At 24.4% G+C, this 249,541-nt stretch overlaps 4 protein-coding genes across 4 annotated transcripts; 3 read left to right on the forward strand and 1 right to left on the reverse strand.

Moving 5' to 3' along the window:
• Positions 1–2,206: 2,206 nt before the first annotated feature.
• Positions 2,207–4,779, reverse strand: LOC129609156 (transmembrane protein 11 homolog, mitochondrial). Its single transcript, XM_055521054.1, has 4 exons — positions 4,729–4,779; positions 4,048–4,247; positions 3,837–3,970; positions 2,207–3,317 (listed from the first exon to the last, which is right to left on the reverse strand). The coding sequence occupies exons 1-4, from the start codon at positions 4,743–4,745 to the stop codon at positions 3,150–3,152; spliced, it is 519 nt and encodes a 172-aa protein (XP_055377029.1). The 5' UTR covers positions 4,746–4,779; the 3' UTR covers positions 2,207–3,149.
• Positions 4,780–5,789: 1,010 nt separating this feature from the next.
• LOC129609139 (uncharacterized) lies at positions 5,790–6,913 on the forward strand. Its single transcript, XM_055521032.1, has 3 exons — positions 5,790–6,009; positions 6,073–6,238; positions 6,293–6,913. The coding sequence occupies exons 1-3, from the start codon at positions 5,880–5,882 to the stop codon at positions 6,699–6,701; spliced, it is 705 nt and encodes a 234-aa protein (XP_055377007.1). The 5' UTR covers positions 5,790–5,879; the 3' UTR covers positions 6,702–6,913.
• Positions 6,914–7,026: 113 nt separating this feature from the next.
• Positions 7,027–8,549, forward strand: LOC129609140 (uncharacterized). Its single transcript, XM_055521033.1, has 3 exons — positions 7,027–7,736; positions 7,814–7,961; positions 8,049–8,549. The coding sequence occupies exons 1-3, from the start codon at positions 7,607–7,609 to the stop codon at positions 8,440–8,442; spliced, it is 672 nt and encodes a 223-aa protein (XP_055377008.1). The 5' UTR covers positions 7,027–7,606; the 3' UTR covers positions 8,443–8,549.
• A 13,381-nt stretch (positions 8,550–21,930) lies between these two features.
• LOC129608924 (uncharacterized) lies at positions 21,931–137,642 on the forward strand. Its single transcript, XM_055520727.1, has 5 exons — positions 21,931–22,063; positions 54,364–54,735; positions 110,592–110,692; positions 128,868–128,976; positions 136,988–137,642. The coding sequence occupies exons 1-5, from the start codon at positions 21,967–21,969 to the stop codon at positions 137,236–137,238; spliced, it is 930 nt and encodes a 309-aa protein (XP_055376702.1). The 5' UTR covers positions 21,931–21,966; the 3' UTR covers positions 137,239–137,642.
• Positions 137,643–249,541: the final 111,899 nt, after the last annotated feature.

The following is a 249,541-nucleotide window of genomic DNA, read 5'->3' on the forward strand; positions in this document are numbered from 1 at the left end:
TTATTTTCACAACTTAGGTTATAAGTTTTAAATGAAAATGTTGAATTATGTGGAACCAAGGTAAGTACTGCATTATTGATATCATAATTTGTCGGCTTATTTGGCTATAATGAAATTACTTTTATTAAAACAAATATGTATGTACCTACTTAGGATCACCTCGTTGCTTTTAGAAAATACTATTGGTTTATACCTACATTAATACTTATTTCACAGACGTTTCACTTAAAATTATTTGGGATAATTATTCAAAGACTGTGCAGTTTTCCTAATAAAATCAATTTGACATTTTAACAGATGCTTCTAATAGAATATTGATGATAATTTTAAATTTTTATCCGATATTATTCAATATTTGTTATTTATAATTATTTTACGCATTTTATAAATAAATATAATATAATATTCCCCTCTATTATGTATATCGGTATCGGCCGATAAACGATAATTTATCGGCAAAATTTTGTGTTTGTATTACCAACATTGTTTATCGGTAAATTTTATCGGAGTCGGGAAAGCTTTTTTTCACTGTATAGAAAACGTATTAGCTGGTATTATGAAAACGATAAATTGTCGGGTTTTCCCCGATTTAAAAGCGGGTACAAATTTTTAAACGACAGATTTTTTTTTTTTTGTAAAATCTTCATTTTATCAAGGAAACTGGTGTAATTGATTGCTTTTTTTAAAATGTAAGCATTTTTTCTAAATTATTTTCTTTCAAAATGTTATTCATATATTTTATTTAGGAGTAAAATCGTAAGCAACAAAAAACAAATTGCGCGGTTAGTAGAAAAAATGGAAGAGGACTTAAACCTGGCAAGGAATGATAATCTGAAATTCTGGATAAACCTAAAAAATGTGTACATATTATATATGTAAATAATAAAATAAAATAGGTACATAAACATACATTTTGTTGTCTAAATCCAATGGATTAGTTGAATCTCTTATATGTCGTCTTTGAATAGCTTGCGTTTCTTCACTTACTACCGTTTCTTCACTTTCAAAATATAATGCACGCGACATTTTCCCGATATATGTATATTTTTATTTTACAAATTTAACAGAAAATAATTTGCTTACAACAACTTTTTAGCACATCAAAACCAAATTCAAAATAGTTTTAAAAATTTTTTGAAAATAACTTTTGAAAGAAAACAAATGTCATTAGAAAAAAAAAAAACTTTTTCTCCAATTTACAAAAACAAAAATTTGTATGAAAAAGCTTCTTTTAATCGGTTGAAATATTTTTATCGGTATCGGTTCATAATACAGAAGAAACTTAAAACCGATTAGAACTGCCGATAATATATCGGCCGATACCGATGTTCATAATAGAGGGGATTATATATATTTTGATAGACCTTCTATTAAATTCATGTTACGCTATAGGTTCGACCATATTTTTTGAAATTGTTTTAATAATTGTTTACCTAAAATTTGGTTAAAGCAGTAGTCATTTCATTTTAATATTATTAAAAATATCAACTTCTAATTCATTCAAATGCTTGTATTGTAATTTTTTATAGCAATTAGGCCATGCACTAAAAATTGTTTTGGAAACGGTTAATTAAATTAATAATTTTAGAATTAGAATTGAAATTCAATATTTTAGGAATGAACTAATTAGTTTATTTAAAATTCTAATTATTAAAATTTTTTATTTTAAGAATTTTTTTTTAATTATCAAATTTATGTTCTATCTAAAAATTAATCTGTAATTTTTGAAATATTTTAATACTTGATTCACTTTTGCAGTTATTAATTACTTGATTCATTCAATGCAAAAGTTATTTTAAAAATTATAAAAATTAATGTTAGAAATTGTAAAATATGGTGAGAAATAGAAATGTGAAATATATTTAGTAAAAAAAGTTAGAAGTTAATTTTGTATTAACTTTCTAAACTTACAAAACATTCTTCTAGTAATGTAGTTTTCATTATTTGTTAAAATTTAAAAATTACAGTAAATTGTTTAGATTTTTATTAATAATTTATTTTTTGAAGAATATAAGTGAATAAAGGAATATTATTCTTAATTCTTTTTAAGTACAATACTTTTTTATTATTATGATTTATATTCATCTATTTTTTTTTTTTTTGTAACTGATAGTGTAGCATAATTTCATTATTTATAAATGATAAATTTTTAAATTAAACTATATTTTTGCCCAAAATAACTTTATTTATTTTATCTACATTTTATTGATTCAACAATTATAATTAACTGTATCTTAAATTTTTTCATTATTAAAAAAAATTTTTATAATTTTCCTTTTTTAAAGTGAGTCAGTACAATTTTCTTTTTTTTTTTATCTTACATATTATCAAAATATATTACAGATTTATTTTTCTCTTTTTGCTGGATTTGTGCTTTAAGAAAATGAAAAAAAAAAAAGAAAAAGAAATGCTAAATCTAATATTTTTAAAATATTTTTTTAAATAACATTTGTTTTCATATAATGTCATCAAAACAAAAAAGCCCAAAAATGGTAATATAGGATAGTTAGTAAAATCTTATAAAATACATTGAAGTGTAAGTAGAAAAATCACACTCACATTTTTATAGAAAAATCAAAGACAATTAAATAGACTATAAAATAAAATGCAGTCTATTAAAATATTGTCTTCAATTTTTCTGAAATGATTAAAAAAAAAAAAATAAATAAATGAATTAATTGGAAAAAATAAGAAATGGATAAAATTAAATATTTTTAAAAATTATTTTGGGAACTGATAAATTTATTTTTACAAAAAAAAAAAGCACTAAAATTATATTAAACTGCAGAATTTACAGCTTAATAATCTAATATCCACTACTAAAAAAAACTCAGTCCTTTCTTTACTGGAATTGTTCTCTTTTAGACATAATCGTCAAGGATAATGCAAAAAAAAAAAAAAAAAAAAAAAATTGAAAAAATTTTTTTTTCTTTTTTTTAATTTAATTCCCCTACTAAAATATTTTTTCTATATTGTTTCTGTTTTTTTTACTTTTAATATTTATAAATTTTTTTCTTTTCCATATTTAAAACTTAATTCTTTTTACACAATTTAATTTCTGAAAAGTAACGAATTTGTTTTAAATTATTTTTTTAAATTTCATTTTTCTTTTTCTTGTTAAATTATTAATTAAATAAAAACAAAAACTACTACTTGTAGGCCTTATAAATTTGCCATGCACAAAATGCTGATGCTATTAACGTTACACCACGATGAAAATATTTTGCCTTTTTATTCTCTTTTAATGCTAGAACTACTGGTGATGAAAATTCACTTAATTTTGGTACATTCGCTAGTTTTTTTGGATCTTTTTCCACCTAAAAATATCAAAAAAAAAAAAAAGTTAACCAGTTCAGTTAAAAAATGGTATTCTTCATTATAATAATAATCTACACGTAAATACAATATCTGTACTTAAAAATACATATCTATTATCAAAAAAGTATGAAAAAGTTTTAATAGTGACTAACGAAATCAAAATTTAACAACGCAAAAAATATAAAAATTATTAAATTATTTATTTTTCTAACATTTGGATAAATTTCAAAACAAGATTATTGCGATCATTTTAACTTATTTGAACAAGGTCCAATTCTTTTATCACTTTTTAAATAGGAAAAATGCAAATTAAGATATACATTTAATGACTAAAAAAAAAGGTTAAAAAACAAAACAAAATGCATCATACATTTATCTAACATCAAAGGTGTTACATAAAAATCAATTTTCTATTATCTATTATCTTAAAAGCTTTCTTTTGCATATGTAATGAACATCTTTACAATATTATATTACGTATTTAAAAAGCATGATTTAACATATTTTACTTAACTTACTTGATATTGGCAGCATGGATCTGATATCCAAGAAACTGCATATAAACCAGTACAAAATATTGAAACAGCGCACAATGGCGCAGAAAAAACTGGCCTATCTTGCCATATTAATCCTGATACAACAGAGGACAGGCCTAAAATAAATTATACATATTTGTAAATAACTTAAATAACTGTAATTATTTAAAGGTATCAAATAATTATTTTTTACCAGATAACACAGCCGTTTTATATAAACAATTTCCAACAGTTATCCATCGTCCAGTTTCATCTCCTAAACGTGTTGGTTCAATTATTATATAATCTACTTTAGCTTCCAAAGCTTTATCTAATTCTGCTTCAAAACTCTCGTGTGCATTTCCACTATCGTATACTTCACGGATGACATGTATTGTTGGAGACTTTACCTCACTGAAATAACAAATTTAATTACATATATTTTTTTTTTATTTTGAATAAGAAATAATTTTAATTTCTTATTGTCATTTCTTTTATTAATATTAACAATACATACATTTAACATTTTTTTTTATTTTTTTATTAATATTTGGTATATACGTAATGTGACAAAAATAAATTCTTTTATTAAGTTGCATTTATACACGCATAAATGTTTGTATGTACATACATAAGCTATCTATATTATGTATACAATTTTTTTTTTTAATTTTAATAACTTATAAAAAATATATAGTATGAGACAATAATTTTTCTGAACTAAGTTCAAGGTTAAAAAACTATGTTACATATGTTTAAAAATAATTTTTGAGTGATATTATAAAATTCTTTGAATTGTTAAAGTTTAATGCAAATAATTTTTGATTTGAAGAATTTGAATTTTATAAATTTTATTTAAAAAAAGTTTTTTTTTAATTCATAAATATAAACGTACCTGTCATCCGGATTCATTTTTGTAGCTGAATGACAGTTACTTTTGGTTTCAAGGCGCCAATGCCAATCAGCTGTTAACAGTAAATTACATTGTTATGCGGTTAATTGGGAATCTTTTAACATGAAATGTCTCCTACGTTTACATCTTAAATAAAACAGATTATATCACAATCGTTCTAATGGTTTTTGAAGATTTTGACAAGCAAACTAATTTTTGATTCTTTAATAAACGCATGTGACTCTTAACCGCAACTGTGTTTTGAATGTTTCGTTGGAAGAATGCATTTTACCCAATTTATTTACCTAAGATGATTACAAATTAAACATGAAGATGTTGACAATGTTATAAAGCAATCCTTATTTAAAAAACAAAACTATCACCCAACTATTTTAAGTTTATCAACTTTAACAATATTTTAAGTTTTTCAACTTTAAAAATAAAAGAAAATACATTAAATAAATACGAAACTAACACAAAAAAAGTAAAAAGAAGAGAATATTAGAGTCGACTTATATGCAATTTAGGTTTTTCAAAAAAATTTATGAAATTTACACTCAATAATTTCATCAAATTGCTGTCATATAAAAGAATTTCAGAACATTTAATACATACCCTTTCATGAGATTGAATTAAATATTAACTAATTCAACTTAGAAAATAGGTTTTGTGGAGTTGGTGGTTTTTTTTTTTTTTTTACTTAAACTGTTATTTAATTTTTTGACATACCGTATTAATTTAAAAATAAATTTTGACGTTGTCAAAAAATAACTTGATTATTAAGTTGTTCTAAAGTTTATTATAATATATTAAAATTATTGATATTATAATATATTAAATTATAGAGTTATTTTTTAATTTTTGTCCTGTGAATCGAATTTGTGCAAAAAGTGTTTAACAATCCAAAAAATTCTACAGATTAAATGATATCGAAAAAAAATCGTATTTTTTAAAATTTATATCGAAACTATATTCAATATGTCATGTTTGATTTGGGATATCCTCAAAAAGTGACATCTACAGCTCCGTAAATATAATAGTCTCTTTTTTAAAAATGTCAGATCTTTAGTAAAAGAAGAAGTTAACTTGATGTTTGATCACAAAAATTAAACAAAGCAATTTTATATTAAGTTTTAAATGCATTAATATTTAAAATGGAAATTCCTTTAATAGAATTTGTACAAAATAACAGTTTTTTATATGATGCAAGGCACGAACATTACCGAAACACAATGATAAAAGATGAAAAATGGTTAGAGATATCAAAAGAATTTGATATGCCTGGTAGATTATTTCCGCAATAGAAAATTTTGTACTTACATATTTAAAAAACGTTTGTTATTTTAGTCGAAAAAGTAAAACAACGATGGAAAAGTCTACGAGATTCTTATAATAGATACAAAAAAAAAATAACAAATTCTAGTGGGAGTGTTGAAAGTGGGAAACTGCAAGTAGATTGGAAATACTTTAATAAGTTACGCTTTCTAGATGATATCCCAGAAAGAAGGATCAGGTAATTATAAATGTCATCTTACATGAGATTTCTAACTATTTTTTAATATTGTAGCTCTCAATATATCAAACCAAATTCTTCAAGTGTAACCAAAACTGAAGAGCAGGAAACTTCTCTTGGTTGGGAGGAAGAAGACTCCGATAGTAGTATTAGCTTTTCAGAATCAAAAATGCCATTGATAGAAGAATTTGTACAAAGATTTGAAGCTGGAACTATTCCTGATGAATATCCTGAAGAAAAAACAATGGAAGATACAAGTGATACCTCAGAATTCGAAGTAGAAAAAAATCGGGAAGAAAATGTTGATGTTTTATTTGGCAAAATGTTACTATCTTATATAAAAGATTTATCTCGGGTAAATAATATAAAAGTTAAAAGAGAAATATTTGAGGTATTAACAAAGTATGTTGAAAAAGAAGAACTGAAAAATAATAATTCATATTCTTTGAACGCTACTTGTTAAATAATATTGCAAGTACCCAAGAAAACCTACATTATGTATAGTACTGCTCAGCTACTAATAGAAGAGACATGATAAGCAGAAATATTGTAATAAATCGAAAAATATGTGGGGGTTAACGTTTTTTAATTGATTATTTTTTGATTTATTACCTTAGAAATTGAAGTTAACGTAAAATAAATAAATTATTGGCAATGTTTTAAAAATTAATTAAACATTTTTTCTATTCCAAATTAATTTAAGTCATATTTTGCTCATTAAAAAAGCTACATTGGCATGAGTCAAACCCTGTGAAGAAAATTTTGATTTTGTCTACATGCAGTCTTTAAATTATGAAGTATTATTAAAAAATAAACAAAATATGTTATAAAAATGCAGAGGATCTAAAATAAGGTGCTGTGCTATTTTTATTATCGCTAAGATTATCCAAAAATTCCTTAATTGTTTGTTTACTTTCGTTTTACAATACTTTTACTGCTGCAGTGAAACGTCAAATTGACGTTTTGATAACTAGCGTTCATTTTGCTTTCCAAATAACTGAGGTTTTAAGTCGTGTCGCAATGTCAAGAAGTTTATAAAATAATATTAAATTGAATGAAAGCGTTTAAAGTTGATTACTTACTTTTGTTTGTATTTAATTTTACTTTTTAAGAAATTTAAACAATATTCATATATAGGTATTCGAAATAAATTATTTGCTTTAAAGAAAAATGATTCCTTTTGAAAGAAAATAAAAAACACAAAGTTATCAGCTAAACAGATTTTTGCTGTCACAAGATATTGCAAGAAACAAACAGGAAATTTTTCTACGTCAAGGCTGCTGACTGTACGGAAACTGTACTGTTTTACTAAATGCTAACGGCTCAATTTAATCAGAAAAAGAAGTTCAATTTTAAAATTTTTTCGTAATGGAAAAGAAATTCATAGAATTAGTGAAACAAAATAGATTTTTATACGATAGGCAGGAAAAAAATTATGGGAATGTAACATTGAAACAACAGAAATGGAAAGAAATAGCTGATGAATTAGAGTATCCAGGTTTGTATATAGTTCATATATTAATTCTATTTCAATAAATTTATATCTTAGAAATTTATATGTATATTTACCAATAGTTGAAAGAATAAAACAAAGATGGTTCAGTTTGCGCGATTGTTATCGAAAAGAAAGAAGAAAAATGAGCAGAGATGATGGATACAAAAGTTCTTGGAAACATTTTCATTATATGAATTTTTTAGATGATATTCCTAAAAGGAATATAAAGTTCGTATACCCAAACAAACGTTAATATAATAAAATTTTTTTGTAAATATTGCCAAAAAAGAAATTCAAATTTCTCTAAAATTTTAGTGATTGGTCTTTTAAGTCAAAGGATGAAGAAAGAATATCTGATTTTGAAACATTTTGTATAAATGAAGATGATACAACTTGTTTAGATAATAAAGAAAAGGATTATTGTTCAGAAACAAAACCGCAGTATCACAAAAATGAATCTTGTGATGGTGAAAATGATTTTTACGAAGTATATCTTGAAGAAGTTCCCAAAAGAACAAAAAATATTACTGAAGTTAAACCGGTAAAGTCTATCAAATCAAACTCTGATAAACGAGATTGCAATAGCGAAGATGGTGATAAATTATTTAGTCAGATGGTAGCTTCATCTTTAAGTTCATTATCTCGCCTGAATAGTATAAAGGCAAAAACCGAAATATTTTGTATCTTAGAGAAATATGTTGAAAATTAGGCGAATGGTAATTAATAAATAGATAGAATGTAAATATGTATGCATGAAAATTTTTGTATGTTGAAAAATTATAAGAAATCACTATTTTATTCAAAATAAATGCAATTCTAAAACATAAATATTATTCTTCGATATGAAAGCAATTTAAATTAAGAACATTTTTAAGGATATTTTTTCACTGCAATAATTATTGATACACTTCAAATTACAGTTCCAGTTTTATCTTTTTATTATTTGTAAAAAATTTTAATATATAATGGTAAGTTAATGAAGTCGATGATTTTAAGATTTACATTTTTGATTGCTGTTGGCTTGATTATCATAATTTTGTAATTCAAAATTTTCGCACCAATGAAATGTAGTAGAAATGACGGAATAGTAAACCACAATTGCGATATGCATACATAATGCCGCATGTAGCAAAATTGAAAATGAGAATAACGGTTTGAAGAATGAAGTAAGGGAGCGTCAATTTTTAAAAAATTTTCCATAAAAATTTATTTCTGCATTAAAAATGGTCGCGATTGAGTGCTTTTATTAATTTAGTTTTTTGAAATATTCAAAATTGTTGCAATTGTTTTTTAAAAAAGATTCTATAATATATTGTTATCTCCATGCTTATTTAAAAATTTAATTTATTACAATATTTTAAATCTAAAAATATTTGAAATTTGCAAAAAAGTCAAAGCACGTCCATTTTGAAATTATTAAGTGGTTTTTAATTTTTAAAATCAAATAAGAAAATTTTTAAAATCAAAAAGCGGAAAATAATTAATGGAGGATAGTTAGTGCAAGAGTAACTTAATAGAATAATAATAAAGCGTTTTTAATTTTCAAATTTGCTGTAAAAAACAGCTGAAAATATTTTGGAACATCGTTTTTTTTGGAAAATTGCTAGAACTAAATTTAATCCTTACATGTAACTGAGGTATGTAAGTACACAAGAAATATATTGTAATAGTACATTTTTTTGCTTAATATTTAAACTTTGTCATTGTACATACATATGTAGTATAGATATGTTAATACGTTATTTCTTTTATCCAAAATTATTATCTTGTGTCCTATGAGTAAAAAAGATAATGGTCAGGCATAAGCGACATTTTTTAGAAGAATAGATTTAATGGTAGATAAACTTTGCGTTACTTACATGTATGACTTAATTTAACCTTACATTTCTTTGCAGTATTATTTTTAAGTTCCATGATGCTGTACTGTCCTAGTGTATTTCAATTTAATTCAAAAATTTATGATTAAGTTGATTAAGTATTTCTAATAAAATATGAATCAAATTTCAGAATTGTATTATTGCAATATATCTTGTTTTCGGAAGCAAATTTATATTTGCCATATTATGTAACTATATAGATACATACCGTATCTTCAGAATTCCAGTATCTAACACAGTACTAAGTACATAATTCATAATTGTGTTTCAATACCATACTATTCTAATTTTAGATACCATTACCAGTTTTTAGACACCATTTGTGTTATACTATAATTATTTGAATGCTTATTAAGTTATTGTTCGCATTATGTATTCGCTTAAATAAACAAATACATACATATGTTACAATTCATTTGCATAATTTCCAAAATTATAAAAAATTTCTTGTCAATAAAATTTAAAAATTCAAATGCTTTTTTAACTCCTACATTTTTATAAGAAACAAATATACAGCTAGCTTATTATACATTATTTGTAAGCCATTAAATTTTAATATTTTGTAAAATTGTATCTTTTTTTTTTTGCAAATATAATGTTATGCATAAAAGACATGAACTTTATTGAATAAGATTCCGCATTTGTACTGTAAAAGTATAAGCGCATCAATGGCCTTTAATATGTTTTACTTTAGTTGATTTCTTTTTATAGTAATTACACACACACATATTTTTTTTTATTATTCATTTTAAATTTTAATATTTTAAAAATCGCTTTTTTTTTTTTTCTGTTTTATTATCGGATATGAATATAAATTTAAAGATTAATCTTTTACATTTTTATTAATTTTTTTTTTACAATATAAGAGGTCATTAATTTTTTTTGATTGATTGTCTAGATAATGTTATCAAAAAATTTATTAAATATTTTTTTTTTCATATATGAATGTTAAATATTTTTGGAAATCGTTGAATTCTTATAGATAAAAATTATATAATATTTTTACAAATTTGTATATTTAAGACTTTATTTTAATTATGTATGACCATGTAAAAAAATGTTTGGGAATTCTTAAATTATGAAAAACTATAATTACTTATAGTAATTATGATTTTTAAATTGAAATCTAAAATAAATTGGATTTACTATATGATTAATAAATCAATCAAATTACATTAAATGGGTACAGAACTTTTGTTCCCGTTGTACATATAAATATAATATGTGCATAATGTGTGTGAAATAGTTGAATGGGTCAAATTATTCGTTTAAAAGTCTTCTATTAAATATTAACTTTTGCATTTTTGCAAAAATAAATTTCATTCAAAAAGATGCAAAAGGTAAATGGATCCGTTGTTGTGTCTTGGTGAACATGCTTACACAATTACATGTTGCTTACACAGCTATACATTTACAATCTTCGTAGTGAAAATGTTTGCTAAATTACATCAATCAGCGGTTAATTACACTTGATACTGCATGCCGCTTAACTAAGCAAAAAAGTTGTAAAATTTTTGCGTTCTTATTTAAATACACACGTACGTTTTCTTGGTACTGATTTGAACTTGCTTCTTTTGGACCTAGAATTAAAATTTTAATTTAGATAAGACTGATTTGAAAATAATTGTATTTAATTTAAGAAATTATAGTGGCATTTCATTTTGCAAATCAAATTTTATTTATAATTTGCAATTTTAAAGCTAAATTCTTATATTCAACATAGAATTCTGTACAATCCTCATATTATAGAGATTTTTTTGTTTTCTTTGAAAAAATTCATGTCATTTGTAAAATAAATATTCATTTGTATATAAAAAAACTTATAGCTCAGATTATTTCTAATGAAGTATACATTTTAAAAAAAAATTAAAATGTAATATAATATGTAAACTCTGTACGAGTTAGTAAATACCGCAGTTTATTTTGAGTATTTTTTCGCAATGAATAAGAATCCAGTTAAATTATAGCTTTGAAAGTTGTAAATTTACTGCTTTACAGTTTGTATAATAATATTTTGGTTAATTTCCTTGAAAAGGGAATCAAACTAGTAATAATGAATAAAAACATGTGTTAATAAATTTAATAGCTAGTTGTAAAATTTAATTACATTTTAAAATTTAATTAATCGAAAACAAATATTTTTACTAGAAATCGTTTAAATGTTTAATTTTAATACAATTTAATTTAAATCAATTAATTTATCTTTTCGATTCATCACAATAAAATCTATTTGTTCGTGATCAATTTTAATCATTACTTTTGTTGACCGTAATTAAAGGACAACAATTCTTGAATTGAAAGAACATGTGAACCTAGCCTTGAAATATATAGTATACCTATATAGAGTTTTTGGTATATTTAATTAGGGGTTGATTAAATTGGTAAAAATTTTTTTTTTTAAAACTTTAATAAAATTTTATTATAGATAATTCCGAAATCGATTACCCATAATATAAACATACTGGAATTGGAATGTTGTGTTACACCTTGAAACATTTTTTTTTAATGTAATCCGGTTAAATTAATTAAATACCTTGATTAATTACTAAAACAAAAACTCATTATTTCCTTATTCTTGTTTCTTTATAAAGAAGACACTATATAATAATATTATTTTTTTTGTTTATTTTGAAATTACTTTTACGTTTAATTTTATAAAATTATAGAGCAAGGAAATAAAAAACATGATGTTAAGGAATTTTTACTTAAAAATAAAATAACATAAGTTTATGGCATCTATATAAATACGCAGCATAATATATAAAATACAAAATGGTATATAGGTGGTACTTAAATTATTTTTAAAACATACTTATTTGGTGTTGGTAATAATCACTTTATTTAAAAATGTGATACATTTTAATTGAACGCCTAAAGTCGTGATTTATTTCTTTTTTTATTTTTTGTATTTAATTTGTTTTTATTGAAGAAATCATAATTAAAATGAAACTTGGAGAATTTAAAAGAATATAAGTTGTGTGGTTGTATTAACATAAAATTAAATAGTAAAAATTTTGGTTTCTATTAAAATTAAATTTAATTAGAATAAATTAAATTAACAAATATTGTAATTATTTTGCTAAAATTTTATTATTCTGAATAAATTTTATGAATGTGTAAGCCACCGGTATTTAATAACTTATACTTAAAAATTAAGTTTCTTGTTTGTAAAAAAAATTGAGGTTCTAATTCCTGTAATTTAATAACAATTTCAATATTTTAATAAAATTATGTTAAAGTACTATATTTAAAACAAATTAAATTATAATCTCTCGTGTATTCAAACTTCCTACTCGATCATATTTTAATTATTTAAAATACCTTTTATCAACATAATATATTATTGCACTTTAAATATTAATTTAGAATATTGCGTTTTAAGAAATTATTGTATAAAGTGATAAAATAGTAAGTGCGTACTATGGCTTTAATATTACATATAACACATGTCGAAAAATACGAGAAAGTAGCTCAAAAAGATTATAAAATAATGGCGAATTTGTGCATGTTCCAGCAGAAGTTACAGATAATTTTTTTTAATATACTTAATTACTAAATACATAATTTTTGCGAATTTTATAAATATCAGTATATTTATCATGTTAATACTAATGTATTTATAAAATTGAAAAATTGTAAATTTGACAAAATTGTTCCAAATTATGGTGATAATTAATGGTGATTATTAGGTTTGTGTCTTCACTAAAACTTCAGTATGAAATCAACGGTGACGGAAAATAAATAATATTTTATGCTCGCAAATCGTAATGTTCATCAAGTTTGTATTTAATTTTTAGTATTTTCGAAGAGTGTTTGTACGAAGTTCGAGAATCAAGTATGATAAAGGTTGGAGTATGATCTTTATGTAAAATAAATGTTCATCAATATTCACAAAAATTCAATCAAAGTACAAAAATATTCAGGATCTAAAGTAATGTGTAAATATACTTGCTGAACTAAGTATATTATCCGTTAATCTATAATTCGATTAGTATACCATGAATACTTAAAAGGGATGAATACTTAAAAGGCACCATGAATACTTAAATGAACATTTCTTGTAACAATTTTCTTTGTTCTAAATGCTTTAAATAATTATTCCACTTTATTAAAGAAAATTATTTGTTTAATCACGTTTTATTCTATGTTAAAGTAACGAGCGCCATTTCATTAAAATTTTAAGAATGTATAAAGTACCTCTTAAAGTAATTAATTTCGCCTACATAGAATTTTCGATTCCGATCAAAATTAATGATTATTTATTTAAATCAAAATTCAATTTTCCTATAAACCACCAAAATTATTTCATAATTATTTCGATTTTTCAAAAGATTCCAATTTGAACTATAAGAATATAAAGTCTAGTTATACTTATCTAAATACAGAAAACATTAATGACCCTAAATATACATATTTAGTACGTAATAACCAAAATGTTAATTAAATAGTATTATTTATAACTTGTTTGATAAATTAAGTTATAATAGAATGATTTTAAAACATGTTAGTTAAAAATATTTTTAATAAAAGTTCATTAGCCCGGAAATGATAGTAAAAATTTAATAATTATTATTATTATTATGGAACTATTAATATATATAGTAAGGGAAACTCAAATTTCCGTATTTAAATATGTGTACAAATATTTATATTGATAACTGCGTATATTAAATTTTTTTTTTACTATTTTCTAAAATAAATACATAAAAAATATGAATAAATTATGTGAATGAAATATTGTAAAAATTAAGTAGGTGTTTATTAACATAAAATGTATAATTTAAATGATAATTAGTGTATGTTTGTTAAAAATTTGCCATTTAATTGATAATAAAACGCAAGTTATTTGTTAAATTGTTAGTAAATGTATGATTTAATTTGACTATTTGCTAAGAACGAATTTAAGTGATATAAGTAACTTAATTTTGTTAGTATGAACTTTTGATTGAACAAATTTTGAATAAAAGATTATTAAAATATTTTCACAAATAATGGCATTTTCGAAATACAATAAAACCCGCTTGAGTGTATCTCAAAAAAATCCAATTTTTGTGAGCACTTATCCGAATCAAGCTCTTAACCGAACCTATTAAACTGCGCAAATAAAAGCAACTAAGCGGGTTTTCAATAATGTTTAACACAATATTCAAAATATTAATTATAGGTTGGTAACGACCCGCAAAAACAAATTGAGATGACTTATTAAATATTTTTTTTTTGGTTTGTGTCTGAGGCAGCAAAGCCATTAATTTAAAAACAAACTGAGCGAAAAATGTACTAAAAAATTAATACAATTAAACGATTCGCTCAGTTATAAGAAATGCAACTAACCGATTTTTTTGTCGTTGAATGTAATGGAGAAAGTACAGGTTCTAAAAAAATTGATGCACTTAAACGGAAAACGCAATTAAGCGTGAAGCTACTAAATTGACATTACTGTATTTCGAGAATTCAGACAGTTTCCATGATAAATATGAGTATTCTTCAATATTTTTTTTTCAACGAATCTCTATGCAAACTTTTTAAAATATAAAAATGAATTGATAATATAAAACATATTTAATTTATATAGGTTGATCAACAAATAAACTATAATTGTCGTTTTGCGAAATAAGAATCGAAAATTAGAAAATTTTCATGCTATTCCCAAAGTATACGACACAAAAAATTAGACAATACCTTAACTAACCATTTTAAAGCTGTTATTTTACATAAACCCAAATTATGAACTGGAATATGGTGATGAAATGGCAACCATTGAAGACATTTAATTATAAATTTGAATTTCTTTGATCTTGAAATTCTACATCTGAATATTTTCTGCATCTGAACTAATTATCATAATATTTTAATAACAATATGAAGTATACGTAAAATTCTACAGTTTCTAAAATATATTTCAAAACTTATGTTATATTAAATTAATAATAAATAAAAGCCTGATCTCTCAGTTGGAGATCTTATTTTTATACTTTCATTTTTCAAAATTATTAACATTAAAAAACAATAAATACTTTCCATTTACCTGCATATGTAAAAATTTATACTAATCTGATTATATAACGGTAGTCAAATCAAAACTTTAAATTTTAAAAATTTCCCTTTTCACTAAAAATAACAAATACCTTTGATTAAAAATCTATTTAAAGACTTTGTTATTTTGACTAGCCTAATCAATAGTAATATTGGAACTTTTGATTAAAAAAAATTTTTTTTTTTTTTTAAATTGTTAATTTGTATTAAATTTTGATTGAATTTTCATATCTAGTGAAAATTAATGTGAAGGGAAAGTAAAAAAATTTATGCAAATGCTGAAATGTTTTTTCCACTTAATTTTTATTCAAACTAAATATTTGTCTTTTTTTGTTTTTAATTATTTAAATATTTATAAAGAAAAAAACTATTTCGGACAACATATGTAAATAATTTGTTTTTTAATTGGACATCTTTAATTTTTATACATTAATAGTTTTATTGAACGCAATTTGAAAATTTCACTGGTAAAGCATTTTGACGAACCAATAAATTTTCGTTTACAATATTAATTTAAATTTTATTAAACAAAATTTATTAAACAAAATCTCGTCCTTTTTAAACTCACAGTCATTGAGTTCTGTGAGATGACACAGTTGTTGAGTCACAACATTATTTGGTCAATTAAATTATTTGTTATTAATTTTAATGCTTACTATATCGAATACCCAAATACTCTATATAAATACGAACTTTTAAGGAGAAAATGCTTGAAAATGAGCTGTAACATTTAAAAATCAAATTTAAAATACACTCATTGCAATTTGTGTATATATTTTGATTTTTACTCTCTAGGGGACAAAAAATATTGAGTAAAAGTACCGCCAACAATGCAAAATCATTGAATTACAAAAAAAATGAATTTTCTTTTATCTTTATATCGTACAAAGATTGCAATTCAAAAATCGACGTCTGAAGTGTCTATGAAATAGGTCAAAATCCGAATAGCTTTTCATTTTTGCTTTTCTTGCGTTTTTGCATTCTTGTCTTTTTAAAAGAGATTTCGAATCATCTAATGAGAGATAAGAGAAATAAATTATCACCAGTTAAATTGTTTTAGTTTTCTTTATCATAAAATTAACAGAATATTTTTTGTGAAATCATGGAATAGATTTGTTATTTTCAAAAAAATATTCTTTATGCTAAACAATTAAATAATTCAAAAATAATCTATATGCTAATCTCATTTTTTCTCGGTCGATGAGTAGAATGTCGAAACAGACATTGAATCCCATGAAAGTAATGAATAACGATATTTTAAAACAATTTTTCTATTAATTTCTATTTCATTTTCTTTTCTTTAAAACTTTTAATCTTATTAAAAATTATTTAAAAATGTACCAAATACAAAATAATACTTAAGAAATATATAAAATTAAAATATAAAACAAAACAATTAAAAATAAATTTCTTTGATAATATACGGAACTATAATGAAATTGAACATTATAATTTTTGTTGTTAAAATCCAATCTCATTCTAAATTAAATCTTTTATTATGACCAAACCCCATAATATAGAAAATTTATAGCCATATACACGCGTATATATATATAATATCTATAGAGAAAAGGTTATCGAACGCAGCATTGAAATTGTTGTCTTTATGTGACAGTTATAACATTATTTTTTACAACAATATACATATTATACGTATATGTAAATTTTAATCTTTTGAATGTTCGATCTTTTGATTACAATAATAAAATAAAATAATTCATTTGTATTTTTTCTTATCCTCAAACAATAAATCACATTAAAATATTTATAAACGGTTTTAAAATTAAAATGAAAATTAATAAAAAATTTAAATATTTTTTTAACAATATCATTATGTATATAAGTACGTTATGTGTTAACATTTCACCGGATGTCTGGAAATTTAAAATTTTTATAAAAGATTCTCGCTTAAGTCTTTTGTTTTAAAAAGAAGAATTGTAAATATTGTAATATACCATATATATCTAAGTATATATCACACAAAACGTATTGTAAATTGTGATTTTTACGTCCCTACAGATATATATGGACATTTATTGACGAACATCTACAATTTTTGCATAATACTTCCTCATATCAACTTTGTTTCACTGCTGTAAATCAGAACAGATTTAACATTGATATTGACATAACATTGAATATTGTTATTTTTGTTTTATGGATATTGACTCCATGCTGGTAACTTACCCAACTCACTATAGCCTTTCGCTATTCTTCGTCATTTATTTTTGCTCCTACCAAATTATTCTCTCTGTTTATTCTCTTATATTTTGTTTTTGCTAAGTTTATGCGGAGGACAATGACTTCTGCTTTTACTTTCAAATCATTGACAGCTGCTTTCATATCTTCCGTTGAGTGGCTTACAGTGAATGTGTCAGCTGCATATACCAAACTGCGTAGTAAGTTTCTCGGAGATTTTTCAAGTTATTGTTTTTCTGCTGCTTCTTTCATGCATTTGTTCAACAGTAGTGGAGACAGAAGTACAGTCCTTGTCTAATTTTTGCCTTAATTTCGAATAGACTGGAGGCTTTATAATGTTGATGATTACCGGGTGATTAGGTTGACGAAACTGAAATTCTATTACCCGTTACATTAAATAGTTTCGAAAACCTTTTCAAAGTCTACGGATGTTATAGTAAGCTTTTATATTCGACCGACTGCTGTATTATAAGTATCAATGAGTTAGGTTGTTCGGGACACTTCCGTACATTATGTATGTTGTTAATATTTAAAATTATTTTCAATAATTTTTATTAAAATTAAAAAATTTTGATTTTTTGAATTCCAAAATTTTATAACATTTTAAAGACAATAATATCATGGTATCAAAATGGTTTTAAAATTTAAATCGAAATCTCTTTTATGAATTTATTCAAAAATCAAAAAAATGTGTTTAAAATGAAAAAAATCACTCATTTGTAAAAATAATCAAGTAAAATAACGTTTACATTTGAATTAATAATGGCTTAAACAACGTTTGACAGGCGCAAAATGATAATAAAATAACAAAAACAAAGAAAATTTCAAAAATTTTTGATAGCTCAGGTGAAACTACTGACTTAATAAATTTGTTAAATTTTTTTTTTGCTTCCTTTTGCATATTATCAAAACATTTCTCTTTAATTTGTTTATTAATAATCGAATTAATTTTCATATGTTTTACATAACACCAAAGATGATGGGGTATAAAAAAAAATGTTTTGATTTTTTCAAACTTATTCAAATTTTTTTTGTGTTAATTCATTAAATGGTCCTCTTTAAATTATTAAAAAAAAAGTGAAGTATTTTAATATGTTTAAGTATTTCTACCTCCACAATTATGATTATTTGATGTGTATAGGAAAAATATTTTCGCCGTAAATAGAATTACCCAAAAAATAATAAATATATAGAGGAAAGAAATCAGAAATGTGATAAAATCTTTAGTTGAATGTTATCCGATCAATTTTGAACTCGTAGATAAACTAGAGACCTACCTTTAGGGAACGATAAAGGAAGCAATTATTTCGCTTTACTCATGTGAGAGGGTTATCGGCAACAGGTACAACCACCAGATATGCTTGATTCATTGGCTTTATATCGCGGTGATGAGATTCTGATATGTTGGCCATTAGTCTGAAACAGGCAAGCAAAATTCAAAGGAATGGTATTGATGCTAATATTGATCATAAGTGTATCCTACAAAGGAACCATCAATCTAACCTATCCTAACCCATCCAGTTTATGATACATAACGGGTTTTCGGAAATATTTTTATTTTTTAATTTATTTAAGACTTCTCCTTTTATTTGCCGTTATTATAATTATATTAGAACACGAATTTATTATATACATAAAGATATAGTTATGTATATCGATATTAGAATCCTTTTATAATAACCCTTTTAATTTTTAACTTATGAATTCAATACAAAAACACAAAAATTCTATGAAATAAATTTTCTTTTTGAAAAATCCGTAATTTGTTTTAGAAACCATATCGTAAGATAGTAAGATAGGCAAACGCATCTCTATTAAATTTAAATATATTTCGGAAATATCATAACACTTTTCCTATATCATTATTAAAAACCAATAAAAAGAAAAACAAAATATAAAAATTTACTGGTCCATAATTTCTATCTAAAGTAAAAAATTTATAAAAATATTTAAAAAAAAAATAAAAATCTTCAAAACTCTAAATTTTAATCAAAAGAGGGAAAAAAATACTTTATTAGAAAAAAAAAAACACATTAAATGCGCTTTATGTAAATTAAATTTAAACCTCAGTTCAGTCTAAACTAACAAAAAAAAAAATCATAAACCAAAAATTAAAATATTAATAAATTTGTTAGCAGAGAGTTAAAATTGATAGAAAAAAAAAACAGCAAAAAAAAAAAAAAACACCGTCAAAATATAAAAAAGAAAACAAAAAATGTTATTAATCACGGTATACTCCTATATGAAACCTACTGAATTTAATGTACTCTATGCGGCATTTTTATATTTTTTTCCATATTATAACCAAAACAAAACAAAAACAGAATAACGTAAAGTAAAGCCTGGCTCAACAAACAACTTAAAAATTCAGATGATTTTTTAAAACTTAGTGATACGACGGCCTTCTACCATACAACATCTCTCTCTACAACAAATAATTATCAACGATAACTGAAAAATAATTTAATCAAATATAATCATATATACGCATACACTGAGGAAAAGTAAATTTTTATTTCTCATATAAAAATATTCTTAGCTTCAAAACAGCAAAAAAAAAAAAAAAGAAAAAAATTAATAAAATTAATAAAATGCTGGTTCGTCATCCGTTTTAAAACATCAACGTTTTAAGATAAAATTAAGAGTACTGAATTGTGGTTGTCTTTTCTCAAATTTTTAATTGCAAAAAAAAATCAAACCAAAATTATAATATATACAAAACAACGCAACAATGACTACAATTTAAAAATTTAAAGCTTGGCTTAAACTACAATTCTGTTATTGATATAAAAAATTTCATAGGTTATACTACATGTAGCAACTATACTCTCCCATAAACAACAAATATTATTACTAAAGAATTAAAATTAAAAATTTCTGTTTTGTAGTTTTAAATTTTAAAAAAAGAGAATTTTTCAAAATCGCTCTACATAGTAATAAAAGAGTAGTTGAGAGCTTTTTTAATATTGCGATTTGCGGCTTGTGAGTACTATAGTGAGAGAGTTTCAATATAATTTTAATGTTAAAAAAAATTTCAGAAAATTTTGTGATTTCGCTACAATAAAAATGAAAATATAAACAAAAAATAAACAAGAAATTTTGAAAAAAATTATTTTTTTTTTTTCGTTTTATGTGAATTGTGACACAATCGAGCTGAATTACTACCTTTTTACCAATTTTTGTTTTTGCTTTATTAAAAAAAAAGAAAAACTGCTTCTATGTTTTCACGTCATTTTAAAATAATTTTATGCTCAATTTATCGGGCAAAATAAAAATATTTCAACAAGAAATTAAAAAATTATATGGTGGAAATAATAACAAAAAAAAAAAATAAAAATTATAATAATTTCAATAAATTCAATAACATTAAAGTAAAAATTATAACTAAAACTTTTTTTGATATGGTGCGAAATATTAATTTTTTATACTAATTTGTTTATATGAAGTTGGTGGTAATGTTATGAGTAACATTTTTACTGCATAGTTTTATAGTTTATATAAAATCGCATTCGCAAATTATTGTATTTAGTGTACGTTATACAAAACGTTTATAAAAAATAAAAACTTAATTTAATTAATTTGTGTATATATGCATTTGTATTTAATATTTACTTTTTTGCAATGTGAAAAATAAATAAAAGTAATTATGTAATTACATAATATTATACTTTGTATTAAATTTATTATTTTGTGACAATATCCAGTTAATTATATTTTAAATTTTCTTGTTTTAATATAAAAATGAACATTAAACAATTTTGTAATTATATGTGACTTTTTAAGATAAATTTTAATTAATGAATAATTTTAAACATTTAATTATGAATAAATTTTAAAAAACAAAATATTTTGCTATGTTAAAAATAAGTTAAAAAATTTAAAATTACTCCAAAGTGAGTTGAAATAAAATTAATTAAAAAAAAAAAAATTAAAAAAATCATTGAACTCATTTATCATTTTTTTTTTATGCATATATACATTTTTACATTTACATAGTTAATTTATAAAAATTTTCATTAAAATTTTGTTATTTATTTTAATAAGTTTTCATATAATATATGCGTTAAATAAAGTAAATTTTCATCTATATTACAAAATAAGCAAAAAAAAAATATATAGAAAAAATGGCTCGTGTATTCATTATCATTTTATTTTTTTCGGTTGTTATTGCACAAAAAAATAGTTTAAATAGTTCAACTGCTACAAAATTATTAACAGAAGGTAAGTTTATTATAATTAATCAAATATGTTATTTCATTTAATTTTTGTAATTATTTCAAAACTTAAGAATAGGAGTCAAAAATTAAAACTATATACATAGTTTTTACTAATAAAAATTCAAGGAGTTCTGTAAAATCACATTTGATACTATGTAAAGCCCAATAATTTTGTACGGGAATTGAAATATATATTTGTTTATATTGTATTTGATTAAAATATATAGGTTATTTTTACAGTAAAAATTGATCTTTTACAAAATAAATTATATTTTAGACTTATAATGAAAAGAAGTTTTCTATATTACAATAAATCGAAAAGATTTTATAATAAACATAAAGAGTTTTGAACCCGAAATTCTAGAAATTTAAATTGTTTAGAATAAAAATTGAATTTGATAATGATTTTCTATTATAATAATCTACAAGTTTTTCAATATAGTAAGATTTAGTATATGTATTTACAAAATGGCCATTAAACATGTTTTCTATATATATTAAAAAATTATTTTTACATATTCATATACAGTACATGGCTGTTATTAGAATATTTTTAAATCAGTTTTTTGTTATAAATTCTCTTATTCAATTTTCAATTGTAATACATTGTTCCAAATTTCATAAATAAGAATGTTTAATATTGGATTAAATTCTAAATTGATTAATGTGTAATTATTTTTTTCAAACAATTTTTTTAAAAAACTATAGCTTTGAATAATGTTCACAGAAACTGGAATATTGCATTGAATGAGAGTCTTTAATATTTTTTAACAACTTTTATGAAGATTTTCCAAACGAGCTCATTTTAAATGACCGGAGCTCATTAGTATGTGAACTAGTTAAATATGGCTAAATAATAAAAAAAAAATAAATTTTTTTTTATCTTTTAAAATTTATTAAAAATTTTCTTTTAAAGTAAAATGAAATTAATAAAATAAAATTTTTCCTTTGTCAGATTTCCTGTCAAAAAGGTTTTCTTTCGAATATTCTAAATTTAAAACAAATCCATAAGTCTATTTCCAATTCAAAAGAAAAATATTTGAATTATTTCATTTGAAAATTGGAACTCTTTTGAATTGAAAGGAGACTTTTAGTCTCTTCTCTTATTTCAAAAAGAACGTATGTAAATGTATTTCATATTAAAAATTATTAAAAAAAAACATTTAATAACATTTGAGCTATCTTAAACACGTGAATATTTTTAATAAATAAATTTTAATTTAATAAATTTTTGTTTGTTTAAATATTAACCCGTGGGTTATAAATATTTATGTTCGAACAATTTATATGCATATAATATTAGAATTACATACATATATTATAATTTTAATAGAAACGGTTCAATCAAAAATCTATTGAAAATCTTCTGCTCTATTTAATTTATTTTGCGTGTTAAAATTATTTTAATATTTATAAAGAAACAAAAATGTTAATTTTATTGAAGGTTAAAGAACTGCTTTAACTTTTTTTTTTTGTTTTAATCTCCATATATTTTTAGTTTTATACGATTGGGTTTTTGGTTTTTTTTCCATTATCATTCATAAACTCTGAACTCTTTAAAGATTTGGTTTTTTTAGAAGTTTTATGAAATTATATTTTGATTTTAAGATTTTACTTTTAACTTGGAAATAAGAACTTTATTATAAATGCAGTATGAGTCAAGGTTTGTACCCATACATGACAAATGTTGCTTAGATCAAGCATAATAACCATGTGACCAAGTGACATTAAAATAATGACAACCTGATGGAGCATTAAAGAAATATTTGATTAGGCCCAATATGAGTAAATAAAAGAACAAGGCGAACGTAAACCAATTTTTTATAAGTTCAAATGTTTTAAATACTTGTATATGGATTTAAGAGTACTCCCGTATGTGGTAGCAATAGATTGTAGGATCAAATAGCAAAGTGTTAAAATTAACACATTTGAACTGAATTGTCTACACTATTAAATTAATATCAAACAACTAAATAGACCTAAAATTCCTTATGTGTTGTAATGTTATAAATTTCGGGTGACAGCGCATCACGACTTAAGAGAATTTGCAATCGCTCCCAACTATATAAGTATTAAGCATTTTGAATATTATAAATATAAATCTGAAATTGAGGATGAAATGTTTCGGAGTGTAGCACCAAATAAAAGCTCTTCTCTGGCGGAAAAAATTTGGCGTTCGAAAAACAATTCGACGTTAAAATTGTATATTGTTCGTTATTATTATTGTATTTGCATTGAGATATAGTTTGATTACATTTAAATAAATAATAATTAAATTTCTACGTTTGTTAATGCTACATTTAGTTTTATGTATATAGTAAAAGAAGCATAGAAAAACTGTAAACATGATATTATGATAAAAATATTATCATAATATTATTTTAGTTTTTATTTTGTTTTAATGTTCAGTTAAGTAACAGTATTAAGGCCGTCATATACTTATACTAAGTCATAAATCTATATTTTACTTATAATAAAATGTCAATTTCAATGACAAAAGCGTAAAAGCGTATAAAAGTATAGAAAAGTTTTTAATATATATAAAAATTTTCGCAAAAATTAAAATTATGAAAACTTTAAAAGAAAAAAAATTAATTTACTGCTAATTACGTCTGTTCGTTTATTTCGGTTTCAATGTATGTGTATTTACACATACTTAAACTTTTTGATATAATGTAGATTTACATTTCACACTTTAAGTATATGCTTTATTTTTCTAAAATTATAGTGTTTGTAAGAAATAATATAATTTGACTGTCTTAACAAATTTTAATAATAATTTTTTAGTCCAAATTATTTTTATATTTTGTTCGAATGATGAAATTTATTAATATGAAAATTTAAATAAGACGAAAATTCGTAATGTAGCAAATTAACTATATGTTGCGAAAATAAGGTCAACAATGAAAATAATTTGCATTGTTAAAATACAAACAACTCAGAGACAGGAAAAATAATAATGTGACAAAATTAATAAAACAATGTATGAAATTATTTAATTATATTTTTTTTGCAAATCATATTTTTACTTTTATATTTAATAATACTCAAAAATTAAAGTGTTAAAAGTTGCAGTCTTATAAAATTTAATTATGGGAAGTGAAAATAGCATATTTTTAGGCTTTTTGAAACAAACTGCTCTAAAAATTAAATAATTAGATAATTTCTGTTGTTTAATAATTGTGAATCTACTGTTAATTATTTACTTAAAGAGTCGTAAAGTAAAGTTGGTATTGTCGAAGTTTTGCATAACTTTATTTGGAATAATTTTGTAATATTAAAAATTTCATTAAGTGTTATTTATTTAAATTGTCTGACCTCAGTATTTCTCCGTAGATTTACCAATTTTCATATTAAAACACAAAATCTGTAAGTAGTACATAATTCGTATTATATAACATTGAATAGTTTTCTTAGCGTTTCTTGTAGCTTTATAAATTAAATTTCTATTTCCATTTGAAAAGCAAATTAAATATAAATTGAAACATTAACCTAATATTTGTTTTTCAAATTTAATTTGAAAATTTAAAATTATCACCTTAAAAAATTTTCTTATGAATTTTTATTAAATTTGTTTATAAAAATAATAAAATTAACACCTGCAATTTTCAATACGATATTATAATTATATTGATTATTATATTCAGAAAAATATGCTTAAATCACTTGCCATAACAAACGAGACGCTTTTAAATTAAAAAAATTTTTTTTGTATTAAATCAACTAACTGTCATATTTAAGTAATAACAGACGAATATTTTAGGAATGTTAAATAGAATCGCGTATAAAGATGAATCAAATTTAATTTAAATATTTTTTGGAATTTAAAAAATAAAATCTTTTATGTTTAAAAAATTATATTGTAATTTAACGATATGGTGTTGATTAAAAATAAAAATTTTAATATTTTGACCTTTAAAAATGAATTTTTAAATAATTTTTTTTTTATTTAATTTAAAGAAAATTAAAATAAGAAAAACAAAATCTGATATGGTCAGTCCGTGTCTTGTATGCTTATATTCTGACAGAAATTAAAAAAAAATTTAATATATTATTAATTTAGAAAAAGGACTGCTGATAATTATGAGTTTTTTGTTCTTGTAAAGTAATTCTTAATTTATAGAAAATCATTAAGCGTTTTGTTAATATTTTTTCAATTTTTGAAATTTGGTTCTTAGTAACATACTTAAGAATCCTTATTAGAATTCATATAAATTTTGTTGTTATTTGGGGGATCTAAAATTTTTAGAATACATATGTAAAGCTATTGTTGATATTAAAGTCGAATAGGGTAAGGGTTATAGGGTTTATAATAGGGAAATAATTTTTATTATACCTTTCTTTATGATTGAAAAGCATATTTCCATTGAAAAATCGTATAAAGAAAATTTAGTATGATCACAATACCTCTCTTATTGTATGAAATCATGACCATTATAAATTTGGATAATATTAAAGTTCATTTGTCTTTTATATTTATGTTGTATTGCATAGTTAAGTTAAAAGTTTTATATGAATTTTATTGCACTCATGGTTCATTGTTTATTTGTAAGATACTAAAAGCATAATTTCAATTTTACTAAATGAGTATATAATTTTTTGGTGTTGAAATTCTTTACAATATTCACTTTAAATATTAATTTATTGCAATTATTATTGTGTATTATATTTTTTGAATGAATGTTGCAATGATTATATTTTTATTTTGGAACGCGTTGTAAAGTCAAATCTATATCTAAACGTTGTTAGCGAAAGCGCTTCTGCTGATTATACAAACCGTTGCAAATAGGTTACACATCAAGCCTAATAGGGGTTCTCATGTCTTTAGAAAATCAAGAAATTTAAACTTTCTTATAAGTATTTTCTAAATAAATCATCTTATACTAATATTCTATATAAGCTCTACGAATTTTTAACTATTCTTTGCACTTTTCTTATTTCTAAAGGTAGACAAACTTGCTTCTGACCGCCTGATATTTCCATTTATACTCAATAGTCTTATATGTATCTAATTTTCATTATGCTAGATTCTTGATCTAAGATATTCTCAGATAATAATTTTTCAATTGTGAGGTATTTGTGAAGAATTAAATTTTTTAAACAAAAAATTTGAACATAAAGGTCTTACATATTATAAGACCATCATTTTCGGAAGAAATAAAATATTTGTTTAATTATAAACGTTTTATATATAAATTATATTTAACTTCCGAATTAAATTGATAAGTAATAAATAATGAATGCCTATAATCAAGAATTATTAACAAATTAAAATACAAATGTAATTAAAATATCAAGAAATACTTGAAAGATTTTTATAAAAATATTAAATAAATTTTTAATTAATTTTTTTTTGTTATTTCAGAATTTTTACTTTTAATAAAATTTAACAAAAACTTAAAATTAATTATCAATTTTGTTTTTTTCTGTGTATATACAGATTTATTTTGTTTATGTGTGTATATGATTATGTAGGTATATTTAGCAACTTGTGCGACGTTTTCCTAACAATTTACATGAGTTTCCGTATTAATATTGTAGTTTTTGTTTTTATTTTTTTTTTGCATTATAATTTTTTTGTTTTTGTAGAGTAAAGGAATATTAAAACCTTTCAAAAGAGGTTTTTAAAAGGTTATTTAATACTGGATTTTCTAATTTCGAAAAAATTTGTCAAACATGTGTGAAAAATTATAAAAACAAGAAAAAAATTTATGAGTAATTAGTAAAGTTTTAATAAAAATATAGGAAAAGAATATGATTTTTGTTCCGATAATTTAATTTATTAATTTAATTTTATATATTCAATTTTTCATATATTTCATTAAATTGTTGTTGTTTGCTTCATAAATTTTATTATTTTATCGTTATTTCAAGGATTTAAAATTATAAATTTTTGTAAATTAGCTTGGAATTGCTAAGAAACTCCTTTCCTTTTTGATTAGTGCATTTTTGATTAATTGCTTTTAACTGTGCAACTAATATAAAATTGTGCAATTACTACTGGCCAATTTTTTCTCATGGGTTTTTGTTATTTTACATAATATACGCGAATTAATACAATTGTAAAAGAAAAATCGAATTATATTTTTTTGTCATTTCATAATGAAGAGTTTCATACTGAATCAACAACTCCGAGATTGCGTTCGTTTAGCAACTATTTGAACATTTTTAATTTATCTAATCATATCTGGCAGTTGGTGAAATATTGCTAGAGTTTTAGAGTCGATATTTTGGAAGGTAAGATGGGTGGAAAAAAATTTTGTTATAAAAAAGCAAATACAACTTCTAAAAAACCTATTATCGAAGAAAAAGGAACTGGTTTAAAGTGTTAGACAATTCCGACGGACATTTTGTCATTGTAGTGTTAACATATATTTTATTCTGCAGTTTTTTCAATTCGAAAAAATATTGCAGCATAGTTTGTAAAATATTTCCATCAATAATTACCAATCAAGGTCAAACTTGACTGTGTTAAATTAAGCACAGTGGGTCAGAATGATATGATAATAAATATAAAATAGGTATGTACTTGTAATGTGTTTAGTATTTACTTGTAACATATTTACATTACAAGTAAATACATATTAATATTTTGTATAATTTAGGTATGTAAGAACTCAGTTTTTAGTAAATATCCTGATATACTTTTCACAAATGCTTGCAATTAAATTTTATAGTTTTATATAAAAAATCAAATTTCCTTTCAAAAATCTTTTTAGAATGTTGTGAAATGTAGGATTTATTTGATATATGTACATATATAAGTTTTTCTTGTATTTAAAGAATGAGTAGAGGAAAGCTAAGTATAATTTTACCGAAAATTATTACATTTTTTATTAAAATACTTCCACAAATTCCACAGTAATTGCTGAGTTCGAATTTTTTTTTTAATAATGAAAAGTAAAGACCAGCTCTTTTAAAAATAGAATTGTTTTCCCGGTGAAAGGCTATATGTAAAAAAAATTAAGTTTCTCTTGTCCACCACTGTGGGTCATCTGCGAGCTGAATCATATTTCTTTAATCATATTAATAATTTAAAAATTGTAATATGATACATAAGTTTTTAATATGAGGTCATTATTGACAAGTATAATAAATAATAATGTCACTTGCTATTGACTGTTTGCGCTATATGAAATATAAGTACTAGTATTCAAAAATGTGTTATATGAGGTTTTTTATCAGTTCTTGTTAGGCTGCGTTTAAATATAATATTCATGTATGTAGTATACAATAAATTATGAATATTCTTAGTGTAAAAGTAAATTATGAACCTGCCATAAAATAATTATCATTAATAAACAAACTCATTCAAATAATTAATTATCTTACATTTAAAGGTGTTTTAATGTTTCGTTAGATTTTTTCGTCTTTGAATTTTGATTAATCCCAAATCAGATGCTTATAACAAAAACAACCAACCTTAAAATTTTTCAATTTTAAAATTTACATATTAGAAACAAAAATAAAATTAATAAAGATAAGAAAAAAACTGCGTAATGAATTTTAGTAAATTTTTTTTTTATCATTTTTGTTTTTTTTTAATTTTAATGCGATCAAAAAATTTTGATATGCAAAATAAGTAAGTAAAGTTTTTTGATCCAAATCTGTCATAATTTTAATCCGTTATTTATCATTGAAGTTAAGCATTTATTTATTTGGCTGCTACTGTTTTTTATAAGAAAATTTAATAAAAAAAAAAATTCTACCTTAAAAGTGTAAAATATGCAAATTTTTCAAAAAATTCATTGAACACAGTTAAAAATTTTTTTAAATATTGTATTTATAATTTCTGTTGTAATTCCAAAATTTTTTGTAATTCAGAATAACTTAAAAATTAAGTAATATTTGAGTTTTTTTTTCTTATTTAATATTAGATATTTAGGTTAAAGCTTTACGCTGTACAGAGAATATTACGAAATATTTGATTTGAATTGAAAATTGAAGATAAAATTTGTATTTAAATAAAAAAACAATTTGTAATTTGGGACGTTAATGTTTTAGTAAGTGATCTAGTTTTTTTTTATTTACTTTTTTATTGCAAAATCAAAAAAATAGAAAATCGCCCACATAGTCACTCATGCCTTTTAGGGAACATATATAGAAGATACATTTACAATGTGTATAAATCAATGTAGCTGTGGTATTATTCACTGCTACGCTTTTGAACGACTAGCACGCAGACAAGTTCATTTAATAAAATAACATTCTTAAAATTCAAATATAGAATAAAGATTTTATGAAATACGAGTATGAGAAATTGTCAGTGATTGTTTTATAAAATTATTGCGAAAATTACGATAATAATTTTGATTTCATTTTTTTAATTTTAAGTCAATTTATAATAAGCTGAAATTTGATTATTCGATTCTCCTTGACTATACGTTCTGTAAGGTTCTGAAATCTGCAAACAAGAGTTAAAAATTACGATCACATATTGTTGCAGGATGAATGCACTTTGAATTTCTATATTTATATTCCGTAATTTGAACTTTTGAATAACGACTCAAATGTCCTGTAGAATTTTTAAAGAAAATAAATTTCTACGTACTGAAGAAGATAATCAATCTTATTATACGGGCTTGTAACAAGTGCAGAAATAGGTAAAGCCATTTATGTATAAAAAATTTTGTGTCATATCTGCCATTTTGTGACATGGTACGACAAATTGAGATATTTGTTAGTGGATTGAGGTGTGTATTGTCGAATTTAGGCATCTACTAGTGAATTGAACTATTCATAAAGCATTTTAGTGAATTGAACCATTCATAGTATCTATATTAGTGAATTTATAATATTAAATTTCCGAAAATTTCATTTTATAAAACTGTATACGTATAATTCTGAAATTAATTCTTATTTTTTTAAAAAGAAAGGGGTGCTCCGCCTAACTATTCACACAACAATTATGCACCAGGCTAATAAAAAGAGCAATTGTCATGCTAACCAACTCTTCCGTTAGAAATAAGAACTCCCAAACCAATTACAGAAATCCATCAACTTACTTAACAAATCTCAAGAGCTGTACCTTCTGAAATAGTGGTTGTGTGTTTATAATTCTGCTTTTCTATATAAATTTACTATTTTTTTATATAATATGAGATAATATGAGCTAGGCAAAAGAGTAGAATATATGATTCTACTAAACAGCTAAGATTCTATTAAACATTTAGTAAATATTATTAACCCTTTTAGTTGTTCCATAACCATTTAGCACATATGTTTATTTGATCGTAGATTTAATATCAGATTATACGATGCTTAATATTTATAATTCTGAATAGCTTAATTACATTCCAATTATAAAATTGTTTCAATTCATTAATTAAAGAAATCATTTAATATCTTCAATAAATATAATTTTTTAGTCCAAGAACACCATGTAAATTTAATAAAATCTTATCTAAACTAGAACAAAATCTTTACAAATAGCATATTTGTTCTAAATTCCTTTCACAATTTTTTTTTGCTTAACAAAATTTCTTAATTACGAAATCATAATTTTTTTAATAAAAAAATAAAATAAAAAACAAATATATTTAATTAGTTTAAGTAATAAAGACTAGCTTTTTGTTAACTGGTTTATCATTTTAAATTGAAATGAAAATGACTTTTTTTTTTTTTGGAAATAAAAATGTCATATCCGATGAATAAACTACATTTTTGTTTAATATACTCGTACCTTCATATATAATTTAATTCTATATATACATTTAAATATTTAAAATTCAAGATAACATCAGTATCATGTGTTACATAACAGCTACCAGATTCCAAATACGATCAAAATATTAAAAACCTGATTGTAAAGGATTTACGAAGCAAAAAAAAAAAATTATATAATTCAAATCAAAAATATTAAATTTATTTAATTAAGACTTAAAAATTAAAAAAAAAAAAAAATTTAATTAATCTGTTAGATTTACAGATGATTGAATTGAGTGTGCATACAGTCTAAAATGTATAACAACATTTTTGAAGATTTCGTAATTGCCATTCCAAAATATTTTTATATTTAAAATGCACTACACCATTATATTTCCAATGTAAAATATAGAAGATTTCCTTAACCTGATGAAGAAAAACAAAAAAAAAAAAATTTAATTTTTTTCTTACCATGAGTTCAATAACTGGATTAAAAAAATTTTTTTTTTTTGCAATATTTTAGTGTTGAGATTTCTGGCCGCCTCTATATATTTATTACTCAATAATTAATTACTTAAAAAAATATTTTCTTATTTATTTCTTATTTATTTAAATTTTATGATGCTGACTCTGTTTTGTTATTGCATACATGCATATACTCGTATATATAGGTACATGAAAAAAAATTCAATTGATTGCAAAAATATTCTCATTAGCATACCAAGCAGAGCAGAGAGTGTAAATTAAACAAAAATTGATTGATTCAGATGGGTTTTTTTATTAAAAATAAATTTTTTATAATAATTGCTGATTGCGCTGCACTATAAGTATATAAATCCAGTTAAATTACTGCATCAAAAATATTTTTGATCTAATTTTAATTTTATTTTGGTTTTATTTGATTAATTTTTTTTTTGTGTATTTAATGAATAGTTTTAAAAAGTCTTCTCAAATTCCAACTAAAAAAAAAATTTAAGAAGAAAAAAAAAATTAAAATATTCAGAAAACATTGCTTTATTTTTGGCTGTTTTTTTTTTTGTGATTTTTCTTCACGAATTAATTTTTTGGACCATTTTAAAAAAGTTTTATATCCATCATTATTTTTAATTCATGTATTTCAACCCACAGTCAATAAAAATATACACAGAGTGCAATTACAATTTAAATTTATGAAAACTTGCGGTTGTTAAATTGGGGAATTTAGGTTAACAAATATTTTGCAAAAAAAATAAAAGTGAAATTTTATTTTAATTTTTTTTCGAATTAAATTTCATTTTATTTGCGATATTACAAAATTTTTTATATATGAAACTAGAAATATAATAATTTTTTTTTTTAAAAATTCGAAAGTAAGAGTAAAAGTAAAATTTTATTAGCAGGATCCTTGAATTTAATTTATTACCAGAGCAGGATAGAAAAAGTAAATAAAAGAAATTTAAAGAAAATATTGAAATATAAAAAATTTTAGATTGCTAAAGTTGTGGCTATAAGTGATTTATAAAATAGAATTTGTTTATTTATTTAACCCTATGATTCCTATATTGTTACTTGCACGAAATTTCTATTTTGTTTTTATACCCGTAAGAACGTATGTTCGAATGGTATTATAATTTGCCTTACGCTAAAAAATAATGGTCTGAGATACTGACATAAATGTATGTTTCTTATTAGTGTCGAATTTTGAGTCAATTTAACCATGTCTGTTCATCTGTCCATCCGTCCCAAAGATAACTCAATTACACTATTTGAAATAAGCTCACCAAATTTTCAAACACAATTTATGATAGTAAATACCGGAACCCTATTTAAATTGGATGTAATTGAGTCAATGGTTCGAGTAACTGCCTTGCAACTTCAAAAGTTATTTGGCTATATCACCGAATGTGATATTTGGTAAAAGTGACCGAATTTTTTTTATTTGTTGCGTGGTAGTTGTCATACAACTTCAATAGTTGTTTGGTCATTTTTTAGAAACATTGAAATAACAGTACTAAAATTTTGCATAAATTAATATGGTAAAATAGTAATACTCGAAAATTACTATTTCCACGGGAAAGTATGTTTAAATGGTATTATAAATTCGATATTTAGTGCTTTTTTTCTTCTCTATTTTCTGAGTAAATGGTCTAGTACAGCCGAATATAACAGGTTCAACACCACGTAGATAATTTATTTTATTTCTTCTAAAATACAACCGTAAACATATTATATAATACAACATATTGGCTCGCCCATAAGATAACTAGTTTGAAGGGGTATTACAAAGATTTTTAAAAGAATTTAATGATTTGATATTTTTTTGATTTTGTTACTTGAATTATTTGATTTCTCATTTTACTTGATAAGTTTGAGACCATATTTGGTACAAATACAAATATATTTCGATTTACAAACCTGTAAGGGATTCTATCATACCCAATTATTTTATCTATAAATAATAATTTGCTCTTTAATAAGACACCAATTCAATATGATGCTTTGTACCTGCTCAACATATTTGGAAAAAAATTTTTACTTTATTTTTAGTTTTCAATTCAAAAAATTTTTTTATTAATCGATAATAGTACTTGATCTCTCTTATTCTTTAGCTAAAATTCAAAATATATATATAGATTAAAATCTATAATTGAAATGAAATTGGGTGGTGTAGTATAACGTTAAAATAGAAAATACTTTTTGAATGTTTTTATGATTTTTTTTTTTAAGCTCATTTCATCCTACCTGGTTTGGTTTCTTCCGGCAATAAATATGAATTTAAAAACTTCTGATTGTTGCATTTAAAAGTTAAAAAATATACTTTCACTTTCACAATTATTTTGTGAAAATAATTTTAAAAAATATTTTAAGATGCAATGAATATAATAATAAATTTGATTATAATTTTTAATGTATATAGAGAAATTTTTGGATTTTAGTTGAAAAAAAGGGTGTGTTTTACTTTAAGGTATAATGTTACGGAAGTGTGAATAACATAATGCTAACGTTATGATGGGAAATTATGAAACTATTCAAGGATGGCCGAAAAATTTATACAACTCCTCAGGAAATAAAATATTATTGAACGGTATTTAAATAATACTTACTATTTGTAATGACTGTTGGTTACAACAACACTTATTTTCTGTCATAAAGCTGCTGTTGTTTCCATGATAATCTAAGCACAATATCCGAATTAGAAAATTTTACAATGCACAATTAATTTATTATTAGTTGGTTCTCACGAATTCTGTTGCATCGCACGATTGTCTTAAAACATGATTTATTAAAACTCGATTCTAACTTAAATGAGTTCAGTTTTTTTGCTCTCATTCTGCTGAAATAGTTTTACAGAAATAACAATATAAATAATATAATGACAATAATTTTTTTTTATTTTAAAAATTATCCAAGACAAATAATATAATTATTGTCGATGGGAAAGGTCATCTTAATGTCAAAAATTTGTAATAAGAATTTAATATAAGGGTATTTAAAAGCTTTATTATTGTTTTTTCTTTAATACGATTAAAAATATCTCAATGGCTTTGCTATATCTTTTACGATTTAATAAAAGTTAAAAACATCTTAATAGAATATTAAAAATATTTTTTAAAATTTTTCTGCGTAGCTATAATATATACGAGTATAATAAAGTTAAATGTACTTGCTTCAGGCTTAACAATAATAATAAAAAATTTAAGTTTCATTTTGATTGTCTTAAATATTGAATTTCAAAGAGAATAGAATTATTGTGTATTGCATTTTATTATTGTTATTTTATTCTTTTTACTGCAATATGATACATGGAATTAGTAAAAAAAATATGTTAGTTTCTTATTTGAAATATGAGATGACCATATAATGACCAATTATTGGAGGTTAAATATTATTCTCATTATATTATAGTATAATAAAAATCAATTCTGGAATAATATTGTGTGTGTACGTAGGGTATTATTTTGTATTCAATATAAATTTCATGATTTCACTTTATCAATATGTTGTCAATGAAAATAATAAAAATTTTGTATGTGAATCGAAAATACTGAGTTATTATAGTTTTCTTATGGCAAAAAATGTTCTTAGAAGTTCCTTTTATGAGGGTCTGTTCACCTGTCCCATATACTTGACTCCTTAAGATTTTTTTCTTCTTCTTTTTCACTCCTAGAAGGAGCATAGGGCTTGTGCATGAGATCGTAGATAGTCATGCTGCAGTTATGACATAAAATTTTTCATAATTAATTGTATCGAAACTAGAAATATTTTTATAATGTCACAAAGCGTATTACAATGGCGACATGTTTCTTCTACTGTAAAAAACGATAGACAAACTTCGAAATGATAAAATACCCGTTATCTTAAGTCAGTTTTTTTCTTTTTAAATTTTTGACGTTGAAACGGTAAGGCAGTTTTAGATTTAATTTATTTTGTTGGAACGACGGATTTAACCTTCCTTTCAAAACTATCGCTTCATATTTTTCCGAAATCGTAAGTTTGCCCAAATTTCTATAAAAAACTGTCGAATTCAATCATAAAATAAAATTTTTTTTGTCATTCTTATAGTATATGATAATTATGAGATATTTTATTAATGAGAATAATTAAAATAGGAAATGAGAAAATGATGAGTGTAAGAAGCGGGATTTTCATTATGCCAGTTGAAATGTGCTACTTTGTAAACCATCGGTTTGATCCGAATTCAGTTTTATTTCATTACGAAAAAAATAAAGTAATTGCGTGCGTATATTGATTTCATAAAATATATAAACAATAAGAAATAAAAAATCATTATTATTTTTATTTTTCAATTTCAATTGTAGTTTAAGATGGCTTCTATATTTGTAATTTTTAATTCTATTAAAAGGTAAAAGGTAATTGTCTTTTTAATAACAAATAATCCTGGTCCCTGCGGGGTATTTTGCGCAGCTGGTAAAAACAATAGTAAATAATTTTTTTTATAGTTTTCATTATTTTTTGATTTATTGTCGTCATAAATATATTGTTATATTAATAGAAGAGGAAAAAACTGGACAGGTGTCAATTATATTTGAAGGAAATTCTTTTTAAAGACTATAAGATAAAAATTTATTACACTTTATAAAATTGGATAAAAAGAAAATATCACAGTTTAAATTAAAAAAAATAAATCAAACCATTATTTTTTATGCTCTCTATTTTATGGTCAAAAGGATTTTTTCTATATTATTTCATATTTATAGTATATAAGCAACAAGTTAAGTGAGGTAATTGTTTAATAACAATTAAACACGATTTTAATTTATTGAAGTCTCATAAAAAAGTTTAACTGAATTCAAGCCGAGAATAAATGTTAGAGTATAACTTTTGCTTTCAAAATTGTAATTGCATGAAGTGGAAATGTTCTTGGAAATGTAGTTATGAGACTTTAAGCATGCACATTTAATTTCGTGATTTCTTTGCTCTGCACTCAAGATTAATTATTAAATTTTACAGCACGATTCGCTTGAAAATTCTGTCCCTTATAAATTATCAAAACATCAATTTTAGAATTTTCAAATTTTTTAAAAAAATTTTATGTTTTTCATACTGAGACCACCAAGCCAGAACAAGTATTTTTAAATTTTTCATGCTTTTTCATATTAATGACCGAGGATGACTTTAATTATATTTTTGAATATTCGTTGAAAAGCATTAGTTCTAATTTTAGGCAGGAAATGCTAAAATTGGCAGGTTATATGTAGCTGGTATGAACAGTATTACAACAGTAATACAAGCTTGCATAATAGTATACAAGCTGCAGCAATAAACAATGCATATGTAAACTCATTCGGCTTTGAGACGTTGTTGACGCTATAGAGGCGCCATAAGGATGTCACAGATCTCTGTCAAAAATAATTATGGTAATCAGAAGTTACATTTTTTACATCTATTTGAATTTATCACTAATTTCCCAAAATATTCCTTAAAAATTGCGAACCACCAAACTTTATCTAATTTTATTTTTAAACTTTTTTACAGATTTTCTTCACCGTATTTGTTATCAATCTCAATTTTTGTATATGTGTTTGACCTATGGACAAATATAACAAAAATATTTTTATTACATATTTTATTCATTTACAAGTATGCCCATATTTAATTTCCTGCAAGAATCAAGATACGTAATGTAGTAATTCAAATGCAAAAAAAGAAATATTTGATTTCAAAAGCGGCAAATTCCATTTACTTTTAAATTTTTGTTTCATTTCACTTTCAATATGTTATATGGAAAATATCATGTATCAATTTTGAATTCCAATAGAAAACGTACCTATGTATATAGAATTCAAAACCCGACCAATTGAAGCTGCGCACTTAAATTGACACCTCACCTCCAAAAAAAAAAAGTTAATGTTAACATAAACTATATGTAATGAAATATGTGAGATTAACTGAGTCATGACAAGTTGACTATAATTAAAAATATGGTAAAAGATATTTTTTAATAGCAATATGCCTTATTACAATTACAAATAGGGGTAAAAATATTTTTTTTAAATAAAAATTAAATTGGTAGCATTTTTTACGATTTAAATTTTTTCTTCCTTTACAACATGTATAATTAGCCTTTACCATATACACAAAAGTGTAATATATATATTTTCTAATTGTTATATAACGCAGATATATGCAAATAATGGACATGAAAAATTTAAAAGTGTTTTATAAAATAATAGGGTATCACACAAATACGTCATAGTGAACCGACTATATCTTAAAAACTACAATAACATAACAATTATAAATCTTGGATTAGTCATAAGGAGAGTCAAATCCATTTTTTTTCGTCAAATCAATCTTACTCTCAGTATCAGCTAAATTGACCTCTCCATTTAATAATCACTTTTCAAGCTAGTGTGAGATTTTCTTGTGATACTCCGTGAGTTGATTGTTTCAGATAGAGTACCGTTTACTTTAGTAGCAGAACATAGTGAAATCAAGAGAAATGTGTAAGAAGAGTCTTGGAAGTTCAGGCGCATTTAACGATTGAAGTCGAATTCAAGCAAACACTGATTTAACAGGGACCCGGCAGGTCATTTCGATTTTGTTGTTACAGTTAAAGAACCTTACTTCTGATTAACTATTTATGCACACAATGCTGAGCACAGGTCATTTCTTCATATCTTATACACTTGTGATGCTTCAATTAAAGAAGAATTTTCTTTATATCACTAATTTACTTACCCATTCTTTGTACAGCATTTCCTTGGCGAAACAGATATACAAGCGAATATAAGGTCATCGAGGGTATAATTTATAACACATAAAAAATTTCAATTTAATATTTAATGCACTCGGTGACTATAGCAGTGAGATATATAATGAGATTATAAGTAGAAATTGTTTCAAAACTATAAAGAAATATATTCATTTATCGTCTTACTTGGTATCGTTACCATATATCGAAGTACATCAACAGGTTAATTAATGAAACAGTCGAGTTACATTTTTCAACAATTTTCGTGTGATTCTCTCTTTTTTTAGAGCATTTCGTGTTTTTGCATCGAATCAAAATGAACAACTCATCTGTGTTGCTTTGATACTGTACTACTTGTATATTGAGATTTGTATGTTTTTTTCTTTATTTCTCGTTAGTATTTTAGATATAGCGAAATTATTATTTTCTGTTTTGCTCTTCTCTTATGTGCATGCATATTGAATTACAAGAATGTATGCACATATGCACAAAGTATAATTACGAGTATTGCATATATTTAATGTACCTATGCATATATATGCAATAAATGCAAATAAAAATGATATACAAAAGGAAAATGATTTTAAATTACGCAATGAACTATCGAAAATGATGAAAGTAAATATGTTTAAATGTATACATATACTTACCTGTTAACTAAAGTTATATATAAATGTATACAGACGGTCGTTTTGCTGAAATTTTATGGTTTTAATTTGAATAAAATAAATTTTTAATATATAGTACATTTTTTGAGTACTAGCACTATTATACGATATTTAAATTGTTGTTTTAACAGTGTATAACATTTAATTTGAATTATGGATATTTTAGTTTTATTATAGCCAAACATCGCAAATATAGAATAGAAAACAAATGAGGAAATTGAAATATTTTAATTTTTACATTTTATAAAAATTATGGTATAAATTTGTGACTTAATGTATTTGAATGAACAATTTGAAAGGTTTTGAATAAACAATTTGGTTTAATATAAAAATTATTTTGTGATTTAATTTATTTGCAGTTTTGAGCTGTAATATGAATCTACAACAGCCTATAATGTATAATATACACCGATATAATTGACGAAATTTTATAAACAAAATAAAAGAAAATGATTTCCACATTAATTAAACATTAAAAGTTTCCGCTTTATTTCTAGAACCGTTTGGGAAAATTTTTTCATATACGGAATCATCAGTATAACAAAACTGAAAGAGTGAAAAGGTAAAAGAAGTCAAGTTTTTTCTAGTTTCGAAATATTTTCCATTCTGAAAAGGCATTCACGAGACACAAAATTAAACAAAGTCGTAACTTCTAGTTCTAAATTGTATAATGCTTTTGAAAACTCTTTATCTATAGGTCTTGTTGTTAAAAAAAACTCGTTTTGCTGAAAAATTAATACGAACAAGTAGTGATTTTCAAGACTTTCCCTTTATCTCGTAAGTGGCTATTTCACCGAATATTCCTAGTTTTACTTTTTACAAACTTTTTTATTATTATATTTAGTGTTTATTTGATTCCGGTATTAAATTTACTTATTAGAAAATATGGAATTGTCAACCAATTGCATTGAAATCACATATAATTAAGGTATGTGTTCGACAAATTATTTCATTTTAAAGAAGTCATACCAATATTATCGTACCGAACAATTGATACGAATTTCACCTATCATCCATAATTCAATTTCATATTTTCATGGCTTCCAAATAATTTCAAAAATTTCCAAAATATTTGAGTAGAAATTTTTTTAAAATGCAATAAATTCGATAAATACCATTAAAACTTTAACAAATTTTATTATAACATTATTTTTTTTTATCAATTTCAATTCAATTTTAATCTTCTTTTAAGAAAGCAACTATAATAAACAATACTTTTACTTTCTGTTTTTGATCATTGTTAAATTAGATTAATCTTAGGAGAGGTCAAAATATTATTTTCCTTTTTCTCTCATAATAACATTCTTTTATATAACATTGACTCTGTATATATAACTTTCTTTTTTTGTATTGTAGACCTGTTCAAATTAAAAATAGAAGACAAAAACAAAAAGAAACTCGACAAAAAATTTTTTACACTCACTTTTATTTCGAATATTTTACAACAAGTCATACAAGTCTTCCATTAAATTTTTCATTTCACCTCTTGTTTATCTGTTTTTTTTTTTTTGCGTATCTTAATATTAAAAGTGAAGTTTTTTGATATTCTACCGCTTTTATATTGAAATAAAGATAAGAATAAGCTGAATATATGAGTCTTGTAATGTTAATTTTGATTTTGTCGTAAAAGCATACGACATATTTATTTTTCAATGAATTCCAAACATAAGTTACGTTTTTACACCATCTTTGAAAGAAAAATTTTGTGGCGATCTTTACAGATTTTTGATAATCTGCACAAGTTAAAGAGTTTATTAAAATCTTCTGATTGAAAAATTGACAAATTCAAAAAATAAAATGTGATGGTTGCGACCAAATAACATGGAATAAAATTAACAGAAGTGACACGAGCAATTAAGGAGACCTAAATTCAAAATAATCACCTTGCTCCTTTGAAATCAATTACTTCCAATTATTCGTATAGAATATAAATCAGCTCAGACAAGAAAGAGCAGAAAGCAAGATACAAGAAAAAAAATTAACGAGTACATGGTGCTATAAAAATATAATAAAAATTACCTGTTAAACACACATTACATGGATGGCTATTTCAATTATAAAAAAAAATTAATTTTAATTTTTAGCCTCTGTTAGCTGTTCTGTTTTTTTTTCGTTAGAACCCTAACTAATATGTAGTATTGCATATCTTTTCTTTGGAATTCCTTCAGAATATTATTTGTTGCCGTATATGTATACTCAATTTTTGGCACCATTTTACTAATAAAATTATTATACAATTTTAATAATAAATTCTCGAAAGACCACAAGTATCATTAAAAGTGTTAAAATTTTTTAAAAACATAATGTAACGTTACATAAATTTTGCAAAGTATAAAAAAGTATTTATTAATATTTATTTAAAATACCACTGAATAGCCACCACCGCATCATTAAAATCACCGTAACAGATATTAATATAATAATATGTAAGTGTTAAATAGAATGTAAATACAATATAAAAGCTCAACTCGGGATTATAATTTAATTTTAATTAATGACCATATTCAATGTTGTATACAAAAGAATAATGAATAAAATAAATAAATAAGATTTAAGAGAGAATCTGTTTAAGATAATGAATTATTTGCATATTCATATCCAATATATATACACAGTTAACGTACAAGCAGATTAAGGGATATACGATCAGCCATAAAAATTTTTGCGCCGAGCAGTATTATATTGCAAAATGTCGAAGATTAACGGAATAATACGAAGAATTGAGTGAATTGGTTATGCTTATTGAAAAGTTTTTTTAGATTAAAAGTCAATAATAGGAGAAAAAATTTTATTTTCGCGGCTTCGGTTTATAAACATTTTTGAGTATATATATTGTAATAGCTTTGAAAGTAATTTCAGCAATAATTAGGACTTAAAAGCTTAATTTTGCAGTAACATTATCGCAATTTCGATATGTTGCTTCTGCTATAATGAAACGTTTTACAAAATCACTTTTGACGTTGAATATAATCTAAATATAAGCTGAATATAAGCTGAATTGTATACATTAAACAGTTGTGACGATAGAAGTGCCATCTATTAAATAATTTATTAAGTTTTGACTATAATCTTATGTTGATTTTAATTGAATATGGCAAACAATTATAATTATACTCATACATACTCGTATACTTTAAATACAAATGCCTTAAGACATAATAATTAAGCGCAAACTGTAAACAGACAACTTTTTAAAGACAATACTATTCTTTTCTTTGATTTTAATGCGGTGTGATTTGGATGATTACGATGTTATGTTTTTTGAACTTCTGTGACCTGACCTCGGAATTGCAGAAATATTATATTAAAATGCAATTCAGCTTATAAGTTCTAATTGCTGAATTGTATATTAAATAGGTTTAAAGTAATAATAATATAAATATGTAGTATATTGTGGCTATTGAAGCTATTTTGCATTATACCATATCATACTAATATTAAAATTTAAAAAATATCACAATATTGAAAATGAATAAACATATGGGAATATCTAACCGGTATTTTTTTTATTATTAATGTTCTATATATGCTTTAATGAACATGGAATTTATTATTGAATAAACTCCGGTATCGTATTGTACGAAAAGTGCAGTAATCAAAAAATCAAAATTACACAGAAAACAGCGATGAAGATATTCAAATGAAAATCTCAAGTATTTTTTTTTTCTGTTTCTTTTCTTTTATTCATTATTACATTTATATATATATATATATGTTAATGATGGCCTACTTAAGACAGGTTTTACTGACATATGTATATATACATATATATATTTTTAGTTGTACATTTTAAGTTTCAATAATATAAATGCCAATTTTATTGCTTTGCCATTGTAAGTGATGCGTTACCAATTCCATCTCATGTACATTGTGTTAAATGTATAGAGTTTTTTTAATTTTTATTGAAAATTTTTTTATATAATCATATGTAAAAATTGTTATACGTGCAATATTATAGTAAAACAAGTAATGAAAATAATCACCTGTTAAATAAATTTAAGTTAAACAGAATATTAAAAAAGAAGTCTCTCTAATAAATTATTGGTTTTAAAATTACAAAAATAATTACGCTTATAAAATTCATTTTATTGGTCTCTAGCTATAATGAATATTATAAAAATTATTTAATTGTTAAGGTGTGTGTAAATGTATTAGGTATACCGTAAGAATTTATAACCTTCCATTCTTTAGAACGGGAATTAGAACTTGTCAATAATTTTGATTTCTTATACAATTTTATTAAATTCAATAATTATTTTCAATGTTTAATTAAATTTAATGTTTTTTTTTATTTCACATACTCACATAATTTGCATAATTTTCAAGGATTTTGTTTTTAAATATTTATAGAAGAAGTAGAAAAAGAAGATGAGACTATCTGAAAATGTGTAAAAAATTTATTATAAATTAATCAATGCCATATTTAAATAACATAATTTTACAATTATACAAAAATTAAATTTTTGGTTAGCATAATTGAAGATTTAAGAAATTTTTTTAAAATTTAAGATATTATCAATTAGTGATTACTAATGCAAGCTATCTAAAGCTGTCTGTTTATTTTAAGTATTTTTTACTGAGAATAAACAGTAAAACGCCGGAAGATTTGTACCTATTTTGTATTTTCTATTAAAAATTAGTTGAAAAACGTTAGAAATTTTTAAGGTATTCTGAACTTCACCATAAACAGGCCATGAATTCGATTAACTGTTAGATTTCTCTGAAACATAAATTGGTTAAGAAATGTGAGTTTTATAGTAAGCTATTTATAATTAAATGTTTGTTTTAACTAGGCATGATTATTGTTACCGTAATAAAATTTTACTTTAATAATTTTTCCTTCTCTTATTGCCTACGCATTTTTTAAGATGCATTATATTCCCAATATTTCACCTTTTTTGAATTGAAAAAATTTGCCAAAATTTCCAGGAATTTTTAAACATGCATGTAACCATTAAAATATGAATTTATCTTGAAAAAAAAAACGGCCGTATATTAAATTAGTATACATCGCCTAAAAATTTATTTATTTAATTTTATTCGCTTATGACTTAAAATTTGAAAGGGCAAAACAAAAGACAATCAAAACTTTCTCCACGATCTTGTTGCGTTAAAATTTTGATTTTAATTATCAAGTTTTCATTTTTAATAATTTTGTTTAAAAAGACCTTGTACAATGGTTTTACTATTCAGAGGGTATGCTAAGGTCAATTAGACTTATAGGAGAGCCTATAAGTCCTTTTGGTGGTCTGGTAAAAATTTATATTTTTATTTCTCCTTTCGCTAAAATATCAAATAACAGAAATTTCACTTTCTTAAATAATACTCGTATTATGCCAGTTTTCACTTTAAAAATAAAGGATTTTTAATTATTTATAACTAAAAACCTTGGACTAATGCATCAATAATTATGTATCTTGTATACATAATTTATTTACAAATACGATATATATTATTTACATATGTTACATGTGTACCTACATATATAAAAATTTAATAAATCAGAAAAATCCAATATTAATGATGACATTTGCATTGCTTCGCTAAAAAATCGTTTCCATTGCATTAATCATGGGATTAATACAACGACACGACGACAACGACAATGTTGAGAGTAGGTATGTGAACAGAAACAGGAATCAAATTACTTACTATATTTAATTTTATTATTTTATTGTAATTTTAGTGAAAAATGTATTTTACAATATTCTTTACGATTTTTTTACATACAATTGGAGGAATTAATAAAAGGTAAAAGAAGAAGAGTAACTTTTACAAAAGACGATAATCTGGTTTTTGTAGTTGTTGTTTTTTTTTCTTCTTTTTATCACAAAACAAGGCCACTTTGCATTAAAACGTCAATGTCCGCTTTAAAAAAAAAAAATTATTAAAATTTTAATTGAATAATTCGTATTAAATAACAGTTAACTTTTTACTAACCGTATTGTATTCAGTAAGGTTGGCATAGTAATCATGCATTTAATTTCATATATTGGCCAGAACATGTTGGGAACGTGGAAAAATAAATTTTCGATACAATGTGTCTTTCTTTCTGTTTGTTTTTTTGACGTATTTGTCAGTCTGCCAATTCCTTTGTTTGTATGTTTTTGCAGCTAAAGTGCAATTTTAAATGATAATTTAGATTTGAACTTGTTTCGTGGGTTTGGGATGATTCTATCAACTTTTAAGGTAGATACCATGTTAAGGGTTATAAACACATAGAGCATCGCTCATTTAGATATGGAACTATTCGACAAATTTCCCTGTATTTAACATTTCAACATTGCTGCCAACGGAAATTTAAGGTTGGCAGTTGAATTTTGCTAGGGTCATTTCATTTTCAACCACATCATCAGTAGGCCTACTGATTTTTTTAAAATTTAAGTAGAGTACAAATAGAAGGTTGCCAATTTATTCCCCTAACACACTTAATTGTGTATTTAAGGTTGCCAATTTATTCTCCTAATAAATCTAAATTTGTGATGAGGCTTGGTTATGCGCTGATCACATCAGTTTTTTTAATTCATTTTCATTTTTTTAATATTATAATATATGCGCATATTGCTTTTACTTTTATTTGTATCAAATAATTATATAATACGTGATTACGTTAAAATAACAATTTTAATTTCTTAATTAAGTTGCATTTTCGCAGTTAAAATTCAATATACGATCAATACGAGTTATTTGTATATAAGAGTCAATAAATTTTATCATCTTGGCTATCAAGTTGACGCTTTTGTTTAAAATTATTATGGATAATAAAAATTTTTTTTTTGAACAAATTGGTTTAACTTGTTATAAATTATTTCATAATTTTTTTCACTTGATTTTTTTTTTGGTTTTGGAACATAATTATTTGCAATTTATTTTTAATGATTACAAATTTTCAGTCAGACAGACAATGTGGGTATAAATTTAATTGCGGTTATTTCACTTAAAGAGCTCAATTTAAGAGTTATGTGACATGGTATATAGAAAGTTTAAGTTCAATATTGTAAGCAATATTGTAATAAGATTTTAATAACGAGCTTAAATTAAATATTTGGTGGTACATGAAAAATTTCTAATAAATTTAAACGCACCAGAATTGAAAAATGGTGTTCTGAGAGTAGTTTTTGCGTTAGACTATAATTTTCACAGATTCTACAGATTCCAGTGCATTCAGGAAAATGTACTGTTTAATTCGAATTACATGCTGGATACCGAACAATAATTCAGATCTCATTGAGAGCGTTCAACAAATTTTTGTTAGAAGGTATTTCAATGAAATATTTTATTTTTGTATATTCTAATCACATACTATAACTTACAGTGATTAATTAAATAAGTTGATGCAAAATATATTACATTCTAAATTTTATTTTGATATATGATAGTATCATATATAGATAGTTCGCCCATTTACTCTCAACAATTAACGTCAAACATTTAGTGTAAATTTTGCAATCTTTGGTTTTATTTTAGGCTTTTTTTTGTATCACGCATTCTTGACGCTTTGCATAACGCAAAATTATTGGCTTGTAAAATTAAGAGCTCGAAGCATTATTATGAAACATTTTCCTGGCATATAATTTAGTTATTATAATTTGACGTTATAATCTTTTTTAATTATCTTTAAAAAAAAATAATTAAAAAAAATATATTAGAATTAAAAGAATTTTCAACACATACATACATAACATAATTCCAACTAAAATCTAATTAAAAAAATTAAATTTTAACAAAAACACTCTAATTAAATTGTCTTTTTTTTCTGAAATATGTATTACAACGATCATAACGATTGAAAAAATCTAAAATTAAGATTTAACTTGCATCTTATTACGCTGAAATAAAAATGGCGCATAACACTAAATACAATTGTCAGCCATCCACAAAAAGATAAAAAAAATTAATGATACATTCTTCGAATTTTATACAAAATGACTTTTTTTTATTTTTTAAAATTTTTCTACTCGTTATAGTAATAGACGTTTTGTCTTTGTTTGAGTACGGGAAATTTTAACAAGAAAATTACATAATAGTGAAAAAATAAATAAAGTTTTTCTTAAATTTTTTTTATTTTGTTTCTGCTTCAAATAACATAAGTGTAATGGTTATACTCTAGATTTATTGGTAACTTCAGAAATTTATTATAAATAAAGTTTTGTGACATTTTTATGTTTGTTGAATATTAAAACACAGAAGGAAAAAAAAATTGCACATGTTGATTATATAAGAAAATTTAGTTTTGATTCTTTTATGTAATTGATGCAGTTATAAAGTTTGCTGCATCAAACAAATGGTATCAATTTATTTTATGTTATATATGTAAATGGTATAAAAGCGATGCCGCACAATTTGTATCACATGAAAAAAGAAATGATAAAACTAAACGAATTAATTTTTTTTATTAATATAAAACAAAAATTGTATTTATTCAAAAAATTAGTTCTTCAAACATGTATGCTACGGACAATTCAAACATGTATGCTATGGAACTTAAATTATTTTCAACAAAAGAGATTTGTTACTAGCTAGAATAAAACTTTTACCAGCCATTAAATTAAAAATTAAAAATGTTTTAGTTATGGTTTTGAGTTATACTGTTTTGACAGTTCAGACATACAGTTATGACATATCAGGCATACATTTTCAATAGCTAAAATTTACCGATTTTAACATGTGGTACGTACCATATTATTGATCGTTAACGATTTAATTAATTAATGTTTTATACCAAATGCTTGATTCATTAAATGTTCTCACACTTAATACAAAATATATGACGCTTCATACAAAATGTTTGATTCATATATTAGAAATTAGCTGATTTTATCCTTTTCATTCTAAACCCCACTAAACATTGAAATAGATTTTAAGGGACTACTTTAGTAGAGTATGCCATCTTAAATTTAAATTTAAATCCAACAACTTATCACTGTTTTGTATTCGTTTGTTTCACATTAAAAAACTCAAGTATGGGATATAATAACAAATCGTTATAGTTTTTACAATACGATTAAAAAAATTTGTTGTTATTTCCTATGACAAAATGAGCCGATCTCAATATTAATCTCAATTCCATAAAATATATAAGTAATTTATTCAAGTTATAAAATCAATCGTTACAGTTTCAATTGAAAGTGCAATATACTTAATACTCCTATACATATCTTTCCGAACATATGTTCCCCATATAATGTTAGATGCACTCCAATATGTTATGAAAAAAAAAAATGTAAAATATTTTTATTAAGATTAAGCACGGAGAATATAATTTATTATTGGAATTTTTTTTTTCATTTTCCATTTTCAATTTTTCATATTGAATTTTCCTCCTCTTTTAAATTTTTGCAATGTTTTCATATAGGCATACAACAATATTAATTTGACCGTGTATAAATAAATATTGTCTATATAGTTTAATAACCACAATTTGAAAAAAAAAATTCGTAAAACCTTTATTGTTAATAAAATAATCATAAAATGAATGAGATCGAATAAACTTTGATGACATAATTGCAAAATGAAAATACAGAAAAACAAAAAAAAATTGTTGAAATATTGAACAAAAATCGTTCTTGTGCATTAGTTTGCTCTCACATGCTGTGAGAAAAATTTTCATAAAAATTCAGAAGAAAAAAAGTGAACTGAATTCGAATTGATTTTCAGATTTATAAATTATGTATACAATTAGTTGCTTGTTTAAAAATTGATAGATTTTTAATAGGAATTGAAATATGCAATTTAATTGTAATAATTGTGTAACAAATACAATGTTGTATGACAGTATATACGTAGTTGAATGTGCAATGTGTATACAAAGTAATTTTAATAATTAATAACATTTGATATTTTAAAGTTCATTAAGGTTAAAATTAACTTAATTTAAAAAATTCAAAATTCAAATGAAATTTAGTTCAAACCCTGTAGAACTTTATTAAAAAGATAAAAATCTCCAAAATTACTATTTTTAAATACAACAATTTCAATACTTTAAAAAAAAAGTGTATCTGGGTCCTTATAACATGCTTTGTCTTTTAATCCCTTTATCGGGACCTAATACTTCACAGGCCAAATTTCTAAAAGTCTCCTGGAACAAAAATTGTAGGTCTTGTCGAAACTTTCCTAACAATATTCGATACAATAACATTTGACGACGGCTTTCAATTTTAGTAAAACAGTGCTAAAAAGTATTCGAAAAATTTTAGATAGTTTTTGATTCGAACTAGCGGGGTAATGTTTTTTTTATATGCTATTTCTGCTATTTAGAGCGGTTTGTTATACTGAGTTGCGTTTACAAAAATTTTGGAGATCTACTTTACAATGTAAAATTTTTTAAACCAAATTTTTGTAAATTACAACAGGACAGTTATTTATAAAACTGTTGATGTCAAAATTATTAAAATTTATTAACACAAATGATTTCATACTACTTTTATAACTTTATTATTGTTAATTTCATTCTTTCTAACATAATGACATAATTTAAATTAAAAAAAAATGTTGAAATTCAATTATAAAATTATTTTGTATAACAACAATTTCTAAAACTTAATTATTTCATTCGTATCATACAATGTTGAATGTTGGTTATTTTTTTTTTCAATCAATTAATTTTTTCTCTTCATCTTTATTTGCCTTGTAATTTTTGCATTTTTGGGATTTCAATAATTACAGGTCTACTTACATAAAATGTAGAGCAAATTTTTTATAATATTTACGCAGTAATTATCATTTTTGGTAATAATGATTTTGCACTTTACTTAATATTTATTATTGCATTCAATTTAATTATTTTGCAAATATGTTAGGGAAAATATTAGAAAAAAAAAACTTAATTTATTTGAAAATAGCAAATTTTTTGCAATTTTTAAGTGCCTATATGAGAATAACATAAATGGTAAAATAATTTACAAATAATTTCAAACATGTTCGTACTATGTTCGTTCATACACGTATGAATATATGTAATTATAGTTCATATGGGTTAAAAAGTGCTTTAATTTTTTTGTTTTAAGGAAAAAATTGGTTGATTAAATTAGAAAAGTTAATCCAATAATGAATATATGTATATAGGGTATTTTTATTTTTTATGTAATCTCTTATACTATAAGTGTTTGTAACTATATTAAAGAAATAAAGCACGTACAATGTTGTGTAGACTGTTATTAACTGTTATTTAGTTAAAATATTTCACGCTGATCCAAAATTTTTTTTTCAATTTATGTGCAGTAATTGTACAAAATAATTTTAAAATACGGCTTTTTACTATTATTGTTTTACTATTACCATTTAAATTTTATAATTGAGTAGTAAAAATTTAAGTTACACAACCATTTATAGTTAAAATTTAGTAGGAAAATAAAAGTATGATTCATTTCACTTTTCATACCATATTTAACATTCTCTGAACTAAAAATGTTATAAAATTTAACAATGCATTATAAAAGACATGAAAAATGCTTACATGAAAATAAAATCAAGTCCATACATATATATGTATATGTATGATTAAATGTTGGGATATAAAAATTATGGTTATTTCAGTGCTCTTTCATATAGATCATAGTCTTATTTGAAATTATATGCAATTATAATAACATAAACTTAAAATAATTGCTTTCGTTCATTGAAGAAATTTATTCTCTCCTGATTCAAAGTTAACTATTTATATTAAACCGGTTCATTAACTCTTTTCCCTATTTTAAAGGTATTTTAATGCACGAATATTATATGGTAGACTAGAAAGTATTTAATGATAAAATGATATAGGTATAAAATTTATAGTTTGACGAGCATGCATTTACAACTTATAGAAATAGAATAGAAAACAGCTGAGAAATCAAGTTATAATTAAATAAATTTTCTTCCTTTCTAAAAAATTTTGAAATTCAAAATAATGTTATAATTTAAAATTGTCATCATAATTAAAACTTTTCTATTTTTGTAATAGGTTTTTTTTCAATAATCGGTTAGTTGATTATAATATACAAGTAAGGTAATATTTTAGGTATTGTGAATATATTTTCTTATTATATTTGCGTTCCTCTAACCCTTATTTATAAAATTCACATGTCACAGTTTAGAATTTCGCTTTGTTAAGGCCAGCACTATCATGAACTCATTTTTCTATAAAATTTTTTTCAAGCAATATCTTATGTCAGTTGCCCGCTGAAAGCGAGAGTGTATACCTCATAATATATTTTATTTTCATATGAGGACATATGATTGTCATCTATAGATGAGGCAGCTGTTTCTTCTTCGTTTAAAGCTGTCTTCCGAAAATTTTAATAGAAATTTAATTTCGATCTTTAATTTGAACTTCTGGAACAATTTGTAAATTATGACTTAGGATAATTGGACAGGTGATTTATTGTATTAAACCAATTTGCACCAAACAATTTCGTTCTGAAATATTCGACCAAATTTTTGAAAGTACATACATATGCTCGTTTTCCAAATATTCCAAAATTTTTCCAAAAAAATTACATGTAAAATTTTATATATAGGGTGAGTCACTGTACCTATGGGCGGCTTTACTTGTTGACAATAATAATATCTAAATTAAAAAGTATAATAATTATAAGTTATCATTAAATGCTGTACACAGTTCTAGAAATTACGTTTCATATTCATAACCAAAAACTCCAGTATTCCAACAACTTTTCTTTTACTTGTTTCACAAATGTACGATGATAAACTAAAGATTTTTTAATTGAAATTTGGTTTTTAAATTCTATCAAATCGGTAAATTGAGTTTGACGTGTCAGCTAATTTTAGTAACCATAATATAACAGTTAAACAGTAGCAATGAAACAATATTAGAAATAAAATACCGGAGTTTTCAATAATAAATTGCAAATGAAATGTGGTGTGAATAAAATTTTCTAAAACATTTCGTTAAAATTTTCTTTTTCTGATCTAATTGAATTAGGTAAATTTATATACATATATGTTATGTCAAATTTCATTTTAATGAAAACCTGCGTAGATTTTAAAAATCTTCTAATATTAAATTTTTTTATTAAATTAGATATACTTATTTTATACTGTTATACAATATGGACTTCATTTAAAATATCCTCTTTAAAAGGTAAACATATTTAATATTTAAATACTTAAAATTCACAATAATATAAGTTGATAAGAAAAATCTATTCACAAAATAAATTAATCAGAAACACATTGAGCCCCATATATGTACATACATATATATATAATAAAATATTTGACGTAGAAATGATCTCTTTGACATATAAAAATTGTTGATGTCAATCGTTACATAAAAGATTTTTTTTTATTTATCAAATAAAAACAAAATCCTCTTTATATAATATAATATATCCATTTTTATATACACGTGAATTAACCTATAGCTATAGCTCTATCTACATATATGTAAATGCTTACTTTAATAGTTGTCTTTATGGAAAATAAAAGGAGAATTGATTTCATAGGAACTTCCTTTTGTTATATTGTTTTTATTCAGAACTATAGTCGCGTTCATAGTATTTATACAATATAAGTATATCTCTGGTACGAGTAGTATGTATATGTGTGCACTCATATTAATAAAAATGAATATACACGAGTACATACCTACATAGATATGTTATATACGAGTTTTTTTTTTTTTTTTTGATCTATCACAATAATGTATATATAGTAAAAAAGGAATATTTATTTTTGAAGCGTTATTATGTCAATAAGGATAATGAAAATTGAAATTATTTGTGATCCTTTTGTGAGTGAAAATTTAAAATTAATATGTTGTACGTGAGATACATTCTTTTTTTCTCTTTCTCTCACTCTCTCCCTCTCGCTGTTTTTAATATATTTATTTAGTTTAACTAATTAAAGTAGATATGTACTTATGTTTATACAATAGATGTGTTATATATTTGCAAAATTAAATATTTAATTTAAATTAAGGCATGAATTTATAATTAAATTAAATATATGTGTGCTATATAGGATATGTATATGAACAAGTTTCTGGGGAAATATTGAAGGATTGAATATTAATTTCAAAGGTAGATTTATATTTTCTTTAAAATATGCTATGCTTATAACATTTTGTGTACTAATGTGGATTTATGAAGAATAGATCTAGATTTAATTAATAAAATATTATGAGATAAATAAATCAAATATGTTTGTGCTAATTTTGAATATATGTTTAAAATATTATGATGAGATTATTTAATTAATATGTGTATAAATCTATTACAATGAAGTTGAATATAACAGCCATTTAGAAATTGAACGTCGAGTTAAATTATTTTATTTATTTCGATGTTTCTTCTTCAATTTGAAATGTGAAAAATTTTACTCTGCAAATTCTCAGTGAGAATGATATTAAGCATATTTCATTACAATTTACTCATTAAGCATATTTCATTGCAATTTTAATGAGAGCGGTACAGCGCTTTAAATATCTTAAGACTCTAAGTCTTTTACTTTGCACTCATTTGTTTTCTCTCTCACAAATTGCTTACATTATATTTCCTAACACGAACACTATTTTTGATAAAATTTATAAATGCATAGATTATCCAAGTTAGTTACGCGTATCCATATTTTATTTTCCATATTTTAATAGTAGTTAATTTTTCTGTCCCAAAGTCGTGTAATATCACATTCCTATACTTAAACTTTATAATTTAGAAAAATTCAAATCGAAGTTAACATTTAAAAATTTTTTGCTTTTAAAATCAAAATTTTTCATTTTTAAAATTAAATTTTTTTTCACAAAAGCTCAATTATAATTTGTTTTATTTTTATTTAAAAAAAAAAAAATCATTATAGCAACAGACTTAGATCCAGCTGAAATTGAAAGACAAAATCGTATTACACAACAAATTTTTGCAAATTATATTGAACGAAGATTATTTCCACATAGAAAAGCACAACAAAAAGTACCAACAATTGAAGAAATTTTACCACCATCCATAACACAATCTCCAAAAAGACTGAATCAAAGGCCAACAAGGCGTAATCATTTAAAAAATTTAAGACGACCAAAGAATGATGAACCAGCAGCACATGATGAACCAGCTGAAGTATTTGATGATAAAGGTGGAGATGAAGAAGCCTTACAAAGTGTTGAATCAAAACAACATGATCAATATTATGATGAATTTGGAACTGATCCATCAGAGAATGAGATTCGTGGTGATGGTAAGTCAAAATATGATTTTTTTCTTTCTTTAATTTTAAAATATTAAATATTTGTCTATTAAACATTTCCATACAAATGTATGTATATATGTATGTTTGTATATGTATGTGTACATATTATGTACATTAAAATTTAACATTGATTAAATTAAAGTGCTATTTGGATTAAAGCGTATATAGCGTATATAAAATTTAAAAGCGTATATAGAAAAAAAAATTAATTTAGGTCGTGTAAATTAAATTGCAACTAATTCTATAATTGGATTAGTACTAAATCGACCAATAAAAATTCAATGGTAATTGAATTGAATTTAAGTTTGAAAACCTACTATGAGAAGTTAATGAACTTCTTTCCATTGTTTTTTAGGCTGTTTGTCGCGATTATTTTGATCAACTGAAATTGGTAGAAATTTTCAATTTATTTCAATTCATTTCTTGTAGTAAATCGATAGCCTGTCCGGTTCTATCGTATTATACAACTTGGAACAAAGGAATATTAACTTTTTTCGGCAAGTGACGGGGATATAAAATTTACTTTACAAGTATATATTCGATTTTTATGCAATTTCCGGAACATATGCTCACTGGAAACAGAGCTTAAATGAGCCACGATTTCGAAAATAAAGGAACGGAGGGTAATTTACGATTCTATTAGAAAATTTCGTAAATAACTTTGCATTGAAATGAAATAAATTATCTTGTAAGGCCTAATTTCCCGAATTTAAAGTATGTTTTTACCCAAATACTTTTAAAAGCGACTTTTATTTTACGGATTCATTAAATTCGAATTAAAATTCAACTTCTATAAAGGAAAAGATCTGCATTTCAAATTGCTATTTTAATTTTTCTATAATAAAAAATAAATTTTCAACTCGAAATATTAGTTTTGTATTACAATTTTCGTTAACTATGATTACATTTTTTGCAATTAATATCGTAATTTTTATAAGGCTTCACATTGTACTTATACCAATTCTATTAACATGTATGCGTTTCACATGAATTTTTTTATTTGATTTCACTTTATTTTTTATTTATTTCATTTTTAAATTCATTTTGAAATTGATTTTTCCTTGTACATTGTATTTTTATTCGCTATTTTTACGGTATATTTTTACTATTTAATCAAAATGAAATGTTGAATGAAAAGGAAGTCATTAACCTTTTCTAATGTAGTTGACCTATAGAGCCTTTTTTATATTGGTATTATTATTGTATTTTTTGTAGTTGAATATTTTTGTTATTTTTGTTTATTTATCTAAATTCCGATGTTCACATATTACGAGTATATGTAGTTTTTCCCGATCTGTTCGCATTTGGAAAATTTCTTCCTGCTAAGCTAAAAATAAATTAAAATAAACTTGTAATATACATTGTAGTTTGCAAAAAGAAAAATTCAAAACAATATCATATTTAAAATAAAAAAATTTCACATATTATAAATTGTTGACGCATTAACAGCAACAAAATAAGAAACATTAATATACTATCGCCACCACTTAACGTGGTTTTAATGTTATTCTCATACATGGTTAATAATGTTGGTTAAATTAAAATGCTAACTTCAGTCGAAACAGTATTGTGTATTTAACTGTAATTTCACTGGCCTTTTTCAAAAATTCAATATTAACTTAGTTCTGAATGTAAAGTATGTACGTGTAATGGTATTTATATTAATTTTTTTTTGTTCAAATATAGGGCTTCCTGCAAACACTTTGTTGTCCATAGACGGCTATCCGCTAAATCACACATCATCCTACGATTTGTTAAATTTATGCCCTTTCTTCACATTATTTTATAGCTGTAGCCGTTTCGTTCTTTATATTTTTTGGGGTTGTTTTTCGAATTGCTTTTGCCTCTTCTATCTATATCTTAAAATTGTAGTGTTTTCTTAACTATAGACACTATATCTATATATTTTACTATGACATTCGATTTTACTATGACGGTATACAATTGATTTTATTTTTCAAAAAAATTTATTTGTTTTACGCAAATTTTTCAATCCGTACACTAAAATCATATTTTTGTTGAGTAGTTTTTTGTGTTTCTTTTTTTAGTTTTTGTTTTTTTGTTTAATGAAAAATTAATTTTTTAAATTGATTTCATTTTTTATCTCACTTCTCCCTTCATATTTCGCATATAATCATTATTCAGTTTTGTTTAAATTTTTTCGTTTTAATCTTTTGGGAAAAAAATATCCAAAGAAAATATTTATTTTTCATATTATTCTTTTGTTTATATTTTCACTACAGCATAAAAAACAACAAGAAACAACAAGAAAAACGAGTCACTTCCTTTTCCATTATTCTCTTTCTTTTTTTTTTGACTACTCAATCAGCAGATTCCAAAAAATATTTTTAATAGCATTTATGCTTTTATTTTTTATTTCTTGTTTTGCGACATAAATTTTTTTTTTTATGACAAATGACAAATAAATGACGTCCTTGACCTAAAAACGCATCATTGACTACAAAAGAGAGAGAGAAAAAAAAATATGACACAAAAGTAGAACAAGAAAAATGTCAACAATATGTGACATTTGTGCACATTAAAGCCGAAAAATAAACCCCAAATATGTAAAAATAGTAAAGAAAAAATTTAAATGCAGAATAAAAAAAAATTTGTTTTTGTAAAAGATATTGAAATAGAAGAAAAATTAATGATGACGGTCGCAGAAAAAAAAAATTGATTTATATTTTTTTTTAGACCTATGGAAGAACATGGAATATATCTAACAAATTTAACACCTAAATCAAACTCTTATTGAATTTTTAATTTTTGGTTAGACAGGTGGTGGCTGTGTTTTTGTACTATGTATACGTCATATTATTATTTTGGTTAAAAACCTATTTTTATTGCTAAGATGCCCTCTATGAACTATAAAGAATCCAAAAATATTAAAAATGAAAAATTTACATAATGTGGGCCGTTTGAAACGAGGAAAACATTAAAAAATGGTATATGTGATTTTTTGCCATCTGAGTGACGTTTTTGTAAAATAAATTTGTATGTAAATCATTATATTGAAGAGGTCATTGTATTGTTATCTAAACATAACCTATGCGATGTGGAAGAATGCAGTGATAAATTGCAATTAATGTAGTCTTTTTATGATAATTATATGAAAAAAAAAAACTCAACCAAATATATGGTCGGTAGAACTTTGTTTTCGCCTTAAATATTTATTCGTCCCACGTCCGTATGGTGGCAGAGACGAAATTTTATTCATCTTCTAAGCTAGTTGAACGAGAGAGTGAATGGGGTTAAAGTCTAATGCATGGTACAAAGCATATTCTGTGTTACAGTCGCATAGCATTGGATCAAGTGGCTTATATACTCGAAGGCCGAAGGGATAATAATTAGACCCTCGGATTTTAAGAGAATGATTTTAAATTAAAGACGCACGCCGAACAATATTTGCTTGATATGAGGCTCGTAATATTATATACAAAACATTTTTATACATATTATATATACATACACACATAAATTATAAAATTTCAACATTTGTTCATTAATGTATGACATACTAGGTATATATATATTATATATATATCAATTTATTATCTACTTTTATTTAGATTTAGTCGCGATTTTTGTGGTTACCATAAAATATGAATGTGTAATTGTGGTATTAAAATTAGTCGAAAATCAACAAAAATTTTCAATTTTTCAATGAATTTTTTGAACGGAAATTCAATTTCATTGGTATTTGATTTTTTGCATCGACCCTTTCTTTTAGGATGTTAATTTTATTTTTGTTTTTGGTGGTCTAAATACAGGAAATAATTTGTTTATTTTTAATATAAAATTAATAAATCATTTGGTAATTCCATGTCTGACTAATTTGTAACATTGTGAATCATTTCATATATACATATATGAGTGAAATTATTAAAAATTTGAATTAAAAAAAAATTTATAATTAAAATATCTCTGATTGTTGTTTTGGTCATATTTTAATTAAGAATTATTAAGATTTGAAAATAAGCCTTAAGAGAATTCTCACTTGATCGCTGTATGGTGCTTACAATACTTGAGCAATATTTGAGTCATTTCGGGTACAGATATACAAAATATTTTTAACCAAAATAACAGAAGAATCAAAAACGACAGATACTTAGATAAGAATGAATTAAATTACAGAATTTGGACGTAATCAGATTTATTCTAATAGACGTTCTAATAACGTTTGATCCCGACTTAAAGACCTATAAAGAAAAAAAGCTAGAGAATTCTGAGCAAATACGTTTTATACCGCAATTTATAGCACTTAAATTAAAATTTTTCTGGCCCAGAGTAGAATTCGAAAATTTTCAATTTGTGTTGCTCACAATTTGAATTTCTCTTATGAAAAAATAAATTTGACTTATGTATTTGAGAGGAAATTTAATAATTTGTATGTTGCTAAATCTAATGTCATCTTGATTTTTTGGTTTCGATATTTTGACGTATGTATATAGTCTCTCTACACGTGCCACATGTTTACCTCAAATTTTAACATAATTTGAATCGAAGTCTGAATATTTTTCTCTAAAATCGTAAACTTTTGTAATGCTCTTTAAAAAATATTCACGAATCACCCCACATGAGGTGAATTCCACGTTATTAGTTAAATATAGTTAAATTAATGAAATACCCTTAGTTATACATGATTAAGTTTTCAATTTTTACAAATGAATATGACATTATATACAATATCGTTTAAAGATTTTATTATTAAAATCTATCATTTATAAATAATTAAAAATTTAAATAAATTTGAAGTTATTTGAATTATAAAAAAATCAAATGACAGTAAACAACTCAATTCTAACAAAATATCAAGAAATTTGATTTAATTTTTTTTCACAACAAAAATATCATTTTTCTACTTTTTTTTTTCCTATAATTTTATTCAATGAACCAAATTAATTAAAATTACCTTCAATTTATTAAAATCATTTCCTTTTTGCTATTATTTTTTTTTTTTTTAATTTTTATTTCAATATTCTATAAGAGATTATAAGAGAGAAAAGGACAATCACATTATTTAATGATTAGAGCAACAAAAAGGAAACAAAATCAAAATTATTAAAATACTAAAGGGGGTGCTATTCATAGTATTTCATTTAAAAAGTGTAAATACTTATATTTTAATAAAAAAATATGTAAATAAAATTATAGAAAGTGCCCTCTATAGTCCAATTCAAATATTAATTATACGTCAATCAATTTATTTGTAAATTATTTTTTTGTTTTTTTGGATATTTAATTCCCTTTTCATTTATTAAATTATAAAAACAACAAAAAACATAGAGAGAGAAAAAAAAAGTACAAAATAAATTTGAAACTTTGATTTTTCTCTCTCTGTTTTCTCTTTTACAAAAAGAAAAAGTCGCCTTATGTACTTTAAAAGTTTTTTTTTTTATGTTTCGTTTTTGTTTTAATCCATTTTGTCATCTCATACTTATCAGTAGGAACTCATCATATTTACAAAATCATTAAATTAAAATGTATTAATTAAAAATACAAGGATAATAACAGAAAACAACAAAACACAAAATACAGTATACGAATGTCCTTTTTTTGTTAAATAGTATATAGATATTGATAAAAGTTTCTCATATTCCTGTGATTTTGTTATTGAAAAAAAAATATAGAGAAAAAAGAAAGACGGAATAATAATTTCTGTTCATGATAATAATAAAAATATCCTTGAATATTAAGTTGTTTATATACAAAAAGTTAACACACCTACATATACACCTATTTACATATACACCTACTCCCCATTATTTAATAACTTATATTGTATATTATATAAGTAAATATTTTATGGGAAAATCATTTGTCCTTGATGAGCTCTAAAATAAGGTTTTTGTTTATGTTTTCATTGTTGTCGTTGTTGTTTTTTTTCGTCCTGTATTGTTTTTAAAGTTCGTTAATTGAAAAAGATTTTACCATCCTGTTTCCCTTTAACTTGTTCTATATTTTTGATATTTTTTTTCTGTCTACGGGAAATTTTTTGTTGATGAAATTTTGTTTTTTTTTTTTTCAGTTCCCACCCTGTCCCACCGTTATATTTTTAATTATTTTTCTCTCAAATTCAAAGTTTCAACTGGAAAAAATTGTTTCTTTATTAAGTTTGTTTTTTTTTTGATTTTTTGGATGATTATTTTGCCTCAAAGTTCTTTTAACTTTCTCAATGATTTTCATTTTCTACTGAAGTTTTTTTTGTTTTTTTTTTGTTTTTTTAATATTCATTCCTCTTAAATATAATGGTGGAAGTAATTTAAAGGTAAATATTTGGAAAATTTAAATAATTAATATCATAAAATGGTGGCTATTATTATAAAATTATGAGTATATGTATAATTGCCATAGTATATAGGTTTATAATAATTTGCCCTTAAAATGGAATTTATTAAATTTATTATTAACACTTAATTGATAACATAGCTCAGTTGTACCCACATTTTGCTTTAAAATATCTTATATTTTTCATGATTAGAGGATACAAACGAATCGACAATTTGGAGCAATCAAATTTTTTTAAAACTTTTCGTAAAAAATTCACTTGTTCTAGTTACGTGATTGCTAAAAATAAAATAGATTGAAATAAAACGAAAAGTTACTTTTTTTTTTTCGTATTTCAAGAAATTGGACAGACACAACTCATTGATGTGGATTATGGTATAGGCTTCCGTATATTGTTAATGTTCTAAATCAGCTTTAGAAGCTCTAAATTTCCTCTTTTTAAGACTGTGCCAATTTATTTTTTTTTCCAATATTTTATTTAATATTTTCGAGATTTTAACTTAAATTAATATTTCATATGCAGTTTTTATAAAAAACTGCATTTTTTTAAACTTTTAGGATTTTCGTAAAGTTTTATCGCCCCTTTTTAAATCATTGTACTGTTTTATGTGGCAAGCGCGACTTAAACTGGATATCATAAAAAATTAGTACCGTCATTGTGCGTTCAAATGCAAGAGTGGCCACTAGAGCCACCCCTTAGAGTCTTTTAAGGAGCCTCACGGAGGTAGTGAAAAAACCGTATCTTTTTTCACAAAACAGTCGACAGTTGCGACATATACGAGTGGCATTGCTTACGTATACTAAATTTTTACCATTAATTAAGTGTTAAACAAAATTTTGTGATATTTTCCGATTATTTATTTTGTAATGCATGGTGTTAATAGCCTGCATTGCTTTCAAAAGTACCAATAATCTCATCCTCAGAATGGAATTAACAATTTGGCTTGTATTTTTAAAAACTTTATAAAAAAAAAACAGAGTCCTTTTGTTATTTTTGCTCTTTAAAATTAATTAAATTTCCATTTAATTCAAAAATTAATTAATAAATTTTAAATTATTTTAATTAACCTATATCTATGTATACTATGTCCAGTCCTGTTTATATTCAACCATAGTCCTTTATTAAAAAGTTAATTATGAATTTTTTTAATGATGTTTTTTATTGCCACATGTTTTTAATTTTACCTATTATTGGTTCTATTTTTTTTTTGCTATAAATTAAATTTTTGTGTGGTTTTTAAATATTTAAAAAATGTTTTTGTAATTTTATAATTTCATATGACCACAATATGAAGTGAAATAAATTTTTATTCCATGTTTTGTTTGAAATGAGTCATTCAAATGTTTTTGATTGGTAAAAATTAAAACCACATAAGCACCATTAATGAAGTTTTTATGACTTTTTTTTTATTTTTAAATTATTTTAGTATGACAGTAATAAAAATAAAAATATTGTTGAAAAAATCCATTTGTTTGCCATTTTATATTTATTTTACAAGAATAACCTTGATTTAACCTTTAATTTAATAAATTTTAAATGTAATCATCGCAAATTATTGAATGTCAACAATTCAGATTGTCATCAGTTCAGGTCGTCTTTTATGTTAATGCAATTTTTATTTGTTTTTTTTTTTTTGAAAATTAAAATTCGATATGATAATTAAATTAAATTTAAAGTTGATTCTTCGTTTTATTATTGCGAATTTTTATAACAAAAGGAGTGTTTTAATATTCAAAATATATTTAAAAAGGTTAAAATTATAAGGCTACATTCAACACAATAATTAAGAAAGTATTTAACAATTTACGTGCCTATATAAAGAAGTTTTGGGACAATAATCAATAATTAAATATTTTTTTCTTTTAAAAAATTTCGGAATTTATTAAAAAAAATATATCAAATTATTCAGATTAAATTTCAAAATAAAATGGGGTGTCTAGATTAATGAAAACTAATTTACAATCCTATTTATTCATCAATAAGAATTGCATTGGTTGAATAACTAAAATTTAACAATGATGCTTTATAGCAATAAGATGAGTTTGTTTTTCCGAAAATTTTGAAAATTGAACTATAATTACAAGATTTTTGTATGACAATGATAACAATAATAACGATAACAATACAAAGTCAAGACTTTAAATATGAAATTCAGCACTTAAAATTTATAAACCGAAATGTATCTTAATATCGTATCATTGTAATTCTGAAATTAGGCGGCAATTTTCAACATCAAATTTGGAATTTAGCTTGTTAATTGTCACACTTATTAACTGTTATATATTTTAATACAGTATATTACTGAAATTCTGAATATTAGACCGCAATAATATTAAACGACGAATTTCATATTACATATCGTACTCGTATATTGGGGGTCTCCCTTTACGGAAAAATATTTTCTATTCGATTAATTTTCTTTTTTAAGTAGAGAAACCTCTTAGTTAAAATTTTCGTATAGCTAGGATTTCAAATCCTGAAATCGATAATGCAGTAGCACGTTACTCATATACAATTGAGCTTATGAATTGTAATTGCTGAATTATGTTTTAATATAGTATAACTGCAATTTTAAATTCACGGAATGAAATTGTGCTATTTTAAAATTCAATTCCTTTGTTATTAATATTAATAATAACAAAGGCATTTGGCAATCTTACAATCCTTTATCTTAAAAAACTTAATTAAAATTTTAATAACAATTTCATTTTATTTGCAAATTAAATTTCGGATTTAAAATAATTTATTTAAAAAATTATGCATTTTTAAAAATTTTTTATTGGTATCAATAATTGGAAAGATTATTAAATTCAAAAAGAAATAATATAAAAATAAAGTTGCCAAATCATCCAATTAAATTTGAATAGAAAAAGCAAAATGCATAACTTTATTAAAAACAACAAAATATTTATTTAGAAAACAAGTTTCTTTTTTTTTAAACTAAAATTAGATGTGACCTTTTTGTCCTCTGATTCGCAACAATTCTTTAAATATAAAAAGGAGCAGAGCAAAAAAAAAAGAGAATAGGTAAAGGAAAATTTTTAGAATATTTTTGTTTTAAGCGTGTGTTAAGCATTCGCAGCATGATTATTACTTTATTTTTTATATTTATTATTTAATATTTTGTTTTTGAAATATTAATGAATAACATAAGACTGGTATTTTTTTGTAAGGATTTCAATAAAATTCTAGAATAATCTGGTATTACGTAAAAAGGACAATAAACTTTTGTTGATTCAAATCAATTAGAAAATAGATTAAATGAGCTTATTAAAGTAATTTGTTATATTGATAATTTAAGTTATTTGAATAAGCTTATGATGACATAATGAGAGTACATTTTACAAATTTTATATGCAGACAAAAAAATGTGTTTCTTGACACAAATTATCTAAAAGATATTGGGCTTAAAAAATGTAGACTCTGCAAAAATTTAGTTAACAGTTCCAAAGCAAACTAAAGGAATATAAGAAACAACTAATATTTTTTTTAAAATATAAAATTTGGACCTTTCTGGACTTTAATTTAATCGAAACCTGGCCGAATTTTTCAACTTACCAAAATTTTTCTTAAAACTATGCACTTCATCATTTCACACATTCAAATTAGTTAAAAAATTTAAGTTTTGATCTCTTAATTTATAACTCTGGTACAAAATGTAAAGTACATTCCCCCCCCCCCTCTTCGGTTGCTCACCGTTCGAAAAATAATATTTTTCTGTTCTCTTCCTAGAACACTTAATATTTTTCCAGTAATCAAAAGTGTTGAAAAGAAAACTAAAAATCCATTTTGCATTCAACATTATTGCATAATATTGTTATAATTACTCTTTTCACCGCAAGGTGTTTTGACTCATCAATACGGTATTTTTTTTTTGTAAAACGTTATGTATATAAACAGGTTTCGGATCTTGTCCGAATATGTTCACACAATAGACAATTAAAATAAAAAATTGTTAACAAAAAAAATACCGTAATGATCGCAAAATAATTTTATAAAATTTTATTAGATCACGATTATTTTTAATTTAATTCTAAATATAAAATTGTCATTTATCATTTTATGAAAACATAAAATGAATACAACTACACATTTGTTATCGACACACGCATTAACATTTTTGAAAGAGAAGAACGAATTTTTATTTTTATAAAAAAAAAAAATTTTTTTTATTTAAAGATTTATTAATTATATTGCTAAAAATTTTTTTTATTTAATTAATTAGCATAATATAAACGTTATGCAATTTAAGGATTCTTTTTCTTATTCGGCAAATGGAATATTTTTTGGCAAAATAGAGAAAAAAATCATTTACTTAGTATGCGAAATTTTTCACTTTTGTGTGCAAAATTGCGTGATCTTTCCATGTTTTTTAGTTTTTTTCAAACAATTAATTAAATTCTAATCTATTAATTAATTATGGCTATTAAAACCAGTTTTTGTAACAGTAATTGTTTGTTAGGTAATTTTAAGAAAAAGAATTTGGGTTAGTTAGAATTTGGGACCGAGATTAATTTCAAAATTTAAAATATATATTGTATTTTCATATAGCTTCAAATATTCATTGAAAGTGGAGCCACTTCCAATTCCAGTTGACTTAAATTTCCCGGAAAAAGCTTAGGTATCAAAAACTCTTTACAATATCAGAAATTATATATATAAAAATATTTGAATTGCATAATATAAGGAAAAACATAAAGAACTTTCTTATTAAATTTAATAACTTATTTTCTGTTAACCGATGGTTCTACCCTACTCATAATTGTGAATTTTTGTTACCCCACAGTCGACTTATACTATTCTAATGTTATTTTGCGTCTAACTAGTATACATTATTTTCAGCTGCTTTTATTTGTATTTAAAATACTTAACGGGTTGGGTCATTCCAATTTCTGCTAGCCCAGTAATTTTTACACCAAATTTAGGAACAATGTCCATATTCGTAAAGTTGATAATAATCTGTCTTTTCAATGAGCTTCGGTTACTGTTTCAAGGTGCTTACAAGTTTGATTTTTTTAAAAAAGAAATTAAGATTTTTCAATATGTGGCCAAGTTGCTCTGGTTTTTGTAAATTAATAAATAAATTACATAAAACAACAATACAAACAATCTTTTAAATTTATTGTTGCAGCCCACGTAAAATTTCTCTAATTTTCTAACTTCGTTTCATATATATTCTTTCGGCTAACCTTCGGATTTCGGTATTTTCTTTCGAACTTTCGGTTTCTTTTCCTTTAATTAATTTTGCTGCTATGCTTTAGAATCTGTGATCCCAGTGTCCTTTGAGCAGTATTCATTGTTGTTATTGAAATCTTACCATTGTGTAACGGCTACTTTCTCGTTTTTAGTCAAATTTTTTAAAGAATTAATTGCTTCCATTCAAAAAAGAAATGCCAGACAACAAAATTTATCAAGTGTTTATAATAAAATTTAATTTTTATTGCAAAAAATTTATTGCTGAAATTCCAAATAAAAACAAAATTAAAAAAAAAAAAAATTTTTTTTTTAAGTTGTCTTTGACTTAAATGCAAAATTTTTTTCAAAAAAAAACAAAAAAAACTAAACAAAATTCCAAATCTAGTTCTAAAATTTTTTTTTTAGTTTTGTTTGTGATCAAAATTTTTGTAAGTTATTTGAATAAATTTCCGATTAGACATGCTCAGCTCATTAAAACAAAAAAAAACAAAAAATAAAATTTTAATTCTAAATTATTAAAAACAAAAAAAAAAAATTTGAGAATTTTTTTTTTATTTTTTCTCAATAATAAGAAAAATGTCAAGAACCTCTAAAGCTTTTTAAATATGGAAGATGACCTTCAAGGCCATCACAAATAAGATATTTAATTTTATTTGTCTGCTACTTTAAGCATATTCAAGAATATTATTGAAGAATTTATTGGAATATTACAAATGAATTGTTTTTTCGATCAAAATTCTTGATCTTGATCTAATCTAGATCAATTTACTTAATTTTCAAATTATGAATAATTAATATTGTAGCTCTAATTTTCATTAAAATCTCATAGGCCTATAGATGACCTATAGGCCTAGCTACATTATTATAATTTTACCCCAACTATTCAATAAATATAACCCAGCTATTATAATTTTAGTTTGCATATGATGTTGATTGAAACTTGTCGTATATGGGAAAATAAAATAATAACAAAAAAAAACAAAATAAAGTTGTTGAGCAACATTGTTGACGAGATTTTCATGTAAGAAATAAAATGATGATTTTTATTTTTGAAAAATTTTCATTGTATTGCTTAATAAAACCGTTAGGAAATAAGAATGATTTTCAAGGTATTTCCTTTATTTTATATTATTGCTTGATTTGGGCTAAAACTATTAGAACAAGTTTATATTCGAATTGTAATTAATTTTAAATAGAAATTCTAGATTTAGCACGCTATTATTACTTTGTTGTTTCGCTATTATTATTGGACTGTTGAAGATGATGCTAATGATACTTACTTATGTATATATAATATGTACATATGTAATTCTTAATAATAATATTGAAAATAATTTTATTTAATTTATAATTTTAAATTTTTAAGTTATTTATTTCAAAAAAAAAAAGACGTAGAGTAAGAAGAGGTCTAAAATTTCCGGAAATAAAAATTTTAGATGTGCGTTCAAATAAATTTGTTAACGTTAACAAATTAATTTTTTTTTGATTTTAAGTGGGTAATCAATTATAATTTCAACTTGTTTTCGATTCGGTATAGATCAAAATATCAATTGATATATATACTCGTACATTATTCAAATAATAATTATTTTAAGAAAAAATTTTTTTGAAACTTGTTGTAATATTAATGGAAATTTTGTTCTTATAAGTTAGAAATAATTTTAAATGTGTCATTTGAATAATTGAATTTTAGTTTACTATTTACCGTGCTAGTTGCTTGATAAAATATTTTTACGAAATATGCGAGAATTTTTATGAAACTTTCATTAGATAAAAGGGCATGCTTATATAGTAATATCAAATTTATCATTTAGAATTCCTAACTCTTCCATATTCGATTTGAAATTAGAGCATATGATAATAATGATCAGACTGATGTGTATATGAGAGAACTAAGTCTACTTAATGTGTTGAGTAAAAAGAAACTAGCGGTAGTCGGGGAATGCATAGGATCGTAAAACATATGGGGTAATTACACAAAACTGGGGTATTGAAGGACCTAAGTGAATAGTGGAACAGGGCGCAATATAGTTATACAAAAATCGGGTAATTTTGAATTTTTCATTTGGCAACCCTGAAAATATTTATATATTATTTATAAGAAGAAGATAATCGGTGATTACATGCCGTTCATTAGAAGGGAGTCTACAAGGAAAACTATATACGAGGTCATTTTGTTATATACAAGGTCATTTGGAACCGATTACATATATATATATATATATATATATATATATATGAATGGACATTAAAATAGTAAGGTTTAAGTAAGGAGTAAAACAATAAATGAATGAAAAGACTCGAGTACAAATAAAGCATGACAAATAAAATAATTAACATATAGCACAGTGTATTGAAGAGACTATTTTGAAGGGGTATGCTTATGAAGGGAAAGAAGAGAGACGGAACGAAAAATAAGTATAACAGTTTTAGTTTTACTTAAAAAATTATTTTACTTTTTAATATTAATGTTTTCATACGGTGTTGTGATTTTATTACTCTTAACACAGTAATTTGCATTAAAATAGTAGACAACAAGGCGGTCATTTAATATTTTTGTATGTTAAATCAATAAATCAAATAATCTTAAAATTTTTTACATTCTTCGAATATTTTAGAAAATTCAGGGCACCACAAAGAGTAGTGTATTACCGGAAGATCGTATTTAAGACGAATATCTAACTCTAATTTAGTTACAGTAATTAGATGTTAAAGCTATGGTTTTCAATTAATGAACAACGTGAGTGAAAGGGTTAATTTTTTTTTATATAATTTACAATTGGAAAATTGTATTTAACAAAAACAATCTATTTAATCAATCTCTATATATTGATTATATTAAAGATATTAAGAAATGTTGTTGATTAAAAATAAAAATTATGGAATCTATATTACCAAATATTTACCACAAATGCCACATACTTATAAGAAATGAATGTGAGTATCTATATATATTTATAGTAATAAATTTCTTTAATTTTTCCTTAATTATACACAATTCATAATATTGATGAAGAAATGCTTTTTATATAATTTTATAATTTTAATCCTCTTAAGTATTTTTATTTAATTAAAAAAATAAAAAAGAAAAATAATCATAACATAAATGGCACACCTTATTGTGTTTCCGATATATAAAAGCGGCTTTCTATATGTGTGTATGCATGTAGTTCTCATATAATCGTATTAAATTACATGAAATCCATATACGCATTTATGTATAGTGGTTTTGTAACCTAAAACCACACTAAAAAAAATTATACATATGATTATTGATTACTGGTTAAAACAATAATTGTGAACGTAAAACGCACGTGTGCTTGTTTTTTTCTCACATAGAAGCAATGGGTATTTAATAACCATCCCTTTAAATTAAAGATGAATATGGTGTTTATGACGTATTATACCTTGACTTGTATTGCAAACTCACTATTTTTAATATGGCAAAAAAATATTCCTAATTAAATTCATGTTTGTTTTTATTTGAAGGCTAAATGTGTTCAATTTTTACTTTCATCGTCCGTCAATTTATTTGAAAACAAAATTTCATCTCTATATTGTGTTTTTTGCAAATTTTTTCTAATAAAATTATTCAATAAATATTTATACAAAATAATCAATGTCATTAATATTGTCGTATTTGTTATTATTATAGATTGGTCTATAAAGGTTAAAAATATTTTACCAATAAGAATAATATTCCTACAATATAGTTAAGCTGGAATTGGTTTCTTGCAAAATTTCAATCAATATTTTCTTTTCTTGAAATATATTTAAAAAATAATGCAGTCCTTATATACGAGTATATGATTGAATAAATAATATAATAAACTTGCATATTTTAAGTGCATGTATTCAAAGTTAGCCAAAATGATTTTCACAAATTTAATGCAAATATTCACAAACAAGGGCATTTTTGTTGTTTATATATAATTGTTTTTGAATAAGTTGAGTGTTATTTTGGCTAAGCATGCAAATATATAGCTGACATTGTATAAATTGCATACGAAATATTCCAAAAATGTTAAACATAAATATAGGCGCATCTCATATCTTATCTTTGTCTATGGTAATTTTTTTTTTTTGAATCACTTTTGAAATTTACTTAATTTTTTTTTAGCAAATATTTATTTTTTTGTTTTCTAATCAAAGTCATCTCAGTTGCAATGACCATATCACACCTTAATTTATTTGTTAATTTTTAGTTAGTACCTTTTTATACCAAACTTATATTAAAATCTGTAAATTATTTTGTAGTAATTTTTTCGGCCTTTAAATATGTACTAAAATTGATTGTATTTTTTGTTAAATTTGGATGAATTTTTGTTAAGAATCTTCGTTTATTTCGGTTGTGGTATGGTAAAATAATTTCAGATGCAATTTAAAATGCTATATTTAGGGATGCAATGAATAAGACGCAATGACGATATTACAAATTAATTGTCAGATTTAAGCTTTCTATATACGAGTATATAGCTGCCCCATGAAAAAGCAAATTCTTCATTTTGATAATTGTTATATTTTGGTTCTAATTTATACTGAAATTTCCATCTTATATCAGTTAAGAAATCTGAAATTTTGATTTTATTTTCATTCCTGCATATCTTGCGTATTAATGTAACAAAATTCTTACTGGCATGTCAGCTAGTATATTTTAGGAATCCTACAATTTGAGAAGGGCTCGTCTTTGAAAATTATTAAATTCCATTGTTTAGCTTGGTTCAAAACCTGCTTACTACTTAAAATTATTGACTTATATACAACATTGTTAATACATATTTTAGTTTTCATGAAAAGTGATTCACTGAAGTGGAATATGCTGTGGTGTACGTTTAATTTTCTGAAGGTTATCTGTCAGTTACTGTCATAACGATTTTATTTTAATTAGAAATTATTTACTTTATGGAATTTTCTATATTCTATATACTGTGTAATGCATTTGAATTATTCACCATTAATTTTTATTTAATTTAATGTTGAATATAATTAAAAAAATATTTTTGCAAGTTTTACATAATATGAGAACATCTTTTAATTCATTATTATTATTTATGGTATACTCTTACATTTGTATGAATGTAATAAATTCCATATTTAATTATTCTAATAAATTTCTAGGATAATTTGCTATTTGAAAGAAGTTTATGTCTTTCGAAACTTTCATATGGAATCTTTGAGTAGTTAATTTTAATTTTAATATCTTTTCAAAAAAAATCATAAACGTTTTACAACTTCAGGTAAGATGAAGACAAAAATTATTTAAAAAATTCAAAATAATTATTATTTACATTAAATTTTTGTTCAATTACATTTAAAATAAATTATTAATAAATAAGCTTAGACGAACTGAAAAAATCATCAATTGATTATAGAGTAATAAATTAGAATATGAATTTCAAATAATTTTAATGTGTGCTTAACAAAAATCTACTTAATATTGCAGTATAACAGTAATGAAAATATTACAATTTTTAAAATCTGTATAAAGCTTTAGTTTGTAAATCAAATTAAAATTTTAACATGAATTATTGCAACTATAATTTACAATTTATGTGTAGAAATACGTGTTTTACGTTATTCTAATATGTGATGAACTAGGTGATAAATTTTTAAATTTAATTATAGCGTTCATCAACAAATGTTCCATTTAAATTTAATTTTTTTATTGAAATTAAGAGAAATTACGAGTCCTGTTTAACATTGTATTTGGATAAAATCATGTGTAAGGAATATGCAGATAATGTACACCTACATATGAAAATTATAAAATCAAAGCTAAATAGCGTTCAAGAATATGTGGTAGAAGTGGGACTACAAAAAAAAAACCCGTAAAAGAAAGACATTCGAAGTAAATGCGGTATACTATCAAAAATTTTAAGTTGATGATGAAATTATAAATGATTTCAATACATTTACAAACTTTTGGAACATTATAGTGCAGATGGCGGTACAAGTGCTGACATTGTGAAACGTTGTAGTTAAGCTGGGGGTGGAATTAGAAAGGTTGGGAGTTAAATGTATTTATCAATCAGTATTGATCACAGGTGCCAAATTCAAAATATTTTATGCCTATACGTTAAAGCAGTAATTTTATATGGCGGTGAATTCTGGCTAGATCTTAATAAAATATTAGTTTTTACATTATTTGGCATTATATGTCGAATATTCTGGTCAAACAGAATTAGAAATGGCGACATATGGCACATTTGCCAATAGAATTCGTTAGAATGAGAAAGAAAAAATATCAATAGACAGGTCACATATTGAGAAGGCCACAGCAATCCCTAACCAAATAAATATTAAAATGAAATCCCGTAGGTTGATATTAAAAACACATGGCGGAGAAAAGTAGAAAAAGAAATAACAACCGCCAGTAAGATTTAGGCGCAATTAAAATCGATCATCAAAAATAGAGAAGAATAGAGAGGCTTAAAAGCTCATAGAAGTTTTATAACGGGAAAAAAAGATAAATGATGTATTTTTTTTGGAAAATTATCAAAAAAGCTTAAAATAAAAATTTAATTGAGTCGGAGTTTTTTAAACTCCTTAATACTCGTAGTCACACTTAAAATTTTTAAACCAAGATTTCATATAATTAATTAATTTGGTAAATTTCCAATTATTTCCTTTTTTACTTGTATTTTTCTTTTATAATTTTCATATTGATTAAAGTGGATAATTGGTGTTAAATAAAAATTCATCCATATTTTAAGTTGAGAAATTTGTAAAAATTGAAATTATATAAAAATTATTTTATTAAATTATTTTTGCACTTAAGCACGTTCAAACGAAAATTTTGAAAATTTTTAATATTAATTTTGATTATGTAATTTTTGTGATTATTTTGTCAATTTGAGTTCATAATTTATTGCATATGTGGTTCATGTTAAACTGTTGTTTATTTACGATTACTCTACAGGCAGTACACAGCCCCTGTATAATCATCTAAGCTCATCCATAGAGTTGTACATTAATAAATGTTTCGACATTTTTACAATTCCATTTTCAAGTATAGGAAAAATAAATTTTACAATAAAAAATGGAACAAATTTTTATGTTACGTAAAAATATTACCGATTTCAATCAACATTTTTAAATATTAGAAAAGTAAAGTGTACTTACTTTCTTATAAAAAGTCCGACACATAATTAAAAATTGTGTTTTCTATCTGAAAAGCAAAATGTATGTCATTTCATTTCAAAAGTATGGACAAATCAATCATAATATTCGTTCATTAAAAAACTGAATTTAAATTAAGTACTTAAAGATCGTCTCATTGCAAAATGGGGACCGCTTTGTGATAATTGGTAAAAAAAATATTTGTAGTACTTATTACAATATTGTTTTATGTGTGTGTGTACTATGTAGTCAGTCGCATCAATCAATTATTCGAAAGCAATAATAAGCAAATAAACAAAATAATTTGTCATGAAAATTTCGTAAAAAAAAAAACAAAATTTCTCGGCAAGTCTTTAAACAAAGATGCACTTCAAATAATTTAAGTAAATAAAAGAAAAATGTAGAAATATTTTTTTATTTAAAAACCAATTGTCGTTTACTTTAAAAAAACAAAATTTTTTATGAAAATAATTATGAAATTTTGTTATCTATTCCACCCATTTAATGTTAAGTAGGCTTCAAGGTTAAAATCTTCTTAAAATTTGTATAAATTCTTTAACATTATTGTGACTGCAGTGACCGAAAATTAATTTCATTATAGAAAATCATCAAATTCTCATAATGTTTTTATTTTGTTATTTTTTTAAAAAATCTCACAACAAAATTTTTTTTTTTTAAATTAAAGATTTTCAATTAATAATGCTTGTGAAGCATTGCAAACTTTGTTTTCATTTATTTTTGTTTGTAACTTGAAATATTCGGACTTTACTAATATTTGTTATGCATACATACTTTGTATATTGAAATGCAAATAATGTTTGTAATTTATCAAAAAAAAAAAAAAATAAATAAATTTTGGCATTAAAAAAACAAGAATAATTTAATTGCCATAATCATTTTAGATTTACAAAAAAAACAATGTTTTCAATGCCTTGAAATTTGCTTTTTATTTTTCTTATAATGGTGAGAACAGAAATTGTTAATTAATTTGTGAATAAATATTTTTTATGCACATATTATGCCTTTTATCACAATTAATTATAAAAATTAATTATAGGAGTTATTAAATATAAATATTTTAATTGATTAAAAGCTCAAATTAAATAGATAATTTATTAAAAACAAAGGTATTTTAAGGGTATGTTTCAATGTACAAACTGTAGCTTGAAAAACACAGGAAATTGATCAAAGAATCATTCCTGAAATTATTTTGAAACACCCTGTATGCATACAATGTGGTATTATTTTATTATTAATTATACTAAATTTACCACTCATATATACATATACATAATCATATTTGACTATAAATAATAGTAACGTGTTGCGGAGCAATGAGGCTTTAAACTGGCTTTGATAACAATTCAGGAACTTCTTTAGCCGAGTAACCAGTCTCTTTCCCAAAATTATATAGATATTTCTTCTTCTAAACGCTACATGGGACAGCCCTTAACTGGCTGTTTGAAAAATATTGGTAGTTCCGGAAATTAAGAATATCGGTTCTGTAAGAATTTCATGGACATTCTTATTCGAATAATGTGTTAGTAAAATACGGACATTTATTTTCTCTTGCGAATATTAAATCGATTTGGTCGTTTGTTTTAGTGGTAACCTTAAAATACATTTAGTTTAGCATATTTACACAAATAAGGCAAATTTTTAATTTTAATATCTATTGACGCTTTAGTTGTAGGAGCTGTTATAAAATTTAAGAATTAATTTATTTATATAGTTAGCACTGTTCGATAACAGTTTTGTATATAGGGTAACGAATATTGTATCGATTTCCATTTTATTATACATCGAAATACTTAGGTTTTCAAATTAATTTAGCAGCTATTACTATTGCCAAAAATTTTGTACGAAATGACACGAATTGCTATACATTGTAGATTGTATTCCGAGCTTATAATGCACTGCTGTTCTCGATGGTCTACATATTGTATTTTTCTTCCAAATATGAGGTTATCTCTCGCCTGAGTCTAATTCTCCTTATAAACTCGAGTATCCACTTATTTTCGTATTGCTTTCAAATTCAATTTTGAATTTCTAAATAAATTCTTAAAAAGTAAATGTAAAACTAAAATGTGCCAAAGAGTCTCTTTCGAAAATGGCAATTAGTAAAATTTAACAAAAACAAAAACAACAAAAATTTTTTCCATCATTTTTCTCTTTTTCAATTTTTATGCAGAAAAACGATAATTTAAAACAGTGAAAAAGAAGTAATGCACAAGAGTCTTCATCACTTTTGCCACCTATACACCAAATATAATTAAGTAGGTATGTATATGGAAATGTGAAAAAAATTACATACTGAATTAAGTTGATAGTATTTTTTGGTTAAAATAATAAAAAAAAAAATATTTACAAAAACAAACACTAGAAATGATTTCGTTACTACAAAAGTACAAGAAAAAACAAAACCATTAAAAAAAAACACATTAAATCACATGTCAAACCGGATTTTTGAAACATCTTAGTTTTAAAGTAGTTGGCCTTTGCAAGACGCGAAGCAAAGAAAAAAAAATCACAAAAATATTTTGTAATATTAAGTAAAAATTTTACTGGAATTTCATATTTCAATATTCAAAAAACAAGCAACAAGCCAGAATTCTATTTTATTGCCTATTTGGAAATTTGTTATTCAAATTTAGTTTCTAAAATTTAAATCTAGGTACATAATATGTGTTACTAATGATAATACTAGAATGTTATGTTAAAATATTTGCAAAAACATTTTAAACATTGGTTTTTTAATGATAGAAAGCAAATTTGAATTCCTCTCTTGTTAGCTTTTAGAAAATCAGCATGCTGTACGCCATAAAACTTACATATCTTCTGTCACATGCAAAGCATTAGATAACTCAAAAAGATAAGCCTAAAATGACATCAAATAGTAAAATCACTGTGCTCAAATGCAGTAGATCCCAACAATTGTTTGTAGAAAGTAACATTTTTCAAAATTAAAATTTTAATTACTATGCTAAATATCACATCTTGTTGCCCGAATTTAGGGATATGTTGAACAAATTTTAATTAAATTTGAAAGAAGTTAAACTAGTTGTTAATTGTTAAATTAAATTTTTTTATATCTGCCATGAACGGTAATATTTTTACAGCTATCTGAAAACTGATGATTAATTAAATTTGAGGGAAAATTTCGGTCTAGAGGAATTTAAATGTCGCACACAAATAACTGTATAATCGTTTAAAATTTCAAATTTCTTCGAGTTGCCGCGTTGCAGGAAAAAAAATTATACTAAAAATTGAAACAATAAAAAAATTTTTAAAATAAAATAATGAGTAAATTGAAGGGTTATTGTTAAAAGGAACAAGACATCATCACTCTATTTATTTTGACGATCAAAAACGAATTTTAAGCGATTTCTGATATTATTCGATTTACCCAATTTTAAATGCGAATCTCTATTAAATAACAGAATTTCTTAATCTTGGATATGAAAAATTGTAAGAAATTCTCTCATTTCTTCTGTTTACCTCTTCTTTTGTATTCTTCCATTTGCGTATTTTGTTTACCTCTTCTTTTGTATTCTGCGTATTTTTTACCTGAAAATATTCTATATAATTATTCTAAAAATTGCAAATGTACTGTTTTTCTATATTATTCTCAAAAATTTAAAATTTAAGTAATTGTTCATTCTTCTTCTTAATGAAACAGCTTGAAATGATTTTTTAAAATTCTTGTAAAAATTGAATTAAAAAAAAATATTTACCAAAAATTCTTATATTTAGAACAAAAAAAAAACCAAAAGTTTAAAATACCCACCACCTAATCCTTGCTGTGCATAAGTAGTAGAGCACTTATAACGAAAATTTCAAAAATTTTAAATACCGCCAATATTTTCTACTAAAACCACTACCACCACCACTTCTTTTACCACAATATTATCATTATTTTTGAATTAAAATTTTTTTTTTGTATTGCGAAAGATACTGGTTTTTCTCTTTAATTTTATTTTTTTTTTTTTTGTATTTTTTCTCAATTTTCTTATAAATTACAAACCGTAAAATTTAAACTTAAATAAATGAGAGCATATTATTATAAACTCAATTCTCATCAATATATTGGGTAGTAGTATACTAATTACTATTATGAACAACAGTTTTAAAATTGCATTGCCATGCCATTTAAATAAATATTAAATGAGTAGAGACTAGAGAGCATAAAAATTTGCTTGCAAAAATTAAAACAACAATTTTATGTTTTGTTTTGATTTTTATGTTTTGATTTTTTTTTGTTTGTTGCCCTGTAGTTTTATTAATTTGAATAACAGTTTGTGTTGTACTATGTGGTGTTAAAGAGATTTGATTACCAAGTTAGTATGTTTTGTTATAAAATATAAGAGATTTAAGAATAACGAATTTAAAAATTACAAAAACAAAAATTAAATATTTGCTATATAAAAAAGAAAAAGCAAAATTAAAAAAAAAATAATGGTAAAAACTAAGAAACTCGACTTCTTTACCAAACAAAACAAAAACGTGATTCAAGTCTACTATTTTGTTGCTAATTTAAGAAATGAGAAATCGAGAGTAAAAATGTTTTATAAAGCAAAGCAAAAACCAGAAAGAAGAAGTACAAGGAAAATAATAAAAAAAATAAAATTTAAGATTTTTATCCATTGATCTTTATTACTGCTACAAAAAAAAAATCAGTTGTTCATAAGCGGTCAATATAATCACACACATAATTTTAGGCTCTGTCTGTGTGTTATGCGAAGAGAACGAAAGTAATTGAAAGTTAAATGTTAAGTTAACGTTTTTTTTTTACTGTTTTTTTTTCTATTTTTTGCATTTATTTTTTTGAAATAGAAAAAAAAAAATTAAAAAAAAAAAAATTCAAGAAATTTTTTTTTTTTTTTTTTGTGCGTAAAGTAGAGTGTGTTTGGTTTGGTTTTATCGTTGTTGCTGATGGTATGTTATTTGTGTATTTGAAAAATTAAATAGAAAAGATAGAAGAGAAGAGAAGTAATTAAAAAATTTTTAAAGCGATCATTTTGAAATCAGAAGAAAAGAAAGAAAAGAAAAAAAAAATAAAGATCCGTTACACAAAATTAATAACAGCTTAGTTTTTAAATAACGTTCGTTATTTTTTTATTTGTTTGTTTTTTTTTTTTCGGTTTATTTTGCCATTTATTCAATTTTTGATAATTAATTTTTATCTATGCTGTAACTGTGGCGTGTTATTAACGATATATTTTTGTATATTTTATTTATTTTAATTTTTTTTTAATAAATATTTTTCAAATTAATTAATAATATTTTATTAAATATTTGTCTTTTAATAGTCAATAAATATCTTCATTTTATATTTGATTTTTTTTGATTTTTTTTTTTTACATTCTCATATTTTCATACATTTTAAATATTTTTTGACTATTTATTTTTTACTTCTCTTCGCATAAGTGAAAATTTTAATTTTACATTAAAATATTTTGTTTTTTCTTAGTGTATTTTAGTAAATCGGAAATGCATAAACCGGAAATTAAAAAGTGATTTGTGATATTTGTATTTTATTTTTATATATATATATTTTTTTTTGGTTTCTATGTAAATTAAAATTCAAATTTTATTATAATCGATAAAAAAAGAAAAAGAGAATAACAAAAAATTTTTAACAGAATATTTTTCATATACACACAGAAAAAACTTATTGGTAATTTTAATTAAAATTTTTGTATTTATGTAATATAAAAAGAAAAATAATAATAAAAATAAAATAATAAAAATTGTAATTAAATTAAAATTAAAATTAAATTTAAAAAAAAAAGAAAATACAATTTTATATAAAAAAATTAAATAAATAATAAAATTAATATTAATTATAAAATTAAATAAAATTAAAATAAAAAAATGGAAAAAATGTTAAAATTAACAATTATTGCTGTGATAATATTAAATTTGTGTACAGGATATGGAATTTCACAAGCAATTAAATCAAATACACAAGGAGGTAGGATAACAAATAATCATAACAATAATCATAATAATGGTACGGTATCATTTCTATTTTCATATATACATTATATATATATACATATACATTTGTACATAAAAAAAAATATTACATATTATACTTATGTACATTTGAATTCTTTATCTTAATTTCTATTTCTCTATATACCATAAATAATTTTTCAAAAATTCTAAATTTTTTTTCTATTTATTTTCTAAATTCATTTTATTTTTAATGTTTGGTAGAATGTGCAATGAAATTTTATTTTTATAATGGTTTTGTAAATATTTTTTTTGTATATATACATATATATATATATATATTAAGTACTTGCATAGAAATTATGGTAAAGAAAATTTTATACAATAAAAACAATTATTTTTTAAATATTTTTTATTAGTATATAAGTTTTATATCAATTTATAATTGCAATATTTTCCGAAAAAAATTCATACTCTTTTTATATTTGCTTTAAAATTTCAAATTAAAAGTGTAAATATTTAAATTGTAAGGATAATAATTTGTAAAATTATATTACTTATAAAATATCTACTCTACAGTATATTAAAAATTTTTATTTTTAATTATATTGAATGGAATTATTTTCAATATTCATTGTGTTATGTTATACATACACTGAAGTAAATGTTTGTATTGTGTGTGATTATTTGAAATATTTAAATTGCCATTAATAATATTGAATTTTTAAAATCAAAAATATACAATCATAATATTGTAATAAGTATAATGATAAGAATATTAATTGATATATGTTTGTATAAAATAAATATTTATTGAAAAATTTTTTGTTCGAATTATGTAGGGCTAAAAGGTTCACTTCAATATTTATATAACAATTAATTTAGAGTAGTAAAATTTTGATTTTTATTTGCAAATATTTTATGTATATTAGAACTAAATCCAATCAAATGGGGAAAATTTGCCAAAAATTTTTACAATCATTTTGAAAAATAAATTTGAAAAATATTGGAACTGATTTTCTTTTATACATTGCAAATAATTCATATAAATTAAAAAGTTATTGCAAACCATATTTTCCAAAATATTACGGAATTGCTATGATTTTGAATTTTTCAAATTAATTAACTTGATTCTTTACTTGATGCTTCTAAAAACTCTTACAAAATTTCTCCAAAACTTTTTTTAATTTAGGCAAAGAATTTTAATCTAAATTATTTAAAGTACAAATTTATTTCTTTACAAATTTATTTCTAAGCTTTGAATTTTCTTAATATTTTCGTGTTATGTTGTGACTCTTTTACCACAAATGTGGTATTGGACTTGTGTGAGGGCCAAAAACTCTGAGTCATGAATTATTTAATTTATTTGTATTTAACAAATTCTTTATTTACTTCTCATTTTTTCAAAATTGTATTAAAAATTTTTAGATTTTCTTAAATGAGTGTAAAATTAATTTTATTTTTTTCCGTGTTAAATGACAATTTGCTATTTTAACATTTTAATAATATTTTCATATTAATATCATAGCATCAACGAAATCAAGCTAAATCAAATATTAAACAAAAAAAAAAAATATTAAAACCTGTTAAACGTGTGTATATATGAGTGTGTATTTAAAATAATATTTTAAAAATTATGATTATTTTTTTTTTATTTATTTATTTATAACTTATATGCAAGTACAAGAAGATTTATAAAATTTAAATATTAACTGGAATATTTTGTCTTTTTCAATTCAATTCAATCAAAATTTTTTTTTTTGAAGAGTTGATTTTTCAAATATTAAAAAAAAAAATATTTAAAAAATTATTTAATAATTCTTTTAATAGCACATATACGAATTCCTCACATAAAGTGGAGTATGTAGTAAAAAAAAAAAAACTGGTTGTATTACAAAATTTTTAAAGAAAATTTCATAAGTAACACTTTAGATGAAAAAATATTTCATGTTTATTTGAAAATAAAAAATTTATTTGAAAATTTAATTGACAAAATTATAATTACAAAATAATTTCAATTTTTAGTAAATTAATTACGAAAATTAAAAATTTTAGAGGCAATATTGTTTAAAAATAATTTCATTAGGCCGTCATAATTTTCGATTTCGCAAGTATACAGTATATTTTCGCACATATACAGTACTTTGCCTAAATCCTGTTACATTGAAGTTTTAATAACTTATTAAACAATTTTTTTTTCCGACAAATTTTGAAATATTCCGAAATTATTATTATTGAAATTATAATTTCGGAAATTGAATTATTCCGAAATATTTAAACGATTTTGAAATTGTTTTGTCTATAGAATTCTAACTTGTTCTTGATTATAATTCACGTACTGATATTTGTTTGAAAGTATTGTGTCATCATTCAACATAATATTAAATATTATAAAAGCTTTAATCAACTTCATCAATATTCAAAGAAGATGAAAATCATGTGTCTGAATTTTAAAATTTTCTTTTGCAACATAATTATCAAATGAATACTTTATGTACCAATTTTAATCAAACAACGCGTTTGCACACATGGTTATTTTACAACTTATGTTTTTAGTTTAAGAACTATTGTCATAATACCAATGTACAGTACAATATGCAATATAGCAATTACATTAGTACCGAAAATTTGAAATTTTTAATATGAAATAGGGTAATATTCCCTGAAAATTCCAAGGCTATTGTAGCATAACTTGTGTAATAGATTGTAAATAATTTGCAGTGGCAAATTTCAGTGTTATAAAAGAAGAAAGAGTTAATAGCGTATCAATCGTTTCTGAATCTTAAGCTTTTTGAAACATTTACTCATACTCTAACATATAGAAAGGAATGAATATTGCTATGGGCTTGCCCTTTTATCAGACGTGTTTTTTAACTGAGTCTTCGAAATTTTTCTTAAAAATATATTTCGGTGAACTATTTTTAAAACAAAGAATATTTAATATTAAAATTATTTTAAATTTAAAAGAATTTTATAAACTTAAAAAATTAAACTGTCCGAAAAAACACACTTTTAAAACTTAGAAAATAACAGAAAAATTATTAAATGTGACGTAGTTTTAGTTTAAACTTGATTTACGTTTAATCAATATTTTACCGAAAATATTTTTTATATTCTTAGCTAGTTTAATTGTCAAAAAAAATATTCGCTTTGTGATTTTAGCCTTGTCATTTTTTTCTAAAATAAAAATAACTTTGTATTGGCAAGAAAACGTGTTGTTTTCTTTTGTTTAAATTTCAACTATCTTTTCCGGTTTTTCGAAAATAAAAGATACTAAGTATATACACTTACTACTTTTTTTTTCCAATGATATTTAAATAATTGTTAAAATTTGTGATTGAATGAACTTATTATGTATAAAATGTATTTAAGGAAATCCTTAGAATTTTTAGTTAAAAAAGAATTTCCATATTAATGTTTTAATCATATTGTGCTATTGTTTTGTGTTATCGCTATAATATGCTTTGTTAGTTTTGTAGTAATATTTTTTAAATAGGTTATTAATTTAAAATAAATTCAAAATATTATTACTATATTTTTATATATAATAATTTAATGTCCTGTTAAAGAATAGAAATGAAAAGAAATTAGAATGAGAATTGCTAAATTCAAAATTTATTATGAGTAAAATATGAGTCAACTATCCATTCAAGAGACTTAGAACATAATAAATTTTAACAATTCATTAATTGTGAACATTAATTTTATTCCCTACTTAATTAACACATTTATAATAATCACGAATGATTTGCTACCATTTGTTATCGTTAAATCGAATGAAAAACTCGCTTAGTTTTCCATTCCATACCGAACAAAGCTTTAAAATCAAAAATTTTGTTAACAAATAAGAATACGTTCAATGAGTATTTAATTTCATGTCTTGGACCTGTCAAATGGGGTATAAGTTAAATCTCTTGTTCATCGTCTGTCTTAATAGACTACCCAAAATGCAATTACGGCAAAAATTTACATGATATTATATTTGAAATATGAATGGCAACGATTTATTTATTGATTCAATAAATCAATCAAATTTTTTTAACATTTATAAAAATCACCTTTAAGTAACAAAAAATCATCATGTTTATGTTAATTTGTACAAAAATTATGTAATACAAATAATATTTTGGAAAAAGTGATTGTTTCCTTTAAAGTTTGTTTGATTTTTTCATATGAAAGTGTAAATGGAAATAGAGTGAAAGAAAGTTAACAGTTAAAAAATATATAAAAACTATTTTAAAAATTTTAGTGAAACTTTTAAAAAGTAGTAAAATATTTATTGAGCATTTAAAATAAAACGAATGCAAGACAAATGACTAACTGTTATACACACTCAAACGTTCACTTTCAATGTACATATAATATAGCTGATGGTACTAATCCCGCTAACCACATGTCACAATTCGCTCTATAATTATGTATAACATTTTGTATAAAAAAATTTGAATCAAAATAGAATTTTAATAAAATCTGTTATAAAATTTCAACAATCTGCCATCTGGTGTCGTTAGGAGCAGCTTACTTTATTTTGTATGCCATTCATTAAGAATGATTTACTTTATTATTAATTAGTATGTATATCAGTTTTAAATAATTATTTCTTATTAAAACTTATTGTATTATACAAATAATTATATAATATTGAATTTGAAACAATAAAAAATTTAAATTGATATATTAATTAAAAAATATATTTTAATTTTTAAAACAATAGACTTTTAGGAAACACGCTAAATATAGTAGGAAATGTTTGAATTAAATTTTTGTCAATATTAAGTATAAAATATGTATGAGAAAACCAGAATGAAATCGTTATTTTCGATTTACATTCATAAATATTAATAAAAAATCCAAATATACACATTTGTTTTGAAATCAAGAATATCTAGAAAAGCAGAACAAACAAATTATATGATTTACCTTTTTAATATTTTTACACGAGTATATTTTTAATTGATAACTATAGAAATTGAGTATTAAAAAATTTTTAGGCAACTGACACGCTAGCGCGTAGTTATGCTAACCTCTCCTTGGCTTGGAGAATACTTTTTGTTGGGAATTAAGAAAAGTATAAGGAAGCGGTCGGTGAGCTGGAATTCTTCTGGGATTATGACAGGCCTTGGATCTTCTGGGATATATAACCAAAAGTGGTTTTTAAGGATAATAGGGTTAAGGAGAATTAAGTGAGAATCAAGTGAGAAATTTCATCGGCGTTTTCCCGGATGCTTCTAAGTTAAGGGGCACCTCGGTAGGCTGAGGACTTGCGAATTCTATTGGAAAAACACTTTCTCTTCACAACACCATCTGGAAGAGTGTGATGCTTTCGGTTGTGCGAAAAGGGAAATAGTGGAAAACGTTAGGAGAATAGATCTCGAGTGGGTGTTGGAGGGGAAAGCACTCAGAGAGAGGAACACCATAGTTCGTTATGTGCGGACACTGCTACCCCGCCTCTCTGAAGTTATTTAGTTTAATGATCAACAAAAATAATTAATAGAACACGAATTATGTATATTTTAAAATGCTAAAACAGGAACAGTGAGAATTATATATTTGGACAATTGGATGAAAATTTCATTTCATTGCGAAAATATCTCTGACAATTTTATTTGTAAATTTTAGAAGAAATGAATTTTAGTAACTAAATTGAATTACGAGTATAAAAATAAAAATTTAATTTGCATTTAAGTAATTTTATTTATTTTTAAAATGTGTAGCAATTATTCAAAACTCTTGAACACAATTCTGATTTATGGTTATTCAAATTCTAAAATAATTTATTTAATATTAGAGGATAATTAAGCAATTATAATTACCTAATTATTAAAATTTAATTTGTTAAATATTGTGTAATTAAATTAGGATTTATTTTTCAAATAATAGAAAAACATACGTTAATTAAAAAATATTTTACAATTTCATTGCACATTTCTATATACAAATACCTTTAACAACACTCATGGTAATACTTTCATATCAACAAACACAGTGATAATTACTTACGTATTTGTGTATTTAAAAAAATTGAGTAATTTTTGTCGAAAATCTGTTGATTGTTTCTAATGGAAGTACTCGTATTACTATGAGTGAAACATTGCAAAACCTTGTAAATATGTGCACACAATTTTATGCTTGAATACTAAATTAATTTTCTTTAACAATTCATTTACATAATTTTAATTGAACAGTATGTTTTTTACATTATATATAGGAGTTACTTTTATGAACTTTGGATTTCTTTATAAAAGAAATGCTCAAACTGCTAATGCTACAATTCACTTTCTTAATGTGGCGCAGGAAATCAATTGTCTAGTTTGCTAATTAATTTATAGGTTCGAATAATTTCAATTCATTGAAGTATCGAATTTCAATTTTCAGAATTAGCTTTAGTACTCGTATAATTTTGCAAACAGTGATGAAATATATTTCTTATTATCATATTCTCTTCTAAAAATAATCAAAAGTTAATTATTTTCGTGTTATATTAAAATAATTATTGTGTAGCTATTGGTTGGCTACCGAAATTAATAAATCTTAATTTTATATACTTGTCAATCATCTATAAATTAATATAATTAAACCTGATGTATATTTTTCAATTAATCAAAATATCGATATATCGTTATCAGTTTGACATTAATTTGCAATTAATTGTGTTTGTCTTCCTTGTATGATCAGCTTGTTTAAGCTATAATATTATTTAATGACTACATTCATTCAAATTTAAGAGTAAAATGCTAAATAATCTGCATTTTTTACTTGATTTAGCAACTTAAAATATTATATTTCGAAATTAATCAAATTGAGAATAAATTAAATTTGCATTCTTAGTGGGAAGGCAATCATTTTAGAAATAGAATTGATGTAGTGTATCTACTGTAAGTCATGACAAATTGTATACTCGTATATATATACAGTATTCAACCCAATTAATCAAGTAAATATTTACGTAGACAAATTATTTACACCACATTTTCTAAATGCCAAGCATATTAAAGCAAAATGATTAATTAAATTACAAAAATTTTTAAAATAATAAACGAATAAATTGAATACAGCATGAATATTTTAAATACAAATATTTTGATACCAATACTTACGTGTAAAATTCAAGGATAACTTAATTACAAATAAAAACTACATTATTGAATTAAAATATTAATGGAAAGAGTTGTAAATATTAGGCAATTTTCAAAAGCTCTTTCTTCAAAATTTTAAATACCATTTTTTTTCTACTTCAAATGAATTTCACGCAAATTCAATAGGCTATTTACCGTAATCATTCTTTTACCCCATGCTATTTATAATATGACGCGACCTTTTTTATAATTATCTGACATTAAAATAAAAACAAAAAGAAATTAACTGTCTTATAAAGATTTTGTTATAAACATACAATTTACAAATAAGTACAAAAATTTTGTGTCAAATATTTGTGAGAGTGTTGTGATAGTGTTGTGATATAGTGCATAGTTGCACATTGACACACATAACATTTTTACAAGAAATATTCACCAATTGCAAGCGTATTGCTATGTAACTAATGGTAGATAATGCAGAAAACGAGGGTAATATTAACAGATAATTTGGTATTAACAGATATTTTAACAGTAGAGGAATATAACAATTTGTATTTACTAGATATTTACAATTGCAAATGGCCTCTAATATTATTATTTTGTTGGGCTATAGAAAATATAAATATTAACATGAGATAATTTCATTTACAATTTCTTGAGATATTTTTTTGGAAATCTTAGATTTATAATGAAATTGATATTACACTAGAAATAGTCTATATATCTCAGATGTATATTATCAATAAACTACCTTCGATTGTGTTCAAGTATGTTAAAAAATTTTTCACATTTTATATGTAATGCAATTTGTTATGTTTGATGACTCATTCTGACATTATGATTCATATGTCGAAAAATTATTTTGATGAGTTTTATTTTTAATGGTAGAAATTGGAATTGTAACAAGATTTTTCATCTCTCCTTTAAATTATTACGTAACACAAAAGCAGCACCTAAATAGAGTTGAAAAATTCACCACAAATAACAAATTCACCAGAGCTCTTATCAAATGGATGAAGCAATGTTATTGAAAATCATTTAAGTTTTAAAGTTATTCGCTTTAAAAAATTCAAATTTTTTCAATAAATATTTGCAAGTTGAAAATTTGATTTATTTTTAATTAGAAAACGAGTGAATAGGAAAAATTGTGAGGAAATATAGACTAAATTCTTCAATTCTAAATGAAATTTTGATTTTCGTATACGAATCATATGCGAGTCGTAAAATAAATTCACTTGATTCACTTGATTTTTTTCATTTAAAAATTCCAACTCTCGTACTTTAAATATTTTTTCTCTACAATCTTCAATAATAACAATTATCGTGTGCACATTAATATTGTTTTTCTGTTTTTGATCAAACCAATCAATCAATCATAATTCTTCTTTCTATCATCTCTCACTTACATATCAACATACGTACATATATATATATGAAATTATTTCAACACCATTATATTATAAAATGCGTGGTTTTTTTCGTTCATATTTCAAAATTACCGACTAATTTTCTTGATTTTTTTCCTACTTTGTTTCTTGTAAATTTTATACTTTAAGAAGCGCAACAATCATTAACAAAAAATTGTTTTAACAGGTAACAATTTACACATAAAGAGGTTAAATTGGGTAAAAAACTTCTTTTTGACTACAATAAGTAGTGTTTTTCAGAGCGGGGTGAAAAACAAGAAAATAAAAATATTACACACATATTTAATTTCATAAATTGTAATTGTTGAAAATTTTTAGTTAAAGAACGACAAGAGAGTAACAATAAAAGCAAATCAGTTAAATTTTTTTTTTTGGTAATAATGAAAATAATTATAGTAAGTTAACGCGCATTACCCACAAATTGTATTTATATGGTTATAGTTGAGTGTAATTATAAAATGATGACAATTAATGCTATTTTTTTTTTTTAGAGAAAATTTTAAAATCAAATAAAATTTCGATGATAATTTTTCGATATTTTGATAATGGACAAGCCATATACACTTTATTAACACATCACTTATAATTTACAATACAACAGAGCAGAGCGTTGACCAACAAAATATACCAATGTTGATCAACCTAATGAAGTTTTCAATGTATTTGTAATTTGTTGTCTTGTGTGTCTGTATCAATGTAATGTGCACTTATATATGAACACTTTCACTCGAACGAACCTCACTAATATTTTCAAACGAATTTTAGTATTTAAGGTTTGGAGGAAAAAAAATACAAGTTTTTTGTTTGGTTTTTTAAGTTTTTTGTTTTGTTATTTTTAATAAATGCCCAGTAGCAAATTTAAAATAATATTTCTAAATATCATAAATGATTTTAATTTTTAATCTGATTACACATATTTAGTAATTTTTTTTTTTAATTTCGATGACAGCTATTCGTACATATACGAGGTTTGAATTTGTTTTCTTTTAATTGGTAAAAAAAAAATTGAATTCACTTTTTAAAAATATTAAAAAAAAAAATTTAGTCATTGCAATTATAATTTAATGGGCAGATTAATGCCCATTAAAGATTAAAACTAAATGTTTTAATTAAAATTTTATAATCATAAATATTATACGAGTTCTTTTAATTTAGAAATATCGCAATAATGTAGACTATAGAAAAATGTAGACAAAGGAAGACAATAACGAATTGTGACACAGCAAACAACAGCAGTGTGTAAAATGCAATAAATTTTTGTGAAAGGATTAAATACCAATTACGAACAAAAATTTTTTTTGTAAAAATTTTAGAAAGAGCACATTTTATTTTGCATTATAAGAGAAGACACTCATTTTCAGGCTCTCATTGAAATTCAATTCAATATACCTTACAGGAGGTATCGGCAAAGTGCGGGCCATCAATTTCCTTGTAATATAAAAATAGATTCGATTGCTATATTTGATCTTAAAAAAAAATTTAAAGAATTCAATCAATGATAACAGACATATATGTAGGTACATTATACTTTCATACAAATTTATTATTTGTTAAAACAAAACAATCAATAAAACCAGTTGAAAATGTCATTTCTTATTGTATAAAGGTAATGTAAAAAACTCGACTGCCTCACACTCATACTAACGTAGTGCACATATCTGCCCATAACCCCAAAATTTTTGCTTTACACGAATGATTTTTATTGCTAAAACTAATCTTCGAAAATGTACACTAATTTTTCGTAAACAATAAAAGATCTACATTATGTATGGGATTTTTGTCAACTTTCGTATTCGTATTTTTACAATTTTCTGAGTATTATAGAAATTTCAATAAAAATTGCCTAAAAGTATGCAATATCTAATAAAAAATAAGTTAATAATATTCTCTGTTTTGAATAATAATTTTGACAAAACAAAAAAAATATTTTTTATTATCACATTAAAAATTATAAATAAATCATTCACAGTTAAAATAATAATTAAAAACTAATTAGAATATGTGACTGTTATACATTTTAATGTATGTATAAGTATGTAAAAACATCGCATTTAAACTAGTTCTATATTATATTAGATTATTTAATTATATTAATATTTGATGAATGATTTAATAAACTATTTATTCAAATATTTTTATTTAATTTTTATTTTCTATTTTTTATTAAGAATAAAATTTTATTTATTTTAATTTTTTTTTTTGAAATATGATCTATAAAATTGTGTGTACGCATGTATCACATATATTTTCGAAAAAAATATTTTTAATTTTTATATTCTCTCTCTAAACAAGGTCAAAAATTTAATTTTTGATTGATATGATAAACTAAATATGGATTGGTGATTTCAAAAATCAAAACTAAAAAAAAAATTTTAATAATATTTTTCATTAAAAAATAAAAAAATAAAATAATTAATTATAATTTCAATGATTTATTGAAAGTAGTTTTTATATAGATTATGTTTTTTATTTTGTGTTTTTCCTGTCATGCTAATAATCTAATTAAATTTTTCATAAAAAAAAAACAAATTAATGAATATTTGCAAGAGTTGACGTAAGGCTCTTTCAAAATTTTTTTTTAACAAAAAAAAATTTTTAAATGTGAAAAATATTGTCAATCATTTTTACAAATATATAAAAAGTATGGCTGTCTTGATTAAAGCATAAATACGATATTTATACAATTTATAGTTTTCGGTAACGTACTACAACAGTATTGTGACAGTAACTTTTATGTTGAGTAATGTAAACGTAACATCATAATGTTGTAGTTTGCGCAGCTAAAAATTTTTTGTATTCTTTTATGTATAGAATTTTGACATATGTACATCATTCATACATATGTACTGACTGAATTTTTATTGTCTTATTTATTCTACTCTTTTTTGGGATGTACGTCTCATCAAAAGCTATTTATTATATAGAACTTTTTTCCTTTTCAATCCCGATTTATTCCTTAGCACACTTCCATAAATTTTGCTGTTCAATCTCAAATCCCATATTGAGTCTAAACAAAGATTTTAAATTTTAATACTTTTGACATTTTGTTACGTACAACAATACTATACGGTGAACATAAATTTGACACTTACACAATTTCTTCTACAAGAATGTAATCAGCTGTTTTCAATAATCTAATTTAATTACGCTACCGCATTATGACAGTAATTTTTTATATATTAATGAAGGCTAAAGGTATGTTAATATTACTATAGGTAAAAAACTATGAAAATATATCTTTGTTTCCAAAGAAAGTTGGAGAATGTTATTAAAAGAGTTACTCAAAAGAGAAGTGAGATGATTGTTGTATTGGTGATTCTCTTTTTAAAATTTTTTCCAACTAAATTTTTTTTTGGGAAGATTTACAAAAACTTAGTTTCTCTCATAATATTTCTGATTCTTTAAATTGCTTCTTTGCAAATGATAAACAACAATATTAGCAATTTTTGTAGAAAGGTTTACATTATTCTCTTGAAGTTCAAATTTTATTTCATTTTGAAATTTTATTAAAAAATCGTTTGCAAGCCTAACTAATTTAAAGACTTTGTTATTTATTTTTCACTTCAAAAATTGAAAATTGAAAATTTTCTTCTCTTCGAGTACCTCTTAAATTAATTAAACTCAAATTATTTCAGTACTTAAATCATTTGTTTTTTGCGAAAATTTGCAAAATTTTTTGAAAAATTTATATAAAATTTATATAAAATGTACGGCAGAGTTACGGTACATGAAAATTCCATTTATGGTAGTGTTACCGTACTCTTACCAAAGTGTTACTATGTTAGATTTTGATCTTTTAGGTTTGGGCTCGATCTGAATTCATATATGCAATAATTTATTATAATTTAAATTCTTTTTCAAATTATTTTTAAGTCTAAGCATAAATATTATAATTTAAGGACGTTATATAATATACATAAAGGATTTATTAGAAATATTAAAATATTGTTATAAATTAAAAACCTGCTAGGACTTTTTAACAAGTTGAACGTAAATAAAATTTTAACACTATAATAAATTTATTATTTAATTATAGGTTTAGTAACGCTTTTTCTATTTTTTACACTTAAAATTAAAAATAAATTAAATTTTAACTAATTCCAATTAATTTTATTAAAATTCCTTTGTTAAATTAACGAGGTCTTATAAAAATTATTTTTTTATTTATTAATTTTATAAAATTTCGTATATTATTAATATGGTTCCACTCCTGAAACTACTAATTATGAACAATAAAAATTTCTTCGAAAATTAAAAACAAAAAAATTTTTTTTTTTTTTCGAAATTATGTGACATTTTATTGACTTGTTGTTGATTTAAGATGTTTTCTAATTTCTTTGCTTTTATTGTTTTTTTTTGGTGTCTATTAAAATATTCCTTTTTTAATTATATTTTTTAATTTCTTTAATTTTTTTTTATTATGTTGAAAATCAACTTAATAAAATTTTCAATTTTTGGGTTTGTACTTTTATAGTTTCAGTTTTTCTTGTCATTTATCACTCCAATTTTATATAAAGAATGATTTAGAAGTTTGTTATACATTTTTGACATTTAATTATATTATATTTTTATTATTGTTATATAAATATAACAGGTATCAAATTAAAATATTTAAAATGAATAGTAATAAAAGTACAGTTATTATAAATAAAGTCATATTAGTATAAAGTCATCTTTTTCGAAAAAATTTTTTAGCATATGTCCTTTTCTTGAAAGTGATTAATAATCTTCTTTGTTTGGACATGAACCAATTTTATTGTTATACGACTATAAATTATAATAATATAATATATACATAATAAATAGGAGGTTAAGGGGAGAAGAAAATTTTGAAAGTATTAAGTGGCAATTAAATTATTTAGAAGTTTGTTTAATAAATATTTAAAGTTATTTAATATCTTTTATGATTTTTTTCTAAATTAAATTTATTATTAAAAATGGAAATTTTTTTAAAATGGAATGCGATTTAGAATAGAACATGGTAACGGTCAGAAAATTTATATTAAAAATTATATAAGAAATTTTGTGAGCTTAAGAACTTAAGATGACCATAAATAGTAATGTGAAATTAAGATGATAACCAATGGTTTAGTTCAGAAAAGGTATAGTTTATTTGATATTAATAAAAAATTAACGTCGTAAGTCGATGTCAAAGCTATTTTAACTTGATTTGCACGAAAATTTGTTCACAGGTGTCCAAAGTTTTTTGTATGTAAACATGTTGTTTGACTTCTCAGAACGGTCGGAATTAAATTGCACATCCTCTTCCTAAGATGCGTAATAAGTATACGAAATTCGTGTTCAGAATCCAAATTTTCGGCGTTGTTGATGAAAATCTCGCCCGGCAAATGCAAATTCTGTTTATAAATCATTTCGGCCGAAGAATGGCGTATGTTGTTACAGAATGAAAATTCAGTTATTACAGATGATATAGGGAAAAGTTACGGTATTTTATATAAAAAAAAAAAACATAATTGTCGCTGTAATTTATAAATTAATTTCTTTTCAGTAAATTATTAAGTAATTGGATTGATTTTTTGACTAACCTAATGGTTTTGTAAATGAATTTACTGATTTATTAAAATATATATATACTTCAAAATAAAAGTAACAACGCTTTCTTTGCCACCATAAATTTTTTTAAATATATAAAATTTAATAAATTTATAAATTTAATAAAAATATAAATTAGACTCCATTAAAATTTGTTAACAGCCTCATATAATAATTCATTGCATACTCAAAATGCTAAACCTGTTCACAGCAGTTACAATGCTGTTAACAGTATTTATTACATTCCAAGATAATATTCTGGTATAATTACATATTTGACATATTATTATTTAATGTCTTACAACAAAATCAAATATTTAGCAATTATGCAAGAAGGTTTTAAAATATGAGCGCCTCTGTCTGTAATTTAAAACTATGTAAATTTATTAATTAATTTTTAATTATTATTATACCAAAATTTTTAAATTTAAGGTTAAGATTTTTTTTCTATTTCATAAAATTTTTAGTTAAATTTGTCAGCATTCTACATTAGCCAAGTTTTTTAGTTTAAATTTGTCATAGGTTTTAGTTTAAAATTTTAAATAGAAATATTCTTCCTATTTAATTTACCAAAAAACATTATTTAAATTTTAGAATATTTAGATTTTAGATTGATAATAATTATTTAAATAATATGCAATTATTGCTAAAATTGTGATTATTTTAAAATTACAGTCAATTAACCCAAAAATTTTTTAGATAATTTTAGAATCATTAATATCCCTGAAGTAATTATGTCCAATAACTAATTAGTTATTATCAAGTAACTAATTACAATTGAATGTGTGAAATGTAAACACTCATATATACCTTACATTGTAATTTATTACAACATCTGTTCTATGTGGGGTATGCTGTATATAATTTATGCAGTAATTTTAAATAATTTTACTTACCGCATCCACAAATAGCAAAAATGTCCAAAAAAAAAAAAATGAATTGAAGTTTAAGCCTGATTATCCGGTGTCATTTTTTGTTTTTTTTTTAGATATACAGGTATTAACAGGTGTAATTAAATTATACTAGTTATTCAGGTGCGTTACTTAATTTTTAATAAAATTTTTATTGCATACATACATTGGTATGCAGTTATTAAAAATATTAAATTGCATCATAGAGAAATATGAATGCTTTTTTTTATCAATTAAAATACCGGATAGATTAAAAATATTTTTTTTTTCTATGCAAATTTATGATGCTAAGAGGTGTGTTTAAAAAAAAAATAATTTGAAATTTTTTTTTTAGTTTTATTTATTTATATAAAGTAATAGAAAAAATTAATTGAAGAGGAAATGCTAAAATATTAGTGCTTGAAGCTGTTTACGATAAAAGTTATTATTAGACGTTTATGATAACAGTAAATGTAATAATATTAGTGTTTAATCCTATAATACAACATGTTCTTTACATAAGGGCATTCTAACTGTAAAGAAAATAATTAATATTTTAAAGCAAAATTCTTTATAATCCTCAAGTAGTTAAAAAAAATTTTATTATTTTAAGTACAGTATTGAACGTGTGATAAAGAGGAATTTCAACAGATAGCAATATTTGTATTCGCTATATACGTTATTAGGGGTGTGTCATCTAAGTGTGTAGTTTGTAATAGTGTCAAATTAAATACTGTAAGTTCTAATTAAGTCAGTAAACAATTCATTATACATACATTTCTTTACTAATTTCAGTGAAACCTACAAGCATTTTACTAAAAAATTACAAAACATTACTTTACTCATTACCCAGTAAATTTAACAGAATGTTGTGAACAATTTAATATGCGTTAATTTGCCATTACCCTGTAAGTTGAAAAACCACACTGTAAAAAACTTATTACACATTACTCTGCCTATTATACTGGAAGTTATAAGAAACTCTGGGAAAAATTCGCAACACATTACTTTACTCATTACATTGTAAGCTATAATTGCTTTGTAAATTCTTTTTTATACCCGTACGAACGTATGTTTAAAGGGTACACTAAATTTGCCTTACCGTTCGTAACGCTAACAAATAATGCTTTGAAATATAGACTCAAGTATATGTTTTTGATCAGCATCGAATTCTGAGTTGATTTAGCTTTGTCTGTCCGTCCATCCGTCAGTCCGTTCCAACGATTACTCAAAAACTAAATGAGCTAAGTTCACCAAATTTTCACAAATGATTTATTGTAGTAATTGCCAGAACCCTATTTAAATTGGATATGATCGGAGTGTTGGTTCAGGTAGCTGCCATACAACTTCAAAATTTATTTGGCTATATCTCAAAAACTATAAAAGCTGTGGTATTGAAATTTCACACAAGCGAATATATTAGTAGGGCCAATGTGTCTGATAAAAGTCGTTGAAATTGCTTGGCTCTTTCTAGTAGCTGCCATACAATTTCAATAGTAGTTTGGCGATATCTAAGAAAATATTGAAAACACTGTACTGATATTTTGCATAAATTAATATGGTAATACGACAAATTAAAGTCATAGTCTGTCCCATAGTCAGTTATGGCATATTATTTCGGACATGGAATAACAAATTCGTACGAGTATCACAAAATTGACACGATCAACTCTATTTTTTCTCGTTTCAAATATAATCAATCAATATGAGTGTACATAAAAAAATAATATCTCAGTTCCTCTGTTGCATTACTTAAAAGGTAAAAAATTTTTTTTAAATTTACAAATTTTTGTTTGGTTTTTTCTTACTTTTTCAAGTTATTAAAATTGCAACAGAGGAACTGAGCGATTGACTTGTTTAAATATTTTTGATTTCAAAAAATGAGATTTTATTTTATAATTTTTTTTTCTCTATGGTCTGCTCTCCGCCATGTACTTAACAATTTACTTAAATATTTAAATAAATATTTTTTTTTATGTAAAATTCAAATTTAGTAGAGTGTCGTGATTTTGTTTTTTTTTTTTTTTTTGGTAACAATAATTATCATCTACCTTAATTGTATAACAAAAAAATTTGACATTAAATTGACTTGGTTAAAACCTTAAATACCCAGTTGGAAATAATTCAAATATAACAGTATTAAAAGCTTAAGTAATTTTTGGTTATTCTGTGAATTTTCTATTATTTTCTGATATTGTTTAAGTTAATCGCTATATTATATTATTAGGACAGTAATTTGTACACAAGATAGCGTTGTAATAGCGCTTAATAATGACCGTAATAATGTAAAAATGAAAATTTTGTTTTTGTAATTTTTTTCTTGTTATTTTGTTGTTTCTTTTGCATATATTTAGTATTAGAATGAAATTAATTATGAATTTTTGTTGTTGGAAATTTTGTTTACTAATGCTTGTGAGAGAAGAAACTGTTTCTTTACTTGTTTTGTTTACTTGTTGTTTTGTATGATTTTTAAAATAATTTTATGTTGTGCTTGTTCAACATTAAAGCCAACAACAAAAATTTAATAGAGAAAATGATTTTTTTTTTTAATATAACTATTGCTAGTTAATTTTCGAATAATTTGTTTTGCAATTTTTGTTGATTTACTACAAGTATATGTATGTATAAAATTTAGTAAATTTATAGTAAAAATTTGATTTTAAATGAATTTTTGTACTTTAGTTTGTTTGTATGTTAAATGAATATTATATGAATTATTGAGGTCAATGTTAAATTTATTCAAAAAAAAAAACTAAAATCTCGTTAATTGTGGGAAAAAATATTTTAATATTTTTTCTCATTTAATGCTCTTGTTCACTATTTTTGTAAATAAATTTATTATCGTTAATATTTTTACAATATTGATTTAATCAATTTGTACAATTTTTGATTTCGTTTTTAATTCTTAATCGTATTATATTTGTATTTTAAACAAGAAAAATTAAAAGACAAGAATTGTAGGTTTAATTTGAATTAATTAGATTATATGAAAATATTTTTAATATAACAAAATATTAATTATGTAATGATGTACAATTTGTGCCTACAGTTGTGTAATTTTAAATGATCAATAACATTTACAGAAGGCTTGCATACAAGGGGGTTAATTACAATTAACCTATAATAATTTTTAAATATGTTATCCATAATTAACATATAAGAGGACTATTTAAATTAATTTTAACAGTGTGGGAAGAGGAAGAGAACTCTATGGTACGAGTTCTAAATTAATCAAAAAGATGTTAAATTTGTTGGGGGCAGTTGGGGGCAAATGAAACATTTATTTGTATTAAAATCCTTTTGAATTGTTGAATTCAATTAGAAGAAAACAAATTCTTTTCTACAAAATTACAGAGATATCTAGAAAAAAACGTTTTAAATTGGAAATATGTGTGAGATGAAGAATAATAAAGTTAGATCGCACCAAATGTTTGTAAGATGCCACTTTTCCCTTAAAAAAGTTAAAATAATGCTTTTAAAAACATTTAACTGCATTAATTCAATTACTTTCATTCCTGTACTGTAACCTGTAAAGCACTGTATTTAAAAATTATTGCATATATTTAGAATGAGCAAAGTAAAAAAAATTCAAGGAAACGTTCACACAATGGTCGAATTCGGCTTTTAGCTAAGTGATTTAAAAAAGTGAAACAGTTCTTCTGATGGAACTGATTCTTCTGATGAATATTTTCTGATTTAACATCAGTTTTCTGCATTTATTTGCAAAAGTTTGCAATTTAGGAAATATAAGGCGATTAATAAAAAGAGGTGTTATTTTGGGAGGGGTTCTATATGAAAAAAAAATGAAGGGGCTAATGAACGAACGGAATGAAAGTAATAAACACGTTTTTCAATTTTTTTTTGGAAAAGTGCTAAAAAAATATTACACAATTTGTTTACTACGAAAACTTTTATTAACGCAGCAAAAGCAGCAAAAAATTAACTTGTACGATTTGTCAAAAATGATGATGTCTAAATTAGAAGCAGTCAGGATTTACTTTTTTTAATTTTTTTTGTTGTTTGTAAAATAATTTTAATTACACAAAAATTTTAATACTTCTGTGGAAATTTACGAATATGCGATAACTTTGTTTTTGTCCATTTTGAGTAAATTAAATTGGGAAATTGAGAGAAATTTTTGAAAAACTAAAAAACTGTAATTTTGAGAATATTATGAACTCCAGTTAGGAGATTTTTGTATATTTCACAGTTTTAATAATTTTAATAACAATAAACATTTGTTTTTAGTAAAGGCAAAATCTTAAATCCCATTTACATTCATTACAATTCATATTCAGGTTTTAACGCATTACTAAATCAAATGATATTTTATACATTATTACAGGTACATAAAATTCAATATAAATTGCTGGACCCGTTTGTTTTATAAATTCCATTTAACCATACTCACATACTTTTAAATAAAAAATTGTAATAAAATTTCATTTAAACGAACGCTGTCACAAATCAGAAATAAAAAAGTAGTATTTACTAAAAATTTACAAAATAATTCATTTGCAAAAACACCATAAATTAAACTAAAAAAAAAAAAGTAAAAATTAATATTTGGAAAAAAAGCAGAGGAAACCAGAATTACCAAAAAAAAAAATAACTTTGCTTGCTTGGTTGTATAAATTTTTTTTTTGTTTTTGGTTTTGTTGTTGTTTATTGTTGTTTTATTAAAAAGTTTTCACGGTTTTATCGAAAGTTTAACATCCATTTCAAGGTCAAATTAAACACAAAAGAGAAAAAAAAATTAATATTAACTTTTGTAAAAACTCACCTGTCTCAATTTTATCACCAAGAAAAAAAAAAAAAACATTTTATACGAAAAATAAAAAAAAAAAATGAATTCTAACGAATATCTTTTTTTTTCTCTCCCTCTCACTCTATCTCTCTATCACTCAAATCAGACGATTCTATAGATGTCAATCGAAATGGAAATATAAAGCTGGTCTGGCCACCAAATAAAAATCTTGATGAAAGTATGTATAACCAAAAATATGCTGCAATTAGAAAAAAACAAACATGCATTTTGTTTTTAAAATCCATAATCAAAGTCTCTTTAGTTCAATCAGAATTTTTATTAATTTTTAAAATTAAAATTAATAGAAATAGACTCCAATATTAATTTTTGAACTGTACTTGTCGAAGTTCATAAGCGTTTTGAAACCGTACACATTACAAATTTTCTTAACTACATACTTTTTAAATATTTTTAAAAACATAATCCGAAATAAATGCGGGAACTGGAATTTATAATTTTTCTTGTTTTCTTTTTTTCAAAATTATTATTTTAAATCGTAAATAACAAGCTGACTTGTAAAACTTGAAATTAATTCATGACAGTATTAAGAAACTCAATTTCTGTAATACCGATGTTGCTTTGCTAATTTGTAATATTACTTTAATCTAAAGTCTTAAAATTAATAATTGCATAAACGTAGGCGTAATAAATCATGATTTAATGGGAGCATTTGCTTCCTGTGAATTTATTCTATTGTAATTTAATGCTGAAATTCAAAAATGAGTACTTTTTCTCAATGTATTTCTCTGCTCTAGTAATCTTCTCCAGTTTTCCGAACAATAATTCCTCTAAATAATTCGACTAAGTGCATATTTCAGTCCACGCTTTAGATTTCGGCGTAAATTTAATATTTGTAATTAAAATTTTCTTCAGTTTCCTTTATTTTCACTTTTGTTATAGAAATTTTTAAATTTCTCTTCATTAGGGTCTACAATTATTTGGTTAAAAAATTTTTTTTTCTCACTTTTTACGAATTTTCTCTTCTAAAACCATTTGTTATAAACGAAATTATAAATTTGTTATACAACCACAACTAAAATATTTTATTATACAGTTATAAAACTGTAAACCTGAAATGTTATTTAATTATTCTTGGAAAAAAAATAAAAAATGAGAAAAAAAAGAAACGTTATGTAAATTTTGATAGAACAACAACTTGCCTTCTTCAATTAATCTTTATTAAAAAAATAAAGGAAAAAATGAAAAAGAAATAGAGAAAAAAATCTCTTCACAGTTACGTAATGTCAAAAAATTTTATCAATTGTTATTTTTATTTTTCTTATTTTTTAACAAAGAAATGTCATTTAATTTAGTCATTCATATTAAATGATTTTTTCAGTATTTGGTTATTAAATGAAAAATTTAAATGGTATTGAGTTAGTAAAAGAATATATGGGTATTTTTTTTACCTATTTTAGAAAATTCAGGCAAAGAATTTAAATTATTCTTGTACACGGATTTAACACATTTGAAATTAAAAAATAATTTATAACTTTTACAGTTATAATGTGGTAAAACAATTAATGAATAAGAACCGTTCGTTAGTGACGTTTAAAATAATTGTTGCTTCTACTTAATATGTTGTTGCTAATTAAATTAAATTCAATCGTTGCTAGCGTAAATTGATTTATTATAGAGTACAATGAATATTTTAATTATTAATATTCATATAAAGAAATCAAATACACAGAACTTGCAGCTTCATTCAATATAACAATTTATTCAAAAATTAAAAAATTTAAATTCATTATCATTTTAAATTAAATATAACACTTTAGAATGATATGCAATAAAATGTTGAGTAAATGAACAAATTATCGACCTTTAAGTTAAATATTTTGCAACAACCAGCTGTAAGTTTGGTAGCATCATTTTAAGCATGAAATTAAAATTAAAACAGTTATTGGCGTAAAATATATTGCTGCAGAATTTATAGTATATGCTATCAAATAAAATTCTAAAATTTTTTGTGTGTAGTAAGTGAATCCTACATATTACAAAATTATAAAATTAGGTGACATTCTGTCGTAACAGTTCGGACTAATTGCAAATGTTTTAAGTATTAATAATTTTAATTTAATTTTCTATATGCACTCTTTCAATTTCGTACTAGTAATGTCTGATATGTTATGACACAATAAAATTTGAATTTGATTTTTAATTAAACAAAAATTATTAAAAATTTATTTTGACAGCTAATCATAATATATTTATACCGTTATGGTATAAAGTACAAAAATGTTTTTTTATTTAATTTTTTCATTTTCAAAATAATTTTCAATATTTGGAATATTTTCTAAATGAATATACTCAAATTAATTTTAAAATTTAGATTTTGATTAAATTAGAAATCAAAATATTTAATTGAATTCGATTAAAATGTCAATCGATTGCTCTAAAACTAAAATGTAATCAGTGTCAAATATAGAAAGAAAAATATTAAACATAAAAAATTTAGGTGTATAATTTTCATTTAACTGTTAATAATAAAAATTAAAATATGTGCCCAATTTAATAAATTCCCAAAATATTACCAAAAAAAAAAATTTCATAATCTTCTTCTTTACGCATAAATTTTTCTTTTGTGTTTGTCATTTAAAAAGACTTGAAGAAAATATTTTGTGCTAAAACCTAACAAGGTGTAAATACCAATTTAATGAAATTGAAAATTTGATGTGGGTAATTCTTAGTATAGCACTTTCATATACAAATTAAGGTAAAAATATATTATTTAAAATTTAGTACAAGGTGTTTTATAAAATTTAATTGCTATAAATATAAAAAAAACAAAACAAAAACTAAATTAATTTTTTTTTTTCTAAACTAGGTCAAATTAAAAATTTTTTTGATTTTTGATTGATTTTTATAATATGCAAATTGCAAATTTTTTTTTTTCTTAGTCCTTTATTGCTACAAAATGATTAAATTTAATCGAATCTGTAAAAGCAATCTAATACGGCAATCTAATAAGAAAAACAGTTAAAAATGAATGGAGCGCGCGTGTTACCCAAATTGTAATAAAATTGTAATAAATTTATGACTTAATTTTTTTTCTTTTATGAATTTTTGGCAAATTTCGAAAATCATTTGGGAAAAAAATGTGCTTATTAATTTTCTTATATCTATTTCTTTGGCTACAATCATTTTATTACTAATATAGAGCTGGAATTAAACAAACAAGTGCGTCTAACTAAGAAATTTAAAAAAAATTTTACGTGTTTTCTCTTTGCATCCAAGTCGCTTCGAAATTGCTTCGAAATTTCGAAAAAAATAAATTTTTGAAATTGTTAATTTTTTTCAAATTCGAATTTTGTAAATACAGATTCAGTCTTTTTACCGACCCGCATTGCTCGTAACTACGGAGAGTATGTAATGAAACCTTTCTCATGTCGAGTTTTCAACAGGAATTTATTTCTCTCTGGTACAGAAATGTAAATAAACTATTTTTTGAAAGTGTCCGGCCTGTCACTCTGTTTGTTATACCGTTAGTTTGCTTGTCAGTGTCCTTATGAACCGATTTAAATGAAAATTTGTTTTAATCCTTGATTAACACGAAATCAGCTTTTGGGATATATTACGTCTCAATAACTGTACATTTATACTACGAAGCCGATTTCATATTTTGATTATTTCTAAGAAAATATTTTGATGGTTTTTTCAATTCCATTTTTGTAATTTCAAACAATCCACTTTGTATCACTTGTTAACATGATTCCTCTCTCTCTCTCTTAAATGTTTCCACAAAAATGTGCTGCAATATTTTATTTATTTGCGATTAATTTTCAATTTTAATTAAATTTGTTGTCCTCTTAAATCACTTTACACAGTAGCAGTATGTTTTTTTTTTGCAATAATATAACATTCCTTTTTTTTTTACGATCAATTAAACAGTAGTAAAAATCATCAAATAAAAATAAAGCAAATTTTGTTAATTTTGTTTTTTGTAAATTTTTGACACTGACCTCATACCCTTGTTTAAATTAAAAGACATAAAACACTTAAATATTTCAGAAATCTCTTCACAATTTTTTTTTAACAGATACAGTAGTCTTTGATGCAGGTACATTTTACATATTGTGTCTCAGTCATCTAATAACAGGAACTCTGTAATTTAATAACACCTGAAATATTTAAGAGAATTGAAATAAGTCAGAAGAAAAAATAAACAAAAAAAAATTAAGTAAACATGTAATTTAATTAAAATGAATGTTGCAATGAGCCAGTTAAAAAAAATAAAACAAAACTCGAAAATAAAGATGATTAGATTGAAAAACGAAAAGTTAAAAATATGAACGGAAACTCATTTACCAATAAATATCTTGTTACTTACATTTGATGGGATTGCTCTAAAGTTATTTGATTTCAAATAAAAATAAGATTTTGAATTGAAAAATACGAAAAGAAAATGCTTTTTGTGTAATTTTTCTTTAAGTGTTTGCGAAAAATTTTAACTTGTTTTACTTAATTGTCAATATTATTGTCATTCTATATTGGGGTCAATTTTTGACGTTTTTAAATTGTCCAACTGCGATAATGACTAAAATTTACAGCATTTCAAAAATATGTAAAAAGAAAAATTGTTTCAATCTACTTCTACACTGTTTCTTAATTTGCTACTATTCTATAACGTCACTTCTTCTTAAATAGTTCTTCCGTAACTCTTATTTCTTTGCCAGTTACTCTATTTTGGCTTTATTGTTCATAATAAAACAAGTAAAATCACAATCAAATTCACATGAATTGCAAATCTGTGTTCTAAATTTTGATTTCTTTTCGAATTTAATTGGTTTTGTTACATTAAATTTATAGTATGCGTTATCAATAATTAATATTCGAAAATTAATGACAATTTCATTCGAATTTTCGAACACAATTTCGAGATTACGTATTTCATTTATAAAATTCCTGAAAAAATTATATTTGAATATTAATGACTCAAAATATCATTGACGTGGTAAGTCAAATATAATTAATAAATTATATTTGAATAATGGATATATGAAATCCATTTGAAGATTTTTTATTTCCAAAATCCGGTATTAAAATCTGATCAAAGCAAACTCACCACGGCAATTACCAAAAACAATTCCGTGGTGAGTTTGTTTTGTAAATGACAGTCGAAGTCAGTGCATTTGTTTTATTGAATGTTGCCATTATAATTTAAAACTATGGAATACGTGCAATTAAATTTTAATTAAAAATTTTTGATTCATCAAAAGAGGGCAATAGGCAAACAGAATTAGGCGGACTCAAACTTATGTCATACGTACTAATAATGGTGGAATTTAACCCAACCTAAAATGGACCTGGTTAGTTATAACTTCCTCAAAATAGTCAAAAAAAAGTTAGTTTTGCTTCATAGTGTTTTTTATATACATTTCATGAAGAAAGTGAATTCTTTTTTTTTCGTGCCGAAAGTGCTATCTCAGTTCTTTAGAATTTTGTCAATTCATTTCCTTAAAAGATAGAAGATTCTTTCTGCATATTAATAGTCAAAAAAATACGTCATAGACTCATAAAAATTTTTTTGAGTGTATTGTAAACATTGTTTTTACATGGCATTATACGTTATGTCATGATTCATAGTTGATGTCATGAGTGTCTTTTTTAGTAGGCCTTAAAATAAAGCCTATTTAGATTTTAATTTGATTTTCTCATACGTATTTAGGGAAAATTTATCAATTTTTTTTAAGTGGCCAACCACTAAACTAATTTCCAGTTATTTATTAAACACCTAACTCAATTAATTATTATTATAAACTCGACTATAAATTTACTACAACTTTTCCAATTTGTCTGTAGCTGTGTATTCCAAAATACTGTTTGTTTTCTTAACAAATATAACAAATACTCGTATCATATTTTTATTATCATATTCAACGCCATCTAAAAATTGCAGATTAAAATATAAAATTCTTTTAAAATGCTACAAATGGAAAATTTGTATACGTTCAACTTCTTTTTCATTTTGTATATTTTTTGTATATATGTACATTGAGGTAATAAATTTTAGTGCAATATAGACTACCAAAATAATAAAATAAGAATAACGGAACAGAAAATTTTTTGTAAAATAATATGGTATGAAAAGAAATAACAGAAATGATAGGCAACTGAAACGATAGTCAGATTATAAAACTATATGGGAACTTGAGAAATATCAATGCAAAAGAGATGCATTGCAGTCAAAACAAAAGAAAAACAAATCGAAACAGAGGAAATTTTGTAATTTTTTTTTTATTTTTATGAAGTTTTCGTATATTTCATTTTATATTGTATGTAACTTTGTATCATAACATTTTAGTATATAAGTAGGGTTAACAAAAAGTTTGTTTACTAGATTTTTTAATTCAAAAGTTCATGTTGTGCTTAAAGTCTCTTATTATACCAGACGAATCTAAATCGCATCAATTTGTAAACTAAAAATCCGTAAATTCGTTATGGTCTCTTGTTATTCTTATATAATATTGTTATCACCATTCTAAAACCAAGTTTACCAAAAAAAAAATATTGGAATGTTAACGCGATATTTTGCAATATTTTTTTTTTTTTGATATTTTTGTGCGAAACAAAAAATATGCACAAAATTTGTAACATAATTTTTTTTCGAGTCGTACATACGTTTTGTACTTATGTGTATAGGAAACATGTAGTTTGATCATAATTTAGAATAACTGCAGTGGGTAGTTGCTACACATACAATTTTTTTTTTTATTCTTTTGATTTTTAGTATATTTTTTTGATCATAACCGTATAATACAATAAAAGCGGAATATAGAATAAAATAAAGTATGTGTCTATGCTGTACTCGTATCCGTTTGTCAAAATAAAGAAAAATGAGAAAAATAACGGGAGAAAATATAGTTGATCATGTCAACTCTTTGGATAACAGAATTGAAGAGACGAGTGAATGAAGACACGAGTGAATAAAGACACGAGTGTCATATACAATTTTTACGAAAATGGCTTTATTACATAAATAGAAGTTTTATATGTTTATCTTTCTTTTTTTATATATGTAAAAATCTGTTTTTCAAAAAATGACTCACTTTAAAAGATAGCTTGTCTTTTAAAGTCATTGTGCCACACTTTTGAATTATTTTGCTTTAAAAGATGGTTGATTGAAATCGAAACTTCAAAAACTGTAGTTGACACTTTCATTCACTTGTGTCTTCAATTATGATTAAGTTCTAAATTTAATGTGCAATCTCAAAAATTCGACACGATTGAACAGCATTAGAGTCGAATTTGAAATTCCTTGTGTCAGCTTTTTAAACTAAAAAAAAACTATTTTGATTGTTTTCGACGATGTATAGAAACGTCAATTACATATTTGTAACAACAAATGGAAATTGACAATTCCCAAATATCATGAAATTCATGTCATCAGAAATTTCAGAGAACCACAATATCGAATTTAGCGTGCATTTAGGTTTGACTGTAAATGATTTTAAAATGAGATGTAAAAGCCATCGTGACTTGAATTGTAATGTCAAACCTAATTCGAACATCGTAACTGCTTTGAACTTGAGTTAAAGTCAAATAAGAATTTAGAATTTTACGAAAATATTTTACAATGCAAGCGGCTCTTTTTTGTTATAGAAAAGACTCACTTATCAAAAAAGATAAGACGAAAATTGAGTTAAACGAATTGGATGTCTGCTGCATTTTGGATAATCTGTCAAATCGGCTTAGAATTCGATTTTGGTTTTAAATATCGACACTATCATATCCAAATATCAATCCAGACTTGTACAATATGTCATCGCATAAATGGGGTGACAAATTTATAATATCATTTGAAATACCAATAAACTTTTTATACGTGTACAAGCAAGAAAATGGAATTATTCAAAATTTATGCACGTTCATATTGTACAAGACTTTTCATTTATTTAAAAATGGTAGCATATTTTTTAGTTCTCAAATATTTTATTTTAGTATATATATAGTTTCACTTAATATTTCAATATTTCTTTCAACTGTTTATACAATAGGGTTTTTATTTAAAACAAAAAAAATGGCTAGTCACTTCAATTTTTTTTTTGCATATGAAAAATTTAATTTAATAAAAAGTTAAATTTTCTCTTTAATTTTAAATAAATAATAAAAAATTTGGAAGAGGTACGATGTTTATATTAATAGCTCTATATAGAATTAAATTAATAGCTCTAGTTGATTGATAAAGTTTAGGCAATAATTTAAAGTGTGATGATGTTTGGTATTGAAGACCAATAATTTCTTTAGAATTTTGACATTATTTTTATTATTTTGTTTATTTGCAATAATTAAAACTAATTATTTACTTAAATTACAATTTAATTAACAATTATTTTTGTTAATTTTTAATTTTTCTCTTCATTTATTTTACAATCATGTTCTAAATATTTCATGAATCAATACAATTAGCATTGTTTTCGGATATTGTCTAGGAAATTGAAAATGATTTTAATTAAATTTCATAACTACCCAATTAAAATTAAGATTTTTAGCAAAGCTGCTTAACAAGTTATTTTTTTTTTCAAATCTAAAACCCTTTAATTGTTGTTTTACTTATTTACATTTTTTTGGATGTGATTAACAGTTTTGAGAATATTAAATTTATAATTGGAATTTGACATTGAAATATGTATGTATGATGTCATTAAGAACTCAATTTAATAAATCAAAATTTTTTTTCATTATACAATTAAATTTTAATATTATTTAAATTACAATAAAATTAATTGATAAAACTAATAAAGTTGGGTCAAACCAATGGTTTGTATTGTAGCACTTTTCCCTTCAACAAGTGAAAATTCTGCTTTTAAATACAGCCTATGTATACCTATCACACTATTAAAATTATTTTCATTCATATACAAAACTATTTCTAAAATTGCATATATTTAGGATGATGTATATAAGCAGTTTTTTAAATAAAGCAAAAATTAATATAAAATGGGGTTAACATAATGCTCGATTTTAAGGGTTAATTGTGTGAGTTAAGAAAATAATTATATTTTTTAATGTCATGGAATTTACCGTTAGCTTTTTGTGTTTATAGAAATTTGAAAAAGCTTGCGGTTTCGGAAATATAAGGTGTCAAAAATTCAAATTTTACGAATTTCAAGAGGTGATAACTTGAGAGGGGGTGGAGATGGAAAAAAATTTTCTTCTAACAAAATGAACTATTTATTAATATCTAAAAGCTCCTAAAATTTCAAGCTTCTACAGTCTGGGGTCTAGAAGAAAAACGACATCAAAAATTTGGAAAAAAAGGACTTTAAATAACGGTAAATTTGAGCGGCCATTTTGTTTTTCTTAAGTTGAACTATAGTATACCGCGCAAGGGGAAGCAAGCCACTGCCTTTCTGCGTTTGCAAAATTTCAAAAATGCTTATGGTTTCATTGCAACGAATATTTAAAAAAGGCCATTTTTAGGGTTTTTGGGGGGTATAACTTCTAGAGGGGGGGAGATAGGTAAAAATTTTGTTCTACGGAAATAAGTTTCTAGTGAAGATCTATGTACGTATTAAATTTCAGCTTTCTATCTTCAAAGGTGTAGAAGTTTTGTAAACAGACACACGGACAGACGGACGGACGGACAGAGTGAAACTAATAAGCACTTTTTTCAAAAATTTTTTTGGAAAAGTGCTAAAAATTATAGTCATGCCAAAATCAAATTAACTAAAAAACTATTTAAACTAAAATTAAAATTAGTACGGATGACATATGAATTAAAAAACTCATTTACGAAATAAAAAATAATTCTTAATTTTTTGGTATTTTTTTTTAATTGTAACCATTAAAAGAGCATAAAATTTCCCTTCTTCTTTTATATGTGCGTAGTTGTTTTCCTTGGATCTTCTTTTTAAATCATCAATTATTATTACATTTTTAGTTTCTCATAATATTACTGTTTGTGCATGGATGGCTGCCTTGTCATTTACCATTAATTTATACTTAATCATTATTATTCACATTATTATTACAGTCAATTTGTAATTATTCTTATAGTTGAAGTTGATCATATCTTTCATATTCTATGCTGTTTATTCTTGCATAATAAATTGTACGGATTCTTTCATACATTCTCGTATATATCATAAATATAAAAATATTTTATAACAAATTTTATTTTTAAGATAATTTCTGATAATTTATGAAAAATAAAAATTTTTTTATAAAAATTATTAAAACTTTAATCAAATTATGTTTATGCATAAATAATCTTAAGTTACGAAGTTTAATCTTAGGCCTCGATTTATATTAATGCACGATATATTGATCCTGCGAAAATTGTTAAAATTTTTGCTACAAAACAGAAGTTTTACTGTTTGCTTGTAACTACCGTCTCGTTTTGCAAAACTAAATATTAAAATTAAAATATTTTTGCATATACTTCAGGATTTTAGCAGTGTTTCTGATAGAGGGTATTCTTCAATATCAGAAATTTACATCAAAATAACAATATAAATGGTTTGTGTCTATGATGTAAGGTAAAACATTTTTAGAAAACAGCTATAAATAGCATTGTCAGCACGTATTTCGGAAATCAGATTAACTATCCCCCATCTCTCACCTTGCTTAAAATATTATAAGTTTATAAACAAGATTTTTATAATTTTACGTTAGAAGCTCTAATATTATTGAACAATTATTGGATAATTTGATTGTCCGAACTTTTGCATATAATGTTATTAAATTATATTTAATTTTTTTTTAATTGGAAAAAGTTTAAAAGACATTTAAATGAAAACCAAACCAAACATTTTAATTTTTCAATTCAAACAAATTTCAGTTTCGTTGCCTGTACCGTTATAGAAACCTTACCGTAGTATAAGTGAAATTCGAATCAAACATTTCAATCAAACATTTCGTTATATTATAAATAAGAAGAAACGAGTCGATTATACCATCTGCTCAAGCAAATATTTACAAAATTTCTTACTTTATAAATTACGCATTGAATATAAAATTTTTTAAAACTCGTAATAAAATTGATCATTAATTTAATGAAATTAATTTTTATAATTTATTTGTAAGGGTATTGTATGAATGTATATACGAACCTACACATACATGCAACATGTTCGATTGCATGTATAATTAATTTATCAAGAAATATTATTTAAAGAAACTTTGAATATACTCTCAAGAACGCATAAAAACTTATTGTAAATGTATAAAAGATTATCCAAGATTGCGTATAAGCTTGAGATCACGTTGATATTTTCGTTTTGTTAATTTAAAAATAAATATTATTAAATCCTAGAAGTTCCTGTAAAATAAACTGATCATAAAATTTTGCATTTTACAAATAATATTCATCACTTTTAATTTATTTACATAAAGTTTATTGTTAAATTAAAAAAATTTATTATACTTGGTAAAATATTTTTTTCTTAAAATTTTTGTTTTATAAAATAATTCAAATTCTTATGTGTATAAATAAATGTGTATAAAGTCCAACAAAATATATGAATTGAACGACAAAAATTTTATTTTAATACTTATTTTTCTCTGTTGTTATATTTTTTTCAGATTGTCCAAATTGTGTAGATGAAACACAGTATTCAAATAAATGGACGATGCCATTACTAAAGCTTGGTGAAAAAAGATACTATCTTGGAATCTTCTTCAAGGTAAGCTGCATTCTAGATATTTTTGTTGTTTTTTGTTAATTCATTTATACTTACTGTATATTAAGCGACAATACTTGAAATTCATCTTTTCAATTTAATTTTTTAAATCTTTTTGAAATGTTTTCTTTGTTTGTTTTTTATTTTATTAATCAGAAACATTTTTAAGTTTGTTTTGTTACTTAAAAATTTTATTGAAAGAAAAAAAGGTTCGTAAATTAAACAAGAAAAAGTTATTTACGTTATGTATTTATAATACAGTAAAGACTCGATAATCATATTGGTATGACTGCTAATGGCAACTTCATTGGGACAATAGTGAAATTTAATAATTTTTATTTAAACTACTTTCAATTTCATTTAAAATCCAAAAACAAATAATAGAGGTCAAACCCGAATTCGCTGGACTGAACTTTGTTGTAGCCTGTTTGATCTATAAATTCCGAGCTGCTTTATTTTTCTTAAACAATAGAAGTTACCTGAACTTTATTACGGCCAGATTGGCCTATAAATTCCGAGCTACTTAATTTTTCTCAAACAATATAGAAGTTACTCGAATCAGAATATAATATTATCCAAAGCATATCGAACTAAATATTCGGCATTTTTAAATATTCGAGCTTTCTCGTATGATGGCTTTTAACTTAATATTCAAATGAAAATTACTTACGATATTTAGGGCAAGGTTAATTTTCAAAAAAATTTTACTGTTTTGATTTAAATAAAGTATTCTGAACTTTGTCAATTGAGGTTAGACTCAGATAATCCAGTTTGATATGTAAGAATTCAAGAAGGTATAACAAGTACATAAATTATAGAATGATATGTTTTTTGCTGTTGTGTACATTTGCTCAGTCGTCAAAAATTCTTGTTAATTGTCGAATATAGTAAATCTGAAAAACTTTTCTCTGATTGTAACAGTAGAAAAATATGATTGGTCAGCATTCTACTATTCTTGGAGGATAATAAAGGAAAAATAAATGCATGATCAGAAGTTTTTATATTTTATGTAATTAATTTTTTTTTAGATTAACAAATGAACGTTCCTTTTATAATAATAGTACTTGTTTTAAGGCCGTAAACAATTTATTCGAAAATTCTCCAATTATCGAACTCTTACTGTATAGAAATTTTATTGAAATTTAGTTAAAATGACCCTTTGTATATGTGATAACAATAATAATGTATTCTCAATCATTAAAAGCACTATGATATCAGCTTTTATTTTATTGTTGAAAATATTTTTACAAGAAAAATTAAAGAAAGACTGTCTTGTCTCTTTAGGTTTAAGTGCGAATAAATAAAATACCGAGGATTTTTAATTTTTTTGATTATAATTCGATAATGATTTAAGAATGAAGGCCTAAAGATGTCGGAAATTGTAATTTTTATTTATTTATAAAATTTGTTGAATTCTTTATTATTAATTTTAATTTGGGAAACAATTAACATTTATTTAGAACAATTAATTAATACATTGATAATAATCTGTTTCTGTCTCTTTAAGATTATTTTGAATTTTTTTTGAAAATGAATAATGTGAAAAAAATTATAAATGATAATTATGATAAATTACAATAAAAAAAAACAAAAATTTCGAAAAATTAATTTTTACTACTTTGATAAATTTTTATAAAATTTCCGTCATTCAATAAATTAGTTATCATTAAAGTACTTTCATAATGTATAAATATTATGAGTGGCAAGGCCATTAAACATCCCTTATGATCTTTTAATTTGTATTGTTGGTAATTAAATATAATTACTTTAATGTTACAACCAGCTTCTAGCAATTTACCTAGGTATTTAGCATTTACAAAATTTCGTAGAGAGAAGAGAACAAGAAGGCAAATAACCGAAGTCTCTTGTGACTTAAATTAGCCTCTAAATGCTATGTATCGTATGATGGGTGTCACATTTGAATAGCTTAGCTTAGCTTCTATTAAATGGTTTAGATATAAACTTCGAGGATACAAACTTATACTCTCAATACTATCTGACATTTTAAAATTTCGGACAACCTTATATTACCTTACATTATACACATAAACTAAAGCTTAAATTTTGATTGAAAACTTCTTGCATCCCAATGGCATGTACTCGGAAATATATTCCTGTCGAAAGCATTTTTTTTCATAACAACTTCATATCTTTACCGCAATATTCCAAAAGTTCTGCCAAAATAATTTTTTTGCATCACTAATATTATATGACATTTTCATCATTGCCACCATATCATCTGCACATTCAACGGATTCACATTTGCAGGCAATTTTTTAATTTTGCATAGAATAATCTAAAATAAAGGTTATAAGGATTACTTTTTAAGAATTTATGAGGCTCTTTCAAATTCACACAAATATTAAAAAACAATTTCATACACCATATCCAATAGAATCCCCAAATCTAGCCTGAATGAAAAAAAAATTTGGTAGTAATCAAAAAAATTCACTCAACCAATTACACACAAAGAAAAAACGTTACTTAAACTCACCTTTCTCTTTCTCTTCCTCTACGATTCTCTTGGCTTAAATTAAAAAACAAATTTTTTTTTCTCTATCAATTTCCATATTGAAAACCAAAGAGAAAATTGCTATCTTTTTACCATTATAATAACAGTAAAAATAAAAGAGAAGAAAAAAAGAAAGTTGATAAACTTTAAATTGTTCGAAAATCCATTTTTTTGCACCAGGTGTTGTTGGTTGATTTTGATCTAAAAATCTTCACCGCTTTCTTATACTTGTACTTTTAATAAGGAAATTGTTTGTGTATAGAAAGAAGAAAGGAGAGGAAAAAAAAAATTAAAAAAAAATTTTTTTTTATACCTAAAGGAGAAATAAAAACTTATAAAGCCTTTATTTAAAATATCCTTAAAAGGCAAAAATTTAATATGATGCTTTCGCTCCAATATCTTCGAGTTACTTTTGAAGATATTTTGTGAAACAAAAAAAAAAATAAATGAATTTTTTTTTAATAAAACATAAACTTAACACTTCAATAATAATTTTTTTTTTTGTTCCTTAAACCCGTTAATGATTATGAAAATTTTTTTTTATACTATAAACTTGATAAGAATGGGAGGATTGGCGATATAACCATTAAACGAGTTGTTAGTCTTGAAAATTATATAAGATAATCATTGTTGGCTCATAAATGAAATATTCCTCTACAATATTTTTAGAGAGGAAATATTATAATTATGTGGTATTAATATTGAAGATGAATATTGGTTTAATATTCTTATTTGCCCTTATAAGTCGAGGGCTTATGGTTAAAAGGAACGCTTTGATTGACACAGGAACAATTTGTATATTGAAATTAGTAGAAAAACGTCGCTCTACGACTATAAGACTCTTCTTAATTCTATTATGAATATTTTGTAATGTAAGTTCCCCATCTTTAAATTTTTGGAGTGTTTGTTAATGAGGAATAACAAACAGGTCTAACTTTCCATTAGCGTTTAAAATATTTAACATGTTTGACTTCCCCAATAATGCAATGTTGTATGAAATTGTTCCAACAACTCAAATCTTATATTTTCTAAAGTTACGCTCAGGTGTAACATTCTGAGCAAATAAATCTTATCATATGTTTTCTTATCAGATTTATTTACTAATTCCGTCATAAGAACTGGTCTAAAAATATTTTTATTAGATTTTCATTTAATATTTTAATTATGTAGTAAAGAAAACTGTCATGCATTTTTTAAATTTGTACATTTTTTCATATTGTTTATGAATATATGCGGATCACAACTATATGGACACACCCATTTATAAATTCTTGTGAATAATCAAATTTATTTTACTCTAGATTTCCATATGTATTCTTTCAATATTTTACAATTATATAAATATATATATGGAATTACAGAATGTTTTTTTACATTATAATATAATTTACGAAAGAATTAATTTTCTAAAGAGACCACTTTTGGGCATTCATTACTAATATGTGCGATAGAGCTCTAATCTATCTGATGGTGGACCTCTATCACATACTGATAAAACTCGAAGCTTTAAAAATTTACGTGATTCATTCTATTCAGGATATACCATACGGCCAGCAGAGCTCAGAAAAGTGACTGAAAATTGAATGTTTATAATGCTTTTCATTAGAACAGCTGTAGTAACCGTGTGTCCGAAATGATTTTCGAATGTTAATTGCCGCACTTTAGTTTATTTTTTATACCATTTCAAGTTTAATTTAAAATAAAACACCCTATATAATAATTGTTTTTGACCACTGCATTGTTTTGAAAAAAAAATGTTCGAAATATTTTATTTTTATTATAAAAATCTGTAAAAGAAATATCAAACTGTGCATAAGAGATTAGGTCATGGTGCAGTTTTAGAAAAATAAATTCTTGCATATTTTGTAGTTTATTTTATTTTTACTATTTGTTATAATTTGTATAATGTTTTAAATCATAACATAGAAATAACTTAGAATAAAGTTAAAGAATTAATTTTTAATACAAAATGTCTATAAAAGTCTAAAGTGGTGACGCGGTAACATACATTAAATTACTATACAATAGAATATAGATCACAATCTTATCACATATTTGAATTTTATAAAAATGTTATACGAAGCAGTCGATCGTGTATTACCTTTAGTTAGTCTGTATTATAAAAATATTATTCATGCGAACAAAATTACCATTTAAATTCAATGTTAGGCTCTTATTTTTTTCATAATAGATGTCACTGCTTAGATTGTTACTGTTAAGTATTGTATACTGTTAAGTATTACTTGTTTCCTCGCTTCAATATTTCACAGGCGAAAATATTTCTTATGCCAGAAACGATCCAATAACAAGTATATTTTTTCTTTTTTATTCTTTAGTCACTTCCACTCGTGTTAGTAAGACGACTCTTAGCTTTATTCTTTAGCCTATCTGTTCTATTAATGTGAATGCTCCATTTTTTTCTTACTATATAAGTTTAAACTACTTTAGCGGACAAATATTGGAATTTAGTTAATTAACTTTATCTAGTTTTATTTCAAGCTAATTCGCTCCTGCCATAATTCATTTACTGAGTCATCATCCTTTTACTGGGTCGCGGTATACTGTTACCCCGGTTTTACAAATTTACAATCTATACTCTCAAATAATGAATACCGTTTCTACTTCATAAATAATAATTGGCCGGTGTTTTAGTACTTAAAAACTTAATATTAGGTGATTTCATCTAAATTTTGTTTACATAATCTTTGAATTCATTATGTTGTCAGGAAATTATTCATCATATAAGTGTAATCATCTGACAATGATATTAAATTTTAATGAAATGTATATTATTTTACATATGGAGCCGAATTCACATACCCGTACCCTATGGAAATATTGTAAAGGCTTTTTGTGTTAGAATTGCATTATAAAAACAAAATTAATACTGTTTTTAGTAGGTGGATGATAAAATCAAATTCTTTTCACGTAGTATAGCACAGTTCATTTTGCTTGCTTTTTGGTTTCTATATATAAAATCGCCTTCAATTTGGCAATATTTTATTTCTAATTATTATTCATTTATAAAATAAAATTTCCAAACCAGTTTGTACTCTGATTCATTTTAAAATTATTTCTTAAATATTTTAAGAAATAGTTTATAATACTAATCATGCAATTCTTTACCCATAGTTCCTTTAATATTTGCGACAAAATGTCAAATTAATTGTAGCTGTCATACGAACACATGTTCGCCATTTTTTTTTTTGTTTTTTAATGAATAACTAAATTTATATATTAATTAAATAAAATAAGACCAAAATTTATTCTACTACTACTATAGCATTAATGAATTTCTAAAATGGAAATCTTAAGTAATAAAAATCACTTAATCAATGGGTTTGTTTTATGTTTTCTTAAAGTGTATCGGATTTTATGAATGTTTGTTAAATTTTTCTTATGGTTTTTTAGGTTATGTGTAACCAAAAAATTAATTATTTAACTAAGAAATATTATTTTCTTTTAAATCAAATGTGGTTGATTCATTCGATTAGAAACTTGAAATTTTTTCCATTTTTTTTTTTTATTAATTTGAAATAATCACTTTCACCTTCAAATGGAAAAATATTTTTTAAGAAAAGAGTTACCGTTATTGTGTAATCACATGCAATTTTACTTGTTATATGAAAAAATTTTATTTTCTATCTTTATATGCACGTATACAATATTGTGTGTGTGTTTGAATGTTTAGATCTGTTAATAAATGTCTCTAAAGATTGTTATTTAATAATGCACACACCTATGTACTTACATATTTGTACACACATGTGTACATTTTATGTATTATGTATAAAATATTTTGTTTTCATTTATGCTTTTTTTTCTTTCCATATTTTACAAATCGCTAAAACAGTATTTTTTTTTTTTGATAGATTATTGGATATGGTTGGCTATTTTCTATTTTATACTACAATATTTTTATGAATGATCATTGGAAAAAAAAATTTACATATTTTCTTTTTATTCAATTTGCATAACAAAGCTAAAAAGTCATTCTATTAATGATTGAAGCAACAATATTAAAAATTAAACAAAAGATTAAAAATATTGAAAAAAAAAAATTATATGAATTTCTTGTTTTAAGAGTTGAAAAGAAAACTTAATTAAATTTATCGGAAACAGAGTTTTTAGCCGAAACTATCCGTTGATTATTAAAGTGCATTTTAAATTTTAATATTCGTGTTCTAAATTCTATTTGTCATCCCCATATAACAATGTAATTGTGGTTCCCTTAGGTTAAGTTAAGGCGCCACCCCGAAGCATACATATAGGCCATTCAGGCCGTTGTGTTATCGCCGGAGCTCTCCTTTTTCGCCCTCATTCGAACCAACCGGAACTCCTCGCAAATCGGCCAAGATCACTAATATTTATATCAGCTAGGTCTACAGCGCAACCGAAGAAGTACAAACCGCGCAATCTCTGCCTAGAGTTTGCCAGTGCCGGACATGAGCATAGGAGGTGGGTAACCGTTTCCTCCCCTCTCTCGTCGAAGCAGCTCCTACAGAGATCGTTTGCGGAGGGACGGCCAATCATTCTCGCATGTTCGCCAACTAGACAATGGCTCGTCAGAACCCCTATCACAGCACTGATATCCCCTAATCGAAGAGATATCAGGTCCCCTATTCGACGCTAGTCTAGCTTTGGCTACAGCCGCCTTGCGTAGCTGGTAAAAGATCAGAAATTGCAGTGAAAAGATCAGATTGTTTAATTTACAAATCAGTTAAAGAAGCGATTCTTTAGTTGATGGGTAGTAAACAAATAACATAAGTGAATTTAAATTATTGAATATAAATTTTAAATTTATTAGAAATTATGGTATTTTTATTGTGGTATTTTTATTTTATGGTATGCAATACTGCATTAGTACAAAAAATTACAGAATGCTAAATGAAGTAACTTAGCCATAATGTTTAAGGTAAACAATTTGTCAAGAAGCTCTTAAATGGATTGCAAAAAAAATAATTAGATTGTACTTTTAATTGGTATCAGTCACTTAAAGGAGCATTGATAAAGGAGTTATGTTACACTTGTATCAAAAATAGGATTTATTCACTGTTTTTCCTATTAAGACAATCCGAATCTAATTGATATACGCAAATTCTCGTTATTTTTAAACGCTCATTAATTATCGCACTTATATCTTTTATAGCGTCAAATCTTTTTAGCTAATGACACTTTTTCAACATGTTTCATATCTAATAACAAGTTCAGAATTCAAGTCCATATTTAAAATACAATTATAACCTCACTTTTACTCATTATTACGCTCTTTTTTGCGGTATTAGAAATGGAATAAAACACTTGTTACACATAAACATTTAATCCAAAACTATTCACAATAATTCATTCAGATTTAATAGCATGAAGATAGAAATTTCAAGAGGAAATTTTCTTATAAAAATTCTTTTATACAATAACAAAAAAAAAATATCAGCAAAACGCGCGAATAATACGAAAATAACCTTGATAAAAAAAATAACATTTTCCCCGTTTTATACATTTTTTTCTTTTTTAATTTTAAACTTCAATAAATCTTATATGATAACTGGTGTAGAAAAATATAAGTTATCATTCAAAAAAAAAAAAAAAAAATGAAAAAAAAAAATGTGAAAAAATTTTTTCTTATAAACAATTTTTCATTTCAGATTAAGATTAGCCTTGCACTTAACCCTTAAAGAAATATGCAAGTGTCATTGTCATGAGAGCATTCATATTTAAAATGTATAGATATATCTATATGTATATAAAATATTCTAAACAAATTTATGTACATATTTATGAAATAATTTAAATATGGGGTACAAATATACATGTTTGTGTGTATAGAATCACGAAGTAAATAATTTTACTTGTAGAATTTATGCATTCCACTTGTTTGTGTGGTAAAGATACGATAAAACGATTTTAAAAATTAACATTTAGAGGTGCGCATAGAGTATATATAATTATCAGTTTAAAACATTATTTTGTTGTTTATTTTATATTTAGCGCTTTGCCAAAATAATTATAAAATTTTCATCTTATCTCTTTGTCTGTCCGTCTATTGTTTGATTACAGAACCTGAAAACCCTTTGAAAAATGTGTGTCTGTATAAAAAAAATGGTTCGTTTAAGAATTCCATTTCTAGAAGAGAAAATTCTTAACCTTCTCCCTTTCAAAAGGTCATAGTCCTTTCATAGTACCAAAAATTCTGTTAAAAGACTTTTTGTTGAATCCAATTTTGGGAAACATTTCCTACATTTGAAACTTGCGAGTTTTGTCGAGAAATAGTTGTCTTTTATAAGTTTAACTCTAGAGGAGTATAAAAATATCGTAAAAATTCGTAAAACATCGTTTTTCGACTTATAATTCTTTAAAAATAAATTTTACAAAATTTCTGTAAGTAAATAAGCAAAGAAATAAGATCAAATGTCTTCCTAACAGAAAATTTAATTACAGTGAAACCTCTGTACACCGAACTGCGAATTGTATGGAGATTTCTATTTAATGACCAATTTATTTTGCAGGAGAATTTGGTTTTGCTTTAAAAAACCTTTTATAATGTAAAAATTTTGTATTACAATCAAAACTTACGGGATTTCTAAGTGTTCGGTTTTTGGAGATTCCATTTTATATATTATGGTAACTGACTAACCGAATTCGGCAATAACGTTTTTTAGTAATAGTTTTACTAGCAGAATTACTTAATTTTATAGAATTAAAATCTTGTAAGGTTAAATATCGTTTTTTTTTTTCAAACAACTAAAATAGTTAATGGTAAATGTGCTAATTTGCAAACCACTTCATTCAGTTCGAATTTCAATCATTCAATTAAATAAGTTTGTAATGTATGTATATGCAATAAATGTATGCAATTTTATTTGGTGGTTAAATTTCTACATTCCTTTGTATATTTGCACCAATAATAATGATAAATACAAGGTGTGTCCATGGAATTATTTAAAGAAAATATTGTACTTGAATATTGGATTACAAATTTAAACTGGTTTTTTTTTTTAAAGATTTTTTGTTTATTTTCAACCGATTTCACTTGATAATATTTGCATTTATATACACTATATACTTACTCAATATATTATCGTAGGTATGGACAGTGCATATGCAAGCATACACTTTTTTAATTAAAATTAAATCAATAAAGTAATAATAAAGTGGGTTATTTTTACTTACTCGTGACAGAATTATATTTTTGTTATTTCAAAGAAAACCCAATTATTTTTTTTAATTTTAAAAAATATTTTTAATTTGTAATTTAATAACTGAACTCAATTTTCGTATAGGCATTAATGTAACGTCATATTCACAATCAATTTGAACTTCACAAGTTCACAATTTTGCTTTTTTTTTGTTCTTGTTTATTGTCAAGTTTATTTTTGAACAATTCTTTAATCCGCAAACTTGTTTCAAAAATTATTATTATTATTTATGATATGATTCACATTTTTATGAAATTTTAATTTTTGATTTTTTGAGTGTTGGGAGATTTTCAACAATTTGAATGACACGCACAAGTTTTCATACAAGAATTTATAATAGCATAGCAAGTAGCTCGTGTAAACGATTTCTCTATTATCAAAAATACTAGAAAATTGAGGAAATTATGATATTTTTCAAAGAGGAAATATTAAAAGATCCCATTAATGTTATTGTAGTAATTTTTTAATATTAGAATTTTGATATTTAAACAAAAAAAAAAAAAACAATTTTTTAACTAACCAGAAATATTAAAAATTTTTAAAAATTTATTAGCACTTTTAGTGCGAAAATAATTTATAACTGAGACTTGAGAGTTACTATTTGTAGCCATTTACGTATTGAATGTATACGAAGAATAGAATTTTTATTTTTACTTTTGTAATTATCATCAATCCTGTTTATATCAATAATATTGCTGCCTTTTACCGATGTTATTTACCGTAAAAAAGGCAATACTTTTTATTTACATTATTTTTTTATATAAAAGGCAATTTACTTTTTATTGTATTTGTATTGCGAAACTACTTAAAGGTCGCTGTAAGTTAAATTTAGTGTTAAGATCGTATATATTTATCGTATTTGGTGTCGTTAATTGAAAATGAAATTTCACAAGTACAATTTTAGAATAAGAGTTAAATAAAAATCAATTTTATCCTCTCTTGAATATTAATATCGTAAAAAAAAAATTACGATATTGTTAATTTTTTACTTTTAACAAATTTTGTTGATAGTTCTTACTTATTATATGACATTGTGAGAGAAAATTGTTAATATCGTAAATTTTTTTTTACCGTAAATTCAGGAAACTTCTCAATCTAACCAAAATTCTTATTAAGTGGGGTATTTATAATGTTAAGTGCCTTTGAATTTTCACGAATCCGCGCGGATGCTCCAGGGGAAAACAATGTTAAATAACAGCATTATATAAAGAGACGTCCGATACATTGTTCAATAAAGAACAAATTAATTTCACCTTGTATCATTTTCTACTAAATCCCTTACTTCCAATGTATTTTCTTAAATGGTTGTATTTTGCCGAATTCACTACCCATACATTATTACTGTACAGTTTTAAAGTTACCGAAATAAGAACTTGTTTGCGTTTGTTTTCGTATTCGAATTACTCATCATAAATCATTACAATTTTCGTTACTACCACCTTTAATATTGCAGAACAAGCATTTTTTATTATTTGAATATTTTTTCTTACTTAATCAATCAATTAAATTAAAAAAAAACTTGTAATTATTTTAACTACAAATTCTAATAACATTTTTTTTTTAATATCAATCAAGAACAAGATCTTCAATTTATTAAAATAATTCCTTTTACAATTTTATTCTAAAGCAAAAAAAAAAAAAATTAGAAACCTTGAAAGTAAATATGAACAACTTTAAAAATTAAATTTATGTCATTGAAATTAATTAAATTAATTAATAGAAATTTTAATTACTAAAATTTTTAATACGTTTAAGTGCTTAATTATTACTTAAGTTTTAAAAATTTTATGTAAAATTTTAAACCAGTTCTACTCGTATATACATCAATGATTTTTTTTTTGTTTAACATTGTACCACCACCCATCCCCATCGGTAATTATAATATAATATAAAGAATTTTCTAATTTAATTAAAATTTACATATGTTGATTTCTGCAATTTAATAATGATTAAATTTTAAATTTTTAAATTCTGATTTCATGCAAGAATTATTTGCTATTTCGGTTTTAAATTCAACTTCATTTAATTCTTTAATATGATTAGATTTAAAATAGTTTTGTTTTTTTTTTCGAAACGATGAAGGTAAAAATTTTGAATAATTTTTTGTACTAAATATTAAAGAATTTTATCATTAACTTACCACTTACTTATATTCATTAACAAATTACTATTATAGTTAATTATTATTCTTATGTAATATTGAAATTAATATTCAAATAATGTATAGAATTATTCAAATTATTTATTGTAGAAATTAATTGCATTTGATGAAATATTCATAATTGATTTGTAATAATTATTATTCTATATTATAAATTTTATGTAATTTTCGAATATAATTATTATTATTTAATCAAATATGCAGAAATGCATGTATAATTGAAATGAATAAATAATAATATATTAGTTAATAATAATGAATATTATTCAAATGATTTAAGTTTTATTACAACCTAAACCTGCTGCATGTAAGGAATAACTAATTTGATGACCAAAGAATTCAACTAATGATAAGCAAAAAATGGGTACTTAAATTAAATAAAGGTGAAAAAAATTTAATTTTAAAACATCAAAAGCTGAAATTTTTACCTCAAACTTGCCATATTATTTAGAATATTTAAGGATAGCTTTAGAGCAAATTCTTTTAATATTGAATAAAAATTAATTTTTCATTACAGTCTCCTATTGAAAGGTGCACATTATTCACTTTTCTTTCCCAAGAATGGTAAATATTTTTTATATTATTCGATATTTCAACTATTAAATATGCATACAAGTATAGTTCATTACTTGAGAGCAAATTCAAATATTTTAACTAAATTTTAAACAAAAGGAAAATTCTCTTAGGATACGTTAAAAATTATGGTTTTCTGTTCTTTTTTCATTATTTTTTATGTTCTTTTCTTGGGGTTTTCTCATAGCAGTTCTTTACAATATCAGTTTTCTTTTCATCTGTTTAGTATCTCATATTTCTTTAACATTTTGATTTTAGAATTACATAAAAATTGCATATGTTTAAGGGGTCAATAATAATGTAATTGTCTTAGTTGGACAAAATGAGTCACATGAAATGAGTTGGACATGATAAAGTTTTATAATTTAATTTTAATTTTTTTTGGATAAGATAAGATTTCTTTTGGATAAAAGTGTCTTAATCCTAGTTAAATTTCGTAGTCTTTGAAATGCTCCTAAAATTATACAATTTTTTGTAACACTGCTTTTCCCTAAGTGTTGATGCAGTGTCACCATTAAACCTCTAAATTTAATAATTTCGTGTTAAAGAGTTTCTAGCGCAAAATTTTTTCCAAAATTAGAAGCTTGCTAAATTTTGTGGCTCATATTTAATATAGTGGTAAAAAGGCATAACTATAAATGTGAACACTTTTTTAATATTATTTCAAAAGAAACCCATTTAGTTTACCATTATTTTCCTATAAAAAATATTTTAGGAATATAAAAAGGTTTTATACACAAAAATCATAATCTCTTAAAATATCCTTTCTATTTTTGGCCTATAGGGAAAAAATTTTTTCCTTAAAAAACTAACACAAAAAAAAATTCTTATAAAAAAAATTTTTTCATATTTTTCATAAATGATCAAAAAAAAATAAGATTTCACTAAAATAGCAAGCAGAATAGTCGTCCCCTTCGGATATTTAGAGACCTCTACATATTGGATGCATGTGTATATTTAAAATACATTAAATTCGCATTATGTTCTTGTACAAACCCACCTATATACCTATACAAAATACACACATCAATACCGTTTTTTTTAATGAATTCTTTCATATTATACACATTGAGACCAGACATTTAATCCCTAACATCTCAGACAGGTCAAATTAAAAAAAAGCACACACAAAATCACTATTAGAGAAGGTGAAATCGCAAGGATTGAAATAAATTTTATATATATAGCTATATAGCACACTTGTAGCAAGTAAAACACGCAAAATAATTATAGATTGTTGAAAGGTAAAGTTCATCATGCTATGTAAAAAGCTTCCAAGTAAAAAAAAATAAATAATTAATTTTTTATTTTTATTTTTTTTTTATAATATTGTACGAGGATTTTTGTGTATTTTAATATTTTTATCTGTAATTTAAATAGATGTAGTAGAAATAATCATTTGAAAAACAAATTACATTACAAAATAAATAAAAAATTTAATGAAAATATGAAAAACTCGTTGGGAGTACAGCTTTGTAGAGTAGCCCATTTCCTATAAGTAATAAATCAAATTACTGACTGTGTTCTATCAAAATACTGTTCTATTCAAATTGCATGTTATAATAATATTATTGCATTACTGGAGGGGAATGACGTATTGTATACATTTAAGAGAAAATTTATTGCATACCTTTAGGAGAAGAATACGCTATTTAAAATAGGCATAAACGAAATATACTGTTATTATATCAGTTAAAATGGATTAAAAACGTAGCAGGATTACGAATGATATCCATAAGGCACGAATAGGGCGGATAAAATTCAGGCAAACTTGGAAGGGTATAAGTGTGAATGATACAAGGTGAATTGAAAAGATATGGGCACAAATCTAAATGAGGTAATTGTTAAAGCTCTAGAGTTGTACAGTAAAAAATATCGAATTCCAAATAACGAAGAAGTTTAAGAGCAAGTTTTATCACAGTGTCTTTTGCCATACTCATTCACAGTGTTTTTCCGATTTCGACACAGACGGATTTTGTTGGTTCTTTTAGGGGTTATAATTTGTTTAAAAAATTCGAAAATGAAATTGTAACAAACCGGACAAAATGGCCAGACAAAAAGGCAGGAAAAAAAATAGCACTTAAATTACATATTTTTTGAAATTTTATTGGATTTGTGCTCTAAAGAACTAAAATACTCAATGTTGATTCGTTTTCTAAATAAAACATAAAAATTTATACGATCTGAATGTCTTTTATAAAAAAAAATTTTCTCTATCTCTTTCGCATATAAAAGCGATTTTAACTAACATTTATGTACTATAGAATTTATATGTCAATATCCTGCGAAATACTAGTAAATTATGATTTATCTATTCAAAATTATATTTGCTTTCTAGTATATTTACGAAAGGATGCACATATACACTTCGTATGTGTACTATGTTTGTAATTTTTCACTATTATATGCCATATAATGTAGATGTTATCTTTAAAAAATAAAAATGTAAATAAAGATTATAAGAGTATTGAGTTCTTATAGAATTTTGTTTTTAAGCTCACACAGCTATGCAATAAGAATTTTTAAGTTCATATCATTGCATGTATTCTTTTAATATGTCTAATTATATAAGTATGATGATGTCTAGATATAGTAATAGTGAAGAGCATTTAAAATTATGAATATGAACTTTGAAAAATTATTAAAGAATTTGAACTTAAAATGAATTTAAAGGATTTCTTCTGTTTTTATTTTTTAAGAATTTTTTAAATGTTTCCTTTTAAGAATGTTGATATAAGTTCAATGGCAAAATTTTCATTTGAAAAGTTTCTAAATTATTATTTAATAATGTGAATAGAACTATAGAAATAAATTTATTAACTGCGAGTTGATAAAATTAACTACTTTGTATTTTAATGTCATTTTGTGCTCATTGAATTTTTTCATAATTATGTGCGAATTATAGTGATAATTACTTCAAAAGCTGTGTAAGAGTATGTCTTCTTTATAGTGTATAAGAAAATAGTGTATAAATAAGGAAAAAATGTCGTCGTAAATAACTGACATATTTGACATAAGTGAAGAATTCTATACAATGAGTACATAAAATGAGTGAAAAATTTCATGTGATATATGAGTGGACATTTTTTTTTATGAAATATGAGTGGAATAAGCAAGCATGAATTTAATAGAAAATTTCAATTTCATCTGATAGAAAATTATAAAATAATTGAGGGGAAAGCATTACTCTAAATCAATAGTGAAAAATTTTATTGAAAATTTTAAGTACCCAAAGTTTGAAAACAAAATATCGACGCGGGGATATATATGTATAAATAGTTCGTTACAAATAAGTGAAAAATTTTATGACAAATTAGAAAAAAAAATATTATGTAGAAAGGTCACATAAAAATCAGCGCAAATTCACTCACACAAATGAGCGAAAATTTTGTGATGAGTTAAAACTAATTAGTTTAAATCACTATAAATTTTTGAAGAAATTTCATATAAAAGTGAGTAAAAATAGAAATGCAAATATGTTCATCTTAAATTTTACAATGAATTTTACAATAAATTTTATGGTAATTAAGTAGAGAACTTCGCTAACATTAAGTAGAAAATAATTAATGAGTCAAAAATTTTCCGTCAAATGAGTGAGAATTTTAATGTCACGCGCATTTAAGTAGTAAATTGTGCATGCCTTGAATTGAGAATTTCAGGAAAACATTACTCTCACTTTTTGTTTTTGAAACTAGTGTTTTTGAAATCCACTTATACATATAGGAAATAATTATCGAACACATTTTTGCTAGAGGCACGTGGCAAGACGATATTAAATGACTGTCAAATATTCTTTATCGAATCAGTAAAATTTTATTTAAAATGAAGATAAAACAAATTATCCCATGACACCACGTTTTTCTTCAATTTATCAAATATTATTTATTGGTTAAACTTAAAATTTCTGAAATTGATGACTTAAACTGTTTGATAATTGTTTCAAAATTTTTGTCAATTAATTTTAAATAACCTTGGGAATACTCAAAAAAAAATAAAATTTAACTCAACTTAAACTATTTAATTCTACACAAAATCTTTAAAAAAGGAGCCTATTTAAACAACAAACGAACTGATAACCTCTTAATACAACAAAGATTGCAAGCAGTAAAACCATACTTTCTAATAGCATAATGCAGCATCAATATTTTGTCTGAATATTTGAAATAGATAACGCGAATGATGTGGTCAACAATCATTCTACATTTTTTTTCCGATGAATGCAGTCTAAAATAAAAAATTTGCATTAAAAAAATATTTTTAAAAAATTATTCATTCTTTTTTTTATTGAAAATAATTTTTTTTATTTAAATAAAATTTTATTTTAATTTAATAAATGGATTTTAAATGGAGTTGAAAGGATTGGCTTTTATGTTTTTTTTTTTTGTTTTGAAATTTTTTTCATTTTGTATTAAAAGGGTTTATCTTTCACCAACCATATTGATATTTCCTTGTTTTCGTATGCATTTTTTAAATTAACACAAATAAAAAACAAAAATTATTCGGATTTCATATTGTTTTTTGACCATCCTATGTGGTACTTAATGGTTTTCTTTTTTTCAATTGAAGTTAATAAAATTATTGATAATTTTTTTTTTTAGTAAAGTGAAATCCGATAAAATGCATAATTTTTATTTTTTTGTTTTGGATATTGAAAAGAAGTTGTTAACCTAAAAATTGACAATTAAATTTTTAAAATATGTAAAAATTGTTTCGCTTTTATCTATAGGAATGATGAATTTTCAATAATGCCAATAATAAGTCTAATCCTCTCTTTTATTTTGTTAACAATAGAAAGAGGAAAAAAATGGTTTTTATTTAATTTGAGATTTTACTAAATATTGGCCATGAGTTTTTAACTATTATCATTGTGTATATCTTCCAGAATCTCTTTCAGAAGAATGTTTGATTCTTTTCAAAGCTGGTTCTAATGGGCGATTTGTTGCTAACTAAATAAAATTTGTTGCTAACTAAAGGCAAAACAGCAAATTTTCAGGGAATACGAGTTCAAAAGGTTTTCAAATTCTTCTTGATTTGTCCTCCATAACTAGATTACTAAATAATTTACCTTTTTAAATCATTTAAATCATTTGGATTTTCTATGATGTACGAGCAAAAGGCTGTTCTTAATTACAATAAACTAGAAAACTATATGCAAAAAACCTCGGTGTTTAGCAAGTATCCTTTTATACTGTACAAAAATGGTTGTTAAGCAGTTTTGTATCTAAAAATTTGTATTTTTTCTCTTACATCATTCCTACTAACTCCCATGTAATTTCTAAAGACGAAAATGTTTTAAGAATGAAAAGTAAAGGCCAATTTAAAATGCCACCAAGATCTTTCCAACGAAATGGTTTGCAACTTATTCGGTCTTCTAGCGCAGAAGTTATTATTGTGTTAAAATTTCGATGGGTTAGATAGTCTACGGATAAGCACAAGATGAGGAATTGAATAAGCCGTTGTTTTTTTAATTTTTGCGGAATCAGCAACTTGGTCAAAATTAGAGCTTAACGAGAAAATAACAAAATTTCAATTTTATACCTATGCATTTTTGTTTCCGAATGAATAACACACTGTTCTGAGTGTTCGGTAACGACACTGTACGACACACTAATTCTGTTTTTTATTTTAAATATTCAATTTTTATTATTTAATTTCAATTTATTTTATTTTCATTTTATTTAAATTTTTTTTTCCTTTTTTTATTTTTCATTTTCATGAATATTCATAAATCTAAAGGCGAATTGGTTTAAGGCTGCCCAGTATTGTAGATACCATGGTATGCATTTATCTAGTATATCATCACAGGAAGAAAACGATAGACTGGAGAAATATATTAGAGATTTTGGTAAGTACACGATTATTTTTTACAAATATAACAATTATATCAAGTCTACTCCACCTCTCCCTTAAACACATAATAATAATATATTCTAAAACTTAAATTGAAGTAAATTAAAGAGAATTTGTATCATGATAGTAATTTGAATTACTTTGATTTAGTTGTATGATAGTAATGAATTACTGAAACCTCCGTTGTTCCCTTAGGCGTTACTATAATTAATTCATAGAAACCTTAAGGCGACACTATTACATCTACGTAGTTTTAGATTGAAAACTTAATTCATAATTTCAATACTTAATTACATATACGTACATACAAAAACTTATATTAAAAAATAAAGAAAAAATTATACAAAATTTTTTTAAGTGACTTTCATATTATGAACTTGTCAAATATTGTAATTTCTCTTCATTAATGCTAATTTATAATGAACAAGAATATACTAAAGAATTTTTGCTTTTCGCTTTTGTTCTTATAAAATTCAAGAAGAATTTTTCATTTTTTAAAACAAAAGAATTAAATATTCTCACTATATTTTTCACCCATTCTCTCTCTCTCTCTCTTTGTTCAGTTTTTCCCCCCATAAGTACTTGAAGTGAAAAATACCTGTAAAATGAAAATGAATATTAAATTGTCGCAAAATTTCACAGTGCCGGAAAGAATGTGTCTTATATAAGTACATTTTATGTCGCTCTCTCTATCTCCTTCCCCCACTATCTCTGTTTTTACATTCTTTTGTCATTTAATTTAGTACCTATACAACTTGTAAAAATACTTGAAATATTTTATATGAATATTGCTCGCTTTATATAGAAAATTTATTTTGCTTTGTTTTCATTATTTTATTTGGCATTTTTCCTGCTTATTCTTTTAAAGAATTTTGAACTTCTTTGCTTCATCTCACTTCCTTTTCCCTACCAATTTTTCTCATATCCTTTTAAATACTACTTGTATAGCTTTTGGCTGCCATTTAATTTTTAAACCACGTCAAAGTTAAAATTTATAAAAGGTCTACTTTATGTATTATGGAAGTAAAAATTTATTGTATACCAAAATAAATGTATGAATGTTTGTGTAAAATTTTTACTTGTTCATGGCAGTATGATTGTAAAAGTATTTGTTATGTGCATTGTGCATGCACTGTGCACAATGGTTTTTTTTCTCTCGCTCTCTTCATTTATAATTTTTACAATATTATGTTGGAAAAGTGTATAGCATGAGTTAGTGATTGTAATGACATAAATATTAAAATAATAACGTGGCCTTTGATTCCTTTCATAAATATAATATAAAAAAAAAATAAAATAAAACAAGAACGGTAAACCAAGTAGGGTTACATGCACTGTGTGTTTTTTTTCTTTCTGAAATAACCAAAGTTATAGGCAGAATTCGTGTTTGTATAAGTTTCGTTGCTCCTTTTTGATTTTTATGTGATTTCTTTTGTGTCTTTATAGAAATACATTTAATTCCTTTTTAACATTTTATTTTTATGTTTAACTGCTACAGTTTAGAGACAAAATGCAATTGAAAAATGGAAGAAGGCAGAATAAAGTGAATACAGTGATTTGCCATATTTGCTGTATTTTGAATTATGAAGAGTTGCCTCCGAGGGAAGTTAGTAGAAAATTAAGCATTGCGAAAACACAACCCAGAATATTCCTAAAAATTTCGAAACTAATTAAAGACTTTTTAAGATATTTTGGATTTATCACAAATTTCAAAATAATTTCTAGAAAATAAAAAACGTGCGAGCTTCCATGATTGAAGCGGAAGAGTAGAAAATCGATAATTTTTAAAAATCAGACTTACAATTTTCATTGGTTCTAGTTAAAAAGAGTACGAGAATATTTCATAAACATATCCATTGCCTCTTTATATACACTGCAAATTTCTCAGAATTTTATTTCTCAATATTAAATGTTTTTTTGAATAATTTTCAATTTGACAAATTTAATTTAAATTCAATTGTGTAGAATTCAATTTTTTAATAAATTTTTAACAATCTAAATTTATTATTGATATTTTCAGTTTTTCAATATTCAATTGAATTTTATTTAAATATTTAATAATTTTGCACATGAATTATTTATTTAAAGAAAAGGCACTATGAATTTATATATTAAAGGTACAACAAATCTGTATACAATGTAGTGATGGTACTACAAATAAATATTCTAATCTTATTGTTAAGAATTACTTGAAAAAATTCTACGTCCATAGGGCCGATAGCGAGCAGTTTTTGGTATATGTGTAGAAATATTTAAAAATCTGCCACATATTAAATGAAATCAAAGAATTAGATGTTAATCGTCCGAATCATCTTTAAAAAAAAATTTCGAAAATCTTTTAAAAGAATTTCGAAAATATAATTCAGTTTATTTTAAAGCCGATCAAACTTCTAGTTTATAAAAATTCCACATTTCTAGAAAAATGAGCCATTGAAGGGAGAAAGTTTCATTAAAATTATTATTCGTAAATGTCAGCCATTGCATATATTTAGGAGCAAATGAAATTAAGCTAATATATTTGAAGAAAAGAAGTTCAAAGAGAAATTTCAATTGTAATTTAAATGATTGTCTAACGAAGATCTGTATTTTGCTTTAGAATTCGGATTTACATAGCATAGATAGTTGGATGAACCAGTAAAGCTGTTAAAATATTTTCTAAACCAATTTAAAAACAATTAATCACTCAAACTCTTCAAATTACCCAAGCTCAAATTTAGTTTTCGGTCTTTTAACTTGATCTACTCAAAACCTCCAAATTTTGAATTAAATTGTATCGCCTTCTTTTCCACAAGCAAAATATTTTCTTTTTAAATGAACTTTTGAATTTTTAATAATTCTAATCCATAAAATGGTTGTGTTCTGTGAATTTTTCAATTGTGAATACGGTAAAGTAAAAATAAAATCACAAAAATATACTGAAAAAAAAAAAAATTTAACTTAAATTTCCTTTCATGTTCGTATTTTTTCCCTCCACATGATGTTTTCAACTTGTATTTTTTTTTTTATTATTATTATTGTAGCTACAATTTTTTCTCTCTCTCTCTCTCTTTACATGTGTATGCAATATAAAAAGTACCTTGAACTTAAATTATAAATATATTTTTTTTTACCTTTTTAAAAGTCACATCAGAACAATAAAAATACCCTCATAAAATAATAAAAGAGTATAAAAATAATAATAATAAGATATATGGGAAATTGAAAATAAAATGAAAAAAAAAGAGGAGAGAACAACCGGAAAAGATCCTTAAAACTCAACTTGAGAACATGAAGTTTTTTTTGGTGTTTACTTTAAGAATTCTACTAAAAACCAGAAAGCAAGAAATCCGATTAACTTATGTTTTTTTTTTAAAGGAAGTGTTTGTTTTAATAGTTACACAGCAGCTTTAAAGTTATTTTGAAAACAATAAAAAAAAAAAATTTCATATTGTGAATAACACTGTGAATTTTTCATGTATTTTTTATGCATTCTGTTTTACAACATTGCCTTTTTCCTCCTCTATAATGTTTTATTTTATGTTGTCAACGAAGAATCCATGTAAAACAAGAAACAAAGACTTAAAATATAAAAATACATAAAATTTGTGAATGAAAAAAAAAAATAAATAATAATAATGAGAAAATTTAATTCTTTTCCAGACACAAAATAAATAAAAATTATGAAGTTTAACCAACCAAGCTTCAGTGTTCATAAATTATTTTCTTTTATAAATATTTTTATTATAAAAATCTACTCAATTCCTGGACGGCTCCTTTTCGAAATTTATTTATTTTTTAGCTCAAATATGGTATTAATTTTAAGCTTTTCACAATTATTTTATTTATAGGGAATTTTATTTGAATTTATCAAGTTCCAAACGAATATTTTGTATTCTAGATTTTGGATTTATATGGATGTTAATTTGAGAAAATATTCTTGACTTTTATTGTGTTTCTTTCATATTTATAGTAAATGTTTATAATTTAACTCAATTTTTTAATCTTTTATTCCAATCTTTCATAGTAGAAAAATATTTTTGAAAATAAAGAGCCAGTACTGCATTTTGAAATTGAATTTAATTAATTTATAGAGTAGGTTTCGTACAAAACGTACAATTGTAGCGTAACAAATTTTAATGGACACTTTAACCCCACTCTGATTTTTTTTTAAATCTGATATATTGCCTATAGTAATTATTGGAAAGCACATTTTTGCTGTGTGTGAAATTTTTAAATTTGACCCATCCGCGTTTAAAGATCACGAGACATAGAATTTTTTAATTGTACTAAAATGTTTCGTTCTAAAACCTCTCCTTAAATATCTATGAAACCTCCTCAACTCATCAAAATAAAATTAATGTACATAGTCTAATTCAAGTATTTCGATAAATTTCCGGCTCTTTCTTAAATAATAATTAAGAAATCTTAAATTATACTTCGTTTTTATTTAATTATGAGTATTTTAAGTGAATATTAAGTTTTAATTGAATTTTTATGTAAGCAGTTATAAGGTACTCATAACCTATTTCACTCGGCGCACCTTCTGATGGAATGCGGAGCCCTCGCCCGCATGAGAATGGAGATACTGGGGAATTAAGTGCTCACTCCAGCAGAGCTGTTTTCTATTAGGCCTTCAAAGTTATTCAAATTCATCAAGAGGTTGGGTCTTATAGGTGTTGTAGGTCTTGGTGCACTATTATCCTTTTTTGCAATCTACAATCTACAACCTATTTCATTGAATTCTATTAATACGAGCATAGGAATAGCTGAAATAATTTAATAACAGTTTTATTAAAAATTCGTTCTTCGATTATTTTAACTCTCCCTAACAATATCGACCCATACATATTGTAATTCATAATTTTATAATATTTTATCAATTTTTTTAAATAAAGTTCTCTTTCGTGTTCATATTTAAATCACAAAAATTTTATTCTCACTTTAAAAATTTTAATATATACACTCAATTTTCCTCAACCGTCATATAAATATGCGAGACAGATAAGGAAACATTTTGTGAATAGCATTATTATTGTGAATAGAAAATTTACGTAGCAATAATTTTGTATATTCTTGAAGTTCTCATGATTTTGAGATTTATAATTCAAAAAATTATGTTGAAAATTAAAATTTTCTAATAAAATTAAAAGTGCAACCTGAATGACGTACGAAATACTAGTTTTATGCGGCAGTACGCTGAGTCAGGTATTTCGATAGTTCCCCTTTCAATATAGACGTTTAAAAATTTTTCTTAATAGAAAATATACGGCTTCATTTAAGTTAAACAGTAGGACATTTAGGAAATCTTTAGAATTTAGATTTAAATTTGCGAGGATTTCTTAGACCTAGATAAATAATTACGAGTATATCCAATTTCCATACTCTATATACCATTCTCTTTTATCATTACAAACGAAATATAAAATAATTAATGTAATTTTATTTTCAACACTCTCGTATATAAGTGCCTCGGTTTTGTTATTTTAAATAAAGTCGATAAAAATTGTATAATTTTTACTTGTCCTTAACACGTCTAGACAAATAAGACTGGGTATATATAGGAAGGTACAATTATGTATAGCCATTGCGCTGAAAAAGAGCAAAGACATAAAGAGTTGAAATTTATTGGTTAAAAAAAAAATATAAATAAATACAAAATTAAATTAAAAAAAAATTACTAAAATGTTAAATACAAAAAAAAATTTTTTTATACAGGAAACACAAAAATGTTAAGTAACAACAATGTTGTTAACCTAAACAATTCAATATTTTAATTTGTTAACTTGTCTCTATAAGGGTTGTAAATGAAATATTTCTTTCTTGTTTGTATAAACATTGAAATAGAAAAAGAAGAAAAGAGAGAAAGGTAGTGAGCCTTTTGAGCAAATAATAACAAGGCAAAAATAATTTCCTATTTTGCTAAAAATATTCACTGCATGAAGTAGAAGGAGGGTGTGTGTGTGTGTTGGTTGTGCTTTCATAATAAATTTTCTTCATTCTATTTTGAAGAATACTGAAACTATATAATTACCAGTAAGTTTTGTGAATAGACAAAACAAAATGTAAAATGTGAAGAGAAGAAGGGGGATGGGGAAAGGGCGGGATATGTACGTTTTTCTGTTTTATATACGTAAACGGAAATGTAATTAGAAATTTTTTATTTCTTATTCTCTTTTTTTTTGTTGTTATCCTTAATGATGGCAAGGAAAAAATTATAAAAGGATTTTTTTTTATTTGTACATGATAGAAATGGATAAACAGCAACTGGTGTCCATTTTATTTATTTATTTTTTTTTTTTTTCTTTATGCTTTCTTTTTACGATGAGTTTATATTAGAAATTTTAGGGCCATGTTTTTTGTGTTCGGTTTTTGTTTTTTTTTTTTTGAAAAGGTTAAGAAAAATAATAAAGTTTTTAAGAATTTTATTTAAGTTTCATGAGAGCTTTTATAAATGGAAAAAAATTAAAATTAAATCATAGCATGCGAATTATAATTTCTTTTATTCTCAACAGGGAAAATTATTTCAGACAACACACGAGAAAATTCCATGAAATTAGAATGAATGGAAAAATGTGGAAGAATTCATATTAAAAATAACACAATGACTTAAAAATTAAGTTATACACATGTTATTCCGAAAAGTTTTTCATACCTTTATTACTAATATTAAGATGTTTTATAATCTTGACATTTCTTCTTATTCCTCCCCAGCGTTAAAGGCCTCTGGGAATCAAATTTTTGTCTTCTTTTAATTTTCTATATTTTTCCATTAACCACTGGTACTTTGGGTAATTATTCACTCTCTTAGTAATAACATCTACTATGTCTAGTCATTTGGTTTTGGCTTGCAATGCATGAATATTCTCTCTCATTGTCATTAGAAATATTAATCAAACAAACTTTTACAAATCGGTACTTCTACATCGATTGTGTATAGATTTAGATTTGTTAAATTGATTACTGGTTCTTTTTCCTGCTTCTTCTCCCCCTGCCCCTTTTTCTGTCGACTGAAGACAAATCCACCGCAGTTATTGATACGCTGGCATTTTAATACATTTTCGCTTTAATCATCACTAGTATTATTTCCGCCTTTCGGTTCGAAAATGATGTATTTTGTTGAACTTTTATATTTTTCAAAGTTGATATGAAAGTTTTGATGATAAACGTGAATATTACACGATAAAAGTGAGCTTTCTACAATTGCATATGATACATATAATTCATATTTATATGATTTCTGCCTTTTGGCCTTTTCTCTCGCTTTCTTTTCTTCGTTGTCTTGTTCCTTCTTTTGTCGCGCCAGCTTTTCTTCCTCCTCTTTTTAGTTCTACTTCTACTAATTTTTCTCTTTCTCCTCCTCTTTATTTTTCTTCTTATCGTCTTTTTCTTCCTCGTCTTTTTACTCTTACCCCTAACCTTTCTCTTTCTCTTCGTTCCTTCACTTTTCCTGCTTTTAGTCATCACTTTTCCTTCCCTTTCTTTCTATTTCTACTTCAACTTACTTTTTTTATCTCTTTCTTTTCCTATCTTTCTTCTTGTCACCTCATTCCTCTTTCTTCTCCTCCTCCTTCGCCTTATCAACATTTTCCTCCTCCTTCTTTTTTCGTCGTCATTCTTCTTCTTTCCTCTTCCTTCTTCCTCCCTCTTTCCCTTCTCCTTGTCACTCCTTTTCACCTTTTTCCCCTTTTTCTTCTCCTTTCTTTTCTCTTCCTCCTCTTCCTTACCTCCTATTTCTTTTCATACTAAAATTAATTTAAATAATATTCCTACTCCTCCTTCTCGTTTTTCTTCTCCTTGTCACTCTTTTTCTCCTTCTTCTTGCAATCTTTTCCTCTTCCCTTTCATCTTTTTCCCCTGTTTTCTTTTTCCCCAATTTTCCCTCATACCTTTCCTTCGCTCGGCCCCCCCCCCCCACCTATCTTTTCCGAACTTTCAACTTTTTGAAATAAATCTATTTAAATTATTATTTTATTTCCATTGTACTTATTAATTAATTTCTGTTTTTTTTTTTCTATATATTTTTTTAGGACTTGGACATGAACATTTTTGGACATCTGGTACAGATTTAGCTGATGAAGGTAATTTCTTTTGGATGGCAAATGGACGACCAATTACATTTACAAATTGGAATGCTGGTGAACCAAATAATTTCCGTTATGAAAATGGTGAAGAAGAAAATTGTTTAGAATTATGGAATCGTGATGGAAAAGGATTAAAATGGAATGATTCACCATGTAGTTTTGAAACATATTTTGTCTGTGAAGTACAATCACAATAAAAGTAAACAGCAAAACAAAAAGAAAATTTGTATAACGACGACATTTTTTTTTTTTAAATAATACGACGAAATTTTTCTAAATTTCTTATTTTTTTTTTTTCATAAAATATCAAAAGAATTCATTAAAATATCCTTAAAATAAATAAGTAATTAATAGGGATGCAATACATATATACTTATATACTATAGGAATGTTATGTGTATTGATATATGTATGTGTATGTGTAAGTAAATCGCAAAATACATATACTTATATAGGAATTTTTATTATGTGTATAGTTGTATATTCGTTTTTTCATATTCTGTGTATATAAAGGAATAAAATCGTATTTTCTTCTTTAAAATAATTAAAAAATAAAAATTAAAAAAAAAAAATTAAGAAAAAAATTAAACAAATCCTTAGAAATTCTTCCCATTTATCCTTTTTATTTTTAAAATATAAAAAAAATATTAAATATTTTCTTCATTTTCATCACGTTTATTGTATAGAAATAATAACATTTATATATAGGAGAAGAAGAAAAAAAAAAACAAGAAAAAAAAAAAGAGAAAATAATTATTATAAAATAAATTTATATGTATGTGTTTGTATGCATATTGATTTTAAATAATTTTTTTTTTAGTATTAAGTTTAATTTAATTTACAAATTTATAATTATTTTATTTGTATATAAGTTTATAATTACATACATACATACATATGTATATTTGTGTATTATTTACAAAACATAAATTTATTATATTGTATTTTTAACTGAAAAAATCATCAAAAAATCAAAAACAAAAAAAAATATAAGCAACATGCAATCCAGTTCAGTTCAATTCAGTTCACTATTTTTCTATAGTTGCGTGTTCCTCTATATCAAAGTAAAAAATTATGTTATAAATTTAATTGTTTTCTTACCCTAATTCCTCTCACCTCCACTCCACTTTCATGCAATATGACTGCTTCCTCATACTCACTGTATTATCAATCATATATAGATTTTAATTTTTTTTTACATGCACCTGTTCATTTTAACTGGTAATTATTTATAATATTATGAAAATGTCAGTTTAATTTTCACACGCATTCTTTTTTTTTTTTTGTTTTTGTGTCATACGCCGTATATGAGTCCTTATACAAAGATTATTAAGAATATTATTATTTCACTTTACAAATATTTTTATTATTTATTGTTCGAAATAATGTAAGAGTCAGATGTAGAAAATTTCATATTATAGTGGCAGGAGTATAGTAGCAGTAGTAACAGTAGTAGAGAGAGTAGTTAGAGAGTGGAACTTCGTAAACTGTTTAGTAAATTTTTAAATGATACACGCGTGCGCACACAGACCGACGGACCGACAGACCGACAGGTTGCTAAAAATAGTTTATTTATACTTCTCTACTATGGAGAAGTGTATTCCCATCGAAAACTCGATATGCAAAATTTGTTGCCATCACATAACTTACCTCTTGCATATATAATACGGTCGGTAAAAACGAGTCACAAGTTAATTATGAATATTTATTTTAGTAGAGCAATAATTTTTGAAGTGTTTGTAGCGGTAGGTACTTTAAAATAAAATAATTAAATCAATACTACTTGTATAACTTGGCTGACAATGATATTGATAAAGCAGTTTTTTATTGCAATATAATTGCATTCAGTAAATTTCCTCATTTTTCGTTGTCAGGACTTTACAGTTTCTGGTTTTAAATAATTACGCAAATTCCATAATCGGTTCATTATAAATTTGACATCATACTAATGTTAAAATTATTTTAAAAAAAATTGTTCCTGTCACAAAATTACGTATGTATATTATAATTCAAATGTCGATTATGATTCTCATATTAAAAATTCAATTATAAATTAAATTTGTCTCACCAAAACAAAAATTTTGCTATCACTGCCATGCAATAGAATAATAGCTGTATAATAAATCTGCCATTACTGCCATTCAATAGATTAATAGTTGCATAATAACTTGCAATCACTGCCGTAGAATAAATTAACAGCTGTATAATAACTTGCAATCACTGCCATGCAATAGATTAATAGCTGTATAATAAATCTGCCATTACTGCCATTCAATAGATTAATAGTTGCATAATAACTTGCAATCACTGCCGTAGAATAAATTAACAGCTGTATAATAACTTGCAATCACTGCCGTACAATACACTAATATAGTTGCATAATAGTGATGTTTTAGTTCTCAAAAATACCACAATATATTTAAAATTCATGTTTTATTATCGGAACAATTATAACATTTTTCTTTACTATGTTATTCTATTACTATAGTACTAATTTTTTAATTGTATGTGTTTTTAATTTATTTTAATTAGAAATCCTTAAATATTAATTATATAGAATGTTAGAGTCCTATACCTTGTATTTTATACTTTCATACTTAATTATTTTTGTAAAGAATTAAGTACCCTCTCTCTTCATTCATAGATGGCCACTTAAATTTCTATTTCTTTAAATTTCAATTTCTCTTCTTCGAATTTCTTTTTTTTCTGTTCTCAACTGGTTGACTGATTATAAGATTGCATTTTTGATTTTTAAATTTTGGTTAATTATACTTATAATTTTATTGGAAAATTCTTTTCATAAACAAAACAAGAAAATAAATAAAAAACAAAAGAAAAATTTTAAAATAAAATGAAAAATTTTCTTATAGAAAATAAAATTTAATTTTTTAGTTTTAAGTAAAGGCCAGATTTTCTATTTTCATTTCTTCTTCTTCACTTTTTGTTTTTGTTTTTTCTTTAAAACATTAAAATTCACATAAAAAAAAAAATGACCTTAACTGTTATTAATAATTTTTTTTTTCGTAGTTTATTTTCATTTTAATTTTTTTTAATTGTAAAATATTTTTAAGGTTTTATTTCCCCCCTCCCCCCCCCCCTAGCTTTGCTTGTAAAATATTTTTGTTTTTATATTCAAACTGCCATTAATTTTTAAGATAAATTAAAAGTTTCTACTACCCTTCCAACCACCCTCTACCAGTTCATGTACCATGTCTTTACCACACCATTCATGTTCCTTAATTTGCAAGTTTCTTTCTCTCTTTTTATTTTCTTCTCTCTTGTAATTTTAAATTTAAAAAAAAAAAAAAACTATGTATGTACAAAATAAAATTTTGTTTATAAAGAAAATATAAAAATTTTTGAAACGAAAAAAAAAAAAAAAATGAAATTATATTTTCTCTTTTTTTTTTGTTTTATTTTTTTTTGTAGAAAAATAAAGAAAAAAAAACCATTAAAAAAAAATCTATAGAAATTTTTTTTTGTGACTTTTATTTTGCCCATTTGAAAAAATTCTAAAATAAATTTGATTTTTTTTTTTAGGTTTTATGAATTTCGGATAAGCATGATGTCCTTTTGGAATTGGAATTTGTAAATTGCTTAACCAACTGATGATTAGCTTTTAATTTGCACTACAATCATATGAAAAATTTTTAATAATCTTAAAATTTTTTTTATGGCTTAGTTATCAAAACAATGAGATGACATACTCGTAGAGGATTCTGAAACGTAAAAAATTAAGTTCTCCACATGATACCCGTACGAATATAAAATGTTCCTATTACTGAACTTCGTGTATTAATAAACTTGAGTTGTGCTGAAAATTCTACATTAGAACTAAAATTTGTAAGGCGCTAAATAGTATGCAAAAACTTTAGCTAAGTTTGTTTTATTTACACCGTCTACAAATACTGGAGCTTTTAAATAATCAGTTGTTCGAAAATAACAGAAATGACATTGTTTATGAAATTGTATCCCAATATTTTTTGTCTTCCAATTTACTGCAAAACAAGGAAATTTTAACAAGATTTAAAAACCTAAAGAAAACTTACTTTAATAACCCTTCAATATCTGACTCTGTTATTTTGAAATCTAAATTTTTTTTTCTTGAATTTCAATTAAAAAAAAAAAATAAGCAAATATCATGAAACAGTGCCAAAATTTAAACTATAGGTCTGCGTTACATTTCTAACATTTCTTTATTACAGATTGAATTTCCGAATGCACTTTATAGCAGTCAGTAATGTCCGAACAATCTATATTTTCGAACGTACTACAAGCCAGAACTATTCTAGAACTGAATAAACGAAAACCCCCGTACTTTAGTCGTACTTTATTTGCGTAATTGTTATTTTTTGGAAATTGTGTGATGGCTATTATAAGAACTTATACAATTCATCACCTCAACCAATTTTTACTGGAATAGTGGCAGTATTATCCCAGTCTTTTGTGCGAAAAACCTTTATTTGAATACTTTCCACCTTATAGTTTTCTATAAATAGGAGCAAATTATTTATAAAGCTGTATAGTAACTACTAGGAGCTTATTTCTTACCGTTATCAACGAATTATTAAGTTAACTTATGCTTACCTTTAAATACATTCGTTCGTACAGGTGCAAATACTATGAAAAGGGCTTATAATGAAAAATTAATAACATTACACAAAAATTTTTGTAAAATCTTAAAATGTTAAAATGTTTCTGCCTAATTTAAGAACGATTCTCAATAATGTTTGCATTTGAAACTTTAATTTAATTTCTAATAAAGAAGACTGCATAATAAAGAACTAAGAACATTTAAAAAATTTCGTAAAAAATTAAAAATGCAATCATCCCCTCTATTATGTATATCGGTATCGGCCGATAAACGATAATTTATCGGCAAAATTTTGTGTTTGTATTACCAACATTGTTTATCGGTAAATTTTATCGGAGTCGGGAAAGCTTTTTTTCCTGTATAGGAAACATATTAGCTGGTATTATGAAAACGATAAATTGTCGGATTTTCACCGATTTAAAAGCGGGTACAAATTTTTAGACGACAGATTTTTTTTTTTGTAAAATCTTCATTTTATCAAGGAAACTGGTGTAATTAATTGCTTTTTTAAAATGTAAGCATTTTTTCTAAATTATTTTCTTTCAAAATGTTATTCATATATTTTATTTAGGAGTAAAATCGTAAGCAACAAAAAACAAATTGCGCGGTTAGTAGAAAAAATGGAAGAGGACTTAAACCTGGCAAGGAATGATAATCTGAAATTCTGGATAAACCTAAAAAATGTGTACATATTATATAAATAATAAAATAAAATAGGTACATAAACATACATTTTGTTGTCTAAATCCAATGGATTAGTTGAATCTCTTATATGTCGTCTTTGAATAGCTTGCGTTTCTTCACTTACTACCGTTTCTTCACTTTCAAAATATAATGCACGCGACATTTTCCCGATATATGTATATTTTTATTTTACAAATTTAACAGAAAATAATTTGCTTACAACAACTTTTTAGCACATCAAAACCAAATTCAAAATAGTTTTAAAAATTTTTTGAAAATAACTTTTGAAAGAAAACAAATGTCATTAGAAAAAAAAAACTTTTTCTCCAATTTACAAAAACAAAAATTTGTATGAAAAAGCTTCTTTTAATCGGTTGAAATATTTTTATCGGTATCGGTTCATAATACAGAAGAAACTTAAAACCGATTAGAACTGCCGATAAAATATCGGCCGATACCGATGTTCATAATAGAGGGGCATAATAACATTTCTTTAACTGTTGAACTGCATTACCACTTGTTTAAAAATTTAATACATTACAATAAAAATTGCATATTTATAGGAGAACCTAAAATTTTATTTCATTTTACAGTTAACAATTTGCTAAATGATGAAGCATAACTTAGTTTTACTAGCACACTGTTTCATTTTGAGAATACATATTGCTAAATTTCAATAAAGTCAACTAATAGAGCCTATAATAAAAGAAATAAGAATAGAAATTCAGTATAATTACAAAACTATATCCGAACAATTATAGACCTATATAAATAATGAACGCAATATGCCAATAAATGAAATTTTAATTGTTCAAAAAGTCATTGACTCCATTTTATTTTATAGCAATTTTCAATATTAATGTAATATTAAAATAATAAAGAAATGTACACATGTATTTTACATTAACAATAAAATTATGAATAATTTAAGGAATTAAGCGAACTTAATTTACCTCAACATAATAAGAAATACCTAAATAATTCAGTGAATTAAAAAAGTACACTACAAGTCAATTTCAGTGGCTGTGGTAGTATATTCATATACTACATTTCATATTTTAATATATATAACAGTTTTTTAACTATATGAATACTCTGATATATTCTTTGCAATTAAATTTTTGTTTTGTTATGGAAATAAGGGAACAAATGTTGAATATGTTTAATTTTAAATATAAAAAATTATTAAAGATTTAAAGGTCAAATAAAGATCAATAAATTTCGAAATTTAGTTTCCATAACAATGGGCGACAATTGGCTATGATAAACAAACTTTGAACCAAATTCAAGCCTACCATATTGTAAAATGTTATATGGAAAACTAGCAAAAATGCTATTACATTGCCGGCTATAAAAGTCTTACTCTGCAATATGACCTAATATTTTTAAATTTTGAAAATTTTTTCACCACAAATAATAAATTTAAAGGACAATAGAATTTCATTTATAACTCTTAGCAAATGAAATTGTAGTGATATATGAAAACTTGATTTTAGCTATAATTTTTTGGATAGAAAATAGTTTTTTTTTTCCCCCAACTCAAATTACATAAAGAATATTAATGACTGAATTATTCAAATGAAGAGCACTGTATAAAATAATTAACAGCGCATTAAATAATCTTAGTAATTTTCTTTTCAACCTACATCAATATTAAATGCATTAAAAGTAATTTTTCAACAGCAAAAAAAAACAAAATAATAAAAATAACAAAAGAGAAAAAATTTCTAATCAAAGAGCAATGATTTACACAAAAAGCACATTTCATTTTAAGAGAATTTTAATATAGCATATGGATAGCGCACTAAAATTAAATGAAAATTAGAATTAAATTATGAAAGAGTTAAGACACAGTTATATGGGAATCGATTTAGAATCGACTTAATCCGTTATATCGATTTAAACTGCAAATAACTATTAAGAATTTATATCGATTACATTGTGGAATTAAAAATCGACTACATTGTCGCATTCATAGAGCAAATCGATTGAGAGAAATCGGCTTCTGTAATATCACGAATTTTTTGAAACAATTTATTAAAAATAAATCAGTTTCATTTACAGGTGACTTGCAAAACTGAGCCCATATTGAAAGATGTTAAATTTTCCCTTTTAACAATATTTACAAATATTTCGAAATTATCAAAATTTTAAATTTCTCGTATAATCTCTATATAGAATTTATTTCGACTGATTAGACCTAACCAAAGATTTGTGCTTTCTGACTATATGTTTATAATTTGTCATAATTTATTATTTCGAAGTTTATACACAAGACTTTCGTAAATCAACAAAACGAACGAACTTAATATCAATCATAAGCACATTTTAACTCAAATTTTTATTGAAAATTTACCTAAAAACAAAACAATAAAGAAAAAAAAAAACAATATTGTCGTGCATTTAATAATTTCCCTTCTATATACATACATAATATATAAATATAATATGATATTGACATTTCATGGACATAAAATATGTATGTATATTTGTATGTATATTTTCCTCTTTTATATTAACAAAACGTACGTGTACGTCCGTATATATTCGAAAATTTTATGTGTATATAAATTAAATGTTAATGAAGGTAAAATTATTATTGTAGTTACACAATAAAAGTAGCGTAGAATCACATAAATGTTCATGATACATGCATTAATATATACATACATATGTATGTATATATTAATGCATGTATATATTATGTATATGTACATAAAATCATGCACTAACAAAAAAAAAAAATTTTCTATTTTTTCATATTTTTCTTATTTTAACAAACATGCGATATACATACTTCACAAATTACCGTTTACCTAGGTAATATAACACAACCCCAAACTTAAATTACATGACATTATTTTGAAAAAGAAAAGAAAAAATAAGAAAAAAAAAATCTGTGAGTCAGAAAACAAATTTTTTTTTGTTTGTATCGGCAACATAAATTTTATCTGTTTTTCGGGGAAGAAATAACATAAAAAATAATGAGTGAGAAAGGGAGAGAGAGAGAGACAGAGAGAGAGAGAGAACATTGCGAGAATATAATTTATTATACTCAATTTCTCTTGCGTGTTGAATAATAAAAATTCAAAACCTACATGTTTTTTTTTTCAAATAAACTTTCTCGTAGCCAATCTACAATAAAAGCTTTTTACCTATGTCGTCATCAATGTCACACATACAATATCATAAGTATAATTTCTGTATAATATTCTCATATATCCTAATATATACAGCTATGATGAGTAAAATATGAATGCTTTTTAATACTGAGAGTATATGTTTTTTTATTGTGTTAAGTATAAGAGCTCATGAAAATTATTGTAATATGGGAAAACATTTTTCATTCAGACTGAGATTTTAAATAAAAAATTTTATTATGAGAATTGGAGAATTTGAAAAATTATTCAGAAATCTAAGAAATTTTTTTTAATTTATCAAAATAATTTTTTTTTTTTATATTTATTTTTATTTTTAATAATATTTTATGATTATTTACACTTAATTTTAGTGTAATTATTAAATTGCGAGCAAACTGTTATACTCATTAATTTTTAATAATTTGAAAATTATTTTTACACGGAGAAAAATTTTATTTTAATTTCTCATACAAATTTTAGCTTGTTCAATCATGTTTTAGAATCAGTATTTAGAATTTAAATATCAGGATTTTAAAGATTTTCAAAAATATCCTAATGTGAGCACGATACATATTCAAGGAAAAAATGTATACACTAAATTTATAGTTTTATAATTTATATACATACATATATACATATATACCCAAATGTTTATAAAAAACAATACTCCCTACCCTATAATGCACGTTGTCTCCGCTAACATAAAGAACAAAACGTATATCTTTTATATACATTTTCTCTTTAATAGCGCATTTTATATTTTCCTTTATGTACATACACATATACATGTATATAAAATTATTATTAAAAATTAGAATGTATATTATAATGTCGCACAATTATTTTTACCCGGCATTTAGTATGTATATGGGAATAATTTGTATAAAATGTCTAGAAAATATACATATGATGAGTATATTCTTATTTAGAATTTAATGTTACTCATATTTATATTAAATTCTAATTCTACTTCTCTTTCCGATTTTAAATAGTATTTTATGAGTTACATTTATAATATTTGTATATTATATACAGGATATATGTAGGTATGCAAAAATTAGAAAAAAATAAAGTATATTTGTAAATATACCAATATTTTATACACAATTTTTCTGCTATACCACATGACAGACAGACTGCGCAAAAGAGAAAGAAAATATTCATTAATTCAAAACTGATATACATATAATTATATGTACATATAAATTTGTATACTTGAATATATTGAAAGAGAAAATGTGTATTTTATTATAAAGAGGTAAAAAGCTTTTGAAAAGAAAAAAATCAAAATCAAAAAAAATTTTCTCAAAATATCATGCATAATATGAATGTCAAAAAAAAAAAAAAAGAAAAGCAAAAAATTCAAAATTACAATAAACAAAATTCATTCAAGACACACACTTAATATACATAGAGAATCATTTGTCTAATTCTAACCTATTTTATTATACACAATATACGCATACATTTATACATATATTATAACAGATTATATAAACTTTTATACCGGAAAGCTATTGTCATCAAATCGTATATTTTGAATTCTTCCTTTAACAAAAAAAAAAAAAGGACAACGCAAAAACTGAAATAAATTACAACCCCAATAACATGAAAAAAAAACAAGAAAAAAATCTACTAAAAAACAATATTGTACAAATTTTTTAAGCTAATTTGAAAAATATTCAATAAAACAGAGAGAGAGAAATTACAAGAGAAAATATTTTCATAAGAGATTAAATATATAAAATTTTTTTTATATAAAAATATAATAATACATATACATAATATATAATTGCACATAAAACTTTAATCAACTAACCCTATCCTATCAAAAAAACACCCTATAATTACAATATTATTATTAATAAATTACAATCTCTAATCATTTATTATGTATGCATATTAAATATATAATTGAGAAAGAGAAAGAAGAGAGAGCTATTAAATTTCATATAAAAAAATATATGTAATAATAAAAATATAAAAATTAAAATAAAAAATAGCTATAAAAAAAATCATAATAATTATTAAATGTGAGAGTATAAGAGTATGAGAATTAGAGTATATAATAGAGAGAATTTTCTGAAAGAAAGAAAATAGAGAACATGCAAAATTTAAATAAAAAAAATTATTATTAATAGAGATGAAATGGAAAAGCTTTTCTCTTTCAGAGAATTTTTCATTTTGTATTTTATTTATTAAGACTTAAGAAGAGTACCTACATACGTTACTGTTGTTTTTATTATTTTTTGTTTTTCTGTTATTTTGTTGTTGATTTTTTCTTCCCTTTTTTGTTTGATAAATTAAATTTTTTAACCCTGGCATTTTTAGTAGAATACTGAAATTTTTCCGTTTATTTTTTTCTTTCTTTTTGTTTCTCTCATTTTTTGTTTTTCTATTCTGTTCTGTTCTGCTTTATTTTCTGCAATATATTCTCATTTTATATACAAAATATGGGAAAAAACAAAAAAAAAAAAAATATTTTTTGAGAGTCTAGATTCTTTAAAAAGTTTAGTAATCGTTATCCGTCGGCCGAGTTGTTCAGACCTCTCTCTCTCTCTATACCATATTATTATTAAAAAAAAAAAATAATTATATATTTGCTGATTTAATTGGAAATTTTTTCTTTGTAAACTTTTAAATATAATTAATTAAAATAATAAAAATTATAAAAAATATTTTGAATTTATAAAAAAAAAATTAATATAAATTAAAAAAAATTTTCTTTAAAATTAATACCGAAAATTCTTCTATATTAAAATTAAATAAATCAAATAAATTAAGTGTGGTGATGATTGTATTTCTGTTCTAAAGAAACGAGAAGAACAAAAAAAAGACAAACAAAAAAAAAAACATGAAATAAGACGGGAAAATTATGAATCCTTTTTTTTTTAAAAAAAGAGAAAAAACAAGATTATTTGTGTACATATGTGTGTTTAATGAAAATTTATTTGTGTCCTGTTTTTTTTTAATTTCGTTTTGAATATTTTATTCCTTTAATTTTTCAAATTTTAAACTTACATATTGAACTAGCTGATAAATAAAATTTTATTGTGATCCGAAGAATATTTTAAAAAAAAAATATATAAATTGTAAGAAAAAACAAAAAATTAAAATATTAAAATAGGAAAAATTTAGAAATTTCAAATATTTATTCTTCAATAATAATAAAAATTAAATAATAAATTATTATTACAATTCAATAATTGGATATTTTTTAATTAAGAAACTCTAGAAACCCCTCTGCCCCCTAAGCAAAACAAAAAGGATATATGAAAGAAAATAATTCGGCAAAAAATAAATCACATTAAAAAATGTACAGTGCTCGTCCATATTAAAGTGCATAAATACATACTTACCTATGTATATCATAATTTAATTTAATGCAAAAAATATTTACATACATAATTATGTATGTATATTATAGCCATATAACTAACTGTGTATATAAAATCATTTATTATTTATAATTAAATTGAAGATGACTTAAAAAACTAAAAACGAAAAATATTTTAATCGGAGAAAATAAATTATTTTCATATGTGATTATTGTATATATATGTATATATATATATGTAACAAGCATAAGTAACATTCAAATGTACATGCATGTATGTATATGTGATTTAATTAAAACTAATATAATTAATTATTATTAATTATTAGAGAAATATTTAAAATTAATAAAAATTTTGTGCATTAAAAAATTTAATTTTTAAAATTTTAAAAATTATAATTTAGAATAATATTATAAATAATTATAAGAATTAATTAATTTAATATAAGTATAATATTTAATTCTATATTGCATATAGTGAGTGTATATCTATATACATTAGTATATATAAATATAATTGTGGATATATAAATTATTAATATAAAAATACAAAAAAAAATTTAAGAGAAAATTTAAAATTCTTAATATGTATGTACCTTAAAAATAATTATAATTAATTAAATATAATATTAATTCTACATATAATTAGTATTTAAAACGCATCATATAATTGTGATAGTGTATAAGTGTAAAATTAAAAATTTTTTTTTGGAGACAAAATTTTTGGGCCAAATAATTTGAAAATTAAATAATTGGAATCCAAATTTTTCAAAAAATGTAAGTTAATTTATATATAATTTCTAAATTAAATATTATATTATTATAATTTATATTATTTTAATAAATAAATTGAAATTTTATATTAAAAGACCCTGACACAATACCCTGAATATTGCATCTTTGAATTATATAATAATATTTAATAAAAGAATAATCAAAAATTTTAATTTAAAATTAAAAATGCAAAGCCGAAATTCTAAACCACAATAAATTGTTACTCAATACCTATATGACCCAAATTTTAAATTTTTACCAAAAATAACCTATTATGTATGGGGCTACTATACACCTACCGAATATTATTATTATTATGTATTAAAAAATATAATTATTATTAAGTAAGTCATAGGCCGTCATAGTCTGTGATGACCCCAAAAAAAAACATTTTAATAAAAATCTTTAAAGTACGCGTTTACGTCAAAATTCTCTTTATAGATTTTCAGGGCTCATAATGTTCGAAAAATGTGAATATATTCTTAAATATGATTCATTATTATTTTAAAATAAATAATAATAAATGCATTTGAATAATATATATATGAATAATAAATTTTATTAAAATAAAAAAAATAGATAAAAAAATTTTGTGGTTATTTTTAACCACAATTTCTTATTATACGGTTAAAAAAAAATTTTTTACAGTGTGTAAAAAAATTGTATTGAATACATTGAAATTTAAATTTCTCTTGTTAAAATCAAATGTATGTTTTAATGTTAGGAGTAAAATGTGATTGAATATTGAAAAATATAAAACGCAATTTTCAATTTTTAAAAATAAAATATTTGTTTTTTTTTAAATCAAAAATTAAAATTACCGAGAATATTTTAAATAATTATTAAATTCTTTTGGTTGCATCTCAAAATTACGAATGTAATTCCAGTAGAAATTATATTATTATAGAATCTGGAACTATCTTACGATTTCTCCGAAATTTAATTACTTTTAAGTGAAGAGTATTAGGATTGCATCGAATATAGCTTGAATTTTATGTGAAAATGTTTGAAATTCGGAGTGTAGTGTACTATTTTGAAAATCATTTCGGAATAGAAATATATGAGAGAATCGGACTGTTTCAGAAAATTCGGAATAGAGAATTCACAGAAATTTTTGAAATTCAGTTTGGAATAGAGCATTTTTTTTTTGAAAATCATTTCGAAGTAGAGAAAATATATGTATGAGAAATTCAAAATGTTTCCGAAAATTCGGATTAGAACATTTCGGAAATTTGTGAAAATTTTTGAAATTTGCAAAATTGAAATTATTTTTAGAAATTCATTTCTGAATAATGATATATGAAAGATTCGGAATGTTTCCGAAAATTCGGAATAGAACATATAAAGAATTCGCGTTTTTTACAATTTTTCGTAAGAAAATAATTTCGAGATAGAGATCGGTATACATAGATATATGAGTGATTTAAAATATTTCCGAAATATTAAGATCTTAATCATTAAAGTAAATGACATGATAAAACAAAATTTTTTAATTGATAAAATTTCAAAATTCAATTGCAAACAAAACTTAAACAAAACTTAGATAAAATATGCTACATGTGACCTAATATATAAATGAACAAATTTATTGCAAGTTATTAAAGAACAATTACTTTATTAAATGCTCTTCTCTACTTCAGAGACAGAAAAATTTTTAAGAATATATAATGTACATTTAAATTTGTTAACAATAATAAAAAATTTTATTCATCCTTTCATATTTCTCATAATTCAACTGGCATTTCATATGTTACCTGAAATTCGGGCCTGATCATAGTCTTTCATGTTATATATATTTTTCGGTTTAAAACAAGAGCTTGTATTCAAATTAGAAACTGTATTGATTGCTTAAATTTTAATAGCATCAAAACATTTATTTTAAGTCTTAAAATTTTGAAGTATATACGAATTCTTGGTGAAATATAGTAGTTCAGTGAGCTTTTCATAAAATTATAATTTAATTATTATGATTGTACTGATTTTTGATCGCGCTAATTGAAAATGAGAGAACTTTTGATTATATTATTAAATTACTACATTAACACGAGCATTATTTGAGAGTTTTTTGGGAATATACCCCATAATCTTTTTAATTCTCATTAAAATACTATTATAAAATGAATATTTTTCCCATTAATTCCAATTAATTTTCACACATATTTTATTTCTCATATTATTTAAAGATCATCACTTTTATTTAAACTATATTGGTACAATAATAAAGTAGCAATTTCCTCCTTATTATATATATATATATATATATATATATATACATTTATTTATTATTCTAATTATAATATTCCTTTTAAAAAATTTATTTTTCATATTAAACACCAGAAATGAAATGAAAATGAAAAAAAAAAATTCATATTTTAACGCGTTCTTCATTTACGAATACGTGTATGTGTGTAGGCGCTTTATCTTATATTCCACGTCAATTAACATTCCACATTTTCTTAATAAGAGCAAAAACAAAAAAAAAATCAAAATAAAAACCTCATGTCTTTTATTTATCAAAAAATAAAAAAAAGGAAGAAAGATCCTTGTAGTTGATTTCCAACACAAAATTTTTTTTTTGTACTTTTTTCTCATTTTTTTTTTTTATGATAAAACAAGAAATTACAAAATAAAGAGAAAAAAGATTTCTTCTTTTACCGTTATTCCTCATTTAATTTTGTGTTTTTTTTTTTTTTTTTGATACTCTGCCATTATTGCCATATCCTACGTTTAACTCTCACTCGTCCATTTATTGTCCTTCCGTAATTTCTATATTGTATATAATATAAATAAATGCCCTAAATTAAATGCCCGATACAATTACACACAAAAACACACAGCAACAGTAACAGTAACATTAACAAGAATAAAAACAAGAAGAAAATAAAAAGAGAAACAAAAAAAAAATATTATATTTTTTTTTTTTTGTTATTTTAAAAACACGCGTTGTTGCTTTCATTATTATGAAGAGAGCCTATTAGGGAGAGGAGAGTAGAGAAAAAGAAGAGAGGTAAAGAAGATTTGAAGCAGTAAACCAAAGCATTTTTGATGTACAACAAGGATAATTTTCATCTTACTTTTTCACTTTGATGTTTTATTGCTGCGAAAATTATAAAACAAAAAAAAAAAAAAGAAAAACAAAAAAAAAATTTAACAATAAAAAAAATTTTTTTTTCTGTTCTGTAAGTACGGTCGTTTTACTTGTTACTACAGAGAGCACACAGAGAGTATACAGTGAAAATTGGAATATAAATTGGAGTAACTAAATCCAAAATAATAAAAATAACAACAATAACAAGAAACAACAACAACAATAATTGTTAACAATAAGAATAAAATCCTTGCTATACACAAAACAAAAAAAACACACAAAAAACAAAAAAAATTATAAAATTGAAAGTTGAAAATCTCAAAATTAAAGACCAAAAATATACCATAATAAAAATAGGGAATGAATGGCAAAATTGCTGTAAAAAATATACGAGGGGTTTTGACCCAATTATTTTTAGAAAAAAACAAAAAAAAAATTTGTTTTATTATTATTGTACTTAATCTACATTTTAAAATTGTATACATACTTTAATTTTAACCCCATTATTTTAATAAAATCATAATACAATAGAATTCCGTTATTTAAAGGATTATGTTGGATAGCATCCTCCTAACAATATGCAACATACTTAGTATAAAAGATGGAATAGCCTAAACAAACGGTATAATGATTTCTGATGTTGTTAAGCACGTCTTGATGAATGATTGAAGTGTAAAATTTTTCAACCAGATTTTTGTTTTATAAAATCGGCAAGTAAAAACAAAAAATGTAGGTATAGGTTGGAGCTCACATTAATTTAAAAAAAAAAAAAAATAGCCCATGTGCATTAAAAAATAGCAAAAATTTTTTTAAAATTTAAGTATAGCTCAATGATTTTAAAGGTATTTTGTAAAATTGTAGCCTCAGATTAGGCGCTCTTTGATAGTAAAATTTACTTTGTTGAATTGAAAGCAATTCAACTGGAATTGTTCAAATTACTTTAATTGCCAAATTCAATAAAATTGTGTCAACAATTTGTTTTAATTTTTCGCTCATCTCCTATAGTGTTATGCAATAAAAGAAGTCTCTAAGTGTAATTTTAATAAATGATTGGGATAATTGGAATAAATAGAAGCTTCATAATGCGATGCTAAACATTTTTTTAAAATGTAAAACAGCATTAAATTTTACAATATTACAGAAACTTTAAAATTAATTCAATTAGGGCTGGAAAATAATTCCAATAATACGAACTGGAATCTTATTTATTTTAAAATTTCACTTGAATTTCCCTTATTCATTTCCATCATCTCAAATTTAATTAATATTTTCATTTAAGGCTCTAATAAAAAATGCGATAATGTAAAACTTTCTAAATTAACTACAACTGTTCAATATTCATTCAATAAAATCAATCTTTTTCAGTCTCTAAAAAGTAATTGGGCAATAAGCAGTACTCTGATAATAATTTTTGTATTAAAATTTTTGATTATGTTCCCATTTGAATTATATTACAAATTTATCATTCCTCTTGCAATTCTAAAGTAACAGAGGATCTGATATTTTTTAGGCACATTTATATAGGGGTATATAACTACTTTTAATAAACGTCGAATTCTGAATCAATTTAAATAAGTCTGTACGTCTCTTCGTCCAATTTGACCATTTTTGCTTTGAGTTGTCCTTTATATAATTCCAGTTTTGTTGAGGGTATTCTTTCTAGTAGCTCTCATACATTTAGTCACATTTTATAAAACTGTAAGATATAGACTTAAGACTGTAATATAAATACAGAAATTAGTAGGAAAAATTTGTAGTATAAGCGTTTCTTGTAGTAAGTAGTACAAGTCTTGTGGTAAGGCCAATTATTCGATGAAAGTTACTTGTAATTTAGTTTTAAATTATTACAATAGTTACCATACAGTTAGCTCTCAAAATAATTTGTCATATTCAAATTTTGCATTAACAAGCTTGGTACGAGAGCGGTCCTGCTCTTCTAATAAAATTTGATTTTATAGTTGTATACGAATTTAACCTGCAATAGCTGTTGGAAATTTCGATTTAAAATTAATATTATATTGTATATCATGTAATAAATACGATATACACAATACTTAAACTTTAAGGCGATACGTTTATTAACAGCACCGCTATATTAGTACTGAATCTACACCCAACTATCCCACAATCATGGGAATCACAGAGAAGACATGATCAACTCTGTCTTTTCTCGTTATACTTTATAAATTTATAATGTTTTAATTTTTTTTTTCAAAATCCTTTATTAGTTTCCATATTTTTTCTTTTTATAAGTGTTCTTCTTCTTTTAATTTTTTTTCCTTGCAATTTAATAATAAAAAACCAAAATGAAAAACTTAAATGGTCCAAAAAAAGAAGTCCATAATTTTTTATTTTCAAAATAAAAAATGCTTATATAAAATTTTTGCCAGAACGCAAAAAAAAAAATATCCAAAAAAATTCCAATTTAATTGAAATAAACAAAAACAACAAAAATGTGTAACTTATACGAGTATACGATAAATTCCCCTATGGTAAATATTTTTAACACCATATTTTCGTTTTCCATTAATATTATACGATATTATACCTACACACACCTCACAAGTTACTCTAACTCTGACTTACATACTCACATATTGCTTATATGTAAATATTATTGTGTGCACCTATTTAACATTTATGCATATGTAAGGTGATGTAGGTGTTTAAAAATAATTCAACACTTAGGATATATTCATTTTAATGTTCTGTTTATATCGCTAACTTTTAATATCCTTTTATCCTTAAAAATGTTACAAAAAAAAACACACAAAAATTTAAAAACATGAATATAACAAAAATGTTATATTTACAAAAATAATAATATGTTTGTAGGTATATGAGTGTGTGTAGATATAGAAACGCTCTTATATATGTAGGTTGTGCATGAATTCGTTGCCGAGATCGTTTACATTAAATTTCATATTTATAATATTATACATATAAAGCATGTAAATAACTTATGTACATGTATAACTGTTACGTATACAAAATATCAAAGACGCAGCGCAACGATAAAGTGTTGTAACTCAAATAATTCGATTTTTCGAATTACGACAATAAAATGTACCAGAAAGTACACGCTCTCTAAACTACATTCATTTTCAAGATGATTTTATTTACAATAAAAAATTTGTGGTGAATTTATAATTTTTGTGGTTACAAATAAAAACATACCTAAATTGAGTTCGAAAATTTTGTTATTTAATTCGAATTCTGATTAATTAATTCTTATATATTTTGTTAAAATTTGAACAACCAACTGATTGCAATTCAAAGAATTTCGAGGAAGAAGCCTGCCTAAGTTAGAGAAAAACACCTAGTCCGCCTAGAAAGCGGTAGGTCACTGGTTCGAGTCCAGTTCGAAAAGAAAAATTTTTTAATTTTTCTGTTTTAGCTCGTCCCTTTAATTACGTCATCCACCTGTTCTGCAGTTGTATGGAAAAATTTCCATTAAATTAATATTATTAGTTTAATAAGCACATTACTTATTAATTAAACAACTAAATTTTGTATTACTAAATTCATAACAGAAAAACACATATTTCCGAGGAAATTTCGAATTAATTTTTTGTTTGAGTTCAAATATAATTATTCGAATAATTATATAGTTATTATTAGTATATTTAAAATTATATTAAAATTGTTAAAATTTCGAATAAACCAAAAAAATTATAAACTACCAAATACAAATTAAGCAGTTATTACTCGGGACCACAGAGCTAATTTCAAAATTGTTTTAATAATTAAACATGGAAATAAATTTTGTGTTTAGCACGTTTAATTCCTTTGTATCACCGTCAATCAAATATAAAATTTTATCAAAATAGAGCCCATATTCACCTATGAACTCAAAAAAGAAAGCTTTCATTGAATGCTATTGTTGACAATATTATTGAAAGATGGACGAACATGGCAAAAATGCTTTCAGAATTTCGTACTCAATAGGTACAATATAAAAAACAGCAACTTAAGAGTTGTGATCCTCAGAAGAGTATCATGGCAGTGAAATCTCGAAATTTAAAACGAAATTTTTCTCTGGAAGAATTCATGTTATCGTTTTTTATAATTATGAAGCACTATTTTATGAAGAATTCCCTAAAACTGTTCACCGGTTGAATTTAAATGGTTCCCAAATAGTTTTAGGGAATGAATTTTTTTTTTCATGTTCACAATGGTGAGTATGTTATATAGAATTCAACATGTTAAATTAAATTTAAGCTTTAAAATTAATTTATTTAAAATACGATCTATTAAATTTAGAAATTTTGTTTTCAAAAAGGATTCACATGATTGCATTTCAAAATAATTTTGAACTAATTTTTCAGTAAGTTTTTAAAATTTCATAAGAATGTCGTCGATATTCAGAAGAACTCAGTGATATTAAAATACTTTTTCGTGTTTTTCCTCAAAAGAACAGCAATTTTGTGTTACAACATTTTAATAGCTCTATGTCAGTAAAAAAAAATTATTTTTATTTTTATGTATCAATTCTTTCTTAATAAAATGATATAATAATTATCTTCTATTTTTGGGAGGCCTCAACCTTATGAATATCCAAACAGCACGTTTATTTATTTATTTATTTTTTTTTTGTACTTTTATAGCTAATAAGAAAATAAATAATTTACAAAGTTACTTTTACCTCATTAAAATTTATTTTTATATTCTTGTTCTTAAGTAGATTTTTAACAAATTTTTTTTTTCCGGAATGATAATTATTGTATACAGGAGCAAATAACAATAATGCCATCATATATTCTTATTTTGTGAGGTTCCAAATTTTTTGAAAATATTCTTAAAATTCACTGGTGTTGCAGCAACAACACAAATTTGCTACCAAAAAAAAATTTAAATTAAAAAATTTTATTTTGTTTTTGGTTGACTTTGGATTTTTAAATAAAATCTTGCAGTCAAATGAAATTTCCGTTTTGTGATTTAAAAAAAAAAAGTTTTATCGTAAAAGTTTTTAAATTATTTTCAGTTTATAAGTTAAGGAAAATGTTGCCTTTTTTTAGGAAAAGAAGTCGTTTTTTGGATTGAAACTTTTTTTTTAAGTTAAAATAGAATTGAAAAAATATAAGAAAATTTTTTTAATAATTTTATTTCCAATTACCGAAATTGGAATATATTGCTATAATTGGTAAGCTTCGTTTAATCAGAATCCTGTTTGTCTTCGAAATCAACCTATGAAATGACAAACCAATTTTTCTTGAATAAATTTTCTATACACTTTTAAAATTTATAAGAGGCCCTAAATATTGAATAAGCCTAGAAAATTTAATTTCATTTAAATATAGGAAATTTATTTAAACAAATTTTTTAGAATAGCTTAAGAATGTCAATAATTATATCTGGTACCCTAGCTTTTGTTACATAGAAAAACGAAAAGGATTTTTAGTCATTTCTTAAATTTCTATAAAAATTATTGCATATTTTAAGGCTATACAAGATATTTCGCATAAAGTGATTAATAATACTAAGGATGGTTCTTTGTTCAATTGCCAGAAAAAAAATTTATGGGTGAGTGAGTATTACAGATATACTCCTTTTTGAGCTACAGCCTGTTGAACAAAAAAAAGATGAATAAATGCTTATATCTTTGGAACAATGTGACATAGTGTAACCGTCGGAGACTTGTTTTACTGGCAAATGTTTGCTTTTTATTTTCGGTCTTGCAATAAATTTGATTTGAGGCATAGTTTTCAAAATAAAACTCGTCAAAATCAGAGTTTTTGTTTTTCTTTGTTGCGCTACATCGGGAGCTTAAAATTAACCCTTATAACAATTTTCTCTAATTCTCATAGCCTTGGCAGTAGAACGTGTTAAACGTGCCATGTTATACGTGAAATCGATTTACTCAATTGCATTTCAAATCCTAAATAAATTAGACAAAATTTAACCTGAAATTTCAATTTTCAGCATAGATTCACGTATTTTCCATGTAATCTTTTTATTAATTTAGGGAAACATGAAAATTTTTAAAAGTTTGAAATAAATTCCGAAATAATCAATTGAAAAATTAATAAATCACTGGAATAGAATACTGTGCAGTAGCGTCAAAACAAAGATATTACCTATTACTTTCATGGTTTTCTTTAGCATACTTTTAGGGGTAAAAAAAAAATATAATAGCATGCCAGATTTAAGGTGCTTTATCATTAATATTTAAAAAATAGCTAGCCAGGGTGCAATGAAAATTTAAACAACGCTTATATCGTTTGGTTATTTAAACCTCGTGCAATATGAAACTTTGCATACTTTTAGGGGAAACAGAAAGTTATGTGGTAGATTTAAAATGTTTTATGCTCTCATCATTAATTTTTACTCCACTTTTCATGTAATTTATTATTAATTGAATGTTTTTCAGTTTAGAATAACTCTAAATATAACATTTTTATACATTTGCCGAACAAATGGATGGCTTAAATTGTAACCAATTGTGAAGGTGGTGAATTTGAAATTTTTTCTTCTATTCCTAAGCCAATGCTTTTCCTGGATTTTAGACTAATGCTCCAGGCTATGAAAATTTTATAAATTCATATTTTTCGGAAAGAATATTTTTCTGGATTCGGTAAACAAGAAAATCTTTAAAAATAATTTCAAATATTTATTTGATTAATAAAAATATTATGATTTTAGTATAGGAAACTCGAACTCCATCAAACCTACATACGGGAATATTTCTATTTAACACGAATACAACTACAACAACTCCAACTCGTTACGCTTAAAATAATTTCTTTTTTTTTTTTTGGGAATTTTTAATATTCAAAAAATTTTCCATTTAAGTTTCTCCTTCCTTTTCAATATCGAAAACTTTTTATTTACTTTTATAGAAAAATATCTGATTTATAAAGCGATTTAATGCACATACACAGCTATATATAGAATAAGAACATAATGTTTTCGGGATGTTTTCAAAAAAATAATTACATACATACATACAAATATATTATATACCTGTGTAAAGTCTAAAATATTTTATAATATTGGAATATTTGTGCTCATGACAGATAAATTAAAAATTTTATGTAAAAAATGATTGACGAAGGTTTCTTTTCTTCAACTCAATTAAATAAAAAAAAAAAAAGTTAAAATAATTTTATGTAATTATGTTTGTATTCTTATATACTTTGTTTGTTATATACAAAATGTTACAAAATTTTGAGCTGCAATCTTATATTTTGATATTTTTATAAGATACTTAAAAGAAATACGAGTAAGGAGTTAGAAAATGAGATTTTTTGCAAAATTTATGAATTAATTCAATAAAAAACTTAGTAATTATATTGAACGAAAGTGGCTCGTATTGGATTTACAAGAGCAATTCTACCCTAAATCGAATTCTACCCTATTCTTCCGGTCATTCTTGTTTAAGTGTACAAAAATCAATTTTCTAATTAAACCTAATTTCCTAATTAAATTTAAACCAAAGTAAGAACTTATTTATTAAGACGAATTTTGAATTAAAATTTAAAAAATCTAAAATTCTCTTAAATTTCCCAAACGCATTCCCAATCAGAAAATATAAAAAAATTCCAGAATTATTTCACTCTGTCTTATTTGAGCGTTCATTATATGAAAGATTCAAAGTAAAAATTTGAAATTTCAAAAGCAAAAAGATTTTACTGAAAACAAACTGTTTCTCTAGTACAAGATTTTCAATTATCTCCTCGACTTTTTAAGGTATACTCTTTTAAAATTTTTAAATATTCAATACTTTAACTGTTTACTGCACCAGAACCAATTGCTTGTAAATTTATTCTTGAACTCAATTAATGAGGATTGAGAGAAAGAAAAGTAATTTTAACTATTTCAATTTGAAAAATTTTAATAGAGAATAATGGAATGACAAAAATTAGATCTTAATATTCTATAGTTAAGTTAACTAAACCGGATTTCTCTTAAATATTTGATGTGATTTTCATCAAAAATAGCTAATCTCAATATTTTAATAGATCGTAAATATTTTATTTGATTAGAATCAAAATTTAAATTTCATCTCTGTTTAATTTTTAGCTCTCTTTATCTACCACCCCTCGAATTTACTGAGATTTTAATTCCGGTCCCATTGTTTTGTCAAAATTTTCGGCTTTATTGAAAATCTTAAAAAATAAAAAGTTAAATCAAAATTAGAATTCTAGCAAATTTAACATCATGTTTTTTTAAATTTTAGAATCGAATATCTTGAATTAAATGGCCTACTGCACAAAATTTTGATTTTATCAACATGATTTTCCTTATTCTATTGGTAATCATTACAATTAAATTAATGCTAACAGCTTTCTTCTTTATATAAATCACAAGAAATACCAGAAAGATCCGTAAATGTCATCAAAGCCTTCAAAAATCTAATTCTAATACAAATGTTTCCATACTCTTGTACAGAATTTCAAATGTTCTGAATGCGAAAAGCACGTAATTTACATTTATTCAACATTTTTAACCCTTACACTTAATGCCAACTAGTCTACAAGCTCATATGAGTCAAATACTTTAGATAAATTTCTATAATATACAAGTTGTACGTATGTGTTTGTGTATAATAAATTATGTTATACTGCAATTGTATTAAATTTTTAATATTTTGAAATGTTCAAAATTTACACATGTTCCAAATAATTTGTTTTTGTTTCTTCTTTACATTTTTGCACAAAAATTTTTGTTTTTTTTAAATTTAGGTTAAAGTTGAATTTTACTAGAATGCTCTTATTTATTTATTATGTAAATCTAAAAAGAAATTTTTAAGATAAAATCCTTACTAGCTATGTTGATATTTCATCAGAAATTTTTAAAATAAGCATTTGTTTTAAAAAATTCGGAATATATTGTTAAAAGAAATTCTTAAACTTCAGAACAGAATAATTTTTGCACTCTTATTGATCTTAAAAAATTTTGTATACAACATACATTTGTACTTTTATTTGTATTAAACTTTTGAATTGAAAAAAGCAAACATAAATTTTTGAATAATACACACGTAGTAGAGCAAGCCACTCTTTCGAAAATCCTTACAAACATTTAAAAAAGTTTGCACTTAATATTGCAATTTTAAAAAAGATATTGCAAATTTAAAACAAGAATTCAAAAATGTTTTATATTTCAAGTGGTTTGATTGTGCCGAATAATGTCATTCTATTCGAAGTGTGGCGAAAATTTTAACTATCTTTATATGAAAGACATAGATTAGATTAGATTTTCAAGGGAACCGAGTGGGGCAGGAGAAACTCCATGAGTCACCGCAGCTATTTCTGACTTATTGTAGCCTGCCCACGCTCCCATCTATAATATCCTCGTCCTAACTATAAATCCAGAGATATTCTCAAGGGAGTTGGACAGAAATTCCCGAACACTTAGGCACCCATGTCTAAGACAATGCCATCGCCGGACAGCCAGTGCCGGAGAGTCACAAAGGATGTGCACGGCGGTCTTGTCACCGCCCCCAAAAAATTTGCGCGGGGGGGAACCCCATTTCCCCAGCTTATGCAGGTAGTACTTCACTGGAATGAAAGACATAACTAATATGTTTATGATAATTATTGCGAATATTAATTGTCAAAATGTTATTTGTCAAAATGTTGACTGTTATAATGGTGTTGTTGTTTGAAATACTGAAATTTAATCTTTAAAAATTGCTCAATCATAATTCACTAGTATTTTTGAATTTTCCTCTTCTAAATTCATTAACAGGTTTGGTTTTCACTATAATGTTTTATTAAAAATTGTATTAAAAGAAAACATTTCAGGTCGCTTAGAATACTAATACTACTCTCTAGATACTACTCTAGATACTACTCTCTAATACTATTCTTCTAATTAGAATACTACTCTCACTTAGAATCAAATTCCAAGTCGAAAATTTTACACAAGATACATATTTTTATAAAAGTTACTGGCATCCTCCGTACAAAGTCTCAATAAAGGCTTAAATAAAGTTCACCAAATCTGGTCAAAAAATTCTACGAAATATCTACAACTTTTGCTCGATAACTTTTTTGAACCTCAATCCTTTTCTCACCACCCTATCAGGTTACCTAATGAGCGTAAGAAACTTCATTTGTTCAAGTTTGAGTTCATATGCGTTAAGATAAAGTTACTTAAATTAGACGGGTATGTTATAAGTCTTGACAAAAACCAAAATGTAAACAAAGTTTTAATTAATTTCTAGCTCATTTCTCTATCCGAATGCATACAAAAAAATTTCCTACTAAATTGTTATATTTCCGAAAATTTTTATTCATTTGAAAAGAAAATATTAGAAAACTCGTAATTATTTCAAGTAAATATACTGCAATTTGATAAACACAGCCACATTGTTTAAATATTTTTTTTTGTTAAATAAAAAAGCAAGAGTAAATTTTCAAATATGGTGTATAATATTAAATCCTTTGCGAATTGAATAATAATTTCAATATTTATAAAGGACAAAATAAAAAAAAAATATTAAATTAAAATTAAAATTCTGTTTCCTGGCCTTTTCCCAATAACAATTCTATATAGATTAATTGACATTATAAAATTATTTGGAAAGAGAAGAATAAATAAACCGGATGAATAACCCATCACCCAAATGATTTTTCTCCTCATACCTTTTTATCGAGGATAAAATCTGAAATAAGGAAGAAAATTTCCCACTTTTAAAATAAAAAAACAGACCAAATTTTATTTGCCTTTTTCTTTTTCAATTATAAAATTTCAAATTGAAAAAAAAAAAAAATCATCGAAATTTCAACCGAAATTCGAAATTATTTTCGAAGAAAAAACTTCCATTTCCTATATTCTATAAAGATTTACTGTTATTTTATAGTCGTTTTCATAAAACAAATAAATGCAAAAAAAAATTTATTATTCAGGATCATTTTGACCCTGCGTTAAAATTAAAAATGATTTAAAATTCAATAAAAACGAAACAAGAAAGAAAAAAGACGCAAATAAAATGAAAGAGAGAGAATAACTTTCAAATGAAAAATTTTTAATTTGGCATTAATATTAATGAATTAAATGAAAAATATTAAATGATTTTTAATACTCGATTGGACAAAATTTTTACCAACAAAAAGGAAAGGAAAATTTTTTTTGGGATTTGAAAAAAGTATTAACTTTAAAGTTATACTTAAATATACGGCAATATAATTTACGATATAACTGTAATATTTATGCGGAAAATATATAAAAAAATTCCGATATTACATTGGGAATTACAATTTTCTGTTCTATATAAGAATAATGGGACTTTGGTTTTAATACCCTCTAAAAATGGAAAGGAAAAAGAGATTTACCTCAATTGTAAAAAGAAAACTGATGAAATATCCAATTATATTTTGTGGAAAATTTTTCATGTATCACACGAAATATTGGAATTATCATTTATTTTAGGTCATATTTGAAAGCGTACTAAAATCCAATATGAAAAATTTCAAATGCAAATTATTTAAAATTCCGGAAAATGGTGTATCTTTATTAGAAATGTAAAAGGAAAATTGTTCCATACATCTGCAGTTTTTGCAGCATATTTGAAATTAAGCTAATTTTGACCAGGGTGGCAGTGGATATTTAATTTTGCTAAAAATGATTTTATAGTAGATATTTTGTATTTATATTAACATGTTTTAAGAATTTGATCGAACTCTTTTAATGTACACCGTATGAAAATTTTTAATTCAATTGGGTCGACACTGACATATTCATATTTTGTATTAAATTCCAATATACAGACATTATGTTTAATAGAATATAAATCCGATAGTTACAATGGCAGATTTGAAAATTCAAAACATACAAAATAAAATATATATACAAAAATATTGCATATTTGTATTAAGCGCGTATACGGTTAGAAAGTATTTGTAATGCCTCTTTGGGAAATTAAACAAACTATGAAATCATACCACAAGACTTTACTCTTGAAATAACAAGATAACCAGAAACAATCTGAAATACTTCCTGTATCGTACTATTTTCATCAAATCCAATTTATTCATCAATTCTGAAATTGCTTCTTATATTATCTGCCGTATTTCTCCAAATTTTTTTTCAAAAATTTTACGATCATTTTTTTAAATTATAAACTACAATTATTTCCTTCAATTCAAATTTTGTGTAACTGTAATAGAATCAAAAGCAAGGTAATATCAAATTTACTTTAATTGAAATTTCCATACAAAAAAGTAAAAAATCATTATATTGGAAAATTGTTAAAAAAGGCACAACAACATTTAGAACTTTCTATTCTAAATTCAATTTGTTCTTAATTCTAAATTCATAAAATTTTAAATTCTTAAAATCTAAATTCATAGCAACATACATACATGCAATATAATCAAATTCAAAAAGTTTATAAACTTCAAATTCCAAGAAATTTTATTGTAAAATTCTATTCTTTCTTCTAAATCCCAGTACATTACCAAAAAAAAAAAATTATTCATTTAGAATAAATTCTTACAAAATATTATACCTGTAAAAGTTACTGAGAAACCAGTATTTTGTATGAATGTGTTGCTACATATTAGAAATTCGAATTCAATATGACCTAATTTTCAAAATCTAGCATATTATACGAGTGCACATATGCATATATGCATGCATATAAATTTTAACATTTAATGCAATAAGAGCAATACAAATTTAATAGGACAATAACATTCATTTTAAAAGGAAAACTCCAATAACTAAAAAAAAAAAACAAAAAAAAAAAATTAACAGTAGCAATATTTTAAAATTTGGAAAAATGTGATGTGATCAGCTCATAATCGAAAATGCATTACATATATTTCGAGTATGGTGGTTTGTAATTCAAAATTAGCCAAACTTTCTTAAAGTATTTTAGCGAAAGAGTAGCATAAAATAGTAACGCTAATGGGTGTTTTGATATTTTTTCTCCTGCTCTCCAATTCTTCTGTTCTCTTGTTCTCTTGTTTTGCTGTTGAATATCCTAACGTATAGTTCTCCTTTTCTCCTGTTATCTTGTTTTCCTGTTCTCCTGTTCTACAGTTCTTCTGCTCTCCTCTTTCTCCTGTTCTCCTGTTCTCTAATTCTTTTATTTTTCTGCTCTCCTATTCTCCAGTCTTACTGTTCTTCTACTCTCCCGTTCTCTAGTCTTACTGTTCTTCTGCTCTCCTGTTCTCTCCTGCATTTTCTTTGATAAGACCACAATGGTGAAAATAATCTTCCACAGAACAAAAACAAAATTCTGTGGTGAAAAATTCCACAGAATAAAAACAAAAATACCGGCAAAACTCTTGACATTATTTATTACACCGAACAAATAAATTTTCTTCAATATTTTGACATATTTATAATTTAAAACACATGTGCGCTCAGTTAAACAGGCAAACCTCGCAAACATTTCAAAATTTTCCTTGTAATAAGCTGTTGTACTGCGTACAATGCTTACACCAAACACGAATCTAACACGAATAATTGCATTTCTGTCAAAATTTTCGTTTAGAAATTCTGTCAAAACTTTGATTCAATCACAATACCAACCTTATTGAATGGAACGCTAATGGCAATGTAAAAAAAAAATTCACAAAAATGTTATATTTAAAAAATTTTCTTTTAAATTTTACATTTTCCTCAAAAAAAAAAAAATAAATACAAATTGCAAGTTTCATATTGCAAAATAAGAAATTAATTTTAGTTTGTGTTCATACTTGTTAGTAAATTTTCAAATTACGTGCTTAATTGCTTAAAAAAAATTTTTTTTTTTTTGGCAAAAAAATTCTCTCTATTCACTATATGTGTGTATATGCAGAAATATTGGAAAACCCCAATTTTTTCCCCGAAATTTTCAAAAATGAAGAAAAATTATATTTTATAAATAATTTTTTTAAAAATCACATTTAATCTTCCATGATAAGTCTAAGTACTTATATAAGTTGAGAAGAATTTTTTCCAGGTCATACATGAACAAAAGTATGGCATTCTCTGCCAAAAAAATATTATTAATATACGACAGCATTTTAGCATCTTAAAATTCATATACAAAAACAATAAAATTTATATTGGAAATTTGTTTTTTTTGTTTAGCTTAGAAAAATTATAGAGAAAATCCAAAAGAAAACATATTTTCTTCCAAGTCATGAAATTCAATATACGTTATGGAGTATGTAGAATTGTTTATTATAAATTATTTACAAATAAAAATAATAATAATAATAAATAATTTTATAAATTTACTACAAGGAATCCAATTTGGTCATGGAATGGCGAAATTTAGTTGTTTGCGTTAACGTCATTGAATTGAATGCTTTATTAACATTATTATATGTTTACCGAATTTGTTATAGACGATATTGCTGCATGATTGCATTATAGAATTGAATATTATGACAATATTTTTCTATAATTTCAAACACATTTTAACATTAATTTTTTTAAAATTATTATTCATTTTTTGATTAACCGAAGTAACTACAAATAAAACACAAAGTTAGTAGCCATCTATCGTTTCATCCTTGAATTAATTGAAAGATTTAATTAGTAAATGAAATAAATTGTAAACATTGCTACTCCTACTGTCATAGCAATTTGATAGAACAGAATTCCCAATTCTACTGTCATATTCTATTTAATTGGAATATGACAAAAAAAGAGAAACATGCGAAGAAATTGGAGAGACAATGAAAATTAAAATAACAATATATAAACTGCTTTACTACTAGAATTATTGACACAAATATATTTCACTATAGGCACATTATGTTCCAATTTTGCAGTATAACATTTCGCACTTATTGCTTTGCCGTATTGCACTTATAAAAATTTCTTGTTTCTTTGAGAAATTTTCATGAGTAATACACAAAATTTTTGAATAATCAAATTTTTTGTAGTTTTGGATCGCCTGGATTAAAAATTCCTGGTTTGAATAAACATTTATGAAGGGCACTGTTATCAAAATATTAAGATGTTTATTATTAAAATTTCACAGGTTATAACTATTTTTCGCAACTACTTTATCCTTATAACACTTATACGACAATAAACAAATTTCTATTAAGCTTAATTTTGTGTCGCTCCCGGTTTACTCACAGTTTTACACGGCTGCAGCCGTTTTGTCTTTTAAGAATGAGAATTAGAATATATATTGAAAATCGAAATAGACGCTAAAGATCCCCCTTCAAAGAACTATAAATATAGCTTCAATCTTTTTCAATACCAAATCTGATTTCAAAATCGTTCGCTCTAGAAACAGAATCAAAAAGTAAAGACTAAGTAAATAAAATAAAAAAATTTCTTTTACTCCAGAATACTTCTATCATACAGTCAATATGACAAAATATCAAAAAATTTTGGTAGAAGTAAATGTTAGAACTGCAATAGCTTCTTATTTGCGAAGTAACAATGAAATGCAACGTAAAAAGAAACAATAATTAAAAAACCCTAAATAATTTGACAAACTAAATACTACATTTGAATAAAGTGAAAAAAATCTATTGTAAGCATAAAGATTATTGCTGACCTACTTTAACATTTTCTTAAAAATAGTAAAAAATACACACAATCTCATTAGCCCTAATATTAAGCTTTTAATGCCTCCCGTATATTAATCCGATTAAGAGAACAATGTTAATGCCTCAATATTTTAAAGACAAAATTTTAATTAATTGTTCAATAATACCGTAATACTGTAATATTGTAAAATTATATACGTGTATATAATGAACGTGTAGTTCGGATTTCGCATTACGGTATTTCTTGGCAATAAATTTATTATTTAATTGTATGCCATTTTGTATAACACATTTATAAAAGTAATCATATGCAGCATTATACTCTTGACATTCATTCTAATATGCAAAGCATTAATATTTCATAAAACCAAAAAATATGAAAAAAAAAAAGACTAAAATGAGAAAAAGTGAAAAATTTACGAAGCATATATTAAGGGGAAAAGAAACTAAAAACAGAATTTTTAATGTAATAACGTATGCCATCACACAGGTGATGAGCATTAAAATTTCTACACTAACATTTTTATGAAAGAGAATATCTTCACTTTTCTGTATACATAAATTTCAAATATCTACTTAACATTTTCATGCATAATATAAAAACAAAAAAAAAATTCGCAACTTCAAATAGTAAGTTTTAATGTAACTTCGTATGTATTTGTTTTAGAGTGGATCACAGTAACATTTCTTCCCCAGATTCTTTTGTAATAATGAAAATATATGTTGCGTATGTCTTATTCTGTGATGGGGGATGCAAATATTATTAAATTATTTCCAATACTATAGCCCGCATACAGATTGCCAATTTTAAGTAAATGTACAAATATTTTGCGACACAAGTGGGGAGCTCCCAAATTCTTTAAATTTCCCGCTATCCCGCAATATGAATTCACCTCATAACCGCAGTTTACATTATTTTGAGTATAATTTTACCAACCCATTTCACCTTGAAATTAATTGCATTCTTTAGTTTTCCTAAAATTTTTCTTAAAGTGTTTCTGTCTTCCCCAAGTTGTGGAAATATTGACGCAATTCTTTCCTCCGCAGTATTACTTTCATACATTGCTTTCACTGCCATTTTACATTTATCCTACTCTAGCATTATACTCCCACGAGACTGTCTTATGTTATACCATAATACGTTTCCTATGACTGCTTTAATATTGCTTCATTCTATTTCTCCGAAATTAAGGGCGTCAAGCCCTATGTTCTTCAAATTCATTTAATGTTGTATACTTACACATGAAAATTTTAATATTAAAATAATATATTTCAATTTATAACAATTGAGCCTATTGTACACTACGGTTAAACTGACGCAAACTCTGCATATATTACCAAAAAATTCTTCAGAAGATATGCTGGATTTTATTTATGAATGTTTTGATGAATGAATGATATGAAATTCTTGCCATGTTTTAAGAATTTCACATCATTTGCCAGACATTCAAATGATCCAAACAAATTCTGATAAACATCAATTTCTTCAATTAATAGTCGAAGGTAAAATCGAAGGAAGAAGGGGCGTAGGCAAGAAACAGCTGTCATGGTTGAGGAGCATCCATAACTGGACAAGTGTAAGATCAGAGGGAGAACTAGTCCATCTTGCAAAAAACAGAGACCAGTTTTTTAATTTAATATCAAGCATTTTATAAAAAAAAAAAAAGAAAAACGTAACACTGAATAAAATAAAGCCCATATGATCGCTTACATCCTTAAAGAATCGCAGTTTAGAGAGAGAAACAAATTCTAAACAAATTCTTTTAAGAGACCTTGAAATTTTTTATGATCTACATAGTTCAGATGACGGCACATTTTGAAGATACCCGCAATTCTATTATTGTACAAACACAGTACAAATAACACGATAGCAGCAAATAATTTGAGTTTTCAACCTATCACAAAAATTGTCCCACTCTAATATTTAGATACATTTATTATTCAAAATGTAAAAAAAAAAATTTTGTGTGCAATTTTATGTGTACTATAGTAAATTGAATACATACATACATATACTATGTATAGGTAGTTCGGTATACCATAAAACAAAAAAAAAGTCCTTGAGCTTTTTGACCTATTACAAAGAATTTCAAAACTTGCATTGCAACAAACACGCACACATACACACACATACAAATACTGACTATTATTTTGTGGCAGAATTTTTATTTATTATTCAATTTTTTTTCTCTTCTTCTTCCTTCACAAAAATTACCATTAAAAATTAAATTTCCCTTTATTTTTTTTTTTTTGTTTTACTGTTCAGTAGTGGTGGTATTGCAAAGTTATGAGTGAAATTTTATTTTTATTAAATTATTCGTGTATAATATAAGAAAAGGTCATTGATAAAAGGCTAACAGAGAAGATTTCCAACACAAACAAAAAGTAGAATTTTAAATTTTGATTTATAATTTTTTTTTGTTTTGCTTTTTCGTTTCTCTAAAGGAGATCGGGTACTTTTTTTGCTTTTGAAAATTTAAATAAAATGTGTGGGTATTTGCAATTTGGTTTTAAACATTAAATTGCCTTTTCTTTTTCTGTTTTGTATATTTCAAAAAAGTTTTTACATTTATTTTAGTAACAAAGGCTTTTATCGATTCAAAATTCCATTGTATAAGATCAAAATTATGTGGTAAATTTAGGAATTTTTTAAGAAATTTTTATTGAATTTTTAATGTATAGGATGTATTTTGTACACAGGCGTTAAGTAGCTGATTATCAACACATTATTCGCATACAATCAATTAGGTTTTGATTCCAAATTGTGGAGGTTTTCATGTTAGAAAATATAAAAATTTAGAATTGCATCAGATGGGAATGATAATAGAAGAAAAATATTGAACGAATAGCAAAATATTGGATGAATTTTTTAATTTCTATTAAGTTGAAGATATTTTAAAATTAATATTTTTTAAATTTTATGGCTGGTACATTTCTGTCAACACTCTCACATTATTTTTCATGAATTAAAATTCACACATTACACTACTCTTCGGCGGTATTAGATTTACAAAATCAATTGTATACTAAAGAAAAATTGGCCAAAAATTATTTTCTTATTTATATAGAAAATCACTTATAACGAGGTAATTGGAAAATTTTACAAGACTATAAAGTAAAACATTCATAAAATGACAAAATTCACAAATCATTCACGATAGTAGTGCAAGCGGACTTATACCTCTCCTATATAGAGTTACGGTTATTGAAGAAAATAATCAAATAATCACGCAAATTGTTCAACAAGTCACGTTCTTATTTTCTAGCCGGACAATATTTTTAATATTATATTAAAAATAATGCATTTTTGGCAACAGACAGATAACAGATAAAGAGCAAATAACAGACAGAAAACTTATGACAGGCATAAGAAATTACTTTCCAATTTTCGAGACATAAACATACAAACAACTCGCATAAAAACAAAAGCTCCTGTTTTACCAAAAATGTAATTGGCTTTTAGATTTCTCTTCGTTATTGCTCGTATTGTGCACGCATTTTACTCTTCTTCTTCTTATAGGCAAAAAAAAAACTTTTTACCAAAACAATTTATTTAATTTCCTCGAAAACTCAATTCTGACATTAATTGTCAGATGTTGTTTAAAATTCTTGATTTGCTGTCATAGATTACATTTCAATTAGCTTAAATAAAATTATTTACTAGAATTTTCATTGGTATATCTCTTTGAAATATTTGTCGAGCTACGTGGGTACACGTGCAGAAATCCCGTTAAGATGGAAAATTTTAGGTTACAATTGAATTCGTTTATAAGAATAACCATATAAAAGCTACCAAGATTGTGCGCCATCTTGTGATGTAATTATATAGGCGGATTCAGTTCTATATGAAAATTTTGAGAAATTCCTTATTAATTTTTAGCTTAAAATTTTTATTGTTTTGTCTCAATTAATGTTTTCTTATTGTTAAGATTCTTATTGTTATTTAGGGCAGAGTGATTTCGCTTAATTCTATAAACTACCACATTAAAAATGTATTGTGCTTATGGTACCATTACCTTTGAAGCTTCAATAATTTTATAGTTCAAGCCACTCTCAATTGTTGCAAGTTTTTATTTATAACATTCTTAAAAGACAATATTCGAAGTTTATCTTTCAAATTATCTTAAAAGAAAATGAAAAATTTTCGAACCTTAAAATGTAAAACTTTATCAAACATTCTCTGATAAAATGATAAGAAGAAAACACAAACAAAAAAAAACCAAAAATAATTTATTAGAAACGAAAAAATTATGTAAAACTAAAAAAACTATAAAAAAAAAAGGAAAAAAAATTTATAGCAATAAATAAAAAAAAAATTTTTTTTTACAACAACAACAATTTATCATTACAAACTTTGAAATTAATGAAATTTTACAAATATCCGAAATAATTTACAACAAAATAAAATGTCATAATGTACACACAATGTTACCACAATTAAATTATTATTTAAAATGTCATATTTTACCGCCACCTACACTTGCATTTTACACATAAAAATGACAGAAAAAAAAAATTTTCCAAATAAATTTTTTGAGAAATTTTCAAATTACAAAAAAAGAACAACAACAGCAATAACACATGTATGAACATTGAACAGGCCTACACACAAACTCACACACAATATGTGCATATTATAGTGTATAACAGTTTTGCTATTAAGTGCTAAAGAACTTAATAAAATAAAAATTTAATTTTTATTTTATGTTTTCAAAGTTTTCTCATTTTCTTGTTTTTTTGTTGGCATTTTTTGTTTTCTGAAAATTGTGTGACAACAAAATGCGGTTGTAGCCAAAAAAAAAAAAGTTTTGCAATACTGCGACAATGACAGCAATAACAACAACATTTTTTATTTTTAGTTTTTTTTTTTTGTCATTTTTTTGTTTTTGTCATTTTTTTTATATTTTTATACCCAACACTAACCTATCCCGCGTTCCAATTTAAAATAAACAAAATTGATGATTAAAATTACACCACAAATGAACAAACAAACAAACATTTTCATGGTCATCAACCCAACCCATAATAAACACAAAAATAAAAAATAAAAACGAAGAGAAAAAAAAAATATTTCAAAATTGCCAATATGATTAAAAAATTCTCTGTTTTTATTATTTATTTTTAGAATGTCGAAATTCTAACGCAACCCTACACAACACAATACAAAAAAGAAAATTAAAATTGAGAAATTATAAAAAAAAAATAAAAAACAAAAAAAAAACTAGCAAAGAATAGAAAAAATTTTTTTATTTTTCTTTTTTTTTCTCTCTTTTTTTTTGCGTTTTAAACTTTTTTTAATGAAAAATATCGTCGGTCAATATGAAATTCGAAAAAAGAAAAACAAGATTTTTTTTTTATTTTCTATTTAAAAATGAGAATTTTAATTTATTATTGTTATTATTTTTTTTTTAAATAGAATCCCAAAAATTGTATGCCATATTTGAAAATAATTTATTCCATCATACTGTAGGGCACTCACATAGTTGCCTCTGAGTGATATTCTGAGTTGCCTCTGAGTGATAAAAATAATATATAGATGTCTCTGAGTACTTATTTAAGGTATGAAGTGCGGCAATAAAGCAATAAAGCAAAAGAATAGCACATTATAATTATGGCCTAATAGGAGCTGAAATGATGGTCAGGAGGAGGAAATAGTGGCTCATTTAATTTGCTCATATCCGTTTTGCTCATTTCTTGACAGGGGCGAAACGGCCTTTAATTTGATTTAATAGTACTTTTTGCTAGTTACGGACCTGGCAAAATCGAATTCCAGGAATCTTAACCGGTTTCTGGTTCGTATATGTGTGGAAATATGGAAATCAATCGGTATCACAATAACAGGTCACAAAACATTATAATTTACCTCATAAATGGAAGTCCGACTGTACTAATACTATGTAATGGAGCTCTGATCTTATCTGAATAAATTATAGAAAAATTCAATAGTTTTGTTCAATCATGTTGCATTCTATTTGACAATACCAATAGCAAAGAATGGCTCTAATCAGAAATGCTATATTATTACAGAAGCGATCAAAAACAAATAAGGAGTAATTTTTGCTAAAAAATTTATTTTACCATTAAATCTAATGTTATCGATTACATTTCCAATAACCAGCTAACTTTCATCTTGGACTCTTCCTCCAAATGACAAATCCTATTGATATCTTGATTGATTTTATTGAATTTCAGATGAATTCGAAAATTTTATTTAATAGATTTTTTCGAAATTAAGCAAAACAATACTTAGGAACATTTGAAATTTTGAGTACAACAATTATTACAGTAGAAAGTATTTGAATTTTTTGTGAAATTTTTTCTTAACAGCAATACTTTAAGCATATGTGCATTTAATTTAATCAAAAAAAAAAACATAATCGTTGTTCTCTCTAACAATTCAATTTTGAAATTCTAGAATTCTTTATTGAAAACCAGGACCTTACCTTGAATAGACCTTAGAATTCAATATACTAAAAAACAACAATATAAGAATAAAAAAATTCCTGTTTTATATTCAAGTTGGATTCTAACATTTCAATTTATTTCAAATTACATACATAGCATACAATAATATATACTTAGAAATTTTAAATGAAAATTTAATTATGCATACAAAATAAACAAGTTCCTACACAAAAAACCTCTTCATACTTGCATACATACATACATTCACATATACAAGCGTTGTATCGCCATATCAATTTCAAAAAAAAAAACAAAAAAATTCAATTTATGTAACTCAAAACTTATTGTGCAAGGGTTTTGAAAGAAGTTTACTGCACAACACACACAAAAAAACAAAACACTAAGCAAATAAACAACCAAGAGATTGAATGACCTTTTCTTATTTTCAAGTCAAAAAAGAAAACAAAATAAAGAGAAAAATCAAAAAAAAAAAATATTTCTCTCTTCCTTATTTTGTTATTTCTTTCCGCACGACTGCAAATAAAAACTTGATATCTTTATAATATGAAATGAAAATCAATACATTCGTTCTTACATAATATTAAAAAGATTTCGAGAAATGAAAGAAAATAAAGGAAAACGTGTGGGTTTGTACTCGCATATGCTCGTATATGCTTTATTGAAAGGACGTGCATATTATTTTGTTTATTTTTATAGAGAGTTTACGTCAAAATTTAAGTTACAAAAATCTATTCGTATATACTTGTGTATATCGGATTGCAATCTATCATTGAAAATTGACAATTTAAATAAATTTTATTTAATCATGAGATCCTTTAAGTTTTTTTTTTATTTATTTTAAAATTGTTTGAATGACATGAGAACAAGGTTTCATTCAAGGTGTTCTAGTTTAAATACAAAAACAAAAATTGATTTTTATTAAAGAAATATCAAAATTTTTTAAATACTTTTGACAAGCTGGATTTTCAATATAAAGTCAAAATACTAAGCAATTTTCATAATTTTAACATTTTGACAGCTTGCCGAATGAAGTTTTCCCACTCATACATTATAAATTCTTTTCTCATTTTTTGGTTAAGTTTAAAAATCAAAAATTAATATCTTGTTGGGTTTTCCCCGATTCTCTTTTGTAAGTAAGAACTAAATTCAAAATAAAGCATATAAATTCTATGTTACTCATATATAGGTAAACTATGAGAGAAAACAATTACTCTTCATATACGTTACTCTACAATAGCTTCTTAGTTCTCATTGTTATTATTATAATATCACTCATGACATGTCAGTTCACGCTATTGAAATTCATTAAAAATACAGTCAATTATTATACTTAATCAAATGGGAGAGCCAATAATCGATGTAATGTCAAAATTAAAATTTGAGAATAATAAAAAAAATACCTTTGTCACTTCCTGTCAATTACTCTTACTCTCATTTTAAAAAAAAAAAAAATTTGTAGGAATGTTAAAAATGATTTTATATTTTGTTAATATATTTGACAGTTTTTAAATTCTCTCAAAAATTTGTACTCTTCAAATATTGTTATTTTTTTTATAAAAGAGGGCATCGCGAGTTAGTCCAATTTTCATATAATAGCTTCTTAAACTCGCTCTGCCTTATCTACCTTCTGCACGTAATAAATTGGTCTGTCTATATCATGGATGTCAAGACTTTTGAAACTATGGGCCAATTTCCAATATTCTGTATGACAAAAGGGCCACAAAATAAAACAATTAATTCAATTTTTAAGGTGTATAAACGTTTATTTATTTTTTATTAGAACTACTGGGAGCTGAGTGACACTGCTTCTGTTGAACAAGTCTTAAAATATTGGGTTGCATATTTGTAGTAGCCAATCGTAGAATTGCAAATAGATTATCATAATAAAACCATAATAATATTTTAACAATTCGTTTTAGAGGGCCGCACCAAAATAAGAAAATGGCCGCATGCGGCCCACGGGCCGCACTTTTGACATCCATGGTCTATATGTACTTATGAAATCAATGTAACCTGTGAAATAATTAATTACATTTAGAAGTTTTCTTCTGTACTCCTGGTTACCCTTCAAATCATTTTAATACGTGAAATAATAAATAAATATCAATTAATTTTTCAATTAGTATTAAATTCAATAATATTATTAACCCCAATATGCCTTGGCGAAATTTCTCTTATAAATTTTATTCTCTCATTTTCTACTATTTTATTGTCATTTTAAAAATTATTTTGAAAGAAGATTAAGAACAAATTTTTTTGTTCAAATTCCCAAAAAACCTCAAAACAACAACAATAAATCTTTGAATTACAATAGAATTAGAAATTTTTCTAATTAGGATTAATGAAATGTCTTAGATATAGAAATTGTTCGATTCTCTCTCTGATATTTTTGTTTTTTGTTCCTTCTTATATTGTAGTTAATATAAATGACACATCAATCGTTAATTCAAATCCATTATGTCATTTATATGTTAAAAGATAAAAAATTTTCACCCAAAACAAAAAAAAAAATAAAACAAGAAAAAAAAAGTCAAATATTTCGTTTATGATATGTGGTGGCTCCCTTGTCAAGCAACCAGAAAAAAAAAAACAAAAATTTTCCGTCCACACACTTGCATGCTATTTTCTTTTTCATTTTGGCTAACCCAAAAGAAAATTGAAGAATAAGAAAGACAAACAACAACAAGAACAACACAATTTTCTATTTTTTATTTTTTTTTCCTTGTCTTTTCATTTTTATTATTTTTATTCTCTTTTTTTGGATATGTGCCAAAATAGATTAATTTAAGCTTTTTATTATTATTATAGCACAAGGCACATTTTCATTTCTTATACAGTCACTTTATTTATTTAAGTATATATACCGCCTCTATATTATATATATGAGTATATATTATGTATACATACAAATATGTACAAGAATATATAATTAAAATTATAAAAAAAAAATATGTTTTAAATGGTAAATAAATATTTAATTATTACGGTATATTGAATAAATTTTTTTAATTTTTACAATCTGGAAATTCTATACATAGTAGTTTTAAAGTACAAGAACAGCACATAATATGTTTGTGTATACGACTACTGTAATATAACAAAAATAGTATTACTATAATGTAGTATAAGACTTGTTCTCATATTTTACTCAATAAAAAATCAAATAATAATTAAAGTATATATGTGCTATACACAAACCACATATACACTCACACTATACCACAATATAATTAAAGCAATCAGCAAGTAAAATTTTAAAAAGAGTCATTTAAATTAAAAATCACATTAAAATTTCTATACTCATTTATCTAGAAGAGCATTTCATAATTACGAGTACCCTATTAAAATAGATTATATACTCATATTACACGTATAAATAATGTTACAATTCAACACTATAATATTTGAGTTGAGAGTGGAGAGGAGGAGTGGATATTTTTTTTTTATATGAGAACAATTTAATATTCAATTTTATAATAGTTAATAATTTAATAAAATATGAGTTAATAAAAAATTTTCGAGTATAAAATTGAACAGAAGTAAAACACAAAAGTAAGAAAAAAAGAGAAAAATTTCCTTAAGTGGAATTATTTTTTTTTTACAAATTATTAAAAATTATAATTATATTTTAACATGAGAATTTAAGAGTTGAGTTGAGAGACTCTTGTTTTGTTTTTCTCCCCTATTATATTTTTACTCACGTGTATTATTACTCTTCACTGTATAGTTTTATATCTTTTACTACTACTGTATATATGACGTGTCGCATTGAATATTTAAGTTAATTGCGCGTCTATATGTCTACAATAGTGCCCATGGCGAGAAATTTTCTTTCCATTTTTTTTTTGTGTAAAATTTTATAAATGCGGAAAATTAAAGAAATTGTTTTAATAATGTGTTGCGTGTGTGTGTATGTAAAATATGTGGTATATTAAAAATATGTAATTATTATTGTATATACGCTACTCAAATAATATAATTAAATTAAAAATAATTATAAAGTAAAATTGTGAATATTTTCTTTTTGTTTTTAATTTTTTATTTTTATAAATTTTAATTAATTTTTGTTCTTTAATATTTGAGTATTTTTAAAAATTATGTAGTGTTTCTTTAATTATAGTGATTCTCTACTTTTTTTTTCTCTCCATTTTTACCGACCGTATTGTGTAAACAATAGGTAGGTTATGTGATGGCAAGAAATTTTGCATATCGAGTTTTCGGTGGGAACGTACTTCTCCATAATAGGGAAGTGTAAATAAACTATTTTTAGCAACCTGTCGGTCTGTCGGTCTGTCGGTCTGTCGGTCTGTCGGTCTGTGTGTGCACGCGTGTATCTCAAGTTCGGCTGAACCGATTTTGATGAAATTTTATATGTAAGTTTGTTTCCACCATGGCATGGATCGATCAACTTTTGGTATATATCAGGCCTCGGGAACTGCACTTTTTAGCGGGCCTGTTTTACATTTTTGAACATTTTGAAGAAAATATTCAACCGATTTACTTGAAATTTCATATATAAGCTCAGCTCGACCGTCCGCAAAAATTCGTATGTTTTGGAAGAAATCAGGCATCGGCAACTAGACGTTTACTACGGGCCAAATATACATTTTTGTGTATATAAAGAGAAATAATCAACCGATTTCATTGAAATTTAATATATGAACTCCTCATATTAAAGCAATGAACATATAACCTTTTTGGAAAGATCAGGGCTCGAGAACTGATTTGTGGGCCGATTTTACATTTTTCACCATATCCACAGAACAAATTGATGGAATTTCTTGAAATTTGATATTTGAGTTCTGGTTGTTACCGAAACTAACTGGCGAGCATTTCAGGGAATTCGGGTAGCACAAAGCGAAACTCTACTAAGAGCCAAATTTACATTTTTCTAAGTATGTTAACTATAAGCTTACTAATGTCCTAAAAATTGGAAATAAGTATTTAACAAACATTTTTATAATATTCTGTAACACTTTCATTTAACTAGACAATACACAATGCGGTCGGTTATGTGCTGACCACATTAGATTTTTTTTAATGTTAATATATATATTTATTTTAAACCTATATGCGTATATGTATATACACAGCAAAAGAAAAATAAATACAAGTAAGGAGAAAAAAAAAATTGAAAAGAAAATTTTTGGCACACGTTTCAAAAAATTTTTCTAAAGAAAATTTTAATTATTTTATTTGATAAGAATTTTAATGACCACATTGATTGTGTTCGAGTATAGCTATGCAATTTTTTTTTTTTTTATAAATATTTGAAATTAAAAGAATATTCGAAATACGCATAACAATCTAAATATATATAGCTATATAAATATAGTTTTAATACACTCAGAGAAATTGCTTTTGTGTTTTTGAGAGAAAAAAAAATATTCCTCATAAACGTGCTTGTATAAGAAAAATTTATAAAAGTTTCACAAATTCTTGTCGCCTGACAAGAATTTTTTGATTATTTATCGGTGCTTTTCCATCTCTTTCTGCAGACTTATCTTGTGCATATATTATAAAAAAAGTATATTTAATAAAGTTGTTTAAGAATTTTTCACCGATTAATTCAGAAAATTAAGGAAAATTTTTGATAAATAATTTTCTTCACAATCCATTTCTTGTAAATGAAATGTGGAAGGAAATGAAGTTTATTCATATTAGGCGAGTAAAACTGCCTTAGCAATTAGCACTATCTACCTTCAAATTGGTTTTGTTTTATTTTATACACACATTCTTACGATGAGCCAAGCAATATCAAAATCAACCAAACTGAAGCTGGAAATTTTTACTTATAACTGCTTCAGAATAATATTCGAAATATTCTAATTCAAAAATAATAAAGAATGATGAGCTCTGGAAAGCAACAGGTAAGTAACTGTTTAGATAAGCAGATTCAAAAGAAAATGTGGCAATAAATTGGACACACTGCAAAAATAAAAAACACTCGAAAATAAAATTTCCGAAAACAGCTTAGATTTGAATCCATGGATCTTTCAAGGAGAAAGCCGTAAAAAATTTACCATTTTCATGTGATAGAGTAAAGCAAATAACCAAAAATAGAACAAGATGAAGATTTGAAGAAGAAACTCTAATGCACTATCAAGTAGATTAAAAAGAAAGATGCGCTTCCAATTTCATTTTGATTATATCCCGAACATTTAAATGAAATAGATGCACTAGCTTAGACGTCTGCCATATTACAAACTTATTGTAATTATTTGAAGAAGTAATGTAAACTGTGCTACATGAAAATTGACAGTCACATAATTCTTTCAAATCCGGCAGTTGTCATACTCCCTATACAAAAATTGCATACTTTTAGGTCCTTTTGAGCTCACTTGTTTTGTTCCCTTTTAAAGCATAACAAGTATAAGCTTTAATTAATTCATACAATATGATTCCATTTTTCAAAGACCGCACCTAAAAGTATGCAATTATTTTTAAAATCTATATTTTTTACTAAATTATTTATTCTTCTTACACTTTTATTCATTCTACACAATACATACAATTACATTAAAAATATTTTTAGACTGCACTGAGTTCTTGTTAATATTACAAAATTTAAGATATTTTAATGATCTTGTCATCAAACGGATTATATTATCATGTTCTATTCTAATATTAAAAGCATTATTAACATTTACAACATTAAAATTTTCAAATTTACAACTTAATAAATTTGTTATTATCATTTTTTTTTTTTTTTAAATATTATTTTAATATTTTGATATCCTTTGTAAACAATATTACAAAATTTACATGAATTTATGAACACAAAACATATACATATATATATAAACATTATAAGTGTATTAAATATTTACAAATGATTGTATGTTTAAGTACTTTATGATTCTCATCATCCAATTTTATTTATATACATGGTGGAACACGATGTAGATGTGGAGAGGAACAATGGGATTGAGTTTTGAAAATTAGCACATTACTCCTACTGAATTTAAGTATGAAATGGTTTAAAAATTAATGAAGGTTTTAGAAAGTTTAACAAGGTGATCCGGGAGAGAGGATTAAAATTTATAATAGCATAAGACATGGACACATTAACCTTCCAAAAATTTAGATTTATAGGACCACGAAATGCTACTATAACTTTTACAGGAGAGAAGAAAACATAAAAATTTTATAATAAAGGAAATATTTTCTCAAAAACACCTAATTGTGTACTAAATTTTAGCTTTGTATTTTGAAGGGTACAGAGATTTTACAATAGAACAGATAGACTCACTAAACAATCTAACATTTTAACAGTAATAAGCACATTTTTTCTGAAAATTATACAAAAAACCAATTATAAATTTAAAATCGAGAGATTTACAACAATTACTTGATTTGATATTCTCACAAACAATGCAACAATATAGTAGAAGTGCTTAAAAAACAAATATAACAAATAAGAACGAAAAAAACAAAACAAAAACACTCAACCCAGATATTTGTCGACATCCCACATCTACTATATACAAGATTATATTCTATAAACGCTTATCACATTTAAACTAAAAGGATAATTTTTGTAATTTAAAGCAATTTTCCAGAGTAGAATACAAGAAAAAAAAAACAAAAGCCGGAAAAGCATCACTTAAAATGTTTGTTTGTTTATAAGTTTTGGTTGCAATTTCTTACAAACTATAAAATAATTTTTTTTCTTTTCATCACATAGCCTTGTTATTGCCTTGTTTCTTTATAATAGTAGCTCTCCTATTTATATTAAAATTGTTTGAAATTTGCAAAATTTACTTGAATTTCTCGAATGAAATGGAGGAAAAAAGAAAGCTTTTGCACATAAATGAAATGAAGTGTAAGAAGATTCTCTTTTTTTTTTTGCTATTAGGACATTGAATGGAAAGCTAGTATTAAGGACAACTGCAAGAAATAACAAAAAGAGGCTTTTATTATTTCAGCTATTTAAGAAAAATAAATAAACAAACAAAAAAGAAATTATGATAGAGAAATTGTTTTTCAAAATGAAGAATTTGAATAGGAAAATGCCGTCTGACAAGTGAGTGTCTGAGTTTTCTAGGCTACAAAAAAAAAAATAAAATAAAAAAAATCAAAATCTAATTTTGAACAATTTAATAAAAAAAAATTAAAAAAAATTTCTTCTTGGTATGGACAGGAAATAGGCCGACCGCATTGAATATATTCCAATTAATATTTGATCCAGACACCTAATGTAAGTCAGACATTTTCAGATTTACCATTTATAACTTTCATAATTAATAAATTAATAAATTACCCGCGGAAAATTTGAATAAATTTGCCTGAACGCGTGCTTATTACGAGTTTATTTAGTAAGCAGCTAAGTTTTTACCCATACTGGGTAGGAAGAGTTACTCACAAATATGTTTATTTTATGATTCACGTTAAGAGTGTAAAATGACTGGGAAAAACGCCAAGCAATTTAAATTATTCAAATATTTGTTAAGATCAAAAAAAATCGGCCCTTAAAAAAATTGTCTTTTGCAATGCACTTATATTAGAGTAGAGAAAGAGTTTGTACGGAAGTGTTATGTAAGATATATTTTCGAATATAGGTTGAGAAATTTGAGCTAACTTCTGGAATAAGCAACTCTTTTTAAAATTTATGAAAATTTGATTTTCAGTTGATAGATTTTTGTCCTAGACAATCATAAGTTACTGGTTTGAGTCTAGTTTGTTAGACAAAAATATTTTAATTTTTCTACCATAACATGTTTTTTTTTTTTGACTACTTCATTCCACAGTTCGGAAATTGTATGAAAAAATTTTCTTAAGTCAATTCAGCTCGTTTACAAGTTTTTCAAGCAATTAACTAAAGCTACTAAAGCAAACAATTTCAGACGAATAATAATAATAAAAATATTAATAATAATAATAATAGAGAGAGAGAGAGAGAGAGAGGGGAAGAGAGAGCGAGCCGGTATTTTTCAAAATGACTATCAAAATTAACTTTATTTTGCCATAATTCGCCAAAACGGAAAGCTCCATATTTCGAGTAAGATTTCGCTATATGAATTTCATTGTATGAGAACAGAGCCTCAATTTATATATTGTACGCAGGCGGTGGGTATGATTTTCTATATTGCCGGAAAATTTTAAATATACAAGTACATAAATACATTTTTTTTCTTTAAATCATCTCTGATCACCAATAATTATCTCTAATATTTTATTTAGAACATTAAGTACAAGTTTATATTTAAAAAAAAAATTAAGTATATTTAGATTAATCAGTTTTTCGAGGACACCATAAAATAAAAGCCTCGGTTTGATGATAAATTAATAATATAAGAAATGAGTTTAAATCTTCTATTGTTTTTGTTTCTTTGTACGATAAAAGTGTATTTTTAATTGTTCAAAGTGATTATTGAAGAATAACACAAACTTCTAAATACAAAATCATTTTGATGTACTCATGAGATTGAGAAAATATTAATCCTTGTAAATTGATTCTGTTCACAGCAAATTTACAAGGAAAAGTGTTGACGTTGTTAATTATTTAATTGCAGTACTTGTAATTAAAACGAAAAATTTTTTCTGATTTTTACAAAAGAAAGGATGCCCTAATTTATGAAATAAACGTTCAATATTAGAAAAAACTCAAACAGAATATTCTACGTAAGCTCTCCCTATACATGTACCTACATATTACCCATGCTGCATACGATTTCAAAAAATTAATTTATTAATACATTTTATAGGCACAAAACGAATTCGAATTTCTAATTCCAAGTCTAGTTTTCTGGAATTAAAAATAATTTTCAGTTTTTTCCTACTATTTTTGTTTCATCAAATTGTCGCGAGGCTCAATGTCGCTCAATATTACTACGATATCTTAAACCATCGTCACGCATATTTGACTTCGGATTGTTGGATAGTTTACTGATAATTGAACAAATATTGTTAAGAATTTGTGATATTTTCCAAACGACGCACTTTTTATTATAAAAAATTACCGTAGCACCATTTTGCAAGTAAGAATTGTAACAGAACTGTTCGGGAGCCTATACACGCAACAATATTAGTACAATATCGTAAAATTTTTAAGCTGAATTCATACAATTTTGCAATATAGTTACAATATCTTACATTAGTATCTACACATGTACGATTATTGTAGAATATTTGTACAATATTGGTGCAATATTAATTGTGATTTCAAAATACGAGTACATAGCTTTCATTAAGGATCAATATAAAAGTCATCTTCATTATTGTTCTAAATTCGCATTTAAAATATTTTAATTAACTCACTCTCATTATGAAATCCCTGAAATTTGTTTTAATTCCAAAAAAATTCCAAAACAAATTCCAAAAACACAATAATTTTATTCAAGCAAATCCTTTTCACTTATCCTTTTCTTATGTAAGCTCATAAAATAATTATATTTTATGCAAATTATTATCATTTTTTTGTTTTTTACAAAAATCCCTTTTTAGAATTTTACAATCTGAATTTTTAACAAAAAAATAACAATTTTTCAAAAATTAATTAATTGTTATCAAAAAACATGTTACGCAACATAATCAATTTATATATACATAAAAAAAAAACAACAACACAATAAAAAGCAACAATTAATTTCAATTTAATTTTCCAAAAAAAAAAACAAAAAAATATTTTTTTAATCAATATTTTGGGTGCTTTTATACCAAGAGAAGACAAGAAAAAAAAACCTGTTTAATCACTACAATTTAATTATTTTTTGACATTTTTTCGTTTTCTATACATACATGCATATATAAATTTTCCAACTAATTTAAAAGATGAGAAAAATTCCTATTTTTTTTCTAGATTTTTAAATTTACCTTCATGGGATTATTGAAAAAAAAAACCTTCTTTCTCGCAAATTTTTCGAAAATTTTTGAAATAATTTGGAAAACAATTCGAAAATACTATATTTTACTAATATATAGGGCTTATGTTTTCTCCCATAAGCCTTCGACATATTAAAATTTCCCACAACAAAATGAAATTTTTTTAAACAAACAAAATTCATCAGTTAATAATTTAGAATAGTTGCATGGAGAATAGAATAGTTAGATTAATTTAGAATTTAGACTAAAAATACCCACAACAGTATTAAAAAAAAATAATAATAATTATGATGCTTTGAGAAACTATTAAAATATCTCTATCATCGGGATTACATTTTGAGTGGCTGCTATAAAATGGACTTGGTAGCAATTAGTTTTCAAAATAAAAAACCGAAATTTTACAAAAAGTGACTTAGCACGTTTTTTTTAAAAATTAACAAACGAAATAATGTGTAAGTATACCTGAAAAAGAATAACATGTGTACACACATACACACTGTGCAATTAATTACACAAAAAAAAAAAATAATTCATTATATACACACAAACAAACAGTTCTCTACTGTAAAAAATAATAAAAAAGAGAGAATAAAAATTTCATTCTTGTAAAACTTCCCCAAATTACCTAATTTCTCTTTATATTGTGTTTTAAGTTTTTCTTTTTTTTTTTTAATTATAAATTATTTTTCGCTTTCATAATCTTTCGTTGAAAATTTGTTCGTTCCTCCCTCTCATCCCTCCCCATACTTTAATTGTAATTGTGTAGTCTTACAACGAATTTTAATCCCTTACTCATTTTTCTTATTATTCTCATTATTCTCATTATTTTTGTTGTTACTGTTAGTGTTATACTGTCGTTACAGTCTTCTCTTTTTCTTTCTTTCTTAATGTTTTCCTTTTAATTTCTAAAAATCATTTTTAAGACATCACATATTTAAACATACTCAACAGAAAACACACTGACGTGGCGGTACACACACGTATTACAAAAGTTAATATTACTTAATTTTTGAATTTTTCTTAGAGCAGAGCAGAGCAGCAGGAAAATAAAAGTGAAAATAAGAATTGCAAATCAAGTCAAGTTGCTTTTTATTGTACAAAGGAACAGAAAAATTTTTATCCTGCAATTGAATATTTTTTTACAAAGCGCAAAGTAACAGTAAACAAAGAAATTCTCAGATTTCTCAAATAAAAAGGAAAAAAAAACTTCATTTTATTTTCACTTTTATTTTTTTTTTTGTGCTGAATTTTTTGTTATTTTTTTTTTTTTTTTAATCCTTATAAGTAAAATTGAAGGTGCTCATAAAAGTAAAACTTTCCTTACATATAGAAAATATGAAAGAAAAAAATTAAAATTAAAAGGTAAAAAAAAAAAAAAAACAAGAAAAGGAAAATTAAAATTAAAAGTTTTTCTAAAAAAGTTTTCATTTTTTCCAAGAATTTTTTGATTAGCAAGAGGAAAAAATAAATAAAATTGAAAGGTAAATTTGTCAAATATTTTTATTCTCTACTTAAAAACTACTTTAAAAAACGATGTAAAAAAAATTGACGTCATTATTAAAAAAAATTTCCCGAATTATCTAGAAACACAAAAATGTCATTTCAAACGTTTATGAAAGAGTATATAGATTAGAGCAGATATGGAAAGACTTCTTGGGTCTCACTCTCTATATTATTTCCTATTATGACCTCTATGCTTTGTTTCCTGTTACTTAAAAATTCTGAAGTATGCGTCAATAAATCGAAATGAAAGAGTATTAAAAGAGCAAAGAATTATGGAAAATAATAAACAAAGTTGAACAAGAGAGCGGAGAGGCCAAAATTATTTGGTTTGTAATGATTAAACTGAATGTTAATTGTTATACGATCCCTAAGTCTTTATTTTATTTGAATATATTAAAAATTAATGAGTATAAATCTAAAATATATTTAAAAATATAATTAAAATATTATTTCTCCATGCAACTATTCTACATACTACTTATAAGTTAAAATTCCAATTCCAAATAAATAATGTAGATATTATAGAATTATTTCCAAAATCTAAGCTCCTCGAAATATGAGGAGCTCAACTACTGCTCTCACTTAATCATTTAATTAACTGAGTATAGTTGAGAGAGTAATATTTAAAAATTAAAAATTAAATATTTGTTAATTGTTATACTAGTTAATTATTTTGTTAATAATAGTTTTATTGTAATTGTGAATGGGAATGACATAAATATGGTGACTTTCATTCTCTTCTCTCATTCGACTCTTCAAATTTTATTTTTTTTTTTTTAATAGAATTTGAAGTTTATTTTATTTAAGAATCTCTTTAATACATAAACTCTGTGAAATACAAATAAATAAAAAAATCATCTGATTTTGTTTACACAAAAATATTCTTATTATTTACACAATAAGTAAACAACTAGAAAAAACTGGATTTTAAAATTTTCGATTCAACAGCACTCTTTATTTTCATTTTAAATTACACTTTTTAATTTGAAATTTTGAGTTTTTTGCCGAATAGATAGCCAATTTGTAATCGAAAGCTGAATGACGACTTGATGGTCAACGGAACGCTGGTAGTAAAATGGCACATTTGTTCTAATTGAAATGCGACAACCGACAATTCAACAGTATTAAAATGAAAAGTAGCACCCCTTGATTTCTAATTAAGCCCAATTCCTTATCTTTTATTTGCAATTTCCCAATACATACATAGCTATGCTTTCAATAAAACCGTGTCCTTATTATTTGTGATCAATTATAATACAATAAAATAAACATTCTAATACCTTATAATAATTTGGAAACCAAAAATTTTTTTACTCCTTCATTTTCAATACAAAATCATATTATACTAAAAATTGCATATACACCAGGCGTAATGAACATTATGGAAAATCCTATTTCTTACAAAACAAATTTTATTATTTAAATATTATTTTCCTATTAAACTGTTATACATATCTATATACCTACACATTATTGTACTCTATAATATACTACATAAATTTATACTCTCAAAAATTAATATTCAAGATGACAAATTTTATTTGATTACATTCCAAGTGGTAATAATATTCAATAATAACCCTACTTTAGGATCCACTCATCTGAATAATTTTTTCTTTATTTTTATTTCAAATAAAAGATTTTTGTTGTTTTGTGGGAGGTAAATATTGTTAATGTTATACGATCAGTATAAAAATGAGAAATTATTATTATTGACAATTTCAATTTGTTTATAGTCTTCTCTTCTCTTCTCTCTGTTGTCAGTGATGCCATTCTAAGAGGTTTTTAATTATACCAAATCTGGCATACTCGTATTTGAATGAATTTTTTTTTGCACACATATTGAACGCAGTGTAAATGAAAATACTTGACCACTTTCTTTTAAAATAAAATTATAAGAATTTTTAAAATTCTAGAGGTCTTTACATTTTTTTCTCCTCTTCACAGTAGCTCCTACAGAGTATATTTGCAGGGCGGTTTATTCTCCTGGCATGTTCACAAATAAGATTTAATGTTTCCAATTATGACCCCTATCACAGTTCTTTGTACGTTTTGCATGTAGTTCCGTTTGTCCATCTACGATTGGTTTGCTCAGTAATGATACTGAAGTTGAAAAAATTATTTAGTTAGTCAGCCTTTAAAATTCACCATGATTTCAGGCATAATTTTCATGGTAATCTAGTTTATAACATTTATATCTTTCAATTTTTAGGACTTTAACTGAGGCAACACTACACTTTTTGTCATAAGTACTCCTCGTCTTCATTTTATTCTATATGTAATCTTATTTTTATGCGACTCAATTCATTACAAATGAACGCAATAATTCTGTTTTTTGCTGTATTACTTGTATAACAAAATTCTTAAATTACTTTAAACCATAAGGTAAAAAATAAAAAGAAAATTTTATTATGGTATACAAAAAGAAATATGGGGAAATAAAATCTTCTTTCATTTTCTTTTTTTTTTCTTATTGACATTCTATATTTATTTATTTGTGTTTACATGTATATAAGTATAACATATTTCGGTATATAATTATTTAAATGTGTGTATAACAAAACCTAGATATTTTTGTTTTTTATTTTTATATATTTTTAAAGATGTTTCATTTTTTTTATGACAAATATATAATATTTTCAAGATGAAGAAGTTCGTAAAAAGAATTATTTTTTTTGTTTTGTTTTACTTTTCTTTTATACAACTTAAGTATTTCAACAGGCGCTCCTAATTCTCTACTCTCTCTCTCTCTCTCTCTCTCTAAATATTATTAAAGTTAATAATTTATATATTAAAAAATAATAATAATATTTTGTTATACATATTCCTACATTCCTATATATTATACACATAAATCTCTAATATACATACTGTTATACATGTGTATAAAAGTAAATACTATATGATGATATTATTAGGTAAAAAAATCTTCTAAATTACTTAAAAACATGAAAAAATTTCCTCTTTATATTGGTTAGAATTTAAGGAGAAAAAATATACTTTAACTTTTTATGATATTTTTTTTAAATAATTTTATTAGTAAAATAATTTTCATCTTATATAATAACTGTTATACATATGTATATGTAAATACTTTCACAAAAATAATGATAAAGTACATGTGGTGGCTTTGAAATTATTATTCAGAAAAAAGAGTATATATACTTATTATTTTTGTGTGTGTACTTGTGTTTATGGTAATGAAAATCATTTGATGTGGTTTAAATTAAATTCCAACTTCATTAGTGAGAATATTTTTTTATATTATTAATATTATACAGTGTATTAGATGTATGTGCGTAAATGAGAAATAAATATACAATATAGCTAATAATTTTTAATTAATAATATTTTTAAAATTAAATTGTGGTAGGTAGGTTTTATGATTTTCTTTGATATTAAGTGTATACCTAAAAAGATTTCAAAGGTTTTCAAAGGAAATTCGATGTTTTACTTTTGAATTAAAGGGGGGCATAAATTGTTCCAATATACGAGATGAAACACAAATTAATCTCTATTTCCCCGTTTCTTTATTCTCAAAATTTAATTGTAAACTTTAATTTAAAATATTTTGAAGGTTAGGAATTTGATGGTATTTTTAGACGGAGATAAAAGGGGACATACGCAAAATAATGAAAAAAATTTTACTCTTTTCGGTTTCTTGAATTACTATATAGGGTCTTGGAATTATAGTTTATCTTAAGTGAAGTCAATATACAATATTCTCTTTGCATATCTTCTATTATAACTTAGAAAATAGAAAAGGTAAAGATAGCTGAATTCCGACCGAGATTGAAAATAACTGAATTGAAATCTAGATTCAAGATTTTATTGTCCGAATTATTTACATGAAAATTCAAAAATCTTAAATTTTTCGCTATTCTTTTACTCATTTAATATTTTATATATCCTATATTCTTGCAAGTGAAATGCAAACTTTTATTCTGATTTTCATTTAACCACCAATTTAATTAAAAGAGAGAAGTCTTAAAAACCTAAATATCTATAAAGAATTAAACAAATGTTAAAAATTTCATTAAAAGTATAGGCAAACATAGGATTTAAAATTAGTTACCACAGTGCCAAAAGACACTTTTTAAAATAAAATTAATTTTGAAATCTAATAATTCGGACTATACACACAGAAGGGCAGAGTAAGAAAACAAAAGTCGATAATATCTTTTTATTCTTTTGGATTCTTCCATCATCCTGTGTTGGAAATATTACATCGAGTGTGTGTATTGGACATCACGCTTAATTTTAATCAAATTTATTTAAACTAAATAAAGAGTTGGCAACCCCTGATTATAGAGTAGAGCAATATACTTAGAGATGGACTAAATTTCTTTAGAATATACCTAAAAGTAGTTATCAAATTTCTAAGAAATATTCAATGTGGGACGTTGAATCTTGTTCAAATCACAAATTATCTCTTGTAAAATCAGGATTTTTTTTTTTAAGAACATTCAAAATAAAATGAAAATTTTCTATTTTCTTCAGTTTTCCTATGAATCCATAAATATCTAATGGGAATGTAAATATGTTAATGGGAATTACATGCATAACAATTTTTTCAATAATACTTTTCTGGAAATTAACATAAAAGTAAAAATATTATGTAGGAAAATTAAATGTATGAGGAAATTAAATTGGGGAAGGAAAATTACAGAAAAAAAAATGAGAGTTTTTAAATTAAGTTTTGTAATTTTTTATTCCTGAAATATTGTTAGAAACATAAAATAAAAAATTATAACAGAAAACAAAACCTACAATACAAAGTTCGGACAAGTTATTCAAAACCAAGCTGTACATCAATTTAACATGTAAAACAATTAACAGACATATATACTGTGTAATCAAAGTGTGAAACAAAAGAATTGTAGCCACTGAAATTACTCCAGTCAACTAGCACAGTATCGAATGAGAAAAGTAATGAGTAAATAATGAAATTTTCTCTTTCTATATGTTTTTTCACCCCACATATTAAAATTATTAAAATTAAAATTTCTCTCTGTCTCTCTCTCTCTCTGTTTCTAGTTCATTTAATAATTCAAAAATATTTTCTCATTGAAAATTTTTTATTAAAAGCAATATGTACTTCATTATAATACAATTTCATTAAAACACTTTGATTTTTAAATTCACTAGCATAAAACAGAAGAGGAGAACAATATTACTCTCATGTTAACTATATATTATCATCAATTCAAACTCCTTACACGTTCTGTTTTATGCTATAAACTCATAATAACAATTAAAATCTCAATTATTTTTTTTGTAATATTTGCAATGCTCCTGTCACAACATTTTGTGTCGACAATATTGAAAATAAAAATATTGTTAATTTTGCATACAAGATTTTAGGCGCAAAAAATTATGCCTCCTTACTTACTCTGTTTCTTTACTCTTAAACTTCTCTTCTGCCAGACCGGATTCTTAAATTGAAAAATTTTTCGTGTACATTTTATTGTTTACTCCTTCTCTGCCACGTATATTTTTTCTCTTTCATTATTTCATTTTCATTACAATTATTCAAAATTTTTTTTTTTTTTTTTGTTTTTCATGTTTTATACTTCATTATTATGATTTGATGTGATTAAAAAACAGGACTCGTTAATGTTTTTTTTTTTTTTTTACTTTGTATAACAGTTGAGAAAAAACAAATAGAGAAAAATTGAATTTCCGTTCTACTTTTTTAGATTTTGTGTTTTTTTTTATTTTAATCGCAATCATTATACATTTATGCTTTAATTTCATTTTTTCCCATTTATTATTCAAAATATGAGCATTAAATTTTAAAATCAAATATTAAAAAAAAAAAAATTTATTCATTATGATTTTAAAATATTAAAAAATGTGTTTGATGTTTGCACATATGAGTGTATATTTTGTATGTATATACATAAGTGCTTTAAGCTTATAATATATTTGCATACATTTAAAGTAGTTATTATTGTTATACTGAGTATAGATCAAAAGTAAAAATGCAATTGCGAGAGTTTATTTTTTTTTGTTTTAAATGGAAATTTGAGATTTTTAAATAATAATTTTTGTTATACAAATAAGTAGATGAAAATTTTCTTTAATTAAATTTTATTTTAAAATTTAAATTATTTAAATTACATTTGAACTCATTTTGAATTCTGAACTTATTGAAAGCGACATCTGTACGAAAATCAGTAAAATGTTGGAACATAATTGTTTCTTTAATATTTAATTTGTTTTTATATTAATTAATTATAAATACTTTGCGTTCCATAATGCAATTTGGAATCCATTCTGTTCTTAAATTAAATTCAGAAATTTATTTATACTCTAAATAAGTAATTAAAATAGAATTTTAAATCTATATATTACCTTGTGATCTTTAAAATATGATATTACTTTTATACTCAATAATATAAGAGAACAGCTCAATAACATAAGAGAATAAATATTTTTGCAAACACAACAATAATTTGAGAACGATTTGCATATTCTAATTCCGTATATAAGTATATAAAATACTCGTTTATTGTCTCATAAAAGTAAGATTTTTCAAGTAAATTCGAAATATTCCAGAAATGAGAGAAAAATTTCAAAAATTTCTAAAATGAGAGAGATAATTAAATTATGAAAATTATGTCAGATTTTAAATTCTCTTTTTGTTGTAATAGTTTTTGGCATAACATTACGAAAACATAAGAGAATACGATCATTTTTTTTTTCTCTCTCATTAATATTAAACAAAAGAGTGATTTAAATTTCAACATTAAAAACAGCAATTTCATTTTCTTTCTCTCATTAATATTTAAAGCTGAAAATTTTTTCTCTTTCATCAATATTTCTATTGTATTACTCATTTTATAAAAAAAACAAAAGAATTAATATTCTCAAATCTGCATTGACGTTTTATTTTTCATAAATCAAAAATTTTCGAAAAGTTTTTACTGAAAACATGCTTTCACAGTTTATTTTAAATTTATTTCAAACTTTTTACTTTCGCTCTAAATTTGATTAAATAACACACGCTTTAACATTTTTTTTTTCTTTAAATCAACACATTCTCTTTATAAAATTCAACAAAAAATCAATTCTCCCCACATACCATTAGAAATTATATTTCATACATCATAACAAGCATATCAAGGCCAAACATCTCTCAAACAACTCTCTCTTACATAACATAAATCTTAAAATTTTCAAACTAAACAAAAATTTTTTTTTGTTTTTTGTAAATATAATCAAAAAAAAAAATAATAATAAAGTTAAAAATAGAACAGGACTATTGCTATATTGAAAAACTTTACAGATTACTGCACATTAGAAATAAAAAGAAGAACAGAAACGAGAAATAAATCTTTCAAAAAAAGAAAAAAAAAAATTTTTTTAAAATTAAAAAACTTTTTTGAAATTTTGCGTAGGCCAAGCAAAAAAATGTTCGCTTGTGTCAAATTTTTTTTTTAAATTTTATTATGTTCGCTTGTGTATGTTATCACCCAAATAAAATTCATATCTTACATATGTACTCTACAATCATATTAAATACATGCTCACATGTGAGAAAACTAAAATAAAATATGAATTTATTTTTTCAATCACTTACATATTCCCATTACAATAGATGACAAGCTATCCTTATAAAGGACTACAGTCATTGGAAATTGAATTTTAAATAAAATAATGAATTTGTTTTAAAAACTTGCGGAGTTGATTTTTCAAAAAGTTGAAAAATAAATTTTATCATCCAAAATGAATGTTTAATCAGAAATTTTTGCTATATCGAACATGTTCGAGTTTGATATCAAACAAGAACAAACAATAAGTACAATTTTAAAAAAGACATTGTTTTTTCGGGTTGGTTTCTGAAAAATTATAAATTCTATTCCAAAAACCTGTTAATATCATCAAAAATATCTGAAATATTAAAAAATATTGAACAAGTTTTTAATAAACACATAATTGGCAATAAATTTTTATCTACTGCAATACAGTTTGATTCATTTGGTATTATCAAATTGTTTAAGGAAATTTTACTACAAAATATTATTAATGCCGAGCATATTTCCGAAACATGAAATATTTTAATGTTTTCTATTTACAATGTAAATTTTGCTTCACTACTCATTAAATATTAGGAAATAGGAGTAAATAGTTTCAAAATCAAATAATATATGGCAGTGCTTTATCAAAAAGTTTTACTCAGAAATAATTCTACAAAACAATTTAGAATTCCTTTTAAAAAAATTATTTTTAAATTGACGTGTTTATCTAATTTGGCAATAAAATTTAATAATCTACGGCATTTAATTTTAAAACTACAACGTTATTCTTAACAATGGTAACACTGATTTTTGATAATTTGTTTGATTTCCAATTTCTTTTAATAACCTGTTAGTATACAATTTATCAACTTAACAATTGTAATTGCTATATTAGACAATATTATTGTGTTACAACACTTACAAAGTCAAGATTTTTTCTTCTCTATCTATTTAACATCTCATCTTTAAAGCAAATTTTCAAATAATTTATCAGATGAGAATGCAATTACGCCCTAATTTTTTTATTCAAAAAAAATCAGTAAACAGTTATTCATCAAATTTTAATTAAATTTTATTTAAATCAAACAAAATGCATGAATAATGTTTGATACCGTAATTCGTAAAAACTAAACAATTCGCATATCACCTAAAAGTATGCAATTTTTTTTGTATTAATTCTAATAATATTTTTTGCCTAAATTCTCATAAAATTTTGAGCAAAAAATTAAAAACAAATTCATTTTCTTTTTTTACAAAATCCAAAAAAAAAAAAAACACAACTAAAGCAATTTAAAATGTGAACGTTAACACAAAAAAAAAACATATAAGACAAATGACTCAAAAAATGTCATCATTAATTTTTTAATCCTTATACATAATGAATTAATAACAAAGAACGGAAACCGAAAAAAATTTCTTAAATAGAAAATGTCCTACTTTTTATATTTTACGTCTATGTTTTCTGTAACCTAGTAAAAAGTAAAAACAAAATAAAAACAGAAGAAAAACAGCATAGCAATAATAAAATTTCAATGGGATTTTTTCATATACATACAAATATACTTACATACAAATAAGCATCATGAATATGACTTGTTTGCCTCATAAAACCACTCATAAATTCTACAGTTGCTACAATATTGTTTTTTTTTCTCTATTTCGGAGTATTTGCTTGGTTTTCTTTTTTTTTTGTACATGTTTGTCTGTTGTATGAATACTTGTGTCGTATATTCTTACTATTACTCGCCTAGTCATTTTTTACATACTCTTGTATTGAAATTCTTCTTTAATTTTTTTTTTGTTTTTTTTTGCTTTTATTCAGCAATAATGCCAATTTTATTTTGCCTGCAATCATTTTTCAACTCACTAATTTAACCTATTTATATTAGTTAATAGAATTTAGAGAAAAAAAAATGTATGTATATATACTTGTATATGAACGTAATGCAATAAAAACAAAAAAAAACAACAATAAAAAATTCTCAAAGAAGAAAAGACGAAATTTTTTTTTGTAACATGCGCTCTTAATCTGTAATAGAAAAAAATAACAGAAAGCAAGAAAAAATTAGAGAAGATCTCGTTAATGTTAAACTCATTATTACTCTTATATTTTTGTTTTTTTCATTATTATTTATTATTTTTTATTTGTACTTTAATCAAATTTTATATATAAATTTGTAGTATAATAAATTTAACTATTTTGTACAGAAATATCAATAATGTATATCGGTATATTAAATATGTATACTCATAGTTCCTAAATTTTATTTTCTTAAATTAATAATAATTCCACGCTGTTAAAATGTTGAATTGAGATTCTTATTATTAATGTTTCTCTCATATAATTTATTCCCATTATCATTTTATACAATTCATTTCACAACGTCTTATTTGACTACAAAATTTGTGATTCTCTCTCTTAGTATTTAATAGGGAGGATGTGAAATGATAATCATGACTATAGACTCAACATTGATAATAACAGCCTAAACAAAAATTTAAGTTAAAGGTATAGCAATTCATACAATAATTCTCATGTTAAAAATTCCAACATTTACAATTGCTCTCCTATATTTTTCATATATTTTCTCTTATATTAAAAAAAAAAAAAAATTAATTTAAAAATTTCCAATTTCAAATCTTTCTCATAACTCAATAATTAAATATATATATATTTTCTGCCCCCTATTCTAAGAACATTTCCAAGCTAAATTTTTTTTCCTATTCTATTAAAATTTATTATTAAATAACATAAGACAATTTGAATCAATAATTTAAGAGCTACTCTCAAAAATTATAATTACTCCAAATCTTCATTTTTAATATTATTTGCCTCTCTTTACTTCTATGTCACTTTTAATATTTTTCTTAAATCAGAAATATGCTAAATATTAATGTTGAATGCGAATATACGATCGCCAGAATATTTATTGTTATTACATTGTTGCTAAAGATGTACAAGAAATAATAACTCGGAATATGTTGTTATAACACTAATATTACTTTTATACTCAATTAACGTATATTTTATTAAGAAATTATTTGAGAGTATTTTTTGTTGTTAGAATTATGAAATTATTTTTTACTCAATATATTATTATTATCATAACACTATCAAAAATATTACTATTTTACTCAATTAAAATACATTTATTGAGGAAATGTTTGAGAGCATGTATAATGTTAGAATTTTGTGAGAACAATATAATAAAATTATTATTAATTATTGAGCATTGAGCGTATTTTTTTTTATTATTAAGTAAATTTTATTTAGTAATTAATATTATATTATTATTATTGCAGTTAATTAATATATATTTTTTATTGTATGTTAATTATGTTAAACTCAATATGAGCTTGTAATACTAAATTATATTATGACACAGTGTCATTTCTATAAGCAATTTAGATTAGTAATTTTTTTTTAACATAATATATTTTATTCATTTTTATTCTATTTTGCATATAAACAATAAAAAAAATTCGATATTTCGATGACAAATGTTCAAGATATTCATAATAAATATAACAGTTATATATTGAATATATTATATACTTATATACTGAATAAATGCAATATTATAAATTACTGATAGAAAAGCAATAAAAAAATCAAAAAGAGAAGAGAAAAATTACTTCAATATTTTCATGATATTGTCAATATTGTCTCTTCTTTACATTGAATAAATCTTTTGATATTTATCATGAGATTTTTATATATATATAATTTATTTCTCAAAAAATCCAATATGATATTCTCATATATTAAATATTTTTGCATATTTCAACATACGTATCGTAGGTGAATAATTTTCTAAATTTTATTCTGCATAAATTTAAAACAGAAAAAATTTGCTGCTTGAAATATTTCTTATGCCATATACTCTTAGACCATGATTAATAGTCCCAAAAAATACAAAATTTTGTTTTTATGTAAAATTATAATAAGATTTTTTTGCAAAATTTGAATTTACAAGATATTAATCTTAAATTTGTTGTAAGTATTGTTACAATTTTTACCTTCATTTTGACACCTATACAAATCTAAAAAAATCTTATAATTTAGGCGTATAAAAAAAATTAATCTAATTTATTTTGGTAAATTTTAAAATGACCTTACGACAAGATAACAAGATAATCAAGGTCATGAATTTCATTATTTTTAGAAAATAATTTATAAATCTTAAACATTTTAATTTTGTTGTAGCCTACGAATTTTTTTTTTTTGGAATATTTTTCAAAATTTCAAAAGATTTTCAGAAATTTTTAGAAAATTCAAAGATTTTTTTTTTTAAAGAAACCTGTGAAATATTTAATTTTATTAAAATAATATATAGACATGATTATTAACACAACACAACCAGAGTAGACACAATTATTAACACGCTAGCAATTATAGCTCTTCTAAGAAAAATATTGAATAGTCATGGGATAGTGTGGATAATTGAATAGTGTGGATAAATATTGAATAGTAATTTAATGGGATAGGGTGGATAAAGGGAATCAAGAATATAAGACTTATAAAAAGTGCAAGAATACAAAAATATAATTGTTATAATAAGTAATGGCCTTAAAACATTCACTTAAATAGCTGCGAAATGAAATAATTGCAGAACTAAATTTAAAATTAAATATCGACACAGACACTTGTCAAAACATCTTAAAGGAAAACATCGTTTCTATACAATTTTTTGTTAAGAATAAAATTACTAAAAAATAGCTATAATTTGTTCCAAAAATAATTGTAATCTAAATAAAAATCAGATGATTGATGTTACAAACTCTCACAAAAAATTAATTGTCGCCATTTTATTAAAACAAAATATGACAGTAAATCTGATGAGAATAAAGTAATGAGAATAATTTCTATTATTATTACAAACAGTGTTTATACATACAATTTTCATTAGATTAATATTAAATTTTAGATTTTGTCATATTATATGTAAGAAGTACTTAACACTTATGTATATTATAAATTATCTAGCCTCTTGAGGGGCCTCTATATAAAATTGCTTTTCCGTATAACAAATAAACTATAAATATTTAATTATTTTGCCCCCCCCCCTCCTCTATAAATTTGGAGATAAGAGAATGTTTTTAATGAAAAACACTTTTGAATTGTAAAATATACACAACACCGAAAAATTTTTGTAAGTGCATGTGAACTTGAATATAATAATAATATTATAATAATTACTTTTATACACTAATATATTTTAATAATTTAAATAATTTATAAAAATTTAAATAATTTGTATAAAATGACAATTTGTCTGCATTTTCTTGCCTTTTCTTTTAAGAAGATCACAGACAACATTAATTTTTTTTTGCCCATTCAATGTAGCAATACTACTAATATAAGAAGGATAATTAAGCCTCTATTGAATATAATATAACAAAAAATTTTATGTATAACACTTAATTATGTTATACTTTGCAGCAACTAACATTGTCTCTTTGAATATTATTAAAATGTAATCGCAACATTATTAGCATTATTATATTAATAATAAGGCTATAATGCCGCTATACGAATTCCAAATCTCATATAATATAAAAGAGAATAAAATTTTTGATCTCCATACTTTTTGCTCTTTCCCTCTCTCTCTCTATGTTCTGTAATTTAAAAGGCAAAATAAAATAGAATATTCATTTTTAAATTTTTAAAGCGCTATTAAAAAAATTTTTTTTATTGTTATTCTCATTTTTTATTATTAACGCTTTTTTAAAGAGCATTTTACTCTTTAATAAATCAAAATGACTATAATAATGCTTAAGTGACGTCATGAATTTTAATAAGCGAATAGAGAATAAAATATTTTTGCCTTTTAAGTTGACGTCATATTTTATTTAAATTTCCTTTATTTTTTTTCTTTTTAAGCAATTTTTTTTTTTATTTTTCGCTCTTTCTCTCTCTCTCTCTCTCTCTTCTCTATCTTACTCTTGTTTTCTTCATTGTCATTTTTTTTTTTGGTTTGTGTTTTTGTTTAAGCATCCCTTGTCATTACTTTTGTTTTTGTTATTTCAAATTTTTTATTATTTTCTTATTTTGTTTCTCTTTTTCTCTATATTATAAAAATATCCTAGAACACGCAACACAATACACAATAAGAATGTTAGTTAGCAAACATTTCAGAGATAAATATTTAAAATATATTTATGAGTGTATATGTGTAGAACGCATATATAGGAGTGGATATTTATGAAAAGAAAAGGATTCACTTTTAAAAGGATATTATCGTATAGAGATGAAAAATAACAAGAATTAAAGTAGAAAAAAGAAAGGACTAAACCACAAGATATACCAAAAAATAAAAGAAAATAACGGTAATTCAAAAACGGAAAATTAAATTAACCACCAAAAGAAGAGAGAAAAAAAAGAAAATTATAAGTTTTTTTTTCATAATATTTTTTTTTTTTGTTAATAATAATTTTACTTTTTAAAAGGTACTCTTTTAAAGCTAATCGCAATGAAGTAAAAAACAAAAACTGTTATTTAATACTTACGGAGAAAATATTATGTTATAGGTTGACCAGCCGTACAATTTTTTTTGGGAGGACAGTCCTTTTCTTTATAGGCATGTTCTAATTCGAAAAATTTCCTCCTTTCTGGACTCATTTACGAATTTTTCATAATTTACCCTTTAATTTTTTGCATTTCATGGTGCTTTTTGTGCTTTATAGCAACTAAATTAGCTGGATAGTGAAAATAGTAAGAAAACTGTGTAAATTCGACAACGACAATTGACACGACAATTAATTTTTATCGAATAGAATACTTGATATTAAAATAGATGACAAATTTTAGCTTAAACAATTAATATTTAAATTTCTTTGAAAATGGGACAAAGTTCATGTTGGAAATTTAGTTATTCTCATTCTGTAGAGATAATGCAGTGAACCATTTGAGTGTATTTAAGCTACTTTGTCATAAAGAGAATGAAATAAAAGAGCATATTCTCTGCTATTGCCATGTATTGAACACAAATCGGTTCGTAATACCTAAAAGAGATAGAGAAATTAGTTGTATCCTGGCAATCGATACTAATTCCAAATTCTATCATTTTATAGGAAGTATGAGACTGATATGAAGTCTTGGATAAAGCAGTGGGATGTTTATAAGCCTTAGACTAGCAAGTCCTCTTAATTATAATAATGCTGGCCCTTGTAATTCTAAAATCTAATCTAATTTAAAATAAATTACAATACAATCTAATATAAATTATAAAAATAACAATTTTTTAAAATTATCAATATATTTTGGACAAATGAAAAATGAGAAAATGAGAAATGTCCGTCAACTGTACTTTACCTGGAACACTTACTATAAAATTCATAGTGCGAATAGTATTTCTTGCTCTATACCTAATGGAAGCGGCAATAGTAGTATAATTTTCTCGAATTTTTAATTGGCAAACTATTTATTTGATATCATGATTTCATTTGTTTTTAAAATCTCTCTAATTATTAAATAATATCCACTCTTTGACTATCTTACTTTTCAACAAAACTTATTAAAATTTCGAATTTTTGTTATACGGAGACTATGCTGTATAAACATTATTTAATTTAAATTTTAAGTACACACTTACATAGACCAAAAATTATAGTACCCATTAAAATGCAAACATGTTAACAACCATTTTTTTTTTTCTTTTCGTTTTCATTTTTCATCTTTTCCTTTTTGTAAGTTTAACATAATAAGGATATTATACTAATGCGAATATAACTAACTTTATATGTACTATGATATTTTTTTGACAATATATCTACCCTAACTATCTATTTATATTTATTTAATAAATATATATATACATAAGTATATATTTATATGTATGTATTCAAAATTAATATTATGTGTACACGCCGGAAGATACATAATAGTAAATTATATGAGAAAAGCTCTAAAGCTTAAGGATAACAGCTATAAAACATGATAATGTCATATTATAAGAATCTCTAGAAAAAAAAAAATTTTTCGTTTTGAACGAAAAAGGACACATTTTAAAAATATACACAGAAAAAAAAAAGAAATTTTTTTTTTTTTTTTTTTTTATTTTTTTATTTTTATATTTATTTCTCATATACATAAATGTTATGACAAATACATTATGACTCTTGATAACTTGATCTGTGAGCCAACGAATCAAAGTAAATTATAATATTCAAAACATTTACAATTAAATCTTATCATACAAAAATAACTTCTTTTTTAAAATCTAAATTACTATTTAAGGGTAATGACAAAATTATATTTCATTTAATTAACAAAATTTTTCTATTTTTCATAATAAATTAAAAAAAAAATAAATTAAATTAAAAAGTAATCAATTCATTATAATCATAAATTTCTAAAATTTTACTTGCTATTAAAACTATTAAACAAGTACAAAACTATTAACATAAACAACCTTTCTCCTGAATATATGCAATATTTACTATTTAGAATTGATATTAAAATGATAATAAAAATTAATTAGTTCTTCTATCTATGAAATTAATGAAAGCTAAGAAAACTAATTACGAAAAATTTATTTTTCAGTAAAATTCTAAGTTATGAAAATTAGCTGATTTAAATTTTATTCCACAATCCATGAATCATCAATAGCCACTTTAACATTTTTCTGTCTTCAATGGAGTCATTTATAAGTGCCTTGATAGGGGTTTTGAAGTTAGTAGGCCAAAAATCTTTTGTAATTTCACATTCTGATAAAACGTGCTTGATTGAAAGCCTAGCCTCACATCTACTACAATTTTCTGGCTCAATATTTCTAAAGTGATGTCCATGAGTAAATAAAGCACAGCCTAGTCTCAACCTGTTATATTTGATTGCATCTGATCTAATATTCTCTTTGCTGCAACATGTATCTTCCCTATCTAATTCCATCACACTTAAATGTTGCCAAGTGGAATCCCAATAATTTTTTCTGGATTCCTTAATAAAATTTTTTATTTGAGATTTGGCATAGGTATAAGATGCGGGTATTAACGACTCCATTGGAGAATTAAGAGTCATCTTTGCTTCTGCATCAGCCTTTTCATTACCTGGAATTCCCACATGTCCAGGAACCCAGGCAATTCTTATTCGTCCATTGTTTTTAAGAAGATTCTGAATAATTAAATTTGCGGTTTTTGATTCTGATCTTGTATTTTTTAATTGATTGACAAGGGCTAGGTTGTCAGTACAAATAATGAATTCATCATTTTCAAAGTTTTCTGTTAAGTCGATTGCTTTTAGGACAGCCAACCTCTCAGCCACAAAAACTGGCACGTCAGGAGGAAGGACGTAACTTCTCATTAGAGAGTTTTCGTTAACTACAGCAATAGCAACGCCATTATAATTCTTAGTAGCATCCGTAAATATAAACTTTTTGCTAATAAAATTGTTTCTATAATTTAGAAATCTTTTTCTGTGTACTTCAGGGTGAAGATCGTTTTTTCCAAAGTTCGCCAATTCATCATCGATTAAAGATGAAGCGTTGCACCATGGTTTTCTGTTACTAGAGAAATCCATAGTTCCAACCCTTATTTCTGCCTTCACAAAGGTTTTTATCGCCATAGATACACTTGCTTTATTTACTACTGGTAAACTGTTTTGAAATAACTCATGTAGCGGGTGATTTACATCCATAAATGCTTTAGAAGCCAAGCTTAAAGCCAATTCTTCAGTTCTATGTTCCAATAAAGGGAATCCTGATAATAATAACAATGAATCTAATCTTGTGGGACTTAATGCACCCAATGATATTCTGGCACTCTGATTCAAAGCTGCTTGAAGCTTTTGTAAATTGGATTTAGCTGAAAAACCATAGAAATTCAATCCAAAATCAATTGTACCCATAACTAGCGATCTAGCTATTCTCAGGGCTGTTTCAGGGGGCGGTCCACATCTTCTGCTACATAGAAATTTTAACAAACCATTAGATTTCTTCACTTTGTTAATAACATTAATAGTATGTACATTGTACTTAATTCTGGAATCAACAACTATGCCTAAAATTCTTATATTGCTCTTGAAAGTTATTAATTTATTGTTGTGGATAATTTCTGGTTTCACGCAAGCACGTTTTTGACAAAAATGAATAGCTTCTGTTTTATCGTTAGGAAAGCTAGAGCCATTTTCTTTCGCCCAATCATCTAAACATTGAAGGGCCCGGTTCATGCTTCTCTCTCTTGTCATTCTATCACCTGCACAGCACATCAATACATTATCAGCGTAGATAAAAAGCTTAATTTCTGGAAAATTTATCATGTGGTTGGGTAAAGTGCTCATGAAAACATTAAAAAGTGTAACAGACAAAGGAGAACCCTGAGGAATTCCCATCCCTATTTTAATCTTACTGGACAGACAGCCCATAACTTCAACTGCTGCTACTCTATTTGTCATAAAATTATAAATATATTTTGCACATTTAACACCCACTTTCCAATTTTTCAGAACTTCTAAAATTCTTCTTTTATGCACGAAATCGAAAGCCTGGTGAAGATCACAACTCACTAAATCCATGTGGCCTTTGTTCTTAAGTTCTAAATTTGCAATATAATCGATCTTCTGCATAATTGTTTGAGGGCCTCTACATTTTCTGAAGCCATGAATTGAATCACTGAAAATGTTCTCTGCTACATAATTAAGTCTTTTGGAAATAATTTTTTCTAATATTTTTCCCATGGTATTAAGTAAAGATATATTTCTGTAGTTATTTATTTGATGTGGAGCCTTATTCGGCTTTTTAATCGGCTTTAGTGTACAATTTTTCCAAACTTGTGGAATAATACCATTATCAAGGATTTCATTATACAAATTTAAAAGCCGTAATTGAAAAATAGTGCCGGATTCTTCTATCATCTTATACGTTATCCCATCAGGACCAGGAGACGATCCTTTGAAAGATTTAATAGTTGCTATTAATTCATCCCATGAAATTTTTTCCTCCAGCGAATTTCCCAAATTTGAATAAAAATCGCTTTCAACAAATTCATAAGACTCATCTTGAAGGTTTAAAACTTGATGTTTTGACTGAATATAGTCTGCAAAAACACTTGCTATCTTTGCCGGGTCAGTTAGAAGTTCTCCATTTACCTCAATATAGATTTTACTAGAAGATTTTTCATTTTTTAAAAAATTCTTGGATTTTTTCCAAGTGCTAGAAAGATTGCAGTTCTTTATACTATTAGCAAATTCTTCCCATTTCGTTTTTTTGGCCTGTTTTATTGCTCTACGAAAAATTGCATTATTTCTTTTTAGATTTATTAAAGTATTTTGACACGGATTTCTACTGAATGCCCTATATGCTTGATCCTTTTGTTTTTTTAAAACTCCAATGTGGTTGTTATACCAAAAGGGATTGTTCAAAGTTTTTTTATTTCCTGTAAGCGGAATTGACTTATTAGCTGCTGTCCTAATAACTTTTGTTAAATTTGAAGCTTCAGTATTAATATTTCTTGACTGTGGTTTCCCTCCTAATTCTTTTGTTATTTCTAAGCCGAATTTTCTCCAGTTAGCTTTTTTCATTATAAATCTACGTTTAGTTTTTGGTAATATTTCACTTCTTTCTATTGTTTGAATAATTATAGGAATATGATCATAACCCTTTACATTATCAGTCAAACTCCAGCGAAGTTTATCAGCTATATCTTTGTGCGCAAAAGATAAGTCTATTATGCTATAATATCCCATATTTGAAAGAAAAGTTGGTGAGCCATCATTAAGAATACATATTTCATCATGATCTTCAAGCCATTTTTCTACTATTTTTCCTCTCCTGTTACATATTCGATCTCCCCATAGTTGATTTCTACAGTTAAAATCGCCCAAAAAGAGACCAGGTACAGGGGCTCTTTCATAAATTCTTTGTAGCACTTGCTTATTAAAAGCATTTTTAGGCCGAAAATATGCATTAATAATTGAGGTTCTGTTGGACACGCCTGGCAATGCAACTTCAACCCCTATTGCTACCGCTCCAACTCCCAAATCAATTTTTTTGAAATCTAGGGCAGTATCTATTAAAAAGCCAACGCCTCCAGAAGAATGAAAAGAATTTTTAAAATAACAATTATAATTTCGATATTTGCAAGGCATATTGGATTCCTTTAAATGGGTTTCTTGAAGAGCCAAGATGAGAGGCCTATATTTATCAATAATGAGATCCAAATAAGGTTTGTTAGTTTGAAATCCTTGTATATTCCATTGTATAATTTTAGTAGAAAAACCGAGAGATTTTTTTGTATTATCCGTAAAATTTACCATACTTTTATTAAACATAAGAATTACTTGTTATAGTTGAAATAATGTTAATTTTTATTTTGTTATTAATGGAAAAATTATTTTTATTTTAATGTTGAATAATGTTCTTATTTTGATTTTTTTTAATAAATTTTCTTTTAATTAAATTATCTTCAATATCTGAGTTTCCCGAAGAAAAATGATCGCTAGCCGAATTTAAAATATTTTTTGAAGAAGATTTATTATTTTTAAAATTTGAAACAGAAGAATTAAAACCATGTGATTTAGGTAAAGAAAAAAGGTCCTTATTTTTTTCGCAGCTTTCAATAACTGCCTGTGTTATTTTGTTAAGAGCAGCTTGTTTATCAAATGTACTAATTATATCTACATTTAAATTGTGTGAGGAATCTATAGCTTTATTTGTTTCAGTGTGGTTATTTGATTCTTTAGAATTAATTGATGCAATAGTTTCTTTACTATTATTTACTAATTCAGAAAAAGAAGAGTTATTCGAAGAAGAAGTGAGTTTCATTGGAGTTTTGAGTTGTGAAAATTTGTTAAATTCATTATATTTCTTGATAGCCTCTTTGCGTGTTATTCTATTGTCTGTGATTAATTTAAGGATATTCTTCTCTTTGATAAATGAAGGACAATCTTTTGAATCTGCTGAGTGCCCATCATCAAAGGAAGAACCAATACAATTTATACATTTAATCGGTTCGCACTCTGTAGCATGTTCTTCAGGTGTACCTTTTATCTCTTTAGAGCATTTACTGCAGCGAGGAGTGGTTGTCTTGCAAAATTTTAAATTGTGTCCAATCCTGTGGCACAACTTGCATTTCAGCGGGTTGGGGTAAAATTTTCTAACATTAATTGTCAAAAAACCTACCTTTACTTCCTTAGGAGGTTCCGTGGTATCAAAGGTGACTTGCACTAGTCCTGAGTAATTTTCCTTGACAATACCATCAAAAGAAAATTTCTTTTTATACCTATAAATACTGATAACATCTTTGTTTTTTTCCATAAGGCCTTCCAAGATTTCATTGTCAGTCAAACTTAAAAGATCTCTAGAATAAAAGGTCCCTTTTGATTGATTTAAATTGTTATTATGTTCCACAACAACACTAATATTACCTAGCTTCGTAACTTTTAAAAATTTATCTGCCAACATTTTATTTGGTACTTCTATGATTATATTCCCATCCTTATTAAAATTCGGCTTAGCTTGGGAGCTAATACCACTAATGAGTTTTGAAACAATAAAAATATTGAATGAACGCATAGGTTTATCAGAATCAATTGACTTCATTGTTACGAATCTTTTTTGACACAATTTTTTAAAACTAATCTCACTCGAACCTAATGTAGGAAATTCTTCAAAGTTTTTTTCAAAATTAATTTTTCCCGACGATTTCCTTTTCTTAAGTTTACCCGGCGAATTAAGGGAATAATCCAGTGTAGCCAAAGGCCCGAAGAAATTACCCGAAGTGCCCATTTCAGGGCCCGCCATTGCGAATGTCGCTCAGAGTACTTTTAATTTATTAAATATTTAATTATTAAATTAGTTGTGTAAAAGAAATAGAAACTTTATTTTCTATATAAGGGATATTATTATAGTTTTTATTAATATTTTCAAAATATTATTTAAAATTGAATCACAGTAAGCTGTAATCTATAAACGATAAATTCAAATAAAATAATTAAAAGTTATAATGTTGCTATGGCAACCACTGTTTATCATATATCAACAATATTTTTTTCAAATATCAATATAATAATAATTAAATTTAATGCAAAAATTATATCACTAGTTTAAAATTATAATGTTTCAATCCACGAAGTAAGTTAATTGTTATTATAAAATCACTACACTAATGTATTCAAGTCACCAACAATATTATTAACAAATTTATTTACACCAAAAACTTTTTCTTTTATTTAAAACATTGATCACAAAGAACGTCTTTACTCTATGAGCGACCTACTACGAATGAAAAAAAAGAAATAGATAAATTTTGAACAAAAAAAAAATAACACAAAAATAAGTTAATGCAATTTTAATATAAATTAAGACAACTATAGGATATTTGATTTAAAAAATTTATTCTAAAATTGGTGAAAAAAGAAATTGAGATATTTAAATTTCAGGAGAGTAAAGAATTACTCGGTAAAGGGTAAAGAATATCGTTCCATTTCCGTTTCCCGGAAAAATTACTTTAATTTTAACGCTTTGAAATCTTTATACTCTTCTCATTTCACACTCTCTTTCTCGTTAAGTTTTTATCACTTTTAACTAATAAATCAAAGAGATTAGAGATCTTGAGCAAATTTTTTACTTAAATTTTTTATTAAAAATTTTTTCTCATGAATGTACGAAAAAATTTTTTATATAATAAGAAAATATTGCATACTTTTAGGGTTATGAAAAAAATTATTTAAATAAAATATTAATATAATGATCGAATTCGAGAGTCAATTTAAGAGACCGATTTAAGATAAATAATTGTATTTTTTGGCAGAACGGCATTTAACATCATTTTTTTGCTTCTATAAAAATTTGGAAGTGCCTACAGTTTCAGATATAATATAACACCGGAAATTTGAAATTTTACAAAAATTTCGAAAGACAAAAATTTTTGTAAAATTTGCCTTTTTTTGATATTATTCAGCGGTTATAATTTTTGCTAATGGAGTTGAATGAAATAGAGAGGAGTAGGTACCAAAGGCTTTCAGCAAAAATTTTATCAAAAATCACAGCAATGAAATTTGAAGTCATATTGCATCTAATATACAATATCGTTAGATTTCGGGGGCACATGTAAGAAAATGATCTGGAAACAAAAACAAAAATTGAAAAAAATAAGTAATTTAATCTAAAATAGCGGCTATCTTACACAATAACTGCTTTAATTAATTGCATGGAAATAAAGGAGTATAGCAATTTACAGGCCTGCTCCTTTTGATTGATTTAATTTCGAATACTGCAGTATATTACCACTACTGCAATATTCTACCTCAAGTATAAAGCCAAAAATTTTGTTTCAGAATAAAATATTATTAGAGCCTCATATTCGAATTTAGCTTAACATCTCGTAATAAACTTATATTTGTCGCATAAACTTACCAACAAAATTTAAAAGTCTCATTTTTTAATATGATAATCTAAAAACAAAAATTTTACAAAATAGGAGACAAAAATTATAGAAAAGCATTTCTTGCCTTTTTTCTTATCATTTTATCTTTATATTTTTTTTTTTTTGGGGGGATTTCCTGTTTAGTAAATAAAAGTATTTTCACTTATTACTTTAACGATGAGGAGCAAAAAATCCCACAAATTATATATATATATAATTTATATATATGTATATACTTATATATTTTCTATTTTTATATAAAATTTGAATATCATTAAAAAAGATTTTCATTTTAAAGATCAAAAAATGTAAGATTTGATTATATCAAAAAGAAAAAAGGAGAGCAGAACCCATAACAACCTTAAATGAATATTTTTGACAATAAAATTTTTCTAAGAAAATTCTACATTAATAAAAATAAAATTTTACTAGTGCACATACATACTAACGTACATACAAATATGATTTTTTTTAAAAAAAGAACAAACAAAAATTTCAAAGGTCATTTTCATTTAAAAATTTATATAACATTTCTGTAGTCTAAGCATGTAAATATAACAGATATTTAAATATTAAATTAATTTTATATAAACGAGTTTTTAAAAAATTTAAATATTTCAAAAATTTTAAAGGAAATTAATTTTTAAGAGTGTTATATTAAGGTAACGGATAAAATGCTAGAAGCACGGTTTATCATATGAGTCACTATAAAAAATTAATAAGTTTGGAGCGACTTTGGACTGATAATATTTTGATAATTAAGAGAGTAAATTAAAGAGAAACAATAAAATTATTATTGAAAGTGTCATACTAGTGGTTAGTTAGCATTCCGAGTATGAGAATACTAGTGTTTAAACATAAATGTCAACTTAAAAGTATTTCTGAATGAAATATGTACGTGTTAAGAATTGGTGTATTTGAGGTTAATAGCAAATTTTGAAAGCAATAATAATCGATATCTTCTCTCTTCCTTTTTTTAAATGGCTGGTAATTTGAAACTAAATTGCATTGCGGGACTGGTAAGTCATTTCAAATTCATTTTTTGAATTATATACTGTTGTATAACAGTAATTTTTGTGTTATATGCTATTGTATAACAGTTATTTTTGTTATATGATATTATATAACAGTAACAAAATATATGGAAATAGAAAAAAACGAGAAAAAAATAGAGTTGACCTTGTCAACTCTGTGATACCCGTACGAATTTGTTATCCTATGTGCGAATAAAGATGCCATAACTGACTATGGAGTTGCCGTATATTAATTTATGCAAAATTTCAGTACAATGTGTTTTTCAAAATACTGTCTGTGCCAAAATACTGTTGAAGTTGTATGGCAGCTACCAGGAAGAGCCAAGAAATTTCAACGAATTTTATCAGACATATTGGCCCTACTAATATATTCGCTTGTGTGAAATTTCAATACCATAGCTTTTATAGTTTCTGAGATATAGTCAAATAACTTTTGAAGTTGTATGGCAGGTACCAGAAGGAGCCAAGTAATTTCAACGACTTTTATGAGACACATTGGCCCTACTAATGTATTCGTTTGTGTGAAATTTCAATACTGTAGCTTTTATAGTTTCTGAGATATAGACAAATAACTTTTGAAGTTGTATGGCAGGTACCGGAAGGAGCCAAGTAATTTCAACGACTTTTATCAGACACATTGGCCCTATCAATATATTCATTTGTGTGAAATTTCAATACCATAGCTTTTATAGTTTCTGAGATACAGCCAAATAAATTTTGAAGTTGTATGGCAGCTACCCGAACCGGTACCCCGATCTTGTCCAATTTAAATAGGGTTCTGGCACTTAGTACAATAAATCATTTGTGAAAATTTGGTGAACTTAGCTCAATTAGTTTTTGAGTTATCGTTGGGACGGACGGACGGACGGACGGACGGACGGACGGACGGACGGACGGACGGACAGACGGACGGACGGACGGACGGACGGACGGACGGACAGACAAAGCTAAATCAACTCAGAATTTGACGCTGATCAAAAACATACACTTGAGTCTATATCTAGGACCGTTATTTCTTAGCGTTACAAACGGTAAGGCAAATTTAGTATACCCTTCGAACATACGTTCGTACGGGTATAAAAAGGACAGAATCATACAAAAAATTTTAAAAGTATGTACTCTAATATAACAAAATCAACAATTTGTTATAATTTATGTTAACTGTTATAATTTATCATAACGTAACGTATTCGAATTTATAATTAAAAGTACTTAGTTGATATATATGCTTACGAAACTATTCCACTAAGAGTAAAATATTAAATTTTAAAAATATTTTCAAAGAGAAAGAGAAAACATCATCTAAACAAAAATTAAATGAGAATTTCTTCACATAAATGTTGTATCTACTCTTGAAAATTAAGTCGGGATTTATAATTTCCAAGGTTGCCATTTAGAAAATGCAAAATTACCCCATTTTGCTTACAAGTTCAATTAAAACGATAATATAAAAATTACTCCAGTTTTGAGTAATTAACCATGATTTATCATATTTGATTACTTCCCAATTTATAAATAGATTGAGAGATTGAGAGAATACAAATTTTTCTAGATTAATGTTGAGCAATATACAAATTAGATATACTTAATTAATGTACAGTGGGAAAATTATTTTAATTATTGAAAATTTTATAACCAAAAACAAAAAAAAACCACTCACTCTTTATGATCAATTTCACCTCGCAATACCATAAAAAAGAGTAAATTTAAACATGTAAAACCTTATTTTTACAAAAAACGAACAAATCTTAATCACTCTTTTTAAATACATAATTATTTCTTTTCAATTTCTGTAATCTTTTTACTTATCATGTAAAATTTTCGTGTTTTAACAAACATTTCTCGATTTCTCATTATTTATCAAAATAATTAATAATATTATCCAAACTATTGCAATCTCGAGGAACAAATTAATTAGAACGTGAGAAATTTTTCGAAATATAAGAATATAACATTATTTTTAATATGTTTAAAACATTATTGATTAAATTGATAATAAAAATTTTCAATAATTATAATAACAAAATCCAGTAAGAATAAGAAATTTTTTACTTAATAAAATATAACAAAATGGATGACTAAATAGTCCCAGAATACGCAAAAATGTGAGTCCATAATTATCTACTAAAAACATCAATAATAAAAAAAATAGTTTATTTATTATATAATACTCGTATAACAGTTAACGCAACTCGAAATCATTAAAAAATTCAAAAATATATCAATAATGCTCTTTATAAGAATTATATAACATTTATATACGAAAATTGTTTTGTTTCCTGAGGCGGCACACTATAATACTAACTTATAAACTATAGATATGAGAGGGTAGTATGAGAATGAGTATTAGATTTGTATAATATTTTGATAAAATATAAAATAATAATAAAAAATAAACAATAATTTTTGCAATGAGATTTTATTGTGCCTGAAGAAGATTATTTATAAGACATAAATCTAGCCCTTATGATTGAATAAAAAACTTTAGAACAACTAACGTATTTATAAAAAAAAAAAACATTATTTTTATCCCTTTTTCCTCTCATCCATACTATTTCTTATTCTTAATATTTTCTCTTCACATTTTATAATCTCTTTACATTTTTATACAGACACTTATTGAATAACACAATATAAAAATAAAAAAAAAGGAAAAAAAAATAAGAGAAATAAGGGACACTTTGTTTTTATTTTTATTTACTTTCTCTCTCATTTTTATTTGTTGTGTTTTATTTATTATTGTTTTCTTGTTTTGTTTTTTTATTATTTCAAAATTTGTTTTTTCCTCTCAAATATTTTTTTTTATTTTAAAATAAAATTTTCTTTTTTTTTCTTTTTGCACATTTAATATTTCCCTTGTTCCTGTTTCATTTTTGCTCATATAAAAAGTAAATATGAAGGAGGCAAAATAATAAAAACAATTAAAAGAAAAGAGAGAGAAAAGAGAAGAAACAATCATAATATCGTTGTGAAAGGTTTTAATTTTTTCTTTTTTGTTTCTTATTATTTTTATTTTCTCTCTTTTTTGAAAAGTGATTTGTTGATCATTTGTTATTCAATAGAGCAATAGAAATTTAAAAAAAAAAATCAGCTCTTTTTTTTCCTTGGTCTTCTTTAGCATCTTTCCAACAAAATTTGAAAAAAAAAACAAAAATGTTCTTATTAATTGCATTCTGTCCGTCCGTCTACCAGTCCATCTATTCTCCGTTGAAGCTAGCATAAGAAAGTTAAAATTTCATCATTCGTTTTGAGGAAATTATTTCTTTAGAGAAGATTTTGACCTACCTCCCTTCCCCCTCCCCCCCCCCCCACTTTTTGGAAGTTATGAAACCCTTCAAACTCATAAAAAATTCCATTTTATTGACATTTTTTTGCATTAAAATCACAAAAATATTTTTTTATACCCGCTATAAATCCTGAAAATAAGCGGCTCGCTTTTTCAATCACGAAACATAGCATACTAAAGCGGCTCAAAAATTAGCTTTTTTTTCTCTTAGACGGTACATTGTAGAAATCTAAGATTTGAATGATTTGAAAAAATTATGAAATGGTTTCTTTCTGTCGAAAAAAAAATTTGTCTTTTTACAACAACCTTCTACTTCAAATTATCGTCTCTAAGAATTAATAGAGATTTTCAATTTTTTATAAAAGTGAAATTTCAAATTTATATAAAAGTGAAAAACTGTCAGTAAATTCAATGCCTTAATGAAATATAAACTGTTTTCTTAAGTCACAAATTAGTCCATTATATCATTTACGATTTTTTTCCAACTCTTTTGTTCACATCCTGAAAGTATGCAATAATTTATAATTAAAAAATATTTTCATATTCATGAACGAATCTTTTGAATGTAAAAGTGCTATTTTAAAAACCATTCAGTTTAATCGAAAATTTATTTTTACCGACCGTATTGTGTAAACAATAGGTAGGTTATGTGATGGCAACAAATTTTGCATATCGAGTTTTCGGTGGGAACGTACTTCTCCATAGTAGGGAAGTGTAAATAAACTATTTTTAGCAACCTGTCGGTCTGTCGGTCTGTCGGTCTGTCGGTCTGTCCGTCTGTCGGTCTGTGTGTGCACGCGTGTATCTCAAGTTCGGCTGAACCGATTTTGATGAAATTTTATATGTAAGTTTATTTCCACCATGGGACGGATCGATCAACTTTTGGTATATATCAGGCCTCGGGAACTGCACTTTTTAGCGGGCCTGTTTTACATTTTTGAGCATATTGAAGAACATATTCAACCGATTTACTTGAAATTTCATATATAAGTTTTGATCTACCGGCGATGAAACCTCCTAACTTTTGGAAGAAATCAGGCGTCAGCAACTGGACGTTTACTACGGGCCAAATATACATTTTTGTGTATATAAAGAGAAATAATCAACCGATTTCATTGAAATTTAATATTTGAATTCCTTGTATTAAAACAATGAACATGTAAATTTTTTGGAAAGATCAGGGCTCGAAAACTGATCTGCGGGCCGATTTTACATTTTTCACCATATCTACGGAACGAATTGATGGAGTTTCTTGAAATTTGATATTTGAGTTCTGGTTGTTACCGAAACTAACTGGCGAGGGAATCTGGTTATTTCAGGGAATTCGGGTAATAAGAGCCAAATTTACATTTTTCTAGGTATGTTAACTATAAGCTTACTAATGTCCTAAAAATTGGAAATAAGTATTTAACAGACATTTTTATAATATTCTGTAACACTTTCACTTAACTAGACAATACACATTGCGGTCGGTTATGTGCTGACCACATCAGATTTTTTTTTTTTGGTATTTTCTTACTTCTATCAAAAATTTTTTATCCTTTCGTCAAAGAAAATATGAGAAAGAGGAGAATGAATAAAGGATTTTATTTTAAATATTTTATTCGTCCTTTCATGTAGGTCGACACAAAGTAATGAAAATCATTCAAGTGTTACTATGCATATATATATTCTATATAATATATGTATGTATAGATTGAAAGAGAGAGAGAGAGAGAGAGAGAGGGAGAGAGAAAACAAAAGAATGACGAAAATACTTTGCACTTTAATATTTACAAAAATAAAAAAATATAAAAATAAATGAATAAGAAAGAGGAAGAAACGAAAAAAAAAATGGAAATTTTCCTTTTAATAATACTAGATTATCTAATAAATTATTTGTTAAGGCTTTTCATCATAAAATTATTTAAAATACTACAAAATATAAAAAATAAATACGTAAAGAACAACTTTAACTGATTATTTTGTTTTATTTAAAGATCGAGAATATCCAGAAAATGTGGAGAATACAGTGAAGTGTAGCACATAGCATAGAGCACAAGGCTCTATACAAATTTATATAGCACGCTACTGGATATATTGGGAAAAATTCTGATTGATAAATTTTTTAAAATCGACTTATCAAATTCTTTTGGCAACAAACCAAAATCTAATAAGTCCGAAGCGTTACTCTAAAATATAGACACAAAAACATCTAGCTGAATTCTGCAAAACTTTCCAAAATTTTACAGTAGTTTCGAATTGAGAAATTTTCTCGAGTTACTGACATATAACAGACCTTAAATAACTGCCCTTAATTAAATTTTGCTCAAATTATGTTGACCAACTATTTTTGACAATAATTTTGCAAAGGTAAAGTGAATTTCTTGAAAAGGCTGCCTTTTTTTTTCCTCTAAAAAATAATTCAATAAAATTAGGTTCAACAGATCCCATTTTTTGTTTGAACACCTCAAAAAAAATTATCGAATTTTGTTTTAAAATAATTTTACTTTGGCCTAAGTGTAGACTCAAATTTGAAAAGAATTCAAAAATTCTAAAATCTTAATATTAATTTTTCTGGATCTAAACATGCATCCTTGCTGTATTGCGACAAATTTGAACATCAAATTCAACAGAAACTATTTAATAAGACTTGAGAATAAAATCATTTTGTAATTTCATATATCAAAAATTATAACCAACAAAATTAATGTGTACATCAATCATACAAAATGCAACATATTAATTTTGTATGATCGATGTTCGATTATGTATGATGTTGTTGCTCTTCATAAATTGTTTGAAATAATTTATGTATGAAACAAAAATTTCATTAAACAAAATCGTTTTAAACAAGTTTGCCTTATACAATACTTGTTGATCAAGCAAAAATTTTTTGATTTTTAAAATACAGAAAAAAATACAATTACCTTTATTGAATTCTCATATAGTGTAGGCGAGATTCTCCTTCAGTTTTCCTCTCTTAGAATTGCAAGACTTACAAAAGGACTTACAAAAGGACTAAATTTAAATTCAAAGAATTTCTGCTTTTCCATACAAAAATAAATTATTATTAAGGGAAAAAGTACACAAAAAAAATTACCATAATGGTTGCTTACTCCTTTGTTCCTTGGAATTTTTCTTTTACCCGTAAAAATTTATTTTTTGTAATCTTTAACATTTTGTTACATAATTTTATTAATTTGGCTTTTGAATATGGCGTAATAGAAAATTTTTTACACTTTGTACACATTTTTAAACACGAATTTTTTTTTTGTCTTTTTCCGACCTTTTTCCCTATGTCTTTTTCCTTTGAATTTTTTCTCGAGAAAAACCTTTAAACTTTGTACTTAATTAGAAATAATTAAAAACATTTTGTCCACTTAAATAATTCATAAAAGAAAAATTTTATATACGTAGAAAATTTTAAATTGAAGATGAACGCAAAAAAAAATACAAATAGACTTAAGGCCGAAAATTCCCATAGAATTGCCAAGGCGAACCAATACCTGCCTTACACAAAATCATCCTACATAACAAATTATTTTTTAAAATCTGTTTTAAAATTTTATTCTAAGAAGGTCTCAGAATAAATGCGGGACACTAAAATATATGAATAAAAATTCATAAAGTACTTTTTCTCTTGAAATTCAAGAAGATTTGAAAAGATTCTTTTGAAATTTTTTTGTTTTTTTTTGAAAAATTGAAAATTTTTTCTTATTAATTTAAGCTTTATTAAATAAATCAAAATTTATGTACCATAATAAGGAGCACGCACCAATTAGGGTATTGATGCCATCCATTATTAAATATTTTTAAATATCTCTCTTCGCTTCATAATTTATTAAAATATCCTTGCTAAACGTTGTAAATTTTAAATGCTACTATTACTGTTCCTCCTACTTAAACTTTGAAAACATAATTGAAATTTTTTTCTCATATTTTTGATATACGAGCATAATTTCTATCACATATATACCATAGGGTGAGTAATATTTTGTAAGAGAACAGAATTTTCAATATTAATATTAAAAATTTACTCTTACTCAAAATAGTTCATTTGTTCAAATTTTTTTCAATCCCGCTGCCCGCATAACATTAATTTCTCTAACACTCTCAATAAATTTGAGGAATTTATTTATTATTATTGAGAATAACATTTATTATTATTGAGAGAAAAATTGCCATATGTTTTATGTGTGATGTCAAATATATTCTCTTATCTGAAATTTATAGGGTTTTGAGGGTAGGTAACAATATTTTAAATGTTTACAATTTCATTCGGAATAAGCTGCCTTATATATTTTAAAATCTTGTAATTGAAACAAGAGCATATTAATTCAATTGTAATACTCTAGGTAATTAGTAAAATTACACTCTCCTTGCATATGGATTTAATTAAGGGGACAGGTTCAAATAATTTCAATTACAGAGCTATTTAAAATTTTTCCTATACATTATTGTTTATATTCAATATTTTGGAAATTGTGTGGTTGCAACAACAAAATTTCTTAAAATATAACGATTAGATTGAAATTGTAAGAGAATGGATTAGATTTCAGTTTTTGTCACTTGTTTTTAAAAATTATTTCCAACTCTTTAGATTTGATTTGATTTAATTATTTCTGACTCAAACAATTTTGCTTTATAACCAAAGATTTATTTAAATTCAAAATATGTGACTAACATATTAAGTGTGACAACAAGAGTAACCTACATAAATCAGTTTTAGTAATTTTTCAAATTTCTTTCAAATTGAATTCTTATACAGTTTCCTCTAAATTTTTTTCAAAACTTGATTAATGTACATCTCAAAAAATTTGCAAGTTATGAGTAAAAAATTATAAATATTCTCAAAGTTCAACGTAAACTTAAAACTTAATTTGACAAACTGGATTTCCATTATCTTAACAACTCATTTGAATTTGAACACTTAGTATCAAATTAGCAGATTTCTCCTCAATACCACAAATGCACTAATTTTATTTTAATTAAGTTTTCTTCATTCTTGCATACATACATTCCTGTACAGCATAAAGTTGTCGACTATACGACGAATGCTGTGAATCTATGTACACTAGATACAAAAACCAAACGATTAATGGAAAATAATAGAAAATGAATTAAGAGGATAAAAGAGTTTTCCATTTAAAAAAAATTCTATAGCATCATACTTCAATTTGTAAATTGCCATATTTTATATTACCACATATATAAGTTCAAAACTCTATATATTCCACGATTATGTGATATACATTTGCTGAAACGAGCATAACACAAGCACGCACTAACAAACACGTGAATTTGAAACCATGAAATAACTTTACACAGGCATAAATTTGCAATGATCAATTACTGCTTCATTTTGTTTTGCTTTCTTTTTCTATTTACTCAGAACTCAGCTATTCTTTCTTCCAACCCCCCTTTCATTATATATAATATGTATCCTGTTCTAAATAAGCTCTTAAGAGGAATTTGAAAATTTCCACTTTTTTTCGTTTTTTTTTTCCTGACAACTCCCTGCAATCACACACAAACACGAACACATGTGTGTTTTTGTGTTTATGCTGTAATATTCGCAATAAATTTTTGGCACGTTGAGAAAAAAATTATTTTTATATTTTAAAGACATGCTTTTTTTCATTTTAGAATTTTGTTTTGAAAAAGTTTCTTTTCGAAAAACAAAATCGAAAAAGAAAACAAAATTTTGTATTTTGATGCGACTCGAAAATTTTTACAATTAAATTTGGTTCCAGTTTCATCATATAATCTTATTCAATATTTCAACATTAAGAACAACTCACGTACCATATTAAATTTCTTTTATATTTATACACATACGTCCATACGCGCGGCATACGTACAATTGTATTTCAAATGAATTAATTTCAAAATCACATACCCAACCACATTTATATTCATAACACACACGCACGATATACACATGACATACACAATTATACAAATGTAAAGCTATCAAAGTTTAAAGTATCTATTTAAGTTCATTTTAAATTTGAATTTGACATCGTTTGCCTTTTTATAGATGGGGGCAATTTGTTAAAAACAAAAAAGAATTTTGAATCCTTAAAATGAATTTCAAAATTCTCTTTAAGGATTAAAGTAACACAAAAATATTAGAGAAATATTTTTTTTAATTTAATTTGAATTTAAAATCAAAAATTATTTAGAAATTTTTTTGATAAAAGTGTAAAATTTTTACTTTAAGTCAAAGACAAAGTTTATGTCAAATGCCATCTAAAATTAAAATTTATTTTCGAATAACAGGCAAAAAATACTTTTCCCGTACTTTTATCGCGCTGTTATGTTACTAAAATAAAACATAATTTTCAAGTAGAGTTTTTTATTCTTTTATTCATAAATTCAAGAAGAGTAAATATTAGTACTTGAATATTAGCTTAGCCATAAAAGAAAAACTCAACTTAAACCGCCTAGATTCCTCACAACACAACCAAGAATTATAGAACTAATTTTTATAGAAAAACTACTCGTTTGAAAGCAAAAACACAAAAGTGTTACAACCATCTTTTCGAATAAATAATTTATACTATCGAATTCATTCGAAATTGTCATTAAAATCAAAATACCGTATAAATTGCTTATAGTTCTATTATTAAAATTGAAATTATATCAATAATTTAAAATTGAATTAATTTACGAGAAATATTGTTTAAAACATATTTCTTTGTTTGATAGACATGTATGATAAGCATATACCATTTTATCTTATTGCCATCCATTCACTGTTATTAATTGTCGAGTGCACATCGTTGTAAACATTCATTACATATTTCATCACTCAAATCATTCTAAATATGAAATATAAAAAATTCGAATGATGGAATCACAATCAAACATGTTGCGTATATTATATTTAAAAAAAAAAAATAAGTTTGATGCAAAAAGAAATTCATGTAAATTGAGACAAAGACAAAGTTCATAACTCAAATTAAACAGAGATCAAACAATTTCTTGTATGATTAAGGTAAATAACTTTTGTTTGATACTATTGTGATATTGTAATAATGTTGGAATAATAATGTCCAAACTAAATATTAAAATTTCATTTCTTGTGTTAATTTACTTTAAATTTCTGCCACAACTAAAATTCATATAACAAAAATTTTTCTTTATTAACGCATCTTAATGACAATTGAATCATACAGTATGAGGCAAACTTCATTTTTAATACAAAATTTAATTGATATTGCAAACATCAAGTTTATTTTAATATTTTTTTCTTGTAATTGGCCTTCATTTTGAGAAAAAATTAATAATTAGCTTACCGCATATGATTTAATTGATAATAAGGCCCAGAAAATTCTTTTAAATTTCAATATGCCTACAATCAATATTATTTGTATTGTATTGTATGAGAAATATTAAAGAAAATCATTGAATTCTTTTTTTAAAAATTCAAGTAAATTTCTTATTCAATTTAACAATGAATGTTATTTACGAGTATGTATGTAACAAAATTTGTATATATTTCGATATTTTTATAAGAAAAACAGAAAACTTAATTAATTTTTTCGTTTGATTTTTATTAAATGAAATTTTTGCCAAAGGCCCGCCCCAAATGTTTTTTTTGGCTGCGGCCTTTAATCAATAAATTGTAGACTTTTTAATCATTCTTAGAATGTTATTGAATGAAAAAATTTTTTCATTGCAAACCAAATGTAACAATATTGTTAATAACATTGAGAAAATATTCACATTAGTCATAACAAGTTCTACATATTAAATCTCTTGTAAGATTTAAAAAAAATCATGCAGAGAAACGTGAAAAATTCGCTTTAATATGAAAAATTTAAAAAAAAACCATAAGAAAAAATATTAAAATTGGTATCAAATCCATCATAACCACTTTAGCACTCATACAAAATTCCTGTCTCTATTGAAAATAAAGTTGGGTCAAACCAATGGTTTGTATTGTAGCACTTTTTCCTTCACTTTTCCCTTTAATCACACTATTAAAAGTATTTTCGTTATTCATATACAAAGCTATTTCTAGGATTGCATATTTTTAGGATGAACGATTTACGCAGTCTTTGAAAAAAAGCAAAAATTAATATAAACAGGGGTTAACATAATGCTCGATTTTAAGGGTTAATTGTGTGAGTTAAGAATAATAATTATATTTTTAAATGTCATGGAATTTACCGTTAGCTTTTTGCGTTTATAGAAATTTGAAAAATGAAGATGGAAAAAAATTTTCTTCAAACGAAATAAAGCATTTATTAGTGTCTAAAAGCTCCTAAAATTTTAAGCTTCTACAGGCTGGGGTCTACAAGAAAAACGACATAAAAAATTTGAAAAAAAAGGCTTTAGATAACGGTAAATTTCAACGGCCATTTTACTTTTCTGAAGTTTAACTATATTATACCGTTCTAGGGGAAGCAAGTCGCTGCCTTTCTGCGTATGCAAAATTTGAAAAATGCTTATGGTTTCATTGCAACAAATAGTTAAAAAAGTCCATTTTTAGGGTTTTGGGATGGTATAACTTCTAGAGGGGGGGGGGAGATAGGTAAAAATTTTGTTCTACGGAAATAAGTTTCTAGTAAAGGTCTATGTACACACAAAATTTCAGCTTTCAATCTTCAAGGGTGTAGAAGTTTTGTAAACAGACACACGGACAAACGGACGGACGGACAGAGTGACACTAATAAGCACTTTTTTCAAAAATTTTTTGGAAAAGTGCTAAAAAAAAAGAAATTTTTTTTATTAATGTTATTTTGCGTTTGACGCAGCTTGGTGTGCTTCAATTTTTATTGGCTTTAACGACAATTTTTAGAATTTTTATTTTTTTATTTTTGCTTCCTCTTCTCTTTCTCTTCATTTTCTGTTATCTAGAACACATATTTACTCACATGTGTATATGTAATGAATGTATGCATCTACGAATTTGTACACACATTTTAATTACATGTTACACAATAGAACGTACGAGTTTATCCAAGAATTTATGAATAAAAATGTGAATCAAAATTTACTTTATTGTATGTTTGTACATACAATTTGTGTATTGTAAATAATTGAAAATTTTTTTTTATATTTGTATAACAATTACTATATTCCTTATATACATACGTAAATGTATAACAAATATAAATAAATGTTGTACGCATAGAGAGCATCAGTTTTCATATTATTGTTTTCAGAACTTTGAAATCTATGCAATAATAATAAATAAACTCGTGTAATATACACACATATATTTAGGAGACACGAGCATATATATATAAAAAATTGTTATATAAAAGACATGTGAATTGTATATGTAAATATGTTAGGAAAATTTCATAGAAAAAAAATGTTCGTAAACTTAGAATATAAAAAAACTTTTATGAGAATTTATCAAAAAATGTGATAATCGTGGTACAGCCCTATAGTTCTGCTAGGGTTGGGTCATGATTATCCTATAATATTATAGATAATCATACCAGAGTTTCGTTCTTCATTGAGTTTTTAATTAAGTAGATAACTGACTGGATTTTTGTTTCAGTAATAAAATTATTAAAAATTTAATAGCCGATTCTCTTATTACTGAATTGCAAACGAGTTACAGGATTTTAATTTTTATTTAAATTCGAATTATTATAAGAATATTACTAGTATACTAATACTCTTATATCTGTTATAAGAGTATTATTATACAATTTACAGCGATCTCTCATAGGAAATAAATGGCACTCAGAGTTGCCAGTTGCTCAAAACTGCTCAAAACTGAGGAAGAAAATTGCAATCATGCAAATGCAAATATCATTAATTTATGAGTTCAAAAATTTCCAAAATTTTGGGACAATCTGACGATAATTTTGATTTACCTAAGTTGGGTAAGATTTTTGACAAAAAGCACAAATTTTATTATTGATAAATTTGATTTTTATTACATTATCTACCCTTTTCGAGTAAATAAATGAAACAGTTGACACACTAAGAGCGTAATGTTTTAATGTTTTCCTAGTGTTCTAAATTATCCTACACAACGATCGGGTAATTTGCATCTTTTTTTCGAGTAATTCAGTATTTTTTTTAATTGGCATCCATTTTGTAAATTGTTGATTTTCCCACACGACCACTTACTCCCCTTGACTTTTGTTCGATGATACTCTCCCGTTTTACTCTTCTATTTTACTCTCTCGTTTTACTCTTCTGTTCTTCTCTCCTATTTTGCTCCCCAATTTACTTTAATCACATAAAAATTCATTTGTTTGAGTCATGTAATTAAATTTTTCTATATAAAATTTTAAACAAGGCACTCTATATTTTGTAAACCAAAAAAATCTGGACCTTATCATTACAAAATTCAAAATTATTAGAAAATTCACAAAAAATTATCCACATTTGATGTTATTTCCTATGGAAATTGTTTCACTTACGTATTTAATGCAAATATTTCTTTACTTTGCTATCTTTTCTCAATTGAATAACAGGATAAATCCGATCCCAACGATATAAGAAGCAAAATAAAAAAAAAAAATAAAAAATTCTATGGTATCTAATATGGATGAAACATGGAATTTGTACAAAAAAAACAAAAATAAAAATAAAAAAAAAAAATTTTATAAAGAAATTTTTATTCTAAAAAATATTGACAGAAAGGACTTTTTAGCAAATTAAATTTCACAGCATGAGAGCCAAAGGCATAAAATAAAAGTATGAAAGGATATTTTTTGTCTTGTTTAATATTTTTTCTTGTTATTTTTTTTTTTATAATTTTTATTTTTCTTATTTTAACAAGCGTATAGAACGGAAATAATAACATTTAAGAGTATATATACACACACATACACAAAACACATATTTACATTTCCCATTTATACAAGCACATTAATATATAGACCTGTGCATCGTTATTTAAGAGTATAACGGAAACTTTTTCCCTGCCTAAACAAGTCAGGGTACACGAACACGTTCGTTTTATATTTAAGTACAGTTATATGGGTACATACATTAACTGCGTATACATTTTGTAAATACATTAACTGTTATACTGTGTATAAGAGTATATGTAAAAATATTTATAGTTATTAGTTATTCAAGAAATATTCTGGGGGGAAATAAGGAAACGGGAAAAAACGGAAAATGTTTTGTTTATTTTTTTTTTATCCTGGTTTTTTGTTTTTGTTCTTTGTTTTTTTTTATGTTAATAATTTCTGTTGTCATCGATGTCTATTTCACCTGAGGAACAATATTTACACTTCATATAATATAATAAAAGGAGAAAAACTCTCGTAAAGAGAAAAAAAAAGAAAACAGGAAAAAAAAGCAATCAAAAATTGAGAAAAAAATTTTTTTTTTGTTTTTAGTTTTTTTAGTTGTAAATGTACTCATTTTAACTGTAAAAACTTAATGAACATTTTTATCAGAATATTTTTAATGTCAGCTTAAAAATTTTATTAATTACTTAAGGACGAAGACTTTAAAAGAACAAAAAAGGACGAAATTAATTGACTCAACAAAAAAGAGAGAATGTCTTCAAATAAGTCTGCATGAAAGAATTTTTGGAAATCTACATGAAATTTTGGAATCACAAAATAATGGAGCTCCGGTAATAGCAAAAGAAATTTTTGTTCTTTGACTCATGCAATTCTCTTGAATTTCAAGCTTATTTTATTATTCCCAAAATTCAATTAAATATTTTATAAAACAATTTTAAAATTATGTGAGCAATTGTGAGCATTTTCTCAATTAAAACTAATGTATTTTTTTTATATTACCAATAAGTGAAATCAGAGATAAAATTATTTTTGTAATAAACGAACTCGAATCTCTTAAAACTTGAATATAATTAAGACATATCGGATATAATTGAAAAATCTGTAAAATTACTTAATCAGAAAATATTGAATATCATACACAAAACTTTGAGCACTAAAAGTAAAATCGATTTATGGCATAAATGTTCGATATACTGATTGGATAGATACAGGTTGGTGAATTTCGATATTATTCTTTGCAACAAAGTCGTTAAATTCTTAAAAAATAGAATAAAAATTCTCACAGCAGATCAATTATTGAATAATACTTAAATTTCATTATTATGTTCATTGCAACTGCACACTTTAATTATCATACAACATTTATCTCATACAACATGTTTGATTTACTTAATGAGTATTATTTCAAATTGTTGTATAGCCTTAATTTACCCCAACCCAATACTTAATAATCCAAAAAAATAAGGTAAATAAAAATTTAATTGAATACTTTTTTTCCTTCATAGCAACAATTCATTCAAGTTTGATCTCATGCAATATGTTTGATTAACATGAATGAGTCTTCTTTCAAATTGTTGCACAGTCTTAATTTATCTCAATGCTTAATAAGACCCAAAAATAAGGTAAATGAATCATTAATTAACTACCTATTTCTCTCAATTGCACCCATATGCAAACTTAAAACTTTGTTCGATACAACCATAAAATATGTACTAACATTAATTCACTGAAAAAAATATAAATTGCACATTTCAAAATAAATAAATCATGTGAAAATATTTTCTAAAAAATTTTCAATTCTAACTGCAAAATAAACAATAATTCTTCTAATATTTCTCCTTCTTCCTTTCAAAACTAATGAATTTAAAATCTTCGTATGCATCAATATTAATCCTCAATATAATTTCTATCATCATTCTCTTAAATCCTCACATAAAGTGTATTTAAAGAAACTAATTTTCATCTTCTCGATTATTTGTTTGTTTTACTTTTAATTTAAAGAAAAAAAAAAGAAAAATTATCACAATCTCATAAACAAAATTCACAACTTTACTATCTACACATTTGTACACAACACATATTTCTAAAAGGCTGTTCTTATGTCACTTATGTGCATAATTTATTCACCATGACAAATGAGTATGTACACATCAATGATTTCACATTTTGTATCCAGTCATAACAAACAGAGAGAAAGAGAAACATTGAAGAAAAAAAAAACAACAACAACATAAATCACATAGCATTTTTAAATTTACCAGAATATTGTATGAGACACTATATACCATAGATAGTATTGAACGGATAAAATCAGGACATACTATATTAATCTACCAAATATAACGAAAAGAATACCAAAAAAATAGCTGTCAAAACCATTTCTGACACCATCTCATACATATATTTCATACTTTATTTTATTCCCTTTCTCATCATATTTCATACATTGTACACAATTTAACAAGGCATTCCTTCTCATCGTTTAAAACAGAAGAGAAAAACGAAAATAAAAAATACTCATTTAGAGGTGTTATATAATATTTCAAAACTCCAAATAATTTCTGGCGCTATTTTTAGTACATTTCAAAAAAAAAAAAAATTTTAAATTTCCTCACTAATTTCACATTGGAAATTCTGTTCCGTCCGTTTATCCTTTCGATATTACAATTTATCAACCAATAAAATTTCATTGAAAAGATTGTAAAAATTTCATTTGTTTTTTTATAGCTGATTTCCGGACTCCTTCAATTCATTCTAGAAGAATGGATAAGAAAAATGCTACAACAACAAATTAACTATTAAAATTAGCCGTGATTCCAAGGCGTTTATTAAAATAATTTTTGACAGAATTTTTCTTGTTAACGGCAAATCCGAAATATTTAAATCTTAATTTTATTTTAACAAGAAAATGTTGCTCTTTTCTAAATATCATCTCTCAAATTTTGCTAATTTTTTAGAAATTTCCTAGCTTTACTTGTTTATGAATAAAGTAAGAAGGCTACAAGAAATAATATTCTTATCGAAACTAATTGGTGTATAACTTAACTAACTTATTTAACTGTTATACATGTACAACTTCCTCCTAAATGTATGCAATAAAATCAAGTTATGAATGAATAATTTTTGTAGATCATCTCAATTTATACATTTCCGCCTCAAAAATTTTTAAAAATGACAGTTTTTTAATCAAATTATCGGAATGAAATGTGCTACTTTACCAAACCAATTTACTTAATTCACTGCGTGTATTTTTCAATTTACGTAAAAGGAATACAACAAGAACGATAGCAACAGCAACGATGACGACGACGGTTCACATTTTTTTTGTAGAATGAAAAATGTGGAGGTATTTTGAGGGCCTTCATATCCATATATACATATTTTTAGTTTCTTATATAAATTAAACCGCCCTTTGTTTTTGTTGATTTTCCTCCTGATTGCATACATTAATAATTATTATATATATGTAAATATATACCTACAATATAGAAAGAAATTATTATATGAAAAGGGATTTTCTAATACACTTGAGAATAAAAATTGTGTTTAAGGATGAAAGATTAGTTGATATTAGACGGAATAAATGAAAAAAGAACAGGAAGAATGTAAGAAATTTTAACATTAACTAAAATATTTTTTCATTTGAATTTCAAATCTAAAAGGATTTTGTGTGTCTTTTTTTATTTTAAATAATAACTAAGTTATTAATAAAATATAAAGGGAAAATGTATAAAGAAAAATATTATCTTTCATGTTTCACCTCACCTAATAAGTTCGTATTAAATTTGTGAATGAAAAAGTCCTTATAGGATAAGAAAAATTTTGATAAAATTTCATTTCAATTTAGTCTTTAAGAATGTTAAATTTTTAAAGTTCAGTAATTTAAAAAGGACAGAAACAAAAGGAAGCAGCCTTTATTGACTAAATTCCATTCATTATCTCAGCAATTTAAATATTGCAGTGTTGGCCTAAATATATGATCATCAAAACTTCAGCTTGCAAAGCTCAATTGGGGGGCAGTGGATTAAAAAAATCCGATCCGAATTCGGTTAGTATTCACGACTTTTAATTTTTACTCAATGAATTTATTTTTTTCAAAACTCAAATTTAATTTAAAAATATGTTGGCTACAATTAAACCACTATTCCAGTAAAAGCTTAAAAAAATACATAAATATAATATTTTTTAAAAATATACGTGGCACTTGAAACATAAATGAGCAATATCACATCATACAATGGGCATCTAAAATATTCAAAGCGAACATTATGTCTTGTCCTGATCTCTATAACTTCTCCTCCTTAAACCAACATGTTAAATACATTCTTTTTCAAATTTCCAGTTTATTCTTTGAATTATTCGAGAGCTTGAATTTTCGATTTTCTTATGGTTTTCTCGTCTCAACGCGCGTTTACAACCTTCAGAAACCAACGTGTCCCAAAATTCCCTTACAATCCAACAAAAAAAGTCCTCTAAATATGTCTTAGTCGAAATAATATTCAAAACCCTTCAAATTCAATTAAAACAAAACTTTTAATATTTTACCCCTAAAATTATGCAAAAAATATTAAGAGTTTTAAATTATCATTTCATTTTCTAGCTAGCCAGCTCCTGGTTAACTATAGATTATTTATTAAAAATCATTATTCCCCTCACCTCGGATGAGAGCAAAAAGTTATTGAGTAGTACGAAATTTTCACGAAGTAAAAATTTTGCTGTTTTTACAAAAATGCCCCTGCGTATATGCAAAATTTTGAAATTTTTTTTAAAGAAGGCAATAATTTTAGTTTAAAATTTTTAAATTTTTATGAGGAAAAATGAGAAGTTTCAAAAACTTGAAACTTCTTGAAAAAGTCATGATGACTATGAATCTGAAATGTACATAGAATCCTTTATTTGCCACATTAAACTTAATAAAATCATTAAAAATCACATTAATTTTGATTTTCCTTTTAAAATTTTCAAATTTACAAATTTTCAAATCCTAATATTTCTCACATACAATATAGTTTCTTATAGTTACGCCCTTAATAACATCACAATTATAATAAAATACTCATGTCAACCATATGTTTACACTCAAAAACCTTAAGTAAATATTGTCATATTATTATAGCATTGTAGTCACCTTTAATATAAAATTTTAAATCACTCACACTTGACCCATTTCAAAATATTTTATTTAATAAGACATACATTAAAAGTTAAGCATATTTAAATACTTAAAGAAAATATCCTTTAAAAAATAGTTTATGTGATCACATATAACAAAACTTAATTTTTATACTTGAATAATTTTTTTATAAAGGAAATCTTCTACTTCTTCTTCTTCTTCTCTACAATAATAACAATGCTATCAAAACTCTACCCCAAAAATATAAAATTTATGAACAACTTTTGATTATTTTCCCACAAAAATCTAAATATTTTCATAACTTTTCTTTCCATCTACAAAGCATTTTAGAGATACGCAAAAACATGATGAAGAATAATTTACCCAAAATTCAACGAGGCTCCTGTAAAATACCAAAATGTGTAGGAATATATTTTGTGGCCTTTATATTATTATGTAGGTACAATGAACATATGTAAATACAAAAATATTTTGATTTTAAGATTTAAAATTATGGTTTTTGTGGAAATTCATCAATTTAAATACCTTAATTTCTATTTGAATTTATGAAAAAAGGTAAATAAAATGATTTTCAAAAATACGAAAATAAAAATTACTACTCGACATTCTTTATTTCCGTTTATGGGAATGTAAAGGGTTAAATATTTTATACAAATAACACAAAATTTGTGTGCAATGATAAATGATTGTGAATGAGTGAAAGAGGGAAATAGAAAATAAATAATTTGTAATAAATGAAATTATTAAATTAGAAGTTGTGCGACAAAATAATTTTGACAAAGGAAATTGCTATGATTAAACAAAAAATTTTCGTTAATGGGGTTTGATTGTTGGGGAGGCAGTCGGAATACCTGGTATTTTTTTTTTGTGCAAATCATTTTGGATTTTAGAAAAATCATTTTGAAATAATTTTCTTGTCTATGATTCAAATGAAATGATTTGAAGATTAACAAATACAGATGTACATATCCTTTATATACAGAGATTAACAATTGAATTATGTCCTTCCTAATATCATTTATAATTTTCTTATAATTTTCATATATATATTTTGAGACTGGAATTGTGTAGATATTTTTGGAGTAATTAAGTATTTTAAATTTATTGAATAAATTAATGACTTCCATATTGTAAAAATTGCACTAATTTAACCGAAGTATCACCTCTCATATTATTTTTACAGAAATTTTGAGCATTTAAATCCATATTGTTTAATAATCGTCTCAGATGCAAAGAAAAAACTAGAAAGCCATTGTCTCGAAAAAAAAACATCCGGTGCTTTTTATAAGCTTTCAGTATTTCGTGTCACAAATTGGCAGTACAATTGATTAGTACAAGTTAATTGTGCGATTTTGACAATTTAAATTCCCATTCGTTTCATTATGTAAACACAATATTTTGAAAGCTTTTTCTGTTGCAGCGTTTAAGTGAAAATTATGAAATTTAGAAATTGTTTAAAAATACTTTATAGACTGGAATTTTTTGGATTTTATACAATATTGGAATCGGAATAATAATCGGAGTTAAAAATTTTAAAAAATATTGTTTGAAAGCTCGTATTATTCAGAAATATTCTATGTTTTTCTTTAAATTTTAAAAACCCAAGTATCCTAAAAATTATCAAAATTAAAAAATTTAAAAATTTTTTTTTTTTACTAGGTGAAAAAAATCTCAAAAGACGAAAAAAGACTTCGCTGCCTGGCTTTTTACTCCGACAATAGGGGTGCGTGACTCCTACCATAAAAAATTACTTAAACTCTGAACGGATAAAACTGGTCCTACAGATTAACTATTGCGCTAATTTGGTTTTTCTGTACAGGAATTAAATATCTTCCATAAGGAATTTAGTATTTCGCGCTAAATCGAAAGGTCTTGTTCCTTTAAGTCTTTCCGTTAGTACGCCATTGTTTAGCAGCCGAGGTGGTTCTATATTTACATGCTGTTCTAGATGAGTACTATGCTTTGTAGCACAACTGCTAATTTGATCAAGGAATCCCTGTGAATGTCACTGTTGCGTATATACCATGGTTAATTTACCATGCCCCGTAGAATTTTATTCTGGAAGGTTTGAATTTTGTTAATGTGAGTCTTCTTAGCACAACCCCACAGTTGAATGCTATATAGCCATAAATCAATACTTCATTATCAATTGCCAAATTGGACTTACGACGTAAGAGCCAATAATTTTCTCTATATTTACATTTTTTTTCTTATAATACACTTAATTTATTTGAAAGCCAAATATGATCAGATAATTGTCTACACTCACTTTAAATATTATTTAAAAACAAAAAGCACGAAAAAAAAAAAAAAAAAAAAATAATTGAATTGAAAATTTTCACAAAAAAAAAAAAAAAAACGAAAATTTCTTTACATTTTTTCTCTCTTTTTTCTTTTTTATTTAAAATTCAAAAATAAATCCATCTTCAAGCCATGCTAAGTGCGTTTTCAGGCCAAATTCACTAAAAATAAATGAAGAAGAATACAAAAACAAAATAAAACAGAATTGCCCTGATTTCTTCATGATTGCTTCCAATTATATAAACATAACAATCTTTTCTCGGAATTACATTATATTTTCTTACCCATCGGATTGTATACAATAAGGAAGGTATTGTAATGACAACAAATCTCAGTGATAGAAAATGCAAAATTGCCACTTTTGAATGTAGAATTTCCTACTACGACGTAAAAAATTACTAATTTTTGCCTGATTGTCTAACGAACTGAACCTTTATTATACTAGCTTTTGATAATTTTAAAGACAATTTATACAGAGGGTGATTCAGAAAGGTATGCAACGGTATATACCATTATTTTGAAAATCTGAAAATTGTGTAAAACTTTTGTTCCGGAATGAATACAAAATCTCAACGGTTATAAAATACACAAATTTCATTGATTTTTCACCACCAATATGTTGGTTGGTTGGTTGATGTAACCAGTACGGCAGGTCCACCACACCCCAATTAGCACAACCCCCCCCCCCCCGTAAATACCAGACCGTCATTGAGCATAAGATAACAGGTGGCCTATCTAATTCACTAATATTTGTACTTCCACTGTTTATAACTCTCGTTATAAGAAAAAGATTTGGGCTTGAAAGCAGAACGTAACTTTATTTTTTATTTAATACATTTTCGGAATAACATGTATAATTCAGAAAATTCAATTTCTTCCCTTTCTCAAATTTTTTAGTTTTCTTTACTATGACAATTTCATATGAAATTTTACGGAAAATCTCGTTTTCACCATCAATAGTGTGCCGATCGCATCCAATTTTTCCAATTTTTTTATTTTTTTTTTTCTTGTATTCAAACAAAAAATTTTCTTACCTTTAAAAACAACGAAAATTGCTTATTAAATTATTGTTGTTATTATTAAATACCAAACAAGGAAAAAAAAACAAAAACAAAAACGAAAACAGAAAAAATATTTTTTGAAATGAAAAAAATGCGCAATTTTCAATGTTTTTTAACTAAAAAACAAAAACGAAAATGAAAATGAAAACTGTGAAAACGAAAAATTTTGAAAGAAAAACAAAAATTATTCAAAATTTAAAAAAAAAAAAACAACAAAAAGAAGTAAAGAAACGAAATTCCCCCCGGCATTTCAGAAAAACCAAAGAAGAAGAAAATATTGCAGATGTTTTCTTCTCAGAATTTCCCAAAAGTAATTTTCAAGAAAAGAAAACAAAAAAAGAGAAAAAAAAGAGAGAAAACAAAAAACTTAAATGAGAATTACACTCTTAATAAATTTAAAATATTCATTGGAAAATCTTATGCTCTCCTATAAAATTACTCTTACCCTTACCTTTCATACTCTTATTACTCTTAATACTCATATTTTCTGCTTGTTTTCTTCTCATTTATAAAATATGTGGTGGTATAGGACTCTGAATATTTCGTAAAGGTAGAAATTTTATCAAATCAATCACAAATTAAACCCAATTTTTCATATGCTTTTGAAATAAAATTCGATGAAAATTGATTGTAATAAACAAGAAAAATATTTAAAATCCAGGATATTTTAAAGTAGCTAGGATTTTCTGTTCCTATAATATATTTTTGAATTTAAAATGAGTACTGAATTTAATACAAGTTTTTGATTTACTTTGAAATTAAAAATAATTTTGTTTTCCACAAATAATTGAATAAAAATTTTTCCGTATTCAAATAATAAATGAGTCTTAAGACTTGCAAATGAAATAACAATTCAGATGGGTACGTGACTTTAAAATCTATAAGAACTTTAAATAAATATTAAAATTTTCCGATGAATCAAGAGTCAAACGAAGTGAAGTTATTCAGTAATGAAAATATTTTGATTACATAGCTTTAAAAATTTGTTAAAATAATCTTTAATAATACATAATTCTTTAAATTTTTCAATTGCATACTTTTAGGGAACAAAAAAAAAATTAAAATTTTAGACGAAAATCTCCAGTGAATGTATGAGTAAATGAATGGAAACTAGAGAAATCGTGATGAATGAAAACTATTTTGAATGTGATTTCTAAAAAAATTACAATATAGTGTACCGGGGTACAACTATTGACACTCTGAAAAATCTATACAGTTTTTTACAATCAAAGCAATAACGGTATCAACAATTTTATTTTATCGACATTCACGTAAACAAATTTAATTTTTAGCACTTTTCCAAAAAATTTTTTGAAAAAAGTGCTTATTAGTTTCACTCTGTCCGTCCGTCCGTCCGTCCGTCCGTCCGTCCGTCCGTCCGTCCGTCTGTCAGTGTGTCTGTTTACAAAACTTCTACACCTTTGAAGATAGAAAGCTGAAATTTAATACGTACATAGATCTTCACTAGAAACTTATTTCCGTAGAACAAAATTTTTACCTATCTCCCCCCCTCTAGAAGTTATACCCCCCCAAAACCCTAAAAATGGCCTTTTTTAAATATTTGTTGCAATGAAACCATAAGCATTTTTGAAATTTTGCAAATGCAGAAAGGCAGTGGCTTGCTTCCCTTTGCGCGGTATACTATAGTTCAACTTAAGAAAAACAAAATGGCCGCTCAAATTTACCGTTATTTGAAGTCCTTTTTTTCCAAATTTTGATGTCGTTTTTCTTGTAGACCCCAGACTGTACAAGCTTGAAATTTTAGGAGCTTTTAGATATTAATAAATAGTTCATTTTGTTAGAAGAAATTTTTTTTCCATCTCCACCCCCTCTCAAGTTATCACCTCTTGAAATTCGTAAAATTTGAATTTTTGACACCTTATATTTCCGAAACCGCAAGCTTTTTCAAATTTCAAAGACTGCATATATGCATCATCCTAAATATATGCAATCCTAGAAATAGTTTTGTATATGAATGAAAATAATTTTAATAGTGTGATAGCTATACATAGACTGTATTTAAAAGCAGAATTTTCACTTGTTGAAGGGAAAAGTGCTACAATACAAACCATTGGTTTGACCCAACTTTATTAATATTTTATTTTAATAGACGATCAATTTTTGCTTAGAATTTTAGAAAGAGGAATATTCAATTTATATTTTACCAATGCCCAAATTTTTGTAATTTTTGTATAGAAAATTTTTATAAGAAATACCTCTTAATAGTGTCAATAATATTTTACCCGGTACGGTAGCTATATTTAATATTACGTAATTGCATACTTTTGGGGAATGTCTTACTTTCCAATAGTATCAATTCTAAATAAAAATAAAAGATGTAGAACAGTAAATAGAAAATGTATATACTACATTTTATTATCTTAATTATGAAAAATTCCAAGAATTATCCAGTCCAACCAAACTGCATCCATAGATTTTGCTATTTCATTGTATACATTTTTCGAGTTACCCATTCTTGTGAATTAAATTTTGAATACATTCCTGTACATGCATAAATTTCTTTATCATTACAAAATTTATAATTCATACCAATATTCAAAACAAAATACTTATACATCAAATTCATATTTTATAAATTAAATCAATAAAATTCTTATAAATTTTTAAATTGTTACCTAGCTATTCTAAATTTTCTATTTAAAAAAAAAAAAAAAAAAACAAACAACAAAATTAAAAATAAAAAGGATCTTTTATCTTTCTCCCACATCTTTCCATATTAATATTAAATTTATATTCTTCATGAAAACAAATATACATATACATTCATATACACATACTTGTAAAATTACATTAAGGACTTTCTATATTTTTCTCTATTTTTAATATTAGGGTAACTTAATTTTCTTCATATAGAATAATTTTTTTATACATAAAATTAATCTTTAAATCTTAAGTACCTTTAATAATTAAATCTTATAAAATATAATTTTGAAAAATATAATAAGCTAATAATAATTATAATATGCATATTCATAAATTTATAACAGTATATATTTATATAAGATGTATAACAATAATGTAATTATGAAGCAAAACAATAATATTATAAATGAAAATCCTTCGATTATCCTTGTAATATACTTTTTGTATATTGTTATTTATTCTTCAAAATGTTTCAATGTTTCCCTATATAAATATATATATATATATATAATTGGTATTAATGAAATACTTATATGTATATTTAAAAAAAAATATTATAATAATTATAAAAGAAAAATTATTTTTAAGATGTATGAGATGAAAACTATCAACACGAATAATAAGTGCAATTTTAGATTTTCCAAATAAATAGAATAATTAATATAAGGGTATAAATTTTTATACACATTTGTTATACTATAAATGTAAATTTTCTAATAATGAAATTCAAGGAGGCACGCACTCATATTATGAAAATTGGTGCATAATAATCGTAAGATTATTAAAATGTCCTAGATTCTTAAACAATAGAACTATAATTTTAGATTATTAAAACAAAAAAGTGTGTAACATTGAATGAATTGTAGTGATAGAAATAATTTACTTGTTTGTACATAAACACTATTTTAAAATTAACATTAAATATTCTGTTATACAATACAATGATTCATATTATCTTTTATGTGAATTTTAAATGAGGGAGTTATTAAAATTTACGCAATTTATTGTGAGACTCAAATAATCTTTTCATTAAAATTGAGAAAAATTAAATGATATTTTTATATTGCGATTCAACTTTCTTTAATATAACAATATTTAAATGCACTCGAATATAACAAATTTAATTCAATATCCAATTTATGTTTTCATTTTCCTCTAGATAACATGGGACACTTGTATTTTTTAAATTTTTTGCAAAGATGTTCTTTAAATAAACTTGAAGGTAATATCATTGGCCAATTTTTGAAATAGGTTCCAAATTTTGAAATGGCCGATAATATATAATTTAGTTTTCAACAAGAATTCAACGGAAATCTTTTACTCGAACTTTTACTTGCTGAAAATTCATTTCAAATCGAATAATTTTTAGTTATTTTGGATTTTTCTAAAATTTGGTTGTTAAAATTATTAATTTTTTCTTAATTCTTAAAAACCATATGATCAAAATCTTCTCTCATTCAAACTATTTTACGTCATTTTCGTTCTAAATCAAAAATTCAGAGAAATTTTTTGATACTCCCACAAAGAAATAATTTAAAAATTAACTAAAAATACTTACAAGGAACGAATGATCCTCTCATTAATTTGGTGATCAAATGTTGGATTTTTTATTTATTATGAATAATTTTCAGTCTCACAACAAATTTCCACTACTTCATTATAAAACAAAAGCATAATTCCGAAATAAGATTAAGAATTCTCTATAAAATAATTATGAGATCAACCATTTAGATATTAAATTTAACATTTCACATGCATGCGGTTATCATTAATAATACAAAACTTAAAATAACAACACAATTTAAGTAATTATAAAAGTGATTTGATAATTTAATTTAGGGTTATATTTTAATTTTTTTCTCCCTTTTTCGCTTTGGTTATAATTTTTAATTTATTTCCGTATGGATTAACATTTAGAATTAGTCAACTCGTACATTTTATGTTATGTGAAATATTCAATTAAGGTAAAACATGTAATTGTATTACAGTTGTTGCAAATAGTGGTCGAAATTATTATTAAAATTCTTCTACATTTCATATTCGTGTTGAGGTACAACACACAAATAGAAACTTAATAACGATTATTCGAAATTGATGACGGAATAGGAAGACAAATTTAGAAAAATTTTATTAAAACAGAGCTGTTCAAATACAATATTCTCATAAATATTGCTCTCGAAATATTGAAATAAGAGAAAGGATAGCGCTGACATGTCATATTTAAAATTCACAATAATAATTAATCATATTGCTCTCAATTAAGTTGTTGTCACATTGTCGCTCTGTAAAAATTTGAATACATTTGAAATGATAAAATCAAAATTTTCACATTTCCTTTACATTTACAAGAATTATAGAAAGAAGTAGATGTTTGAGAATAATTGAAAATAGAGCGCATATTCTGTTATGAAATGTAAATAATCTGAAAAATATTCTCTTACTTAAATAAATGAGAGCGTGATATACATATATTTAACATGATTTGTAGATTGTAGATTTCTAAAAGAACCTAGTGGAATAGGAGTATCCTTCGGTTTACCGCAGCCATTCGCAACTTATTGTAGCCTCCACCTACACGATCTCACCTACAATATCGCCGTTGCAAGTATGAAACCGGAGACATTACTAAGGGAGTTAAACAAAAGTTTCCGAATGGTTAGAAAACCCTGTCCAAAACAATTGTACTGCCGGACAGCCAGTACCGGGCAGTCGTAAATTATATAAACGTCAGTTTCATCACTGTCCCCGCAAAATCTGCACAGAGCGGAGCTCAATTTCCCCCGCCTATGTAGGTGATACTTTACCTATTAATGACCCGTGAAAAATTCGCAATAGCGCGAACACGGCTCCTGCTCATCCCCAAACCGCGGTTTAACCGTAATGAATTAGACAAAATGTAAATTTTTCTTCCATTATAATTTCGATTCTTAATCGTAACGCATTTACATAATAATAAAAATATACAAAAAAAAATTATGCTTCAGTAATTTTGAATAGTCTAAAGTATATTGAAAAGTTTTCCTTCAGGATGTTATAAAAATTGTTTGAAAACTAATTTCAAAGAAATTTTAATTTAAAAATAAAAATTTAATTTTGTTGTTTAATTTTTAATAAATAACTCGATTTACCACAAAGAAAGGGTTTTTTTTCTCTTATTATTATTATTTTTTATTACTCAACTTTTCGATTTTTCGAAACATCACAGTAAAAAAAAAAGAAATAATTATAATATTTTTGAAGGTTGCATATACCACAATGATATTTAGCATGCTACATTAAATAATTAGGATAACAGGAATTTCTAATGAAAAAATATAGAAGCGTCAATGAGGTCGAGAGAGAGTACAACAAATAGGAGGGAAAGAGAATAAGAGGAAATTGAATATCAAAAATAAAAATATTCCTTTCCGCAAAACAACACTAAAACTGCAGAAAGCAACATGAAATTTAAAAAAAAAAAAAATGAACTCAAGTAGAAAAAAAAAAAAACTTTTTTTTTTGTTGAAACAGGAAAGAAAACAATAATAGAAAAAGAAAAATTTTTAAAACAAAAACAAAAATTGTTAAAAACTTAAAAACTTTTTAAATATTAACAATTTTTTTCAAGGGAAAATACGATTTAAAAGCTTTCATTATTATTCAGAAAATTATTTAAAATTTTTTTAAAATTATATGTGAAAAAAAAAAACAAAAGAAAAAAAAAATCAAATCAAAATTTTTTTACGGTCTTTTAAGCTCATTTCATTCTTGAATTTTTAATAATATGGTTTGTAAGTTTTGAATAAGTGTTTACTAAATTTTGGTGGGAAATTTCCTGTCATGTGGGAAATTTCCCACTTCGTGGGTAATATTGAGATATTGAATATTTTGAGAATTTTCATAAAAAATATCATTACTAGTTTTTCATTTTTTAACACGAATAAAAAGTTGTTACGATAGATACTCAGAAATTCGCCAAAAATTAAACCAGTTTATGGATTCGATAGAGCTCTCCCACTCGATAGAGCTCTTACTATAATACTAAGAGCCACAAAAATATTTTAAAGAATTTGAATTGTAGAATTATGACTTAATTTGATATTTATCTAATCAAATCCAGATTCATTAATTTTTTATTATGCAATGCATTCTATTCCATATTAAAGAAGAGCGAATTATACAAAGAAATTTTTTAAAAGAAAACCCAATTGGAAACAATGAACGGGAAAAACGAGCAATAATGGGAATTTTACAATTGGCAATACCATGCCTTAAATCTTTATCTAATATAGAAGAAAATGTCTAAGGATGTGTGGCCAAGTGGAAAAAAACACTGTGTGAGCAATAGATATTGGCAATATACTCGAATTAAAAAAAAAATAGATCTAGAACGAGTGTTTCGAATACTTTATCGAATATTTTTCGGAATTTTTTCCGAAATTTTTGTAATTCAAATTTTTACTGAGTAATTTCAATCTATATTAAGGGCAAATAGATTTTTATTGAATTGACCCTTTAGTGATTTCGAAATTTAGTCCATAATGAACATTTAAATAATATTACATACTTTTAATTATCTTTTCAACATTCAGGAAATTCTATCAACCCTACTCTTATACTTATATAAAATAAAAAATTTTTCTTAGAACAAAAAATATTCAAAAAATAATTCTGAATAATTTTCATTAAAATATTCAATTTTTGATTGTCATTATTATTGCTCGTAATGAAAAAATACTTAGAATTAAGGAATTTTCTTGAAAAATTATAATTATTTTTAGTTTGAATTGCCATTTGAACAACTTGTATAAATAATTTTGATATTTGGTATTATTTTCTGCTTAAAAATCAAATGTAAATGAAAAAAATCAATTTACTTGAGATTTAATAAGAATCTGTGCTTTCATACAAATCAAACATGCGATCATATATTCTTCCTATACCTCCCAACTTTTGCCTTTTCCTATATATTCTCAAAATTTATTAACACGCAATTTATTATCCGAGCATAAAATTTTTGCTCTTTTAAAGAAAAAATTTTTCTAACTGTATAGCAATTTTATCTTAATCTTAAATTTAAATTCGCTGTTAAAAAGAAGAAAATAAATTTACATTTCTTCTACAAATTTGTTATACTTCTGTCACCATTCATTTTTCAAAAGAATTTTCATAATTTCCAATAAAAATTGTGATAATAAAATTGTGATTTGAATTTTCTTTTTTTTGCTTCAAATCCAAGAAATCTTTTAATTTTCTACTAATTCTAATAATAATTTTTTGATATTACACAAATAATGAGTGAGATTTTTTGGTATCACATCTGCGTTTCATTCTAAGAATAAGGCACTACACAAAAAAATAATTTTTTTTTTCCAATTTATCTTGTGAATTCTCGAAAAACATTGCCGCAAATGATTTAAGAGAATCATAAATTTTTTTGAAAAATACTTAAAATACCTAAATAAAAATTGAAATTATTTTGCTCAAATTTATTAGATTGTAATAATTTTTCTAATACCAATAATTTAATAATTTTCTGGCCGCAGTTAAGTTTATCTTATATTGAAAATATTTTTATGTATTTTCTATGAATTATTGGCGAGATTGAGTTACAGTTTAGTCATTTCTTTTAATTCGATATACAGTGTACACAAGGGTGGAAAATTCAAAAACTTTTATACAGAATTGGAGAATTGCAGTGCAAATTTCAGTGCAACTTCCTTCTTCTAAAACATGAACTACTGTTAAAGTTTTGAAGTACATAAAATTATACTGAACGCGCGTATATCCAAATTAACAATCTCCATTAAATTAAATTTAATTAAAAAGCATTAAATACAGAGCCTAATTAACCATTGTTAAATATTCTCACCGCAACATCCAGTACCTCATCATTATTCCATCATCTATAGCAATAAAAGAACTGACATGGGATTTTAATCAGTTAATATTGAAAATAATAATTAAACAGCGAAAACAAATAATTGTGGCAAATAATTCCTAAATCCTATCTTGGAAATTATATAACAAAATAATATAGTATTTGGTTTGATAGTTTCTATGTAAATAGAAGAATGAAAATGTCAAAAGGAGTTCTAAACTGTTATACATTTAAACTGTTATACATTCAAACTGTTATACATCTAAACTGTTAAACATCCAAGCGTTATACATGTCTAGTGTTAACCATACTAATTGTTATATGCTTAAAGTGTTATACAGCGAAAGTGTTATACTTTTTAATTAATAATTATACTATAAAAGTTTACGAATTTCCCATTAAAAAAATCGAAAAACTATCAACAATTTCGATATTAATCCTCCTAGATTTTTCGAATTTGAAATTCGCTGTCTTCGATTGTATAAATTTTACCTTCCCTTACATTATTTTATATAATATTCATCTTAATATTGTCACATATAGATAAATAATGTTAAATGAAATCCCCATTGAGATTTTCTATAATATTTTATAGTACAAAAAAAAGTATTTATATTCTTTAATCCTTCTCAACAAAAATACTTTTATCATAATTTATGTTCAAAAATTATGTGAATTATTGAAAAAGAAAATCTCTGTATATCCTACTTCTATACTGAAATAAATTGTGAATTGTATATATGTTTATATAAAATTCTATAAATAAAATCATTATTGTACTAATATAACGTAGTCAAAGATTAATATCGTAAAATATCATATATAAATTGGTATACAATATAATATTATCAATGTATATAAGGACTAAATAGGAAACATTTAATGGTGGTCAGGCTTCATAAAATATAAAACAAAAGAGGAATGAGAATTAGAATTTCTTTTTTGTTTAATAAAAATAGAAAATTTTTCGCAATATATTAACAAAAAATATTTATAATGTTTGTTCTATTGAGTATTGATTTCAACTTTAATATGTATATATGTGCGTGTTGATAACGTTCAAACGAACTTATTTTAACTTTATATATTATTGTCAACGTAAAATATTGAAGAATTATTTTCTTTTGTAATTAAATTTAAATTACTGCTTTAAAAAGTGAAAATTTTAATAGTAAAAAATTATTTCACATTCAATTAATTCGGACTTCTTAGCAATTCGGACATTATAATAAATTTCTTTTGTAATAATTATGAAAATCTCTTTTGCAGCGAACTCGAATAGCGCCGAATTTTTCCATTTATTTTAGTGTTATATATACATACTTATATATATTATAAAAATGAAAATTGGATAGAGGGAACAACCCTTACCAATGAATATTTTTATGACATTGGATGTATAACAATTACAATGATAATTCCATTAACATATTTCACAAAAATTCTCAAGAATTCTCGTAAAAATCATCTGTTATTTACAATTAACAAAAGAAAATTCAAAATGTTCGAATTTCAAATTTTATTTCGCAAATAACATTTCCAAAACTAAGAATTGTTTTTTTTTTGCGAAAAGCTCAAAGGGTCGGGAGAAAGCCTACTATTTTTTAATCATTTCTCTTGTTTTTGAACTTTTTTATAAATTAAATTCAAAGTTTTTGTGTAAATAATCGTTTTTCAAAAATTTAAACAATTTTTTTTTGGAAAATTTTTTTATTTAAAAAAATTATAAAAAAACAAGCAAGTATTACACAATCTGACATGTTAATATGACATATTGAGAATGATAATGAATGACACATGACATGAAAATTCTTAATATCTGCAATCCATCACTGTATGCCTATTTCTATTTTAATAAATTTTTAATTAGAATTAAATTTACATCCCAATTTAACGCTACATTAATTTTAAACTCAGTAATCAATTCAAATTATTTTATATACCGTTATATGATCGAAATTTACCATGATATTGTAAAATGTTAAAAATGTCACATCAAAAAATTTTAGGTTATACAAAATGTTTGTTTAATCCTTTTAATTTTTTTCTATATTTTAATTGAACATCCCAAATGGACGTAATGTCCATTTTCTATTAGTACTTATGTTAGAAAAAACAACTCCTTGTTTGTAATAATATGCAACTAAAATTAAAAATTTCAATTAAGAAGAAAATGCCGAAAAGTCGAAAAAATTTAATTTAATTAATTCCAATGAATTTAAATTTTAAAATAAAAATTTTTAGAATTTAAAACAAATGAATTGATACTCACAATTACCAATATTCATTTCAAGTTTCCACTTTATATAAGTGTCTCCTAAACTTCTCTTAAAGTGCATAAACATTGTATATCTAAACTGGTGACTTGAGGGAGGGGAAAGGGGGGAGAAAATAATCAAGTAATAAAATTAAGAGCGAATTTTTAGAACTCAAATAAATTTTTTTGTTTTTTTGCAAAAGCAAGCAAAAAAACATGGCAATTATGTAAAAGAAATAGGAAAAACAAAATTCTCACTGACCCACTTTTCACCATTTTCTATTTTTTTTTTTTATTATTTTTTTATTAAACCCCATAAAAAACAATTGGATTAAATTGAATTCAACTTCAGTTTGAATTCAATTCAGTTTTTTTTTTCTTTTCAATTTTTTTCTTAGTTTCTTTTATTCAAAAAATTCTAAATTTGAAATCTATAATGGGCAGTTCGTAGCATTCTTTTCGATTTTCTATTTTAGTTAATTAAGAAATTAAAAATTAAATGCAAACAATGAAGATTTTTTTTTCCATTTAATCAAATTATCAAATAGAATTATTTAAGAACAAAAAAAAAAATATTTAAAAAAATTATAGAATTCGAGTGAAAATTTTTTGTGAAAATTTATGATTTTCAATAAAAAATTTATTTTTTTCCCCCTTTTGTTCTTATTCAACTCATTTCAAAAAAAAAAATATGAAAAATTTTAGAATAGAAGAAAAGAATACTTTTTATATAAATTTTTTCTTTCAATTTATAGTAAATTTTCAAATTGCCCCTAAAACTATGCAATTTTTATTGCAATAGAAAATTTGTACTCATTTTGATAATTTTAATATTATTCAAATTTTACCGAAATTTAAATCTAAAATCAAATCGATTTTTGAGAGAAATTCAAAACTGCATATAGCTGAATGTTTTAAAATGATGTTACGACCCCATATTTTATCTTCAACTTCCATTATTCGGAATTCAACTGAATTTCTTTTAATTTTGCAATTCATAAATGTTGTAATTTATGAGTCTTTTTTTTTTTGAAATTTCATTATTCCGTAACTTATTTCAATAGTCTTTTAATTTTTACAGTCTTATTAAACTAATTATTTGCTTAAAGGAAACTAATAAATTAAAAATTACAAATTTTTATTTTGAAGCTGAACTGTTTAAGTTGCATTAATGAAAGAAAAGCATAACGTGTTTCATTTTTAAAAATTTCATGCAAATCCACACAGAGTATTCAACAACAAAATTAAAGGATACAAAATTTGTTGATAAAAATCGTAATTTTTAATTAACAGATTAGTAAATTCGGCAAGATAACCTCTATTTTATGCTTATATTAGCGAATAAGCAAATAACAGTCATTTTTGAAGTAAAAATCAAAATTTCATGGTAGCTAAAATTCTGCTAATAGAATGTATATTGAAAAGTTTCGACCTAGTCCTATAGATAGTTATAATTAATGGCTAAAAATTTAATGAAATAAAAGTTTTCTAACATGTAAAAGTTTTTTAGTTTCAAATATCAAAAAAAAAAATTTTTAACTTTATTTCAACATTTTCTTATACAATTTATTGCTTCGTTTCACACTTTTTACATTAAAATGTTGCTGAATAAGTAAACCGACTACAAAATATATTTTTGTATGCTCATAAAAAAACATGCTCACAGACACACACATTATATAAAATAAAACTTCTATACTTTAAAAAGTAATTTGTTTTTTTTTCTTTTAGTACATGTAAAACTAGAAAAGTAAATTGCATTTCTTTTGAATGAAATTCAAAATTATAAAATAGAAAAGTTTCATTTTTAATTATATGAGACGAAAAATGAAAATAATTTAGAATACTAGGTTATATTAGAATTTAAAGAAAATGAAAATTTTTTAGTTCACATTTAATTCGGAGGGCTTACGAGTAGTTCACATTTGAATCGAAAAGCAAAAATAATTTCAGATATGCAATAAATTAATATATGCACATATCCTTGCGTATAACAATAAATTCTGGATCGATTAAGCAATTTCTGTTCATCTGTTCATTATTAAGCCCCCTATCGAATTAATTTAAATTCTAAAAAAAATTATTAAGTGTAAAATTAAATTAAAAAATACAATCAATCAAAAACAATTTAATTTTTCGTGTTTTTAACGCTTTTCTTCAAAAAAAATGAAAAGCGTTTAGTAATTTAACTTTGTCCGTCCGTCATTTGAGTGTCTACAAATCTTTAATACTTTTTAATAGAAAACGGAAATTTTATATACAAATAGATCTATATTAAAAACTTTATTCTATAGAAAAAAACCTTACTATCCATTCTACCTATTTGACACGCTCACCCCCTCTGAAAGTAATAGACTCTACGTATCAAAACCATAAAATTCCATAATTTTTTAAATTCCATAAATGTCAGAAAATAGTAACAAGCTTCTTATTAAATTGACCGGTCAAGTTAACCTGTAATTCGTTTTTTCTTTTTAAATTTTTGATATCATTCTTCTCCTAGATATTAATTCATAACAGTCTGAAATTTTAGACACTAATATAAATCTATTTCGTAAAAAGAAATTTTTTATCTCTCATAAAAATTCATCCAATCTCATATTACTTGATTCTGAAATTAGTAAATTTCTGCGCATTGTATTTCTGAAACAACAAACTTACACAAATTTCAATAAAACTAATAATTCGTGACTTGTCGTCGAAAAATATAGAAATTTATTTTAACTGGACATCATTAGCTAACAAATTCGATCATTAATTTTATTAATTCCTGCAGCCATCCTAAATGTATGCAATATTTTTATTTATTGGTTTATTACTGAAAGTAAATTAAACAGCTAGATTATAGCTAGATTCTAGCCAACTATTCAAAAAAAAATATTTTCACTCGTACAGGAAAAAACTGCTACTCCGAATTAATTTTCCGGATGTAATTGATTTCGACAAATCATTTCCGAATTAGTTTCTCTTTTGTTTATTAACTAAAAATTATTAATATTTTTTAATAAAAATTTTCAATAACCTTCATATCAGTTAACATTCACTAAAATATGGAATATTTTTTCTTTTTCGAAATTTCTGCACAGTTACACTTAATGAAATAAAATCAAAAGATCCTTTTGTTTATAAAATTTTTGTAATAAAAAAAAAAACAAAAATAAGGTTGACCAAATAAAAATAAATTCCCAGTTGAAAATATGCACTAATTTTTCTGATTCTTTTCTCTTCTTTTTTTATTATTTTAATTTTAAAAAAGTGTATAGTGTTTTATGACTAATTATATAAGTACACAGTTGAATAATAACCATACATACATTGTATATCAGAATTTTTAATTAATAGGTCAGCAGTTCCATTAAGTTCAAAGAAAGATAATAAAACTAACACAAAAAAAAAATCCTTTCGGGGAAAAATTTTTATTTTGTTTAACAATGGAACAAAAAAAAGGAATTTTATGAGTTATACAAGTTTAAATTAAATAATATTTTTTGATTTTAATTGAAAACAGTTTTATTTGAACATAAAAATTTTATGCGTTAATGTACTCGTATAAACAAAATGAGGACATTTTCGCATAATTTTTGAAAGCTTATCGAATAAATTGTTTTTTAACAATTACAATTGTTTCTCACTTCCTTTAATCAGGATTTTTGAATATTAAATTTGCTTGAGGACTAATTAATTTAATTGTGAACTACCATTTAATGAACAGGAATAATAAATATATCTAATGTTAATTTTATAAAATCGATGGTTAAAACTATTACTTTTCCAATGATATCTACGACAACGGGATTTTTGCTTATTTTACAAGACCAGTTTATTTAATACTCAAAAAAAGCATAAAAGCTTCATAATTTCGACCGAAATCGAATGAATTAAGGATTCTCCTTTAATTTTTTCTATAGGATAGGTGTTTAAAAAATTGTTTTTGTTCAAACTTTTGTAGAATGAAGGCAGAATAATAGGACCATAACAATGGGATGGAGCTCATTTCCCATTGCTATGGTCCTATAATTCTTTAATATCATTCTAAATTTTTAGTCCAGGAGAAATAAAGAAACATTAACATAGGACATGTGTTATTTGTGTTATGCATCATAAACAGAATTTTCCTGTATTTTTGGAACCTTAACATCAAAAGTATGTAAATTAAAATTCTCCCTAACTGGCAACGATGTTCACGTCACTTTGATGACAATAATAATTCTGTGTTATATTTTTAAGAAATTAGCGAGCATAAATTCTATTTATCAAGAAATTTTAATTTGTAAGTCCATACATATATTGAAATGTTTTTGAAAAATAGGGCTGTGTGTATATTCTTTTAAAGGTATTTAAAAATTATTAATTTGTATTTTATTTTTTATAATGCAAATTCTCTCTAATACGAACTAATTTTTTTTTTTTTGCCAAAATGGTGATTTGTGCCATTAAGATCTAATTTTACATCTATTTTATATTAGCAACTATTTTATTGTTAATAAATTAGTACAATGAGTTTTACAATAAGTTCACAAACAATTGAGTGATTCAAATGTTTTTCTTGAGTAAATTTTCTATTTTATCTGTCTATGTAAGCTGTCTTTGTCATACTGTCATTACAACTTACTTAATTAATTTTTTATTAAATTACCCTTTACTTAATTAATTTTAAATTAAATTTTTGACGGGTCACTGCAGACTTATAGGGACACCTCATTCGGCTGGACCTGGAAAATGAGGATACTTGCAGATTCTGTGGGGAGGATGGGGAGACCTCGTTGCAAGGGACTCTTGCTCATAGGAGGGGAGAGATGCTGGTGGGCTTTGCTCTAACGGCGGCCGAATTATGGTCTTCCAGTCCTCAAAACTTGTTTGAATTCATCAGGAAGGTGGATCTCGAGTGTGTGTTATAGGGCATGCCCCGCACTCGGCAGGGCAGGAGGAATCTAATCAAATCTACTTAATTAATTTTATTATTTTAAAATTTTACAATTCTGATTAAGCAAGTAAATCAATAAAACCAAAATTTCTAATATTTTATTCAATTCTAAAAAAAATTTCTCTAATTTTTATTTTATTTTTTTTTCATTTCAGTGCAACTTCAAAATTCATATGAAGAATAACAAAGAAATTTCTCTACACTCAACAACAAAAAAAAAGTAACAAAAAATTTGTATGAAATGCGAAATACAGAAAATTGGAACAAAACCCAAAAATACACACAAAAAAATTAATGCGTAAAAATACAAAAAACAAAAACATAATAAAATTAGAAAAAAAAAAACAAAAATTAATGTAAATAAAAAACACGAAACTAACACATATGGAAAAATCCGTCTTTATTAATAACAAAAAAACAACAGTGAATAAATTTTTTTTTCTTATTTCATAAATCCTAGTTATGTAGAATTTTAGAAGAGAAAACAATAATCAAAACAAAAAAAAAACCTAAAACCAAATCGAAAAATCAAATCAAAAATTGCATGAAA

Source organism: Condylostylus longicornis, unplaced genomic scaffold (assembly GCF_029603195.1).
Source record: "Condylostylus longicornis isolate FDR11 unplaced genomic scaffold, ASM2960319v2 ptg000038l, whole genome shotgun sequence".
NCBI lineage: Eukaryota > Metazoa > Arthropoda > Insecta > Diptera > Dolichopodidae > Condylostylus > Condylostylus longicornis.

Bases quoted from the DNA above. Each gene is read 5' to 3' on its own strand.
- LOC129608924 (XM_055520727.1), top strand. From the start codon at position 21,967: ATGGCTCGTGTATTCATTATCATTTTATTTTTTTCGGTTGTTATTGCA. The intron at 54,736-110,591 runs GTAAGTCAAAAT...TATTTTTTTCAG, and splicing joins GAATGAGATTCGTGGTGATG to ATTGTCCAAATTGTGTAGAT. The intron at 110,693-128,867 runs GTAAGCTGCATT...ATAAATCTAAAG, and splicing joins ATCTTGGAATCTTCTTCAAG to GCGAATTGGTTTAAGGCTGC.
- LOC129609156 (XM_055521054.1), bottom strand. The intron at 3,971-4,047 runs GTAAAAAATAAT...AATTTATTTTAG, and splicing joins TAAAACGGCTGTGTTATCTG to GCCTGTCCTCTGTTGTATCA. The intron at 3,318-3,836 runs GTAAGTTAAGTA...TGATATTTTTAG, and splicing joins ATCCATGCTGCCAATATCAA to GTGGAAAAAGATCCAAAAAA.
- LOC129609139 (XM_055521032.1), top strand. From the start codon at position 5,880: ATGGAAATTCCTTTAATAGAATTTGTACAAAATAACAGTTTTTTATAT. The intron at 6,010-6,072 runs GTAGATTATTTC...TTGTTATTTTAG, and splicing joins AAAAGAATTTGATATGCCTG to TCGAAAAAGTAAAACAACGA. The intron at 6,239-6,292 runs GTAATTATAAAT...TTAATATTGTAG, and splicing joins ATCCCAGAAAGAAGGATCAG to CTCTCAATATATCAAACCAA.
- LOC129609140 (XM_055521033.1), top strand. From the start codon at position 7,607: ATGGAAAAGAAATTCATAGAATTAGTGAAACAAAATAGATTTTTATAC. The intron at 7,737-7,813 runs GTTTGTATATAG...ATTTACCAATAG, and splicing joins TGATGAATTAGAGTATCCAG to TTGAAAGAATAAAACAAAGA. The intron at 7,962-8,048 runs GTTCGTATACCC...CTAAAATTTTAG, and splicing joins ATTCCTAAAAGGAATATAAA to TGATTGGTCTTTTAAGTCAA.